This window comes from Tursiops truncatus, chromosome 10, assembly GCF_011762595.2.
Source record: "Tursiops truncatus isolate mTurTru1 chromosome 10, mTurTru1.mat.Y, whole genome shotgun sequence".
In the NCBI taxonomy this organism is placed as follows: domain Eukaryota; kingdom Metazoa; phylum Chordata; class Mammalia; order Artiodactyla; family Delphinidae; genus Tursiops; species Tursiops truncatus.
Window position 1 is genome coordinate 22,074,781 of NC_047043.1, and position 254,287 is coordinate 22,329,067.

The 254,287-nt window shown below is 42.7% G+C and overlaps 3 protein-coding genes, 5 long non-coding RNA genes, 34 other non-coding genes and 2 pseudogenes across 46 annotated transcripts; 16 read left to right on the plus strand and 28 right to left on the minus strand.

Annotated features, from left to right (window-relative positions):
- Positions 1 to 8,052: 8,052 nt before the first annotated feature.
- On the minus strand, positions 8,053 to 8,124 carry TRNAA-AGC (transfer RNA alanine (anticodon AGC)). The gene has a single exon. It is a non-coding gene; the product is annotated as a tRNA-Ala (tRNA).
- A 5,357-nt stretch (positions 8,125 to 13,481) lies between these two features.
- On the minus strand, positions 13,482 to 13,553 carry TRNAA-CGC (transfer RNA alanine (anticodon CGC)). Its single transcript has one exon. It is a non-coding gene; the product is annotated as a tRNA-Ala (tRNA).
- A 5,214-nt stretch (positions 13,554 to 18,767) lies between these two features.
- Positions 18,768 to 18,840, minus strand: TRNAK-UUU (transfer RNA lysine (anticodon UUU)). The gene has a single exon. It is a non-coding gene; the product is annotated as a tRNA-Lys (tRNA).
- A 3,985-nt stretch (positions 18,841 to 22,825) lies between these two features.
- Positions 22,826 to 22,897, minus strand: TRNAA-UGC (transfer RNA alanine (anticodon UGC)). Its single transcript has one exon. It is a non-coding gene; the product is annotated as a tRNA-Ala (tRNA).
- Positions 22,898 to 27,200: 4,303 nt separating this feature from the next.
- LOC117313998 (U6 spliceosomal RNA) lies at positions 27,201 to 27,307 on the minus strand. Its single transcript, XR_004528689.1, has one exon. It is a non-coding gene; the product is annotated as a U6 spliceosomal RNA (small nuclear RNA).
- A 730-nt stretch (positions 27,308 to 28,037) lies between these two features.
- TRNAF-GAA (transfer RNA phenylalanine (anticodon GAA)) lies at positions 28,038 to 28,110 on the minus strand. Its single transcript has one exon. It is a non-coding gene; the product is annotated as a tRNA-Phe (tRNA).
- Positions 28,111 to 29,118: 1,008 nt separating this feature from the next.
- TRNAA-AGC (transfer RNA alanine (anticodon AGC)) lies at positions 29,119 to 29,190 on the minus strand. The gene has a single exon. It is a non-coding gene; the product is annotated as a tRNA-Ala (tRNA).
- Positions 29,191 to 30,934: 1,744 nt separating this feature from the next.
- On the minus strand, positions 30,935 to 31,006 carry TRNAA-AGC (transfer RNA alanine (anticodon AGC)). The gene has a single exon. It is a non-coding gene; the product is annotated as a tRNA-Ala (tRNA).
- Positions 31,007 to 33,114: 2,108 nt separating this feature from the next.
- Positions 33,115 to 33,186, plus strand: TRNAA-AGC (transfer RNA alanine (anticodon AGC)). Its single transcript has one exon. It is a non-coding gene; the product is annotated as a tRNA-Ala (tRNA).
- Positions 33,187 to 39,099: 5,913 nt separating this feature from the next.
- Positions 39,100 to 39,171, plus strand: TRNAA-AGC (transfer RNA alanine (anticodon AGC)). Its single transcript has one exon. It is a non-coding gene; the product is annotated as a tRNA-Ala (tRNA).
- A 5,438-nt stretch (positions 39,172 to 44,609) lies between these two features.
- TRNAF-GAA (transfer RNA phenylalanine (anticodon GAA)) lies at positions 44,610 to 44,682 on the plus strand. Its single transcript has one exon. It is a non-coding gene; the product is annotated as a tRNA-Phe (tRNA).
- A 477-nt stretch (positions 44,683 to 45,159) lies between these two features.
- LOC117314072 (U6 spliceosomal RNA) lies at positions 45,160 to 45,271 on the plus strand. The gene has a single exon (XR_004528753.1). It is a non-coding gene; the product is annotated as a U6 spliceosomal RNA (small nuclear RNA).
- Positions 45,272 to 49,862: 4,591 nt separating this feature from the next.
- Positions 49,863 to 49,936, plus strand: TRNAT-AGU (transfer RNA threonine (anticodon AGU)). Its single transcript has one exon. It is a non-coding gene; the product is annotated as a tRNA-Thr (tRNA).
- A 922-nt stretch (positions 49,937 to 50,858) lies between these two features.
- TRNAF-GAA (transfer RNA phenylalanine (anticodon GAA)) lies at positions 50,859 to 50,931 on the minus strand. Its single transcript has one exon. It is a non-coding gene; the product is annotated as a tRNA-Phe (tRNA).
- A 739-nt stretch (positions 50,932 to 51,670) lies between these two features.
- On the plus strand, positions 51,671 to 51,742 carry TRNAA-UGC (transfer RNA alanine (anticodon UGC)). Its single transcript has one exon. It is a non-coding gene; the product is annotated as a tRNA-Ala (tRNA).
- A 3,962-nt stretch (positions 51,743 to 55,704) lies between these two features.
- Positions 55,705 to 55,776, plus strand: TRNAA-CGC (transfer RNA alanine (anticodon CGC)). The gene has a single exon. It is a non-coding gene; the product is annotated as a tRNA-Ala (tRNA).
- A 3,529-nt stretch (positions 55,777 to 59,305) lies between these two features.
- On the minus strand, positions 59,306 to 59,377 carry TRNAA-AGC (transfer RNA alanine (anticodon AGC)). The gene has a single exon. It is a non-coding gene; the product is annotated as a tRNA-Ala (tRNA).
- Positions 59,378 to 63,236: 3,859 nt separating this feature from the next.
- On the minus strand, positions 63,237 to 63,309 carry TRNAR-CCG (transfer RNA arginine (anticodon CCG)). Its single transcript has one exon. It is a non-coding gene; the product is annotated as a tRNA-Arg (tRNA).
- A 1,184-nt stretch (positions 63,310 to 64,493) lies between these two features.
- On the plus strand, positions 64,494 to 64,566 carry TRNAK-UUU (transfer RNA lysine (anticodon UUU)). The gene has a single exon. It is a non-coding gene; the product is annotated as a tRNA-Lys (tRNA).
- Positions 64,567 to 64,716: 150 nt separating this feature from the next.
- Positions 64,717 to 104,015, minus strand: LOC141279709 (uncharacterized). Its single transcript, XR_012334380.1, has 5 exons — positions 103,699 to 104,015; positions 103,180 to 103,287; positions 70,836 to 70,946; positions 70,584 to 70,713; positions 64,717 to 68,048 (listed from the first exon to the last, which is right to left on the minus strand). It is a non-coding gene; the product is annotated as an uncharacterized lncRNA (long non-coding RNA).
- TRNAA-UGC (transfer RNA alanine (anticodon UGC)) lies at positions 68,125 to 68,196 on the minus strand. The gene has a single exon. It is a non-coding gene; the product is annotated as a tRNA-Ala (tRNA).
- TRNAF-GAA (transfer RNA phenylalanine (anticodon GAA)) lies at positions 71,572 to 71,644 on the minus strand. Its single transcript has one exon. It is a non-coding gene; the product is annotated as a tRNA-Phe (tRNA).
- TRNAA-CGC (transfer RNA alanine (anticodon CGC)) lies at positions 81,901 to 81,972 on the minus strand. Its single transcript has one exon. It is a non-coding gene; the product is annotated as a tRNA-Ala (tRNA).
- Positions 86,286 to 86,357, minus strand: TRNAA-AGC (transfer RNA alanine (anticodon AGC)). The gene has a single exon. It is a non-coding gene; the product is annotated as a tRNA-Ala (tRNA).
- Positions 103,481 to 103,552, minus strand: TRNAA-AGC (transfer RNA alanine (anticodon AGC)). The gene has a single exon. It is a non-coding gene; the product is annotated as a tRNA-Ala (tRNA).
- A 6,440-nt stretch (positions 104,016 to 110,455) lies between the features above and the next one.
- TRNAR-CCG (transfer RNA arginine (anticodon CCG)) lies at positions 110,456 to 110,528 on the plus strand. The gene has a single exon. It is a non-coding gene; the product is annotated as a tRNA-Arg (tRNA).
- A 1,149-nt stretch (positions 110,529 to 111,677) lies between these two features.
- On the minus strand, positions 111,678 to 113,877 carry LOC109551491 (uncharacterized). The gene is made up of 2 exons (XR_002178263.2): positions 113,226 to 113,877; positions 111,678 to 112,055 (listed from the first exon to the last, which is right to left on the minus strand). It is a non-coding gene; the product is annotated as an uncharacterized lncRNA (long non-coding RNA).
- On the minus strand, positions 112,892 to 112,996 carry LOC117314073 (U6 spliceosomal RNA). Its single transcript, XR_004528754.1, has one exon. It is a non-coding gene; the product is annotated as a U6 spliceosomal RNA (small nuclear RNA).
- A 4,244-nt stretch (positions 113,878 to 118,121) lies between the features above and the next one.
- On the minus strand, positions 118,122 to 118,228 carry TRNAL-CAA (transfer RNA leucine (anticodon CAA)). Its single transcript has 2 exons — positions 118,191 to 118,228; positions 118,122 to 118,167 (listed from the first exon to the last, which is right to left on the minus strand). It is a non-coding gene; the product is annotated as a tRNA-Leu (tRNA).
- Positions 118,229 to 123,600: 5,372 nt separating this feature from the next.
- TRIM27 (tripartite motif containing 27) lies at positions 123,601 to 140,450 on the minus strand. Its single transcript, XM_004330846.4, has 8 exons — positions 139,749 to 140,450; positions 138,446 to 138,541; positions 136,710 to 136,940; positions 131,156 to 131,178; positions 128,724 to 128,839; positions 128,572 to 128,604; positions 126,780 to 126,806; positions 123,601 to 125,257 (listed from the first exon to the last, which is right to left on the minus strand). The coding sequence occupies exons 1-8, from the start codon at positions 140,166 to 140,168 to the stop codon at positions 124,662 to 124,664; spliced, it is 1,542 nt and encodes a 513-aa protein (XP_004330894.2). The 5' UTR covers positions 140,169 to 140,450; the 3' UTR covers positions 123,601 to 124,661.
- A 184-nt stretch (positions 140,451 to 140,634) lies between these two features.
- LOC109551489 (uncharacterized) lies at positions 140,635 to 145,667 on the plus strand. 2 transcript variants are annotated; one of them, XR_002178261.3, is made up of 3 exons: positions 140,635 to 141,132; positions 142,647 to 142,744; positions 144,143 to 145,667. It is a non-coding gene; the product is annotated as an uncharacterized lncRNA (long non-coding RNA). The 2 variants fall into 2 exon arrangements; XR_012334375.1 differs by having other exon boundaries at positions 140,635 to 140,874.
- Positions 145,668 to 151,098: 5,431 nt separating this feature from the next.
- LOC101338414 (ubiquitin-like FUBI-ribosomal protein eS30 fusion protein) lies at positions 151,099 to 151,517 on the minus strand (annotated as a pseudogene).
- A 683-nt stretch (positions 151,518 to 152,200) lies between these two features.
- Positions 152,201 to 152,315, plus strand: TRNAL-CAA (transfer RNA leucine (anticodon CAA)). Its single transcript has 2 exons — positions 152,201 to 152,238; positions 152,270 to 152,315. It is a non-coding gene; the product is annotated as a tRNA-Leu (tRNA).
- Positions 152,316 to 152,756: 441 nt separating this feature from the next.
- On the minus strand, positions 152,757 to 152,828 carry TRNAQ-CUG (transfer RNA glutamine (anticodon CUG)). Its single transcript has one exon. It is a non-coding gene; the product is annotated as a tRNA-Gln (tRNA).
- Positions 152,829 to 156,565: 3,737 nt separating this feature from the next.
- On the minus strand, positions 156,566 to 156,647 carry TRNAL-AAG (transfer RNA leucine (anticodon AAG)). The gene has a single exon. It is a non-coding gene; the product is annotated as a tRNA-Leu (tRNA).
- Positions 156,648 to 157,481: 834 nt separating this feature from the next.
- Positions 157,482 to 157,554, plus strand: TRNAM-CAU (transfer RNA methionine (anticodon CAU)). The gene has a single exon. It is a non-coding gene; the product is annotated as a tRNA-Met (tRNA).
- A 5,297-nt stretch (positions 157,555 to 162,851) lies between these two features.
- Positions 162,852 to 162,924, minus strand: TRNAM-CAU (transfer RNA methionine (anticodon CAU)). The gene has a single exon. It is a non-coding gene; the product is annotated as a tRNA-Met (tRNA).
- An 11,153-nt stretch (positions 162,925 to 174,077) lies between these two features.
- Positions 174,078 to 174,149, plus strand: TRNAE-CUC (transfer RNA glutamic acid (anticodon CUC)). Its single transcript has one exon. It is a non-coding gene; the product is annotated as a tRNA-Glu (tRNA).
- A 3,010-nt stretch (positions 174,150 to 177,159) lies between these two features.
- On the plus strand, positions 177,160 to 178,732 carry LOC109551490 (uncharacterized). The gene is made up of 2 exons (XR_002178262.3): positions 177,160 to 177,350; positions 178,478 to 178,732. It is a non-coding gene; the product is annotated as an uncharacterized lncRNA (long non-coding RNA).
- Positions 178,733 to 179,285: 553 nt separating this feature from the next.
- Positions 179,286 to 182,083, minus strand: LOC101338116 (translation machinery-associated protein 7-like; annotated as a pseudogene).
- TRNAL-AAG (transfer RNA leucine (anticodon AAG)) lies at positions 180,124 to 180,205 on the plus strand. Its single transcript has one exon. It is a non-coding gene; the product is annotated as a tRNA-Leu (tRNA).
- ZNF311 (zinc finger protein 311) lies at positions 180,459 to 201,671 on the minus strand. Its single transcript, XM_033863589.2, has 6 exons — positions 201,544 to 201,671; positions 194,236 to 194,311; positions 190,702 to 190,793; positions 190,236 to 190,362; positions 189,499 to 189,603; positions 180,459 to 186,842 (listed from the first exon to the last, which is right to left on the minus strand). The coding sequence occupies exons 1-6, from the start codon at positions 201,574 to 201,576 to the stop codon at positions 185,266 to 185,268; spliced, it is 2,010 nt and encodes a 669-aa protein (XP_033719480.1). The 5' UTR covers positions 201,577 to 201,671; the 3' UTR covers positions 180,459 to 185,265.
- A 131-nt stretch (positions 201,672 to 201,802) lies between these two features.
- On the plus strand, positions 201,803 to 211,383 carry LOC141279706 (uncharacterized). 2 transcript variants are annotated; one of them, XR_012334376.1, is made up of 4 exons: positions 201,803 to 201,926; positions 202,561 to 202,873; positions 203,205 to 203,377; positions 209,367 to 211,383. It is a non-coding gene; the product is annotated as an uncharacterized lncRNA (long non-coding RNA). The 2 variants fall into 2 exon arrangements; XR_012334377.1 differs by having other exon boundaries at positions 210,992 to 211,383.
- Positions 211,384 to 211,481: 98 nt separating this feature from the next.
- On the minus strand, positions 211,482 to 239,070 carry GABBR1 (gamma-aminobutyric acid type B receptor subunit 1). 3 transcript variants are annotated; one of them, XM_073810482.1, is made up of 23 exons: positions 238,828 to 239,070; positions 238,293 to 238,386; positions 237,412 to 237,615; positions 236,453 to 236,638; positions 235,038 to 235,058; positions 233,400 to 233,560; positions 229,921 to 230,055; positions 229,382 to 229,552; positions 228,223 to 228,324; positions 227,577 to 227,642; positions 226,942 to 227,133; positions 221,749 to 221,991; positions 221,061 to 221,124; positions 219,722 to 219,799; positions 218,217 to 218,367; positions 217,596 to 217,728; positions 216,157 to 216,273; positions 215,953 to 216,060; positions 215,449 to 215,542; positions 214,675 to 214,802; positions 213,970 to 214,098; positions 213,624 to 213,767; positions 211,482 to 212,937 (listed from the first exon to the last, which is right to left on the minus strand). In XM_073810482.1, exons 2-23 carry the CDS (start codon positions 238,384 to 238,386, stop codon positions 212,764 to 212,766), a joined length of 2,895 nt encoding a protein of 964 aa, XP_073666583.1. In that variant the 5' UTR covers positions 238,828 to 239,070; the 3' UTR covers positions 211,482 to 212,763. The 3 variants fall into 3 exon arrangements, with proteins under 3 accessions (XP_073666583.1, XP_033719521.1, XP_073666584.1); XM_033863630.2 differs by lacking the exon at positions 236,453 to 236,638; XM_073810483.1 differs by lacking the exons at positions 236,453 to 236,638; positions 238,293 to 238,386; positions 238,828 to 239,070 and having other exon boundaries at positions 233,400 to 235,214; positions 237,412 to 238,265.
- Positions 239,071 to 254,287: the final 15,217 nt, after the last annotated feature.

The following is a 254,287-nucleotide window of genomic DNA, read 5'->3' on the forward strand; positions in this document are numbered from 1 at the left end:
GACCAGACCTGTTCAGCTCACCTTTCCACATGCTGAATGAGTAGGCATACAATACATAATTTTTGGAATGAGGCGATGAATGAAAGTTTCATAGCTATCAGCTAAAATAGATAAAGGTAGATCTTCTGCTGCTTGGGGCCAGCTGTAAGAGTTGTTTGTCTGCACAGATCTTCTTTCAGAACTCATTTCAGTGATCTCACATCCAGAAATATAACTTCTTGAACCTGATATGCTGGCCCAGAGTCATGACACTGATGACCAGATGTTTGCCTCTAATGGCCCAATTTTAGTCAGCCTAGGAGAGGGAATAATAGTCCCATAAAAATTAACATCAAGAAGTAAAATATGCCCCTATAACCGCTATGTTTCCTTAATACCAATTTGTGATTTACTTTATTGGTTTATGAAAGTCAAGGATTTTTTTTTCAGTGGTTCATGGACACCTAAGATCTTAAGGGGATCAGTGAACACCTTCAAAGAATGTAAAAAATTTATCCATATGTCTGTTGGAGCATTTTTTCGTGGTGGTCATTGGCAAGTTTTCATCAGATAATCTAATGAGTTTATGTGCCATACAATTTTAAGAACTATTATTTTAAACCATACTGGATACTGTTTGATTTTATAAATAAGATTATTTGACATTTTAAACCATGACTTTGAACTGGAAAATATTAGGTTTAGACCCTAATTTGGTCATTTATTTCCTAGCTGTGATTTGGGCAAGCTACTTCATTTCTCTCCAATTCTCAGTTTTCTCATCTCTAAAATATGCATAATGATGCTTACTTTTGTGAGTGTTTTTAGGGATTTAAAGGTATGTGAGGAAACACAAAAATGCAACATAGTAAGTGTTCAATAAATTGCAGCCATTTTTCATCTATGTATAATTTAAGTAAGATTGCTTGGTGTTTGAGAAACGAGCAGAATATATTTTTAAATGATTTGAATAAAAAGTTTTCCAATTTTACTCTGGAAATCTCTATTCATAATTGATATTGAACACCTAAGTAGTTAAATTCCAGTACAGTATAACCATATGATAGACCATCAGTAGAGAGCCTGAGGGTGATTGAGAATGCAGGTGTATGAGAATGCAGGTGTAATTAGAAGAGGTTAAAAAAAACCTCCAACCACTGCGATTAAAGAAAATATCAGACAAACGACTTTTAGGAGGGAAAACAGACACCTCATTAGGCCCTGCTGGGATTCAAACCCAGGATTATCCTATTTACGTGACAGGCTCTTTAGCCAATTTAGCCACAGAGCCTGCGGTTCGAAAGTTAAGGCCTCCTTTCTGTTCAAATCGTACTCAATTAGGTGAAAACCTGAGTTAATTAGAGTCACTGCTCACTTTCTTCTCGAATAAATCGACCTTGCAGAGCAGACAGACCCGCGATGGAGACTCCTGGAACTTAAGACTCCCATCAAGCCTAGCAAAACGCATACACGCACTCACACCGTAACAGAGAAAATGTACTTAGAACAACCATGGAATGGAAAAGAGTAGATACTAGCCGAGTGTTCGTTGTGGGGGAGGGGACTTCTCTGAATGAGGCCAAAGAAGTTCTTATATTCCATCCGATTGTAGTAATTTAGAATCCTCAAGTAAGTGGATATTCTAAAAGTAGAGTGAAAAGCTTTAATAGCAGAATAGGTCAGTTAGAACTTCAATCAAATTAATGGCATTCCTGGTTGTTAGAAGAGGGCACACTTGTGCACTGAAAAACAAACAAAACGGAGACAAACAACCCAAAATTCCAAACACATTCAGACTCTGCTAACAGCTGTCCGCTTGTGCTCTGCTTGGGGAAGTAGGAGATGGTCATTCAGGAGGCAGCTCGGTCAGAGTTCACTTAAAGGTTTTATGATTCAAATCCCAGGAGCCTTTGCCTGCCCGAGGCTGGGAAATGACCTCTGTTCCTGCAGCTCTTAGGAAGGTGCACAGATGTAAACCACAGCTCCCTAGGCTCTGGGAGGCGTCGCAGATCGGGAAATTCCTCCTTTTCTATACTACCTTCTTCTTATTGGTTCTTCAAAAGGATGTTCTTTAGTATTTTCCTCATGGACCCTCAACTTGTAGAAGCTAAACAAACATTTACTGATTGTACAATTACGAAATTAAGAATCCATTCTTAAACTGTTAACACTTGCCTCCTGGTTTTCTGCCTGTAATGGGAATAAGGCTGGCGCTGAAAAGGGAGTGAGTTCATCAAATTAGCAGATGCCATGGCATATCCACCCAGCTTCTGCTGCCTGGTTAAAATACAAAATGCGAGGACTCCAAAATTCTTTATTTAACCAAGTAAAGGCTGAAAGGAGCTCTGGGCCTGATAATACCTTTGAATCCCAAAGTCTTTTTTAATTCCTTTCTTGGGTCAAATGGTCTGGCACTGACATTTTCTATCCCATTCAGAATGTTTTTATAGTGAATATAAACTTATTTTCTTGCTAACCAGGATAGTCACTTTTTAATTTAATATATGCTAACAAATTTCTATGATAAGGGTCATGCTACTACTCCATTTACGGTTACTGTATATTTGGAAAATATACAGTTTGGAAAACAGCACCTTCAAAATAATAATGGACAAGGAATCATGGTGCTTCTGAATTCTAATTGGCTCAATTGTTTATGATCAGGACTGTATAAATTTCAGTTACAAAAGCACAATTGGGATGACAGCATTTTTGGCTAAGTATTGTTCAAGTATTGTCCAACAAGAGTGATATTACTGAGTACCTACTATGTGTCAGGGGCTGAAATTAGTTCTATGGATACAACTAGGTACCAGATGGCCAAAGATGATAGAAAATAGAACAAGAAACTTTAATAAAAATTTAATATGATAATAAAAGAAGCACAAGATGATAGATGAGCGCCTAACAAGGGCTTGTAATACTCTGTACTATGAACACTGCCCAGTTCAATACATTTTTTGATGATTTCTCTTTAATGTATTTGATTTTTTGTAGAAAAAGTATATTTTACATATATATATAATGTATAACTGTACAAGTAGTACTTGGAAACATCTTTAAAACTTTCATGTTAATCCCAGGTATTTAACCAAAATAGGAATCTCTGCCAAGGTGGAATGAAATAAATCTGACCAAGGCCCAACAGTAGGAAGGTCTGCAAGGCGCATGAAATAAAATTATCATGAGAGTAGAAAGAGTCAGAATCCATGGAACCTATTCCAATGAGGTCCTTCCGGAAATAGCCTTGCACTCAGGTAAACAATACGTATGAGAACTGAAAGAGCAAATAACATATGAGACCCCAGGACAATTTGATGCACAAGTGCTTGATTAATGTTAGACCCAAAATAACTAAATGAGGGATATGAATATGGATAGTGGAACAGGGGATTTTTCGTAACTGCAATGATTTCTCATTACCCTAATGAATGCTTCCTCTGTTGAGAATAGGGTGATTCAACATAATACTAGCTAGTAGATGTTATCAGTTGAATTTTGTCCCACTAAAAATTCATATGTTGAAGTCCTAATCCCCACTACTTCAGAATGTGACTGTAGAAGTAGTCGAGAAAAAGGGTCATTACTAATGTAATTAGTTAAGACAAAGTCATCCTGGAGTAGGGCAGGCCTCTCTGTTACAATATGACAGCGGTTCTTGTAAATGGGGGAAATTTGGAAACAGACATACACACATGTGAACATGAAAGTGGAGATTGGGGAGGGGGATGCACCCATAAACCAAGGAATACCAAAGATGGTCAGCAAACCATCAGAAGCTACAGGAGAGGCATAAGAAGATTCTCCCTCATAATCCTCAGAAGGAACTACCCTGCCAACACCTTGATTTTGGATTTCTAGCCTCCAGAATCATGAGATGATAAACTTCTATGGTTTAAACCATGTAGTTTGTGTTATTTTGTTACAGTAGCACTAGGCATCATCCTCTGAGTATGAGCTAAGTTTTTTCCTAAATTTTGCCCCGAACTTAACTGAAGACAATTTATTTTAAAAAGCGTTGAGAACTATATTCAATTTTCTATGATAAACCATAATGGAAAACAATATATATAAAACAATATGTATATATATACATTCTTATGTAATATATATATATTTCTATATAGATATCTGAATCACTTTGCTGTACAGCAGTAATTAACAAAACATTGTAAATCAACTGTATTTCAATAAAAATTAAAATAAAAAGAGAACCAATGAATAAGGGGTGATGGGAGGTAAGTGTGAGAAGGGCTCAAGTACACTAACTAAAAAGCTGAACAAAAATTACTATAAATTTTTTATAGATATACATACATGTAGTAAAAGATTAAAATGCAGATTGAAAAGATACTAATGGACTTCAGGATGGTGGTTACTTTTATGGAGAGAGGAAGGGGAATGGGAAGTGAGGGGTGATGATTCAACCATACTTCTAAATTATTTCCTTAGGGAAAAAAGAAGATCTGGGTAAAGGGTACATGACATCTATTATAATATTCTCTGTATTTATGCTTTACTATTTCATAATTAATTTTAAGTTGAATAAAATAAAATATATTTGCATAAACTTTCACATTATTGTATTAGAAAAATAACAAAAGTAAAAGTAAAGATTAGTGCACTTGCAAAGCCCCAAGTATTCACATATTTGCTTTACATGTAGTAGAGCCTCTTCCCTTAACAGATATTGCCAGAATTTCTATAGTTTCTAGAAAATAACAGAGCAGAGACATAATCTTTGCCATTAAGTAGCTAAAATGTTAGTTGACAAAACAAAATGTATCTATGGGTAATGATACTGTAGCTTTACCTAGGCCACATGGAAATGGGCTTTCCCTGAAGCACAGTGACATAAGTAAAGGCAAGCCTTCCAACATTTTATGTCAAACATACCAGAAAGCTAATACAAGGGGAAAAAATAAAGGCAATGACTTGGAATAGCAATCTAAAGTTTCCTCACTTTGTGAAACAACCATTCAAAATAACTTAGAATTTACCCTAAAAGAAAAGTTCGGGGGAAAAAAGTAGTAGGACCCCTTAAGGATTAAGCACAGGAAGTTCTATGTGAGCAAATGAGCTCTCCCCTGTATAACTTTTTTCTGTCTCTTCAGTTTATTTTCATTTTTAACTTTTATTGGTGATAGCTTATTTAGAATACCAAAAGATATGAATATTGCATTTTTATGCACCTAGCACATTTGTTCATTACATTTGTTCATTACTAGAAAGTTAATCCTTTTTTTGCCATTTGGTAGCAACTGTGAAATAGCTATTCCAACCCCCTTATCCAACCCTCCTCTCCTTTGATCACCTCACACTCTATGAATTCAAAAAATGATCATCAGATTGCCTTCCCTGAATGTTTAAAATCTCCCAGATTTACAACATTTTCCTGAGGTCCTGTTGTCTAGAATGCACTCGGTGCTTTGTGACCACCTAGAGGGGTGGGATAGGGATGGTGAGAGGGAAGGGATATGGGGATATATGTATACGTATAGCTGATTCACTTTGTTATACAGCAGAAACTAACACAACAATGTAATGCAATTATACTCCAATAAAGATGTTAAAAAAAAAAACAAGCCTTCCATTATAAAGTCTTAGCCCCAAGTTATCAGTATCAACTCCCCTTTTTCATGAGGAAATTTTATTTTAGAAAATGTAGTGTCTTTCCTGCTTCAAGTCTAGGTCAGAGCCATCTCAAACTACTAATAGATATCCCCGAATTTAAACTTTGGGGTTGGGGGAAGATTAGAGTATATTTGTTCTGTCCTGGAAGGCACTGAATTATTAAGTGATCTACTTTCTTCCCAGTGACCAGCTTTGCAAACACAGGGATCTCAGGAAGTAACAGTTTTCATTTCACAGTCCTTGAACAACTGTGGTAAGATAAAGAGAGAGAGAGGTGTTTCTCTTTACTTAGCAGAATGGTATGTGAAATTAAGTTATATCCCATGGATCACCCCTGTCTGCCCTTGACTTGGCCAGTCTGGGGGCTGCTCCTGTATCTGTGACTACCTCAGTCACCAGTGGTGTTTCTAGATAAGCTTAGACTAACTGAGAAAGGGATAAGCCTGTAGGTATACCTCTCTTATGCCTCTTCCTACCTTTGTGGATATTTTGAGATAATTTAAATAGAGAATTTCTAGACCAGTGGTTCTCAACCTTAGCTGCATATTCAAATCACCTAGGGGGATTTTTAAAACGCTAGTGTCCATTCCACACTCCAGACAAATTAAACTAGAATCTCTCAGAGTGGGATCCAGGCATCAGAAAATTTTAGAGCTCTCCAGGTGACTCCAATGTGCAGCCAAGTTGTAGAACCACCGCTTCACTTTTAAAGAAATTTGTGGGCTCAGGGAAACCGTATTGATTTCATCTTTCCCTCCCATCACCCAGTACACACTTTACCTACCAGATAAAATAATTTAGTTAGGACACTGTTCTTGGATTGCACCTAAAACTTTTTTATTGGTTAAATTAAGGTGAGTCTTTTCATGTGGTTTGGAATAGAGAAATCTTAAAAACAATCTTTGATGAAGTTGATCATAGTCTGGTGACATGAAGTGACAAAAAAATCAGGTGGTAAGTCATAATTACAACTCGAAACTGGTTCCTAGGTAGAACTGTTGGTATCTCACCACTACTAGACTTGAGTGTGGGTAATATGGCATATTGAAAATGGGAGGAACAAGAAAGGATAAAGTCTGTGAACTATTTCCTTATTAACCGCTCAGCTGGTAGATGCTATGGCTACTATTTTAAGTTTGTTCAAAGTGTTCTAATATCTTTAGAGCTATACCAGAGTTAAACTATTGTAGATCTGTAATAAATATTGGCAAGACCAATTGTTCAATACATGACAGCACAGGATGATTTAGCTAATAGAATGCAAGCTTCAGCGCACCACACTTTCAAAGGCCCATTTTAAGACCCATACTTTAATTTTGTGGTTTTTCTTAAATAGTCAAGAGGCACAAGCACTAGATCCACCCATGAATGACAGACCAAATCATTAAAGAGTCCAACATAAAGGATCGCAGCCATTATTATTTTTTAACACTGGGCTCTTGTACCTCTAAGAATTTGGTACGTTCCATCCCCTAAGGTTCAGGAGCCCTTAACTACAGCCAGGCAAGGGACGCCTGGAGCTGCTGGAGGCCTTGCTGAGAAATAAACGAAACAACAAAAAACTGTTTTCTAAATTTCCTTCCCTTGCTAATGTGACAAGGTGTCACAAATTGGAAGTTGAGACAAAAGCACCAAGATACAGGAGATGCTGCATTCCAAAGGGGAATAGCACTTCAACAAAACACACAAAGGAGCTAGCCAAAGAAAGTCCTTACCCACATGAATGGTGTAAAAGGGCTAGGTTTAGAAAGAGAAGTGGATTTTTGGAGAGAATTAAAGTCAGTAACTTTAGAATCAGTGAGGCAAATTCAGAGATTACAAAAGAGATCAGTATAGAAGGAATGAAATCCACAGCGATGTGAACGCTGCGAGCTCTGGCAAAACGCACTGAGGGGGAAACATGTCTGCGTCGAAATGTTTCTACTTCACTCCTTTGTGTTCGATTTCTGAGAGAACTGTCACGTTTTAAGAAGCGAAATTTACCCAATACTTTCACAGCCTCTGGCCTGGGAAAAGCGTATTTTCTTTCTAGGGGAGCTTCCCGTGAAATCCATCTTTCTTATTGAGCCTCAGAGTATGAAACCAGAGACAGAAGCTCAGCCTACCGTCCCATCTCCCGTTCGAAACCCCGCAGCAAAATTAAGTGAAAATACTAATCCGTTCGCAAATCTTCCATTTAGAGTTTACATGAATAACTGTCATTTTGTTTTTTCATGGAACAGGGACTAAAGTCACTCTTGATTTCACTTTGTGGAAGACCATCTCTAATCCCTGCTGAGGATGGAAAGGAATAAAATTTTTAAACGGAAAGGTTACTAGCATAACCCAAGCAAACTGTTAAGTACCTGGAGGCAAGATGGTTAATCTTCAGATTCTACAGGAATGGGCTGTGATCGTAAGGCAGAAGAGAATTGTTTCCGGAGCTAGGAAACAAAAGGTTGGAGATGCTGGGGATCGAACCCGGGACCTCATGCATGCTAAGCATGCGCTCTACCACTGAGCTACATCCCCATCGCGTTTGAAAGCTGTTTTCTAAACTACCTTCATGAAATAAAACAAATTTACATTTTTAAAACAAAATTATTTTGTTCTTTTCTAAACGATACAATTCTCACCCGCTATTTTATAGAACTCTGTTACCAAGGAATTCCTATTAACCTGTATCTTGCAGACATTCAGTGACTGATGAGAATACACTGATCTCGGAAATCTGAGTAGGAAACAGTCTCACAGACCCTCCTTTTCTGAGTGCTTGTCTCGTTTGCCAAAAGATATGTGGAACAAAGGAAAATTCCTTACAGGAAGGATAAGAAAAATACTTTGCCAATGACTGTCTTTAATTATGAAACCTACCAATCTATCCCCAATTCCCCTCCCCAATTCTGCACCCTAGTCCCGGACTCCAGAAACCACTATGTAACTATTAGAAAACAAGGAGCCAATGAAGGTATTTCTGATACAAAAATAAATTCCTTCCACTCTTAGGAACTGGGAGGGCTAAAGGGTAAAGATGTTGGATTGCTTCCTAAGGCCTCTGATCCTCATTTTATCCAAAGAATACAAATCAAATCCAAGGAATACGAATCCTCGGATCTTGTTCTGATTCTTTGCAAAGAAAAGCCAGGAAGTAAGAAACGTGTTACTTTTAAGATTGAGGCAAAACCTCTGCTTCCGGGTTGCTTTATTTTTTCTGGAGAGGGAGTGATCCTTTGGAATTCAGATCACTCTCAACAAGGGTCTCAACAAATCAAGAAGGTTTTATCCCTGCCTAGTTCTGGGAAGTCCCCAGATATAGTAACCTGTGAGCAAACCTGGAAGAATGAATAAGAATGTCAAATAGAAAGGAAACGAAAACTGAGGATACAACAGGCATGCAGGAGTGGAACTGTATGTAGTTCAGAACGGTTTGAGTTGGGAGGTGCAAGGTGGAGATGAAGGCAGAGAAATCAGCTTGTCCAAGATGACACCTGCATTTCTCATCTTTTCACCTTGCTAAGAGAACCTAAATTTTATTCATGTAGTAGAGATGGTGGTCCCAGACAGTTTACATAAAACATGAGTCATCTAAAATAATTATGGTTTTTCCATTTCTTTTTGCCAGGGATTGTTTTAATGGTAGATTCATGACCCTCTGATGGATAAGTTACACTAGGCAATCAGCCTAAAATCTTCGGATTTTTTTCAGGATAAAAAGAGAAACATGTGAGGAGAGCCACACATCTTAATTTAGCATTGCTATTTGATTTTCAAATAGTAGTCTGCAAGCTTGAGAGAAACATAAAAATTGTATATTTTTTGTAAATAATGATTATTCCTTTAAGAGAAATGTTAAAAAGGCTTGCTGTGAATATTAGTTATCTATTGGTGAATAATACTCCAAAATGTACAGGGTTAAAAAAAATAATATTTATTATCTCAGATTCTGTGGGTCAGGAACTCCAGTGTGGCTTGGCTGGGTAATTCTGGCACCAGGTGTCTCTTGAAGTTGAACTCAGGGTGTCTACTGTGCATGCAGTGCTCTGAAGGTTGGACTGCGTCTGGAGGATCTGCTTCCAAGATGGCTCATTCACATGTGGGTAGGAAGCCTCAGTTCCCCCTCATGTCTTGGTGACTGACTCAAGTGGGAGAAGACTGCACAAGGGTGTGATTACCAGGAGGTAAGGATCATAGGGGGTCTTCTTGAAGGTTAGCTAAGACACTGTGTTATCCTTAATTGTATATCAGTACTTATTACAATACCCAGTGTAAGTAAATATTTGAATCATTTTTAAAATGTAAATGAATGGATGGATAGAGAGATGGATGTTTGCATAAATGAATAAACAGGAGAATATTTTCAGTGGCTACTTAGGAAATTTTAAAAGTGAGAAATCATGAAATTTGGCTTCAATCCTCTCAATTCCATTCAAAGAAATGGAAAATGTATAAAAATGTATAACTTATCAAAGCTAACATAAAAAGTTATAGAAAATCTGATTTAATATATTGCCATTTAAAAAACTGAATCGGGAATTGAAGCAAAATTTCCATAAAATTTGATTTCCAGTCTGAGATCAATTTACTGGCATGTTCTATGAAATCGTAAAGGAAGCATTAACCTCTGTGTTGTACAAAATATTCTGAAAAACTATAAATTATTTTAGGAGATTAGTATAATACTGATACCAAAACCCAGTGGAGAAAATACAAGAAGGAAAAATTATAGGACCATTTCACTATAAGTACAGAGACAAAAACGTATAAAAAACTAGCAAACAGACTTCCAGTTTCTGGTTCCATATATAAGAGGCTGGGAAGTCACCACTCCATTCTATCAAGAAGGAAAAAGCTGAGCAGACTGAAAAATCAACACCTTTTCTTGAATCTATAAGAGAGGTGTGGACACAGGGCAAACGGCTGCCCCCAAGAATGGAGAGATAGACAGGTGAATAAAGGGAGTGATGACTTACCTGAGCAGTGACTCACAAGTGGAAACCACAGGAAGAACAAAAACCTGAACTGTAATGATAAATTGCTTAAGGATCCATGTAAGCAAGTCTGAGAGTTAAAAACTCCAGGGACCCTGAATCATGGCCAGGGCAGGGTGGAGGTGGCATCCCCACAGTTCTGTGAGTTTTACCCCTAGGAGTTTGACCAGATTCTCACATTAAATATGCAAATATTGGGGGGAAATTCCTTCATGCTTCCAGCAGAGTGGGGAGAAGAGGAACCCTGTTGAAATATGCCAGAGCACTCTGTTGTTCTTAACAAGGCCTGCCTACTAAAGAATCTATTTAACCAGACCCTAACTTGCTGGGGTTTTGTCAGAGCCTAATTGTCCTGAAGGAAGGGAAATACTCAGTTCCAGCTGGCTCTAGACTTTCACATGAGAGAGGGAAAAACCTAACTCCAGCATACTCTAGCTATGTTGTCCCACCTAAGTCGGGGCATTTGCGGGGGCGGGGGGTACGACTGAGAAACAGTTGTGAAGTTCACGACCCAGAGGTAAAAGATCATTAAAAGACTGAGACTTAATCATTGGACTAGAGAAAGCTTCTCCTTCCCCAACATCTCACCACTACATTACTAAAGTTCTATATATCCTTTTATCAAGTAAACCAGGTCAGGCTATACAGAAAAAATTACACAACATATCAAAAGGCAAAAAACAATTTGAAAAGGCAGAACCAGAAGAGAACCAGACATTGCAGGGATGTTGGAATTATTAGACCAGAAATTTAAAACAACTATGACTAATATGCTAAAGGATCTAATGAATAAAGTAGATAGTATGCAAGAACAGATAGGCAATGTAAGGAGAAAGATGAAAATCCTAAAATAAACAATGGAAAAAGAAATGCGAAAGATTAAAAACACAGTAATAGAAGGAAGAATGCCTTTGTTAGGTTTATTAGTAGAGTGGACATAAGTAAGGAAAGACTCTGAACTTGAGGCTATATCAATAGAAACCTCCAAAACTGAAAAACAAAGAAAACAAAGGCTAGGGAAAAAAAAAAAGAACAGAATACCCAAGGACTCTAGGACAAGCACAAAAAATATAACATATGTGTAATGGGAATACCAGAAGGAAAAGAAAGAGGGAAAGGAGCAGAATATTTGAAACAATAATGACTGAGAATTTCCCCAAACTAATGTCAGACAGCAAACCACAGATCTAGGAAGTTCAGAGAGTGCCAAGAAGGATAAATGAAAAAAGAAACAAACAGAAAACTATATATAAGCATATCATTTTCAAACTACAGAAGATCAAATAGAAAGAAATTACTCCTGAAAGAAGTCAGAGGAAAAACAAAACAAAACATCTAGCCTATAGAGGAACCAAGGTAAGAATTACATTTCACTTCTACTAAGAAACCATGAAAACAAGAATAGATTAGAGTGAAATATTTCAAGTGTTGAGAGAAAAAACCACAGCCTAGAATTCTGTACCCTGCAAAATTTCAAAAGTGAGGGAGAAATAAAAAATTTCTCAAACAAAAATGGAGGGAATGTGTTCCCTGTAGACCAGTCTTGCAAGACATGTTAAATGAAGTTTTTTAGAGACAAGGAAAATAATATAGGTCAGAAAGTCAAATCTTCATAAGGAAAGGAAGAATATCAAAGAAGGATATGGGAAGGTAAATAAAAACTTTTATTTTCCTTAGTTGATCTCACAGATAACGGTTTGTTCAAAATTATAATAGCAACAATGTATTTGGTTATATGGTTATACAAATATTGTATATATACTTATGTATGCTTATATATAACTGAAATAAATGATAGCAATGATACAATAGCTAGGAGGGAGGAAAAGTAGGATTTTTTTTATTACAAGGGTATTTACACTACCTGTGAAGAAGTATAGGGTTATTGGAAGGTGAACTTGGATTAATTGTAAATGTATACCACAAACTCTAGAGGGACCACTAAAAAAAGTTAAAGAATTATAACTGATAAGCTAAGAAAGGAGAAAAAAAGGTTTTTGTGGTTCCTCAAAAAATTAAAAATAGAACTACCATATGATGCAGCAATTTCACATCTGGGTATACATTATTAATATTGTGATTTATAATAAGAAATGTATATTTGGCCTTCAGCCCTGCTGCTGGCACAGAGCTCCTAAAATCCTTAGAATTTCCTAAATGAAGAGAGAGACAAAGGTGTTTTTGTTATGTTAATGAGGTGAGCTTTGGCCTGCTTCTAGAGTTAGGGGCTGGTTGCTAGGAGAACAGTCATGCTATTAAGGGTGCCTTCCATTTCCACAGGCTATTCCTAACCTTTACTATATTTCCAGACCTCCTGTACTGGACTGTGACCAGTTTTTCTGCACAGAAACGTTGAGTAATGCCAAAGATGCAGTGAGAAATAAAATGGTAACTAGGTTAGTAACTATGCATAAAGAAATTCCTCTATGGTCATAGGGTGTACCCTTGAATACTGATGTGCAACTACCACATCAATACTAAAAACATGCTACCTTCTCCTCCCCTTAAAAAAAAATTACTGAGATATTTTATTTTTACTGATTATTTTCCAGTGGATAGTGGGAATGGACAGGACCTCCTTTAATTGAGCTAAATAAATCTTTGATATGCAGCTGTATTCCCTTTTCCTGGGTGCATTCGTAGGATGAATTTACTTGTGAATTGTCCCTTTGGCTTTGTACTACTCACTGCGTAATAAGACACCCCAAGGAAGTTTCCAGGAAGCAGGGGAAATGGCGGTGGTTATTTAACAAAACGGAAGAGAAATAAGCACATAGATGGAAAATAGCTCGATTTAAAGGGAATGATAATGGGAGAAAAATGAGAAAGAGCTAGACTATTTTATTTAATAATGTAAGGCCAAAGGCTGAATTTGACAGCAACGAAAACGAGAGGACCTACTGGAGATGCCGGGGATCGAACCCGGGGCCTCATACATGCGAAGCATGCGCTCTACCACTGAGCTACATCCCCTCCTGGAGGTCAATCGCCGGGCAGCATTCCTGTCCCTTTAAAATCTCAAAGCGTTGTGCACAATTTTGGGTTTTTTTGTTTCCAACTAGAGAGTAGCCGTCATTGAAGACGAATTACATCTAAAGCCTCTTTCGGATTATATCCAAGTAGCCCCCTTCCGAGACCCGCCGACAACATCCAACTCGTATTGTTACTGAGAACAGAGCCCAATTTTAGCAGCTTCAGCACAATTATTCTTATTTTAGTAGTTTCAGCACAATTGTTTTTTCTCCCGTTAGTCAAATCGAACCCCCGGTGGAAAGAACTGAGGGATTTTTCAGGACCCTTTGAAAAATGGTCTACGAGCCAAAACAAAGGCTCATGGAAAATGAGACCCAATTTTTTTGCAGAGTAAGTTGAATGGTCAAATGAATCTTTGGAGCTGCGTCTTCCAACTTGATCCCGCTTGGAGGAAAAAAAAAAAAGAAAATTGTCCAGATAGATGAAATGTGAAAATCCTGCCCTCATATTTGTCCCCAGAGGCAACGGCTTGTCCCACAGAGACCTTCGAGTCCTCCTGACCACAGATAACCGGAGTGGTTATCTGTGAACTTTGGCTTCATAAAGAATCTTAGATTTAAAGAAGCCCGCATTCCTTTGTTTCCCCCTTTCCTTTATCCAGGGGCCAGCTTCTCGTTCCGCAGGCTACTTTACCCCGTGGAAGAATGAACGTGGACAAGACCTCCTAAACCAGCATCCGGGTCCGGAGCGCTTCTGCACCCGCAGCCCCGCTGCACTACTACAATCTACTGAAAAGGCTTTTCTGACCCCAGACCCAGATGCAGTGATTTTTGTCTCTCACTTCAGAAGTCATATAGCAGAGAACAGAAACTCTTCAAAAGTGAAAATGGCAACACCAAAGGCACGATTCATGATGATAAATTGGACTTCATTAAAATTAAAAATTACTGCTGCTCTGAGAAAGACACTGTTAAGCCATGGGCTGGGAGAAAATATTTGCAAAACACGAATCTGATAAAGGGATGGTATCTAAAATATACAAAGAACTCTTAAAACTCAACAAGAAAATGAAAAGCCGATTATAAATCAGGCAACGTATCGGAACAGATATCTCATCAAAGAAGAAACATAGATGACAGATAACCATATAAAATGATGCTCTACATCGTACATCATCAGGGAATTGTAAATTAAAGCAACAATGAGATACTACTACACACCTATTGGAATAGCCAAAATTCAGAACACTGACAATACCAAATGCTAGGGAGTTGTACGAACCCTACTCCATTAGTTTCCCTCAGATATCTACCTACCCACAGTTTTCTGCCCTCAAAAGCCTTTAAAACCCTTTTCCTTTATCTCATCACTTCTCTACAAATTTATTTTTCTTTCCTAAGACACTATATAAGCTCAGGGCTAACTACCCCTTTGAGTCATTTATCATTGAATCCTCCCATGTGTATGCATGATGCATGCATTAATAAACTTTTGTTTCTCTGTTGTTAATCTGTTTTTTGTCGCTTTAATTTGCACAGTTCCAATCAACGAAGTTAAGACGGGTAGAGGAAAAGATGTTTTTTCCCCTCTTCTACACTACTTTATCATCCTAAATCCCAGATTGAGAATATTGAAGAGCCAACAGCCAACCAATGAGGGAAAATATACAATGTGCCTTTATTGTTTAAGCCACTGAGATTTTGTGGATGTTTTCTTTTACATCATGATCAAGCCTATGCTGAGTGACACGGGGAAATTATGCCTTTTGTTATATGAATAGCAATTCTATTTTCCCAGTCTGAATTTTTCATTGACTTTGCTTGTGTATTTTTACTTTGTTTTACAGGAGGCTTTGTTTTGTTCTGTTTTACTCTATTATTATTCAAATAATACATATTTATTGCAGAAAATTTGGAAAGTAAGAAAAGGATAAAACTACTAAACAAACTCTACCTATACTCTTACTACTCTTTCAGAAGCTCTCTTGAAAAATCAAATTTGTTAAAATTTTCCTTTAAATAATTTTGGAATTTTTTTTTTTTTTTTAGCGGTACGCGGGCCTGTCACTGTTGTGGCCTCTCTCGTTGCGGAGCACATGCTCTGGACGCGCAGGCTCAGCGGCCATGGCTCACGGGCCCAGCCACTCCGCGGCATGTGGGATCTTCGCGGACCGGGGCACGAACCCGTGTGCCCTATATCGGCAGGCGGACTCTCAACCACTGCGCCACCAGGTAAGCCCTAATTTTGGAATTTTGAATCACAATTGATTCAATAGCCTTTCCCACTCCAAAGTTATTAAAAATTTCACATGTGTTTTTGAAGTACTAGTAAGTTTTGTTTTCATAAATCTCAAACACCATTTAGAATTCATCCTGCTGTGAGTTGTGGGATATGGAGTCAAAACTTTTTTTCCAGGTAACTACCCAGCTTTTGCCACACCAATTATTAAATAATCCATTTTTATCCATAATGGGGGATTATAACCCATTGTGCTCAGTAATTACCGTCAGAAATAAAGTATGGATACATAGTATTTGAATTGTGCAATTTATCTAACAGACACACATAGAACTCCTGATGAGAACAGAGTTCCCTCATAATGAAAATAGCATTATACCAATTAGAAGACTCTAAAGCCCAACTAATATCCTTTGTTTTACTCTCCTCCCTTCTTTTTTTCCCTGAAAGATATTGTAACTCTCTTTCTTTTCAAATGTGTATCTGAATTTCCTTTCAGATGAAAATTTTACCTTGTTTATGATAAAGTCCTTTGTTGAAAATATGTATATCTGAATCTCTTTTCAAATATATATTTTATCTTTTTACTGTGACACACTGTTTTCAAAGCATATACGTACTTGAATAGCTTTTTAAAAATATATATCAACATTTTGAAGTTGACTTTCTTGTGAACAGAAGGATCTCTCTCCCCAGTGGCTCCCAAAGTAATTTCTTGAAAACTGAGGGATTCAGAGTCTTGTGGAAATGTGACCACTGACTTAGAAATTTTAAATATGGCTTTCTGTATACAGGAAGTAATGGGGGGAATATCCACTGGCAGAAATATCCAATGGCATGTTTCCTCTCAAGTCTTAACACATGCATTTTTATGAGCGAATGATTTGGGTAGAAGACAATCTCTGTCACTCACAGGAAAACATATATTAGTCTTTAGGTATAGGAAAGATAAAGGATGGTAAAAGGATATTAAATATTAGCACTTTATCAGAAAGAATTCAGGTAACCTTACATAGTGGCAACTTACCAGTATTTGCACATAGCCGCTCCTGGACTGTAGTTCTCAATAAGTTCCCAAATAAAACTGAAACTCATAGCTCCCGCATTGTGCATTTTTATTTCAGTTGAACCATGTTGACTGGAAAAAAAAAAAACACAATGTGAGAGTTGTGAATTAAGTTTTATTTGGGGCAAAGTGAGGACTATAGCCCAGGAGACAGTGTCTCAGATAGCTCTGAGGAACGGCTCCGAAGACGTAGGGGGGAAGGTCAGTATTATATAAGATTCTGGTGCAGGGGGTACGTGCAGTTAAGCACACATTTTGGCAGAGGCTTGCTGATGTCACCGTTAATGATTTTAGTGCTTTTCTAGATATGACAAGATGTAAGAATTTGGGCTCATAAAATCTCCTGAAAATATCTAACTATTTGAAGGCCTGTTGTGCCAGTTTTTCCCAGAGCACAGAGTGCCTCATTTCTGATCTCCACTGCAAACTCCTTTCAGGGTGTGTTGAAGGTCAGCGGCTGCAGTGGCTAGTGATTTAGTCCTTGTAGAGACAGATGGCAAGTGCCAATTTTTAGTTGGCACGCCTCACAAATATGAGTGAAATTTTGCATATAGATTTTGAGTTGAATTACAAAACTGCTCTAATTTGCACATCTATATATTTTCTTCTGTTTATTCAAATGCATTAATCCTTAGAACTCTGCTGTCCAATATGGTAGCCACTAGTACATGTGATTCTTGAAATATGACCAGTCCAACTTGAGATGTACTGTAACTGTAAAGTACACAGCAGATTTCAAAGACTTAGTAAGAAAAAAAAAAGAATGTAAATGATCTAGGTAATATGCCTTTATATGGATTATTTATTGAGATGATAATATTTTAGATATACTGAATTAAATAAAATGTTATTAACTTCACTTGTTTCTTTTTACTTTTTTCAATGTGACTACTAGAAAATTTAAAATTATATATGTGGTTGGCATTTGTGCCTCATATTATATTGGGCAGTGCTTCCCAATTTACCGTGCTTTTGCTTATATCAGGAATGTACAAGACCCCACTTGGAATCCAGTTTGCTTCCGTCACAATGTAATGATTTACCAGGGACAATGGACATGATCCTAGTTATGCTTTACACCAAGACGCAGAGGCAAATTAAAGTCAGCCCAATTTCCCCACCCCACACATTTCTCTCCCTCATTGAGGCTGTCACTTTTCTGTTTCCTATTCCTTATTCTGGCAGTCAGATGAATCTATTGGACAAACTGAAAGACAAGTTCTTCCCGACAAATGGGGTCCTTCCAAGTTCAAAATCTACTTCATGGGATTTCTGTGAACATGAACAAAACTCTCCTATGGTCAGAAGCGGGCAAAAAGGAGATGAGATACCAATCACCTCACCTAGATTTCTAAGCATTTCCCGGGATTTCTAAGGAAGTTCAAGGAACATTATACTAGAGTCCAAGATTAGTCTAGCTTAATACACCTTTTTTTCTGGGAATACCGTTAATGAGTTCCCAATCTTCAAATCACAATAAGCCCTTTTACATTCTCACTCTACATACTGTCTCTCTTTTCCATAATAATAAAACCCCTCCCAATCACAGATTGCTGCAGAGTTGCCATCTTAGGGATCACTGTGGTTGCCAAATATCTCCACAAGACTCCAGCTTAAATTTTCTTAAACAGGCATCTTAATCATGTTCAAACCCAAGCTACTACTCGTTCCAAGCTCGATCTAACGCCCACAAAGCAAAAACACAACAGACTGCCAAGAGGTATAAGGGGATTCATTCTTCTCCGCACACATTCCACAATCGAAAGCCCCACCCCAACCCCCTTCTCCTGTCTACTTGGGCGAAGGTATGAAACATTTAGGATTAATCTGCTTGCCTCTGGCAGTTCATAGCCCAGAACAGGGACTTTTTTTTTTTTTTTTTAATGTTAGGAAAGAAAAAGCTCATTTTCCGCCCGAACAGGGACTTGAACCCTGGACCCTCAGATTAAAAGTCTGATGCTCTACCGACTGAGCTACCCGGGCCCACGGACAGCCGCTTCTCTTACAGCCTAGAAAAGGTAAGTTCGTTAGGTTGGTTTCAATTTTGAGTTCTCAAAGCGTTAAAAAATAAGTCGCCGGCACAAGTTCCTCACATACTCAAGACAAAAGCAGCCGGCGGATCTCACTTCTACACTAACTAGCTGCCACCACAACAGGCAACACGTTTGAAACAATTTGACTTCCCTCAAAAATCCAGCGCTCTGAGGAGCTACCTCAGCTATTGAAAGAGCCCCACGATGCTCTCAAAAGCCAACAGTTTGGGTAAAAATGAGGAGGATCTTCTTGTGGGACAAAAGTTTGCTGCTCACTTCCCTAAAATCACGGAAAGCCAACATTTTCTTGTACCTATAGGATGCAAAGAAGAGAGGTGGAGCTTGGACACGTCCTTCCTACCCATCTACCCAAATCCTATTCATGTTTAGAGATTCATATTCAAGCCCTCTTCGCCCTACTTCGCTAACTCCAACCTCGCCTCCTCCCTCTTCCCATTCACGCACTGCTTCGCCTTTCCGCTCTGGTCCACTCTGCCAGCTCCTGCGTGAGATCTTCCCAATAACTCAGTCCACTCCATCCAGGTTCCGGGTTGTTGACACTACAGTCAGGGTTTCCCAAACCTGCCAGATTTTGAGTCTGCGGAGCTTTCTAATAGTATAAATTACTGTCCGGCCTCTTCTAAATATGCTTTCGGACTTCATCCAAAATTCATATCTGGATTACCTGTCGGACAAAATAGGCGGAAAGTGGTTTTGCGCCTGACTGCCTGAGGTGTGAGATGCTCTCTAGGCATACAAGGTGCTAGTTCCTTTCCCAGCCCACACGTTTCCCCGCTCTCTCACATTCCGGAGAGAATTCCGTCCGAAAGAGGTTGTGTATTGATTCCTCCTCCCTCTTCCCTCCTTCTGTCTTTCAAAACAGAACCTCAGTAAGGAAAGCAGTTGCCGGGTCCCGACCGAGTTGCTGCCCTAGTTTTGCTAGACACTCTCTGTCGCTCTGCATTTCTTGGTAGGTTTTGTAAATTCTTTCCGCTCTGTCATCTCTTTCCTTCCGGAAGGACCTAAATCCCCCTCTATCCGCCCCGTCCCTACCACCCTTATGCAATACTTAACGCTGAGGATTTCCCTGGTGGCGCAGTGGTTAAGAATTCACCTACCTAAAGCTAGTGACTAAGGGTTTGAGCCCTGGCCCAGGAACATCCCCGATGCCGCGGAACAACTAAACTCGAGTGCCACAATTAGCCTGTGCTCTAAAGCCCGCGAGCCACAACTATGGAGCCCACGTGCTACAAATACTGGAGCCAGAAATACTTGACTTTTCTATAAAATACTTAACTTTTCTTCTTTGTATTCTTCTGCATTACCTCTGTGGTCTTTTAGGCAGCTTTGGAGGCAGAGGAGGATGAAGTTGGGGGAAAGGAAGAATTTGAAGACAAGAAAAATGCCCCATTCCTGGGACTTTCCTTGGTGATGGAATGGAAATGCCTTCCTGAGAGCTAGCTGTGGGGCAGACTTTGAAGCAAGCTGAGAGAAGTAGGGAAGATACCCGAAGCAGAAACAAAGAGCCGCAAGGTCCGAAATCAATCTAAAGCCAGGCATTCTTTTGTTTTCCTGCAATGCATACCAATGACTCCTAATTCTCCAATTCCAATGGGTCTTTTTCAGTCCGTGTGCTACTCTCATCTCAGGCGCCTTCTCTTCCATAGCCATGTGAAAATCCAGGTCTCTAGATGCAAGCTATCTGCTGAATTATAGACTCAGGTATGACCTTGCTTACCAGACATCTTCATCATCATGAAGTTGCTTCCTACACATTTCAAATTCATCTCATGTTCAAACAGTGCCAGAACCAGTGATTGTCTGTGGCAGACACTTACCCCTTTTCCTTTAGTAGCTGAAGGTTTTCTGTCTTCTCTTTCCATCTGGACCTAAATTTCCAGAGGTAACTTTCTGAGTTCCCTTCTTTGTACTCACTCCCCTGAATTTTTTGCTGGGTCTCTGGCAGTCAGGAGCAGCGGAGGTACAGTCCCCTGCTGTGATGATGTGGGAAACCGGTGGTACCATGGAGATGACCAGAGAAGGAGTGACAAATCCCAAGGTCCAAGCTGAAGCCACTTGAGGCACACTGACCATCAGGGAGCCAAAGGTGAACCTTAGAGGTCCTAGGTATTAGTTATTTTCTTTCCTTGGGAAAAGTGCCCAGAATATGGATTCCCTTGGGGGCTACAGTGTCTACAGTCCCAGTGCTCTTCAGAGACTTTCTGTCTTTCATGATTCTGCCCACTGCCTTCATTTATCTGAGACTGTATGGAGGCTCCATGTCTAATCCAGTGAGTATGAAGAGGAAGAGAGAGAAGATGCATCAGGGTTCCTGGCATGGAAAACACCAAGGGCAAGCTTTTGTTCTCTGCCAGGAGCTGCTAGGAGCCACTGGAAGGAAAATAAAGAGGACAACAGATAGCTCACTCAAAAAGGATTTAAAAGCAGTCTCTACTTGGCATCCGCCCTAAAATAGACACTGCCTTGTAAAAGCATTTCTCAACTGGGAGGGTCCAAAAACGATGCCCTTGGATGTCTGTGCTTTAGGGGTTTACAGCAGCTGCTGGGTAAACTGGGCATCCTAAGGTCCAGTGTCTGTGGAGTCCTGTCTTCTCATCTTCCACTGTGAGTTGCTAATCCTACCCTCTCAGCCCTCCTAGCCTTTGAGAGGCTAAATGGAAATCTTTTTTGTTTGTACACATGAACCAGCTTCCCTCCCTCTGCAAAATTCAGCTTTTGCATTATTCTACTCTTTTGATATACAAACTAGCAACCAAAAAAAAAAAACTGAAAATGGAACTGATTTTGATATATTCACCTAATGCACAATTATGTATAGCAACAAAGTTGTTGTATAATTTTAATTAGCTCTTTGTTTATACCAATAGTGTTTATTTTAGGAAACACAAGAAATTTATGCATCCGTCTGTTTTTATCCCTCCCTCTTCATCTCCCCAACCCTGCACACACTACCCCTTTGGTTGCATCTCAGAAATCTTTGGTGTGATGTTAAATCATGTATTCCACTTTATGACTTTATTTAAAATTCTAAAAACAAGAAACTGGAATTCCGTGGGCAAATGTAGGAAACGTAGAAGGGAAGACATTTTAATTCATTACTCGCCAATATCCTTGCAGCTTTATTTCAGCCAGGAGTGTGTGTATGGGGTTGGGTGTTTTCTACTACCTGGTCTGTGAAAATCTCCAATGAGACCCAATTTATCATCTGCCAAAATCCAGCTTCTAACAAAAATTTTTAATGCCTTAAGCCTAATTTCCACCCAAATCAAACTATTCCTGCCAGCTAATAGCTTCCAACCCTGAAACTTCCAATTATGTTCCCAATGTTCACGTTGACAGTCTCATCATTCCTTAGCACTGCCGTTTGGGTTGTTCAATGTTCTCTCAGTCACTCACTCAGAAAGATTTGGGACCCACTTCCCCCACCTCAACTGCTTGCATCCAGTAATGGATGGAGGGGTGGAGGGAAAGGAGGTGGGGATGAGAAGGGGGAGGCAGGTGAAAGCTTTTCTCCTGTCTGTTAGATGATGCAGATCTGACTGCTCATACAACGAAAAGAACTAAAAGAATAGGGCCGTTTCTCTTCCCCTTTATTCTGTCTTTTTTCTGTTCTGTCTTTATTTGCATATGCCAGTTGTGGTGGGAGGCTTCTTGCTTTGGAAGTGAAATGTCTGATGGGAATGTCTTTCTTTTCCTTTCTTCCCTTCTTCCCTCCTTCCCTCCCTCCCTTCCTTCCTTCCTTCCTTCCTTCCTCTCTTCCTCTCTTTCTCTCTCCTAATTCTTGTCTTTATTTTGCTGTTGCCCCGCCCTGGGAGGTGATAAGCCAGAGGCAGCAAAAATGGGAAAACTATAAAAGCAATCCACTGCCCTTCTTTTCGCAGAGGATATGAGAAAAGGGGTTGACAAAACTTAAGTGGAGGTGCCAGGGATTGAACCAGGGACCTCGTACATGCAAAGCACGCGCTCTACCACTGAGCTACACCCCCATACCTCTACCTTTTTCTAGCTATTTCATAAAATATTATTTCTCCGTCTTTTTTTTTTTTTTTTTTCTTGTAAGCTAAGAGTTCTCTGGAGAAAGTCTATCAGGTTAAATTACACTATTTCTGAAATTACTAAACTGGATACAGTCTAGTGGCTTCTCCCTGGCCTGCAGTTATTTAATTAACCCAGGAACAGTTGAAAGAATAATGCCTTCTAAGAGATAATTGACTGAGAATGTCTTACTTTTTTCTTTTTCTCTCTTTCTGTTCTTTTTCCTTCATGCTCCTCAATAATACTACCAATGGAATTGATTGCTCAAGATTGATGTTGGGAATCTGCCATGTTTGTCATTTTGGGTTCAGGGAATCCTGAATTAGCCAGATCTTTCTTTTTTGTTTCCTTCAATTAAATGTTCCTTGGGAAGACAGACATCACCAGTGATGATGAGGCCCTTAGAGTGGAAAGGGATCAGGAGCAAATGGGTATGAAGTTAACTGTGCTATGAGCAAGAAAAAGTGAGTTAGGGAATATAAAGAGGAAAGTGGGAAACGTTTGTGCCAACATGGTTTAAGAGAGTAAAAGAAAAGGGCAGGAACAAAGGTGCTAGAAACCAAACCCAGTACTTCCTTTTGTGCACTCTACTCTCACATAATCCGAGAAATTCGGAAAAATACCTGTCCCCACTGATTTCCATTATTTGCTACTGGTTCTCCAAGAATAAGTCTAGAAATGAAAAGCAAGGATTTAGAAATTTTAGAAGATCTTGTAAATTGCTTTCACTCCCAAGTTCATGATCAGAGGACTTGACTCATTTTAATAGTGTGTAGATCTAATGGGCTGCTGTCCAATTGCTTGGTGTATAGAATGTGGAGAGGGCAGCATACTAGAACGGGAGAGACAACACTTTATTCAACTTAGGCTTTCAGCTGGCACACTTACACATAAAGGTAGGTTAACAAGAGAAAAACAGAGCTTGTTAATGTGTGCAACAGGCATCACACAGAAGAAACCTAAACAAAAAGTAACTCAAAGTGGTGGCTTAGCACCGCGGCTAATGAAGTATATTCAACAAAGAACAGTAAATTTGTAGACAAATGACAGGATCGAGGAATGCAGTTTTCATCTTCCAAGGGCAGAAAACTGTGGGAAATTAAATATATGGGAAGAAACTAGTGGAGTAAGATTTGTTTGCAGATTCCTCTGGTGCATCTCTGGGCTGATAAGAGTTTGTCTCCAGTAAAAGGAGAATTTATATCCTGCCTTTGGGTGGATATGGGAGGGTAGAGAGAGCTTTCCTGTGTGTGTGTGGTTTTTTGTTTTGTTTTTTTTTTTTTGCATCTTAATTAACTTCAGCTCAAAATAATTTTCATGTCAAAGAGGCATATTTTGCGTGACATAATCTGGTTTCATATATAGTCATGTGCAGAGGGAGCATGTTACAGTGTGTGATATATTAGAGCTAATTTGTCACGTCAACTCAAAAGTGCATGAAGATCTGAGAAATTATGAGTATGTCTTTCTATATCTTATCATACTTAAATCCTTTTAAGTTGCTTTTTAAATTTACAGTTTGATGTCATTAGTTTAAAAAGCCATTTAAAATTACATTATTTCTACTTAAACTAATTTACTGAATGCTAAACAAGATGTATTTCACTTTATTTTATTTTATTTTTTGGCGGCGCCGCGCAGCTTGCAGGATCTTAATTCCCCAACCAGGGATTTAACCCACGCCCTCAGCAGTGAAAGCGCGGAGTCCTAACCACGGGACCGCCAGGGAATTCCCATATTTCACTTCCCGCCCCCCCCCCCCCCCCGCAAAATATGGAGGTAGCTCAATATGAAGAGGATAGAAGTGATTCCAAAAACCGAAGGCCAGTTTCAGGCAGAAATACGAACACTCACAAGGAGCTGGTCTCATCACACAGAATGAGAAACACTCGCCTGCGATTGGAGGTGCCGGGGATTGAACCCGGGGCCTCGAGCATGCTAAGCACGCGCTGAGCTACACCCCCTTACTCTTTTTGCTCGTGGAATAAAATTTAATAGCAATATCTAACTGCCTTGTGTTTCCAGAACCTGAAATTGTTAGTACAAAAATCCCTTATGTACGATTCCGTTATTTCTGAAATTCCTTTATTGCATTCTCTTTCCAGTCTACATGAAGAGAAAGGCATCTTCATGCTAGGCAGAAAGGTACATTCCTAGGATCTATTCACACTTGTCAACCTACAAAAGGTGAATAGAAGAAGGAAAAGAAGAGCCTAGAATCAGTGACACTCAAGGAACAACTGGGAGAACTAGCCCCACAACTTAATTTCTTCATACAGATCCCCATTGTAAGAATTTGCTGTCACCTAGAATATCATTCTGTGTCAGAATGTAAGAAAGTGCTTAAAGATGATAGTAAGCTCAACAGATTACAGTAGCTTCGAGACAATCTTGGAAACACTGAGCATTAAAATGAATAAGAAACAATAAAGGAATACAAAGTAATGGATGAAATAAGACTGCTAGACCAGAGAGTTGACTGAAATACTAGGTCTGAGTGAGGAGATAGCCAGCGTCAAAGGATCCTCAACTTTGCTCTGAGGATGGTAAGAATGACTCTGTTGTCTGTTACACAACATGGGGACTTCAAAAGTTCAGTCTGAATTGAGAGGCCAGTGGCTCAAACAGATTACTCAGACACTTGTTGAATTAAAGTTCTAAAATCACATGTACTTTGGCTAGAGTAAGGTTCCATAAGTTCATTGAGGGTTCATTCATAGAAAAATCTAGAGCCATTTTGTGACCTTCAGTGATGCCTAAAGGATTAGTGGGCTAGAAGACATAAGAAACCCCCAAACCCTTGAAATAAGGCAATTATAGCTTTCTCTCTAGATTTTTGTCGTGGCTCCATTACTTGAATAGGCAGGAAGCTCTGGGAGCAGCATTTTTTCCCCAGCACACACCAGGCACTTATCGCTAGCTTATCACCTTCTAGAATACGGTGGAGGAAAAGCTAAGGAAACAAAAATGTGACTCATGTTTTTAGTAGGATGATGTTTCCTTTAACTGAAATTATCTGTAAGTCCCATGTTCTTCACTATAGAAAATGTACATTGCTTCCCCGACCCTCACCAAACTTGAGGAATTGGGAATGGGTCTTTCCACTTTTTATTTTTCTTATTTATGCCCTTTAATTTATTGATTTCAAACTTTTCCCAAATCTAAGAGCCAGTGCACTTGAACTGAATGAAGAAGCCTCTTCCCAGTGAGTGATAGATGATGAGCATCACTTACTGCCAGGTGGTGGAGAGTTTGAGTTTTGAGGCATTGAAACTTGTTGGGTTTCCCAAGGGAAACTTGAAATCCTGCTCACAGAACTCTAGGTTGAGTTCTGACTGTGGTCAATGTGACACATTTATTTTTTCAAACTTTCAAAATAAAAAACAGTGCTTGTTTAATGTAGCTGGAGGTAACAAGTGGATAATAGTAATAACAATGGGTTACATTAAATGATTATATCACCTCCTTGATAAACAGACTCCCTAAGAGGTGAAGTAATTAGTTGGCCACTAGTTCACAGCCAACATGTAACAGGGCAAGTTTCAAAGCTAAGCAGATTTCCTAGAACACCTGCTCCAGATCCTTCTTTACAGTCAGGAATCCTGAAGTCAAAAGACAGATAGAATGACTTTTGGATTCATTTCCGTTTGAAAATGTCATTATCACTCACAGGGAAAGGGATGGCCCTACATAATTTCTTAATGTTGAGCAGCTCTCAATGCTGTGGGGAAATGAGAAAGAAGGGAATGAATTCATAAATATGTACCACGAAATAAAACACCTTAAATGCAGCAATATGGCCTGCAAACCCTACTATGACATTTTGTAGGGGACGCTACAGCTCTGGTTCTGGACGCCTCAAGGAACGGAGGACACAAAGACAGGAGAGAGGAAAACAAAGTATTTCTGAGAGTGAGGCATTATAGCATCTCTTTCAAATGGAATTTTCTCTGCAATAAAGAGAATGCCAAGGAGTTTGCGACTAGGACAATATCTACCAAATAAATCAGTTGAATACGTGTCCACTAGCTAGACCTGTAGATTCGGGTAGTTCACTAGGTAAATTTCAGAATTTTTAATCTGGGGAAACAAAGTTTGAATCCCTAGGGGTTCAGGTTCCGTGTGTTTACATTTATTCTCCAGTTATTTCTAATAGGCAAAAGGCTACTGAAGTCTTGCCTGCTTGATGTTCTGAATATTTACAATGGACTCTTCTACCCTAGTGGCTGGTAAACTATTGCGTTCGAGCTAAGAATGGTTTTGGAAAGTTTCATGGATGTGCATGTCATCCTTGCGCAGAGGTCATGGGAATTTTCTCTGTATCTTTCCAGTTTTAGTATAAGTGTTGCCGAAAGGAGTACCGTTTTTTACTTTTAAAGGTGAAAAATAAAACAAAAAATAGTATTGGGTGACATGTGAAGTTTATATGAAATTTAAATTTCGGTGTCCATATATAAAGTTTTATTCGAATACAGCCACTTCATTTACACGTCGTCTATGGCTACTTTAGGGCTATCACGGAGAGTAATTGCAACAGAGACAGCACGTGGCACCCCTTCCCCTTCCCACTGCTGCTGTGCGCACTACGCATTGCAGCGACTCAGTGATCTTTCCTCAAGTTTTTCAGTGTCCTGTGCATCTCTGAACCATAACATTTTATTGTTATTACTTTTATTAGTAGTGCTTGCACATCATGTGAAAACAAAACAAAAAGTGTGAACTGTGGCGCAACACTGTTTTTATTGTGCAATTAGGCTTTAGCATGCTAAAGGAACTCAACATTCGTGGGTATCATCCGAGTGAATAGGTACCGGTCCACGGCCTGTTAGGTACCAGGCCGCACAGCAGGAGGTGAGCGGCGGACGAGCGAGCGAAGCTTCATCTGCCGCTGCTCGTCGCTCCCCACCGCTCCCCACTGCTCTCTATCGCTCGCATTACCGCCTGAACCATCCACACCCCTGTCCGTGGAAAAATTGTCTTCCACGAAACCGGTCCCTGGTGTCAAAAATGTTGGGGGCTGCTGCATTACGACGTTCCTTATTAATGCGCAGAAAGGAAACTCACCCCTGGGATCAACTAAAACTCTTAGTGTGCCGAAACCCGGGATCGAACCAAGGACCTTTAGATCTTCAGTCTAACGCTCTCCCAACTGAGCTATTTCGGCTACCTGAAAACCCCCTATTCCTGACATTTCTTTTTTAATATTTAGATTGTTTTCAACTTCCGTTTTAGACGTTTTCAGATTCCTTAAGCGTGGCTGCCTAATTGTCCAATATACTTGCCTATCTGGAAAGACCTGGAATCTATACCTTCCACGTATGCCAGTTGCATCCAATTCCTGGCAGTATTGGATGAACACGTAAAGGTGGGAGAATTTGAAAAGAGGTAATAATGAGGGATTCAATAGAAAGCCTTTCCGCTCCTCTACATCCTGTCAGTTGACCCAGATACAGCTCAGAATCTAAAGGAAACTAAAGAAAATATTATTGGGGGGGGTCCCTTATTTTTCTCTTCTTTTCATTCTTTCATCTCTCACAATCTCCAAAAATGCTGAGAAATGGAGTCCAATGATGCTGTGAATTTGCTAAAAGAATACCGTATACATAAATATTACCAGACTAAACTCTTGAGACGATATTCCCAACTGACAGGGAAGCAACTTTCACAAAATTTAGAAAATTTGAAACGGCATATCTCATCATAACAGAATTTCTTCACAAAAATTCCTTCAAAAATGAAAATGAAACTACAACCAAATCAGATTTTGATTGGCTCCTTCGTTAGCCAGGCAAGGAAATCATTTAGCATTGTGATGTAATAAACAGTGCACAGCACCATTTCATATTCAAGTATAAATAGAATATATGAGCAGGGCCTACACACATGAGTAATTTGCATGAGAAAGTAGCTTATGTTCCCATGGCTCCTACACTTGATACAATCCTCCATTCGTCAATCTACCTCTATAGCTTCATAGGGAGTTCCTACAACTAAAGAAGAAGAAGAAAAAAGAACCAGACTTGGTTTATAGGTGGTTCTGCTCATATACTGGTGAGCAGAGGTGAGCAGCTCTGAGGAGGTGAGCACTTTTCTCAACTCTGGGAGCTGCTAAACCACTGTAAAGAATAATTAATGTTATTCTGTAGCAGTTCTCAGCAAAGAGACTCCTAAGTGGAGGTGCCGGGGATTGAACCCGGGGCCTCGTGCATGCTAAGCACGCGCTCTACCACTGAGCTACACCCCCGATGTTGGGGGCTTATTTCATTCATATTAGAAATCAGTGAGGATTTGGTGAGTCTCGCAAAACCACCAATTGTTCTGTGAATTAACTTAACGAGCTCTAGCGGGTGCACTCCACCCAAAGTGCACTCCACTCACAAAGGTGAGCAGCTTCCATAGTACCTGAATGTTGGTGGTGAAGGTAAACCCTCTCAGTGGGCGTTACTTCAAGCAGGGCACGTGACTGTTCATTTTGCTTGTAGAGTAGGGATCTACACTAATTTATGAGAGGTGGCTAATAGTTTGGCTGGTAATTAGGAGCTTGGAAGGAAAATTATTGAAAAAGTGGTGACAGAGAGGTCTGGGAAAGAGGCGGGTAGTTAGAATTGCCCAAATGTGCAGTCTAAGGATATTTGTTTCCATGTGAATGCCCTCCAGAGAACAACCTCCTCAGAGGCGATCTAATAGGCAGTTGGACACGATGACCCATTCTGTTGATGTCTGGAAGCTTCTCTTTAGCCACCATTCTACTTGCCCAGTGAGCTCATGGACAAACTGGCCATGATGACAGGAACAGAGGTCATACACAGGTTCAGCAACATGCACCTCTATGCACCGAAATGATGTAGTTCAAACCACTGCTAAGTGACTAAACTACCAATATCACAGACAAACTTTGAGCCCTCACAAGCTATCATTCCATGGGGGAAGCAGCTAAACCCCTGGTGTCAGGTTCATTATATTTGACCAATTCTGTATTAAGGGGACAGTGTATATCTCACTGGAATAAATACTTAACCTGGATGTGGATTTTCCTTCACCTCCCACAATGCTTCTGCCAAAACCACCAACCATGGATTTACTGAATGTCATATTCAACAGCATCCACAGCATTGTTTCTGAGACAAGAAGCCAGTTTATAGCAAATAAAATTTGGCAGTGGGCTAATGTTCTGGAATTCACTGGCCTCACCGTAAGCCCCTAACCCTGAAGCAGATGGCCTGATGGGATGGTGGAATGACCTTTTGAATACTTGGTTATTGTATGAGCTGAGAGACAATACTTTGGAGCGGGGAGGAGGGGCTGTGTAATGATATCCAGGATATGGTGAATATTCTTAATCAGTGACTAATAATGGGAATGTGTGTCTCTCTCATCAGGACTCATGGATGCACGAATCAGAGAGAGGAAGTGGTCTTTTCACTGTTATGGCTAACAGACACAGGGGCATTTTGCTTCCTCTCTAATCCACTGATAACTTTTATTTGGACTCCAAAGTCTTTAGGTGATTTTTCTGGTGTCTCTTTGTGATTGGAATTTATGAATAAAAGGCATTATTTTATTTAAAAAGATAAAAACAGTGTGGAAAGGGGGTTTATTGAGTGATGTCAAAGAAAGCTTGACAGCCTAAAATCCCTAATTTCACTAAATCAGTACTCTGATGAATTCACTTTAGGAACTGAAGGGAGGAATGTGTGGTCAGCTAATTTGTGTAAATTACTGAGAGGGGAATAATTCCTCACGACAAAAATCTGACCTCCTTTCATAATCCCAATAAGGATACGTAACTCCTCATGACAAAAATCTGACCTCTTTTCATAATCCCAATAAGGATGGGTGACACTATTTTGGCTAAATCAGAACACTTGTGGGATTCACTTAACCACCTGCAACCTTTCTGCACATTTCTCAACCCTGGGAGCTGCTGAACCACTGTAAAGAATAATCAATGTTATTCTCTAGCGGTTCCCAACAAAGAGACCCCAAAGTGGAAGTGCCGGGGATTGAACCCGGGGCCTCGTGCATGCTAAGCACGCGCTCTACCACTGAGCTACACCCCCGATGCTGGTGGCCTATTTCATTCATATTAGAAATTAGTGAGGATTTGGTGAGTCTCGCAAAATCACCAATTGTTTTGTGAATTAACTTAACAAGGTCTAGCGGGTGCACTCCACCCAAAGTAAATGTCTTAACACCAGATTACTTGCTCAGAAAGACTGATGATCCATTGTTCCCTACTTCTGCTGACTATAGAAGATAATCATGCTTGGAGGTAGAAGAGTAGACGAGCACAGAGAAGGGATCATCACTGGGCAGATTTGCTTCTCCTTAGCCCACAGCTATTGCATTGACCAAGGCACAGTTGAAAGAATAATGCCTTCTTAAAGATAATTGACCGAGAATGTCTTACTTTTTTTCCTCTTTCTGTTCTTTTTCTTTCATGCTCCTCAGTGGTACTGCCAGTGGCACTGAGTCCTCAAACCTGATGATGTGAATCTGTTGTGTTTGTTGCCTCAGGTTCAAGAGATCCTACATGAGCCAGATTTTTCTTTTTTGTTTCTTTCAGCCAAATGTTCGTTGGGAAGACAGACTTCAACAGTGATGAGGCCATTGGAGTGGAGTAAAGGGTTATGAATTTAACTTTGCTATTGAGCAGGAAAAGGTAAGGTAATATAGAGAGGAAAGTGGGAAAAGTCTGTGCAAGCATGGTTTAAGAGAGTGAAATAGGACAGTAATGGAGGTGCTAGAAATGAAAGGTTGCATCAAAGATGCTGGCTTGGAAATGCTGGATGAACATATGGCAAAATTAAGTTAAATGAAGCGATTTAGTATCCATATCAAGGAATATCAAGAAAGAAGTTATTGATTTAGAGAAGAATTGGATTGTTAAACCTGAATCTTTATGACCCTATTCTTTCATCTGCTTTCAGTTTTCACTACTCTAATCTGAATGGTGAACTTATCCTTCATTTAAGAATGCTTAATACTATCTCCTGGACATTCCAGACAAATTTGGACATTCCAGACAAAGGGCAAAACTCTACCAGTGATGGCATGTCAGCTACAGGGATGTTTTGTCAGTAAGGAAAATGAGAAGGCTCAAGTAATTGTTAAAATGTCCAGGGATGTTCATCTCTTTCCCTCATGTCACTGGTTAATTAAGCAGTGAAATCAAGATACGAAATGTCACATAAATTCTCACACATATATATCATACATATAGCACTGACACACACACAATAAAGAGATTATTCTTTTATGTGTCATTTCACAGTGACTAAACCTCACAATACTCCCCAATGCACACACACACATAAAACCTCAAAGTAAAATGAAATTAAAAGTGTGATGCTGAGTAGCAAGTACATTGGAATTTCTTATCCTGCAACTTTCCTAGATTTTTCCAAGTAAACTTTATATTTTTATTTTAAAACTGTAAATGAAATCACAACCAAAATAGGTCAGTTAACAAAGCACAGTTGTTGGATTATGATAGTTCCATTTGGATTCCAAAGGTTTGATATAAAATTCCTGTAAGAAAATGAGATGTATTAAGAAACCTGGGAGACTGGCTAGTTTTGATGTCACTCCCATGATTACATATGTGTTGTCTGTGCATGTGTTCAAAACAGAATAACAGCAAAAACCCCTAATCATTGATAACAATGATGGCATTTGGACTGGAGAAGCCTGAGCCGGAGGCTAAATTCTGCAGTGAAGGGGAAGGAAATGATGATGAGAGATGACAGGACTAGGGGAAAATAGAGCGTCAGAAGATAGTATATTAGGAAGGTTTGCCTATCAGAGGAAAGAACCTCCAGAAAGGACCTCTAAGCAGCAACTGGCATCTGTACCAGAAGGAAAAAAAAAGTCTTTAATACAATTCACTTACACTGTAGATTTCAAGACGGTGATCCTACAACATATGTTTGGCTGAATCACCAGATGTTAAGGACGGGTAGACATAGTGGGTCTCAAATCTGAGTGGAAGGAGCGTCTTCTTGGGAGACCGTGACTTTGATGCTATGTCAAGCACAGTGGCACGGAACAGCTTGGCGGAGCGCTTCTTGCAAGAGACATTTACGTTGGGTGGAGTGCGCTCCCTAGAGCGCATGTAAGTTAATTCATGGAACAATTTCTAGTATGAATGAAATGGCCCGGCCTTGTCGGGGGTGTAGCTCAGTGGTAGAGCGCGTGCTTAGCATGCACGAGGCCCCGGGTTCAATCCCCGGCACCTCCACTTGGGCATCTCTCTTTATTGGGAACCGCGGCAAGCAAACCAGGAGTGGCTTAGGCTTTCTGAGTGAGAGAATATCCAAGTTTCCTGCCTTGTCCTGGTGCCACAATCTTCTTTGTCACTGTGGAATACAACGATGCTCGTGCTGAGTTACTCAAACCGTTTATTCACGTTTTTATTAGCCATTTGCTCTCTAGCCATTTTGAACAATCACAGCTATGCCGTGGGATACACACAGCATAAGGGATGCCTGCCCCTACCCTTACTATTCTTAGGTATTGTGTGATGACTTCTGAAGTAGCCAAAGTGAAGCCAGGTACTTCTGATCCTCATGTGTCTTTGGTGGAAATAGCATTGGGCTTAAAGCAAAGATCCACAGGAGAGGAACAGAGGAAGTCTGTTCAAACTATTGCTCTTCAGACTCCCGCTGGGAGAAGTGTAGAATACAAGCAGTAAAGGAGAACACTGAAAATGTCCTAAAAGATATCTAGAAGAAAACTGGGTTTGCGAGGACTGACTTCTGCGTATGAGTAAGAAACAAGAATGTAAGGACTAAAGAACCTGCTCTCAGAGACTGAAACGGTCGACTTTCAGGTCGAAAGTTTGATGCGCTATCCGAGGTGCTGACACTTGTATTCTTGTACATCTATTCAAAAGTATTTGTTTGTTGTCCGGCTTACCTTTCTTTCTCATTTGTCCCTAACATTCCAAGCCCAATGCGCTAAAAATCAGTTGCTGCCTCAGATACGTAAGCCCAAAGACACCGGCAGACCCTGCTTCTACGCTCAACATTGCTCCCACTACGGTCACACGGGAATCCAGATGTGGCTTTCCAGCTGCTCTTTATAAAGCTATCAATTCCAGCAGTACTGCACCGCAAACAAAAATTCAACCACACGAGCGCCCTACAAAGTGCTCAACTTGTTTAACCCGCGAGGAAAAGAGCAACTAGTAGCTCTCAGACTACGATAACTGGAACAAAACAAACTGGATTCTTGTGGGACATAACGTTTTCACCTACTTCGCTTAGAATAATGGAGCTTCTCTTGCGGTGGACCTGTAGAAATGCAGAAGAGATAAAGACCTTGGATACATCCACATACTCCCTCATCCAAATATTACTCGTGTTTAATTCTCATTCCCAAACTTTCTTCTAGCGTCTCGTTCTCCTGTCCTCCTTGGCTGCTTCTCCCACTCAACTGTCTTCCCCTCCCCACAGGATACTCTCCACTCTTCATCCCCTCTCTTCTCCGTCCCCCTTCAACTCTCCCTTTCTCAGCATTAGTCTAGGAACAACCGAACCTTGCTGACCTTTCAGAGTCATTAGTCACATGTCAACTAATACTCTTTTTTGTTTTATTTTTTCAACCTTTTAACGTTCCCAAACCATTCTTAGCTCGCAGGCAATAGTTTACCAACCACAAAGTATAGGGTCTCAGAACTTGTAAATACTCAAACTTTAAGAACAGGCAAGCTTTCAGTAGCCTTTTGCCAGTTAGAAATAACTGGAGAATAAATTCGAACAGAAGGACCTGAGCCCCTAGGGATTCAAACTTTGTTTCCCCGGTTTAAAAGCTCCAAAAGTTTACCTAGTGAGCTACCCAAATCTATAAATCTAGTTACTGGATATACATTCAGCTAATTCATTTGGTAGATATTATCCTAGTTGCAAATCTCCTTTGCATCCTCTTTATTGCAGAGAAAATTCCACTTGAAAGTGATACTGTAATCACTAGCTCTCAGGATTACTTTGTTTTCCTCCTTCTTTTCTGTCTTCCATTCCTTTAGGTGTCCAAAACCAGAGCTGTAGCGTCCCCTACAAAATGTCACAGCAGGGTTTGCAGACCATATTGCTGGACTTAAGGTATTTTATTTCCTGGTGAGTATTATGAGTTCATTCATTTCTCTCTTCCCAATTTCCCCAAAGAGTTGAAAACTGCTCAACATTATATGATTATGTGGCACCACTTCTTTCCCTATGAGTGATAATGACATTTTCAAAGAGGAATAAATCCAAAAGCCACTAATCTCAAGTGGTCTTTTGACTTCAGAATTTCCATCTCTAAAGAAAAGACCTGGAGTAGGTATTCTAAAGCAAATCTGCCTGGCATTGAAACTTGCCCTGTTACATGTTGGCTGTGAACTGGTGGCCAAGTAATTACTTCATCTCTTAGGGAGTCTGTTTATCAAGGAGGTGATATAATCATTTAATGTAACCCATTGTTATTACTATTATCTGCTTCTTACCCTTAGCTACATTAAACAAGCACCTTTTTTTTTTTATTTTGAAAGTATGAAAAAATAAATGTGTCATATTGGCCACAGTCTGAACTCAACCTAGGGTTCTGTGAGCAGGATTTCAACTTGCCCTTGGGAAACCCACCAAGTTTCAATGCTCAAAACTCAAACTTTCCTACACCTGGCAGTAAGTGATGCTCATTATCTATCACACAGTGGGAAAAGGCATCTTGATTCAGTTCAAGTGCACTTGTTCCTAGATTTGGGAAAAGTTTGAAACAAATAAATTAAAGGGCATTAAACAAGAAAAAAGTGGAAATACCCATCCCAATTCCTCTAGTTTGAGGGGTAAAACAATGTATGTTCTCTATAGCGAAGAACATCGAACTTTGAGGTAATTTCAACTAAAGGAAACATCATCCTACTAAAAACATGGGCCACATTTTTGTTCTCTCAACTTTTCTCCCACCATATTCTAGAAGGCAGAGAAGCTGATATCAGTTCCTGGTGTGCTCTGGAAAAAAAAGTTCCTCCTCCCAGAGCTTCCTGCCTATTCAAACAATGGAGCCATGACAGAAATCAAGAGATAATTGCCCTATTTTCAAGATTTTGTGGTTTCTTGTGTCTTCTAGCTCGCCAGTCTTTTAGGCAACATTGATGATCACAAAATGGCTCTAGATTATTCTATGAATGAGCTCACAATGAATGTATTGAGTCTCACTATAGCCAAAATACATGAGATTTTAGAACTTTAATTCAACAAGTGTCTGAGTAATCTGTTTGAACCACTGGCCTCTCAATTCAAACTGAAGTTCTGGAAGTCCTCAAGTTCTTTGACAGACACCATAACCATTCTTACCATCCTCAGAGAAAAAGTTGGGGATCCTTTGATGCTGGCCACCTCCTCACTCACACCCAGTAAACCAGTCAATATCTTGTCTAGGAAGAAGTTGTTCAAATTTCTGAATTATCAATGATTTGTAAAATAAAAATCTTACTGGCACTTTCCAGTTTACAGGCCATATCTTTTCCTCCCTAGTTACTTTCTACATTTCTCTAAATTTGTAACCTTAAAAGCAATACTGAGGTTTCTTTTTTAATGTTGTAAGGAACCTTCCTTAAATCAACAATATCCCTAAAGTAGAACAGAATAAACCACTGCAAGTCAATAGATGTTACTCTGGTTTCTAGCTCTTCGTATTCCTGTTGAGCCAAGAGCTCCATGTCAGGAGGGTAAATGCATGGACAAGATTCTCCAGAACAAAGCTGGGTTGTACTAGTCTTGGCTCATATCTAAGTAAGGGAAACAAAGAAATAAACAAAAAACTACCAGGCTCTAAAACAAGACCTAAATCCTGAACCATCAAATTGAAAATTTAATTTTCCATCAAATTATCCAGGATTAAAGACATTTTGTTATGAAAACCTCTGCAATTCAAAGAATTTAGGTTTCTGCCTAACCTATATTTTTTATCCTTTCTTTTGCTTTATAAACCCAATGTGCTAACAAATAGTCACTCCAGACAAATCTTAGGTACAGAAGCTCAAAAGTGTCAGCAGATTCCATTTCTAAAACAAAAGGGTCTCCTCACAGCTACAATGGGGTCGAGAAAATGTGGTTTCTTACTGCTCTCTTTAGCGCCACAAATACCAGTGACTATTTGCCAAAACCAAAAACTCAACTGCACGCATGCCCTCCTATGTACTGTTTGTCTTGTTTTGAAAGAAAGAGCAGTGAGACGTTCTGCAAACCTTGACATGCTTAGAAAAAACAAGCCAAGTATTACGTGGAACAAACACTTTCAGGCTACTTCACTTAGGTTAAAGGGAACTTGTTTCCTGTTTACCTAAAGGAAGAGTCAAAGAGAATGCACCCACCAAAATCCTATGCCAACACGAAGTGTTCTTCACCTTCCCTCCTCCACATTTGGGTCAGATATTGTAAATTCATTCCCATCTCCCCATCAAGGTCTAAACTTCCAGAGGTAGCACACACAGTACTATGGTTTAAATCACTATGCGTTACCTTTTATGTCTTTCTGGCAGCATTTTGGCACAATGAGGAAGGAAGTTGTAAAAAGGAGGAATATTTAAAGCTTTCTTTGGAGATAATTTCAAACATAAAATACAGTTGCAAATCTATCTTATATATCCAGATTCATCTATTGTAACATTTTGCCACATTCATTGGTTCTCTTGCTCTCTCTCTCTTGCTCTCTCTCTCCACACATAGATTTTTTCCTAAACCATTTGACAGTGTTGGCAAACATATCCTTTTACCCCAACATACTTCATTGTATCCTTTCAGGGCACTCCCTTATGTAAGCATAGTAAAATTGTCAAATGTAGAGAATTTAATACTGATACAAAACTATACCCCTCATACACAAATTTTGCTAATTGTCCCGAGGACAATGGAGTAAAGGCTAATTTGCCTTTACTCCATTTTTTTTTTTCCAAATCCAGGACCTCTCCAGGGTGACACATTTCATTTATGTTAATGTATTTTTAGACTCCTTTAATTTGGGACCATTTCTCAACTTTTCTTTGTCTTTCATGATATTTTCATTCATTGACATTTTTAAAGAGCATGTTACGGTTGGTTTGTATAATGTGTTTCAATTTCGGTTTGACTGCCTGATTAGATTCAGATGATGATGCATTTTGGTCAGAATACAATAGGAGTGTTGCTGTGTCCTTCTCAGTTTATCTCATCAGAGGTACATGATGTCAGTGTCCCCATTATGATGAAGGTAATCTGATAATTTGGGGTAAGGTTTTCTCTGCTGAGTTTTTTAATGGTCAAGTTACCATTTTCATAAGAAATATGTGAGGATAAATACACTTTGATAAATACATCTTTCTTTATCAAACTGTCACCCATAGCTTGGGCACTGATTGATGAATTTTGCCTGAATCAATCATCACAGGACAGTGGAAAATGATGGTGCTGTCATTTCTTCCACACAATAATTGGCATACTACGTAGGGTAAACTTTCTTTTCCTTCCTTTCTTCCTTTCTTTCTCTCTCTTTCCTTTTTTCTTTCTTTCTCTTTCCCTTTCTTATCAGTATGAACTCAAGTATTCTTATTTTATCCATCCAGACTATATTCTTTTTGTTTATTACTCATCTTAATGCTCAGTGTTTCCAAGATTTGACTCATAAATACTGTGCTCAATTATCTTTGAGTACGTTCCTACATACTAGCTCAGAAAGATATTCTAGGCTCATCTTGTACTTTTTCTGTCCCAGCCCTCTGGTGACAACAAGTTCTTCCAGGAGCTTTGGTTCCTTCTAGTGGAAATCTGTATTAAGAAATTAAGATATGGGACTAGCTCCTTTCATTGTTCTTTGAGTGTCATTGATTCTAGGCTCTTCTGGGAGACAGGGTCAGGAAAGGGCTCTTCTTTGCCTTCCTCTATTCAAGTTTTGTGTAGCCGGGTCTTTGGGGGTAGGTTGACAAGCGTGAATCAGTCCTAGGAACGGTGACTTTTTGCCTAGCATGAAGTTGCTTTTCTCCTCATGTCACCGCGAAAGAGAATGAAAGAAAGGAGTTTCAGAAATAATGGTGTTGTGCATAAAGGATTTTTGTGATAACAATTTCAAGTTCGCAAAAAAAGCAATGCAGATAGATATTGCCATTAAATTTTCTTCAGCCAAGTTTGTAAAAGTGTAAGGGGGTGTAGCTCAGTGGTAGAGTGTGTGCTTAGCATGCACAAGGCCCCAGGTTCGATCCCTGGCACCTCCAGCCGGAATACCTTACATCTCGTTCAGCGTTTCTTTGGTCCTTGGCTTTCTTCTTATTCCCTGGTTTTCTTACATGTTGAAACTTCTTCGTCACTCATAATTCATGCTGATTTGCTCAAATTTATTTGTCCACCTTTAAAAGCCATCCACTCTAGTCACTGAGCAGTCACTCCTATGTTGGCTACAGTCTTTACTACACAAAAATTAACTACTGGGGAAAATTAGAGTTCTGAGAGCAGGAAAATCACTTTGACCATGGTCCCACCCCACCTTTCATCAAACTAGCATCAGGAATCAGTTCAACGGGGTTTTTCCTGGATTTGGAGAAAGTTTAAAATGAAGAGACTAGAAAATCTGAAGTCAACCTGCTCTAGTACTTTGGGGAACAAAGTTCCTTCTCTGGCATGAAGAGCACAGGATTCTCCGGTAGTGAGACGTAGGACAGACTGGCTGCATAATTTGCTGGCCACAAGGCTCTCTGAAATGCACTGGTCACAGACACATGAGGCTGGCCATGATGACAGCTATAGGAGAGAACGCTCCAGCCAAAGAAGCAAGCCACTCTCTTGAGTCCTTGCCCTCTCTTAAAAGCTTGAGAGTGGATGTTCACCAGTGCCAGGTTTGAGCTGAGAAGGCAGGAGATACTCATTCACCACACAGACTTGCTGTCCTGTCCTGTCCTGTTTGGATCCCAAAGGAAAGAAGTAAAAAGAGTATAGGAAAACTTCTTTTCTCCTTCTACTTGTTCTGAACTCTCACTCTGGGTATGCTTGGGAGAGCATCACCTCTTGAAAAGGCTGCTAAAGGAGATACACAGCTGGAGTCCTAAGCACTTTTGGAAACATCAGAGAACACAGATTTAGGATACTGGTCTCCAGAAATTTGGGATAGTTGCTTGGTACTTGTGGGATGATTCCACCTTTTCCTACAAGTAGTTTTAACTTCGTGATCCTATTAATAACAATGATTTTGATGAATCAACATGAATTTGATTATACAATCCAGTTTATGAAGTAAAAAAGTTTTTGTGTCTCACCTAAACCAGGGAAAAATGTAGAGGGAGACCTGAATGCAAAGCAAGAGGTTTGAGGGAAAGAGAAAGGCTATTCTTGGTCACAGAAGAGGTGAATGGTTTGATTTATGTTAGTTTACTGTTTGTTGCAAACAATTGGCCACTTTCAAGAAGCCAAGTCACATAAAGTGATTGGCCATTGTAAAAGTTTCATTTCAGCAGTTTGGGAACATTGCATCTCTCTTACCTGATAAATTTGGCTGACTAGACGTGCAAAATCTCCAGTAGTTCTCTGAAATTAACCTACATGCACTCTAGGGGGCGCACTCCACCCAAGGTAAATGTCTCGTAAAAGAAGCGCCCCACCAAGCTACTTCGAGCCATTGTGAAGTCGAGGTCTCCACGGAAGACACTCCTTCCACTCTGTCAGAGAGACTTGAGACCCACTACGTCTGCCCATCCCTTGTATCTGGTGATTCAGCCAAACATGTTCTAGGATCATGTTCTTGAAATCTACAGTATAATTGAATTGTATTAAAGACATTTTTCCTGCCGGTAGAGGAGTCAGTTGCAGCTTACAGATCCTCCCTGGAGCGTCCTCAGATACGCATACCTTCCTAACATACCTAACATACCTTCCTCTGGCGCTCTATTTTCCCCTGTTCCTGTCACTTCCCCATCGTCATTTCCTTCCCCTTCACTGCAGAATTTAGTCTCTGGCTCAGGCTTCTCAACCTTAATTGCCCTCAGTATCATCAATGATTTCAGCGTTTTAGCTGTTGTTCTGTTTTGAATACACACACACATAATCATGAGGGTGCCCGCAAAATAAGCTGGTTTCCCAGATTTTAAATATATCCCCTTTTCTTATAAAGAAAATTTCGCTTTTGTTTTGTTTTTTCCAACCTTGGAATCCAAATGGAACTATCATAATCAACTCTGCTTTGTTAACTGATCTATTCTGGTTGTGATTTAATTTACAGATTTAAATATGAAAATCTAAAGTTTACTTGGAAAAATCTAGGAATGTTGGAGGGTAAGAAATTTCAACACACTACTTAGCAACACGTTTTAGCTGCTCCGCGGCATGTGGGATCTTCCCGGATGGGGGCACGAACCCGTACTCCCTGCATGGACAGGCGGACTCTCAACCATTGCGCCACCAGGGAAGCCCAGCAACACATTTTTCATTCATTCCTACTTTGAGATTTTCTTTGTGTGTCTGTGCATTGGGGGGAGGGGTGCATATTGTTACGGTCAGTCACAAGACACTGTGAAATGACCCATAAAGGAAGAACTTCTCTACTGTGTGTGTGTCAATGTGCTATGTATGGTGTATATGTATGAGACTCTATTTGACATTAGGCGATCTTTATTTCACTGCTCTATTAACCTGGTGACATGAGGAAAATACCTGAACATCACTGGACATTTTAATAACTACCCAAGCCTTCTCATTTTCCTTACTGACAAAATACCCTTGCAACTGGCATACCATCACTGGTAGAGTTTTGCCTTGTCTGGAATGTCCATATGTTAAGGGCTCCAGAAAGAACAATATTAAGCATTCTTAAATGAAGGATTAGTTCACCACTGAGATTAGAATACTGAAAACTGAAAGGAGAAGAAAAGTAAGGTCATAAAGATTCAGGTATGACAATCAATTTCTTCTTAATGTCGAAACTTCTTTCTTGATATTCCTTGACCTCAATACTGAATCACTTTATTTTTATTTTATTTTGCCATATATTCATGCAACAGGTTCAAGCTAGTATCTTTGATGCAACCTTTCATAATGCCTTGGCAGTCATAGTTTTTTAAATCAAGTGCCATTTTATAAAAATCCCTTGGATCAATAATGAAATTATGAAAAATATTAAACATCTACTCCTATTGACATTTTAGTTCAATCTTCCTTTCACAGAACTCTTTTTATTTTGAATTTATTTCATTTTATGATGTTAATGTTACTTATGTTTTAAGTATGTTGGTAGTTTAGTCATTTTGCAGTGGTTTCAATCTGCTCTATTTTAGTGTACAGAAGTCTATGTTACTGAGCTATATATGACTTCCATTTTTGTCACCGTGGCCAATATTTTCATAATCCCATTGGACAGGACAGTGACGGCTAAGGAGAAGCTTCCAAACATCAAGAGAACGGGTCATCTTGTCCAACTGCCTATTAAGATCCCCCTCTTAGGAGGTTGCTCTTTGGAGAGCATCTACATTGAAAATAATCCTTAGATTATTTAGTAATCTATCCTTCTGCCCATTTAGTAAAATCTATCCCTCTGTTTCTTTCCCAGACCTCTCTGTCATGACTTTTCAGCAATTTTCCCTCCAAGTACTAATCATCCAGCCAAACTATTAGTCACTTGTCATGAATTAGCGTGGATCCCTCTGCTCTATCTTTCCTTCCAAGTAAAATGAACAATCACGTGCCCTGCGTGAAGTCATGCCCACTGGGGGGATTTACCTTCACCACTGGCCTTCAGGTGCTATGGTAGCTGCTTACATATGTGTGGCGTCAGCATAGGGTGCAGAATTACTGATAAACCAGTCCTGTTTTGTTTTGTTTTTTTTCTTCCTCAGTTACAGGGAACTCACTATGAGGCTATGAATGGGGGTTGAAGAGATAAAGTACCAAGTGTAGGAGCCATGGGAATATAAGCCACTTTTCTATGCAAATGACTCATGTGTGTCGGCCCTGCTCATATATTCTGTTTATACTTAATAATGAAATGATGCTGTGCATGCACAACTTTATGGCTAGATGGATTAGAGAACAAGTAGGTCACGACTGGAAGCTCAAGTCTCATAGTGACTCATGCCCAAGCATTTATTCTCTCTCATAACATAGACCAAAAATGATTTTTTAACAAGAGAATAAAAATTTGAGGAGGATGTCATAGTTTTGCACCAAATCCCAAAGGTTTGCCCTGTGATTCACTAATAGAAGAATGCCAAAAACTCCAAATACCATCTCTGTCTTACATAGACATTTGAGTACTCTGCTGGGTCATACAGGTAAAGTGATAGTGTAGCTTTCGTACAGCCTGGACCTACTGCAGAACTTTCTCTTGTTCTGGGCTTTAAATAAAACTGGTACCTTTCCAGGCTACTTGTTAAGACCATTACATTATTAGGTCTGGAAGACTCTATATTGCCTCCAAAAGTCAAAGAGGTCCTGTAGGGTTACCTTTCTCACAAGTTTTAAAATTTGTTCAACTAAGTCTTTTTCTGTTCCCTTCATAATTTTACCACCACCGGTTGAAACATATTGTGGCAGGTTGTAATGAATTGCTCTTTGTTCAACTTCTCACAAAATAGTCTCACCTGGAGTTTTTCCATGTAGACTATTCATGTAGGTTATTTCTTCAGTCACTTCAAACTGACATTGACTCCTTGAATAAACTACTGAATAATGTCAGTAACATCTGTTAGACTGACTCATCAAGAGTCAAAGAAAATGATGCCAGATCATTTGCTTATTTTTAAAATCAACTCGATGTTGCTCCTGATGTCCTCAAGGCTCAGTCAGCGGGGTCTTAGATTTCTTTTCTCTAGACTTTTTTAAAATTTTTTGGCCACACCCTGTGGCTTGTAGGGTCTCAGTTCCCTGACCAGGTGTTGAACCCCGGACTACAACAGTGAAAACCTGGATTCCTAACCATTAGGCCACGAGGGAACTCCCTGGATGTATTTCTTTGGCTACTACAAGTAAACACTCTGTAATTACTTCTCCGTGATAAATGGTTTCCTTGCATGACTTACAGAGGAGCCAATTATAGAATGACTTGGTTGCAACCTCATCTTCATTAAAAACATTTTTGTGTGTGTGAAGAAATTCTATTGCAATGAGATATGCCATTTAAAAATTTCTAGTTTTTGTGACAGTTGCTGTCCTGCCAGTTGGAGTACTGTGACGAGTGTTTATGAACCTGTATATACACTGGTAGTGAACCTGTATATTGCATTGTGGTAATGAACCTGTATATTGCATTCTTTTAGCAAATTTATAGCGTTATTGGATTCCATACCTCAGCATTTTTGGAGATTGTGAGAGAGGAAGGATCAAAAAGAAGAGATAAATAAGGGATCCAAAAAAATATTGCCTTTAAGTTCCCTTACTTTCTGAACAGTGTCCTGGGTCAAGTCACAGGACGCAGGGGAGCAGAAAGGCTTTCCATTGAATCCCTCATTATCACCTCTCCTTAAAATCTGTTTTATACCTGTCCATCCCGCGCTGCCAGGAATTGGATCCAACTGGCATACATGGAAGACAATATATTCCAAGTCTTCCTGGGTGGGCAAATATATTGGCCAACTAGAGAGCCATACTTAAGAAACCTGAAACCTTCCAAAGACCGAAGTTGAAAATAATCTAAATATTAAAAAGAAAAGTCAAGAAGTCAATTTTTCGGTTAGCCGAAGTAGCTCAGTTGGGAGAGCGTTAGACTGAAGATCTAAAGGTCCCTGGTTCAATCCCGGGTTTCGGCAAGCTTAGCATTTTAGTGAATACGAAATGATGCTCACGATACACCATACTCCTTTAGTATGTTAAAGCCTAATTGCACAATAAACACAATGCTGTGGCCATAGTTCAGCCATGCAGGAGCTCGCAGTTGAGGCCCACGTTTATTGTTTTTAAATGATATGTAAGCACTGCTACTTTAAAAAATAATAATAAAATATTATGTGTGCGATACTGAAAAACGAGGAACGATCAGTGAGTCACTGTGATGTGTACTGCGCACAGCAGCAGTGGGAAGGGAAAAAGCTACCACGTACTGTCTCTGTCACAAGTACTTCCTGTTGTAGCCCGACAGCAGACATAGATGATGTGTAAATGAATGAGGTTGCTGTGTTCGAATAAAACTTTATATATGGACACCGAAATTTGAATTTCATATAAACTTCACGTGTCACAAAATACTATTCTTCGTTTTATTTTTCAGCCTTTTAAAATAAAAAACGGTGCTCACATACTTCGGCAGCACACATACTAAAACTGGAAAGATACAGAGAAGGTGAGCATGACCCATTGCGCAAGGGTGACACGCAAATTCGTGAAACGTTCCAAAATCATTCTTAGCTCGCAGGCAATAGTTTACCAGCCACCAGGGTAAAGGATCCCATTGCAAATACTCAGAACTTTAAGAGCAGGCAAGATTTCAGTTGCTTTCTGCCAGTTAAAAATAACTGGAGTCATATCCCGGCCGCCCCGCCTTCCCCAATAACTACAGAACAAGTGCGAACATTGCAATACTAAACTGCTAGGGATTCGAACGTTGTTTCCCCAGCTAAAAATTTGAAAGCTTAACTAGCGAACTACCCAAACTTATAGATCTAGGTACTGCACATATAAACAACTAATTCATTTGGTAGATCTTGTCCTAGTGGAAATCTCCTCTGCATTCTCTTCATTGCAGAGAAAACTCCATTTGAAAAAACTCTATAATAGCTAGCTCTCAGGAATACTTTGTTTTCCTCCTCCTTTCTTTCTGTCTTCTGTGTCTTTAAGAACCAGAGCTGTAGCATCCACTAGAAAATGTCACTGCCTGAAACGGAGGTGTTTCATTTCACCACAAGTATTGTGAATTCATCCTTTGTCTCTAATTTCCCCACATGCAGTTAAATTCTCAAGGAAGCACGCTACTCTTCCTCACATCCCTCTGCATTATGTTTTTCATTTCTATTGCCCGCTGTGTAAGCAGAGGGGAAGGAAGTTGAAGGAGTGAGCATTTGAAGATACAAGGGTAGGTTCCATAATGGGCTTCTCTCTTTGGGTGGATGGAACTGCTACTCAGGCAGTCCCTTGGCAAGCAGACCTCAGAGCCAGCTAACTTTGGGAAGACCAAGTGTCTTTTCATCTGGGCTGCAGTGCCCCTTCTCTTCATGTAGCCACAAGACCAGATTCAGAGTAGGAGCTTCACAAAATAAAGGAACTGAACAGACTAAACTCTTCTGCCAACTATTAGATCCTCGAAGACATCCAGAAAAGGAAGGTAATTAGTCAAAAACTTTTTCTCAGCAGCCACATGTCCGGGTGGATGTAGCTGAGTTGTGGCGAGATTACGGAGCATGGAAGAAGTCCTAGGTTTAATCTTCCCTATCTCCAAGCTCGCATTTCACAGCTGCATTTTCCTGACCATGTCAGAACCTCTTCTCTTTTTTTTGGTTTTTTCTTACTTTTACTTTTGCATTTCTCTACTCATCTTTTCCTGCTCACATTCAAGGGAGACTACTTATCTAATTTAGTTGGTTGCTTTAAGCACTCAAGCATTTCTACCCCAAGGGCTTTGGAGTCCATTACCGAACCTGATTGTGTCAGAACAAGGAAGGCTGCGTGGAGCGGGATAACAAAGGAAGATACTGTTCACCCAGGGCAGTAAACATACCAAATGCACATTCACAAGCCAGTAAATGATTCATTTGCAAAAATAATTGAGGATGGGAGGGGGGAGGGGGGAAGAATGGGAAGAGAAAAAAATAAGAGGACCATGCACAACTTCCTACCCCTATTTTCTCAGCTGTGCCTTTCTTGAGAGACAGGTTTCTGAGGAGCAGAAAGCCTGCCCACTAATTTTCTTCCACTCCCTCCTTATCTTCCAGGCTCCACTGAGGGCAACTCAGTGCAGTCACCAGACATTGAAGTCTACAGATCTCAGTTCTACCTTGCATGGGTAGACGTTGCACAATAAATCCACTTCTCATAAGAATGCTGTTGTTATCCAAACCTCAATTCATTAAAATGAGTGTTTGAGTCAGTGAGTGTAGAGTTTTCTAGTGTGACTGAAATAGCTAGATTGAGAGATCCTTTAGCACGAGAGTACTCGTATCTGTTCCCATAGTATGGTGGCGATGGTCATGTTTAGTCAATAATTCTTTCCCAATTCGCATGTAGAAGCTTCCTGACCACAGACACCCTCCTCCATCCTTGAAGTGAATTGTCTAGGGGGCTGAAATGGGGGGTGGAATCGAAATTTCAAGCTTTGTCATCATATATAAATATATTAAGGAAACCCTGCCAGGTACATGTCAGAAAATCACACAGAAAATACTGGAGAAGCCAGCAGCTAAAGTTGAAAGGCTTTGGGGGAAAAATGGCCATCATCAGCTGCATAGACAAAAGTGATCCCATCTCAGAGGTTTCAGCTATTTAATTTTATTCTTTCAAATTTCTGTGCCAATCTTTCCTGTCAGTCATTGCATTCTCAGAGGGAAAGGAATGTGAGGGCTTTGTTCTCTCTACTACTCTTACTCTGCTGCCCCGTATCTGTTCTTAAAAATTGCCCTCCTTCAAACGAAAATGAAGAGTAGGTGCATTTCTGAAGTTTTGTTCTGATGCTATTTGTAACAAAACTCACAAGATGAAGTGTGTAGTAAGAACTGAGAACAATCTCAGAATGTGATAGTGCATGAGCGACAGCTGGAACTTCTGATTCAGCATAGGTGGGGTTCCATTCCAGGCTGCCCAATGGGGTTGAGTTCATGCATTCATGTCGTGGCATTAAACTGTTAAAAACTAACCTTTCTGTTACAAAATTTTAAGACAACAAATCAGCTAGCTTTTTTTAATCATTGATAATTCTTTGGCCTGAGGCAGAATTCTTTTCCCTGAGGCAGAATGAATTGTAACACCCTACTGACAATATTAGAATCTGGTATCTGGGTAACAGACCCAAAATAAAAGGAGTTTTATGGAACCATTAACAAGCTTTGAAGACTGGTGGTTACTTTCCAAGGAAGTCAGCATTAAACTTTTGGAATCAAAGCTCATTATTTCATTTTCTTTTTATCATGTGCAAATAATCATCATTTCCCTCCCCCGGCCCAAAATTTTATAATTCTCTCTTTTTAAAAACTGTCTCATTACTATTGTTTCTAAGCCAAGCCTGATTATTTTAAAAAGTTACTATGGTAAATCCCTCAACCTCTGTTGCCTACCTTTCTTCAAGAACCCAGGAATCATTCTGCCCATCCCTCTCCCTCCCTAACCACCACTTCCGGATGAAGTTTGTCACCAGATTGTCTTACTTCCACTCACTTAACTTTCTAGACCAATGGTGGTTCTCTAACCTGGCTGGCCATCTGTAAAATGTGAAGAAGATTTTAAATTATAAAGATTCCTGCCTTATTTTTAATTCATTTAGGAGTTGTGTGTGGGCCCAGGAATCTATACTTTCATCAAGTTCTCAAGCCATTCCCCAGGTCTGGGTACTACTGACATTCGTTTACAACATTTATGTACCTTTTTCTCTCTACCTTGGAAGGTTGCTTGTGGTTGACTTTGCTATTTATCATAACATTAATGTTAATATATTTAAATTTTTATTTAATATATTAAGTGTATATTAAGAAATATTGATATATTTTCATATATATTTCCAGTGACATCCCCAGAGCCAGTTGAGTTTCTGTCTTGTTAATGGGCAGAGAGGGGAACTGACCTGTGGTACAGAGGAACTGGAGAGTTAGTTATGTTATTTCTGTCCTCAGGAAGATAGGACCTCACACCCGTAAGAGAGGTCGGAATGAAACTTCAAAGTAAGACAGAAAATGAAATGATTTAGGGTTACCTTAAAATTAAAAAAAAGAATCTTAAATTCGTATCTGGGTTGACTGACAGGTCAAAATTTGGCTAAAGGCAATAGCGTCTACTTTGAGCTTTATTGGTTTTAAGGTTTGGGGAATTGTTCAGTTGCATGAAGGGTGTGACAAAAAGTTAATTTGCTTTTCATTTTCAGGTCATGTCCCCAAGCCATGTATCATCCCCCTGCTGTTGTCTTCTTTTGGTAGAAGACTGCTTAACACAGTCGCAGTATTTGATGGGATGGTCTATTCTGAGGTTTTCAGAACCAGGTCTTTAGGATCCCACCACAGGGTTCCCGATCACCTGCTGGGCCAAGAGATTTGCGAGCAGGGACTGTCTTGCCTTGTCTCGTCTTCATTTAGCTCCTGGTGGTTTTGTGTCCTCTCTCCAACTGGACCTTTATTTCCTGAGGCAACTTTATTTTCCTCTTCGAAGTTTCTGCCCAGCTTTGTCAGCCGCGGTTCTGCCAGACAGGAGCAGTGGAGGGCAGGGATACCGGTGTAAAGATGTGGGAAAGGCCTGGTAGTGCAGGGCCTTTTCCAGAGAAGGAGAAACCAACCCAGATGCCCGCGGCGAAGCGTGGGGACTCTCAGACGCCAGCACGGAGAGGTTGAAGTAACCCTGACCACAGGTGGATGAGGTAGATTTTGAGCCTTTATGGTTTTGCTAGTTTCGTCTCCTGGAGAAAATGGTTCACTCGGAATATTGATTTCCTTGCAGTTTACCAAAGTCAGTGGCCCAGTGCTTTCTGAGGAAATCTACGCATAGTCTCTGCCTTTCTATCTTGCTTGAACTTTTCTGCCTGAGTTTCCCTGAGGCAGTATCGAGGCTCCACGCCAAATACAGTGAGGTCATGCAGAGCGAAAGGAAAAAAGACAGATGAATAACGCTTGGGTCAAAGCTGTTATTCATTGGTTGGGTGGCTCTGACCCCAGTCAAAAGCCAAGAGTATGAAAGTCCACGAAAAGATGTCTTATTATTAAAAAGAGATGAATATATAGTTCCCGTCTCAGGTCCTATTCTGAAATACAGCAATACAAATGCATTCTCTGACAGAAGAAAACCCTAACAAACTCACAGCGTGGGCTCCGTGGCTTAGTTGGTTAAAGCGCCTGTCTAGTAAACAGGAGATCCTGGGTTCGAATCCCAGCGGGGCCTCTCTAGGTGTGACCTGTCTGTTTCTCCGAGTGCATCTTTTGCTCTCTTAAAATTCGACTTTGGCCGGGTTTTTCCTACCAGCAGCCTACCAGCCACCCATTAATAGGTAGTTTCCAACGGCTTTGGAAACAAAATGGAACTGAGTTTGTTACATCCGCACAACGCAGGACTATATTAAGAAAGCAAAGAGCAGGACTGATTTTAGTGTACTGCCTATTTTCTTAATGTTTCCTATTGGAAATACATCTTCCCTTGGGATTTTCCTTGCAATGTTATCTCAGGTATCCCAATCCTAATTTCATGTAAAGAATTAAGAACAACGAATTGAAATTCAGAGAGGCACTGTAGACTCTGGGCGTGGATTTTAATACGAAACTCGCCAGTGCTCGAGATTATAATTCAATGATAGGTGTGTGGGAAGACTGAGAGTGGGTGTGGAGGTAAGATGTAATTAGCCCAAGAAATTTGTGAAAGCATAGAATGTCGATTTAATGTTGGTCAGGGCCGGCTGCATAATGTACGGGACCAGGGCAAAATGAAAATGTAGGGTCCCTTACCCAAAAAACAGGGAAAGATGCCGGTAAAGATAATAAAACATAAATTTAGCTTTTTTTCTTCCTCGCTCTCTCGACGTGTTATGGTATTTCTTAATTTGCCATTTGATGTCATTATTATTAAGGGAAAATAGCATCGTAAATTATAAGAACGAATTTTACTATTCATTAAAGATGAATCAAAATTCAAAACTCACAGGCCATTGCAGTCGCACGCATACGGGAGAAGCAAGGAATGCCGGACATTTCCTTTGCTCATGTGACATCAATTACAAGACCTCAATTTAAAGATTGGAGTTTCAGGTACTACGTCGCGGGAGTTGCTAAGATTGCCCCTCCTACCGGCTGTAGGCTGAAACACTCAGACTTGCCGAAACCAGGGATTGAACCAGGGACCTTTAGATCTTCAGTCTAATGCTCTCTCAGCTGAGCTATTTCGGGTCCTTAAATATAAACTTCTCTGACACATTTTTCAAAACTGAGATTGTTTTCAACCCGTTTTTAGAATGTTTCAGACTCTGCAAGTGTTGCTGTCTAATTGTCCAATATACTTACCCACCCCCAAAAGTTTGGAATGTCTTCCATGTATGGTGCTTGCATCCAATTCCTGGCAATGTGGGATGGTAGGTGGAGAGAGAAGAGAAGTAATAGGGATTCTCTAGAAAGCCTCTCTGCTACTCCGACACAGCTCAGAAAATTACAGAAAAAAAAATTTAATTTCTTAGAGTCCCTTATTTTTTCTTCTTTTTGTTCGTTCTTGCATAATCTTCAAAGATGCTGAGAAACAGATTAATTTTTGTGAACGTGGGATCAGTTTTTTGTTTCCTGTGATGATTTCGAGTGATGATAAAAGGTGATAATTTCCTTTCTTTTATGCTCTTCCATCTACTCTGTCTTTTGGCCCAGGTGAGAAGGTCTTGGAGAGGACTGACCCGGCTGAGAAGAAACCACGAGCAGGAAAGGTAAAAATTTGGGTTTAGAATTTACTATTCTTTTTTTTTTTGTTTTTAGAATTTACTATTCTTGAGCATAGACATCCACCAAAAAAATCTAATTTAAAAACTGTAGAAATAGTGGAGTTAACAGAATAAATTTTCTGACAAAAGAAAATAGCTTTGCCAAAGAATACGGAAAATGGGCATATTTCCTAATATATCAAAAAAAGAGTCCACTACTACTCGGGGGTGTAGCTCAGTGGTAGAGCGCATGCTTTGCATGTATGAGGCCCCGGGTTCAATCCCCGGCACCTCCACGAGCACTTCGTTTTCTGCTCCCCAATATATTTTATATTTTTACATTCCTTCAGTCCCGCGGAATCTGCTCTCCTACTTTTCCACCTTTCGTCACTTTTTTCCCCCTGCTCACATGGAAAGTAAACATGATTGCTGGGACAGCAGAAGGAATAAACAAGAGAAGGAAAAAAAAAAAAAGAACAGGCTTATTCCACATCCGCGAATGTCCCCAATTTAACCAGCTTTTTCACCTGAACTACCATTTTACCATACTACTTAAGAGAAGGAAGATTCAAAGTAAGACGGGAAAAAAGAAAAAGAAAGAAACCCGTGTGCAATTTCTTTGGCCAGAATAACTAATCCTAAAGACAGTAGCCACGTGAAAAATTAGGGTGCTGTGAGCAGGATTCCAACCGTCCCTGGAAAAACACTTTGAACTGCAAACCAAATGCCTTAGACACACGACTATTCATGAACTTTTATCACATACCTGGAATAGAACACATGAATTCGAACAAGGACTTCTGTTTCTCCAGTAAGAGCCCAGAAAAAGACAAAATAAAGAAAGCCCCACCACCAACCTGCTTTAATTTTGGAGACAAAGTGATGTTCATCCCCTGCCCTAGAGAACACTTGACTTTCAGATAAATTCAAGTAATGGAGAGGTCTTGGTTTCTAAAAAGTCAGCCATCTCTTTGTTCCCTTCCCATCCTTTCCACTGAATTCTCAAAACGCTGAGAAGCAGATGCTCAGCAGCAAGTGGGTGCGGTGGAGGCAGGAGACGTTCCTTTTCAATAAACCAGACCCCGTGGACAGTATTTCTGCTCAAAGGTTGTCCTTTGGGGACTGGTGGAATTGATGCTGTTTCCTTTTACAGACAGCTTAAGAGATCTGCAATTTCTGCACAGATAATCACTTTATGTGGAAGCTGATGGCAGAAAATGGGACTTTTATTGGTCTTCTAAGGAAACTTTAGGACCATAACAATAACCAGTATAAATCAAAGAACAATGAGATCAGCCTAGGAGCAATCTCATTTCTTTGTTTTTCACAAGCCCTAACAATAACCTCCTTATCTATTCGTATTTTTTTTTGGCCGTGCCACGCAGCATTTTAATCCCGCGACGAGGGACTGAACCCGTGACTCCTGCAGCGGAAGCACCGAGTCTTAACCACTGGGCCTCCAGGGAAGTCCCGTTACCTACATGTCTGTATGCATAACTTTAAGTTCTCACTCTACCTACTCTTTGGAGTCTTTCTACTCCTAGCCACATGTCCAAACTTGAGGTTCCGAGATGTCCACAGAATTCCAGATTCAGGTTATAATGTGTGTAGGTAGACATCCTCAAGAGGCCATCTTGTAGGCATTTAAAATATGTCATACCAAAACCCAAACTCAACGTTACCCCTTTATTACCCCGTCTTATGCTCCCGACGCAAAAATAAATCAACAAACCAATAACAACAACAAACAGAATTCCCACCACTTCCCCTGTTTTTATTAGCTTTGTGAAAGGCATCACTGTCTGCATAATCCAATCTACCTGTAAGTCTTCCTAAGTACTAAGTATTGGACTCCAGTAAGAGTCCAAATCCTGTGTTGTTCTACCATGTTACATCAAATTTCTCCCTTGCCTTTCGTCATTCAGTTCACTGTTTTATTTGTCTGGCGGACCCTTGAAAGCACCTCCGAAGTTGTCTTTCAGTCTAGATTAAGACAGAGCAAAACACCACTGGATTGTATACATTTATGACTTTCTCATTCTATTGCTGCCCTGGATTTGCCCCTCAAGGTCCTGCTTTTCAGAAGCTAGTTGAAGCCAATGGCAGGATGTGAGAAGTGAAGGAACACCCTAACATGCTCTAAAGACCTTCCTAGAAGAAAGCCAAGTTCCATCTGGCTTCCAAATAAAAGTTGGAAACAATGTAGGGGAAAAGGAAAAATGACTCCTCAATAAGAAGCAGGGCAATCATCAGTTATAGATTTACTGAAGTATAGGGTCTATCTGGTTGTGTAGCTCACTGGTAGAGCATAAGCTAAGCATGCAGGAGAATCCAGGTAATCTTGGACTCCATTGTTGCTTTTCCCTTTCCTCACGAATACTATATTTCAAGAACACATCCAAATTTCCCCATCAAAAAAAATTCTTTAGTCATTTTTTTTCCCCTGCTCACATCCAAAGTAAATCCATTACCCAAAAGATTGCTTTTAAGCTGATCTATTTCAACTCTATGACTCTGGCATCTACTAACCTAACTGCATCACCACAAGTAAGATAAGAAGAAATAAGAGAGTGAGCCCATGCTCCCTTTTGTTCCATATCACAGTTTACCCAGGAAAAGGAAAGAAAAAGATACAAAGGAAAGGAAAAGAGGCTCATAGTCAATTTTTGTTAATGGATTCCTTTGTGTTCTCGGCTCTGCCTATGTCAATTAAGACTGAAGACTGAGGAACAGAAAACCTACCCACTGATTTTCTCTCCTCACTCCCTCCCACACCCATTGTTGCTAGTAGTTGAAACTAATTACCACATGTGGCAGGATATCAAACACCAACTTTCTCAAAGTGAGGGAAAAAGGGAACAACATCTCTCAAGGGTTGCTGTGCTTTCCAAACTTGAAAGTGGAGAAAATTATTAGTGCTGATGACAGTAGAGATTTGGTCAACATAGCTTAGTTGGAAGAGCTCTAAAAGGCTGAACTAAAATCAGGATTCCCTCCCCATGATTTGAAAAGCCCACAGTTTGTGTCAAAACAAATTCTCCTTCCTGTAACATGTCACCCTAATACAAATGCTTCTGAATTCACTTTCTCAAGAAAAGGGCTTAGAGGGCTAAGGCAAGAATTGGAATTGCGTGCCTCCAGTCGTCCCTGCCTTCACCAATAAACACTTGCGTCCGGTATTTTCAAGCCATTAAATGAAAAGCTTCCTGGATTACTTCCATCAGTATCATATGAAGATCATGATAAAGAAGTATAGTTTAGGGCTCTGGACTCATGGAGGTCATTGGCCTTATACAAAGCTGAAAGCATCCCAGCGAGAAAAGAGCTATTACCTCTGCTCTTTCCCACGCGGCCAATACTATCAGCTTTGAGTTACCCAGGACCTCCTCGAATTTTCATGTTCTGAAGAATTGCAGGTTTTCCCACTGTGATAATGGGTTCCTTCAGGGAAAGCAGTTTGACAGTTGCTAGGTTCCCCAATGTTGTTTCGCTGCCTTGTGTTTGTCCTTTCATTCCCCCAGTCTAGAAGAATGTCACTTTTTTCTTTTCTTTTTTCTTTTTTTTTTTTTTTTTTCTTTTACTGTGCTGCGTGGCTTGCAGGATCCTAACTCCCCCACCAAGGACTGAAACTGCGCCCTCGGCAGCGAAAGCGTGAAGTCCTAACCACTGGACCACCAAGGGAATTCCCATGACAGCTTTTTTTTTTAAGTTGATAGAACTTTAGATTTTTTTTAGTTGATAGAACTAAAGATTTTTTTCCCCCTGAAATCCTTTGTAGACATAATCCTCAAGAGGTGGGGAGATGTGGAACCAGAACTGAAAACAATCTCAGAACATGTGGTGATGCGTGAGCAAACAATGAGTGTCAGCTGGATAAAGGATGTTTGTTGGCCGTCTTCTGACCCAACCTGGTGTGGAATTCAATTCGGCTGCCTCTGGGCTGAAAAGCATTTCATCTGAGCCAGTACTGCTGGAGATTTGTGTTGGAAATCTGTGACTTTTCCAGGCGAAAGAAAGTAATTTTCACGTAGTTTCTTCTGAGTGGACCTTGCAGCAGGTTAACAGAAGTAGGAAAGTCCTAGAATCAGAGACTGTGTCAGTCGGACTGTAACCTGAGTGAAGCCGCTAGACAATATCCAGTTTAGTAATTTCACAAATGGTGGGATTTAACCCAGTGGATTTTCTCCATTAGAAAATAAAGCCAATCTCAAAATAAAAGTAGTATTTTATAAATGATCCCCAAGGAGCTCCTGCAGGAGGGGGTGTAGCTCAGTGGTAGAGCGCGTGCTTCGCATGCACGAAGTCCCGGGTTCAACCCCCGGCTCCTCCATCTAGGTTTTTTCCTCATCGTCCCCTTTCATTTTTGTCATACATTTTGCCATGTTTCCTCTGCTCCCATTTAAAAAAATACGTAGTCCAATGGATTCCCTTCGATATTATACCATTTCTACTCCACGGGCCCTGGAGCAGGGAATCCGAGATAAGCAACGGAGGTGCAGGGCACAGACCCCAAGTATTTTTTGGTGAGTGAGTGGGTGGACGTTGGCCCAAGGTAAGGTGACATTTACCAAAGCCTTTGCCACGTGAACGTTTAAAACATGATTTGGAAGACTGAAGAACTAGCTCACGCTCGCTGGAATAGCTTAGATGAGCAAGTGACCAACGGATTTTAAAGGTTAGATCCTAGGTTTGGGCAGCACAGTCATTTGTATTCCATGTTAAATCAACTTCCACAGGAAATTTACACAAAATATATACTAGAAGACACCCACTAACTCCCCACCATCCCCTCAACCAAAACACCTAGCTGAAGTAAATCTCAGAAACCCTGCAAACAGCGGATTTAGATTCCTTACCTTCTACATTTCCTCGCTGAACTTCACTTTTCTGTTCTTAAATCATTAAATGAATTAACAACACCTCATGTAACACCACACTGATGTCCCAGAGGAAGATGTGGCCAAAGGTGTTTGGGTGGAAGTAAGAATAGATATATAATTTGCTTGTATTTAACAAAACAAGCAAACAAACAGAAACAACAAACAGAAACAACTCGTTTAAGAATCAGTACAAACTACAGAATATCATTGCTCTGCACCCTGTTCTCTGTGCAAGTCGAGTGTTGGGTGAATGCACAAAAACGGTTCCATTTTTCTTTACCAAAACCTTTGCATGATAACTTTTGTATTTGAAAAGGATGTTTTAAAACGTGAAGTCAAAATTTTTTAAATGACATCTATTTCCCCTCATTTGGAGAAACTAAAATCATGTTTCTCCTAGGTCCTTCAAGATCAAGAGAAAGCAGGGATCAGTCACAAGCTCAGCTTCCTCTGGGACTCAAACCCTGGACAGATGCTCAAACCAGCCAAGCCACTAAGCTCCCTTCCTACCAGGGCTATCTCTGGGCTGCCTCCATCCAAGTATGTTGTTGTCAAGCTGCTGTCTAAACCATTTCAGGGCAAAGATTAAGTGAATGAGTTTTCCTTCTATTTCACTCTCATTCTCTAGACTTCTAACATGGGAGAGTAGACAAAGCAGTGAAAAACAGCTTAGACCACCTTTTCCCATTTTGCCAAACACGGATTCTCAGGACATTATTCCTTTTGCTCTTTAAGCCTCACTGTATTTAGCATGGAGCCCTCCTTCTGCCTTAGGGAATCTCTCAGGCAGCTGTCAAAAGCCATGAGACATAAGAAGTCCCCATAAAGAACAGTACTCTGGCCACTGTAACCCATGAGGGAATACATATTTTGGATCCGTTTTTCCAGGAGAAGGGAGTATCTAAACCCTAGGGCTGTGAATCCTCAGCCATGGCCATGCATAGCCCATGTTAACTCAAGTGGCTTCAGGCTGGAACTCTGAATTCCTTCTCCCGGTGGCCTCCACCAGAAGGCAGATCCCACGTCATCACATCGGGGGGCCCTGCACCTCTAATGCTTCTGGCTGTCAACCCCAGCTGGAAATGCTAGAACAAGGGTGCAAAGGAGCAGAACCTGAAAAGTTCCCTGGGGAATTTAGATCCAGCTGGAAAGAGAAAACAGGTCACTCTAGCAAACTCTGGAGCCCAGCGAAACTCCAAACTCTGGAGCCCTGCACCTCGGTGGCTTTGTCTTGGGGACTGTGCAGTTCTGTTTCTGAGATCCACAATGACGCTTAAGGGAGACACTTCGGAGGCTAAGCAAGAACGGCGAAGCAAATTAAACTTTTATAAGAACCTTCCCGCTCCAACCCGATGCTCTTGGACAAATACTCAAACCTCAGCCATCACAGAGATGCAAGGAATAGACACTTTCCTCCTGTTGCCAAAATCTGTGGTGACCAAAGGTGAGTTTTAGGAGTAATCCTAAATCATTGTGTCTTCTCTTTTACTTTTTCTCACGAGTGGGAAATCTGTATTTTCCTGAATATCGGAATCAATTACATATATATCAACTCTTCCATTCCTCCTCTGCTCCTCCCCCTCAAAAAAAAAAAAAGCCCGAATGAGGCTTAGTTGGCTCTGGAAAGTCGCTGAAGTGGGAGCTTAGAGGTGAAACGACTTTTAAAAGTAACTTGATGAATAATATAGGCAGCCTGAAGCGACTCACCAACACAGAGATAAAAGGTTTTAGACTAGAATGCAATGTTCCCGAACCTGGGAAACCGTCGGATAACTTTGTAAATATACGTATGCCCATTTCTACCTTGTAGCTCCTGAGTGCACCCAGAATCACGGGATGGGGGGGGTGGAGATCTATAGGATGGAAATGCCTCCCCAGATGATTTTGTTGATCATCCAGGTTTGAGAACTGTTAATCAAGAAAGTGGAGCTGCGGGAACTGAAGTGAGCTGCTTGGAAACAACTAGCCTGGAGGAAGTGGTGAAACAGAATGAAAGGAGAGACGGGAAGGGAAAGTGAAGGAGAAGGTGAAGCAGCAGGTGATGAAGAAAGTGGATGGGGGTGGGGTGGGGTAGGAGGAGGCAGGTGGCTGCGGTTGGGGAGGGGGAACTAAAAGAGGAAAGGGCGAAAGAAGGCTTGGGACTAGGTCTTTACGATGCCCACTATTTGGTTGGCCCGGGAGGTAATTTGCGCCCGCGTTGCCTCTGTCTCCTCTGCTCCCTCTAGGGATGCAGGAAACCAGAAGGTTATCTTCCTCCTAAGGGAAGCGGGCTTAAAAGCGTTTGTGCCACAGGAAGGAGCAACCCTTTTTGCCCGAGTCTGGCTTTGAGAGAGACTAGCTGCCCTTTCCAACACTGGAAATAACTTCTTCAACTACGGATTTTGGAAGCCTCTGAGTTTCGTGAGAAGCGTCTTTCCCATGGACAGTATCTTAAACACTCCTTCACCGAGAAAAACCTGGGAACACAGAGCTCCATCGTTGGTGATTGGACCGACCTTTCGCTGCCCAACCAAGGTTCGATGTGTGGTGAAAGCGCAGGGGCGAGTGGGGAAAGGAAAAGGAGAAGGAAAATTTCCTCTGGAGCCCGCAGCCTGTCCATTGACACAAACCAGCTGAGAGGAAGACGGGATGGGAGGTGGGAGGGGTAATCTAAAAGAATTTTCCCAAAGGCCCCCTTCCCCCTTTTCTCTTTCAGTCTGTCTTTTTCTTCCCTGCTCCTTAATAATAATGAAAAAAATGCAGCAAAGGAGAATGGACCCTACGTGGCATACTCGGTGCTCCGCCTTCAGGAGACTGATTCTGAGCGAGCAGTTTCTGTACTTAACTTGGTTCCTGGCTTTATTGTACTGAAGTAGTCAGGTTGGGAGATCCAAGGAATGTCAAGGCCCATAGTCACATGATTAACCGAAGGCTACAAAAGTTAAGGTCTACACAAAGAAAACCGAGAAGGACCTCAGCTGTGAGGGAGTTGAGGACAAATGGAGGTGCTGGGGATTGAACCCAGGGCCTCGTGCATGCTAAGCACGCGCTCTACCACTGAGCTACACCCCCCCACACCGTAAGTTCATTTTCCTATTGTCCCATGTTATTTATTTATCACTGTATGACGGTGTTGGCAAGCCAAAGTCCATTATGTTCAGTTCCTCTGTTTCTGAAACCTCGGGACTGACTCCTGTCTCACAGCTAGGGCAGGAAAAAGAGAAATGCATTCTGGACCGAAAAACCCTTAGGTCTTCCCACAATCCTCCTCCCCATCACGAACTTTTAGCCAACTGCCTCTTGTGTCACTTCTAGTCCACCACGAGGGAGAGTCCCAGAACTGAATCTTCTGTTATGTCTTTAGATTCTCCCTTCTTTAGAAAGTCCTCCTCTGCCCACGAAGCTGCCAAAAATGCAAAACGTAGCGCTGGGGATACAAAGGCGCGCTCCGTGAGTGCAGCCGAGGGAATGTAGGTCCAGGTGTGAAGTTAAGACAAGAGGTGAATTAATTCACAATACTTGACCGAAACAAAGAGCGACAAGTATGTGTCTCAGGCAGTCTTGCGTGCTCTTGCAAACCACTGCATTCGGCATCTGCACTCGGGACGTGACAGCAGCTTTGTTACGGCGACGCTATTGCTCTGGTTTTGCAGACAACACAAGAGTGGCGGCAGACAGAGGTAAGAGTAGAAATGTGGGCGCTCCTGTTGTTACAGCATCACATTATTTGCGCAAGGAGGAGAGCGCAAGGGAAGCTGCGCACAACCTGCGAAACGAATTCGCTGTCTGTAAACCTTCCCTATGCCTGGAACAAGTCTGAAAATTTCATCAGTACCCAGGGCGCAGAACGTCGACACCTCCCACCTTTAGGTAAACATTGGTGCGACTGTTAAGCTAGGTAAGATTTTTGGATAAAATCCTAAACCTTCTGTCAGGAGAGGGAATGGGGAGGAGAGGACAGGTACCGACTGGGATGGGTTATACTATCACCATACTAGAAAGACGAGCGGTTGGGAAGTGGAATAAGCAGAAGAGGTGTTGGAGAAGGGAGAGTGGCCTGGTTCTTGGAAGGGAAAAGGATGAAGCCAATGAAGGGGAAGAAAAGAGGCAGCAGAGGAAGAAGATAGAAGAGTTTGGAGATGGGTCTCAATGGAGAGGCTCGGAGGTAGAAAGTGACCAAGCCTGGCACTTCTGCTACACTTTCTGCAGGCCCTCGGGAAGAGAAGAAGGCTCCTTCCTAAGGTAAGTGATTTGAAAGCGTGTGTCCCACAAAAAGATACGTCCCGTTTTGCCCAAGATTTTGTGACTCTGAGAGTGCCTTGCTCCACTTTCTGTCACAGCAAACACAGGCTGAGCATCTTCAAGGGCGCACCTGTGGTTGCATATCTCTGGAGCAGTAGACTCCGGTATTAGAGATTTTAGAAAGTCGACGTTATACGTAACCCGATGCAGCATTGAGTTTAGAAACAAATTCCAAACGCAGTTTTGTGTTTGGGCATTTCAACTGCCATCAGCTAGTTTTTAGCGTGTTTGGCTTTAAAATACAAGGGAAAGAGTGGAAGGAAAAGGTTAAGCAGTGACTAAACGTTTTTGGTTTGAATAGATTCTTACTGAAACCTTCGTACTCTTGGGTAGCTCAATTGGACCTGTATCAGGCCCTTAGTCTGAGGACCCAGGATTCACGACCTGGTTCTGGTGTAGACTCTTTCACTTTCCCCATAATTTCATGTATACATACATACACAAAAGCCTACTGAAGCCAGCTTTCGTTTGGAGCACGTTACTAATCACATGCTTATTCTTTTGTTTTAGCCTCTGTTGAATGTTATTTAAAATCATCATAGAAATCAGACAGTGGCATAGGTCCTATAAGTCACCCTCCTGTTGAATGTGGGCGCTAACCGGTACAAGAGCCCTGTTAGAAATGCATTCACTCTCTGCAGCAAAACCTTTGCTCTAAATCCTTTTAAATGCTCTCTTCTCTTGTATATCTAAAAGAGAGATCATTTTATTTTATAAAAAGAGTTTAACTTTAGAACAGTTGTAGATATAGAGAAAAATGGAGAGGACATTACAGAGAGTTCCCCTATACCCTGCATTCAGTTTCCCATATCGTTAACAGCTTACAGTAGGATGATACATTTGCCAAGTTAATGAACTCAAATTGATACATTTTTAAAAATGGAATCTACAATCTATTCAGATTTCCTTAGTTTTGCCTAATATACTTTTTCTGTTCCAGAATATTGAACCAGAGATGCAAGAGAGGATCTAGTTTAATGATTTTTACATTGGTGAAATTTATCTCAGTGGACTTTCCCTTGCCAACTTTCAGTTTCTCAAAACCATCCAAAAATGGCACTGATATGTTATGAAGAATTTCTAGGGCAAGGTGATTTTTAGTGTTAAGCAGGTGCCTTCCACATACAAGGTCTTGAGTAAAACCCCTGTAATTCCATGTGTGTTCTTTACTCTGTAACCCAATCCTTCTTGCACCTTTTCATTCATTTTCTCATGATTTCCCCGCTCATACGAAAAGAAAACCAATGATTCAGTGCATTGCCTTTACAGCTGTTCCAGTTCTATTCCATAGACCTTGGTTCCACATAGGGTGGTTGTTTTTGTAAAAGGAAGATGGGATGGCAGAGGAAAAGTGCGGGGGGGTGGGGAGTCCATCCTAAATCTCCACCAAAAAAAAAAAAAAAGAGGCCCAGGGTATTCCCTGGCGGTCCAGTGGTTAGGACTCTGCACTTTCACTGCTGAGGACGCAGGGTCAATCCCTGCAATCCACACTATGAAGCCAAAAAAGGAAAAAAAAAAAACAGTTAAGAAAAAGAGGCCTACCCCAACATTAAGAGGAAGTTCACCTTCAGTACAGGGAAAAAAGATGGAAAGAAGAGGGAAAATAAAGAACCTGACAGACATTTTTGTTGAGTCTCATAATTTTTGAGTCATGAAATAGACAGTAGATGGAGGAACAGAGATGCTTCCCACTGAAATTCCCTACCCCTCTTCCTCAATTACTTTCAGCAATGTTTTGTTGTTTTCAGTGTACAAGTCTTTCACCTCTTTGGTTAAATTTTTCCTAGGTATTTTATTTTTTCAGATGCTATTGTAAATGGAATTGTTTTTTAAATTTCCTTTTCAGATTGTTCATTGCTAGTGTAGGGAAAAACAACTTACTTTTGTGTGTTAATCTTATGTCTTGCAGTTTAGCTGAATGTGCCTGTGCTCCTGGACTTTACTTTGTTGGAAGGTTCTTGATTACTGATTCAATCTCTACCTGTTACAAGTTTGTTCAGATTTGCTAAGTAGGAAGCTATGCTGAATGTAGAAGGAGGATCCCTCTGCCAGGTGAATTTCTCAAATATTGGTGCCCTGTATTTATAACGAAGGCAAATAGTAGAAAGGTTAGAGAATAATCCACTTATTAGCTTTGAATAAATTCTCAGGATAAGTTGAATTCCTGAGCTGGATAGTTCAGTTGACAAGCATCAGACTCTCACTATGAGGGTCCAGACTGCAAGTGCATGTTCAGGGTTTAGTATCTCCCCTAGCCCTCCAAGCACATATTCTTAACTCCTAGATAGAAACTCTTTGAAACCCAGCTTTCTCCAGAGAAATGTTTGCAGTCAACTTTTCTTCCCCTTCCTATCCTTTTCTTGGCCACTGTCTACCAGTTCTACAGAAGGATTCTGAGCCAGAAAATCCAGGGTCATTATGGTATCAATAACTATACATGCATTAGTATTTCACTACTGGGTATTATCTGGTGATTAGATGCCAATGACAAAACGCAAGGTATCGGTAATTAGCGGGCATACTAATTTTGGTTTTTTAAGACTCTTGCCTCATTTCAGGTTTTCTTCTCAAGGCCAGCCCTTAGAAAGTCAAATGAAAAGGATTCCGTTTCTTGCCTAGCAATAAGCAACGACCACGAAGGGACTCGAACCCTCAATCTTCTGATCCGGAATCAGATGCCTTATCCATTAGGCCACGTAGCCAGTTGGTAAACGTCTGTATTCAAACCTGAAATCTGAAACGTGGTAGGTTTCTGTTTTCAAATTTCTAACTTCATTGGAAAGAAGATCTCATTAATAACATTCCTGACCCAAAGGGAATAAAACTGCATCAAGTTCCTGACAACAGTTACTTAAAATTAATAAATGGTGAGGCGATCAGAAGTGACACAGCCTTTGAAGGCTTTCTTACCTAAGTCTGATGCAAGTTAATGATGATGCAATTTCAGTGGAGAAATATGAGCCAAGAAGTAAAGTCTGCAATGAAGGGATGATGATAGTGTAAGGAGAGGGAGCTTCAGAGTTTGGTACGTTCTGACCTGTTCCATCTCAAAGATACAATGGCGCATCCTCCAGGGAGAAAAGTCTGTAAGCTCAAACAGGAGCAGTGGGGGGTAAGAGCTACGGCCTGGACTGAATGAGCCTGGTTAGACCAAGGAAGTGCCTTCTGCTGTTTCCTATGAAATTGTTTTAGTTAAACCTCTTTCCTTCTTGAAATGGGTTCAATGAGAAGCATAGATTGGATAATGGTCCCTTGCTGTTTTCCTGTTTGGAGAGCTACTGGCTCCAGTAGAAGCTGAAGAATGTAAATCCACACCACGTTGGGCAGAATGCCTGGCCAGCATGAGCTGTTCCACCTGGTTCCCACCCTCCCGTCAGCCAGCTCCAAGACTCCCTTGCCAAAGGAATGTTTGGGGGCAATTTCATCCATCAACAGAAAGGGACCCATTATGGAACACTTTCTTGCATCTTCAATTTCCTCCTCCTTCAACTCTCTTTCCCTCTGTCTACAAAGGCTGCAAGAAATATGTACAAGACAATGCAGAGGGAGAGAAACAGAAATAGTGTGAGTGTTGCCTGGAGAAATTTAGGTGAGGTACTTGGCAAGAAATGAAACCCTCTTTGTCTAGCAATGTAGTCTGAAACTTGGCAATGCTTTGTCTAGGGGATGCAGCATCTCTGGTTCTGAAAACCTAGAGAAGGAAGACAAAGAAGAGAAGAGGAAGGAAAATGTTCCTAACGATTATAACATCTCTCTCAAACAGAATCTTCTTAGCAATGAGGAAAGTCCAAGAAATCTGACTTGGGAACTAATACATGAAAGATAAAACGAATTGTCCAAATGTGTGAAGATAGATAAGATACTACGGGAAAAACTAACATTGTGGGCCTGGATAGCTCAGTCGGTAGAGCATCAGACTTTTAATCTGAGGGTCCAGGGTTCAAGTCCCTGTTCAGGCGTACTGCCTCTGTTTTATCTTTATTCATACAGGAAGAGTTGGGGGAAATGATATCCTGATTTTACACTGATTGAAACTTTGCTCATTGCTTTATAGGTGTGAAATGATTATGTGATAAATTTACCAACCCCAAGGGACAGTCTTGGGAAGTCATTTGGAATAGGGATTGCTGACCTGAAGATATGGATTTTATGTGGTTGCTTTATAGGTGTGAAATGATTACATGATAAATTTACCAACCCCAAGGGACAGTCTTGGGAAGTCATTTGGAATAGGGATTGCTGACCTGAAGATATGGATTTTATGTGGTTTTTAGAAGAGAGTCTCTTTCATCAGTTGACTGGGGAAAAAATCAACCAAGACTTCTGAACTCTTAAAAACAAAGGGAGAAAAAGGACTTGAAACCAGAGACACATAGCTCTTTACCCGTATAGAGAAACAATTCAAATGACAGCGGCTATCTATCTCATCAGAAAACATAGAGGTCAGAAGGAGTGGTACAACATTTTCCAAGTGCTTAAAGAACAGAATTATAAAAAAAAAAAAAAAAAGAAAAAAAGAACAGAATTATCAATCCAGAATACAATATCCGGAGAAAATATCTTTCGGGAATGAAAAGAAAATCAATATATTCTCAGATAAAGGAAAACTAAGATAATTTGCTGCCAGAGAACTACCTTAAAAGAATGACTACAGTAAGTTCTCCAAACAGAAAGGAAATGATAGAGAAGGAATATTGAATATCAGGAAGGAAGAAAAAAACATGATAAGCAAAAAAACATGGTAAGTACAATACACTTTCCTTGTCTTGAGCTTTTAAAATTATGTTTGAAAGTTGAAGCAAAAGTATAACACTGTCTGATGTGGTTCTAAATGTATGTGAAAGAAATAGTTAAGACAGTCATATTACAAGTGAGGAATAGTAAAGTGACAGAAAGGGAGGTAAGGTTGCTACATTTCACATGAACTGGTAAAATGGTACACCAGTACAGTCTAAGTTAAATATCTATAATGGAATTCTTACAGTAATGACTTTTAAAAATCTATACAAAAGGATACAATAAATAATGGTATAGATAAATGAATATGGAATTCCAAAATATATACAAGTAGTCCATAAAAAGGCAACAAAAAAAGAGAGAAGTGAACAATAAGAATAACAGAGAACAAACAGAAAACAAAAAAAATAAAATGCCGACTTAAGCCCTACATACCAATAATTACATTAAATGTAAATAGTCTAAATGCACTAATTAAACCCACAGGGTAGATTAGAAAACATGACCAAACTATATGCTGTCTGTCTACAAAAAAATTCACCTCAAATATAACCTGTAAATATATAGGCAGTTTGAAGTTAGGAAGATTAAAAAAAAAAGGCATGTCATGCAAACATCAATAAAAAGACAGCAGGAGTAGCTATTATTAATGTCAAATAAAGTCAGTTTCATAACAAAGAAAATTATCAGAGGCAGAGAAGGACATCATATAATGATACAAGTGCCCATCTACCAAGAAGGGCATAGTAATCCAAAATACGTATGCACCAAACAACAGAGCTGCAAAATATGTGAAGGAAAAAAAAATCTGATAAAACTGAAAGATAAAATATGCAAATCCACTTGAAAAATGCCATCAGCCACCGGAATCCAATCAACATAGAATGGTTCATCCAATACAAGCAGAGTATAGATTCTTTTCAAATCCATCAGAACGTATTCCAAGATAGAACATATCCTGGGACATAGAATAACCCTCAACAAATCTAATAGAATTGAAAGATACAGTGTGTTCTCTGACCACAGTGCACATTAGTCACAGAAAGATAAGAGGCAGATATTCAAACACTTGGAAACTAAACAGCACAGCTCTAAATAACCCACAGAATAAAGAGGAATCTCAATGGAGATTTAAAAATAAATAGAATGAAATAAAAATACAATGTATCAAAATTTCTGATACACTAAGACAGCACTAAAAATTTCTGATACTTATTAAAACAGCACTGAGAAGGAAATTTATAGCACTCAGTGCATACAAGAAAAGAAAAATCACAAGTTAGTCATCTAAGTTTTCACTGAGATAGCCAAGGGGAAAAAGAGCAGAAGAAACCTAAGGCAAACAAAAGGAAGAAACTAATAAAAACAATACCCTTGTCAACGCCTGGGCCAGCACCATGGTTGGGAAATCCGGCATCGGTTTGTCTCCCGGGCTTTTGCAGCTCTGGTTCTGAGACGCACAGAGACCAAGCTGGGGACAAGAACAGACAGCAGGATGCTGCATCGATTTTTGCCCCTCTTAGTATATACGGAATCCTTTTCTTGAATGAAAGAACACCAGGGGGGAGGTTCAGCCGCTGGGCCCGACGTGCAAAATGAGCTCGCCGGTTGCCAAATTAGTTCTTGAGATCTCATTGTCCCTGTGGAAAGGGCAGACGCTTCCCACCTTCAGCCAAAATTTGTTCCGACAGTCAACTCAGGTACTAGGTTTGGAGGAAATTCTGAATTATCTCTGATGGGCTAAGCCAGAAATCGACCTTGTTTAAAAGCTCCCCCCGATGATTCTGAAAGTCAGCCAGGTTTGGCAGTTCTCGGCTTTAGAGACTCCAAGACGAGTGGGCTGATATCTTTGGGAAAGTTAACACCAGGAGGGAGATTAGTGCGAGAGCAGAATACAGGTAACGATAACGAAAGGCAGGCGTGGAGTCCGCGGCTTCAGCGGCCACAGGAAGGTGGAGGAGGAAAAAAGTGGACGAGTGCTTAGGTTGGCGTTAGTTTCAGATGGGCGGAGAGGCGGTTAGTTACGCGTCTCTGCTGCGCTTCCTCTGGGTACGTGGGGAACAAGCAGGTCCATTCCCGGTGAAAGAAGTGAGCTGAGACCGCTTTCCCGAAGGAAGATCCCCTTCGTTTTGTCCGACTGTCGCGGTTTTCAGAGAGCCTCGCTGCTCTTTCCGTGGTTGGAGCACTTGAGAAAAGTCCTGCGGTTGAGTTTCTGATTTTAGTGTATCCCGGTGGTATTGGAGGTTTCAGACCGCGCGGCAGGGAGGCCACAGTGTCCGGATCCCCACGTGCTAGTGGTAGAAGAGCGCAAGGTAGAAACAGGGACCGCCTTTGTCTTTAGACTTCACCATCTGAGCTATACGTAGGAGTGAGTGTTTTTGTTGTTGTTGTTTGTTTAATGGGTTGAGCTTGGAATGCAAGACATGGAAGATAAGAGGGGTAAGGTAGTAACCAAGTATTTTTAATTTGAAATGGTTTTCAGAGGCTGAACTCTAGATAGTTCGGTGTGTAGGTTGTCATGACTTTAATCTCAGGGCCAAGATTTCGAGACTGTTCCTGTTGGCATCCCGTTCTTTCTCCCACTTCCTTTTTGTCTTTCTTCTGCTTGTTGAAGTCGTCTTGGTGAGGTCGAGGCTCACAGCAAGAGAGGAGGGACTTCACCAGAATCCATTGGGTTATGTTTTTACTTTGTATGTGTACAGGACTATAACGGGAAAAAAAGGGTTAGGAGAACTAAATCTGTATTCCTTGAGGTTTGAGGGAAAAGTGAAACCAAGGCCTGGAGATGCCGGGGATCGAACCCGGGGCCTCATGCATGCAAAGCATGCGCTCTTCCACTGAGCTACACCCCCTCCCCGACAGGTTTCCTGATAATACTTCTTTGGGAATAAATTTTATTTCCTGAGGCTCTGGATCCTTGGGTGTCTAGGCGGTAGAGGAACCAAAGAAGGATACTGATGCTTTGGAGTATAGAACTTGAAGTGGAAGGCAAAAGATTGGAAACCTGTGTCAGATAACCAAAAGAAGTTGACACCATAGCTTTAAAACATAGTTGGGGTCTCCTATTATGCTTGGCAAGAGATCAAATCAAGTCCCAGTTTTTGGACCTTTTGATTTCCTCCAGATATGTCTTAAGCTGAGACACAAGGCCATTGAAATTCAGCTTCTTTCCGGCCTAAAATGCTTCATAATCTTGGTTGTTTGCTCCATTGGAATATTAAGGACCAGATTTGATGGAGGAAAGCCACAGGCAGTAAAAAACCCTAGAACGATGCATTCAACATTGCAATGTAAGGGGCTCTTTTTCTTTTCTAATCTAGGCACCCAGCTAATTTAGCAGGCCCCGCCAATAATCCAAAATCTCTTCTTCATAAGCATTCATAAGGCATGAATGAAACAACAGCTTCAGGGATGGAGAGGAATATTAAATTATGAGAGCGAGACCAAAGACAAATAGCCGCAAGACATTAGGGATAAAGGGGAAAAAAGGTATTTATTTATGTGTTTGTTTGTTCATGCATTTATTTAGGGAGGGAAAAAAGCTATGTCATTACCAAACAGAAGAAAGTGCAGAAAAGGGGTAGGTTTTAAAAATTCTTTTGGAAATGGGAGGAAGTTTGGAAGACGGAGAAGATGGGCAAGCCTTGCTCATGTTAAATTCAAGATCTATGTGGTGCACACTTGTGAGAATGTTACATGGTGAAATCACACAATTACCCCTGCCTCCAGATTTGGATTTGTGAGTGATCAGTAGATACAACTATGTGGAGGATGGATAAAGACAGAAAAGTATTCTCATTAGTGATATTCATAGGAAAATAAATTTGCTCCCGGACATCTCTTGAACCCTGGGATTTATTGTGGTTAAGGCTGTGTTCTTTGAAATATATAAAAAGACTGCAAGAGAACCCATTTCCTGGCACCAGATTTCCAGTGGCTAACCCTTTCTCCTTCTGGTTTGCTCATTTATGGACTTTTGCCAATATTCATAAAATAACATTGAGTTCCTTTTGAAGCTGAAAGAATATGGTTTGTCTGACAGATTTGTTCTTTCAGTTGGCTCATGAAATTTTTAGCCCATGAAGTGCTTAGGAGGATATCTTGACTGTTTGATGTTGTAAAATATTAGGTTTATGATGCTTTCCAATATTAGGAAGGTTTTCAGACACACTGCTTGCTCATAATTTTGTGTTACACCTGGTGAAAACTGCATGTCTATTGGGGTCTCAGGAATTCATAATAATAAGGTATGCCTTTTTTTTTTCTTTTTGCCCCATGAACAAAGTGGGGATTTTAAAATTAAATATTTAGAGTTATAAAAATTGTTGAGTAACTATGTTGTACACCTGAAACTAATATGATATTGTAAATCAACTATACTTCAATTTTTTAAAAGTCTACAGCCATCTTCAGACTATGGATTCATTTAATACAGAATTCTTATCAGGAATTAAACTTCTAAATTGAGTGACAGAACACACTCATGCCATATATACTCAATTCAGAAAATCTGAAAATCTATGATGTGTATGTTTAACCCTGCACTGTCCAAAATGGTAGCCACTAGCCACTTTGAGTATTGAACACTTAAAAATGGAGATGTGCTGTAAGTGGAAAATATATATCAGGCCTCAAAGACTTAATATGATATTTAAAATGTAAACTATATCACTAATAATTTTTTGATTGACTATTTAAATGATGTTTTTTATACACCAAGTTATTTAAATATTCTTCTTCAATGAAGGCCACTTATTTTTACCTTTTATGTGACTACTAGAAAATGTAAAGTTACAAAAGTGACTCATTTATGGCTTTATTATATTGCTATTTGACATCCCTAGCTACAGAAGACATGACATGTTTAGATGCTGTTCTGGGAACACCAGAACCAAGGAATATAGAGCACAGTCTACCAGTTTGCTACTATGTGTGGACATGACACAAAGCATTCACTTGCATGATCTCCTTTGGTATTTACAGTATCCCTTTTTGCATAGACATCATTAGCCTCATTTTTTAGATATTGAATGTGAGGCTAATTATGTTTTGTGAACTACCCTAGACCTCCCACTTCAACAGAATCATTACTGTGTTAGGCAATAAAATACTCAATGATGCTGTTTGTCCAATCAAATACTTCTTAATGAAATAAAATGCAAGCTTCTGAATTGAGGAGGGATAGATTGTTAATGGATAAGTTTCTAATGCCAAGTTCCTGTACAGCGAATGTCCCTACCTTGACGTTGCTTCTCAGTTTGTACCAATTTTCCATTTGCAACTTGATGCAGTTCTGATGTTGAAATAGTGTTTTATTTTCTTCTTTCAAAGTGTCCAAGAGTTGTCGGTGGAAAACAGACACTATGAAACTGACACAGAAATTTGAAAAGAAGAAAACAGTTCAGAATGACACAAGAGTGACCTATTATCCCTAACAAAGAGTTTCAAGAAATAAAGTCAAAATTAAAAGGAAAAAATGGGGTATTGGTACCTGAGTCTTGACGACTTTACTGTCCATTTGCTTTCATTTTTCAGTATTCTAGGTCCCCTTGTGAAAATTCAACAGAATAATTCTTAAAGAAGTGCTTATTCTCATTCTTTCCTGGATAACAAAACAGAAATAACTTAAGATGTGCAAATTCTAGACAGGGGTGGAAGGCTGAAGGAATGAATGTCTTGTCAAAAAGAAAACTCTGCATGTTCTTGTAATTGTTTAAAAGTTCAATGATGTTCAACAAAGCTCCTTATTCTAGCAGTTTAAAAACGGGGTGGACTCAAAATACAAACCCATATTTTCTGATCGGAAATTTTTCCTTGCATATACCACACCCACATATATACACTTACACAGTGTAGTAGTTCTTTTTTCTGCAGGTTTCCCCACCACCACCACCAACAATTCTTGTGATTAAAAAGATCACACGCACACACACAACATAAAGGCAGAAATGAATTGTAAGTGCAAGGCCATGTAGCACATTGGAATTTCCTAGCTCCTAGGAAAATAATTTCCTAGGTTTTGAAACTTTAAATAAAATATCACTGTCAGGAAACACTTCGTGGAAGACACCACACACACACACACACACACACACACACACACACACACACACCCCTTGATCGCGCTTGCAAAAAGCCGTAAAAATTGTAGTTATATATGGATTTTGGGGATTGGGGCATAACTGTCGTGTAACGGGTTAATAAATTACACCACAGTAAAACACTACTGCCGAAACCCGGGATCGAACCAGGGACCTTTAGATCTTCAGTCTAACGCTCTCCCAACTGAGCTATTTCGGCCACCTGGGAACGCTCGGCTTAGCTGTTCTCCCAAAATTTAAAGTTTTCATCTGTGCGGGCCAGTCTACTCTTATTTTGTTCAACATCACCCATTCGTTCGCCCCAAAGTATATGGGCTCCCCTGAAATCCATGTCTAAAAATAGGATCCAGTTTTAGGAGACTGGATGGGTTGGTAGAGGAGGAGGGAAGTATAGGGGGAGAAATGGATTCGGCTACTCCACTACTCAAAGACAGCTCAGAAAACTAAGGCAATTCAAAATGAAATTATCGAGCCTCGACTTTCGGTTCTTTTTCTGTCTTGCTCTTCAATGACAAGGCTAAAAGGATTGTTGGGCACGTTAATATGGAGACGGGCTTCTTGCTTCGGCTTGAGGAAATCCGGAAGGAACCAATTCTTTTCTTCTAGTCACTTCCTTTCCCTTGTCTTCCTTGTGCTGACACGTGGTTGTTAGCGCGGAGACACAGAGTAGAAACCGGAAGCATTTAAAGGCAATCCATCGGATAACGTGTCTATTTCCGTGTGAGCAAGCAAAGCGTAAAGGGAGAAAAATAGATGCACGTGTATGGTTTCCAGCCCTCTCGTAAGGAAAGGATAAACCACCACTGAACTACACCTCTCACGACAGAAAGGTCGTGAAGATCATCTTTGAAATAGTAACCATATTTCTGAGGGGGGTCTTCAAAGATACGGTAGTTAGCCAGATAGAAAAGCCACTGCCTCAAATCCTACTCATTTCTTAAACCTCTAAACTGTATCCTCTTAAGCTGCTACACTAGGAGAAATGTAAGGGTCGCAAGCCAAATAGCACCGTTTCTGCTCTTAACACATTTAATCTTATCAGCTCTTTCCCAGGTTCCCGCCCCAGCAAACTGCCTGGAGGCGTTTTTTCTGCAACCACCAGGAAAGATTTCCAGATGGAACTTTTTTTTTTTTTCTGACTTCAACCTCTCTCTCTTTTTCTCTTTCCTATTCTTAGAAAAATTTTCAAGTCCTCTCCTTCTTAAGAAGAGATGAACTACAGTCTGAGAGAAGATATTTCAACACTCATGTTTTACGAAAGACCATTATCTGTGAAGAACTTCTACAAAACACTAAGAAAAAGACTAAAATCTCATTAAGAAAGAGCAAATTAACATGCACTTCACAAAAAGAGGATACCCAAAATAGCCAATAAGCAATTTAAAAGGTGCCCAACATAATTTGCTATGAGGGAAATGTAGATTTAAAAACCAAATGAAATAATACTTCTCTTCACCAGAATCAATTACCTTAAGAGAACTGACAATATCAAGTGCTGCTGAGCACGTGGAGCAACTGGAATACTCACACAACTGCTGATGAGACCGTAAACTGGTGCACACACATTGGGAAACCATTTGGAAATACTGACTAAATCTAAATATACATGTAAGCTATGCCCCCAAAACTCCACAGCTGCATTTATACTCAAGAGAAATGCATGAGTATTTCCCTTGAAAGACAAATATAGGAATGCTAGTTAGACATTTCAGCCCCAAACTAGAAGCACTCTAAATGTACATTGACAGTAAAATGAATTAAAAAGTTGTGATGCACAGTATTCATACAATGGAATGTTACCAAGCAATGAAAAAGAACTGCTGCTACTAGCAATAATATGGATATATCCAACTTTTTAAAAATTGAGTGAAAGAATCCACACTCAAATGAGTACATACTGTATGATTCTACTTATATTATTTCAAAATGCAAGAAAAAGTAATCTATGGTGATAGAGGTCAGAGAGTGGCATTGATTGGGATGAGGCACAAGGAAGCAGCTGGGGGCTGAAAAATCATGTATCTTTGCCAGAGCTGTTGGTTACATGGGTGTATGCATACGTAATAACCCATCAAGCTGAATCATTAAATTTCATGCATTTTTGTTTACATTAATTAAGCCTCAATTTAAATAACAAGAAAAGAAGAAAAAGGATCTCCTTGGATACCTCATCACCTCCAGTACATCTTATCTCTTCATTAGTGCTTTTCAGATTGTGGTCTGCAGACTGGTGCCTGGCTAAGAATTGTATTTTACCTATCTGTGAGCATTAGGAACTTTTTATAAGAAGTGAACAGTGCCAGGACATAGGACTCCTTTTGTTAAACAACATAGAAACAATTTCAGGGGCTTTCAGGATTTCAGAAATAATAATCTCTGGAATGAGGAAAGGGCAGCACCCAAGAACCACTTGCTCAGTGAATTTTAATAAACCCCTGTGTATATCTGGACAGGTTCTGAAATCTCAATCTCCAATTCTGAAAGGGTCGAGCTTTTTGCCTTTAGCCAAAATTTGGTGTGAGTGGAAATTCGGATGCAAGTCTTTGGATGACTTCCACTAAAAATATTTTAGATTCTCTTACTGATTCTTTCTCCCCCCAGCATTTCTCTGTCTACCCAGGGCTTTAGCCCCAGCCATGCACCTAGCCCCCCACCTGACCAAGCATCAGCCTATGCTGGGGAAAGGCTGATCTGGGAACATAAGGAAAGGAATTAGAAAGCAATGTGGAAATTAAAATATCAGCTACACATGAGTGTCTCAATACAGAGATTAAAATGTGTGTAAATGCGACTAGTAGTGCGCTAAGCTACTGTGCAAATTTCATTCCGGAGCACACAGTAGGGAGGAGACGAGTGCCAAAAGAGGGAAGAGGCGGGGTGGGGTGAAGTGGAGGAAGAAAAGGAGAAAAGGGACAGAGAGGAAGTGGGCAAAGGAAAAGCATCCTCAAAATGAACAGGATGTGAGGGGAAGTTGATGGGGTGAGGTGGGGGGGGTGTCTAAGCTCCACATCTCTCCGTGGCTTCGTCCGGGTATGAGGGAAAAGATGAGATCTTTTTCTCTCAAGGGAGGTAGGCTTGTCCCAGAAAAGGATTTGGCTCTTTATGTCGAAGACTGTTCTGGCTTCGGGAGTGCCTCGCAACTCTCCATTGCTGGATAGACAGGCTGAGCGCTTTGGGGGACGAACGTGAGGGTGAGATTTCGTTTGAAATTCAGGAACCTCTGGGACTGGTAGTTTGGAAGCTGCAGGGATGCCTCGGTTTGGGGGCGTGGATGCAGTGGGAGCAGAGTCAACAGTAGAAGCGGCAGCTTTGAGGTTGAACACAGCCGAGACTGTGGAAGCATCTTATTTTTTTTAAGGTTTTGCTTGAAAAGCAAAAAAATTGAGAAAGTTCCCGTTTGCTTGCTGCACATATTTCTAACTCTTAGAAGCTTACTGAAACACAACTTTCTCCTGAAGAAACTCTTCCTGGCATTTGCAACAGGCTCCTTTACTCCTCACACGATGCTCTTGCTTCAAAAGGAGGGTCTGAAGACTCTGGTTGTGGAAAGCCACTGTCACTGAACAGTCGGTGATACCTACAGATGAAGCCATGGTCTCTTCACTCCTAGTACAGGCACAGAACAATATAGATGAGTCCCTCACAAGTCAAGTGGATGACCTCAAGATTGGCTGTACAGGTGGTTTGTGACTGCCTGATGGACAGTTACAGCTTCTGGAGAATAAAAAAAGGGGAGGATGCATTATGGAAGACCTCCAGGTTTCTTGGCTTCTGTAGATGGAGAAAGAGACTGCTTTTCTGCTTTCTGAATGTTTAGCAGTTTGCTGGCTTGGTTTTCCCTTTGGTGGCTGAAAACAAGAATAGATTTAAAAAAAAAATCCCTATCAAACTACCAATGGCATTTTTCAGAGGACTAGAACAAAAAATTTCACAATTTGTATGGAAACACAAAAGACCCCGAATAGCCAAAGCAATCTTGAGAAAGAAAAACGGAATTGGAGGAATCAGGCTCCTGGACTTCAGACTACACTACAAACCTACAGTAATCAAGACAGTATGGTACTGGCACAAAAACAGAAATACAGGTCAATGGAACAGGATAGAAAGCCCAGAGATAAACCCACGCACATATGGTCACCTTATTTTTGATAAAGGAGGCAAGAATATACAATGGAGAAAAGACAGCCTCTTCAATAAGTGGTGCTGGGAAAACTGGACAGCTACATGTAAAAGAATGAAATTAGAACACTCCCGAACACCATACACAAAAATAAACTCAAAATGGATTAAAGACCTAAATGTAAACATTTAAACACTATAAAACTCTTAGAGGAAAACATAGGCAGAACACTCTATGACATAAATCACAGCAAAGATCCTTTTTGACCCACCTCCTAGAGAAATGGAAATAAAAACAAAAATAAACAAGTGGGACCTAATGAAACTTAAAAGCTGTTGCACAGCGAAGGAAACCATAAACAAGACCAAAAGACAACCCTCAGAATGGGAGAAAATATTTGCAAATGAAGCAACTGACAAAGGATTAATCTCCAAAATTTACAAGCAGCTCATGCAGCTCAATATCAAAAAAACAAACAACCCAATCCAATAATGGGCAGAAGACCTAAATAGACATTTTTCCAAAGAAGATATACAGATCGCCAACAAACACATGGAAGGATGCTCAACATCACTAATCATCAGAGAAATGCAAATCAAAACTACAATGAGGTATCACCTCACACTGGTCAGAATGGCCATCATCAAAAAATCTACAAACAATAAATGCTGGAGAGGGTGTGGAGAAAAGGGAACCCTCTTGCACTGTTGGTGGGAATATAAATTGATACAGCCACTATGGAGAAGAGTATGGCGGTTCCTTAAAAAACTAAAAATAGAACTATCATACGACCCAGCAATCCTACTACCGGGCATATACCCTGAGAAAACCATAATTCAAAAAGAGTCATGTACCAAAATGTTCATAGCAGCGCTATTTACAATAGCCAGGACATGGAAGCAACCTAATTGTCCATAGACAGATGAATGGACAAAGAAGATGTGGCACATATATACAATGGAATATTACTCAGCCATAAAAAGAAATGAAATTGAGTTATTTGTAGTGAGGTGAATGGACCTAGAGTCTGTCATACAGAGTGAAGTAAGCCAGAAGGAGAAAAACAAATACCGTATGCTAACACATATATATGGAATCTAAAAAAAAAAAAAAAAAAAAATGGCTGTGACGAACCTAGGGGCAGGACAGGAATAAAGATGTAGAGTATGGACCTGAAGACATGGGGAGTGGGAAGGGTAAGCTGGGACAAAGTGAGAGAGTGGCATGGACATATATACACTACCAAGTGTAAAATAGATAGCTCATGGGAAGCAGCCACATAGCACAGGGAGATCATCTCGGTGCTTTGTGACCACCTAGAGGGGTGGGATAGGGAGGGTGAGAGGGAGACACAAGAGGGAGGAGATATGGGGATATATGTATACGTATAGCTGCTTCACTTTGTTATAAAGCAGAAACTAACACACCATTGTAAAGCAATTATACTCCAATAAAGATGTTAAAAAAAAAAAAGACGGTGTATCCTGTGGATTTCTGCTTAGGCACTGTGATACCAGAATCTGAAGCTGTGCAAAGAGCTCTGATCTGGAGATACAGGTTGTTCAGTAGTTTGGAAGGAGGGTGTCCCTGGAGAGTAAGTAGAGTAAGGTTGGAAATGATCTGTTGGGATTGGGAGAATAAGAGCTCTTTCTCTATATGTGGGAAACAAAGAAATGAACTTTCCCCTAGATTGATCTTGGACCCCGGAGTTCACAATGTTTGCCATTTCAGACTGGAAACTTTCTTCGAACACCCAGAGAAGTACTATTTCCCTTTACAGATTTCTGCTGAGGTGACTGCTATCTTTTCCTTGTTTGTCATTTGTTTGTAGTTAAATGACTTTTATGTAAGCTCCAGAGTTTGAGGGGATCTGAGCCAAAAAGTGCCCACCAGCACACCGTCATCAACCACTGGCAGTGAAATCTAGTTAAATATTTTAGTGAAATCTTCTCAGCCTCCTGCATCCTGGTTAGGAAGGAGCTAGAATAAAAGAACCATAGAAGAACTTAAGTGATTAACTTTCTGACAAGGAATCAGATGGCTTGTCCATTAGGCCACACAGACCCGCGTTTGCTAAGATTTTCAGATTCCATACAACTGGAAATTGGGTGGTTGGGAAAACTGCTACTTGCTTTTTATAACCTATTGACAGTGGCCCACGTGCTAGTGATTGCTGAGAGTGCTTGGAGAGATGCAGTCAATAATAGAGCAAACAACAGATAACTTTAGTGAAGGAGCACAATTCCTCCCTGTGTCCCAAAAAGGTTAAGAAAGAATTGCCATAGCCAAGACGACTGAGTTTGACAAAGATATTTCAGGAAGCAAGAGTTCTTAGGGTATGTGGGTAAGAAGAAAATACAAAAGTGGAGGTCCTGCAGATTGAACCGAGGACCTTGTACATGCTAAGCCCACGCCCTACCACTGAGCTATACCCCCTCACTCTTATCAGCTTCCCAAAAGACTCTCTGTGACCTTCTAGTGACCAGCATTGCGTCTTTGAAGACCAAGTTATCAAAATAAGCCACCTTAAGTTCAATTCTGCTATTTCTAAACTCCTTACACTTTATCCTCTCTCAGGCATGGCTACTCCAGGAGAAAGGGACCTTAATGGTAGAAAGAAAGGCACAGAATCTGATCACAAAGTTGGGTCCCCATCAGATTAGATTGCTTGGATTGTGCTTCCATTCCATCACTTGGGTGAGTCACGGGACACAACATTCTCCCACAATTTATCTGAATATTACTCTCTGAATTCTTTTGACTCTTGGAAGCATTAATATTTTACATAGTCAAAAAATAAAACTGACTCAAGTGTGTGTGAAACTAGTGCAAAATTGAATATGAATAGAAAAAAAATCTAACTGCATTTCAAAAGGATAACATAACCTCATTCAAGAGAAAAAGAAAGAACACATCCAAATAAATGTTTTACACAGTACTTTATCCCAATTGTAAAAACAAGAAAAAAAAAAGCAAACAAATCATAACCTCTATGTAGCAGGGTTATTTTTTGTAGTGTTAAGGGTATGTCAATTCTGATATTTTGTGTGAATTTTATTTATTTTTATGAGTGCGTGTGTGTGTGTGAATTTACTTTTGTGTGGTTGGGAAAATGAACACATATATTGTTGTTGGAATTCAGGGCTCTCACTGTAAGAGAAGGAGGCAAGTAACGAATAGCCCTGTTGGCTCTGGATATGAAATATGTGTGTGCGTGTGTGTGTGCGCGCGCGCGCACGCCTGTTTGTGTATCTGTCATTTTCCTTCCAGATCTGTCTGCTAACAGGGCCTAGAAAAACTAATACCTCAGTAGCAATAAGCAATGCTAGTCCCATATCTTGATTTTTGAATACCAATCCCCACTAAAAGGAAACAGCTACTTGTAGGATTCACAGACTCTAAGACTGGATGAGGGAGAGTACAAGATGATCCTAAGTTATCTTTCTGTGCTAGAATATAACTGCTCAAAAATCATGAGGACAGGGCTTCCCTGGTGGCGCAGTGGTTGAGAGTCTGCCTGCAGGGGACACGGATTCGTGCCCCTGTCCGCGAAGATCCCACATGCCGCGGTGCGGCTAGGCCCGTGAGCCATGGCCGCTGGGCCTGCAGGTCCAGAGCCTGTGCTCCGCAACGCGAGAGGCCACACCAGTGAGAGGCCCGCGTACCGCAAAAACAAAAAAAATCACGAGGACAATTCAAAAGGATCCAGAAACCAACTTAAGGGGCCTCTCACTGGTCAAATCTGGGGCAGTCTGAGAGGAATAATGACAATAAATGATTACAATCCTTGGATACTTAAATGAATAAATATGGAAGAAGAGAAATTTTTCCTTACAGTGGTATGCCAGCTAATAAATGCAGAGGTAGTAACAAAGTTATAAAATTACCATCAGAATAATAAGAGACTCTGGCAAAATTCATAGATCAGTGCTAAAAGCATAGGTAAACTTTTGATGAGGATCGGAATATCTATATAGTCTCAGAGTATCCCTTACTGATTACTTATTAATTATGAGGGAATGAGTTTATGGGGAAAGAAACCTATTAGACACAACTTTAACCAAGTAATCAAAGCTGACATCACTAACAATGGGAGAAACTGACATCACATGCCCCTTGGTGTGATAGAGGGAAACTGTGATATTCCTCCCAAATGTTCATAACCTGAGCTTAGTCTAATCAAAACATAAATTGAAGAATATTCTGCAAAATCATTGGCATGTGCTCTTCAAAAACATATCAATCTCACAAAAGGCAAGATTGAGAAACCGTTCCAGATTAGAGACTAAGGAGTAACTAGATTCATATGTGACTCTGGAATGGACCCTAGTTTGGGAGAGAAATTTCTATAAAGTATTTTATTGGTAAAATTAGTTAAATATGCACTGTATATTAGAAAAGACTTCTTATCAGTGTTAAGTTTCCTGAATTTGATCATTGTGCTGTGGTAAGGAAATGCCCTTACTCTTAAGAAATATATATTAAATGTATAAAATAAAAAGATTACGATGGAAGTGTATAATAAGAAGATTTGTGGAGAAAAAGATATAATATCTGCAAATTGTTCTCAAATAGTTTAGAAAAATATTGTTTGTCCAAGTAATTATATATTCCACAGTTTTTGGTTATTGAGGGAGAGGCAACCCCGTGTTCTGAAATGATCCCTAGATTTGGACAGTAGGTGCTTCTCAAGTGGTTTCCATCATATTGAAAACATTGCTAAGCAGAGACAAAGATGCAAATTTCCCAATTTATATTAGAATTTAGCGGTGTTTTGCTCTCTTTTCCTTTCACACTCCTTGCTTGTGAATTAATCAACTAAGGACATTTGAAAGAGATTGAATTTCTTTCTCAGAGCTGAGAGGTGAGGAGGGAAAGAAAGAGTAAAGCTGGGAGACAGAATTCCCTTCCCTCTCTAATATTCAGTGGTGAAGATGGGCAGAGATAGTGATGGATTTGTAACCATAATGGCCCTTTAACGGGGCCATCAATGGACTAGAAATTTTGAGGAGTGCCTGGAAAATGCAAAGCAGAAGTGATTGTATGGGCAGGAAACAGTAGAGGAAATGGCTGGTTTTTCGCTATAGTGAAAATGTCTTAGACATTTGTGAACTACATGTCTTCTTGTTTTGGCAGCGAATAATTTCCATTTTGACATACATACCAAAAGAATTTTTTTCTTGCCACTTCTTCATGGTAGCATATTTGTTGTTAACTGACATTTCCAGGCATAATCTTATTTAGAGATTTGAAAAGAAGGAACAATGGATGAGTGACAAAATAAAAGGAAATTGGATAGTACAAAATAGCAATTTGGCATGTGTAAGCTGAGTCGTGTAAAGCTGATTCTTTTTTGTTGTTGTTCATGTTTGGCAGGACTCTAGCTTCTTGACAGCTGTCCTTTCCGGTAGCAACACCCACTCGTTCAACTAGTATTCTCCAGTTTAGTTTTGGACTAAACTTTTGGTGATAGAGAGACTAATCATAGAGAGACTAATCAGAGACTAAACAGAAAATACTTTGTTTCTCATCCTAAAACTTCACATAAAACAAAGGAAACTAAAGCAATTTTTCCTCAAGCCTCTTATTTTCTTCTCCTTTTTCTCTTCTCTCAGTAATAGTGGAAAATAGAAGCCAAGGTGAAAAGTTACAACGGCACACTTGTTTTGGGTTTAGGGGATCCTATGAATAGTAGGCTGAATAATTGCTCCCAAAGATAGCAGGTCCCAATCCCCAGAACCTGTGAATGTTATCTTATATAGAAAAAGTCTTTGCAGATGCAATTACATTAAAGATCTTGAAATGGAGAGATTACTTTGGATTATCCGGGTAGGCCTGATGTAATCACAAGTGTCCTTAAAAGAGAGAGGCAGAGGGAGATTTCACACACACAGAGGAGAAGGCAGTGTGACCACGGAGACAGAGATTGGGGTATTGCTGCCACAAGCCAAGGAATGCCAGCCGCCATCAGAAGCTGGAAGAGGCAAGAACGGATTCTCCTCCTAGAGCCTCTGGAGGTAGCAGCACTCTGTCAACACCCTGATGTCGGTCTAGTGATATTAATTTTGGACTTCTGGCTTCCAGAAGGGTAAAAGAATAAATTTCTGTTGTTTTAAACCACCGAGTTTGTGTTAATTTGTTATAGCCTCCGTGGGAAACTAATAGACTTCTACTCTGTCAGCTGACTTGAGTGGTTTTGAGGCTCATGAAGTCTAAATAGTGCAGCATTAAAATGAACGTCTTAGATCATGTTTACTTTTCTTGTGAGCAGGCAATGGGTAAAGGAATCAGGAAAACGAATAGTTGAATCTCATGGCTTCCTGAAAGCCCACAGCTGGAGGTGCCGGGGATTGAACCCGGGGCCTCGTACATGCGAAGCACGCGCTCTACCACTGAGCTACACCCCCTTCCTGGGAGGCTGGTGGAGGTCCTTCAAGAAATATCTCACTGTATTCTGTGGGCCCATCTCCCCAGCTGCCGTGTTTGTTGTTTTAGCAGTACTGTGTGTCGGAGCAGGATTTGTGACTGCTTTAAGATACAGAAGGCCAGGGAGCTGTGGGTGATACTGATTCTTTATCAAATAAAACTTGAAGTGGAATGAAAAATATTGAAAACGTGTGTCAGAAAATTGACGAACTTTTCCTTGGATAAAACACTTCTTGCTATTTGCTGTTTGCTCCACAGGAATGTTAAGGGCAAGATTTTAATGGGAAAACCCCAGGTGAAAATAAAAACCACCGGCAATTCGTTCAGCGATTCATTCCCAACAGTCTATTCATCTTTATTACATCCTGATGGCAACTAAGAAGGTTCATAGAATCGTCTAGGAGAATAGTGCTCAAGGCACGCACTAAACAGCAGATTCAGGGATGGAAAGAAGTGTTGATTAAAAGCAAGTTAATAGGTATCTAGACACAGATTGGAGATACCTACTGGGTTTACAGAGCAAGAAACAAAGTGGGAGGCACATAAGAGAGAATCCAGTCATCCAAGAAACAGGAAGAAAAGCAAAAAAGAGATCTATTGTTCTTTTGTGCCCTCGGCAGCAAAAGCTCGGAGTCCTAACCGCCCGACCAGGCCTTTACCCTGGGGAGCTCCTCCTCCCCCTTCTCCTCCCCCTCCTCCTCCCCTCCTCTTCCTCCTCCTCCTCCTTCCTCGGAATGGAAGAGAGATTATGCGGAGGAGATGGTTTTGGACATGCTGAATTTAACAGATCCATCCATAGGTTCCCACCTGTCAGTGTAGCGCAGTGAACTCAACTCAGCGCTCTGATATGAATACACGGGAGTGGCAGTGCTCAGAAGGCACAGCACACAGAGAGGGAGCAGAATGAGAACTGAAAACGTCCTTTGAGATTTACCGATCAGGAACTCTTTTACTGATAGTTGTGCAAAGCCAAAAAACAAAAACAAAAGCAAACAAACAAACAAACAAAAATGCTTCTTAGTCTGATCTTGAACCCTAGCAGTAGCACTGGTTAGCATCATGGCCTTGAAACTTCCATAGAAGGCCCAGGAAGACTCGTTTTCTGGTACGACTCCTAGTATGTGTTATATCCTCCTCATTCATCTTATGTCTTTGCCTATACTAGTAAATATATCATTGAATATCTTTTGGAATTGAGAGGACATTATTGGTCTGGCAGAATTTCTCTCTCAGTTGGCTCATGGGGCTGGTAGAATAGATAGGAGGAGACAGAAGTGGCAGGTTTCACTGAAATTGAGTGCTAGGGAAGAGGCACCCACAAAATTCTGCAAGCTCTAGTATATGAGTGTGTGTGTGTGTGTGTGAGAGAGAGAGAGAGAGAGTCCAGGAGGATGAGTAGGAAATTATTACACTAGGCTGTTTGAGTGTGAAAGCACAAATATGAAAGTTTCCAGAGTCATTGAAATTGGAGAAGCCTAACTACAGTTACATTAACAGAAGTTCCTCACAAGGAGTTTTGGCTTCATTTTGTTTTCTTCTGTTTACTCCAACGTACACTGAACACCAAAATTGTTTATCAATTTTCTGTGAAAATAATCAGCAATTAGCAGATGTATGAAGTGCTTTTCTAATGCATCTAAAACCAGGGAGAAAATTGTAACTGGTTGGGTGCCATTTTTTAATGACAGACAAGGATGAAAGGGTAAAGAAGATGTTATATATCAGAAACATGGATGGGTCTTGAAGATATTGTGTTAAGTGAGATGTCAGACAGAGAAAGACAAATACTATATGATAGCCCGTATATGTGGAATCTTAAAAACAACAACAACAACAAAAAAACAGAGTAGAATGGTGGTTACCAAAGCCTGAGGGGTGGGGAATTGGAGAGATGTTGTTTAAGGGCACATACTTGCAACTAGTAGACAAATAAGTCCTGGAGATCTCATACACTCCAGAGACTACAGACCACAAAACTGTGTTGTAAACATTTAACTTGCTAAGAGACTAGATCTTAATTGTTCCCACCACTAGAAGAATAATTATGTGACACAGTAGAGGTGTTAGCTAACACACACACACACAAAGTTGACAGACCAAAAGGGATAAAGTATTCATGTAAAAAGGTTTTATGTAATGCTCTGGAATTTGAATTAACACTCATGATGCTTGGTGTTTACAACATCTCGATTTGTTGACCTGGACAGAGAGGTTTAGTCATATTGCTCTAAGTTCCCCACCTTGATTGAATATGAAGAAACTGTTCCTAGAGTAGGCAGTAAAGGATTAAGTATTCTTTATTCTCCTATTAAATATGTCTTTGAAAAAAATAAATCACTGCCTTTTGAGTCAGAGTGACTGCATGGCCTAGTGGATATTGTCTGCTTCCATATTCCTATGCAGCCAATGGTCCTGCCCAACTGTGACCTCTCACACATTCACAGAGGGTGTCACACACATGGCCACCTCCCCTTTCCTCTCAGAGGTCCTTAATCTTTGATTCCTCCCTGAAGAAAGCTAAACAAAAGCTTGTTGAAGGATAGAGCCCCTAAATAAAACATAGTTGAATTTCCAGAATTCATCTACAATGTACTTTAAAATGAGCCCTTTTTGTCCTGGGCCAAAGTTAGACACAGCTAGCCTTCAAAGAAGTACCTCCATTTGTCACATGTTGCTTTTATTGGCATATAATTTTTTTGAAATTTCCACTCTATATTTCCTATGATTTTCTCATACTAAGTTCTTGGCTTTTCCACTCTATCCTCTTCTCCCTTAAATTTCAGAGGTGAACTTCCTTGGAGAAGTCTATGGCTGGAAGGGGAAAAAAAGCTCCATTTGGACCTGAGCCCTAATATAATACGTAAAAGCAATGGTAAGAATTCATGATATTCTTTTTCAAGTTTAGTCTATTTGCCTTTTGCAACTTGATGAATTTCTATGGTTGGAACATGTGAATATATTTCTCCTGACACAGTAGATACAAGTGGCAAAATGACATTGTAAAATTGTACTCTGAAAACAAGAGAGAAAAATATGTCAACAGAACCGAAAATGACCTATTACTCCTATTAAAGAAAATCTGGCTCCTGAGTGCTAGCTCTTATTCTTCCTTTGAAGAGGTAAATTCCAAAGTGAAGGCATTTTAACTCGAGAAAGATCTTATCCTATTTAAGATGTTGCCGAGCAGAAACAAAGATACAAACTTCCTAGTTTATACTGGAAGCTAGCACCGTCTTGATTGCAAAACTTGCAAAACTTTTATTAAAAAGAAACTTCACATCTAATTCAATTATGTATATTGATTCAAAAAATTAATATTAATAAATATCATATTACCATGAGAGGGGAAACAGTGTCAATTATTAGAATACAAAAATTGTTCAACAATAGAAATACATTTTTTGCAATTGTTTTTTCTACATTAGAGTAGGAAGTTGCAAAAAATGATAATACAGCCACATATTTATAATATATACCCTTTAAGTCCACATCATAGCACTCAAACCAGTGATTCTCAAACTTTCACGTGCAAAGGACACACTTGGGGATCCTGTCGCAAGGCTGATTCTAGTCCAGTAAGTCTGGGGTGGAACTGACATCCTGCATTTCTAACAAGCTCTCAGGTACCACCAACTCCTTTGGTCCAAGGACCACACTGACCCTGGGTCTGGAAAATTCCTTTCCGATAGAGGGTGCAACAGTCTCAGATAAAATTACTTCTGTATATCATCTAAATTATCTAGTTAAATCCTATTCTCGGGTAAGAGTAAAGACAGAACAAAACTGGAAACTAATCTGTGACTTCTGAAATCTTCAGCCCAAGGTATTGCTCAATGTATTCCCAATGGAGCTATTGCTGCCTAAGTGTGACTTCTCCACATCCACTGATGAAAATAAATTTCTCGATTTCCCATTTTGGAACGCTCTCTTCTTGCTCAACCTTCAGTCTGATCATGGCCAAAACGGCTCAGAAAACAAAAGAAACTAAGAAAAATTGTCTTGCGACCATGTGTTTCCTTTGTTAAATTTTCCCATCCTTATCTCTTCTTTCCTGCTTTTTAATAATACTGTGACGTGCTTTTTGTTCCGGAATCTCGAGCTGCTGGATGGGCCCAGACTTTGTCTTCTCGTTCCATCTTTTCCTCCTTTCACAGCCACCCTGGGTGTTGCCAAACCCGAGAAGTAGAAACAGGGCAGCGCCAATACTGATAGCAAATAGTTGCGAAATCGGTTTACTTTCTTTTTGAGCAGGGAAAAAAAGTAAAATGGGGAGAGAAACAAGAACTTTCAAAAGTGGAGGTGCCGGGGATTGAACCCGGGGCCTCGTGCATGCTAAGCACGCGCTCTACCACTGAGCTACACCCCCTCGCTCCCACTGCGCCCTCGGGAATATATACAAAACACAACATAGCCATTTTGAGTAGGTTTTACAAGAATTAATAACAAGCTAAAGTCCAATCTACCTAATTTCGCTTATTTCCGAAATCTTAAATTTGGAACCTAAATCTAGGTCCTATGACATGCTTTGCTAAAAGAGTAAGTTGCATTCTAGACGGAAAGCCCTTATTGGTGGTCCTGGGACCTTTTCGCTCCAATCAGTCTGGAGTCACTTCCTTGACGCCTCTAGAAAACCACGGGATGAAATATTTTCTCTCCTATTTTCACTCCCTCCTTTCCTCTTTCCTTGACGCTTGAAAGGGCTGCCAGAAAGCCACAAAGTATAATGCGGGGGATGCAAAAATAGAGACCATATGAGCTTCAGAGGGGAGAGAAGACGGTAGGACAAATGGAGAGCTGTTTGTTTTGGTCGCCGAGGAAAGAGGGCGCATGGGCTATGATCGCGCCCCCCTTGGGGGTGGAACTGAAGGCCATTAGGAAGGCTACACCTGTGATGCACATTAACCCTCTGTAAAACCCTCCGCACGGTGGGACTGGTTCACTAACTACATCCTTCTCTGAGGTTCTGAGCCTCTCGCTTTCAGCCCCACAAACCGACAGAGCCTCAGATAAGATTGGAGAAGTCGCTTATACGGGCAAAAGACATAATAAGGTAATGCGGTAAATAATACTTCTCCAATCAGAGATGAAAAGGCCATTAATAAAATGACAACGAATCAAACACTCAGTTCAAGATGTTAGAAAATGAACAAAATAAGCCAAAAAGAATGAAGAAGGAAGGGTTTATAAAGACAAACTCAGAAAATGAGTTTTTTAAAAGTAGAACTAATAAAGAAAAAAGCTGGTTATTTGAAAAGTCAACAAAATAGACAAACCTCTAACCATCCTAATCAAGAAGAGTGAAAATAAGTGCAAATACACAAAATTAGAACTGATGGGAGAAAATAACTATCAAAACAGAAAAACATTTTTAAAATCATAAGACACAACTCAGCAAATGATTTAAAAACTTTAGATGAAGTGGATTTTATAAATGCATTATACCCAAATTACTTCTTGTAGAGACAGAAAGTCTAAACAGACCATTACTATAGAAAAATAGAAAAACAGTTGAATAGGTATGTCCCCCAAAAGGGCACCAAGCACAAATACTTTCACAAAGAAATTTTACCAAACTGTTAAATATCAGAGAATCATGATGCAACTTAAATTTTCAAAGCACAGAAAAAGGAGCCCCTCCAATTCATTTTATAAAGTGAGTATAGCGTTCATCACAAACTTTCTAAGTTCACACAGAAAATGAAAACTATAGTCTAATTTCACATAATACAGAACATCCAAGTGGGGTTTATTCCAGAAATGCAAAGATCACTCATTATTAAGGAAGACATTAACAAAGATTCTCTCCTCTACCAAGCTCTACTCAGGATTCCCTGAACTCTTTTTCAAATAGGCCTTGACTTTTGGATTTCTGTTTTCCTCTCTGTGTTGTCCAATTTTAGCAAGAATCCTGTTAGGTTGGTTTGGATAGACTCCTCTATCCTCCATGTCTGGTCACCCTTGATATCTAATTGTGTTCTTCATCCGCTGCCATCCCCTGGGTGATGTCTGATCACCTTGGCCTACTTTCAACAAGAATCCTGTTTGGTTGGTTTAGCCAGAATTCTTCCTCACCTCTGATGTTTCTTCTTAGTAATTTTCTATCCACTGACCCTCACCCCCACTCCACCCTTCTGCTTAGTTATAAATTCCCACTTGGCTATGCTGTATTTGGAATTGATCCTGGTTCCATATTGAGGCCTTCTGCCCATTGCAATATTCCTGAATGAAATCTGTTTTTACCACTCTAGCTACTGTCCAGCTCTGGTTTATCTTTAAAAACATTAATATAATCCATCAAATTGATAAAGGTAATGAGAAAAAACATACATGATCATCTCCAAGAGCTGCACAATAGACACTGACAAAAGCCAACATATATTTCACATTGTAGTGGGTTGAATAGTGTCCTCCAAAAATTCCTGTGGACTCAAAACCTGAAAATGTGACCTTATTTAGTAATAGGGTCTTTGAAGATGTAATTAGTTAAAAAGACATCGTATTGGATTAGGGTGAGCCCTAAATCCAATGACTGATGTCCTTACAGGAGGAAAACATGCAGAGACAGAGATATACAAAGGGAAAAAGGCCATGTGACGATGGAGGCAGAGATTAGAGTGATGCAGCTACAATCCAAGGATTGCCAGGAGACACCAGAAACTAACATGAGGCAAAAAAGCATTCTTCACTAGAGACCTCAGAGGGAGCATGGCCCTGCTAACACCTTGTTTTTGGACTTCTGGGCTAGAGAACTATGAGAGAATAAATTCCTATTGTTCTAAGCCACCCAGTTAGTGGTACCTTGTTATGACAGCCTTAAGAAATTAATACAAATGTGCCAAAAGCACTCAATAAAATAAGAATTGATGGACATTTCTCAACATGATAAAATACTTCAGGCCCAAAACTAGCATTTTAGTTAATTGAGCAACACTAGAGGCTTTGCGGGCAGGAAAAAATAATATTCAGTATTTCTACTGCTATTTAATATTAAGTTGGAGACAGTTGTCAAAGCAATTAACAAGACAGTTAAGGGCATAAGAATTGAAAGAAGTAGGAAAAACGATGTTATGATTCAGTTATAATTATGTATCTGAAAAATCAAAAAAAAAGAAAAACTATGAAACAATAAGAGATTTTAGTGAAGTGGCAGGTTAGAAAAATAACACACAAAAATCAATACCCTTTACATACACCAAAAAAAAAAAAAAAATATATATATATATATATATATATATATATATATATATATATATATAAAAAACACAATAGAGGAAGCCATTAACAACAGCAAAGAAAGGGAAAAGGGGGTGGGAGGAAGGAAGCAGGGAGGGTGGGGAGGGGAGTAAAGGGAAAAGGAAATAAAATTTTAAAAGAAAAAAATTCCTGAGTATAAACTTTAAAAATTTCCAAAATCTATATGAATAAAACTCTAATATACTCCTTGAAGTCACAAAAATATACTTGAACATTGTAAAAATATATAATATTCTAATAGAAAAAGACACAACTTCATATAATTGTCATTTATTCCTAAGATAATTTATTAATTTAATGCAATCCCAATAAAAATGCCATCACTTTTTTTCTGGAACTGAGTAATTTTTATAAAGTTTACTTAGAAAAACAAGCCATCAGTAATAGCCAGGATGGGCTTCCCTGGTGGCGCAGTGGTTGAGAGTCCGCCTGCCGATGCAGGGGACACGGGTTTGTGCCCGGGTCCGGGAAGATCTCACATGCCGCGGAGCGGCTGGGCCCGTGAGCCATGGCCGCTGAGCCTGCGCGTCCGGAGCCTGTGCTCCGCAACGGGAGAGACCACAACAGTGAGAGGCCCGTGTACAGCAAAACAAACAAACAAACAAAAAAAAACAAAACAAAAAAAAATAGCCAGGAAACCGCTAATATAATGAGCAAAAAAGCAAGGAGGGAGAGCTAGCCCAACAGGCTTAAAACATACCATAAAACCTCTGTAACTGGAATTGTTTGTTATTGATACAGAGAACAAAAAATCCCATAACAAAACCAGTTGCAAATAAAAAGTAGTTTACAATAAAAGCAGTAACTCATATCAACAAAGGAAAGATGAACTTCTAAATTTGTTAGCACTGAGATAATTGAATAGTCACATGAATAAGGATTAAATTGAATACATTTCTCACCTTGCATACCAGGATAAATTCCATATGTATTAAAAATTTTAATGTTAAAAAAAATGAAACTATACAAATACAAAAAGAAAACATATGTGAACTCCTCTATAACCTAAGGAGTAGCAAAATTACCTAATATGGCCCCAAATCTAAAAGCAATATTCTAAATATTTATAAATATGATTATACAAACATTAAAGGAAAAATTTTTGCATTACAAAAAACACCATAATCAAAGAAGCAAATGATAATAGGCTGAAAAAATTATTAGCAATTTATATTATGATAAATGGTTACTATTCCTTCTACATAAATAAAATTTTTAAAAGGAGTAAAAGGCCAACAAATCCATAGAAAAAATAGTTTAGAGATATGAATAAAGAGTTAAGGGGAGGAAATACAAATGGTTCTTAACTATATGAAAAAAATGCTCAATTTCACTCATAATAAGGGAGATACAACTAAGTTAACACTATGATACAATTTTTTCGCCTATCAGATTGGCAAAAATCTACAGGTTGGATAGCATATTCTGTTGTTCAAGGTTGCAGAGACATTAGTCCATCTGTGGATTGCTGGTAGGAATACAATCCTAAGGGAAGGCGATTTGCAGTATCTAGAAAAATTACATATTTATTTACCCTTTGACCCATAAATCTCTCTTCTAGGAAGCTATCCAAAGATATAGTGGCAAAAATAAAAAGGTAAGTAGATGCATAGGACTATTTATCATATCACTATTTATAAAGCAAAAGATGAGAAATGATCCAAATATGCATCAAAAGGAAAAACTGAGACAACTATGGCACATCAATATAATGCCACTGTAAAATGGAACACAGAAGGATAAACTAAATTTTGTTTCTCAAAACAAACAATCAAACAAACAAAAAACAACCAAAAAAAGCCTTACTTATATGGAGAGAAAGGTAATACCTTAAGGACAAAAAGAAGTGAAAAAAAATGATTACTACACTATTTTAAGTAATCATTTGTTAATTGTGATTTTGGTATTGTAATTATGACCTCTTTGTGTTTATGTAATTAATCAAATAAGTAGTTATGTTGCTGTCATTAATACACTAGAAGGAATCAATAGCAGAATAACTGAGGTGGAAGAACGGATAAGTGACCTGGAAGACAGAATGGTGGAATTCACTGCTGTGGAACAGAATAAAGAAAAAAGAATGAAAAGAAATGAAGACAGCCTAAGAGACCTCTGGGACAATGTTAAATGCACCAACATTCACATTATAGGGGTCCCATAACGTGAGAGAGAGAGAAAGGACCCGAGATAATATTTGAAGAGATTATAGTCAAAAACTTCTCTAACACGGGAAAGGAAATAGCCACCCAGGCCCAGGAAGCACAGAGAGCACCAGGCAGGATAAACCCAAGGAGAAACACACCAAGACACATAGTAATCAAATTGACAAAAATTAAAGACAAAGAAAAATTATTAAAAGCAACAAGGGAAAAACGACAAATAACATACAAGGGAACTCCCATAATGTTAACAGCTGATTTCTCAGCAGAAACTCTACAAGCCAGAAGGGAGTGGCACAATATATTTAAAGTGATGAAAGGGAAGAACCTACAACCAAGATTACTCTACCCGGCAAGGATCTCATTCAGAGTCGATGGAGAAATCAACAGCTTTACAGACAAGCAAAAGCTAAGAGAATTCAGCACCACAAAACCAGCTCTACAACAAATGCTAAAGGAACTTCTCTAAGTGGGAAACACAAGAGAAGAAAAGGACCTACAAAAACAAACCCATAACAATTAAGAAAATGATAATAGGAATATACATATCAAAAATTACCTTAAATGTGAATGGATTAAATGCTCCAACAAAAAGACACAGGCTTGCTGAATGGATACAAAAACAAGACCCCTATATATGCTGTCTACAAGACACCCACTTCAGCCCTACGGACACATTCAGACTGAAAGTGAGGGGATGGAAAAAGATATTCCATGCAAATGGAAATCAAAAGAAAGCTGGAGTAGCAATACTCATATCAGATAAAATAAACTTTAAAATAAAGAATGTTACAAGAGACAAGGTAGGACCCTACATAATGATCAAGGGATCAATCCAAGAAGATATAACAATTATAAATATATATGCACCCAACATAGGAGCACCTCAATACATAAGGCAAATGCTAACAGCTAAGAAAGAGGAAATCGACAGTAACACAATAATAGTGGGGGATTTTAACAGCTCACTTACACCAATGAACAGATCATCCAGACAGAAAATTAATAAGGAAACACAAGCTTTAAATGACACAAAAGACCAGATTGATTTAATTGATATTTACAGGACATTCCATCCAAAAACAGCAGAATACACTTTCTTCTCAAGTGCACACGGAACATTCTCCAGGATAGATCACACCTTGGGTCACAAATCAAACCTCGGTAAATTTAAGAAAACTGAAATCATATCAAGCATCTTTTCTGACCACAACGCTATGAGATTAGAACTGTTACGGGGGGGAAAACGTAAAAAACGCAAACACATGGAGGCTAAACAATACATTACTAAATAACCAAGAGATCACTGAAGAAATCAAAGAGGAAATCAAAAAATATCTAGAGAAAAATGACAATGAAAACATGATGATCCAAAACCTATGAGATGCAGCAAAAGCAGTTCCAAGAGGGAAGTTTATAGCAATACAAGCCTACCTCAAGAAACAAGAAAAATCTCAAATAAACAATCTAACCTTACACCTAAAGGAAGTAGAGAAAGAAGAACAAACAAAACCCAAAGTTAGTAGAGGGAAAGAAATCATAAAGATCAGAGCAGAAATAAATGAAATAGAAACAAAGAAAACAAGAGCAAAGATCAATAAAACTAAAAGCTGGTTCTTTGAGAAGATAAACAAAATTGATAAACCTTTAGCCAGACTCATCAAGAAAAAGAGGGAGAGGACTCAAATCAATAAAATTAGAAATGAAAAAGGAGAAGTTACAACAGACACCACAGAAATACAAAGCATCAGAAGAGACTACTACAAGCAACTCTATGCCAATAAAAAGGACAACATGGAAGAAATGGCCAAATTCTTAGAAAGATACAAACTTCCAAGACTGAACCAGAAAGAAATAGAAAATATAAACAGACCAGTCACAAGCACTGAAACTGAAAATGTGATTAAAAATCTTCCAACAAACAGAAGTCCAGGACCAGATGGCTTCACAGGTGAATTCTATCAAACATTTAGAGAAGAGCTAACACCCACCCTTCTCAAAATCTTCCAAAAAATTGCAGAGGAAAAAACACTCCCAAACTCATTCTATGAGGCCACCATCACCCTGATACCAAAACCAGACAGAGGTACTACAAAAAAAGAAAATTACAGACCAATATCACTGATGAATATAGATGCAAAAATCCTCAAAAACTACTAGCAAACAGAATCCAACAGCACATTAAAAGGATCATACACCATGATCAAGTGGGATTGATCCCAGAGATGCAAGGATTGTTCAATATATGTAAATCAATCAATGTGATACACCATATTAACAAATTGAAGAATAAAAACCATATGATCATCTCAATAGATGCAGAAAAAGCTTTTGACAAAATTCAACACCCATCTATGATAAATGCCCTCCAGAAAGTGGGCATAGACGGAACCTACCTCAACATAATAAAGGCCATATACAACAAACCCACAGCAAACATCATTCTCAATGGTGAAAAACTGAAAGCATTTCCTCTAAGATCAGGAACAAGAGAAGGATGTCCACTCTCACCACTATGATTCAGCATAGTCTTGGAAGTCCTAGCCACGGTAATCAGAGAAGAAAAAGAAATAAAAGGAATCCAAATTGGAAAAGAAGAAGTAAAACTGTCACCGTTTGCAGATGACATGATACTATACATAGAGAATCCTAAAGATGCCACCAGAAAACTACTAGAGCTAATCAATGAATTTGGTAAAGTTGCAGGATACAAAATTAATGCACAGAAATCTCTTGCATTCCTATACACTAACAATGAAAGACCAGAAAGAGAAATTAAGGAAATAACCCCATTCACCATTGCAACAAAAAGAATAAAATACCTAGGAATAAACCTTCCTAAAGAGGTAAAAGACCTGTACTCAGAAAACCATAAGACACTGATGAAATCAAACATGACACAAACAGATGGAGAGATATACCATGTTCTTGGATTGGAAGAATCAATGTTGTGAAAATCACTGTACTACCCAAAGCAATCTACAGATTCAACACAATCCCTATCAAATTACCAATGGCATTTTTTACAGAACTAGAACAAAATATCTTAAAATTTGTATGGAGACACAAAAGACCCTGAATAGCAAAGGCAGTCTTGAGGGAAAAAAACGGAGCTGGAGGAATCAGACTCCCTGACTTCAGACTATACTACAAAGCTACAGTAATCAAGACAATAGGGTACTGGCATAAAAACAGAAATATAGATCAATGGAACAGGATAGAAAGCCCAGAGATAAACTCATGCACCTATGGTCAACTAATCTATGACAAAGGAGGCAAGGATATACAATGGAGAAAAGACAGTCTCTTCAATCAGTGGTGCTGGGAAAACTGGACAGCTACATGTAAAAGAATGAAATTAGAACACTTCCTAACACCATACACAAAAATAAACTCAAAATGGATTAAAGACCTAAATGTAAGACTGGACACTATAAAACTCCTGGAGGAAAACATAGTAAGAACACTCTGACATAAATCATAGCAAGATCTTTTTTGATCCACCTCCTAGAGTAATGGAAATAAAACCAAAAATAAACAAGTGGGACCTAATGAAACTTAAAAGCTGTTGTACAGCAAAGGAAACTCCAAACAAGACAAAAAGACAACCCTCAGAATGGGAGAAAATATTTGCAAATGAATCAACAGACAAAGGATTAATCTCCAAAATGCATAAACAGCTCATGCAGCTCAATATTAAAAAAACAAAACAACCCAGTCAAAAAATGGGCAGAGGGGCTTCCCTGGTGGCACAAGTGGTTGAGAGCCCACCTGCCGATGCAGGGGACACGGGTTCGTGCCCCGGTCCGGGAGGATCCCACATGCCACGGAGCGGCTGGGCCCATGAACCATGGCCGCTGGGCCTGCGTGTCCGGAGCCTGTGCTTTGCAACGGGAGAGGCCACACAGTGAGAGGCCCACGTACCGCAAAAAAAAAATGGGCAGAAGACCTAAATAGACATTTTTCCAAAGAAGACATACAGATGGCCAAGAAGCACATGAAAAGCTGCTCAACATCACTAATTATTAGAGAAATGCAAATCAAAACTACAGTGAGGTATCACCTCACACCAGTTAGAATGGGCATCATCAGAAAATCTACAAACAACAAACTCTGGAGAACAAAAAAGGTCATGAAGAACCTAGGGGCAAGACAGGAATAAAGACACAGACCTACTAGAGAATGGACTTGAGGATACAGGGAGGGGGAAGGGTAAACTGGGACAAAGTGAGAGAGTGGCATGGACATATGTACACTACCAAACATAAAATAGATAGCTAGTGGGAAGCAGCCGCATAGCACAGGGAGATCAGCTCGGTGCTTTGTGACCACCTAAAGGGGTGGGATAGGGAGGGAGGGAGATGCAAGAGGGAAGAGATATGGGGACATATGTATAACTGATTCACTCTGTTATAAAGCAGAAACTAACACACCATTGTAAAGCAATTATACTTCAATAAAGATGTTAAAAAAAAAACAACTAAAAATAGAATTACCGTATGACCCAGCAATCCCACTAGTGGGCATATACCCAGAGAAAACCATAATTCAAAAAGACATATGCACCCCAGTGTTCATTGCAGCACTATTTACAATAGCCAGGTCATGGAAGCAACCTAAATGCCCATCGACAGACAAATGGATAAAGAAGATGTGGTACATGTAGACAATGAAATATTGCTCAGCCATAAAAAGGAACGAAATTGGGTCATTTGTAGAGATGTGGATGTATCTAGAGACTGTCATACAGAGTGAAGTAAGTCAGAAAGAGAAAAGCAAATATTGTATATTAATGCATATATGTGGAATCTAGAAAAATGGTACAGATGAACCAGTTTGCAAGGCAGAAATAGAGACACAGATGTAGAGAACAAACTTATGGACACCAAGGGGCAAAAGTGGCAGGGGAGTGGTGGTGGTGGGATGAATTAGGAGATTGGGTTGACATGTATACACTAATATGTATAAAACGGATAACTAATAAGAACGTGCTGTATAAAAAAATAAATAAAATTCTAAAATTCTAAAACCAAAAAGAAAGAAAATATATTAGAATTCAGTTATAACAATGAAGATCTGTGGCATTTGAGTCACAGCCTACTCCCTCCCCAGGCCAGCCTGATGGAACCTGTACTCCGAACTATACAGCCAAGAAAACAGGGCTCCATGCCCCCTACCCCCCACCCGCTTTCCACTTGGAGAACTATAATATCTTCCCTCCATTTCTAATCCTGCCCTCAGCTCGTTCTTGCAGAGGTTAAGTTCTGGACAAGTACAGCCAAGAGGTGAGGGCTCCTGTCTTTCACCGAGTCCCCACTCATGGAAAAGAGGTTCTATTTTATTGGAGGCCTGAAAATACTGGGGCCCCTTTATGCCCAGCATGAGACAGAGGTTCCAGGCCAGGAGAGAGATGCCAAGAAGACCTGAGGCTATTGCTTCTTGCCCAGCATCCAGCTACTATAACAGGAGTGCCAGTCATAAAGAAGTATGCCACTGTCCCTGCCCCCAGCTGAAATGCTGAAGGGAATCCTTCAAGTTGAGCAAGGTGATAAACAGAATACAAAACTGAATGAAAATATACAACTCCCTGGTAAAGGCAAACATATAGATAAATATAGAATCCTGTAAAATTTATGATGTAGGTGTACAAGTCACTTTTAAATCTGGCATAGAATTTAAAAAACAAAAGCATAAGAATTAATTATAACTCTAAGTTAATGTTTACACCATATAAAAAGATTATTTGTGTCATCAATAACAAAGTAGGGGGCTTCCCTGGTGGTGCAGTGGTTAAGAATCCACCTGCCAATGCAGGGCACATGGGTTCGAGCCCTAGTTCGGGAAGATCCCACATGCCGCGGAGCAACTAAGCCCCTGCGCCACAACTACTGAGCCTGTGCACTTACAGCCATTGCAATGAGAAGCCCACGCACTGCAATGAAGAGCAGTCCCCGCTCACTGCAACTAGAGAAAGCCTGCTCACAGCAACAAGGACCCAACACAGCCAAAAATAAAATAAATTTAAAAAAAAATAAGCCTCTTTCTTTCCACTTTACATTGAATCTGTTGGCTTCAGGGGACTCTGAAGTTATCAGAAACAAAATAATGGCATGGAACAGATAAGAGAGCTTGATAATATGGGAGCCCAAAATTCAAGGGTCTTTTTCCTCTGAGTCTGAGCCTCCACATCTCTGGGCCTGTACTGAAAATCAGGACTGAGAGTAGAAGGTAAAATAATTTGGTTGAGGAGAGAAAAGCCATTGATTCCATATACTGTACTTGATTCTATACAGCTGTTTTCAATCAAAAAATGGGAGAAAAATGTATTCATAGATGACAAGAGTTTTGTTGCCTTTTTATTTTCTGGTTAAAAGACTGATAGAAGATTCTGATTTCAATCCCAGTTGGTCCTCTTTAGGCTTTTGACCTGAAGCATGATTTAAAGTAAGTGGGGAACTGCTTTAATACACTAGGTCCCTCTCACTTCACTGTCCCTGAGACCAAGCAGTCATATTCACTTAGAACTTATGGTTCTTCTCACGTTGGCACATTTGTTAGTCTCTGCAGTTGTCCCTCTGTGCTGCAGGCAGCACCTCGCTCTCCTTCATGGCAAGGATGGTGTACATGGTGGTTCTCCCTAAGGAAAGCTTAGTGTTTAAACATAGTCCGGAGGAAACGACAAGAGAAATACCCAAGCAGAGAAAAAAGCTTCCTCTGATTCACCAGTTTTTGTAGGCTATGAAAAGACATGGATCATATGAGCAAGAATATTCAAAAGCGGAAATTCTAAAACAGAATCCTATTAAGATGCAGGCTGGAAGAGGCTGTTGACTGTGCTGACTGCCAAGCTCTTCAGAGGCAAGAGGTCTGGTGAGGTCAGACATGAGTGTATTTAAAAGCTGATGAAGAAGACTGCGGTGACCAGAATTATCTATTGATATGACTATATTAATGATCCTCCTTTGATCCTTTTGTCAGATAGAGAAAGGGGGAGTATATCCTGACTTCCATGTGCTGATTGATATTCCCCCAGACAATTCATTGTCAATGGTTCATATCTTTAAAATTTCAAGGTATACTCTGTGCTGGAGACACTGCAACTTCTTAAACTGTAAAGGAAGCTACCCCTTTGCCAACATCTACTCAGATGACTGGACTAATAGTTCTAATGTGAGCATCTTTGCTAAAGATTTAAGAGTTATCATCTATACTGAGAGCACATATGACTTCGAGTTTTTGTGATTTTGGAATGCTATAATATGGAAACACAGAGATTTTTATCTGTCTTGGGAACCTCAATTAAAAATTGGAAAATGTTAATGATTTATTAGAGAAAATAGCATCTGAAAAATAGCTCAATTATGAATAGTGAATACTATTCTAAAGGCAGAAATTTGAAGCTAAATAAAAATGTATTGTAAAAACAGCTTCTCAATATGATTTTAAGACTCCAGAAGGACATACTCAAAAACAACAATCTACCATTACAGAAAGATATTGGCCATCTCAAAACTCTCATACATAGCAAAGGATTTTGGTGTTCCCGAGATGACCACCTGGTGGCGCCTAAGTCATTCTCCAGAACTTTGATGCTTAAATTACCAATAACATAAAAGCACTTATAATGGTGAGGACAAATTCCTCCAAACTTTCCAAAGTTATGGTTAGGAAAACTTTACCCAAGAAGCTCTCTGGGTAGCTGAATCTTTTCTATCTGTATTTATCATACCTCCCCTTCCAAAAAAGAAAAGAACTAAAGTTATGGCAAGGCTTCAATCCTTTATCTCAAAGACCATCTGGGTATTTACAAATAGATTTCATTCAGTGGTCCAAATTTTTAAAAAATTTATTATGTTTCAATAATATCTTGAAAAGTAAAATTGTATAATTTTTGTTTGGAGTGAAGCTCTCTCTTCCAAAAGACTAATATTTTAACTTAGTGTGGTCCAACAGAACTTTTTACAACAATGGAAATGTTGTGGATCTGTGCTGTCCAAATGGTAGCTATTAGCCACATGTGGCTATCGAGCACTTGAAGTGTGACTAGGGCAACAGCTCTGTTACCAATATATAGTATCTTTTACAGTTTACAGAGTTTATTTCTCTATTTGGGAAATACCTTTAGCACTCTTAATTGACAGAGAAATTCACTTTAGAGGTGAGATTCTTAAGATTCTCCCATTAAGACATACATTTCATTGTTCTTATCATTCTCAAAACTTTGAGAAAGTAGTATAAATTCATGTTTTTTTTAAATCAACATTTTCAAGTTTTCAGAAGAGCTTTCTTTAACATATCTTCTGACAAGAGCTAGGGGAAAGACTTATATAAAGAAGGTACAGAAGCAGAGAAAGAAAATTATTTGATTGGCTATAGCTCAAAGCCTAGTTGGCTGTTTGTGACGGGTTGTCCTTATTGTTTCTATTTTGTAACCTTGAAGCATTTACAGCCTTAGGTTTAGTTTGCTTATGTGGACATTAGAGCCACCTCAGTCTATTGGTCTCCTTGTTCGATTAATTTAACAGCCCTAACGTAGGCAGATTCGGTAGGGGGTCCACGGAGAAAGAGAACCAGGCATGGCTTTCTTGACATAAGAGAAGCCATTTTAGGCCTAAGCCATTTTGTGATCTAAGCCTGGCCACAGTGCTTGCCCTTGCAGAAGAAGAAGTCTCAGTAGTTAATGATTTTAAGGGGAACAAAAGAATATAAGAACTAACAGCTATTATCAGAACAGGGAAATAACCATATCAGAGGCAATATATCAGTTGTAAAGACTCCCAGTTTTGTTTTAAAGGTAAAGATTAGCCTGAAGCACATTCTTGAACTGTCCTGCGGATCCAAACCTTCTCTAGCGCTCAACCACCAGACTAACTGGAACCTAAGGAACGATAATGCTGACCTTTGGTGACCCTTGTGACTTCAATCAACTAGAGCCTGGACTCTGTCAACCTTTGCCCCGATTCTATGCTGAATTCTCCTCTGCTTGAGCCCCTTCGTGAATATGCATGTACCCTTAACTTAAAACTTCTCCAATGTTGCCGTTCAGGGAGACACAGCTCTGAGAAATATTCCCAGTGTTCTCCCTAGCAAGTAGTAAATCCTTCCTTCTCCCACTCTTTGGCTTGGTTGTGTCTTTTGGCTCAACACTCACCAGGAAGTGAACTCAGTTTTCAGGTAACACTAAGATAATATGATCTATGCCACAAAATCCCCATAAACCTTTAACATATAACGTTCTTAGAGAAATCTATAAAGTTTAGATCAATTCTTCCTTTGACAGATTCTATCTTGTTACTGACAGGGTTCCAGACATACAACTCCTAAATACGACACTTTAGCATATTGAATATCTTAAGCTGAAGGAATTTGAGAAAACAGCAGAAGCAAAAAGGGCACTCTGACCTCCCTCCATTACCTTTTTTTCCTGAAACAGGTCATAAAAGGTGACCTGTGACAGGTACTCTCCGTATGCAGGAAAGAAACACCCTTATCTCCAAAGACAAAGGAATGCCAAGAAGAAAGAAGACCCCTAAAAGACAAGCCTTGCTAAATTTATCACAATGTCCTTAACCTCTGTCAATGAAAAATTAATCTATAGATGATCTAAGAAAGAAATGGAAAATATTATTTGAGCCAACCTGAGGATTATAACCTGGAAGACAGTCTTTCAGAAAGCTCTGAGGAGGAACTTCCCTGGTGGCACAGTGTTGACAATCCGCCTGCCAATGCAGGGTACATGGGTTTGAGCCCTGGTCCAGTAAGATCCCACATGCCACGGAGCAATTAAGCCCCTGCACCACAACTGCTGAGCCTTCGCTCTGGAGCCCGCAAGCCACAACTACTGAGCCCGCATGCCGCATCTACTGAATCCTGTGCGCCTAGAGCCTGTGCTCCACAACAAGAGAAGCCACCACAATGAGAAGCCCACGCATCACAAAGGAAGAGTAGCCCCCGCTCTCTGCAACTAGAGAAAGCCCGCGCACAGCAATGAAGACCCAATGCAGCCAAAAATAATAAATAAATAAAATAAATAAACTTATAAAATAATAAAAAAGAAAGCTCTGAGTACTGTTCCACCCATTAGAGGTCAAAGTACAGTTATATAAGTTTTTGAGACAATATGTCATTGATAAATACGTCAAATGACATAGTGACAGTTTACACAATCTAGATCTGCATGTACAAAGCAAGTAGTGGGTCATCCTGACCCCTTACAAGTTTAAGGAGGGATGTTATCTCCTAAGGAGGTCTGGTTAATGCAGATGCGCGATACACACTAAAGGGGAGAGAGGACACCCAAAAGGGCAGAGAAAAAATTCATGTTTAAATTTTTCTTGTCTTATCATAAAATATGAATTTTATTTCATCATCTATCATATTCCTCCATGACTCTCCACTATGCCTCAAACCTAGCATAAAATACAGAGGTCTAACTACTTCTTTGGGTCTTCATTTTCTTATGAGGGTTCCCATGTCATAATAAAACTTATACTAAATAAATTTGCGTGCTTTTCTCCTGTTTATCTGTCTTTATTGTTTCAATTTTCAGACCTAGTCAGGGACCCTAAAAGGGTCGAGGAAAATGTTTTCCTCCCCTACATTACATTCCAATTTTTCAAGTATTGTCAAGTATACAGTCCAGCAGGTACAAGTTGCAAGAGATACTACCAGACCCACACATACATGGGTCAGGAAACTGAGAATTTTGGAAAAGACAGCATGAAAGGTTAATCTTAGAACTACATCGGGAAAGGACTGTTTCAGGTATTGTTTTTGTTTGTTTTGTCCAGGTCTTGCAGCATGCGGGATATTAGTTCTCCGACCAGGAATCGAACCCGTGTCCCTGGCAGTGGAGGCAAGGAGCCTGGGTCACTGGACAGTCAGGGAAGTCCCTCAGGTATTGTTAAACACAAATATACCCTTAAACTCTGGAGCAAACACTCAGTGGCAGGTTTAGCCTGGGCAAAAAGTGCTTATGCCCTGGGGCCTCTCCTGGCCAAGTATCTCCCTAATGATACCAGGGTTCCTAGAATTCTCTGCTCAAACAGCTCTGATCCTCCCTTCTTCCAGGCCCTGCACAGGCCTCCTTCTGAATCTATCCTCCTGGGGGCAGACCATGACATTAATGTGCATGGTCCTAGGCCTAGGAGGTGGCCCTGGAAGGGCCAAGGGTATGTATGAATCTTGGAAGTGTGTGTGAGATGTTCACACGTGCATGTGTGAGGCCCTTCAAAATGTGGGATGGAGACAGGAGTGGTAAGAATAGGGGGTAGGAGTGTGTATCTTTATTTTTTGATTGATTCCCCTCCTTAACTCATCTTTTACAATTAGCCAATCACATGCTACCTCAAGTCAGGTAAAAAGGGGAGAACTTATTTAACGCAATAAAGAACTTCTATCTAGATCCAAAGCTTACATTATACTTTAAAAGTTACTCTAAAGTCAGGAACAATGAAAAAAAAAAAAAGTCAGGAACAAAAAGTCAAAGAAATGCATATAATGTATAAAAACGGAGAGATGGAGAAAAGAAGAAAGGGAGGCTGTAATGGGAAGAGAGTGGTAGGGAAACCCATAGGAAAGCTTTCCTCTCCGAGGATCTATTCCTTCACCCAGGAACAGCTCAGAAAATGAAGGAATCTAAAGAAAATTTCCTTCACATTTTCAAAAGTTCAAATGGACTTCACATTTGTTCTTGTTTTTTCTCCTTTCTGTGTTTCTTGCCCTTAGATGATACTGCGAAACGTAACTATGTAATTGTGCTTGTTAATTTGGTACCTCGCTTGTTTTTCGGTTTCTGGAGTCCTGAGCGGTTTGGTGCTCCCCCAGCCTCTTTAATCGTGTCTTTCGCTAGTTGACTCAGCTACCCAGTGTGGTGCCACGGCCCTAGAGCAAAAATGCGTCCATATTAAAAACAAAATAGAGTCGGTTTGTTTTCCTTGTTTTTTCTGTGACTTAAAAGACCTGAAGGGAACAAAAGAATCAGAAAAGAGGCCAGACGGCGGACATTCTCAGCAAACGTGAATGCGCCCAGGAACGATTCAGTACTAAAAATAGTAATTGTTAAAGGAGAAAAACCTGGAGGTGCCGGGGATTGAACCCGGGGCCTCGTGCATGCTAAGCACGCGCTCTACCACTGAGCTACACCCCCTCCTTCTGAAAGAAGCTCAGAAATGTTCCTATGACCCGCTACTATATTTTCAAAGAAATTTTACTTCAACAAATTCAATCTTTGAATTTTCTATACTGGATACTGTCTTGTAGCTAGGCTGTGAGAAGGCAAACTAAACATTTTACCGAAAGTCCCGTCTGGTCCTGAGCTCTCCCACTACTGGTCACCCTCTCGGACGCCAGCTCGATGGCCACCTGCCGGTGGAGAAGGGAGCAGTCCTGACTGGCCGCCCCAGGGAAAGGTCTGGGATAAGACCTCTGCTTAAAAAGGTTGCCAGAAAACCGAGTACAATGCAGGAGGATAAAAAGAAGAAAGTCTAAACGGTGTCATGGGGTTTCAGGTCCAGGTAGGAGAGAAGACTGAAGGGGCATTGTAAACAGGCCCGCGTCGGTCGCAGCCCCCGACTCCGGTAGGTTCCCGCGTCCAGCCTCGGAGTCGGGAAACCGCATGGCGGCTGGGATCGCGAGCACCACCGAGAAGCGCGCACCGGGAAGAGGAGCGAAAGAAACCGAGCAGCCTTATAGCGCCCCCTTTCGGGCCGAATCCTCCACGGAGTGAAAAGTACGCAGAAGGAAGGCGTTTTAAGGAGTAGGCTTGTCCGTGCGCCTGCAGTCGTTAGACCCCTTACTCTCCGAGGTTCAGCCATCAGGCGCTTCCCGCCATTCTCTGGCTTTGGGTACGAGGGTCAACCCAGAAATGAGTATTTGGGGTAAATCCTAAATCCTTTTCCTAAGTTTTCTTCTGATTCTCTCTCACACCTGTGGGAGTCTTGAAGACCTGAAATCACGATCTTCCTTTCGGCTCCTCCCCAGCTCCGGACCTGGCCATCCCGGCGACTCAGACCCTGTCGAGACCCAGGGGATTTGCACGCGGGGCGGGGAGTGTCGGATAGACAAGGGGCCACATACAAAGCATGGGCCACAGGCGACCCTCAGACCCAGAGGTTAAAGGGATATATAAGTGTTTTTTATACAACACTTCTGCGGTCCCTAAAGATGGAACATCACCTGGAGGAGCTTAATAAAACTACGGACTTCCGTCCCCACTCCCTAGACGCTGAGTGCGCTCAGAATCTCCGGCTCTGCTGGGGAATCTTATGTTATTTAAATGTCCCTCAATTGGAAAAGGGAACCTCCTACACTGTTGGTGGGAATGTAAATTAGTGCAGCCACTATGGGAAACAGAACGTTTGTTCCTCAAAAACCTAAAATTAAGAGTTGCTATATGATCCAGCAATCCCACTCCTGGGCATATATCTGGACAAAACCGTAATTGGAAAAGATACATGCACCCCTATGTTCATTGCAGCACTATTTACAATAGCCAAGACATGGGAGCCATCTAAATGTCCATCGACAAAGGAATGGATAAAGATGTGGTACATATATACAATGGAATACTACTCAACCATAAAAAAGAAATGAAATAATGCCATTTGCAGCTACATGGATGGACCTAGAGGTTATCATCTTAAGTGAGGTAAGTCAGAAAGAGAAAGACAAATACCACATGATATCACTTATATGTGGAATCTAAAGTATGACACAAATGAACTTATCTGTGAAACAGAAACAGACTCACAGACTTGTGGGAGGGGGGGGAAGGAAGGATTGGGAGTTTGGGATTTGCAGATGCAGACTATTATATATAGAATGGATAAACAACAAGGTCCTACTGTATAGCACAGAGAACTACATTCAATATTCTGTAATAAACCATAATGTAAAAGAATATGAAAAAAGAATGTATATCTATGTATATATACATGTGTATAACTGAATCACTTTGCTGTACAGGAGGAATTAACACGACATTGTAAATCAACTATACTTCAAAAAAATAAATGTTAAAAAATAATAAATATCCCTCAGTTGAATCAGATAGACCAGTTTGGGAACAACTGGGCCTGAAAATCTAGGGACAGAAACTGGAATGAACTAGGATCCTGGGAAAGTTAACACAGAAGGAGGAGAAAGACAAGAAGGGAAGTGAGGAGCAGGAGGCAGAAAGGTGGGAGGAAGAGTGCAGCAGAGGGGGGGTCCTCAAGACGCTGGGGATTTGGATGCGCAGAACAGTAGAAGTGTCCCAGATCCCTATCACTCCTGCACTTTCTCTAGGCAGGAGAGAAAAAAGGCCCCTTGCTCTAAGGTGAGAGAGCAGAAGGCATTGGTCCTACTAGTCCAGTCATTCACAAACTTTAGGTGCATCAGAATCATCTGCAGGGCTCGTTGAAATATAAATTGAGGACATCATCCCCAGAATTTGATTCAGTGGGTCTGGGGTAGGGCCCGAGAATTTGCAGTTCTAACAGGTCTTCAGATTTTGCTGATGGTTCCTGGGACCAAAATTCACAACCTTATAAGAGAATCTCATCAGTGGAGAAGGCCCTGACTTAAATCTGCATAACAAACCGTACCCTCCTTTACCATGCTTTTCTAGGTCAACTCCTCACGTACTTCTTTCTTTGTTTTTGGCTGAAGATCATAGTTAAGCATGTATTCTAAGCTGCTTCTTTGAGAATTGTTCATTTCCCTGGGTGTCTCCCATGTGTATATGAGATATACACGTTAATAAATATGTCTGCTCTTTCCTTAATCTGTCTTTTGTTACTGGGGCTCAGCTGAGACCTTAGAAGGTAGAGGAAAAGTTATTTTTCATCCCCTACTGTTGGAAGTTATGTAACCAAATATAGGTGTCTTTCTAAAGTGCAGCAGGGAAACCAATCTATGTGGTTGTCAGGGAACAGTGTTGAGTGTTAAAGAAGGACGCTGTCTGCTTAGACCTGGGTTGCTGGGACAGCAGTGGGAAACACTGACTTTGCTTGCTTGCTTGTTTTTATGTTTGGTTGGGATTCCCAGGCAGAGGGTGAGAAGACAGACTGTAGAAAAATGCTTATGCTTTACAAGGTTTTCAGAAAAAAACAAAATTTTTGAATTTAGACATTGTTAAAAATCAAAATTCAACTGCATAAATTTAAAAGATCTTATTGGCTTTGTTCAACAATTAATGAATCAGGCAGCATGCCATCTAGCAGATAGAAAGAAGCTCCAAAGTGCTGTACAAAGTGAAAGACTTTTACAGACAGGAGGGGGCAGGACAAGGATGTTACTAGCAAAGAGTGGATTGTTTGTGGCAAGGTCACCTTCCTTTGGAGGATGGCAGGGGTCTATCAGGCAGATTATCTCACTAGTGTTGACTAGGTAATTCCAGATTTACTGGTTTAAGATTCCACTCCATAGATAGTGATTACTCTGATGGATCTGGGCAAAGTAAATTGAAAATCTTCTGGAAAGGATTCACCGTTCTAAATGCCATTAAGAAAATTCATGGCCTAGGAGGAGGTCAGAAGATCAACATTAACAGGAGTTTGGAAGAAGTTGATGCAACCCTCATGGATGACTTTGAGGAATTCAAAACTTCAGTGGAGGAAGTAACTGTAGATGTGGTGGAATGCATGGAATCACCTCCACCATGAAACAAGGGGTACGCAGCTCACAGAAACAGAAGTCATATCTTCCACCCTCAAGTAATCTCTAGTGATGATCCTTATGTAGAGCTGCTGGACGGAGCTTAAAGTGATTAAATTAAAATGATTTCCCTGCTTAGAATCATTTTGGGTAAAAAATCAACTGCTCCATGCTGCCAGCCCATGCTGGGAAAATAAATCTTCCAGAGTGCTGAAAATAGGACACCCCCCACCGTGTCAATGTCCCATGCCAGCACATGCTTTCACAACCGATACTCCACCCAACAAATGTTGCTTGTGAATTCATCAGCCAAAGAACTATTACAATAACCCCTTAAAATGTCTTCAATTTTTGAAGAAATTAAAACTGGGGGATAAGACGGATGGAGAAAAAGTAAAAGAAAGCAGGGAAGGCATGGGCTAGGGCAAGGAGATTGGCAGGTAGGTACTATCTCTTGCCCTTCCAAGGAACCATGGAAATGACAGAAAAGACATGTATTTGGAAGAATAAAAATGTAACTGCTCTTGAAGGGGAAAGAGATTTTGGATTAAATGGAACAAACAGGTGAAAGATCAGAATTACAGAGAAAGAGCAGAGAAATCACAGTTCTATCTGTAGGGGATGTGAGGTAAGGATGCTCTTTTCCTCCAGGTATAGGGAAAGCACCTCCACCTGAGAGTTTTATAACCTGTTTTCTCAAACTCCTTCAGCTTAAATATTCAATATACCAAGGTACCACATTTTGAGGTAGCATGTCCTGAACCCCGTTAGTAGCTTAACCTTAATTTTTAAAGCTGCAAAGATTGCATATAAAGGCAGCAATTATTAATAAAATGCAATATCACCATGAACAAAGAAGGGAGGAAATATAAAAATCTAAGAGGATTCTCCACTGAGATTCAAAACATCTTGAAGTTCTCACTCCCTTGAAATAAATAGAAACTGGAATCTGTACCAGACACATTTTAAGTGTGAAAGAAACTTATATGATGAAAGAAACTTATAAGGAATTTCTCCTCTCTCTTTTCAAAAGATTGGTGATGTTTCAGTTAAAGCAAAATATATGAAGTTATATTATTATTTTTGGACCTTCACTTTTACTCACTCTTTAAAACACCAATCAAGAAAATACCTCAGAATAAATTTAACTTAGGAGGTGAAAGACCTGTACCCTGAAAACTATAAGACCCTGATGAAAGAAATTGAAGAAGACACAAATAAATGGAAAGATATGCCTTGCTTATGGTTTGGAAGAATGAATATTGTTAAAATGTCCATACTACCCAAAGCAATCCCTATCACAATTCCAATGGTGCTTTTCACAGAAAAAGAACAAACAATCCTAGAATTTTTATGGAACCACAAAAGATTCTGAATAGCCAAAGCAATCTTGAGAAAGAAGAACAAAGCTAGATGCATCCATTTCCTGCCTTCAAGCTATATTACAAAGCTATGGTAACCAAAACAGTATGGTATAAAAAAAAGACACCTAGATCAGTGGAACAGAATAGAAAGCCCAGAAGTAAACCCACACAAAGGAGCCAAGAATATATAATGGGGAAAGGATAGTCTCTTCAATAAATGGTGTTGGGAAAACTGGACAGCCACATGCAAAAGAATGAAACTAGAGCACTACTTTACATCATACACAGAAATTACCTCAAATAGATTAAATTGTAAATCAACTATACTTCCATTTTTTTAATATTAAAAAATGTATTAAAGACTTGAACAAGAAGCAAAGAAGAGGCAAAAGAAATAAAAAGTACAAAACTGAGTTAGGGGAGACCAATTTTTATTTGCAAATGGTATGGCTGCTAAGATGAAAATCCAAGAGAATCCATTAAAGAGTTTAGACTTCAAAAGTTTGTTTTCTCCTCTGGAATGTAACCACCAGTTTCCAAAGAGTGCAACTTAATTGCTATGCAAAACTCATTCCCAGCTAGTATCCCTAGTCCGCCTTCAATTTTCTAAATTTGTTTAGTAGAGGGTATTAAGATTCCTTCAGTCTGTATTTTCACTCTTGGCCAAAGGATTATTAATAAAATCACTAACTCTAGAATGTTCTTTTCTTAAAATTATGTGCCCAAATGGTTTCATTTCTGCAATATGGTCCATAATAGAACTGAAAACGGCAGGTCTGTAGTTCGTTGAGCTTTATATCTTCCCTCATTTCTTCTTTTCCTCTCTGAAATGTAAATTCTAAGGTTTTTAATCCTAAAGTTACTTTTACAGCAGTGCAAATATTTGTCACTTTTTTTGCTCTACAACAGCTTATATAATCTTGTGTTGGAAAGACAGGGAAGCACACTTGTTATTACTCCAAATCTCGTGCTCATTCTGGGACACCCTCCACCCCACCCTCAGTAGTCTCTCCCTCATCAATGTCCCTAGATTCCAGCCCTGAGCGAGATGTCAAAGTCTACAGTAGGCTCTCCAAAAATCTTGATTGACAGGTTAGGCGATAATTTGAGTTTTGTGTTAACTCCAAGAGAAGATACCGTAGGAGAAAACAGTGGGAGGGATGGGAGACGTTGGTGGGGAAAAGTCTTTTTGTGAAAGAGTGTAAGATAAAGGAGGGGAGAAATTTCTCTTTGATTTGGTTTTGTTTCAAATAGCTGGCCATTTTCGAGAAACCAAAACCATTGAGTAAATGGATACATGAGTGTTACTGCTTTACTTCTAGGGCTGGACGTTTCACATCTTTCCTATTCCACCCACACTTTTGATGATCATGGTTCTTTCAAAAAACCCTATTGCTCTGTGGCTTAACCCATAAACGAACCAGTGGACATCTTCTTGTCAAAAACAAGTCAAATTTGGGACATATCCAAGTCAAGCATGGAAATCACCAAGTTCCTTGACAGCGTCCATTCACTCCGTTCTTTTTAAACCTACAAGCATATATGTGTGTGTGTGTGTGTATATATACATATATATATATATATATATATACTGAATAAACTATTCCTTTCTAGGCTTAAGCTAACCTTGCACTTACAGGAGAACCTTCTATGAAGCTTCTAGGCTATCTCTGTCCTTCCTCCAGCACCTCCATTATTCCCTTCAGACTCCCCTCCGAATGCACCATCTGTGCTCACTCCTTCCTCTTTGCTGTTTTCCATAAGGGATGCAGCATCAGCTCTAGACTCAAAGTCTTCCTCTCTACCCCAACTCTCGAAGTCATTAATCAAAGACTTCAACAGGGTCCACAACGATGAACCGTCTAACAGTTCCTGACATTTATGTATTAGTTTTTACAACTTTTAGACGGTGTTGGAAATAGTTTTTAACTGTTGGTGAATTTTGAGAACTCTTGTTTAGCTAGATCTTCAGAATCCGCGGTAGAAAAGCCCCCTCCCCCTCCTGTTTACATACCTTTTGTACGCTACGTGAGAAACGGCTCCCGTCGGCTGGCCGCGTGGCCTAATGGATAAGGCGTCTGATTCCGGATCAGAAGATTGAGGGTTCGAGTCCCTTCGTGGTCGTCGTTTTTTTCCCCTTTTTTCCCTTTGCTGGTCTCATTCACTGCCGGGTTGGATAAAGCTTGGAAGATATTTAAAATCTGATTTGCTTCCTTTCCCTTCTTGTTGCTGATGTGAGTTCAATAAATAAACTCTTATATAACATTTAGATATTGGAGGCCTGGTGTGTGACGAGTACTTTACAAATGAACAAGGAGGAAATACCACGTGCCCTCAAGGAGCTTACTTTCTACCGGACCCAACAAATGAAATCAAATAAACAGAAACAAAATAACTAAAATTTGTTTCACGTCCTATCAAAGAAATAAGCAACGGGCTGAGATCAAAAATAAGGGATGGGGGCTCCTTTAAACAGAGTTTTATTATTCCTGCCATAAGGAATAATAGTGCTAACTCGCTGAGAATATGAAGGCACTTGGTCTTGTCAAAGTTAAAATACCAAACTTTTTCGTGGTGGGGTGGAGGGAAGGGGTCACTAAAAAAAATCAATTAAATGGGGTAATGGTGAGTTAAATTTCTGGAAACAAGGTGTCTGCTAGGATTCTTTACTACTGTGGCTCTGAATGGTTTGAAATAGGTGTTCTCCAGATTTTCATTAGCTACCTTAAATATAACGGCCTCTACCTCCCAAATAGCAAGCTCAGAGAGAAGCCTAAAGGCAAAAGCCACCAAAGGCTTTTATTCCAATTGAACTGTACTCTGGAGCAACTTCTATGTAGCCATGATAGGTTTAGTTTTAGCAAGAGTGCAAATGCCATAAATGGATCTGAACAGCAGGGAGGTTCCTCAAATAATTTAAAAATAGAACTATGGTATGATCCGGCAAGCAACTCCACTTCTGGGTATTATATCCAAAAGAATTGAAAGCAGAGTCTCAAAGAGATATTTGCACCCATGTTCATAGCAGCATTATTCGCAATAGCCAAGAGGGGAAATTAAACCCAAACAGCCTTAGAAAGATAAATGGATAAACAAAATATGGTATATACCATGGAATATTATTGTCTTAAAAGGGAAGGAAATTCTGTCACATGCTACTACATGGATAGACCTTGGAGACATTATGCTAAGTGAAATCAACCAGTCACAAAAAGACAAATACTGTATGATTCCACTTATACAAATGTAGATGAAAAATTAATCAAGTCCATCTAAAGAAGAAAAAGAGAATTTTATTCAGGCCAACATAAGGATTATAACCCGGGAGATAGTCTTTCAGAAAATTCTGAGGACTGTTCTGCTTGTTAGAGGTCAGTGATACAGTTATATACATTTTCAAGACAAAGGATCATTCATCAAAATGACACGGTGACAAGTTACATGAAGTTCACCAAAGATACATAGTCCAGATCTACATGGCTTAGTTGCTCCATGGCATGTGGGATCTTCTCAGACCAGGGCTCAAACCTGTGTCCCCTGCATTGGCAGGTGAATTCTTAACCACTGCACCACCAGAGAAGTACAGGCATGCTATTTTAAGTGGTGAAATATAGTCTCTTTCTCACCTCATGTTCCATGAAAGGGAGATTTCTGTAATAAAAATGGATGAAATGGGGTTAAAATAGGAATTTTCAATGTGTCATTTCAATAAAGTGCTACCGTTCTACAACAAATTTATAAGAAACTGAATGATACTAGAGCTGATGAGTTAACTGAATACTAAATTTCAAAGAGAAATCAGATTTGGCGACTTGTACTATTGCTTTCCTAGGAACACTCTGATGGTGTACCACACTCATCTCATTTACAGTCAGACCTCCATATCTGCAGGTTCTGCAACCATGGATTAAACCAACTCCATATCAAAAATATTCTGAAAAAAATTCCAGAAAGTTCCAAACAGCAAAACTTGAATTTGCCATGCACCAGCAACTATTTACATAGCATTTACTCTCTATTAGGTATTATGAGTAATCTAGAGATGATTTAAAGTATGTAAGAGAATGTGTATAGGTTATAAGCAAATAACTATGCCATTTTATATACAGAACTTGAGTGTCCATCGATTTTGGTATCCACTGGGGTCCTGGAACCAATCCTCCATGGATAGCAGGGGACAACTGTATATCTACTCATCAGTGGAGATATTGGGCCTGTGTTGTAGTGGTTATAGTTTGGTCCCCACTGAACCTAATTTCTATGCTGGGTATTCCACATTTTTTTAAAGTATCATTTTAAATTTGAGTTGGAGCTATCCACAATTTAGTTGAATTTTAACTTCACCTTTTAAATCTTAGACATGCTTTACACTGGTTAGTACTGGTTAGGTGCATCATATGAACTCAGTGGCTAGGATGAAATGTATCATTCTGAGGATAGCTTAGTCAAACTCCCATTTACTGATATTTTCACTTTTAATTTCTTTTAAAATTATGCAACGCTTCACAAATTTGCGTGTCATCCTTGAGCAAGGGCCACGCTAATCTCTGTATCATTTTCAACTTTAGTATATGTGCTGTTGAAGCGAGCATGATTCTGCATTATTTACTCACACTTTAAAAGCCAAACAAGTCAGGTACTCATTCCCTATTACCCTCCAATCAATTTTTAGCTAGTACACAATCATGTGTTTTATAAACCTTTCTGGATATAATGAGCATCTTTTCCTGAGACAGAAAGCAGGGAATCATGAATATTACAAAACACTATTTTTACAAGGGAAGTCTCAGAGTGAATGAACACTTCCAATATTTCACCTACCTTCTGAGTTTCGAAGTTTTCAAATATCTGTGGGCTCAAATGAAATATGCTTCATTCTTGCCTAAGAGTCAGGCTGGACCTTGGAACTGGTCACTGGGTGAGACTCTTTCCTGAAGGAGTATGACTGTAAACTTTTATCTCTGCTAAACCAAGCTCCAGCCAACTCATGCCTGGGCATGCCCTGATGGATTTGCTAATGTTAAGTGAGGGTGGTATAAGATATATGTGGTCTTTGTCCCTGGTTCCTGGCACAAAGCTCCTCAAACTCTTGGGATTTCATAGTGATAGGAGTGTGGTTTGTCAGTCACATCCTTATCTTATCCTTATCCTTGCTCTTATCCTAATGAGGTAACTTAGGGTGGTGCCCTTAGATAGACTCAGAATAAGGCTGGTCACCAGAAACACCAAGAGATTAGAAGCTTGGCACTTTCAGTCCCACCCACCCACCTCTGAGAAGGGGAAGAGGGGCTGAGGATCTGCAGAAAGTGTGCAGACGAGCCTTAAAGCAGGTGGTCCCTGGACCCGAGTCTGACCGACGCGGAGGGCCACAAAGAAGTCCCAAGTTTGAAACGTCCGAGAGCGCCAGAGCAGAAAAGTGGGCCCCAACTGGAGCTCCAAGCTCTCCACACAGCCGGGAACCACCTCACCCCTGACTCACCCCACCCTTCCGGCCAGTGAATCCGACCTCCTCCCCGCAGCTCCAGATGGGGATGGTAAAAATTAACTTATCCTAAAGAGGCCACTCCTAAAGCGAGCCTAGCCTACAAAAACCAAGGTTACTTCCCGGTCCTCTCTAGGACGTTGGCTGTCTCGCCTTCTCAGTGGTTCCTCCGCTTCAGTTTCCTGCATCGAAAGCAGAGAAGCCGCTAAAACTTTCGAACTTACTCCCCGACACCACCAGAGTTAACTGGTTGTTTGCCTCTCTACCTACACATAGCATTTACAGACCCCTTTCTTTGTGCTACGAAGAGTTATGCACTTTGCACACACTGTCTCATTTAATCCTGGAAGTAAAGCATGAAGTAGATGGTCTTATGATATGTTCTTTGGAACATAGCTCCAAAGAACTTGAAACAACCTTGGCCTTTTGCCACAAGTATTCACAGTTCTACTCAGTCACTGTGTTTCTTCCTCAACTTCTATGACAGGAGAATTCAACAGTTTGACGCTTTTGAAAAGTCATCACTTGATTGTATTTAACTCATATCCTACAACCTCTCTAGATTAACCTGGGCTCTAAAACCTGTAACAAATGTTCATTGCTTTCCTCTTCAGCACAATCTGTAACCAGGTCCCAGTCTAGCTTTGCTTTCCTACTTCTTTTATGGATGAAACAATGGTTGAGACTCTCCCAGAAAAGGCTTGTAGAATTTTACAATTTGTAGTGGAGGAAAAAATAATTTTCCCTCTATTCTTCTAAGTTTTTGACTGGGTCCCCTGTAATGAAAGTCAGATAAACAAGAGAAAAACAAACAGAAGTTTATTAACGTGTACATATACATGGGCGATACCCAAGGGAAAATGAGTAACTCTCAGAGGTGGCTTAGAATTCAGTCTTGACTACCACCTTCAGCTAAAGATAAAAGAGTCAGCGTGTGGGGGAGGTCAGTTATGAGGAGGTGACCAGGAAAAGGGGAGGAGAGAAAATGAGAAAAGGAGGAAAGGAAGTAAGAAAGAGGAAGGTTTCACAGAAGACACTAATAGGTCAAGGGTCAAAGTTCAAAGGCTAACACTTCAAACCATAAGTGATTGAATTAGATAGAAATTTTGGTCATTTTCCCCTCTCCTATTTTTCCTTTTCTCTCTTGTCATCACTACCCTGATGTTAATGAAAATAAAAATACCTGAAAAACGTACATATAAAGCACTTGAATGTTCTACCATATATAAAATATATAACCAACAAGGACCTACTGTATAGCACAGGCAACTATACTCAATATTTTGCCTAGGGCAACTGTCTTAGATTGGGCTGCTATAACAAAATATCATAAACTGGATGGCTTAAATAACAGAAATTTCTTTCTTACAGTTCTAGAAGCTAGAAAGTCTGAGATCAGGGTGGTCCGAGAGGTCAGGGTTCCAGTGAGGAACCTCTTCCTGGTTGTAGAAGGCTGTTTTCTTAGAGCAGAGTGAGGAAGTAAGCTCTCTCAGGACACTAATCCCTTTCATGAGGGTAGACCTCATCTAATCCTCATTACTTTCCAAAGACCCCATCTCCAAATACCATCACATTAGCGGGTAGGGTTTCAACAAATGAATTGGGGGGAGGGGGGAGGGAACATATTCAGTCCATAAGAACAACTTTCATAGATTTGAGGTGTCTTACAACTCTTAGGTTGTAGAAAACTGATAATAGTGCAAATGATTTTCATCCACAGAAATGCAAGTGAACTGTGTTTAGTGGAATGCAATTGATCATTGCCCTGAAATTGACAGGTTAAAAAAATCCATTTGTAAATTTATTCCAACATTACAATTGTCTATAAATATGTGATACTTTGAATTTTCTTTTGAACCAGTTGTAACATCTTACTGGTTGTTACATTTTTCATGAATTAAGTAGTCTTTGACATATATTTGTTTTCATTAGTGTGAAAGTCATAATTTTACCTTTTTTTATAAAGTATCATTTAACAATTTGGAAACAATTGAGGCATATTCACTAGTGGCAGAAATAAAATATCAACTCTGTGGGGGGTAAATGTAGATTGAAAAACATGGTTTGGATCTGAAGCTAGAAAAGACTTTCTCTACTCCCTCTTACCATGCCTACACCTGGAACCCAGAAGACACACTCACCTGGCAGCTCGTGAAGACACAGGTACACCTAGAAACCACCAAAGCAAAGGGCTGAGGGAGACCACAAAAGGACAGCTGAACATTAATGCCACCCAAAAGAGAAATGTGGGTCAAAGAAGGTAAAAACCCTTATTGACTCTTACTCAGTTTTCTCTTCCCATGGGGAGGGCAAAGAAGAGGATGAATGAAGTGGTGGAGTATCTTCTCAATAATTCCAAGAGGCACTTGCAAGTGAAACGGGAAATTTCCTCTTAAAAAGTAGTTTTGTTAAAATTCTGTAATTGTGTGTTTTTTTTAAACTAAAATCAACCTTTTAAATATCCAATATCACAGTCATATGAAAAGTCATTTATGATAGCATCCTTGCTTCTTTTTTTCTTCTAGAACTCTCCAAGAGAAACAGCTGCTATCTCTTCGCCTCAACTATCTTCCTGACTTTTTTCAGTTCACCCAGTTCTCCAAAGAAGATACACATTCTTCCAGAGTATTCACAGATACACTTGTCTGCTCCTCTGAAAATGATTTTATTAGGCAGTGGATATACATGTATATGATATAATATGCCCTGTACAGTTATGTGTTTAATAAAAATAATAGAAGTCTTGTGAGAATCGATTTCCCCTCCTTAAGCTTTTATATTTCATTTCATATTTCAGTTAACCACAGTTAATTTAAGAACTGCAGGGAGCTGAGCATGTTTGGTAGTACTTGAAACCATTTGGTTCCAGCCATCTGAATTCAGAATGTGACCTCTCAGATCAAACAATTGGATCTGTCTCTGATGAATGTCTCTGGAGAATTTAATTGTCAAATAAACTAGGTTTTCTTTTCACCTGCCTAGTCTCTTGCATTTTGACTATTAGGATAAAAATCAAAGCTCAAATGAGTAGTCATGAGTGGTCATAATGACAGAGAAATACATGGTCATGTATATATGAATCTTCAATAGCTGGCATTAAATACTTAGTCTCAAGATCTGGGATGTGTATATTCTTCTCCTGAGAGATAAGGGAATCTTGGAATGTGGTGTTCCTGAGGCAGAATCAGTCATTTGACTGGAATATAAGCAACACAGGGTATAAACTTATTTTACTGTTTTTAACATTAAATTAAAATTTAATTCTATCCTATCCTACCCTATTCTATTCTACTGCCACAGCACCAGGGCCGCATCCCCTGGTACATAATAAGCACTCATTAAATATTTGTTGAAAGAATGGTAATTATAAATACAGTGAACGTTGAGGAAAAAAAAAGTAGATAAATGAAATAGGATCTACCTATCCTGTGGAATGATTTGCAACTCTATTAAGCGAAATAATGTGTGAGAGAATGGTATGTTTCGTGTGATTGCATTTCTGTAAAAACGAACAAAATATTTATGAATATATATACACGAATGCAGAGAAAACAGGAGTGTAAGAAATATAGTAAAATACTGATGGTGGTTAGATTTGGAGGAGGAAAGTATAACTTCCACATTTAATTCAGGAGTTACAACGGCACTCAGTTTTGACTGAGGAAACAAAATAATTATCAGACGCCAACGTGAGTGTGAATGTGCATAATTTACAAAGGAAATGTTTGAGAACTAGTACATGACTTTTGAAAATGGAGAAGAGACCGGAGGATCTATATAAGATTTCTTTGCAGACAGCACTGCCATGAGCCAGAGGGGAGTGGGGTTGGTAGCAAAGTGCAACAGGAAGTATTCAGGGCAGGGCCTGGGTATGCAACAAAGTGGATGAGCCGGATAAATAAGCAGGCAGGGTACCGGACCATTGTCCCCTTTCTCCTCCAGCACCAAAGCGAAGGGAACTATCTGGGTTCCCAAAACTCGCTGTTTCTAGATTATCTCGCGATGCCTCAGAAAAACCAACCTCTTGTAGTACTCTCCGGTCTTTATTAAGCGTTTTCGCTCCAAATAGCGTGGCTTCCAAAAAATATCGCGATGCTTCAGCTTTTAATATTTTTGGCGTTAACAGTCCCTGTGAGAAATTTCTGAAAGTCAGTTTTTAACACAGTGAGTTGATAAATTGCTTATACATATTGCTCTTGTCAGTATTGGAAATTAGGGGAAGGGAAAAAAGAGTGTGTCAGAAGTGGGATTCGAACCCACGCCTCCATACGGAGACCAGAATCCCCAATGTAGGGAAGCTTTAGCTTGAGTCTGGCGCCTTAGACCACTCGGCCATCCTGACACCCTACGAAAGCGGCGAGATTTTCCATTGAAATAGACGCAAAGAGCAGCGTCTCTGTGACGTACACTCCAGAGAAGGGTTTACGTCCGAGTCGCCGGCTAACGCTCCGAGAATAAAAGGCCACCTGTGGACTGAAAAGGAAGACAGCTCATATTTCGGGAGTGAAGGGAAAAAAGAACATCATTTAGCTCAGGTCGCTTGGTGGGTTCTCCAGCCTCTAATCTTCACCGAAATGTTGAGCGTAGTTAGCCTCGCCCTAGGCTTGCTTTCTTTTGAAGACAGTGAGGAACATCACCAAAAATGTAGCAAAAGACCCCGATTCTAGGGCATGAACCATTTTATCTTCTCTATTAGGTTCCTTTTCGTCCCCAGATCTGCCTTGCCACTCGAGAAGTGTTTGTTTTGGGCTCCGAAAGTGACAGCCGAGGAACAGCCTGAGAAAATCCTTGTAGGGCGCGACAGCTCCCGCCGGTGTAGACTTGACAAAGCCAGTTTCTGCCCCAAGGGATTGACCTGTCCCAAGTCCAGAGAAACTCTGGGAGCGACACGCTTGCTTCCTGACCTTCCTGGTCACTCACAGATATTCCGGAGTGAAAGTCTCCATGGCGTCCATTGCCAAGTCGTGAATAAAATGGCGATTTTTAAGGGGGATAGCGGGGGGAAAATGAGGGACGTGCCACATCTCCTGACTCAGACTTTTCCAGCTTTCTCAGCTTTGTGCAAAGTAATCTGAGCTCTGAGTCTGGAAGGTCACATATTTTAATGAAATCCTGAGACTAAAAAATAAGAAATCATTCCTCCAACTAGATTGAGAGTCCTTAGGGGTCAGGGAAACTGCGAAAATAACCTTTGTAGGCCCAGTGCCTGCCCAGGACCGTGCCTGGCATACATGGTAGGAACTCAACAAGTATATTTGACTCACTTGTTTCAACTGCTGTGTTTGGGCTGTGAAGTTCAGACAGTAGAAACATAGATTTGGGAATTTTAAGTAGATTTTGTCCCGATAGGTTACCTTTTGTATTTATTGATACACAAAGGTTTTCCTTTTTCTTTATGTATGGCAAACGTTAGTTCTGTTTTCTGCATAAAGAGAAATAGTTTTAATTTCGGTAGAACCTGAGATTTCTAGACTCCCTTGGTTTCATATGCTATTTTTGATAGAGAAAATGGGGAGTGAGAAGTATAGGGGAAAATAGTTTCCTAATTTCCCTCCCCTCAAGATTTGAGATTTGCTCTGTTTTCTTTCATAAGCTATAATTGTCCCGCAAGTGATTCCCGACGAGGCGACTGTAACTTCTTAAAAATTTATAATTTTTTAAATTGCAAAGTACTGCAATTATCCCATATCGAATGGATATTGTTGAACATACGATTATTTTTTTTTATTTTCATGAGACATACTCTAAAGAACATCCTTGCATAAATATTTTCAAATATCCATAATTATTTCTAGAAGTGGAATCACTAGATCAGTTTATCCAGTTTTTAAAAATTATTTGTTTTTTCAATTTTGGTAAGTGCAGTTTATTTTTGGCTGCACTGGGTCTTTGTTGTTGCGTGGGGCGGGGGGGGCTACTCTTGGTGGTGCGCAGACTTCCTATTGCGGTGTTTCCTCTTGTTGCGGAGCACGGGCTCTAGGCACTCCGGCTTCAGTAGTCGCAGCACGCAGGCTGAGTAGTTGTAGCTCGTGGGCTCTATCTAGAGCGCAGGCTCAGTACTTGTGGTGGGCATATGGGATCTTCCCGAACTAGGGCTCGAACCTGTGTATCCTTGAATTAGCAGACAGATTCTTAACCATTGCGCACCAGGGAAGTCCCAAATAACAGGCTTTAATTTCCAACCTTGAAATGAATCTCTTGACTTGTTTTATGTGGAACTGTACCTGGGGCAATACTGTCATATTCATGTATTGTTTGCACAATATGAAATCTAAGCTACTTTGTTAATATCCTAGCAAAGTCACTTCCCCTAGAATAATCTACACTGGTTTGGTTGAGCTTTCTCATTATTCTTCACAAAGACCTCACATAGAAATTACTCAGCCATAAAATGGAATATTACTCAGCCATAAAAAGAAACGAAATTGAGTAATTTGTAGTGAGGTGGATGGACCTAGAGTCTGTCATATAGAGTGAAGTGAGTCAGAAAGAGAAAAACAAATACCATATGCTAACACATATATATGGAATCTGAAAAAAAAACACCAAAAAATGGTTCTGAAGAACCTAGGGGCAGGACAGGAATAAAGACGCAGATGTAGACAATGGACTTGAGGACACGGGGAGGGGAAAGGGTAAGCTGGGACGAAGTGAGAGGGTGGCATGGACATATATACACTACCAAATGTAAAATAGATAGCTAGTGGGAAGCAGCCACATAGCACAGGGAGATCAGCTCGGTGCTTTGTGACCTAGAGGGGTGGGATAGGAAGGGTGGGAGGGAGACGCAAGAGGGAGGGGATATGGGGATATATGTATATGTATAGCTGATTCACTTTGTTATACAGCAGAAACTAACACACCATTGTAAAGCAGTTATAATCCAATAAAGATGTTTAAAAAAATTAAACACACAAAAAAAAAATTAAACAAATGGATTGTCAAAAGAAAAACAAACTACTGGGTTAAAGGAGGTTCAGGGGTGTAGTGATTTAATTACATGATCAAGTCAAAATTTATTGCAGGACCAAGTTACTAGGTACCAGCCTCTCAGCCTCAAGAAAAAGCACACTGAAGAAGAAATTAGACCTAAGTGTTCAGCTTCTTCCCACTACCGTGGTCCACAATGAAGTCTCCTACAGCACATAATGTTTTACTTATCCGCAAATGGTCTTTTGTCGATCTCCACTTTTTCATGTTATTTTTTCTCCTCTTAATTGACTTTATTAACTTTTCCAAGGACAGGGTCATGTTCTCTTGTATTCTCAATAGTCAAGTTCAGCCGGGGCACAATTAACACTGGTTAATTGTGTATTTGAATCAAAGAATCATTGTCTCGCATTTGTGAAGAAGCAATCCACCCACCATTGGTACACTAAGCTTTCAAGTTATTATTTTGCTGAGAGATGTGTGACTTCCATCCATACTTCGGTCAGGATCACAGATAACTGAAGGTATTAACAAGTGGATCTATTTACTATATGCTAGCTTTGCTCTTAATTTCTTAGTGCTTTTAAGTGTTGCCTTTGTCATGTGTATTCTCTCATCTTCTCAACTGCATATCCTGGATGGCAGGGGCCATGCCCAGTTCCCTTTCAATCTCTGAACCTGTCCCTTCTAGGCCTTGTCTGCTCTTGGGGTAGATGCTCTTCTGTACCTGCTGGGTCAGTATCAGAAAAAACTAGAGCAGCTGAAGACAAACACAGTTTTCCCGGGGCCGCAAAAGAACAAAAGAATGAGCTGTTGAAGACCTAATGTGTAATTAACAACTTCAAATGTTCTGAGGAAAGAACCAGAGAGGAGCCAAAGAACGCTACTGGGCCCATGTTTGCCTAAAGGGGTCCATATTGTGACTATACGAATTCAAATGCTTACCTTTCTGCAGATGAGTAAATTTAGAATCATTTACAAGGTTCATTTAACTTCATTCAAAATGGCAGGTTAAAAAAATTGTTTTTAATAACTCTAAACCCACCACCCAAAAGAATCAGATGATAAACAGTACGAAACACGTCCACACACATCCTCCTCCTCTATCCCATCCTCCCACACACCCCATTGGTAACCACAGTCCTTTTATTCATATTATAAGAAGGGTATCGTAAGGTAGAGTTTTCTGTTTTTGTTTTTGTTTTTTTTGCTGTACGCGGGCCTCTCACTGTTGTGGCCTCTCCCGTTGCGGAGCACAGGCTCCGGACACGCAGGCTCAGGGGCCATGGCTCACGGGCCCAGCCGCTCCGCGGCATGTGGGATCTTCCCGGACCGGGGCACGAACCCGTGGTCCCTGCATCGGCAGGCGGGCTCTCAACCACTGCGCCACCAGGGAAGCCGAAGGTAGAGTTTTTTAAGACATTTTTTTTCACTCAGCATTAAGATTCACTATTGTAGTAGATCCCAGTTCAAACTGGAAGTAGCTTTGCTGAATCCAACAAGGCTGCTTATCACTGCTCCAGGTGCTGCTGTTAATAAAAATTCAAGATGCTGCTCCTAAAGCACTGGGTCTACTGGAGATAAAGCAGACCCAATGTGAGACCCTTTAAGTTAGCCTGGAGACAGCTCCATCAGTCCAGCAGCAAGGACCAGGGAGTCTATCCTAGGGGCACATTTTCTTGGACTGGTACAAGCAAAGTGCCCTCTTTGTGGGCTCTTATCTTTCCTCCCTGCCCCAATGTACTACACTAAGTGAAACTGGAATGCGATTCTGACTGGGTCTCTTCACCTAGTTTTCCAGTCGCAAATCCTGAGCCTAGAGTAGACAGTTATTGTTAACGTCCCAGGTCAACAGACTGGCACTCCAAGCCTTCAGTTTCTGCTCTGCCTTCCCATGTGGAAAAGCATAATCCATAGATATTGTGAGGCAGGATATGATGCATATGGTCATGTGTTCCACCTCAGTATGAATTCTGGCCCTGCTGCTTCCTAGCTGTGCACCTTGGATAAATTACTATCCTCTCTGTGCTTCAGTTTCCTTGTGTAAAATAAAGGCAATAGTACCCACTTTGCAGGGTTGTTATGAGCATTAAATAAGCCCTTGTGCATAAAGCACTTCATATTATGTGCTAAGCACTGCTCTGTATCTGTGTAGTATTTTACATACATACATAATATATGTTATCATATGTATTTATATCTATTGAGAGCATTCAGCCAAAGCTAACCTAGCCTCATGGAAGCCCCTCTCTTTAGCTCCTGGTTATTTCTCTTAAAACCTGATGAATAAATGAATGAATTAGGACATACCACCAATTCATGATCTTCAGCCATGAACCACAATGCTGGGTACAGGACTAAGTAAGACCACAAAATCTTGTCTTCTGATGCCATGTCCAGAAGCAGGAAAGATCCAAATACCCTGGAAAGGAGCTGTTCTCTCAGCCTATCCTTCCTCCTTAGGACGTGGTGACCTCCATGCCCCCAAGGGCTTAGGCTGCTGCTTCTGAGTTGGGAAGCAAGTTCTGGGCTCTTTGATCTACACCGAGCATTGCTGCATTACCCCACTGTTATAAAAAAGGACTTGAAAGAACACTTTCCCAGTGAAGTGACAGGATTAACAAAGCTGCAGGCTGTGGATGTCCAACACTACTTTCCCAGCACCATTAGAAAACAGTAACGTGGTACTGTTCTTACCATCCAGTTGGAAGTAAAATACTGGCCAGAATGGGATTCTGGACCCATATGAACCCAATCCTACCAAGACCCAGAAGACAACAACAGTGTAAACAACATCCATACTCACTTTATTTTCAAACAGAGGAGCATGTACCCAAAGAGAAGCGGGACTCAGAGCCACTGTGGGAGCTTTTGCTCAAAGTGATCTGCCTTGGTCTTCTGACCTCGGAACACCTCGTGATCCAATGGCCATGGGGATGGAAGTGCCCCTTGATGGTACACATATTAGAAAGGTAAATCCCCCCATCCCTCAAAGGAGATGGGAGAAAAGGAGACAAAAGTCAATGAATCCCTGGCATACTGCCCCGGAATCCTTCCAGGGATAGTGTATGACTGACCATCAGTCCACAAATGTGAGTGGGAGGGGAAGTAGGAACAATGGATGGTGCTGGGCAGAAAATTATCCTGGATGACGTGCATCCAGCACCTGGATAGACTTTTCATTAGAATGAAGGGAGCTGACAAAGCCCTCAAAAAGACAGAAAAGAGCACATTGATTAGAACATTATCTCATAACAGAGGTGGGACCATTTCCCACCATTATTGTAAAATAACAGTAACTAATCAAAACACATATAGACCTCTTTAATGGAGTTAATAAATAAAACTACGGCCAATTGGGAATCAGGGGTAGAGGTACTATTCCCAGGAGGAAAAACTGGGACAAAAGGGAGCCATGCTGACAGGACTTTCTAGTCCAGCTCTAGGTTCTTAGAAAGAAGCCCTAGTTCAGAAATGACAGCAAATACCCATGATCACTATGTGGGGCTGAGCCAAGGTGTTAAATATCTTGAATGGCTCTCCGAACCCAAGATTATCCATATTCTTTATCCCCTCCAGTAATGTGTAAGACCAAGAAGTGTGGAACTCTGGAGGTGGACATGTGGTTTTTATTTCCGGGCAATCTTAATACTTCTCATTACATCTCACAATTTCGTGGGAAGGGAGGGGATGGCAGAGAACGTGGACATCCTGTCTTGCACTGCAGGGCTCGGAAAGTGGTAAGGACATCCAGCTGTGATGGGCAGGAAGTGTCAAGGCAACAGGATGCCTTATGCCTGGGGTAGGAGTATGGTCAATGGCCCTTTTGGCCTGCGTTCACCTCCTCAAGGGGAGGTCTCCATGGAATGACCATGATTCCCAACATGGCCAGAAAACCCATCGATCCCACTCATGGGGCAGATGATCAGAGGAGCTGCGCTCTTCCCTCCCGAGTAACTCAGACTGAAGTAGGGCCGGACAGGCCCACAGAAGGTAGCATGAGAGAAAGTAAAGGTGTGACACCTCTCTGTCACATTGTAGAAGGAGACCTCGCCAGCATCATAGTCCAAAAAAATCCCCACCCGTTGGAGAGGGGTCCGCAGGGGGAGGGCAGTCATTGGGGAGGTAAGAGCCCAGTACTCTTTCCCATACCACAAGGACACTGCCCAGAATCCATTCTGGGGGGCCGAGGTTACTCCGCCTTTTCTGCACACTGAGTCTTCACAGACACCTATGGTCCACTTGGCTTTATCTCCCACCTCTACCTCCCAATAATGTCTCCCAGCGATGAAGCATGGAGAGCCCAAGACACAGGGAAACAGATTGAACCGCTCAGGGTTGTCAGGCAGGTCCTGCTGGAGGTAACTGTACCGCACTTGCCGCAGGTTATCAGAGAGGATCAGGCTGGGGTAGGCCGTGTCTGGATCCAGAGTCACATCCACTGCAGAGGAACAGAAGGGCAGAGGAAGGTCAGCTGAGAGCCAGGAAAGCCCACTCTGAACACCCAGCTTTTCTCCTACCCCCTAAGAAGAGAATATGAGCTCTCCAACAAAGGCACATTCATCTTACACTCAATTACATCCTAAAATTGACATTCCAAAAGTTACTGTTTGGATTAGCTAGTTACTTCTTTTAGCTAGGATATATTGAAAGTACTGAAATTTTTACCTCTATTTGCTTTTTCACATCTTAAACCACAATATCCATTATTAAGCTGAATTTGAGGTTTTCTTAAATGTATGTCCAATCCCTTAATCTAAAAGTCTTGGGGACCAGAAGTTTCACAGAATACAGAATTTAGATAGACAGGGTGTGGTACAGCACTCTACAACCAAATATCAACAGATCTGCTGTGAAACATACGAATGTTCACATTACATCGGATAAAGACACTAGTCCCACATGCATCTTACAATCATGTGGTGGTTTCCTGTTTTAAAATCACTGGCATATATTCTCTCATTTGCTCTTCATGCCTGGTTCAGAAGGAAGACTCCCAAACATTCTCTCTCTGAACCAAAGCTCAGCTAGGTTGACTGATTCCCACAAAAGATTGATGACAGGCAACTGGTGGAGGTGACCAAGAACCCCAGAGGCTTGGTTTTTGGTTCAAAAATCTGTTCACAACAGTTGCCCATTTTTTCCCTCATGTCATGGGTATACCTCATACCTCCAACCAGACATTTAACTCCAAGGATAGGTCAGTGTCTTATGCCCTTTTGTTCCCTCTACAGTACCCTGCGCAACATTAGGAAATGTAAGACATAAGCAAAGTAATCAAGTAATACTTGTTGAAAGAATTAACTATGGATTACAGCCAGGGGATATCAATGAAAGAAGACTCGTTGTATGTAGAGTCCCTCTGTTCATGAGGACGATCTCATGAAACAGAAGGCGGTCCTGTGACTGTGGAAAGTACAAACCTCAGTTCTGAGTACCTATGAGGTCACAGATTTACCCAGTGTCTCTGAACCTGAGGTGTTGGTGATGGTCAAGGAGAGGGAGAGTTTCAACTCTTGCTCTGAGGCACAGAGAAGGGATGACAGCAGATTCCTCTTAGACTGTCCCTAGCACTCAGAATAAGAGGTGAGCTCAGTGGTTTTGGAAGGATGACTGCCTTTTGTAAACCACACACTGCCCAAGGCTAAGTGGGTAGAGCAGCATACCAGTGTACTAGCAGTGGGAGTGCTCTACTTTTTGGAAACTGTAGTTTCACCTCTATAATCCTTCATAGCTCCTGAGTTTGATTTCCTCCTATTCAAAGGTCCATGGTTTCAGCCCTGAAGCAAAGATATTACAAACACATAGAAACAACTGATGTATTTTTTGTGATTATTATCATTTTTCATACATGTAACCTAAAGGATCCTAATTAGGCACTTTCCAAAATCATTCACAATAGTAGTTACGTTGATAAGGATTTTTACTCCTTTTTCCAAATGGTTTTGTCTCCTATCACCCACCTGAGTATAACTGGGCCTCTCTCAATTCTAAAAAACAAAAGAGAAAGAAGTTACAGAAGTCATCTGAGTATTTCCAGGAATACCTAAGAGACGGAGCTTTGGTTAGAGTCATCATAAAGCAATGGTTTCCATTAGACACCCCAGAACCCCTGTTGTCACTCATGCACTGATTTCTTCATACAGTGTATGACTCCATCTTCCAGCCTAGAGCTCAAAGGGAAGAGGGATTGGAAACTTTGGGCAGAAGAATAACGACATGCCCGAGATTGGTAGCATATGGGGCCAAACTGAGCCAAGATTAAGGATTCCACCCTCCAGTGGGCCAGCTGGCTCTGCAGGGGGAGATGGAGGTTCTAAGTCCGCATCATAGATAACTCTTGGCTTTCATAAGCAACCTGTTCTAGGGGATGAGTGGTTCAAGTGACATCCACTACCAAGCTGGAGCAAACAAGACCACCTGCAGTAAAATGCTTTTACAGTTGAAAAAGCATTTTCATAGACACGTTCTCAGTGAGCCTTTTAAGTGACAGGAGAAGCGTAGGAAAAATAAATGAGTCAGATCAAGGAACGTCATGTCTGAGCTTCTGGTATTAAGTGGAGTTTCTCCCTGTTTTGCTTGTGAGCATTCCCTAAGTCTACATTGCTAGATATGAAAAAAGTATGTATCTGAAAAGATACAATGCAAATAAAGTTTTAGCATATACAGGAAATTATCAGAATTATGGGGATTTGTAATTTGTACTAAATGAGAAAAGGGATTACCTACATATAAGGATTTCAAATTCTACCAGGCTGCCTAGAATTTTAGCATTTAGCATACAGCCATATGTGCTGTATGCTCATATGTGATCACGAGCAGAAAATTTTGTATTAGGAAGAGCATCCCTTAAATACCTTGAACATTTTATTTAATAAACATAAATGTAGGGTTTATTACGTGTCAGGCTCCATTCTAAAAGGCTTTAGAAGTGGTAACTAATTTAACTTAATCCTTACAACCCTGTGAGGTAAGAGCTACTATCCTCCTCATTCTACAGATGAGGAAATTATAGTGTAGAATCCTTATCAAGTGGCAGAGCTGGGCGCAGGACCCAGGCAGCCGGACTCCTGAATCCCTGTTCCTAACCACTTCCCTCGAGGTTCTGCCTCAATCAGTGCTGCTTGATTCCTCCTTTCCTGGTCAGCACCAGTGCCTACACGCAGCAGAAACTCTATAAATTATAACCACAAACACTAGCTCAAATGAAATGTAGCTAAGATAGTTTCTGTTCATTCTCTTTCTCAATTAAAAATAATTTTAAATAATCAAACTAATTCTGGATTAATTATTGGATTGTATATTTTTCTCCTCCATTAATATAGATTAAGAAATGAGTGCAGGGCTTCCCTGGTGGCACAGTGGTTGGGAGTCTGCCTACCGATGCGGGGGACATGGGTTCGTGCCCCGGTCCGGGAGGATCCCACATGCCGCAGAGCGGCTGGGCCCGTGAGCCATGGCCGCTGAGCCTGCGCGTCTGGAGCCTGTGCTCCGCAGCGGGAGAGGCCATAACGGTGAGAGGCCCGCGTACCGCAAAAAAAAAAAAAAAAAAAAAAGAAATGAGTGCATATAGTTAAAAGGCTTCAAAGTGAAACAAGAGGCTATTAATTGAAAAAATTAACAAAGCAAAAAGGAAGATGTAAAATATCGGGAGGCCGGCCAGCGGGTATCGCGCATTTCCCATTTTCCCACACTTTAGTGTTCATCTTCCCAGGAAACTTCAACGTCAAAAGCCCATTAAGTAGATAAATTTACCTTGGATTTTCTCCATATCTGACTGCATTTTTTCTAAGGAGAGAAAAGAAGATGTTTAGTTTGCATCCCATTATCTGGCTGGAAAATACATCCTCTCAGGCAATGTAGTTATTGAGAGCATAAACCCTCATGGATCCCTCTTCTTACGTTACCTGTGAACTGCTTTAGACTCTCAGTCAAGAACAGACACTTCTGGGCAAAAATGTGGATTTTCTCTTGCAGATCTGGAGGTGTGATCCAGGGTTCAGGGATCCTGATTCTTTCAGCCCTAAGTTTAAAAAAAAAAGCAACAAAAAAACAAGTGAATCCCTCCCCCAACTCCACAACCTTTCAGGGTCCAGGACAAACCTGGCTAAACTGGCCAACACAGGTGGACAATCTTTAAAAGCAGCCACTCTAGTCTTTTTCCTATTCTCCTTCTAGACTATGATCCTCTGGACCAGAATAGGAGAGACATCTTATTCACCTTCTTATTCCTCCACAGTACTAGCTTCTGGCTTTTCACATGGCATGTCCTCAAAGATTTACTGAATTAAACTGAATATAAGCCTGACCTTGCCAGAAAGCACTAGATTCCATGATAAAGTCCTTGATATTTGTGGTGGGCAATGACCCATAATCCTCAGGTTCCCAAATATGGAGAGAATGACATCTTCAGACAGACAGGTACTCTCTGGACAATACCCAGTTACCCACCACCCCCCTCAAGGGGTCTATGGCAAAGACTGACTGCTAGTTGCCCACCTAATATGCCTTCTCCCATCTTCCAAATTTTACTGGGTTCATGCCTGACTGGTCTAAATTTGACCTTGTGACTCAGTTCTGGCCAATGAGAGGTAAGAAGTATCTTGTGGTAATTTGAGAAGTCTGCATAAAAAGGAATGTGGTGCTTCCCTGGCGGCTCAGTGGTTAAGAATCCGCCTGCCAATGCTAGGGGACACGGGTTCGAGCCCTGGTCCGGGAAGATCCCACATGCCACAGAGCAACTAAGCCCATGCACCACAACTACTGAGCCTGCGCTCTAGAGCCCGTGAGCCACAACTACTAGCCCATGTACTGCAACTACTGAAGCCCGCATGCCCAGAGCCCGTGCTCTGCAACAAGAGAAGCCACCACAATGAGAAGCCCGTGCACCGCAACGAAGAGTAGCCCCCGCTCGCCGCAACTAGAGAAACCCCGCGCGCAGCAACAAAGACCCAATGCAGCCAAAAATAAATAAATAAATTTATTATTTTTTTAAAAAAAGGTTCCTGGTTATATAAAATAATAAAATAAAATAAAAAGGTATGTGATGTGACTTATCTTCTTCCTGCTGGTTAGCATTCTAGGAACTATCTTGGACTGTAAGAATGAGGACTGTATCTTACAGATGGCAGAAGGGTAAATGGAAAGAAACCTCAGAGTCTGATGATCCCTGGAGCCACCAAACCAGCCCTGGGCTACCTACTTGCACATTTTTAATGGTGACGAAATTTTAAAATTATGTTTAAGCCTTACGCCAATGAAATTTGGGGTTTCCTAACTGAGAGAGCCAAACCCAAACCTTAACGTCCCCAAATGCTAGAATCTAAAGGATCTATCTCCCTGTTCGTTCAGAGCTAGACTGGTACCAAAAAGTTAAAGTAGGAGTAAAAGTGAAGGGAGTATTTGTTGGGGTCACTTGGCAGGGACTAGTGCAAGTTCCAGCTCATCACCATCCCATCTCAGCAGGCCTCAGAAAGCTCAGTTCTATCAACAGTTCTGTCCACCCAGCCCTCCCAGCCATCCAACCCCATCTATATGCCACCCCCCATATCTCCTCCAATGCTCCCGCATAATCAAGCTGCATTTCCTCTGGAGGGTTTTCACCCTTCAGGGTTTTAATTAGCTTCAAAGTTCAGTTCCCTCAAAGTCAGGCTCCGCCCCAGTAGGTATGAAACATTATGCCCCCCAAGGCCTATCCCATTTGTCCTTGCCATCCAACCCTGAAAACATAATTTAATCTTGGCTTCTTGCACATTCTGGGCTTCTCCTGCTCGGTCATGTCCCAATTCCCAGGTAGCTCTTCCTCACTTTCCATCTGATGATACAGTAGAGAAATAATGAGAACAAGAGCCAGAATCCAGGTAACTCATCACTCATTATATAACTCTGAGCTGGTCTCCCTTTTCTTAGACCATATTTTCCCCATTACAGAAAAAAGAAAGAGTCAGAAACAGGGACACAGAGAGACAGAGATAACAAAAAAGAAAGGATTCTGAAATGTTTAGGAAACAAAAACTATAAAATACCCTTGCACTTTGCCTAAGTCCCTGTAAGTCTCTACCCTCTCCATAGACGTGTCCTCATAAATCACCAGCACCCTCCTAAATGGACCCCCTACTCCACCCCTTACCCTCATAATTTGTCAATAATTCCTGAGTTTTACTGAGAAGAGCTGCACTCCATCTAGTTCTTTGCACACTAGTGACTCGGTTCAGGGACAGAAGGGACATGTGTCAACTTGGTAAGATGTCCTCAGGCTCTGGGCTCCTTCCAGAATTTCTAAGTATGAGGGAAAATCTTTTCAGGCTTGATTTAGCACGGGGGAGAGAGAAAACTGTACCTGTTCAACGTGTCTCCGATGTCCTATAAGAGAAAGGAAAAGGATAAGCATGAGAAATCATTCCTAACTTCCATTTTCTCTCACAGATGTTTGTTGAAAACCCAACTTATGGGGTGGCTCTCCTGGGAGAAACCAGGGAGACAAGGAGCACAACTCACGGTCCAGGAGCTAAAAACTGGGCAGAGGAAACTGGGCTGCACACTATTCGCTATTCTAGCACTTCCTGCGCTCTCCTCCTGCACACTGGTCAAGGATCTCAAGATTTCAAATTTACTGACTCAAGCATCCCACCCTTGGACCACAACTGCCTGCCTGTCTAGCTTGATTTCTTTGACGTATTACTGTGAAATCATTTCAAATACACAGAAAAGCTGCTAGCACAAAGAGCTCCTGTATACTCTTTTTCCCAGACATATTTATCTTTAGAATTATTTGAGAGGTCATTGTTTATATTATATCCCTTTACCCCTTGATGATTCTGTACCTCCTAAGAGCAAGTACATTTTCTTATATAACTATAGTACAGTTATCAAACTCAGGAAGCTGAATATTGATACATTTGTATAATCAACAGTCCATAACCTAATTTAATTGTCTTATTAATATTCTTTACAGCTACTCCCCTCCCCACTCAGGTAATCCAGGATCGTTCATTGCATTTTTATGATGACATGTGTCTATAAGTCTGGAGTGGCTTTTGTGACACATTGCCTTAACACTGGCTAATTATTTTATAGAATATCTCTCTATTTGGGTTTCCCAGATATTGCTGTCATGATTAAACTAAAGTGTACTTTTTTTCTTTTTACTTCATTTATTTATTTATTATTTATTTTTGGCTGTGTTGGGTCTTTGCTGCACGCGGGCCTTCTTTAGTTGCAGCGAGCGGGGGCTACTCTGTTGTGGTGCGTGGGCTTCTCATTGCAGGTGGCTTCTCTTGTTGCGGAGCACGGGCTTTAGGTGAGCGGGCTCAGTAGTTGTGGTGCATGGGCTTAGTTGCTCCGCGGCATGTGGGATCTTCCCAGACCAGGACTCGAATGTGTGTCCCCTGCATTGGCAGGCGGATTCTTAACCTCTGCACCACTCAGGAAGTCCTCAAGCTGTACCGTCTTTGACTAGTGTATGCTGTTTGCTTCTAAATAAACATGATATTCACTTGTCCCTTATTGGTGATATTTTATAGCTATTTTTCCTTTTGTAATTAACAAGTAATCTAAAAGTGATACTTTGAAATTATGTTAATATGCCAGTCCCTATCAAACTCCCCCTCCCCTTAGGTTTAGCATCTGTCAATAATTATTGTCTAAATTAACTTTTAATATGATAGTTGCCAAATGATCATTTTCCACCTTCAAAATTCCTTCTAGCGCTTCCCTGGTGGTGCAGCGGTTAAGAATCCGCCTCCCAATGCAGGGGTCACCGTTTGATCCCTGGTCTGGCAAGATCCCTCATGCCACAGAGCAACTAAGCCCATGGGCCACAACTACTGCCACAACTACTGAAGCCCACGGGCCTAGAGCCCGTGTGCCGTAACAGAAGCCACTGCAATTAGAAGCCCGCGTACCACAACAAAGAGTAGCCCCTGCTCGCAGCAACTAGAGGAAGCCCACGTGCAATAACGAAGACCCAACGCAGCCATAAATAAATAAATAAATAAATTTTAAAGATTCCTTCTACATTACTTAGTCAACATTCTACTGGAAGGAAAAATTTTCCCTTATTTATTATTAGTATGGACCCATCAATTCGTACTTTATTCAATGGGTTATAATCCATCACTGTTCTTATTTATATTGGTGCTCAAAATATCCGAGATGTGGCCAGAGAGAGTCTGTCACTCTCGTAACTCCTCTCATCACATTCTCCCCATTCCCATTATTTTCTGATTTATCCTTCCAGTCTTCCCTTTGCAAAAATAAACAGATACATGTATTTTCCAATTATCTCATCTGTCTTACACAAAAAGTAGCACACTCTATATTTTGCACTTTGATTTTTTTCACTTACCAATATATTATAGAAACCACTCTGTATCAGTTCATAGGTATATTTCTTTTTTACAGTTGCCTAATATTCCTGTGTGAGTATACATATGTACAATGTTAAATACAGGTAGACAATAGTGAACATCTTGCCCACTTCCTGACCTCAGTGGGAATGCTCTAATTTTCCCGCATTAAGTAAGATTCAGCTTACTTTTCAAATGACTACTACCACGACCCCTCTTCCCCATGGAGCCCACAACCCCTCTTTTTTCTCTACTTTTACTTATCATCCAGTTTTTTTTTAAAAAATAAATTTATTTATTTATTTTTGGCCGTGTTGGGTTTTAGTTGCTGCACACGGGCTTTCTGTAGTCGTGGCGAGTGGCGTCTACTCTTTGCTGCGATGCGCGGGCTTCTCATTGTTGTGGAGCACAGGCTCTAGGCGCACAGGCTTCAGTAGTTGTGGCATGCAGGCTCAGTAGTTGTGGCTCACGGGCTCTAGAGGACAGGCTCAGTAGTTGTGGCTCACGGGCTTAGGTGCAGTCGCTCCGCGGCATGTGGGATCTTCCCGGACGAGGGCTCGAAGCTGTGTTCCCTGCATTGGCAGGTGGATTCTTAACCACTGCACCACCAGTGAAGTCCCTATCACCCAGTTTTGATTTCACGGTCCATGTGTTCAAAAATATTCTCACAAATACCTTCTACCTTAAAAAAATGGGCAAACCCATAAAGATACAAATTAGTGGTTGCCACTGGGTAGAAAGGAATGAAGAATGACTGTTTAATGGGTACGAGGTCTCCTTTCGAGGTAATGAAAGTGTTCTGGAATTACATAGCTGTGATGGTTGCACAACACTGAGTTTACTAAATGTACTAAGTTGTACACTTTGAAATGATTAAAATGGTGAATTTAGGTTATGTATATTTTATCACAATCAAAAAGCCAAAAAACAACAAAACAAAAGCTCAAATCTTGCAAAGCCCTAATCCTGGATGAGCCCAACTACCTGCTCTCCCTATGCCTGGCACCAGAGCAGTAACAGTCTGAAAAAGCAGGGACAAGAAAAGGTCACACAACTGGGCAGACAAGTCCCAGTATAAACTGACGTCCACTGACCAAGTAATTCTAATACATCTCACAAACCAGATGGCTTTCCCATACTCTGAAACAATAATTTCAGAACTTTCCCACATTCTTCAAAGCTCATATTTTCTCTAATCCCTGCTCAATGGGAGCAGATGGTCCTGCTTTTCTAATTTCAAAAGAGAATAAGAGCCAACGGGGGACTTCCCTGGTGGCGCAGTGGTTAATCCGCCTTCCAATGGCGGGGACTCGGGTTCGAGCCCTGGTCCGGGAAGATCCCACAGGCCACGGAGCAACTAAGCCTGTGCGCCACAACTACTGAGCCTGTGCTCTACAGCCCGCGAGCCACAGCTACTGAAGCCGTGTACCTAGAGCCCGTGCTCTGCAACAAAGAGAAGCCACTACAACGAGAAGCCCGCGCACCGCAACGAAGAGTAGCCCCCGTTCACTGCAACTAGAGAAAGCCCTCACGCAGCAATGGAGACACAAATGCAGCCAAAATAAATAAATAAAATAAATTTATTTTAAAAAAAGCCAATGGGTTTTAGCTACCAAAGTGCACAACATGCCTGCATCTATCTGCCCCCACCGTCCGTTCTTCCCATACAACAGAGGATCTTCCAAAACTAAGTCCCACACATATGCTTTAGTCACCTTTCCCTTCTGCCTTCTCAGAAACAGCACATTAGTGATTAGTTCATCCTTATAGCTTCAGTAATTTTCTTCACCTGAATCCTTACAACATAGGTGCTCCTTTCCACATTTTCTTTTAAAATATGTTTAGCTAGTTTCTTTAAGCATCCCCTCCCCATAAAGCCCCACAATCCTACCTCATCTCTGAGTATTTTTTTTAATATCTCCTTCACAGTCTTACTTCTTGAAATAGTCATTTACTCTTCCAGTTTCCATTCACCCTCTGTCACCACAACTCTCCCTCATGTGGCTCCTGACCAAATTATTCCACTGTGGCAGAATATCAATGATTATCTGAGATGAAAATCATTGAGATGATAATGATTATTATCAAGATTATCAATGATGCCCATGTTTTTAAACCAAATGTATCTCAGCCCTTGTATTATTTCACCTCAACTGCATTAGATTCTGTTGTCCACTCCCTCCTTCCTGAAACATTCTTCCTCCCTTGCCACATTCTCTGGTCAACTGTTCGCTTTGCAAGCTCTTCCTTCTCTCCCTGGCAATTAAATACTGGTGTTAGTTAAGGCTCAAGATTAAGACTTCTCGTTTTAATCTAAAGCAGGAGTCAGTGAACTTCTTCTAAGGAAAAGGCCATACAGTCTCTGTCACAACTTCTCAACTCTGCTGCGACAGACAATACATAAATGAATGGGCGTGGCTGTGTTCCAATAAAAAGTATGGATAATGAAATTCAAATTTTATATAATTTCACATATCACGAAATAACATCCTTCTGATTTTTCCCCAACCATTCAAAACTGTAAAAAGAATACTTAGCTTGCAGAACATACAAAAACAGGTGGCGGGCCATAATTTGCTGACCCTAACCCTATCCTATCAGCCCCTTTTTAAGGGCGTTTATCAACACCAATGATACTTGTTTGCTCACTTCTTTATCATATTATCTCAACATTAGAATTTAAATTTCAGGAGAGCTTATTCACCACTTAATTCCGGTGCCTAGACTAGTGCCTGACCCAGAATAGACAATTCATATGCACTGAATGAACAAATGACAGTCAGGCATCAGCTCATTTCCAGTGGTCTTCCTGGGTTGGGTGCATTGCAGCTTTATCACCTGCACTACCAAGATTAAATCACAAGACTGCTTGGGCTGACCACTCCCACTCAAGCGTTTGTTTTGTAGCTGTGGTAATACACACATACATGTTAAAATTACAGGGTAGGGCTTCCCTGGTGGCGCAGTGGTTGAGAGTCCGCCTGCCGATGCAGGGGACACGGGTTCGTGCCCCGGTCCGGGAGGATCCCACGTGCTGCGGAGTGGCTGGGCCCGCGAGCCGTGGCCGCTGAGCCTGCACGTCCGGAGCCTGTGCTCCGCAACGGGAGAGGCCGCAGCGGTGAGAGGCCCGCGTACCGCAAAAAAAAAAAAAAAAAAAAAAAAAAAAATTACAGGGTAACTGGAGTGAGGAGGGTCTTTAAATGACATGTGGGCCAAACCCCTCATTACATAATGAGTAGATGAGGTCACTGAGGCCCAGAGAGGTCGAGGGCCTGTGATCAGACCACTTATCAGTGCAGGACAGGCCTGGGCATTAGGCCTCCCTTTTACCCTTTCCATGAGACAGTGCAACTGACTGACCCAAGCTGTGTCAACCAGGTCCTCTATTGTACATTTCCCCTCCAACATGCCCAACAGAGAGCTTGGCAAGCCCCTGCTACTCCCACAGAGTTGGCAAGGCAGTTGGGGGTCCTGGATACTGCTTGGCAAAGAGAGAAGGGAGACCTTTTAGCAGGAGCTGTCTTGGCAGGGCACGCTAAGCCTCACCTGCAGGAGCTCCCTGGTGGGCTGCTGCTGCTTCTCTTCCAGCTGGGCGATCAGGTTGCTGAGGTGGGAGATGTTGCAAGAGAACTGAGTGATGGCACCATTGATACTGTTGTAGATGGCCAAGTCTAGCTCCTCGAGACGGGCCAGGAGGCGATACTCATGCTCCTTCAAGGAGTGATACAGCTGCTCAAACTCCCAAACGATCTTCTCCCTCTCCATCTGGGTCAGGCTCTGTGTGGATGACAGGCAAGGGCAGTGAAGAGAGGAAAGGCTACTTCTAGAGCCCTTCATATTTCTCCCCTGGCTATCCACCCCAAGACCTCATCATTTCATTCAGGTATACTATTTACTGTGCAACAGTGATGCACACGCACCTTGCTTATAAATCCTTTTCACGAACTTATACTTATACTGAAAGGGACAAGTCTTTCAATGCATAAACAAGACAATATAATCTTAGAAATGAAAGAGTCCTTAAAGCTCAACTAATTCAGTGCTTTGCAAAGAGAATGCCATTGGCACCCTGGTGGGGGGGGGGCAATTCTGCCTGCATGGGACTGTTCTTTGCATTGCAGGACATTTAGCATCCTTGCCCAACCCTCCCCAATCACTCCAACCAAACACCCACACACCACGGAGAGGAGGAGAGGGCAGTACTCACCTCGCTGAAGAACCAAAAGTCTAGTCCAACCTACCTATTTCACAAGTGAGGAAACTGAGGCCTAGAGAGGTAGTATTACTCTCTCCATCTATTCAACTGGCTACTGACAGAGCCAAGAAGTATGTCCAGGTGCCCTGATTCTCAAAGAAGGGCTGTTTCCCCCCTTTGACAATCCCCCCCAGAGAGGACACAGTGGTGTGCTTAATGATTTAAGTCCACCCAGGCTCACTAGAAGATTCTCCTTCAGTCAGACCTATTTTCAAGCAAAGGCAGCTGAGGTCTCAGTGGATTCTGTGAGCAGAACAAGTGGTGGGATCTTATGGCATCATGGGAATAAGTTCCTAGTCCAAAAGTTCTATACTACGCCCTGGCCAGGACTGACAAAATTTCTCACAAGATGGTGCTAGACACTACTAGTCTAAGAGTTTGCTTTTCAGATGCAAATACCTCTAATGGATGGGAATTTGTAATATTTTATTTATTGTTCAAAAGAGGCTTAAACACTTAGATGGTAGACATATAAGTATATGTTATAAAAGTCTCTATTTTTTTTTCCAGAACAAACACCCCCAAATATCCCTATCACAAATCAGCACATTAGTCACTTGCTAAGGCTTTGGGAGACTAGGGGAAGGGAACAAACTGAAAAGTTCAGAACTGAACTGTCAAGAAAAGGAACATTCCAGCAAGAAGCAACAGGCGGGCTTACAGAAAGCCACTGTCAGCAACTGTCTGCAGAATGGTACAAAGGAGGCTAACTGTGCCCAAGAATCTCACCTGTATTAGCTTTGTCAGGGATCAACCTTGATCTGCACAAAGCTAGCAGATTAAACTTTTGATAGGTCAGATCTCTAGCGGTTCTAAACTCAGCTATTCCATCTTTCCCCCAAAATGTGGGAGGGAATCCCTTGGTTCTCCAGGTGAATTCCCAACTGCCATATAAGGTTGTTCCACCCACACCTAGAAGTTCTGGGCGACGTGACTGCACAAGGTTAAGGGGTGCTTAACAGCCTCACAAAAAAAAAGAGAGTGACAGGCAGAACTGATATTACCTGTGAATTCCAAAGAACCTTACCAAGAGCTCAGCTCGTGCCTGTTCCCCCTGTGCCCGACGCCTCTTCTTTAGGTCTTTCACTCTTTTTAGGTGGTCCAGCTGGTTCTGGATTTGCTCCTAAGAAAAGCAAAAACAGGTGGGCAGTTCAAGATTAGGCAGACCATACCATCAATATGGCTATTCTGCTTATCACACGTGCAACCCACATTCCTGATGCCAATTTCCTGGTTAGAGCCTATCCTTGGACCATACTGCCATCACCAGGGCACAGGGGTCACCAGACCTCTCCTTTGGTAGTTTGTATCTTAAATGGTGGGTCACCTACCTGCCCTTGGAAGGATACTGCATGGCTTAGTGGAAAGGTGAATGGACTAGGAGGCTTTAAGTTGTCGCTCTTTCACAGACGCGTACTGAGAAAATGACTTAACTTCTCTTATTTTCCTCTGGTGTGACATGGGCAAACACCACCTTCTCAACCTACTAGAGGGTTATCACCAGTGTGAATAAAAGAATATTTCTGAAAGCACCATAAATGTTAAGTGAATAATTTTGCATGAATGTACTCACATTTAAACATGTACATAATTGTGTACATATTCCTGCAGTCCTCAAACACACAGATCATGCACTCCTTGAATGTTGCCTTACAACTGTTTTATATTTAATACTTTGTTTCCACGTTATTGTTTAGCTGTGCCAGTCTGTTGGTTCAAGAGTTCACAAAGGGATCCACACATCATTTTATTTCACTCAATCTTCATAACTGTGTTATCTCCTATGAGTCTCACGGTGGTTAAATGACTTAGGTAGTAAGGAGCTCGTTCTTTTCCGTGAGCTTCTAGAAGAGGACGGAGCACAGGGAAGTGCTGGGGAATGGAGAGGTGATGGGCCTCTGCTTGATGTGTATACAGCCAGTTAACGTCCGACTGTGTTTTGTCTCAGATCATCTAGGAGCCGACAGGAGTGCGAGCGTCTCTGAAGCTTGTCGTTGTGGACGTGGTTTTACGCATATCTTTTATACCGTCAAGAGGGGTGTCCATGGGCCGTCTTTATGTATAATGTGCCCGTGAGCGGGTAAACATAGAGGCACATAAGGAAATGAGAGTGGGGGTGGGGAGACTTCTGGCTTCCTCACCAGCTACAGGTTTTCCTCCCAAATCTGAGTGCCGAGGCTCTGGAGCGGACAGAGAGGAAATGACGGCTGTGAACCACACGTCCGGCTCAGCCATTTTCTAGGCGGAAAAAAGGAAGCCCCTTTGGCTCTCTCCTCCCTTTGTCCGACTCGCGCTCCGGCCCCTCCCCGCCCCGCACGCCCGGCCCTCACCTTGAAGCCCTCCACCGCCTCCTCGAGCGGCAGCACGCTGTGGCCGCGGTGCTCGCGGGAGCGGTCGCACACCACGCAGATGGGCATCTGGTCCTCCTCGCAGTACAACTTCAGGGGCTCGCGGTGTTTCTCGCACACGCCCATCTCGCCTCCGGGCCCCGACGGCCGCTCGGTGCGCAACTGCTTCACCAGCTGGGTCACGTTGGCCAGGTGCCGGTTGGGCCGCATGTGCCGCTGCGGGAAGGTCTCCCGGCACTGGGGGCACGACACATTGGTCTCCGCCGCGCCCCAGCAGCGGGCGAGGCAGGCGCAACAGATGTTGTGGCCGCAGTCGAGCATCATGGGCTCGACAAAGTACTGCAGGCACACGGGGCAGGTGGTCTCCTGCTGTAAGCACTCGGCCACGCTCCCGGAGGCCATGGCGCGGGCCCGCAGGGGCGCACGGGCATGGGCCCCGGCGCCCAGCCCTGCGCGGAGCCCAGCTGTACCGCGCTCCCTCCCGTTCGCTGCTTCTGGGCGGCGCCGGGAAGCGAGCCCGGCTGCCGGAGGGCGGCTCCTCCCCGGCCCTGATCCCAGACGCGCCCGCGCGCTGGAACCCGGCGCCGCTGCGCCCGGCCGAGGGAGCGTGGGGATATTGCGACCCCACCTAGCCCAGCGGCTATGCGAGGGGGCAGCTGGTCGGGCGCCGCCGGTTGGACTCGCAGAGCCAGGCGCTCAGAAGGCTCAGGACAACGTGGCCGCGTCCGAGCGGATCCCGGCAGCCCAGCAGACCTCACCCCGGCGCGAGCGGAAGGGGCGGCTCGGGGGCGGGGCTTGGCTCAGGCCTCCTGCGCACGGCAAGATTTCCTGGATTCAGGCCTGGATGATTTCCTCCGCAGAGGTCCGCGGAGGCCTAGCCGCCCGCCCTGGGGCGGAACGCGCGGGCGCGGGAGCCTTGGATACCGGTTACAGAGGCAGGCGGTGTCCGCGGGGTGCGGCGGGGACAGGGTATCCCCTGCCTGCACGCTCCGGGCCCGCCGCCGAGCTTCGGCGGCCCTGGGCCTGGATCCCTGGTCTTTTGTTGGGTTTCCTGTCTGGTGCCCACGCCTCAGCAAAGGCGAGAGAAAGCTAGCTTTGTGTTGGTGTGGTAAGAAGAGACATCTGGCCTCCCCGGGAGGCCGGAGGGATGAGGGTTGCAGACTGAGCCCCGCCCGGCCTGTGAGGAGCTTTATCAAACAAACCCCATTTACAGGCGCTCGCAATTCTGTTTCGAAAAAGAAAGGCTTAATTATCAGGCGGCAACATTTCTGTGACAGAAACAGACAAGCCCAGTTCTGCTGCTTCCTATTGTGCCTAAGCAAACTGGTTTACAATTCTGAGCTTCAGTTTCCTCTCTGATGAAATGGTAATAATTATACCCCAGCAAGGAGGGAGACTTCCTTACAACTTTTACTTTTTAAACCCTAAGTATGCTTATCCATTAAAATAGTAAAGTACCCACTGCAAAGAGCTGTGTTGAATAGAACCTAAACATGCTTGCTCCTTCCTGAAGTATAGGGAGATTGGGAATCCTGTGGGTGACACAGGCTCTTTTCATTATCCAGTAAACTTAAAAAAAATTTGCGTTGTTCCCTCATCCCTACCTTGGTGTTTCCTCGTTTCCTTTGCTATTTTCTCGGTATTGTCCTTCCTCTAGATTTAATTGAATTTGGGCAGGCTTGCCTGTGTTGATTTAATTTACATTACTATACTTTGACGTAAATGATTTCAACAATGTCAGTTTGCAAATGTGTTTTAAATGAGTTAGTGACTGGTTGAATGTGACCAATTCCACCAGTTTCCCTGTTTCTAGTCTTTTTCTCTAACCTATTTACATAACACTTCAATAACTCTTACATGTCTGTCAAGGTTCTAATTCAGGGCACACTTTTAGAATAGGAAGTGATGTGTGCTCTCACATAGTCCAGCATACTTTATATGTCAAGTATAAAGTATACATAAATAAACTGAGATCAGATGCTTTAGTAACTCCATGAGGACAGAAACTTCTCTCCAGACCTTCTATGATCTCCATTATGCCTTGCACATAGATTTAATCACGTGAAAGGACTTCAACACTTGTTGAATTATTAGACTAATAATCAATTAACTTAATGATTCTACTGTCACATTTTATGCGTACTTCTTATCTTTATCACAGTTATTCATTTGTAAAGGGTGCAAACACAAATGCCTACTGGAGACAAGAAGGTAATTTAAATGAGCAGGCCAGTCCAGGGTCACAACAGGGAAAGATGGGGACAGCGAATAACTGGAGGGCAGATGAGGCAGCTACTTCTTATTGAGAATGTGAGCCCAGCATGTTGCCAAATCTTTGATTTTCAAGAGAAGGCAGAAATCTAGAGATTTATGTGAAATTGATTGACTTTCAAGTGTTGGAAACTAACTAAAAATTGTAAAAATCATCTCTGCAAGATGAAATTGACCTCCTCACCTCCAGTTTGGGACTTCTGGTACAGCTATTTATTTTAATAAGTGCTTTTCATTCTTAACACAATATGGAAGGGACTGTCATTGACTACTTTATAGCCAATCTCCACTCCTTCCTTAAAGTTTTATTCCAAGTAGCAATATGCCCAGCTGAAAGATACTTTCCAGGTGCCTTTACTGCCAATACTATGGTATATTCATGAAGGCAGCTCTGCTGTATGAAATCTTGTCCAGCTGGTTATGGATGTGCTCAGGAACACCAACTCACCTAGCGCTTCTTTCACACTTCAACATGGCCCTGAGATTGTAGGTGGCTAGTGATATCTATGTGGAAGGTTTTGGCTGGTCATTCTGAGAATGCTTCTTAAACGATGACTACTCAGCTGCAAAGCATACCCTTTTAACATTCCCCCTTCCTAATTCTTCCAGCCTGGAATGTGCACGTGATGGTAGGAGGTTGACCAGCTGTCCTGGACCATGAGACAATCTTGAGGATGGAAGCCTGCACTAAGATGATATAGTAAAAGGTAAAGAAGCCTGGGTCCTTATTCACTGCAGAGTGCCTGCATCTCATTATATATGTAAGAGAGACTAAAGCAACTGTCCTGTTTAAGCCACCTATTTGGATTGTCTGCATATGCAACGGAAACTAAACCTAACTAATAAATACAATTTTTATTAATAAAGTGTTTTATTTTAAAATAAATTCCCACCTATTTAAAAATAAATTCCCTATCAACACAACCTATCTGCCCTCAGGGTGCCAGTAATTTCTGTTAGTATTGGCTAAATCCAGAGGATACTCTTCAGCCTTTATCTTAATGTTCCTGAGGCATTTGACACTGTTGACCCCTTTCTCCTTGGACCATTCTTCTTCCAGGCACCAAACTGAGGAGAACCTGATAAGGCCTAAGATATTTCTGCTTCCACCCTCTCCTCTTTTATCTGTCTTTACCAAGTGATGCTAAAGTTAGTCTGGAAATATAAAAATAAAAAATAGGAAAAACACAAGGCTACAATAATTAAAGTAAGAATAAGCTGATAGATCAATAGAATAGACTGGGAACCGAGAAATAAACCCAAATCTTGTTCTCAAACCCAAGTTCCTGTGCCTGACGAACAGTGAGGCTAAGCAAACCAAAATGTCAGAGTTTGGAGCAGGGAAAGGTTTATATTGCAGGACCAAGCAAGGAGAATGGGTGGCTCGTGCTCAAAACCCCTAAACTCCCCAATGGTTTTGGAGGAGAAGTTTTTAATAGGCAAAATTTGGGGTGAGGCCTGCAGGGTGTGTGACTTTCTTCTGATTGGTTGGTGGTGAGGTAACAGGACAGGCAGTGCTCCAGAAATCTTGTGTTCAGCTTGAAGTTACCATCCTCCACCTGGGTGAGGACCTTAGTTCTGGCAGAAGAACTCAATATATATGTTGTCATATATATTCTGAGGAGGAACCAGGACCCTGCCCCAAGGGTGCACTATTGTTTCGTGACTGCTCTTCCTTTCCTTCTTCATTCCCTCCCTTCCCTGATTAGCAACTGTTTGAATCTGCTCTTTAGAACTCAGGGAAGCTCAAGGAGGCTGAATAAAGTCTATGGACACAGGAAGGGTTTGTACCAGGGAGGGCCCCACAGGTCCTGCCTTGTTTCACAGGGGAAAAGAACAAGTTAATAAACATGTGGAAAGAAGTTTAACTCACTATTAATAAATTAATGTGATGTTGCTTTTAATTTATGAAATGAGTAAAGACTAAAAAGCTCAACAATACTCAGTATTGGTGAGAACATGAGGAAACAGGCATTCCAGTATACCATGAGAGGGTAAATTTGGAGAACATTGTTGAGAGCAACTTAGTAATAGCTTAAGAAAAACAATTTTAATGCACATACTCTTTGAACCATCTACTCCTTTTCTCTCCCATCTGTACAAAGATGATTGATTGGACTTCCCTGGTGGCACAGTGGTTAAGAATCCTCCGCCAATGCAGGGGACATGGGTTCCAGCCCTGGTCTGGGAAGATCCCACATGCCACGGAGCAACTAAGCCTGTGCGCCACAACTACTGAGCCTGTGCTCTAGAGCCCGCGAGCCACAACTACTGAGCCCGCACACCACAGCTACTGAAGCCCACGTGCCTAGAGCCCATGCTCCACAACAAGAGAAGTCACTGCAATGAGAAGCCTGTGCACCGCAAGGAAGAGTAGCCCCCATTCACTGCAACTAGAGAAAGCCTGTGTGCAGCAACAAAGACCCAAAGCAGCCAAAAATAAATAAATTTATTAAAAAAAGATGATTGTATAAGGATTGTCATTATAGCATTGTTTGCATTTGTAAAATGCTGGAACCAATATAAATATGCTTCAATAGGGGACAAGTTAATGAAAATACTATTCAGTCTTACAATGGAATACTATGCAGGGACCAAAAAGAATAAGTTAGATCTCTATATACTAATATGGAAAGATGTCTGAGATTTATTCATTCATTCATTCATCCATCCATTCATTCATTCATTTAAGTGTTTGTTGAGGGTGTACCATGGCTCTCTTTTAGGCTCCAGGATACAGCAGGGAACAAAACAAAGTTCCTGGGCTCATGGATTTGCTTTCTAGGGAGAAATATGGATAATAGGCAAGCTAAGAAATAAATACATAGTATGAAAGATCCATGAAGAAAAATGAATCAGGATATGGAGGATGAAGAGTGATTGGGGCATTACGTTATATTGGGTGGTCAGAGGAGGTTTCTCTGATGAGGTAGCCAAATGGCTGCTGCAGTTTTGAGTCTCAAATCTATATGTCATTGGACATTTAACCCAGAGAAATGAAAACTTAACATTCACACCAAAAGTTTGCATAAAGCATTATTCATAATAGCCAAACTTGGAAACAGTCTTCAATAATGAGTGGTTAAACAAATTGTGGCACATCCATATCATGGAATACTTTTCAGCAATGAAAAGGAATGAACTATTGAAATACACAACTTGGATGGATCTCAAGGGAATTATACTGAGTCAAGAAGGTCAGTCTCGAAATGTTATATTCTGTATGATTCCATTTATAGCATTCTTGAAGTGACAAAATGATAGATATAGAGAACAGAGTAGTGGTTTATGGTTTATTGAGAAGGGGGAAAGGAGGTGTCTGTGACTATAAAAGGGATCCTTGTGATGGAACAGTTCTGTATCTTAACTGTGGTGTTAATCACATGTGATATCTACACATGATGAAACTTCATAGAACTAAATACACACACACACACAAGTGCATATAAAAACAAGTGAAATCTGAATAAGGTTGGTGGATGATATCAATGTCAATTTCCTGATTGTGACAGTGTACTATGCTTATGTAAGATAGTAACATTGGAGGAGATTAGGTGAAGAGTATACTGGGTTTCTATTATTCTTACAACTATATGTGAATCTACAATAATCTCAGAATAAAAAGTTTTTAAAATTTTCTGCACATCACAACTTCCATGTCTTGTCTTCTTCCAGTCAAACAAAGCCCTGTGTTTAAAGGAACACTATGGGCTGCTTGGCTTACATTTGGCTTTTACTACCCACCCCTGAACCAGTTAATGTGGCAAGGGGGCTAAGATGATACTCACAGGTCAATGCCAGCCGAGACCCATCCTTGAAGTCAAAACTCTGCAGACCTCCTAGGTACTATGCAGTGGACTAGACTGGATGCTGGTGAAACATCCACAAGATCTGCTACATCACCTTCCCCTATTCTGACTGTTTAGTCACTTGGGCCCTATATCCTTTACAATTAGGTTCTCCTGCATATGATAGGAAAGCCCAAAAAAGGGTTTTTATCTCCCTCATGTAAAAGAAGACCAGAAGAAGGCAATTCAGGGCTAGTATGGCAGATTCATCATCCTTAGTGGTTTAGTCACTTTCTGTTTTTCTGCTCCATCATTCTTGGGCATGGTACCTAACTCTCAAGATCATGTCATAGTCCAAGATGGCTGCTGGAATTTCATAATCCAGACAGGATGGAGAAAGGACAAAATGTCACTTGTCCCAAATAACTGAACCCCCTTTTTTAAAATGGTGGCCATTTAATTAATTGTCCAAACTTGAACACCTTTGAGAGAGACAGTGGGTGCTCTTAATAATTGTACAAAGACAACAGGTGGAAATAGGAAGTATCCCAGATAAATCAAGGCAAATCATCACTGTGTCTTTGAAGGCTGTCCTATTCAGAAGGTTCTTCTACTCCACAATAGCTTTTTATTTACGAGCGTAACTTAAAAATAGTCCCACTTGGTCAGGGCTATGTTTCTCCTAGCCCAGCACTTTGATTCAAATATAGTGAGAGGGAACGATGCTGTCCTAGACATCATGTGAAACATGGCCAGGGCCAAACCCTCCTTGGCCCTCATCCTTTCCCTCTCTCCTTCATTTTCCAACATCTTCCCTCAGTCAAAATCCAAAAGTCCCTATGAAACAGACCTGAGAAGTATGTGTATGCCCCATGCTGAGTCATCTCATGAGCTAAACTCTCAGTTGTGTTCTGAGGGGACCACCAGGAATAATACTCCTATCACTAGGGAAATTCCTAGTGTTTAGAAGTTACCTCCCAGAAGAAGACAAAGGCCAGACGTCTCTTTAGATGAGGCCAAATTCCTGACTACACAAATACCAAGAACGCAGGATGATAAAACCTTCATAAAAATATTAGAGCTGGGGCTTCCCTGGCGGCGCAGTGGTTGAGAGTCAGCCTGCCGATGCAGAAGACACGGTTTTGTGCCCCAGTCCGGGAAGATCCCACATGCCGCGGAGTGGCTAGGCCCGTGAGCCACGGCCGCTGAGTCTTTGCGTCCGGAGCCTGTGCTCTGCAACGGGAGAGGCCACAACAGTAAGAGGCCCGCGTACCGCAAAAAATAATAATAATAATAAATAATAATAATAATATTAGAACTGTCTCAAACTTAGTGTTGACAAAAAGTTAATAGTCAATCTAAGAAAGCAATAGAAAATTTTATTTGAGCCAACCTGAAGATTATAACCCCAGAGTCTCTCAGAAAGCTCTGAGGACCACCGGTTAGAGGTCAAAGTACAGTTATATACATTTTTGAGACAAAGAGTTATACATCAAATGACATACTGACAGTTTACATAATCCAGATCTGCATGTACAAAGCGAGTAGAGGGTCATCTTGAGCCTTTACAAGATTAAGAAGGAATGTTACCTCCTGAGGAGGTCTGGTTAATGCAGATGCACTATATACACTAAAGGGGAGGGAGGAGGCCCAAACAGGCAGAGAAAAGTTTCATGTTTACATTTTTCTTGTCTTACCATAAAATATGAATTTTATTTCATCATTAGTATAAGTAAAAGCCTGCTGTTCGTCATTCATTTTATCCCAGCTTGGAAGAGCATTTCAGGGTAGCTTGTGAAAGGAGACGAAGTAGGAAACACCATATTCCCTTCCTTTTCAGCGTCTTGCTGTTTTTTGCTCTCTCATTGACTTGGAGATGATGGATGGCTGGGGAGGGGGATGCAGAAAGCAAAATGGAGGGTATCACTACATCCACAATTAAAGAACGCTGGAGAGAAGTGATCAAAGGACTCCCAGTAATATGGAGGCCTTTCTGCTTTGGGGTGAAAAGTGGGTGGATCTTTTCTACCTTTTGAAGTTTATACCATGTGCATGCCTTAATTATGCAAAACAAACTAAATTAAGAAATAAGGACACAAATGAATTCTCAAGTATTTAAATTACTTTTTTCTGCACAGAGAAATGGATATTCTGTTTTAAATTTTAAACGTTTAAAATGGTTTTGCTTGATCAGAAGAATGACTTTTGTTTCAGAAATTTACTTTTTGATTTTGAGGAATATTGGCTCATTTATAAATAAGGTCTGAAATTCCTTTTAACAGTAAAAAAGCATAAGGTATTTCATTTTGAGATAGTGGTCTGTTCATTCCACATCCTCTGAAATTTTCCATTCTAAGACAGCATTTATCTTGCTATTTTAAAATATATTTATATTCAAATCTAGGTATTGGTCTAGTTGAGACTATGTGAGAAAAACAAGGAGTGAGATGCAAAGTTGTTATAAAGAAAACAGCAAAGAAAAAAATTGTCCAAAAAATTAATTTAAAAAGTATGGTACATGCTACAATGTTATTGTCATTATATGTCATTTTAACAAATGTGTATACTGATGTGAAAAGATATCCAACTTATGTTGTCACGTTAAAACAAGTTGCAGTACGTTATGTAGAATAAATTAAGTTTTTGTAAAATAATAATATACTAATGTAAATACTGAAACAATACCAGAGGAATATAAACAAAACTAATAAGTGTGTGGTGTGCTGGAAAGACTGGGAGGAGAGGATAGATTATGAGTGACTTTTTTACTGTCTAGGTTTTTTTTTTTTTGGCTGCGCCATGTGGCTTGTGGAATCTTAGGGAGTCCTAACCAAAGGACCACCAGGGAATTCCCTACTTTTTAGGTTATACATTTCTGTAATACATATTTTAGTTTTACTAAAAGCCCATATTATTATTTTTTTTACTAAAAGCACATATGATTTTGTTAGCAGAAAATACAGTACAGATAATTTAAAAGTTACAGAAAAGGAGGGGTAGTTATAGAGAGCTAGGCAAGAGACTACAAAGGGTTACAAGCAAAGAACTCAAGGCATATGCTCTCTGACATTTTTTTTCTTTCAAAGTTTAAAACTCTAATACTTTATTGTATGGTTAATACTCTTTTCAACTACCTCAAATCCTTTGTGGCACCTATAAGAACATTAATAAGTAAACTATTGGGAGGATATTGACAAGCCGTGAGAGAATCTGTTTTGGAATAAGTTTACAAGTGACTACGTGGAAGAAAATTTGGACAGGCAGTACTGATAAATTTGGCTACATAAATTCATGAAAACAAAGCAATGGCGATAAAATTGCTTGTGGAGGACAGACTCTGCATCCTCAACCCTTACAGGAGGGAGGTTCCATTGAAGCTTTGTGAGCATAGGAGTGACGTATTGATGGTGCAAGCCATAGTAAAGGCAATACCAACCAGGAGAACCGATTTGGGGGCTATTGCAATAATGACACAAGAGGACATTAGTGGGGTAAGAGCTAATAGAAACACAGGAATGGGCAGGTAAGCAGGAAAAAAATCAGGATACTCAGTGCCATTCTTAGCTATTTCTATGGAGAATGAAGCTGAAACAGGCAAGGAGGAGAGAGTCATCTTAAAACAGAGAAATTAAGAGGTGTGCAGTCATGAAGTGAGCAGGAAGCAGAGAGAGAGAGTAAGACGTCTGATAAAGGAGAGGAATTTGCTTGCACTTTGGGAAGAGATCTCCTTCTGAACAGGTGTGGCTCTGTAGTTTTCTGACCAGCTCCCAGCAACCCCACTGAAACAGAACCCATAGGGAAAACTCTCAGGATGGACTACTATGGATCTAAAGGAGGACTGAGAATAAAGAAGAGAGGGAAAAAATCAGGAAACTTTTAAGAATAATTGATTTGCATATTCTTCCTCTTATTCCTTCAGGTTGATGGAGAAGGAGAGATGGGTGTTTCATTTAGTAAGTACCTATTTAGAAGCTAGTATAAACTGGGCTCTGTTCATTAAAGCACAAAATCCTTCTAGATCCTACAAGGTAGTGCTAGTATCATGATCTCTAGTTTATGGCTGGGGAAATTGTTAACTAAATTGTCTAAGGTCACAGAGTCAGTGAAAGACAGAGCCAAGACTAGAATCCAGGTAGACTGGCTCCAGAGTCTAAGCTCTAACCACTACAGTAAGTGGCCTCTCTATCTGACCCAAGTCTCTGCTAGACGACCTTTTTTTTTTAATCATATACCAGTATTGCTGAGTTCGTTTAATTCTCATAACAACATTCCCTGGTGTAGGTTATTACTTTAGTGACCAGTGTAAAGAGTCCTAGATTAAAGAGCAATCTAAGACATGATACAGGATAGAAGAATTCAAGGCATACGCAGGTAATGCTGTCGCTGAAAAATGTGATTATCTTTAGTCATTAAAATTTTTTTTTCTTGGCTGCACCGTGCGACTTGCAGGATCTTAATTCCAAGACCAGGGATCAAACTGGGCCCCAGCAGTGAAAGCACCAAGTCCTAACCACTGGACTGCCAGGGAATTCCCTGAATATTATTTCTTTTTGAATTGGCAATTAGCTTACTGACATTTAACTGTCTTCCATTTCCTGAGGATAAAATCTTTGGAGACAGTGGGGGGAAAAGCTAATCTGACCCATTCTTTCAAACAACAAGGGTTTGGGGGATTTCGTTGAATACCAGCACTTTGATATGAGCGGAGGGTGCCTGGTAAATACCCTCTGCTTCCTGCCCTTATGAAGTTTACAGGCCACTGGGGCTAGGTGGGGGCAGGATGGTAGCTACTTCCAGCATGGTCACCATCAGTTTCCTTCCTCTCCATATGCATGTGACATGCATCATTGAGAGGTACAACCTATTCTTGCCTTGAATCTGGACTTGCCTAGAATGCTCTGACCAAGAGAGTATGGCAGAATGATTCTACACTGATGCTGGGCCTGGCCTACAAGAGGACTGACATCTTCTGCCTTGGACTCTTAAGAGTTCTCAGCCACCATGGAAGACGTTTGTATTAGTCTGCTCTGGCTGCCATAACAAAAGACGAGGCTGTGTGGCTCAAACAACACAAATTAATTTTTTCGGTATATTTTCTGGAGACTGGAAGTCCAAGGTCAAGGTGTCAGCAGGGGTGGTTTCTCCTGAAGCCTCTCTCTTTGACGTGCAGACAGCCACCTTGTCTCTGTGTTCTCACAGGGCCTTTCCTGTACACGTTTTTAATGGTGTTTGTTGTTGTTGTTGTAGTTGTTTGATTGGGCTAAGTGACTTTACTAGAGAAAGCCAGGATTACAAAGGACTTGAGCGTTGGTATTGGGGCATTTCTTCGTGCCAAAGGTGAGCACAATATTTACAAAGCCCTAGTTGTACTGCATACACCTCTTGGCCCGGCCCATCTTCTTTTTCTCCTGTTTGGCCACCTTGGGAGTCTGACCTCTTACTTTCCCAGCACCGGCCAGGGAACCATGGACTTCACCTCTAAGCACGTGGCTGGCTACTTCCAGAGTGCTCAGAGCCTCCACCCCACACTGACCCACGGTAGCATCATCCTCTAGGATGAGAATGCTCCTGCCAGGAGCACGACTTGAGGGATGCCCTCCAGGGAAGCTACATGAGCCTTGATTTGGGCGACTGTCTCCTGACCCGTCACCTCGAGAGTGTGTAGCTCCTGGGCGAAGACACAGAACTGCATGTCGGCCACTGAACCACGGCACCACTGCCGCTACCGCGAAGATGGAGTCGTGAAGAAAGAGCTTTAATGGCGCTTTTTGATGAACAGAAGTTTTTAGTTTTGATGAATTCCACTTCATCAACTTTTTTTGTTTTTTGGTTACTACTTTCTGCAACTCACATCCACATCCAGTCTTCATGCTCTAGGCCCCTAAACCGCACTCACCATGCGCCTTTCTGGTCTATACTAACTCGCCGGTTTTCTCCCCAGGTCTACACTGGCTCGCTCACTTCCCCGCTGAGCTCCCGCCAGTTCGGTTGGTTTGCCAGGCATCTTCTCGGGAACAGAGCCCGTGCTCTGTGTCCTTTCTGGGAATGAATAAAGGGAGTTCTCTCTTGTCCAGTCGGGGGTCGGTTCCGGGTTGTTAGGATCCTTGAGCCACAGTGCCCCGGGGCTTGCAGGGAAAGGCAGAAAGAAGGGAGAGGAGAGAACTGCCAAATTATATCCCGGACTGAGAGGAAAGCCTCGCGAGTTCAGTCAAAGTTGCTGGCTCTACTGAGAAAGAAGGTTCAGTTAATTTTTAAGGATTTACATTCCCATTTTTTCGGATAAACCCTAGACTGCAAAAGAATTTAACAGCCCATGGTGAATGCACTTTCAGCACAATTGCAGATTTTACTCATTTGGGAGAGTGGTGCCGGGCTGTCAGGATGGCCGAGTGGTCTAAGGCGCCAGACTCAAGCTGTAGTCTTCAAGCTTCCTTCCAGAGAGGTTTCTGGTCCCCGAATGGGGGCGTGGGTTCGAATCCCACTTCTGACAGACTGTTTTTCCTCCTGCTCTAAAAGCAACCACTACCACTTTCTCAGCCATTTTTTGTTTCCATTCATTCTTCTCTCTACTTTCCCTTTTACAGTCCTAACGACGGACCCTCAATTAGGAAAAGAAAGACTCTTTCTTTTCCGTTTTGGTTGCTACTTATCACGGATCACGTTTTGCTCTGCACTCTGGTTTGTTCATTAAAGGCGCTTTTACTAAACGCTCGTTAACCCTGGGGAGTCCTGGGAGAAAAATGAGTCTGGTGGGAACAGAAAGACATGTACACAGACTCGGTGATTATAGGCTGCTCCTGAGCTCACGGGCCATTAGGATCGTAGTCTCATGTCCTTTCTCACTGCCCGAACCCATCAAAAATTAAAGTGCGGAAATTGAAAGCAGCGTGGTTCAGTCTGTTACAGGATTGGGTTGTGAAAAGAAAAGGAAAGGTTCCACCGAGATTTGAACTCGGATCGCTGGATTCAGAGTCCAGAGTGCTAACCATTACACCATGGAACCCCTGTTGCATCAACGTTTCTACACTGTCCATCTGATATCTCTTTCCTTGTGCTTTCTAGTTTTTTTTTTTTTTTTTTTTTCCTTCAATTGAGGTATAGTTGATTTACAATACTATATTCGTTTCAGGTATACAACATAGTGATTCAAAATTGTTATAGATTGTACTTCATTTAAAATTATTTTATCCTTGTGCTGTTTAATTAAAAAAATTTTTTTGATGAGAGAGATGTTTGGAAAACAATTTAAAATGAAACGTGCCAGTTTAACCGAAAGCTCTGCCTCTTCTTCCTAATTGATTTGGTTGTTTGTTTTCATTTACGGGGGCGTTTTTTGGAGGGATGGAAAATCTCTGCTCTTTCAGCCGAAGGGCGACGGAGAAGCCGAAAGCAAGGATGGGAGGTGGGTGGGAGGGGACTTTCACTGATTGTTTCCACTGAGCCTGCTTCCCAGATTTCTATCCCTTGATGTCAGGGTCAGGGCAGGATCCTGATCCAAGAAAATGGATACCTCTGGAGGTTTTGATTTTGCCTTCATTTCCGACCCACGCAAAGGCAAATTGGATTTTAATCTTGTCGTTCAAAAGGGAGAAAAACATTAACATCTTTTTTCTACAGCTTCGCTTATTCGTTCTAGGATACTTGCCTCCAGAGCAACTTGGAGTTTCTTGGTGCTTCCTGCTTAGCTGTAATCATGGGCTTGCCATTTTAAAATCTGTCCTCCCTCTCCGAGATGCCTTAAGTGCAGGACCGGTTCTCATTCCTCTTTAACACCCTAAGGTCTGGTACATAGTAGAAGCTTAATCAATGGCTAGTTGTATGAATGCCTAGATGAAAGGTGGAATGAATGAATGCATGCATGAATGAACGAACGAGTGAATAAATAATCAGGTAGCCCAGCGCTGGACTTTTTTGAATGTTTCTTTTTCCTTCTCTCCATAGGCTAAATCTGGCAAGTCTAAAGGGCATGATTGTTTCTTTTTTGGGGGTGAGGGGTTCCTTTCCAGGTCCTAGCTCCCAGGTGGACATTCCAGTGTTCATATGGCCACACAAATATGTCCTCGAATGTGGATGGCCAAGAGAGGACGTCATAGTGCTGGGTATAGTCATTTATTTCTCTAAACTTTAACTTTATTAACATAGCATGATTATTTAACTGTTAAGAACAACATATAATAAAGAGATCATACATGTAGGTAGCATCACTGGAAGAAACACTCAGGTATAAATTACTACTTTAGTCAGTCTAAATATTAATTACTGGCCAGTAATTCTTCATGTGCCTCTGGTAGTCTCCCAAGGCTGAATTGCTTAGGAATCCCTGAATCATTTTCTGGCTTTCATCCTTTTGTTGTAACTCCATCCAAGCAAGGTGCCTGTCAAGAAATAGCTGCTCAATAAATATGGGTTGAAGTGCATATATCTTTTGGAAGGTGGAGAGGGAAGCAGTGAAATTCAAAGACTTTTGGCCAGGTCACCATAGAGTTCCCCTAAGTGTCTATTCCTTCCCTCCATGCACGTAAACTCTCCGTTCTATCTTCTTGAGTCTCCTAGCCTTAAAAGATGGTCTAAGTTATCTCAGATCCAGCTGAATAATGGACCAAGTCTTTCTTCCCCAGTATAGGTGGCACACTTTTTATTCCATGAGCCACAAGCTTATTTCTTAAAGAAAAATGTCCACTGGTTTTAAAATTACACCAGAACCTCAAAAGCCCACTATTCAATTATAAGCTTTAAACTGCTCTCTGAGGATAGACAAGGCAGAAGGGGTATAAATGAATGTTTTTCAGTCTTAGCACATTTATATCCCAGGAAAGGGTAGGGAGTATAGAGCTGGAAGATAGTACAGATGGCCGTAGGTTGGTTTATTTATTTGTGAGTGTGGAGTTCAGAAGATTACACTTTTCTCTTGGAATCGCTCATGGTTGGTTCATAAATATTGCAAGGTGAATGCAAACAAAGACTGCTGAGGGGGATGACTGGGGGAAGAGATGACTGGGACCCACAATACAGAAGTAATGTGATCCCTGGCAATCTGCGCAAGAATGATTTGCAGTAACCTGGTAGCAGAGCTGAATCCAGAAAGAGCAAGTCAGTGTGGCGTAATCAGAGTCAAGAACCAAGTTTAGCTGGAGTGTCCTGTAGAAATGGGGCTTCAGAACACAAGACTCTACCTCAAACTGAAGACCTTAACGTCCTCCGGGATCCTCAGCTCTGTGTACCTTGCTCATTTCACAGTTAGAAAGATATTCTTTCATGTATTTATATATTTATTCACTGATACTTACTACAAATATCTATTTAGTTTTCATGACGTGGGGAAGTGAGAGAAATATGGTTCTATATCTGACAACGCTTATGACGCATGGGGAAAAGCAGATGATTGCACAAAAATTTCCCTAAGTTATGATAAATGCTAAAATAAGTGATGGATCAAGTGATAACAGAGCATGGCCAAAGCATACCAACAGGAATACCCAATTAAGGGCAGGTAGCAATGAGGAAAGCCTGCCAAAGAAGGGATGGCTAAGCTGAGGCCTGCTACAGGCTCCCCAGCACGTTCCATTTCTCTTTCGCGGTATTTATCAGACTGGGATTTTTTTGAACAATTCTTTTGTGGACTCGTGGATTCACTTATTCGACTTATGAAATAAATATCTACTCATCCTAACAACTCAAACAAAAGTGCCTAAAGTAGAATTTATAATCTCCTCCTTCCCTATCCTCTGACACTGTTATCACTGGAAACGTTGAAGTGTGTTCTTCTATACATTGTACTGTTGTACTGTCCTTTATTTTTGGTAACTATATATCTACAATGTCATTCATAGTTCAGTTGCATTCTTTACCGTAGAAATTGTATCATCTTGGGGCCATTATGCGTCTAATGCTTGTCTTCTCTACACTGCACCAGGGCAGGGACCCTCTCCTTTGTTTCCTTCCAGATCCTCAGTGCCTAATTGTAATTGTGGAGGGAGAGATCAAGGGAGGCTTCCAGGAGAGAGCAACTACCTTGCTGAGGTGTAGAGGATAAGAAGCTTTGAGGGCAGAGAGAATTGCTTGGAGCAGAGACTGAGGGCGCCCAATGGAAGACGCAGAGACGCGCACAGTGAGGGGGGAAGCGCCTCTAGACCGTGTGACCTGAGAGGCAGTTGAGTGGCAAGGCGAGGCGCCTTGCGTAGAGTCGCCACAGCTCAGATCAGCATAATTAGGATTCAAAATGTAAAATGAGAAGGCTTCGGGGATGCTGAGAACCGCGGCCGGGCGGGACCTGTCTCCAGTTGCAAGTGGATTCAGGGAAACTGACAGCTACTCACTGTTCCACCATTTATTGAATAAGGTAATAAGTAAGAACTGTATCTACGGGGCCTAAGTACCTAGTAGGTAACACATAGTAGGAGCTGATTTCTTTTCTTTTCTTTTTTTTTTTACATAAACGAATGAATTAAATGAAGGTCTGTTATACGTTCGAAACTATTGGGTGATGAAACTACAATAACGGAGTAAGTACCACGCAGAGTAGATGCTCATTAACTTTTTGTTATTTGAAATAATCAGTTGAAGGCCTGTCATGTGATGAACACTGTTTTGGGGGACAGTACATATGGGTGTTATCTCTGGCCTCTGGGAAAAGCAGAAGTGGTAGGAGAGGAACCTACCTGAACTTGGAGCCTGTGAGAACTGTGTATTTTGGACATGAAAGAGTACCTACTCAGACAACGGTGAGGGGAAAAAGGTCATTGGCAGCGGTGGGATTCGAACCCACGCCCCCGAAGAGACTGGAGCCTTAATCCAGCGCCTTAGACCGCTCGGCCACGCTACCTCCCACAAAATTTGGTTTTACATGCATGTCATCTGACCCAAACTGCGCCCGTTTCAGGTCCTTTTTCTCTCCCCCCCACCTCACCCGTGCCCCCGCCACTCTGAGCTGTCTCCGCGGGCCCTTCCTCCAGCGTTCCCCTCTCCACTCCCAGCACAACCTGAGAACCCCCTGACCCTGACACTTTGCTTTCTCATGGCTCCCAGGTTCACCGTGAACGGCGACGGCGCAGGTGGCGCGGGAGGAGGCTCCTGCCTCGTCTGTCATCAGCATAGGAAAAAGGAGTCACGCAGACTGACAGTTCCAGTGGATGCTGTGGGTTCCAGATCCACTTGGACTTCAGGGAGTAAGTCCCCGGACTTCAGGAGTGAGCAAGTCTGGGCGTTTGGCTTGAGCCCGGGAGCCGCCAAGGAGAAATGAGGAAAGAATCTTGAGGCCCCCTCCCCCTTCATCTATCTCAGGAGACCAAGCTCCTCCATGGAACCTCACGAGGGAGGCAAAGAGTACGGTCCTTGTTATTTAAGTCTTGTTTGCCTTTCAGAAGGTAGCCCATCTCCACAGGCCCCGGTCATACCGAGCAGAACTTCTGCAAAGTCCGCACTCAGTTGCCCTCACCGCCCCTAAAGTCTTCGCAGGAAAGTTTGCAGGGGAAACGGGGCTGGGCCAGTAGTCGGGCCCTTACCTTGTTCCGTGTGGCTTTGCCATCCAAACTTCGAATATTTTAGAGGCGAATTAAACCATGGTTCCGCCTTCCTTTGAAACACTGATTCAGAGAATTCTAAAAATGATTCCTTTAATAAAGTTGGTAGATGTGTTGTATAAGTGGCAGTCGCAGTTGCCTCCTTAGCGCAGTAGGCAGCGCGTCAGTCTCATAATCTGAAGGTCCTGAGTTCGAACCTCAGAGGGGGCAACGTTAAGCTTTTCTTCCGTTTGCGTATAAAAAAAGGAAAATTCGGAGGAAATTGCTCTGATGAAACTAAACGGGAATTTTTTTGTTTAACAGAACCATGTACTGTTCAGATACAAAATAGTAATTTTCAGTAAGATTAAATACTCCAAAAGTCTTTTTATACCAATTGTAGATAGAGCTAGGAGACTTTTAGACTGACTTGTTACAAAAACATTAAGGTCAAGAAACTTACTGGTTGAGAGGGAGAAGGGGATGAAGGGTTACACTGGGGATGTGGAAGATGTAGTATGATGTGCAAAACATTTCTATTAATTATTGATTATATTTTGCCATTCTTCTGGAATTACCACCAGATCACAAACGCCATCCTACATGAAAAAGAAAACATTTCCCCCCCCCTCAGTCTCTGCATTGGACTTCTTTTCCTGCTTGCAGTGTTCTTGACTGGGTCTCTAGGTCATCCAAACTGCAAAATACAGGAAAGAGTAACAAGAGAAACAGAAAACGAAGAAAGAAGAAGTGATATTTAGAGAGACAGGATAAGCACCTGGCTCAAATAAAAACAAGCAAGAATCAAAGCAGAAATAAGGACACAGAGAACAAACGTATAGATACCAAGGGGGGAAGGGAGGGTGGGATGAACTGGGAGCTTGGGATTGATATATATACACTACTATGTATAAAATAGGTAACTAATGAGAACCTACTGTATAGCACAGGGAACTCAGTGCTCTGTGGTGACCTAAACGGGAAGGAAATCCAAAAAAGAGAGAATATATGTATATGTATAGCTGATTCACCTTGCTGTACAGCAGAAACTAACATAACATTTTAAAGCAACTATACTCCAGTAAAAATTAATTTTAAAAAAAGCAAGATTGATATTTAATATCCAGCTCTTAACATCTCAGCTTGTTGAGTGGGAGGTATTGAACAGATATTTATTGAGCACCTACTATGTGCCAAGCACTGTTCAAAGCTGTGTCCCTTACTATTAATCCATTCCCGCTCAGCTTCAAATTCACCCTCTTCTGTGATGTTGGCTCTGGCCATCTGCAAATTACATATCTAAAACTTTGTCAGTTGGCTTTCTCTTAGGTTCTGTCAATAAGAGGAACTAGAAGGAGCCGGGGAGGCGGGAGAAGAGAAGAGGAACTGTTTTCTGAATTTTGCTATTCCAGTCAGGGTTGCTCCAACAATGGTAGTTGATTCCAACCACCATTCTCTTTGTGCTCTTCCTTAGAGGCCCAACCCCTACCCGTTTTTCCCCTCCTCCCTAGAAGGTGGTAACTACTTTCCATAGTTATTATTTCTGGGTTACCACAGTGTTCTCAGTTGAAATACCTGGTGTTGTTTCTGAACTAGACCTTGACTGATACATAGGGGCTAGGGATACCACACTGTACACAACAGAAATTGCTCCTGATCTCATGGACTTTACTATGTTTGAGTGGGACATGGTAGACTGCAAATCTGAATTTTTAACAGCAAGCTCAGGAGATCAGATCTGAATGCAATCACCTGAACAAGTTTTTGGAATCCCTCTGCACATATCCAGTTATCTCATATTGACTATTGTGGGGAAGGTCACTTCCTCCCAAGATTCTCCTTTTTTTGTCTGATCACTCACGGCTTGCCTGCTGATCAGAACTGGCGGCAGTACCCTCAGGTATCCACAAGTCAGATCAAGAACAGAGCAAACACTCCATGCTTTCCAAAGAATTCTCAAAAGATCCAAAGTGCCCTTTCTTATTCTGCTTTATTGCTGCCTTTCCAAGTAAAGGGTTTATTAAGGCAATGCCCTACTGAGAGAAATGAATTAGTTTGACACCTCTTCCTCTCTAGGTGCTCAGGAAGAGTCTGGGCCCAAGTCTTCTGCTTCTTTCCAAATGTTCCCAGTCTCTGCACCATTCCCCAACACTGCCAAATAGTCAGTAGGTCAAGTCTACATGGCTACACAGTAACCTAATTTGTGTTTTCCTATCATCTCTTGCCTCACGCTGACACATTTCTTTACATGAAACCAACATAATCTTTTTGAAATCATCTCTGACCATGTTGCTCCTCTCTGCTTAAAATCCCCGGTGACTTTATATTGCTGCAAGGATGAAGTTTGTACTCTGCACTCCTAGCCATAACCTCTGAGCCTGTCTGTCTCTCATCTGTCCCTGCCTTTCTGTTTACCTTGCCCCCCACCTCCATCAGTATTGTCCCAAGATATCTGCACTCAAGCACCTCAGGCCTTCTTTAAGTTCTCTGAAAGTATTCTGCTTTTTTGCTCTTCCTAAAATGCTGGAGTCATGTTTTTGTCTAATCTATTACTATTAAACTGTTGGTTCTCAGTTTAAACATCATGTCTTGGGAAAAGTCTTCTCTTACCCCCTGGAAGAGGTCACCTCCCTCTATAATCCACTGTCTTGGAGATATGGGGTGGGGGACACCTATAGCTTGCATACGTTTACCTTAATTTTCTACCTCTATGCTCCCTTTATCCCTACTTAAGTCTATTAACATTTTCCATTTTATCTTATTACAGTGAAGTTGTGTAGACCACCTCAAATCTATTTTGAATAGTGGCATGAATAAATACATAAGTTAGAAATGTACTACGTACCATTGTGGTAAACCCAACCTTTGAGGAAGAAATTTCTGTTGCAGGATTTAAGGGAGGAAAGTGGATGAGAGATTAAGTAATTTGTCTAAGGTGGCACAACCAACCAATTAAATATGATTTTCTAATTCATCTATTTTATAATAAAAATAATAATGATGATAACACCTAACTTTCATTGAACTGTTAGCATGACCCAGACACTATTCCAAAAGTTTACGTGTATTATCTCATTTAATTTGGAAACTCTGGTCATGAGATTATACTTGTTTGTTTCTCTACAAACCTCAGTAACCTGTACTTTTTCCTAAGAACATTTATCACAATGGCTGTTTAAACATTTATGGTGTAATTCATTGTTTAAAAGGCTGACTCTCCCTTCTAAAGGGTAAACTCCATGAAGGCTGAGGTGGTGGCTTTCCACTGCTGTAAACCAGGGGCAAAGCAGAGCTCCTTGCTCAGAGTAAGTTCTCAAAACCTAGTTGTTAAGAGCTTTTTCTGCTAGGCATTCTTAAGGTCTGGGGGGAGACTGGAACACAAATTGTGAAGATGAAGCACAAGAGGGTCCAGGTGATTACATCTCTAGTAACATACAACTTTTAGAAGTAATTGTTTATATTACTCAAATATGAGCGTTATCTTTTTCTTATGACCTGGGGGCAGAAGTAGTTGTGAGCCATATTCAAAGAGGCAGGAATGGAATTAGGAATAAAGGAAAGGAACATGAACAGAATTGGAACTTTGTTCATGTACTTTTCTTCACATTAGGATGTACAGGAAACATGCTGCAACAAAAGGGGACTGGGTAGTTCACTCGGTAGAGCATGAGACTTTTAATCTAAGGGTCTAGGGTTCAAGTCCCTGTTCAGGCGTCACTTTTGACTTTTACCATCCAGTTCTGACTCCACCCTTGCAAACCATCCATCTCTTTACACGGTATGTGTAAGTGACTCAGGCAAACGCCAACGCCAAGGTGAATAGATGGGACCTTTACTGTAAGATGAAGGGAGCTAGCATTTAAGGAGAGCCTTAGAGTACATGGCTTTGTACCAGAACCAAATAATTTCCTAAGAGTGAAGTAAGAGTTGGTAAATGAGTGGCTGAGGAGGTTTTTCTGGACATCAAAGTGCCATAAAGGTAACAAGAATATCTAACCAATGATAATGTAACTTTATTTAGAAATATACTATGATCAGAATTTCATCTCTTCCCAGAGGCAGCCAACCCACAGCTTGGCTTGGTTGGCTTTTTGGTGGTGAATGCGCCAGACCATCATTGCCTAATATCATAGTCATTAATATTTTATTACTTCCTTACTCTGATTATAGGTTCACAGAGCAATCTTCTAATGTTCTTTGCTTCCCACTATAGAGTTTATTTTACAAGGGAAAGAATATGCTGGTCAACCATCAATGCGGCTATAATATGTTCATACTCTGGCTTGGAACGTCTCTGACATTTGGTTATTGCGAGTCAGTCCTGTAAGCCTGGAAAAATCTGGGTGAATTAAAAACTAGTTTCTGATTCTACAAAGAGGAGGAACAGATTCAGAATAGTGGCTCCAACAAGAATCAAGATTCTCTAAGGAACAGCCCGAACAGCCAGACCATCCAGCTATTTGGCGTCTCTACAGTCCTTAACTGCAGCTCTTAAACTGTAGCAGATGTAGGCTCCTGGAATCAGAGGCTGAGGGTCTAGAAGACACAGTTAAGATGTTCCCTAGTATATACCTTTTTCATTCTGCACCAGAATGAACTGTTGAGAGAACTATCCTGAAATACAGGTCCAGATATTTAGCAGGAGCAGCCTAAGTATTGCCCTCTCTTTTTCCAGCACGGACTGGGCCAGAGAAGTATGCCTGCAGGATGAACTTCAGTAGGTGTGACTCCTGTGGGGATTACTGCAAAAATCCAAATTTGAGATGTTGACCGCCGGAAGCAATATAGCGGTAGGGAATATGGCAAAAAAAAAACCCAAAACAAAAACAAAGTAACGTTTAATATGCTAATTAATTCACTGACTTATTTGACAAGTGTTTATTGTTTGTCTGATACTGTGCTAGGCACTGGAAATACAGGAGTGGATAAAACAGACATACTTCTTAGGACACTAGCCACTGAATTTAAGCCCCACCCCCACCCCCATCCAGTATGATCTCATGTAAATTTAACTAATGACATCTGCAAAGACTCTATTTCCAAATAAGGTCGCGTTCTGAGGTTCTGGGTGGGCGGGCATACATTTTTGTGGAACAATATTCAGTGTAGTACAGATGGGAAACCAGTTAGGACCAGATTAGATAGGGAGGCCAGGGCAAGGAGATGGCATGTATATATGAAGAGGAAACAAGAAGACTTACTGAGAAAACTGAATGTCAGATTTTCATATATCTGTCCATTCAATTTTTTTCCCCAATAAATTAGATTGCGCCAATAGGATACTGTTCCAAGAAGAAATAGCAATCAGAGGAACTTGGACAAGAGGTTGTCCACTGGAAGGAGCTGAAGATAACAAGTCATTATACATAAATAACATCTTTCCATATTTTTGCACCTACCAATCAGGAGGAAGAAAGCTTAGGCTTGAGCTCTTTGACCAGCACACAACTGGCCCAGTCACTAGGAAGTAGACTTTTGCCAGACGAAGGCGGTAACTGGTTGGTGGAGGGCGAGGGCAAAAATCAAGCTGCCCCCTCTGAGGTTCGAACTCAGGACCTTCAGATTATGAGACTGACGCGCTGCCTACTGCGCTAAGGAGGCAGGCGGCCGAGTGTCCTCATCAAATATCTTTAGCACTGGAATTTACCTTGCTTAAACTTCTGTCTTGCTCTGTAGTTCCTTTACTTTAAAATCTGAAAATGAAATGCTCCCCTGCAACGGCTTAAAAGTGCAACAACTTCTACAACCTGAATCAGATGAGGAAAGTCGTTGTCGATGCCACTGCCTTTGCTCCCCTCGTTCTGAACTGATGACCCTCACCTCTCACAACAGAAGGAGAGTTTCCTTAACTTCTTGCCCAGATACCTGCACTTAACCTATACCGGCGTCCATCCCTGTGGTCTCTAGGGAAGAGGAAAACGGCCCACTTCCTCTCTCACTCTCCCTCTGTCTTTCCATACCCGATTCTTCTCATCAGTACTTTAAACACGTTAAAGTGTTTATTACCTTAAATGACAAAACACTTCCTTTGACTCGACGCCTCTGTCTCAGGCTGTCGCTCTATTTCGTTTATGCCCCTTCGCAGGCAAATTTCCCATAAAGCGGTCTGTCCTCATTTTAAGAAAACACCTCCCCAAGTCCCATCAGTTTCTCAACAGACTACAATCTTCCCTGACCACTGCTCCGTCCCGAAGAAGTCCAAAGGGGGTTCCTGGACATATGGGACTTGATGCTTTAAAGAATAAGGTGTCCTTGGTGCGAACTCTTGGGAATCTGCTGGTATGAGAGAGCTGTAGTTACAGAAACAGGAACAGGTGAAAAGCTTGGCTTACCCAGTCTCCTGGTTTGCCCCGGGAATGTCTTGGGAAAGCCGCAACTCCTGGGAAACCTCTTCCCGGGCTGAGAAGAGTCAGGGTTTCAGAGATGGGTTGCGGACGGCTGGGCAAAGTACCAAAAACACCCTATGACACCTTTACCTCCGCTGACGCCCCCGCCCCTGGAGGGCTGAGAGGAACACTGATTTTATTGCCAAATTGAGGCGGCACATATTATTCGACTTCTGTAGTTGCAATCTCTGTTTTTCCCCTGGCCGCTGATGAGGGCAACCGGAATTTTTGGTTCGCAATAATGGGCAGTCCAGTGTTGCATCTCTCTGAGTGCTGTAACCTAAATATGCGAAATAGGTCTGCCTGTAGATTAACTGTTGTGCTTTTTATCGAAATAATGTTAGCTTAATTTTTAACATTGTGGATATTTCGACCATATGTCCTGAGTCTAGATAATGAAAATGAGAACAAACGACTACCATGTGAATGCCAGCATGACCCAGACCTCACCGAAAAAGTCTATATGGCAGATGGAAGAACACATATAACTGGATTAGGGAGGTAAATTACCAAAACAGAGTACTGCACAATATGTAGAAAAGGATTTGGATTTGGGCATAGTGGAGAAGGAGGTGTGACAGTACAAGGGGAGACTGAATCTCCCAAGTCTGGGTTAAGACGGGCGAGAACTTTCGAATCAGAGGTTTTTCTTCTTCTCTAAATGACACCAATGCTCAGTCAAAAATAGTGTTGGGTATAATACTTGAAAAGAACTCGCATTCTCTATTTCCTGATTCAAAGGTTGCATCCCGAGGGCAAACAAAAAGGGAAATTTCGATACCGTGTATTGGCCTCTTGTACTGTGAAGCCGATTCTGTCGGATGACCTTGTTCTCTACAATATAACAACTTCAAACGATGTGTCAAGTTAGGCAAGAAAAAATGTTCCCCTAGCTCCTACGACTTTAATTTGAAACATGGTGTCGAAAAATCATCTTCTTGATTTGTGTGTAGATTTAATAAAACCACTAGATACATAAAACAGAAGATTGTTGATATTTTGTTCAGATACAAACTAGGCCATGCTCATCTATCTGCACATTTGGCAACAGTGCAAAAGTAAATTTTGGCAAATTCCGTTTAGCCTTACCAAAGAAAATAAAAAGATCTTATCTGCTAAATGTCCTGCACTCCTTGTACACAGACATTGCTTTAAAGGATTGTGGTTTGCTTACTCATGATATTGAGGCTTTCATGGTTTATTGAGGTTTATGGTCAGTTTTTATTTTCTTCAAAATGTGCAGAAGCACTTACTGAGATTTTTTTACTTCACAGAAATGGAATGAGATAGCCTCTTTAGGCATATGCCTACAAGGTGGCTATCACTGTGGCTGGCGATAGAAAATACTTTAAAATATTGGCCTGCTGTAAAATCTTTATTTTCAAAGTGTGGGGTAAAAAGAATGTCCTTATCTAATTTGGAAATACTTTGAGGATGGGAATGGAGAAAAGTACTATGGTAAAACAGAAATGTATATATGCTCTTTCTCCAATATTGTTTGATGTTATGTAGATTGGGACAAAAACTCATACACTAAAAAAATGATTTATTTGGGGGAAAATATGACTGCTTCAGAACAAAATAATAACAACAATAATAATAATTAATAATAATACCAGAAAGGAACAGCCAAGTAGTCAAGTTAAACACGACTTTCTTAACTTATTTGCTGAAAGTATAACTTATTTGGAATCCAAGTTTTATTTCACAAGTTTAAATTACTGCTGTGCTTTTTATCAAGATGAGAACTGAGCAAGGAGCAGGTTTGGGGGATGGGTAAGAAATCAAGAGATCTTTTAACATGTTAAGTTTGCGATGCCTTTTAGACATTCAGTGGAGATGTCAGTCATGTAATTTGATCTGCTCAATGGAGAGATGGGGTTGAAAGTTTAAGTCTGGGACTTCTCAGGGTATAGATGGTATTGAAAGCCAGGTGATCAGGTGAGCTCAGGTAGGGAGAGGGTGTATGTAGGGAATACATGAGGACTCAGGTCAGGACCCTAGAGAACTCCAAAATTTAGAGACTGGGAGGAAATAAAGAAGGAACTACATTTAAGTGGGGCAAAAAAAACCAAACAAACAAACAAACAAAAAAACCAAGAGAGAGTGGTGTTCCAGAAATCAAGTGAATGTGTTTCCATAAAGAGGGAGTATCAGCTGGGCCAAGTGTTACTGAGAAGCTGAGCAAATTGAAGACTGAGAATTGACCATTGGAATTTGCAAGATGGAGGTTGCTGGGACTCGACAAGGGAGTTTCAGTGGAGTTAGAGGGGATAAAGGTTTGGTTTAGAGTGGGTTAAATGGAGGAGCACAGTTTGGGGTATGCTCTATCCATTCAGCTATTCAGATTCAGGTTTGGAGAAAGTGGTGGTGTGTTTGATTTGACCTAGGGTGGAGAGTGGGGCACAGGAGATGAAGGTTATACAAGCTCGTAATGCTGGTAATTAATCATGAAATCTAAGCTGTGGAAAGAGGGAAGTAAAGACGTGAGGAGGAAGGGGATACATTTTCTCCCCATTCTCCTATCTCATCCTCAGTTTCTGAGATCTCTAAATTCTGAGTCAATTCTCTTCAAGTATGAGAAGATTCTCATTAAAATATCCTCATCAGCTCTGTAGCCCTCGTTTCTTTCAACTCCATCCAGTCTTGCTGACCTTGAGGGCTTCAAAATATTTTAGCATGCAATAGCATTTCTTCATCTACATGAACAACTGTGTTACGGCACCAGACTCAAGGCCTGTCATTCTCATTGTTTCCTCCCTGGTTTTCAAATCCCACTTCTCCGTAAGAAAAGTATCACCTTGGTGAAGACCTGCTTCTCCTCCAACAGCAGGTGAATAGCATCATCACATTTGCATCCTTTTTAATCCCTTCCTCTCTTTTACTCACATTCTACCAGCTTCCAAGTCCCGTGAATTCTACCTCCTTGGTACTTCCTGAATCACTCTCCTTTATTCCATACCAGATTACTACCACTGTTTTACTTTTTCTTTCTCCTCATCCTGCCTCCGTGTCTTTCCTCTGCTACAGCAGTGGCCTCCAATCTGGTTTCTGGGCTTCTAACCTTGCTTGTCTCCCATTGTTTGTCTACACAGGGCTGTCATACACAGGTGCCCTATAAAAGACACTTGTGGAGAAGGTATATAGGAGCTGAAGTCTGACCTGAGTTCTGAGAGTCAAGCCATGAGCCTTGGACAGAGATGGCATTTTCCTTTTTTTGTACTTTATCAGCCCCGAGGGTTGCCTTTCTGTTATTCATCCACCAATATGAGTCGTTATTACATAATTTGCACAAAGGAACTCTGTGTGCTAGCTGAGGCCCCACTTCTGCAGTACAGTCAGGACAAGCTTGCAAAAGATACCAGTTACACTGGCCTTTCTGTTCAGAAGGGTACTTCTTTGTCTTTCCAAAGCCTTCGAGGTAAAGTTCAAAGTCATTGAAGATACAGCTCGCAATGTGTTCTCATTATCTACTAATATGTAACAGAGAATTCCAAAGCACAGTGACTTGTGGTACGCAGAATAATGGACATTCCAAAAGATTCTCTAATCCCAGGAAACTGTGAATGTTACCTTACATGGTAAAAGGGACTTCACAGATGTGATTAAGATTGAGGACCATGAGATGGGGAGATGATCCTAATCACAAGAGTCCTTACAAGTGGCAGAGGAAGCAGAAGAGTAGGTAAAGGGATGTGATTTGAGGACTTGACCCATCACTCATGGCTTTGAAGAACCAAGGAATGTAGCGGTCTTTAGAAGCCAGGAGTGGCCACTAGCTCAAGCCAGCAGAAAACAGGGACTTCAGTCATACAACCACAAAGAAACAAACTCTATAAACAGTGTGAAGCGGGAAATAAATTCTCCCTTAGAGCCTCCAGAAAGGCATGCAGGCTGCGAATACCTTGCTTCCAGCATGGTGAGACCATACCCATCACTTCTGACCTGAAAAATTGTAAGGTAATAAATTTGTGTTTTTTAAAGCCACTAAGGTTGCTGTGATAGCAATAGAAAACCATTTTGTTATCTCTCTTGATTCTGTGGGTTCACTGGGCTCACCTGGGCAATTTTGCTCCATGTGGTGTCAGCAAGAACCCCAGACCTCTGAGGACTTGACTGGGCTGAGCTCTCCAGGATGGCTTGCTCACGTGACTGGTGGTGACAGTTAGTGTTTGTGACCTGCTAGGAGCTCTGTTGAGGCTGCTGTCCAGAGTGCCTGGCTGTGACCTTCCCATGTGGCTTGGACTTCTCACAGTACAGTGACTGGGTTCTGAGAGGGAGCTTTCCAGATTGAGCATTCCAAGAAACCCAGTCAGAAGCTGCCAGGGTTCTTATGACTCAAGCAGGCCTGGAATTGGCAAAGTGTCACTTCAGTGAAGTTCTACTTGGTCAACCAAGATTCACTGTGGGAATGTGCTACACAAAGGTGTGATTACTGAGAGACCTGCTACACTGGGGTCAGTTCTGGGAGACTAGCTACCACACAAGGTAACTCTTTTTTCATCTGCAGCTTCATCTTAATCTTATTCCTCTTGGCCCATGCACCGTTGATGCTCTGCTCAGGCCTAATGGAACTAGGAACTAGGGATTTTCACACCTTTTCAGCTTTGCACCTGTTGATGCTTTATGGAGAGAATCTTCCCATGCCCTATAAAACTGACACAATTCCAACGTGTGGGATTTCCCCCACACCACCAAGCAATTCTTTACACCAGCTGGGTGTCCTACAGTTCAACTCAGTTCTGACACTACCTAGCCAGAGGTAGCATCAGATTTTGCCACTTAAGGGCTCAGCTCCACAAGACTGCCCACAGACTCCAAACATGAGTCCAGGTCGTCAGCTGTGCATCTGATCGACTGACTAGAGATGGGAATTTTCACAGACTCCCCTCCTTGGGTTCAATTAATTTGCTAGAGCAGCTCACAGAACTCAGAGAAACATTTTATGTACTAGATTACTGGTTTATTGTAAGAGGCTATCACTCAGGAACAGCTAGATGGAAGAGATGCAAAGGGCAAGGTATGGGTAAAGGGAGGATGGAATTTCCATGCCTTCTCTGAGCTGGTCACTGTCCCCACATCTGCAAGTGTTCACCAGCCCAGAAACTCTTCAAACCCTGTCCTTTTTGGTTTTTATGGAGGCTTCATTGTATAGGCACAATTCATTAAATGTAGGCCATCAGTAATTTAACTTAATCTCCAGCTCCTCTCCCTCCCAGGAGGTAGGAGGTGGGACTGAAAATTTCAACCCTCCAATCACACGGTGAGTGCCCCTGGCAACCTGTGCCCACCCTTAGGAGATCTCTGGGGCTTTCCCAAAGTCTCCTCATTAACATAACAAAAGGCACCTTTAGGGCTCTCAACAGTTAGGAAAGTCTCAGTGTTTTAGGAACTGTGTGCCAGAAGTGTGAGGAAGGCCAAATAAGATTTATTATAAATCACAACGATCACATCTTCCTTACCCGCCTAATTATAGCTCATCTTTAAGACACACTTCCGCTATCATCTCCTCCAGTAAACCATCCCCATCTTAGGTTAGGTGCCCGTAATGATGATTTTCTCTACACAACATCCTGCCCTTACATCTATGGAAGAATACGAGTGTGTCTTAATTCTCACTGACTTACTTGTCTGTATTTTTAAAAAATCAGGCCATAAGCTCCTCAGAAGAGTGCATTTTGTACTCTCCGATTCCCCAGACGGACCTAGTATAGATGGCACAAAGAAGGGTCTCAGTAAATGTTGGCTGACAGAGTAGTAATTGAACAATTCTCTGCATATATTTATTACTTACCACAAAACGAAAATGTACCCAACATGACATTGTACAAATGTCCTGGTTTCAACCATGCACAAAATTATGTATGCATGAGGGCGGGAACTAAAAAGGAAGGGAAATGCCCATAATCAGTTGGAACTGTGGGTATCTTTTTATTTTTCTCTTTAATGTTCTAATATCATAACGCTGCCACTGTTAAAATAAATGAAAATGTGTAGACATCTGGTTCCAAAGCGTCAACAGCCTTGTCACTTGCAGCACGGACCGCTGATTGGCTTAACCTGGTAGTTTCCTAGAAATGCAGACTCTCAGACCTCACCCCAGACCTACAGCATTAGAACCTGCATTTTAGCGAGACCCCCCGCCCCCGTGATTTTGTATGCGTATGGAAGTTTGCGAAGAACACGACCCTCAATACAGTCCTTCACCCTTTCCTTTATTGAATTTACGGCCATTTGTTTAACAGACCTTTTTGCAAAGATTCCGAGGACAACACGATAAACCGAGCTTATTCACATCTCTGCCAGGGCTTTCTGCGCCTCCTGAGCTCGGTTCTATCAGCCCCTTCTAGCAATCTAGAGTGGGTAGTGGGCTGCGCACAGGGGAGTCGCCGCGCAGGTCGCGCCGCGCAGCACGGCAGGGCCGCCGGCCGCAGCCTCCAGGCCCGCGGCGCCGCATCTCCCCGCGCCGGGCACGGTGGCGCGCGCCTGTAATCCCAGCTTCCCGGGAGGCTGAGGTCGGCGGATCGTGGGTGCCCGGGGGTTCGGGACTACCGCGCTGTGTAGAGCGGGCGTCCGCACCGGGCCTGGCACCAACATGGGGCTCCCGGGGGAGCCCGGGGGTACCAGGTTGTCTAAGGAGGGGGGGACCCGGCCCAGGCCGGACACGGAGCAGGTCAAACTCCCCGTGTTGGGCGGCGGTGGGACCGCGCCTGCGAGCAGTGCCTGCAGTTCTGCCCGGACATCCGACGAGACCCGGTCTCTTTTGTTTAATCTTCCCTGGATTCTCTTTTTGAAGACTCGTTTTTCCCCAGCATTATTTTTGCACACAGCAGACCACCTAACTTCACGGAGTACACGGGGCGGCGTACATACTACTGTTAAAAGATAAACTGAGGCATATTAAAATTTTTAAGATTTTACTTGAGCAAAAATCGATTCCAATCGAGCAGCATCCAATCTAGCAGGTAGGGAGGAGTTCCGAGGAGCCCTACAAAATGAAAGACTTTAGTAGGCAGAAGGGAGCAGGAACAAGGAAGTTATACTAGGCAAAAAAGCAGGTTGGCTATTGCTAGGTTACTTTCCTTTAGGGGGGTGGCAGGAGTCTATCAGACAGATAATCTAACTAGTAGTGCTGATCAGGTGATTCCTGATTGAATGGTTTTAGATTACATTTCTAGGGGGCAGAGGCCCTACTTAGATCTAGGTTTGGTGACAATGAGGCTTAGCATAAATGACTCCATTTGGGGCCTGTCTTTTTTTTTTTTTTTTTAACACTAGTGTATACTTTATCTTTAGGTTTTGCACACAAAGGGTGTGCAAAAGGGTGGTGTAGTCAGTCCACACTGGAAGAAGCTCTTCTTAGTGACTTATTATCCTGGGGATTTCTCCACCCTGCAATCAGCCTTTCCCAAAACAGTAAGACTGTACTGCATTTTGTAAATACTGCTGCATTATATTGCATTGCATGACAATTGTATAATCCAAGACAGATTTGCCACAGGTCTGAACTTCCAAGTTTTTTCAGGAACTTCTCACTCAAAAACCTGTACACAAATGTTCTTCCTGGATTGGACAAAAGACCTAAAGAGACATTTCACCAAAGCAGATATATGGATGGCAAATAAGCACATGGAGAGGTTTTCAACATCATTAGCCACTGAGGAAATGCAAATTACAACCACAATGAGATGTCACTGTATACCTATCAGAATGGCTAAACTAAAACTAGTAACAATGCCAAGTGTTGATGAGGCTATATACATTGCTAGTGGGAATGTAAAATGGTGCAACCACTCTGGGAAACACTTTGACAGTTTCTTTAAAAACTAAACATGCAAGTACCATGCCACCCAGAAGTTGCACTCCTGGACATTCAACCCAGAGAAATGAAGACTGATGTTTATACAAAAACCTATCCTCAAATATTTATAGCAGATTTATTCATAATAGTAAAAAGCTGGAAACAACCCAAGTGTCCTTTAATGGGGAATGTTCAAACTGTGGTAAACTCATACCACAGAATAGCATTCAGTAATAAAAAGGAATGAACTATTGAAGCACTCAACAACCTGGATGAATTTCCAAAGAATTACAGTGAGTGCAAAAAGCCAATCCCAATAGGTTACATACTATATGTTTCCATTTATATAACATTGTTGAAATTACAAAATTATAGAAATGGACAACAGACTAGTGGTGGCCAGATGTTGGGGGGGGCAGGAGGAAAGTGGCTGTGGCTATAAAAGGGCAACATGAGGATCCTAGTGGTGATGGAAATGTTCTGTATCTTGACTTTATCAATATCAATACCCTGCTCCTGATATTGCATTATAGTTTTGCAAGATGTCACCATTGGGGGCAACTCAGTAAAGGGTACATGAGATATTTCTGTATTATTTCTTAAAATTGCAGGTGAATCTACAATTATGCATAATTTAAAAATTGAATTAAAAAAAGACAGAGGTCAGGACACTGAGATGCAGCCATTTCTAAAGAGTCCTTAGAAGTGGGGGAGAGGGAAGATGGAAACAGAACAGCTGGAGAGTACAGAGAAGAAAACGTCCAAGGAAGACTGATTCAGGAAGGATGAGTTGTCAATAGTTTGTGTCCTGCACAGAATTAAGTTTAGGGCCAAAAAAAGAGACAAAGCATTAGAAACTTGGGAAGTTGATGGTAATGGTTTCCTAGGTTTGGAAGGCAGACCTCAGCTGGCAAGCAACTGATGAGGCAAGGAAGTGGAGGCAAATACTGTTCCTTTAACAAGTTTGGTGGTGGCTGGAAGGAAAGATTCTGGGGAAGAAGCATGAGGGCCGGACAGGAGGGCATGTGTTCTTTTTTTTGTTGTCTGAAGATGGACATGCAGGCATTCTGTAGTTTGAGGAGAGGCAGGTAAGAGGGAGAATCAAAGACACGAGGGCAGAATGGAATCGGGAGAAGGGTCAAAAGCTCAGATGGAATATCCATTAGCCTTGGAAATGAGGGAAAATTTTCCTCTGAGTAGGAAGGAAGAGGTTGGGATATGTGAAGAACTACCAAATTAGGAGGTAGGGAAAAAGGGAGCTACAGGAATATCATGACTCTCTTCTCTCCTTCAAGGCTCAGGCTCAGTTTACCATGCACCCTGCACGCCGCCCCGCCACCGCCCTTCCAGCCAGGAGCCACCTCTTCAATTCAACTCAGATGAGTTCATTTTCCAGGAATCTTTCCTTCAGTTCTCCTGCCATGCCTCTCTCTTTCTCTTTAGAGTTGCCTAGGAGTCCACTTAATAAATATTTATTGAAGGAACATGACGTCGAGAATAAAATGCAATTGGTATTCCTCATATTAAACTTCTCTTTTCCATATCTATCTGGATGACCTGTCTCCTTTGCATTAGAAGCTGGCAGAGAATAAGATTGGGGGAAAGGGAGATCATGAAGTAGAAATGAACAGGAGAAAGAGGAGTACTTTGGGGTCTCTTGACTTTGGCTTACGGTTGTTGGAATAATTCCATGGGAATGAAGAAGGGATAGGTTTGAAGAAAGAGGAACATAGTATGAGTGGAACAGAGCCCGAACCAAGAAAGAAGACACACACTAAATATTACAAAGAAGGGAAAGTAGCTTTCCTTCTGCACGTTTGGATCTACCTCTTTTATTTTGTGAGATGTAGAAGCCCATCCCTAGGCTACTCTGACTGGAAGAATCGTTTTATTGCACAACCCTCTGTCTTCTTTTATGAATTTGAGAAAAAAGTTGCGTCGTGCTTTGGTATGTTCTTGCTTGCAATTTGTTTAATCAGCGTTTTAATGTGGTTTGCGGAAAGAGTCACGCCGAATCCCGGGGTCGAACCACGAACCTCTATATCTCCAGCCTAACGCTCGCCCAGCTGAGCCACTTCGACTCCGCCCACTATGTCTTCAAATAATGTCTTATGACTTTATCCTCTGTCTTTTTATTCACTAAATATAAAGAATTTGATAAGCATCATCATAAACACTTTGAGGAAACCAAAGATAAATTTAAAAACGGTTTTCATCCTCGAATGGCTCACCAATTTATGAGGAGAAAGATAAGAAGACAGTTACAAATTAATGTCATAAGAACTGCCGTAACGACTTAGTTAAATCTACAATTTATTCCTGAGTAAATCCACACGTCTGGAGCAGGGAAGGAGACTCTATGCAGCTACGTGGCCCCGATTACTCCTTCTTGGGCGTTGCCACATCTTCCCCTTGTCCAGATTTTATTGGTTGGTGCGGAACAGGAGGTTCATGTATAAAACGAATGGGATCTTGCATCGCCTTATTGAATATTCAGAAAAGGAGTGACGCATGCATACTATGGAGCATTAGCTTTGTAGCATTATTTTGAGAGCGCTTTACTAACTTCCCTGGTGGTCTAGTGGTTAGGATTCGGCGCTCTCACCGCCGCGGCCCGGGTTCGATTCCCGGTCAGGGAAAATGTTTTTTCCTCTCGGCTTTCGCGAAACCAAGGGGGAAACTTGTAAATAAGACTAAAAGTTGAAGTGTATACAAGTTTAATTTTCATGAGGCATTTTCTGCCTAGAAACTCTGCAACGTTTTTGATATTCAACCGCAAAATCACAAATGATGTAAATTTCAGCTATTTACAAAATTTTGTTAATGAGCACGCTACCTGACATTGACCAAAAAGCTCGCCACTATCCTGAATGCTTCAAAATTTTAATTATTCAGTTGGATGGTCCAGTGAGCAGGAAATTTTGGAGGCAACTGATTAGCTTTAGGAGTTGGTTGAGATTAGCATAACACTTTGTAAAGAGAGTTACGAATGAAGATGAGACGGAAGAAATCGGGAAGTTATTTCCTGGAAGTTTGCCTTGGCTGGTTGTGGGCGAGTTTCTGAATTCCCGAAAGCGGCTGGAATTGTGAAACCCACTCTCTCCGGCGGGTTTTCTAGTTTCACTGATCCAGCTGGGAGAAGGGGGATCGGCCTAGAAATACTGACACGGTAACTTAATCTTGGATCAAGGCGGTCTCCGGACTGCCTGATCTCCCCAGCGCCTCCACCTGTTTTCTGCTATGAATTTACAATCTGTCTGGGGTTTTCTAAGAGAGGAAATAGGGGAAGGCCATATTATTAACGGAAAACTGCTGTCAAAAAACTAAGAAACAGGCAAACGATGTATTCAGCATCTCTGAATGCGCACCTGAGAAATTTACTGACAGCTACTTGAGAAAAAGCAGATTCTGTTATCCTTCTGACTTTTGACAAGGTTTGATGCCTTTGTGCTAATTCGCTCCTGTCTGACGGTATTGGGGCACGAATCTTTGTTACATAGTTTGTCTAAATAGCAGCCACAGAAGTATTACTTATTATTTCCTTCTCATTTCTTATAAAAGTTCAATGCACATATGAATTCTCCACAAGCTTCCAAACAAAGATCATGGTGACCCTGATCTTACTCTACCAACAGATGGGGACACGATGTTTTTATGATCATGTTAAATGAAGCAGTAATACTCTTTTTCTAACTAATTGCACATTCCCTGCTCTCCCCCAACCCCCATATATAAATTCACAAATTCCAAAACCTCTTTGAGATGGGACACTCCTTTGTCATCTTGCCAATACTCTCCTTGAGTTAATACACTTTGACACCTATGTAAGATCAATTTGTCTAAGAAATTTTGTTTTGCCATAAGTATAAAAGTAGTATAGTTTGTCAGATTTCTGTATATACTGAAGATGTTCTGTTTCTTTCTGCTTAGTGTTTCACAGGAAATCAACCTTATAGGGCTGATGGCAATCACTCCTGAACAACATCCTCTTTTAATGATGTCATATTTTGTCTCCTCTATATGCAGCAAGAATCCTTTGCTTCATTTAGTTTTATATGTCTGTTTTTAGGGAGGAGTCTGGGTAGAACCCCTGAATGTGTTTAATCGTTTTCTAAATTTTAAAACTTTCCTACACAAACCTAATTGGATTAGAGACAAAGGATTCTTCTTCGAAAGTGATGTGACTTCTTTTTTTATTCTTCTGTTATGAGCTATTACTTATTCTCCATGGGGGGGGGGGGGAAATCTCTAATCTGTATTTTAGCACAGTAGGTTCTGTGCTCATGATACTGCTACCTAATTACTTGTCAACTCAGAGAGAAAATGGCAAAAATATAACAAAACCAAAATCCACATAAGTACAAGAGGAAAGAGGGAGAACTTGAATGACTATAAGAAAAAGGACAACAGTTGGGGGTCAGTAAATCAATCTTAAGGGCCAAGGTAGGTTTGCACTACACTAGTCCCTATGGAAGATGAAAAATGAGCAAGGCACGCTCCTATCTCTCAATTAACATCCCTAAACCCCAGTTTTCCCATCTGTAAAAGGGGAATAAAAAATCTACTGTATAGGGCTTCCCTGGGGCGCAGTGGTTGAGAGTCCGCCTGCCCATGCGGGGAACACGGGTTCGGGCCCCCGTCCGGAAAAATCCCACATGTCGTGGAGCGGCTCGGCTCGTGAGCCATGGCCGCTAAGCCTGAGCGTACAGAGCCTGTGCTCCGCAACGGGAGAGGCCACAACAGTGAGAGACACGTGTACCTCAGAAAAAAAAAAATCTACCTCATAGATTTGTTATGGGGAGTAATGCGCAAAAAGTGCTCAGCCATACTATATCCTAATCCATGTGATTTTATTATTATTATTTTTATTACATTTGTGGTGCTTAGGCTGAGTGGAGGAGACAGATATTGTGAACAAGTTTTCCATTGGGCAGAAAGAGTAATCTGCTAAGAAAAAAAAGTGTGGAAAATCACGGTGGTGTGTGTGTGTGTGTGTGTGTGTGTGTGAGAGAGAGAGAGAGAGAGAGACAGAGACAGAGACAGAGAGACAGAGAGGGAGAGAGATTCGGAGGCAGGGTGGAGAACTGACTTATTTGAAGTGGGCTTTGAAGAATGAGCAAGGTTTCTGTGAGTGAATGAGGAGGAGACCGGCATTCCAGGACAAGGGATCAGGGGAAGCAAAGCGAGGAATTGTGAAAGCTCCTGGATCGTTCAGGACTTTGAAATCCGAACTCTTTGAATTCTGAACTAAAATTTGGAAATTCTCTGCTGCTGATGGGATGGCATAGGTTTTCAATGTCAAGCTTTCTGGCCATACCCGGTGAAGCTAGAATTACACTTCTGTATATGTTCCGATGGCAATTGCTGACAAGTCCACCTCCTAAAGGTGCAGAGTTGCTTCCCAGACATTTTCTCAAGTCGGTCGGTCCTGAGGAACTAATTTTAAATGCTTTCCCATCAATTTAGTCTCTAAAGAGAAGGTCATCAGAGTTCCCTGTTCGACTTCCAGGAACCTGTGAGGGTGGTTCCAAATCTCACTCTGACGCCCGGCCTACCCAACTGTCGGACTGAAGCTGTGGGTTCCCCAAGACTGAACTAGAACCAGCGAGAGAGGCAGTCCTCCCCGCTTCCTAGAGAGTACACACTGAGCTGACAGTTGGATAGAGGGTACTAGAAAGTGCCTCTCCAGGGACCGGGAAGAGGGATATATTTGTATACCGTTTAGATTCTTTGTTCTGTGTGGCGTAGGCCTTTAGTCCTTGCAGGGATTGTCACCTGAGGACCACGGTTGGGCTCATTATTTCTCGGAATGTTAGAATCATAGATCCGGAAACCGTCAGGTAGCGGCAGCTGACGGGGGCCTCACCACCATCACCCGAACCGGACCGTGGGGGCTTTGGGAGAAGCCCTCCTCTTCTTTTCATTCTCCTTCTCCTCTTTCTCCTTTCTTCCACTTTTCACCCCTGGCTCCTTCAGGAATCTGTGTCTTCCCTCCGGGAGCGGGCCTGTGGGGTGCGGAAGGGGTTGCAGGTGCAATCCCGACCCCAGCCGCCCTCCACCCAAACTTTTCCTTGTTAGGCTTCTCGCCAGGCTTGTCTCACTCCAGCCCCCGCATTCCTCCGCGTATTCGTAAATTCCTCCAAGCAGGCCTTTCCAGAACTAAGTTAGCTCCTTCAGCCAAGTGCGAACCCAGCCCTCCTTCATTCACAACACTGAGTTGTAATGACTAGATGAATGTTTGCCTTCCCTGGTAGCTCTGAGGGTGAGGACAGCAATGGTCAGGTGTTTCTGCTGAATATCCAGTGCACAGCTTAGTGCCCAGGTACCCAGTAGGCACTTGGTCAATACTTGTTGAATGAATGAGTGGACTCCTGATGCCCACTCCTTGATATAGTCACTTTATCTCAATTTATTTCTTCATTTTTCTGTTTCCCCCCTCTTGGTTTATCATGTAGGAATGTGAGCACTAGAAAGAGAAAATTGGTCTCTGAATTGATGCCTTCGATGGATCAAGATGACGCGGATGAAGCATTGAACCAGTTAGCACCTAGCGGGAGGGTACCATTCTGTGTCTCTGAGGGTTAAAGTTGTCACAAAGTGGTCAGTTTCCATCAAACTCTGTCCATCTTGCCCTCAGAGATCCAGAACTGGTGGGAGTACATAGTCTTATAGTGGGGAGGAGACTGCTGTTGTGAGGAACTGAGAGAGAGAACCAGGGAGAGGGCTCAGAATAACACAGCGGGTGAGAAAAGAGGCTCCTAGCTTGGGATATATGGAGAAACTGGGGAAAGTGAGGCTTTAGCAAGCGTAGGGGTAACTATGTTGCTTTTACTCTCTTGAGAATCCTTTTTCTTAGTGATTTTCCTAAGGTAATCTCCTTAGGAAATAACACTGGTAATTGCTAAAGTATTGCAGCTAAGGATAATGAGATACTACTAAATCAATTTTTTACTTTTTATTTTCTTAGAAAGAGAAGGCCATTGAAGACAAAGCAGAGAGAGAGAGAGATTCGTAGATGCCAACTTTGAAGATTGGAGAGATGTGGCCACAAACCAAGGAATGCCAGCAGCCACCTGAATTTGAAAGAGTCAAGGAAACAGATTTTCCCCTAGAGTCTCCAGAGGAAGGTTGGCTCTGAGGACACCTTGATTTGGGAGGTGATACAGATTGGACTTCTGGCCTCCAGAATTGTGAGAGAATAAATTTCTGTTGTTTTAAGTCACACAGTTTGTGCTAATTTGTTACAGTAGGCACAGGAAATGAACACCCATGCACTATGCAATAAACTCCATATGAGCAACTCTAGTATAGGAATTTGTAAGAAAGCCTAGTTTTCATTGGAATAGTGGATAAATACACTATCAGCATTGACTTTCTTGGAGATGAATGCCAAAACAAACAGAAACTCCAGAGTTAGCTAACTTTTTCTATCGAGATATTATTTTTGACATAATCTGCACAATGTGTTCTTGTTTTATGACACCCTTGTCTGAGCCAAAACTTTTAAGTCAGGGACACCCACGCCCCACCGTCTGCCCTAAGACAGCAACTTTATCAATGTATTGCATTATGTTATGACGGCAACTATGTATATATATTTTGCCATTTCAAATGAGTTGGTTTAATTCCAGGTGGAACAGAATTCAGGGTAGAACAAAGACTTAAGAACACACTTTGGCAGGATTCTGGGCTGGGTTTATGCAGATTTCATAGCTAAGGCAGCAATGGCTGAGAAGAACGAAAGACAAGATGAGCCACTGTATGTTTTTCTTTTTTTTACAAAAGTTTATTCTTAAATGTACAGTAGGTTCCAAGACAACGCTTCATTCTAGCTAAAGGTGGCAACAGATGTTATGGCAGGGAATCCAGATGTTTAAACAGGAATGGAATTAAGGATCATCATAGCCTCAGACACAAGGAACAGCTTACTTTCTGCCAGACTTCTTAATTCCACCTGTGGCCAGGGGGGGCCTCTCCCCACGGCCTTCGCTTTTAGCTCCTCGAGTTTCTTCTGCTCCTCCTCTTGTTTCTGCTTGAATGCCTTATTTTCCTCGTCCACCTCCTTAGCTTGCTTCTTGGGCTGCTTCAGGGGATTCTTCTTGCCACCTTCGCGGCCCGACCGCAACTATACTTTTAAATGATTCGAATCTTGGCGTTTCAAAATGAACCGCCCAACGCCTTTGGTCCTAGGGGCCCTTCTGCAGAGACCGTGGTCCTCCTGAGGACTGTGCTCTCTGCGCCTTTCGTCGGGTTGCCTTCCTTTCCTAGAGTCCCCTCGGGAGGAGCCCAAACCACTCCCGGACTCGCTCAGCTGTGTCGCGGCTCGGGCTGGACATCCCCATCCACGGCGGACCTGAAACCCACCCGGGCCCCGCGGCCCAAAGGGGCGGGAGTCTCGGATGCCCTGGTTTCCTCCCGCCCTAATCCCAGCTGTGGGGAAGCAGGGTGTCAGGGGTCAGGATGGGTGGTGGCTGAACACCAGGCAGAAGTTCTATGGAAGTATTAGTGGGAAGAACGCCAGAAAAGAGTCCCGGGTGGGAAACGTATGCGGGAGTTGGAAGGGGAGGACTTTCACTCCTAGGGAAAATGTGGAAAGAAGAGCAAGCCGGAAGTGGTAGCGTGGCCGAGCGGTCTAAGGCGCTGGATTAAGGCTCCAGTCTCTTCGGGGGCGTGGGTTCGAATCCCACCGCTGCCAAGTGTGTATTTTTCTTAAAACTTCCTAGTGTTAGACGTCCTTTCTTCACGCCCAATGTGGACAGTTCTAACATACTACAAAGCCGGTCCCTATCTTCCCCTCTTTTGACTTCTGTTTACCCAGGGGCCATAGATAACTGCCCTAGAACAATGCTCAACCGAAAATAACCGCTCAAATAATCTATTTGTCTATTTCAGCAGCCAGTATATTCTAGGCCCTGCGGATGCAGGAATCAAGTAACACGAACAAAAAGTGCTTTTATGCATACAGTCTTTATTACAAACAAATGAATAGATGTCAGATTCCTGGGAAAGCCCTTGTAATTCAATACAAATCCTGCCAGTGCCTCCGAAGGAATAATTTATGTTCAAAATAATCACTGTTCTTCCTCCAGCCTCTCTGCAGCGCACTTTGTGTTTGGAACCCTAGTTATTCAGACGCGAGAAGAGGCTCTGGAAAGCGCCAGCACCTCGTCCCGCAGCTGCCGGACACATCGCACCAGCGCTAGGTGACTTCGCCCCTCTGGGCGGTTTCGAGTTCAGCTGCATCCAACACCTCTGTGGCTTGGGGTGGGCGCTCTCTTTGCTCTGAGCAGATCCTCGTGTCTCTTTCTCATCCTCCAGGACTTAGCTTGGAAATTGTTTCCGCCCTATCTCCCCCTCTCCCTCCTGCCAGCTCCAAGTTCCTTGCCTTCATGGAACTTACAGCGTAGTGGGGTTCATGTAATAGACGAGTTATTGCCCAAATATGGTTGAGTCTCTACCAAAAAAAAAAAGTTCTCTATGTGAGGACTTTGAATGAAGTTCCAGATTTAAGAGAATTTGTCAACCTAGTAGGTATCTCACAGCATATCATTGTGGTCAAAACTCCTTAATTACTGAGACTGGACAATTTTTCTGTGTTTGGTCATCATCGTTTTTCAGTTTTCTGTGAAATACTTCTGCTTTTTGCCTATTTTTGGGTTGTCTTTTGCTTATTGACTCATAGGAGTGTTTATATTAAGTTGAAACATGTTAAATTGCCACTATTCAACCTCTTTGGCAATTCATGGGATTCAACATAAAATATTTTAGATAATAATTTGCCAAGTATATTTGTTCCAAGTATCTTTTTCATTTCATGAGACAATTGTATTTTCACTTTCCTTATGGTGATTTTGAAAAAATAATTCTTCATTTTAATCTAGTTGAATTTATCAGAAAATTAAATTACTTTCCTTAAAATTAACCTTTTTTTGGTGTCTTGTTTGAGAAATATTTTCTTGACCTGAGGGCATACAAATATTTTCCAAAACTTACTTGTAAAAGACAAAATTTTACCTTTTACAGTCTTGGCTATTCTTGGCCAAGAATTACATATATTTTTTAATTAAACTTTTTATTTTATATTGGAGCATAGTTGATTAACAATCTTGTGGTGGTTTCTGGTGTACAGCAAAGTGATTCAGTTATACATTTTTCCATTTAGGTTGTTACATAATAATGAGCAGAGTTCCCTGTGCTACACAGTAGGTCCTTGTTGGTTATCCATTTTAAATATAGCAGTGTGTACATGTCAATCCCAAACTCCCTAACTATCCCTTTCCCCCACTCTTCCCGCCTTGGCCAAGAATTATATTGCATTTCAACATAAATTTTAGAATCAATTTGTCAATTACCATAAAAACCCACCCTTGGGATTTTTACTTAGGTTGCAATGAATGTATAGATCAATTTTGGGGAGAACTGACATCTTTATAACACTGAGTCTTCCAATCCATGAAGTATAGTCTTAGACAAAAATAGCCAAGTCAGTCTTGAAAAATAATAACAAAGCAGTAGGACTTACCCTACAGATGTCAAGATACTTTAAAGCTATAGTAATTAAGCAGTTTTGCATTGGTGTAGGGCTAGACAATAGACCAATGGAACAAAGGCCAAGATGTCTAGACTCCACCCTCACCAACCCATCTTCAATATGATCATTGTCTTCCTATTGCTATGATCCTGACACCAGCTTTAAAAACTCTCCATTAACTCTCAATCCCATAGTAAGAAACCCTAAATTGAACTCCAGGAATCTTATGATATTTCCTGAACATTTAGAATGAACATTGTGAAAAGGCAATGAAGAAATTTCAGATATTTTACCTAGTGGAAAGAGAAGCTTTTGTCTTGAAATTTTTGAAGGACTACCTTGTGAGCAATGGGTTAATCTTACTCTGCAATTATCCCAGGGCATAGAACTACAGTCCATAGGTAGGAGCTAAGAAAGACACTTCTGTACATTTGTGGTTCTAATTCTGAAATCTGTATTTTATCACCCTTTTAAAAACTGAGTGAAATGGGCATTCTTTACTTCTTCTGTACAGGTAAAGTGAAAACAATCTCATGGTATCAATGTTCATGGTGAAATTTTTCTGTCTTTCCATTTAGAATTAATTAGGCTTAAAAAAGTGAGTTTTATCTGGTGATTTTTCTAAGAAATAACTAAATCAACAACTCTTGTTTTAGTAACTTCACAATTATAACTACAAGAATCTTAGGGTTTCAAGAAACACTAACATGTTTGATTATTCAACTATGCATCTGATCTTTGAATTCCTTCTACATTATGCCTGTCTACCAAACTTACAACTGTATAGCAGAGTCTATTCCACCTTAGGATCCCTTCTAAATGATTTTTTCCACAGGTAAAATATCTGAAACTCCTTCAATGTTTTTTTTCATGATGTTCATTTTAAGTGTCCAGGAAGTATCAAAAGATTCCTGGAGTTCAAGATAGTAATTTGGGATTTCTTACTGCAGGACTGAGAGTCAGTTGGGAGTTTTAAAAGCAGCTGTACACCTAAAACAACCAAAATATTGTAAATCAGCTATACTTCAATAAAAATAAATAAAATTTTTTTAAAAAGCAGGTGTCAAGATCATAGGAATATTTTAGGGAGACAATGGTCATGTTGAAGATGGACTGGTGAGGATGAAGTCTAAAAGTCTTCTATTTGGGCTCAGTACAGAGGCTTCTCAACTTTCACAGAGGAATGTCAGGCTTGCCACCCCTTCCAGTTAACTGGTGTCTGAAGAACATGACTCCCTGATCAATAACACAAAACATCAACACTCCAGGACTGTCCAGAATTTAAACTGGAATTGAAATCTTGCCAGATTCTGTTAAAAGACTGACTGAAGAAGTGACTTGAAAGGATGCACTGGAGGGTTCTCATGATGGGCTAAGGACTTTGAGTCCAAAATCCAAATGAACCTCATGGCCTGTGGGTAAAAAAACATCCTGAACATGTGTATACATTTTCCAAAAGCATATACATGCTGTTGTAATTAACAAAACCTCAGATTTTCTAGGAGAACATGACAACATTTTGCCATCGAGCATTAAAGTAAAACTACCTGTAGTGTGTGTATGCATGGGGGAGAGAGTGTCGGTAAAATTTATTGATCATCAAATAAGGGGTCCTTGCAGTCAAAAAAGATTGGAAAAGCACTGCCAATTCTCCAGACATATCCTAAACTCTGCCCTTAAGTCACTTTATATCATCCAAAAGCCACATATACAGAGTGTCATCCTCCACAGAGACAATTTTAGAGTTATATCCTAAATGTTTTCATCTTGGTTTTCTTCAAAAAAATATATAAGAAATGGCCATATAAAGGACGTGCTCTAATTTCCTGTAGAAACTGAACATAAGAAACAATGTTTAATCTGTCTTTTGTATAATAAGTCATGTAATTCCCTTTGGAATTTGTTACTAGAAAATTGTGTATCTTGGACTCCTTGTCCATATTAGATAATGTGTAACCATTTCCCAAGATGTTTTCTGTGAAACAAGAGTCCATGAAGGTGCTCCTCCAAACAGAATTCTTTCGTCCATCACTTTGGGAAAGCAATGCTTCTTACAGTTCCTTTGTTTAAGACTCAGACAGGACATTAGCATAGTATAAACCCTGAGAAGTCTTTAAGGGAATAAATATCCCCACCTAGCCAGCATTTCTCAAACTTATTATTTTTTAAAAACATTAGCTTGTAAAACACTTTTGACAAATGCTGGGGAACCCATTGCTCATCTCTTTACCAGTCAGGGAACTTTGAACTAAATTTAATTCGCAATTATGGTCATTATGTTAATTAAGTTGACACACATTTGCATCCTCTTCTAGGATTTTCAACTTCTATTTTAACAGCCTTATTGCATGTGGGTATTTAATTTAACTCTGTCTGAAGTAAGGACCTGTAACATTTGCAAGAGAAAGGATAGATGTTAGACACTGAAAGACTTGAAAAGATAGATATAAATTTACTAATCTATTTGAAAGAGCATTTCATATATCATGCAAACAGATACAGCAAATATTTAAGAAATCAACATCTTGAAGACCTTTTAGTGTATGTATAACAAAGTGGGTCAGGCTTCATGCTTTTTCCATACGTACACTGCTGCTTCGGCAGTGTATACCTGACTTCTGCTTATCTGTAATTTTAAAATCTGCCCTTGCCCTGCCTCCGTTCCCCCACTGAATCTCAGCAATTCTGATCCGTTAAGGAGAAGTACCATTCAGGCTTTAAGTTAAAGCAAAACTTGCTAAAGATGATCAATGTTTATCAATTAAAAAAATGTTCTGTGCTGAACTGAGGTATAGCTTCATATCCGAGAGATGTGGTGCAGGATAATGGAAATTGCTCAGGTAAGTCTAAGCATTCAGTGGGCATTTGTTCAGAATTTACTAGTTAAGTGATCCACAGCAGGTTTCTTCATCTTTTTATGCCTCAATTTCCTCATCCCATAGGGATGTTGTATGGATTAAATGATTAAAAATTGTAAAGAATAATGCCTGGCATGTGTCAAGCACTAGTATTTAATATTACAGTACTATTATTGACAGACAAAGCCTTGGAAGTGAATGTGCTCACTGAAGAGACACTGAATAGGAAGGTCAAGGACAAAGGCTTGGTGGGGTCTCACAATTAGGGGGTCAGGGAACCAGGAAGAACCAATACAGGAGACAAGAGGGACCAGTGTAAGAAGTAGAAGGAGAAATGAGAAAGTGTAAACACCAGAATCACTACCCTCAAGTGTTGGTTGTCAAAATATTGATGAATGAAAAAGTCTGAGAACAGGTTACCGGAGAGAGGGATTTCCCATTCTCATCAAGTTTGTGGGTTCCCCACACTCTATGTTTTCTTTTCTTATGTCCAGTAAGATTTGAGCTCACTCTGAAAGCTTTTCCACACTCCTCACATTCATAAGGTTTCTCCCCAGTATGAACTCGCTTGTGTCCAATCAGAGCTGAGCTCTGACGGAAAGACGTGCCACACTCACTGCAGGTATATGGCTTCTCACCAGTGTGGATTCTTCTGTGCTGCCTCAGGACTGAACTATGATGAAAGGCTTTTCCACACACCTCACATCTGTAAGGCTTCTCTCCAGTGTGGATTCTTTGATGATTGGTCAAGTTTGATTTCCCACTGAAAGCTCTACCACACTCTGAACATTTATACGGTTTCTCTCCAGTGTGGATTCTTTGATGGATGGTAAGGCAGTGCCGATCCTGAAAAGTTTTCCCACAATCCCCACATCGATAGGGCTTCTCCCCAGTGTGTTCTCGTTCATGAGCCCTGCGTTTACAGTTATGACGAAAGGCTTTCCCACACTCCTTACACTTGTAAGGCTTCTCTTCAGTGTGGATTCTTCTATGTTTGGTGAGCTCTGCCTTGCTGCTGAAGGCTTTTCCACACTGAGGGCACCCACAGTGTTTCTCCTGAGTGTGGATTCTTGTGTGTTTGCTTAGGTCTGAGCTTCGGCTGAAGGCCCTCCCACACTCACTGCACTCATAAGGTCGCTCCCCAGTGTGGATTCTTGTGTGTTTGATGAGGTCTGAACTCCCGCTGAAGGCCTTCCCGCACTCCTCACACTCATAGGGTTTCTCCCCAGTGTGGCTTCTGCCATGGATGATAAGGGAATGCTTAAACTGAAAGGCCTTCCCACAGCCACTGCACTCATAAGGCTTCTCCCCAGTGTGGATGATCTGATGCATCCTGAGATGGTTCCTGGTCTTGAAGGCCTTCCCACAGTCGCTGCACTGGTGAGGCTTCTCCCCACTGTGCATTTTTTTATGTCGGCAAAGAGCTGATCTACTGTTGAAGGCCTTCCCACACTGGCTACAGTTAAAGGGTTTCTCCCCTGTGTGGATTATCTGGTGCATAGAAAGCTGATTTTTCGTCCTGAATGCTTTCCCACACTCATTACACACATAGGGTTTCTGGCAAGAGTGAATTCGCTCATGGAGAATTAGGTCAGAATGCCAGATGAAGTTTTTGTCACACCTGGCACATTCATGGAGTTTCTTTTCTGTAAGAACCCTATATGGAATACATTTTGAGTTTTTTCTAAGTACCTTCTGGTTCTTTCCTTTCTTGAAGGTCACTTTCTCACAGCGTTCTTTCTCTTCTCTCAGTTTCTCCCTCATAGGTATTTCCCATTGATTCTCTAATTTGACATCTTGTACACAAACTTCTCCAACCTCTGGATCCTGGGAAACAACTTTTAGGAGACTTTTAAATTTCACCCAGCAGACTTCTCCATTTTCAAAAACTGCCTGTTCTGAACTTGCCTTCTCATTCTCAGGCCGTGTCTTGGCTGCTGATACTTAAACAAGAAAATTAAAATGTCAGATGTTCAGAGGAAAGGAAATAAGTGGGCTGGCAGAGGTGAAGCAATGGCTAAGCTGTTGGAAGAGTAACTGACTTTCCCATGCTTGAAAAATCACTAACATTATGGCAAGGTCAAAATAGGCTGAACTATTGTAAAGTACTAGGATATTTAAAACTGAGTAAACTTCACAAAAATCCTTCCAAATCTACTCATGCTCTAGAATCTCTTAGTTTAGTGAATGACAACTTCATACACCTAGTCACCTAAGATAGGAAACCGGAAATCATCTTCAACTTCTCATATGTACTCACTAACATTGTATAAATGTTAACCTGTGATGGGAGCTGCAAAGCAGGGGCTCAAGTGCCAGCGCAGCCTCCTTTTTAGGGGTCTGTCTGCTTTGCTTCTGAGAGTGGGCCCTGGAGAGCCATATTTCTGTGGTGTAACTCCACCCATCTGGGTAGGGCAGATTAGATCTGGGCAAGACCTGACCCAAACCAGGACAGATTCTCTCTTCATGAACTTTGGAATCATGATGTGAAAGCAGGTAAGGCCAGGCTCTGAAGAGAGCTAGAGCTTTAGCACTTAAATTTGAGAACCAGTGGTGGTGGGATGGTATGTCGTGTAGGGGAGGGAATGCTCTGCCATCGGGACTGAGAAGCAGAGAAGATCCATCTGCTAAGAAAGGAGAATGAAGCAGACCCACAGCGTAGCAGAGAAGACAGCTGGAGAGTGGGGCCTGATGGCATTCCAATCCCTTCTTGAGCCTCATGTATACCTGCCCTTAAGTTCCCTGACACACCCTGAATAATAAATTATTTTTCTTTTGGTTAAGCTAGCTGGAGTTACTTTTTACAGTTGGTAACCAGAGTCCAAATCAATTTCTTATTATCTCTTAACTCTATCCCGTCTCCTTTACTTCTACTGCCAGTGCATTCTCACCAGCTAACTTTAATAACCCTCAAATGTCCTTTAGTCTGCCTCCCCTCTAATCCAACCTCTACATCGCTTCTAGATTATTCCTTCTAAAAGTCAAATCTAATCACATCACTCCTTAGCTTTAAACACTTCAATGGCACTCCATAGTTAACCAGACAGAAAGGAAGTAAAGTGTAAAGTCAAGAGCCCCAGCTCACTGTCTGGGTTCAAATCTTAGTTCTGACACCTAATACCTGTGCAAACTTGGGAGGATGTTGTAACTTCTCTCAGTTGCTATATCTATAAAATGGGATCTAGACAATCCACAATAATTAAATGAGTCAATGTATGCAAAGCACTTCCAACACCAAAATAAGTACTTAATCAATCTTAGCTGTTATTATAAGAATAAAGTTAAAGGTCTGCAGTTTATCAAAAGCTCATTCAATTATGATCTTGCCCCTGTCTACTGCTCCTGTACTTTTCCCACTGGCTACTCCAAGTCCTTGGCTCTGGTCACACTGAACTATTCACAGTTCACATTCTTTTACTCCTCAATACTTTCCTACTTGTTATTCCCCTCTGCCCCTCTTTCAACTAAATGACTTCACTTATCCTACATAACTTAATTCAGTTGTCATTCCTTCTGCAGTCTTCTGGTCCCCAGGTCAGATTTAGGTGCTTCTCCTCTATGTTTGTATATACCAGGTACATATCCCTATCTACATATCCCAAGAACTCCCACCATACTGTCCTATATAATTATTTACTTACCTGCCTTCCCCACTAGAAAATAAGCTTCCGTAAGTCAGGGCTCGCCTATATCTTATCTGACTGCATATGATAGTTGCTCATATGTACCTGGCATATGATAGTTGCTCAATAAATGTTTTTTAGATGGAAAGAAGGGAGGAAGGAAGAGTAGGCATTGTGGACACAGCAGCTGGAGTTGGCCTAGAAACAAAGGACAAGTTTTTTTTTGAATGACAAATACAGAAAATAGCTTGAATGAAGAGCTGATAATATTTCATGACTGACTAGATAAGAGGTTCAGGGAATGGAAAGACAAAGTAAGAAAGAGGTAGAACCAGATATAGAACTAGGGAGAGCTTAATGAAGAGACAGCCTTGGAGGGAGAGATGAATTTGACTTTAGATAGGTTGCTTTCCAGATGACAATGGGATATTCAAATAAAAACCAGGAGTTAGAAACATGAGACTGCTGCCCAGGAAAGAGGTAAAGGTTAGCATTATCAATGTGGCAGGCATTATCAATGTGGCATTATCAATGTGGCAGGCATCTGCATCAGAGCTAAGAGCTGAAGCCATGAGAGAAACTAACTAACTTCACAATAAGAGAGAATAGAAAAGGCAAGGGTCAAAGTCTCAGGTCTCCAAATGGGGGAAGTTCCTAAAAAGAAAAAAGAAAACAACTGGAGGCAGAAAGGCAATGCTCTCTGAGCACTGGAGTAAATGATACACAGAGGGGAGATGAATTGTCTGAGCCTTTTTGGAGGACTAAATTGCAAAAAGCCTGTATTAGATAGGTTGCAAACAGCCAATTGGATAATGACAGAATAATTATCCAAACAGTTTGTCTTCTCTGACTTAAGATTTCCTAAATAGATTTCCTTCTGGGCCCTTCAGGATGGATGACCCACCACTAAGAACATTCTATAACCATTCTGTCACACGGAACACAAAAGGGGACTGACAGCTTCTCTGGCACTCACCTGGGTGGGGGCAGCTCAGGAACTCCCTGTCCTGTCCATCCTGAACACAGAGCTCTGCCTCTTGCTCCAGATGGGAGATCAAAGGAGGTTTGGGAAATGGAAATCCTGGTTGTAGAGAAGGAAGAAGACAGTGTGTAGAGCAACAGAGAACTGTGCTAACGCTTACCTTGACCCCGCTGTTTGCACATGGAAACAGGAAAGAAATGTCCATTTGGGTAGAGAAAAGGGTTTATTCAGGGGTCTGGTAACATGTAAATGAACAGGTCTAGGAAATTTCTCAGAAAAGTCAATACTCAGAAGGGCAAAGAAGGAGATTCTGGGAAATAGTCAGTTGGTTGTATTTTCCCTGTTCTTTTTAGGAGGATGGGAGTCTGTAGAGGGAGGTTAATCTGTTTTCAGTCGCTAGGAAGGAGCTCATGACTAAGAGCTGAATACAGAGCACTTAATGGAAAATGAGAGGACTGAGGAGGCGAGAATCCAGGGAGAACAGACGTTAAGTGTCTCCTTTTCACCCAGGGAGAGTTTCATTGCAAAGAATCAGAAAACAACTAGGTTAGCCAGAAAATTATCTTGCTATGTAACAGGGGCAACTCAAAACTAATTTGGGGGAAGATAGTGATGATATGGAATGAGAGCTCTGATTTTCAATATGAGACCCCATACACATCAATAAATAAAGCAATTAAAAGAAAAAGGAAGGGAGAAAGTACTAAGCCAAGTACAGGGAAAGTCCTTACCAAGTGATACCACGTTTCCATAATTTTCCAACATCACATCTTTATAGAGGTGCCTTTGAGCATGGGTCAGACACTGCCACTCCTCATTACTGAAATTCACAGCTACATCCTCAAATGTCACTGCCTCCTGAAACAATATGTCCCTGCTGTCCTGGAGAAAACTCCATAGTTCCCTCAGGAAACAGAGGCAGAAGAAAGGAATTTGTAGGGAGGTTTACAGAAGTGAAAGGCTGTTACTGTTTCGTGTATATTTGGGGATGAGGTGAAAGGTAGCATCAGCTTTCAATAGCAAAAAATAACGAAAGAGGAAACAATCCACAAATGGTTTGTCACCCAACAAAGTATCCCTTATGAGAGGGAGCACGTGGACTTGGGAGGTGCATAGCCAGGGAAGGCAGTGAAAATAAGGCCACATTTAGGAGGCAGTGATATATTTCCAGGAGGGAAGGAAGGGGTCTTAGCTCACTTGAGACTGGCTCATCAGTATGATTTTTGCTCCTGGCAGGCTTCCTTGGCTTCCATCTTCGGCAAAGGCAGGACAATGAGGAGATGGCAGAGCTGAGAGAAGAGAAATAAGCCAAGAGTCAATTCAGCACAGTGTTGAAACCTTCTGCTTTCATCCTCTCCTCCCCAAATGTAGAAGCTTCCGAAGCTCTAACCTAGGGATTAAGTCTACTGCATTACAGTATCCTCCTTCTCCATTATTCCTCTAGTCTCAGTTTCCAGTTTGGGGTATCAGGCCCTGGCCAGCAGCCAAGCCGACTGTAAGTGCGTTCTTCTTCTCTCTCACCTACTACACCTTTTTCTCTGGTCTCTCTTCATCCTAGAATACCTTACACCCTCCCCAAATGGCCCAAATCACTGACTCCCAGCTTATACGATAACCTGGCTTCCTATATTAGAACGTTGAAGTCATTTTGTCCAAAACGACTTGGGGTGGAGGTGGAGCGAAACGAATGAAGGAGAGGAATGGATCAGAAATATCCAGGGATAGGCCCAAAGCTTTTTTCTTTAGGTAACTTAATAGCTGGTCAAACTCAAGTTAGTTTACTAGAAAAAATTTTTCCCTTGTTCTTCTTAGAGAAAATCACTTACCCCCTTTGATTCTGAGTCTCTTTCCTGTTAATTCCCTAGTATTAAGTGATTCCGCTTCCCCCCAACTGCCCTCCCAGCATAGCAGAGCACACACAGCTTTTAAAATGCAAAAGAAACTTTCTCAGAGTGTACACGTGACTAGGTATAATTCATATGGATTGGGCAAGAAGTACAGTTTCACATTACTGATTAATGGGGCCCTGTTTTATTCCTTGCAATCCAGCTCAGCCTCTCTGTAGCTTCAGCGTTTATGGTGGTTTATCTTTCTTGATAGTCATCAACATATTCCCAAGTCCAAGACCATTCCTTTCTGGTCTGAAATCATCTACTGGTAAGTCTCTAGGATAACCCTTTGGCCTCAGGACCCCAAAACTATCATTTCAATTTTACCAAAACCTCAATTTAGGAGTAAACTGGCTTCTTTCCACAGAAATAGGCCAAGAAGACTTTTCTTTGGTCTAGGCCACCCTTAGCTTTTGATCAAGAACAGGCCTGTGTTCAATCATTGTGGGTTCCACACAGTTTTCTCACTATCTCCTCTGAAAGCCTGTTACTTTATAACTCTTTGTCTCAAAAAGTTCCCAAACCACCTGGAAGGCACAGAGCTCACAGCAGATACATGTTTTGCTCTCAAATGTTCCATAACAGTTCTTTTCCTTATAACATCAATAAACTTAAACCTCCTAATTGGGTTTTTTTCAATCAACATTTTATAATGAACATTTTCAAATATACAGAAAAGTTGAAAGAATTGTAGAGGAAACATCCATATACTCACCACTTACATTCTACAATTAACATTTTGCAATATTTGCTTTATCACATATCTGTCCATCTAACTATCCGTGTCTCTGTCCATAAATTCATTTTATATTTTGTTGCATTTCAAAGTAAGTTGAAGACATCAGCATACTTCACCCCTAACACTTTATGATACATATCATTAACTAGAGTTCAATATTTGTTTACATTCCTGCTTCTGAAGTAAAATTTACATACAGTAAAATGTATAAGTCTTAAATTTTTGACAAAGCACACCCTAACCCAAACTCTCCTCCATATACATCCAATTGGATTTTTACCATACCTTCTTCATAAATTAGGAAAGTTTTGTTACCTTGTCATGGCTTTTTTTCCCCTAAGTGTTCATCACATTAAAAACTGTTTTTAATTGTGGTAAAAAACATATAATATGAAATTTACCATTTTAACCATTTTTAAGTGTACAGCTCAATAGTGTTAAAAATATTCACAATGTTGCATAATAGATCTCCAGAACTTTTTCATCTTGCGAAACTGAAACTCTATACCCATTAAACAACAACTCCTTATTTTTCCCTCTCCCAAGCCCCTGGTAACCACTTCAGTGATTTTTTTTTTCCTAGCCTCGCTGAGGCTTGTGGGATCCTAGTTCCCCAAGCAAACCTGGCCACGGCAGCAAAAGTTCTAACCACTGGACCGCCAGGGAATTCCCCCCACTGTAGTGATTCTTAAACTTTATTTTTTAGCCTCAGAATTTGAAAGGTCAGTTTCTGCCCTCAAGTTAAAAATGAACTTGGGGGAATTCCCTAGCAGGAATTCACATGTGGGAGAGAGTGAAAGCTCTGGTCTCTTCCATTTCTGAGGACACTATCTCATCACTGGGTCCCCACCCTTATGACTTCATCTAAACATGATTACTTCTCAAAGGCCTCACCTCTAAATATCATCACATTGCGGGCTGGGTTAGAGCTTCAACATACGAATTTTGAGGGGACACAAACATTCAGCCCATAACAAAACTATTTGTTAAAGCAGTGTATAGATATTATCCAGGGCGAGATTAACTCATTTACATTTTATGTTAAGTAACTGTAAACTTTATGGCCCTGAAAATCACCTATAGGAAGAGAATTCAAGATCTTTTGAGAAAAAGAGGACTTGGATACTCAGGTCAGATGTGAACCATAAAATTATATATATTTTAAAAAATGAAATAAAATGAACAACGAAGTTAAGCAATATTCATTATTTTCTACCTCTCCTAAATTTGTGATAAATATGTCCTATATTATTAATTTTCATTTATGATTACCTATACAGTGGAAATTTCAACATTTCTCTTCTGGAAGTTCCAATAATATGCTTAGAAATTCATTTTACATATTTTTTCTTTGCAGGTAATACATACTAAAAGCCTATTTTTGGGGTGTCCAGGGGCCTAGTCCTCTAAAAGTCTGTGCCTTTCAGAGTCTAATTTTATGACTCCAGAATTGTTAAATACCATCAGCCACTTCTATACAAATCTTATCCACTTTTCTCTTCATATATGCCAACAAAGAGCATTTTTAAAGCCCAGCCCCACATTTCCCCATCTTCCTTTATTCTTCTCAAAGCTTCATGACAATACCTTTTCTCCTTCTTTTGCCATGGCTTTATCTTCTATTTCTCAGGTATACCTATACTTAATTTAAAAATCTCAGGGTTAACACAGGTACAGAAATAAAATTACCTACACTCAAATTTTACATGTTGGTAAAATTGTGGTTGGGAGGAGTTACTGTATTATACCACAAGTTTTATATGTGCAAATATTCATGTACACATATGTAAGCTACTTATCATACATAAAGTTGTACATATAATAAGTGAATGAATACATTCAATATCTTTCATAAATTGCTTTGAAGAATCTTTTTTTATGAATCTTTATTTTTTTCCAAATTTGGTTTAAGATGAGGGTAGAAACCTAATAATTTAGTTCCTCTCAATACCGAGCCAAGCCTAGTATAGAAATAACAGATTTCCTATAAATACTCAATAATGAGCATATTTCCAGGTCCCAGGAAGCATCTCCCACTTAGTCTGTGTCCCTGCCCCATTTTCAGCTGCCATAACTCCTGTCACAATACCCTGTGTGCATTACCTCTTTCCTGCAGGAGCTTGGTATCACGGATACAGAGCTGGTTTGATGGTCCTGGAGTCTCATCTGATACCACCACCTATTGCAAGGAAAAGAATACATTTGGAGAGGTTATGGAGGGATGGAAAATGTAGGGGAAGCTGCAACCAACTATGAAGTTCTGTTCATGGAAATCAACTCCCAGAACTACCAAGAGGGGTGAGAAAATCAGGGACTCAGTCCCTGATATATCTTATGAAAAACAGAAATGGCATCCAATTGTTCTATAATGTAAAATGATCACCAGGCCATCCAGGAAAAAAAGTATTTTGAAGGAGAACACTTCCACAAGGTCAATCCAGGCCCACCACACTCCCACTGCTTTCCTCCTTTCTTGGGCTCAGTTCTTCCTCTTTGTGATATACTGCAGACACTCCTCTTTTTACCTGCTGCATCTTTTTACCCAGCTTTCTTTTCCAGTCTTCTAACACTGTCCCGGTTTCTTCTCTGCTGGTTGGATCCAGCTCCCAAAGTCAATCGTGGCTTTGCCTGGACCAGTTTGAAGTGGCTCCAGTGGATACCAGTCTCCTTTCAGGGATTTAAGCCTTGGTGGTGCCAGCCAAAGGGCCTCTCCTGCCCCACAGGGCAGCTGCTTTTTGGCTTGATGTGTCAAATACTGCCCTGGATTTGGGGTTCATCAGCAGTACTAAGCTAGTGGTAATCCCATACCTTATTTTCCTGCATATTCGATGAAGGGAGGAGAAAAGAGAGGAATGTGACCAAAGCAAAAAGAACGAATCACTGAGAATCTGAGGTATCTATGGGAGATGAGGGAGCAGGGGAAGATAAACCGAAAATGATAATATATCCAGAATACAACCTCCACTGCCACTATCTTGTCCCAAGCCACCATTGTCTGCATTGCCCTGCAGTATTACGTTAGCCGTCCAGCTGGTCTCCTGCTTCTATCCTCAATACAACAGAGTAGGCCATTTAAAACTTAAGCTGGATTATTTCATCTCTCTGCTTAAAACCCCTCAATGGGTCCATCTTACTCAAAATAAAGAGTAACATAAAAGGCCCTAAAGAATGTGCCTTTTTTTTTTTTTTTTTTTTTTTTTTTTTTTTTTTTAAGAATGTGCCTTTTGAATCTCTCTTGTTCATTCAAAATAAAAGCTTAAGTCCTTACAATGGCATACAAGTCTATAGGGTGTGCTATTACCTCTCCTACTATTCTTCCCCTCATTCAACCCTCTTCAGTCACACAGACCTTTCTCTTCCTTTTTAGGCACATTTCCATTTTAGGGCCTTTGTACTGGCTGTCCCCTCCACCTCAAGCTACCCTCACGATGAATAATCTTGCTTCCTTCAACTGTTTTCTTGTACATAATCCTCCCAAGGAAACCTACTCTAGGTCCCCTATTTAAAATTACAGCCTACCCCCTCCTTCAAATCCTGACATGCCTTACCTTCCTATATAGCACTTTATCACTTTCCAACATGGTGCATAAGTTAACTTATATTCTTTCTATTGTTTATTGTAGATCTCCCCTTCACTAAAATGTAGGCTCCCAGGCTTTTGAGGGCAGGGATTTTTGTCTATTTTGTTCACTGCTGTATTCCCAACTTCTAAAACAGTGCCTGCACCAGTAGGCGCTCAGCTAGAAATTGGCTGAATGAATGAATGTACGAGTGGATGCTGGGGAGGAAAATAAATGAAAAAAAAAAAAAAGGGTAAGAGGCTGCTGAGAGCCAAGAAGAGCGGGAGGGAGTTAGGAATGCAGGAGGAAAAGGCCCTTGTTTGGCAGGAACCCGCGGCGGTCCCCAGCTCCCGGCGGACCGGGCTCCAAAGCCCCGCCCCGTCCCCGCCAGCCGTCCCGGGCCCCAGGGAAGGGGTGTATTTAAGTGAACCAGGTGGTGGTGCCAGGGTCCGCCCAGCCGCACCTCGGCGGGTTCGGAGACACCAGTGGCAGCCTGGGACCCCCTCGGCTAAAGTCCCGTCTCACGCTGGCTGAAGACACAGACCTTCCTGCCGACATTCTCCTCTAAAAATGAGAAAATAGAGAAACCTGTCCTAGCTCCACTTCCTAGTCCTTCAATAATCATTTCCGGTGACTTTCTAGGAAACCTCAACTCGCTGGTCGAGGAATTTCCCTAGAAAGCCTCCGCAGACTCCGAACGTGTTATTTCCTGTTCTTCAGAATGCATCTCTTAAAACAGAACCACAATGTCATTATCCCACCTAACAAAATTAAAATAATTCCTGGGTACCATCTAATACTGAGTCCATATTAAAATCTCCCAAATATATAAAATACGCTGGGTTTTTGAATCAAGATCTAAAGTCTACATACTTTATTTGGTTATTTCTCTTAATCCTCTTTAAATTTAGATCTAGAATAGCTCCTCCATCTTTCACTTTTCCCCGCATTGAGTAAATTGGGTCAATTGTCCTGAATGTTCCACATGCTGGCTTTCTCTGTTTGCATCCTCATTTAATTTGTTTCTCTAGCCTTGTATTTGTTAACTAGATGTTAGCTCTAAAGGTTTAGAGTTTGGTTTACCTTTATGGGTAAGCATTCTTACGTGGTGCTACGTACTTCTTTTTGCTTTATATCAGGAGGCATATAATGTCATTATTTCACTCTTTGTGATGCTAAGATTGATCAATGAATCAGCACTTGCTAGTTGGATCCCTCCATGTAAAGCTCCTCATCAACCTTTTATCTGGTGGTTTCATCCACTGATGATCTTTGCCTGAATCAACCATCTTATTGCAGAACTGGGATTTTCTAATTCAATATTTTTTTCACATTTATGAGTTGGAATTTCTTTTTTTTTGTTTTATTTATTTTTTTTTGCGGTACGCGGGCCTCTCACTGTTGTGGCCTCTCCCGTTGCGGAGCACAGGCTCCGGACGCGCAGGCTCAGTGGCCATGGCTCACGGGCCCAGCCGCTCCGCGGCATGTGGGATCTTCCCGGACCGGGGCACGAACCCGTGTCCCCTGCCTCGGCAGGTGGACTCTCAACCACTGCGCCACGAGGGAAGCCCGGAATTTCTTTTTAAACAAGGATTTTATCTCATTAACCTATCAATTCAGGGTTATTTGGTTATCCTGAAATGTAAGTTCAAACAGGAAAGACAAAATAAATGTTTACTTTTCTATTTAATTGCTAATTTTCAGGGTAAAAAGTTGTGCCCTAGGTGCCAAGGCCACTGACACATTAGCCATTCTTCAAAATGGCCATCAATGAGCACTGTCTTCGAGTATTCATACTCTTGTGTATCTCCTTCCTACATTTTACCAGTGTTGGTTTGTGTGACCAATTGAGTATGGCAGAAATGATGTTATGTTACTTCTAATATTAGGTAATAAAAGAAACTGTGGCACCCCGGTGTTCACTGAAGCACTGTTTACAATAGCCAGGGCATGGAAGCAACCCAAATGTCCATCAACAGAAGAGTGCATAAAGAAGATGTGGTACATATATACGATGGAATATTACTCAACCATAAAAAAGAACGAAATTGTGCCATTTGCAGAGACGTGGATGGAACTAGAGACTGTCATACAGAGTGAAGTAAGTCAGAAAAACAGATATCGTATATTAATGCATATATGTGGAATCTAGAAAAATGGTACAGATGAACCTATGTGCAAAGCAGAAATAGAGACACAGACGTATGGACATCAAGGGGGGAAAGGAGGGGTGGGATGAATTGGGAGATTGGGATTGACATATCTACACTATTGATACTATGTATAAACTAGATAACTAATGACAACCTACTGTACAGCACAGGGAACTCTACTCAATGCTCTGTGGTGACCTAAATGGGAAGGAAATCCAAAAAAGAGGGGATATATGTATATACACAGCTGATACAGCAGAAACACACACAACATTGTAAAGCAACTGTACCCCAATAAAAAAAAAAAGAAGAAGAAAAAGAAACTGTGGCTTCTATCTTGGTCTCTCTTTTTTTCCCTTTCTCTCAGATCACTCACTCTAGGGGAAGCCAGCTGCCAGGTTGAAAAGTGAGACCCAGGTGGTGAGGAACTAAAGCCTCCTGCCAACAGCCATATGAGTGAGTCTAGAAGTGGATCCGTCAGCTCCCTGTCAAGCCTTCAGTTGACTGCAGCCTGGGTCAACATCTTGGCTGCAACCTTAAGACAGAACTAGAACCAACCCCTAAACTGCTCTCAGATTCCTGACCTGTAGAGACTGTGAGAAAATAAATATTCAATATTTGATTCTAAATTTGGGGGTAATTTGTTATGCAGCAATTGGTAACTAATATTTTTTGTTGTTTCCTCTTTCTGAGCATCATTAACTCATGGATTTTTAAAGAACATTCAAGGAATCTTAATCAATTGCACTTTTTTTTTTCTTTTTCTTCTTGATGTTCAAATGATTCCATCTTTGGCCAGTGGGAGTCCCTTTATTTTATTTCCTGTGCCCTTTTCATCTAACTCTAAGAGTCTTTGATGGTTTTCTTGCCTTCTGGCAGCACAAGATATTTCAGGCTCATTTTGTATATTTCCTGCTCCAGACCTGGAATCAGCCATTTCTCCAAGGAGTCCTGGTTCCTTTCATAGGGAAGAGTGATTGCATAGCTTTGTGACTGGTCATAACTTCTTTTAAAGCTTATCAAAATGAAATAAAATTAATTATGGGATTGAATACAGGCTAAACCACTTGGTACCTGTGTGCATAAGAACCTAAGCAAGGTATACATCGTGCCCCAGTTTCCCCAACTGTAAAATAGGTCCAGGGTGAATACCTAATTTTCGGAGTCGTTATGAGGATTAAATGAGACAATATACAGAAATCATTTAACACATCACCTGGCATCAAATTTCATCATTAAAATAATAGAACTGCAAGTCTGAAAGATACCGCAGTGATGACCAAGTACAATTTGTTCATTTCACACTTGAGAAACCTGAGGGCCAAGAGATTAAAATTTTGTCTAAAACTACAAAGGAGGATAAGATTAGAAGAGAAACTAATGACTCCAGAGTCTTGGATCTCACACTTGGGCTATTTTGATAAAAAGCAGTCCCTCCAGCCTGATCAGGGCTTTTATTTATTCAAAAACAAAAGAGGTTAGAAAGTACTAGGCACATCAGTTATAAAATGGTATTATGTAAAGTTCATCAATCTTATGTTCTGAAGACCTGATTCCTGGCTCTGCCACTCACTAGCTTGATATTTTGGTCAAGTCATTTAACTCCTTTGCATCTCAATTGCTGCATCTGTAAAACAGTAACAATAAATCCTTTAATCTCAGCTCAGTGTGAGAGTGAAAGTACAATATACGGTTTATGAAAGTGCCTGGCTCATAATAATTGCTAAATAATGATCATTATATAAAAAAAATTCCTTCAATCCTCCAATTTGATACAAATGTATTCTTCTCCTCTAAAGGAAATTGGGTTTTGATTAGACTGATCCCTAAGTCCCTAATTCTGAAACTGAGTTCAGTGAATACTGCACAAAGGCACTGAGCAAGAGGCTGCAGGAAAGATGCTATGCATGGTCACCCACTCTTCAGACTGTAGTCTTTCTTCCTGATATCAATCTACTTAACAGTACTAGCGTCCAGTACACATATACTCACAGGGTATATTTATGAGAGACTTTGGTATAACCTTTGCTGATTTGAAGATACTTTACTTCCACAGCAGATCCTTAGTATATGACTTTAATAATCTAGTCCAATTGAGATATAATTTATTTACATTTTTCTTGGTTAACCCCAATCTCATAAAACCTCATAAATAATCTCCTAAAATAATTAATGCTGGAATTTTGCCAGGGATCCATGTCAAGCTTTTCAGCCTAATTCCACAGTTCATCTTTTTTCAGTTTTTGAAAATTTGGATATTTGCCAGTCTTAGGCATGAGTCACACTCCTTAAAAATGGCCTCCAGGGGCCCTGTGGCTAATCTGCCTGAAATTCAGGATCCTTCAAGCAATTTTATCTGGGTACGAAGACTTGCACTCATTTAAGGCAAGTAGTTACTCTTTTACTATCTCCTTGTATGTCCTGAAATTTAATTTCCTCATATTAATGTTTGTCCTACCATTCCCAATTTGAAGGTCATGATCCTTGATGGAGAAACAGAAGCCTGATTGGTGTTGAGTAATTCTATGTCCCCTCTGCTGTCTGTTGAAATTACCAAATTCATTTCCAGGGGCTTTTTTAAAAAAATAACAAATATTTCAGGCATACAAAACAATAATAAAAAAACATTTAACATCTATCTTAAGATATAAATATTACAGATATAATTATATCCCCTTGTCTACTCCTCTCCAATTCCTCTCCTCTTCCTTCTCAGGTTAACTACTATCTTGATATTGATGTTATTATTCCGATGCATGTTTATATATTTTTAGTACATATGTGGGTAGCCATAAACATTTTATAGTATAATTTACGTTTCCCTAATTTTATACAAATAGTTTCACTCTGTACATATTTAAGTTTGAAAGGCTTGATTTGATTTAGGTTCAATATTTTTGGCAAGAATGCTTCATAGAGGTTATTAGGTACTTTGTACATACTCAACTTCATGGTTTTGAGATATATCCTTAATGAAAAATGTATCCTTAGCTCATTCATCTTATCTGTCACAGGTATTTTTCATTTTCCTTCCAACAGTCTTGTTCATTATTCTGATTATTTTTTCAGTTCAACTCAGAACTTTAGCAAGTATTTGTTTTTTGTCTTTGAGTTTATGGATTTCATTTTGTTTATATTGGCTGTCTTTCTGAAATAATTTTCTTGGAGTTTCCCCTTCTAAAATGGTTATGTCCCATAATTTTATGCTAGCCAGTTCATATTCTAGTGTAGGAAAGAATAATCTAAAAAGTATTTGCCACTTCCTCAAATTTTTAAATATATCTTTTGTGCTTATCTTAATTACTTAAGTAATTAACTTAATTACTTCTCTTCAAGTTTCTACTGCTAATCATTATACTGAAATATAACATACTGAAAATATATTATAGAAAAATATAATACTTTAGAAATATAATATTTTGGAAAATACAGCATACATTACTTATAATGCATGCTTGTGGGTTTTCATAATCCCCAAATTATAAGATATTTAAATGTATGTGACACATAGTTCTCTTTTAAATAAAGCTACTGATCAGAGGCAAATACTGATATTAGTCAATGATGCTTTGCAGCAATATTTTTTCAGAATCGTTTCAATTCATTCATTTAACAAGAATTTCTTCAGCAACTGTTATAAGAGCTTGGGATACAGGAATGAACAAAACAGTTAAAGATCTCTGCGTGGTGGAGCTTACGTTCACGTAATTCTGATTAACTCGTGCTTCCATTTTCTTTCGTTGTTTTCCCTCTTCACACGCTGAAGAAGATCAATTTCATATTCAAGCTCATCTGTTCTCCATGTGGCAACAGGTCCAAACTAGCAAGCAGGGACCGGAACCGTCCAGCTTCTCAGGGTTTGTAGTGCTGGACCAAAGAGAAGAGTCCTCCGGGGGTCCTAGAAGGGCGAGCCGCGCGTTACCATGGAGACCGCGGAATAGAAAGGCTCTGTCTGCACTTTGGAGTTCAGCCCTTCGTCTCTGAGGTGCGGGTGGGGTTTTTTGGACCTCACCTGAGGAGGCCTTTGCGCTCCTTCGGCCCCACCGCGGAGAAGGCAGAACCCGCAAGGTCGGCGGAGAAGGTGAGGTTGCGGGGCAGGTCTGTGAGGCCCTGCCCGGGGTTCTGGCGGGAGCCCCTCGCTGGCCTTCTGGGGAGGGGCGGGGCCTGCGGTCGGAGGTGGGATTGGATGGGTTGGGACGTAGGAGGGCCCGCCTGCTGGAGCATATTTTATCTTTACCTCTTCTAATCTGTTTTTCTCTCCTTCTCCTCCTTCTTTAGGCCATCCTTTAATATTACAATTAAAGTTTTTTTATTTGGCAAACTGGTGAATATAGCGCTAATTCTGGGTCAGGGCTTGTCCTAAGTGTAGTATACATATTGATATTCATTCGTTTAATTCTCAAACAACCCAATGAGGTAGGTACTATCACTACCCCACTTTTTAGATAGGCAACTTGAAGCCTAGATATGCTAAAAGCTTACCCACAGTCGCGTAGCTGGTAAGGTGAGAAGAGGAAACCCAAACGATATGGTGCTTTTAGGCTTTTCTCACGAATTCTGAAACTCTCATCAGAGCTTTAACTTCCTTCCTCTTTGCCAGTTTCTTTCCCCGTCGGGCTGCTTGGTTCTTTTGTGATTTTTGTTGATGTGGTACTACTCCCATTCATGACTTTCCCTCCCTCCCTCTCTCTTTTTTTCCTGCCCTTTTCTTTCAGGCCAGTAACCTAAAATGCAGAGTGGAGCCACTGAACTTCACTGGTATCTAAAGCCATACTGCCAATGGACAAAAAAATGCAGAGCAGCTCCTGCCCGTTGGCTCAAAATGTCAGTCACTGGGAGAAGGCAGTTACTTCTGTTGGGTGTTCCCAGGCGTTTGGCCCCCTTGAGGAGACCTGTCCTGAGCAGCAGGCCCTGGAAGTCCTACCTGGAGAGAGATGGGACTGGATGTGGGTACGTGATTCACCTAGCAGAGAGAAGGTCACAGTAGTGATAGGAGATGAAGAGCGAGATCTGGATGGAGAAGAATGGGTAAGAGGAGGCAGTGTTTCTACTGTCGAGGGAAGAGAAACAGTGAATGATGTGGTTTTCTTAAGGGCTAAAGAAAATGTGTCTAAGTGCCTCAATTGAGTTTCTTCCTTAACCTCTTTGTTATTGACTGTATTGATAGTCTTTAAAGTTGCATGCTTTTGTAGGAAAGACTGTGCATTTCCTCTGTCTTTTTCTAAAATGGAACGAGAATTGGATTTTCCCTTTCTCTGTAGTCCAGAGAGATTGCTCTGTCATATCTTTCCTAGGATTTTAATTTTAACATGTAAATAATCCCTTTTGCTTTTCCCTTTGATGACATTCCTACATCTAGGTTCCATCCAGTGCCCAGGAAGGGCAGAGCTTGTCATGTGAGATTTTGGCATCAGCTTTCGATTCACCAGTTATTCAACATTGGCCCGTAGTCATCCAGCCTGAAAACGTCACTCCTTTTTCTTGGGTCCTGCAAAAGAGAGGTGGGGAGCTAGCAGTCATCCTGCTTATAAGGTGAGTTCTGGTGGAAAAGGAGCCAGAGCATATCTTTGAAATTATGGTACCAAGAACTGATTTTTAGTTGTTATACATATGAATATTAAAAAAAATAGAACTAAGTGAACATTGGGCTGTATTATACCTGATATATCTATGGGAGGAGAGGCCAGCCCTCAGTATTATAGGGCCAGCTTTCCTTGTCAGCCCCTTGTACATCTGGAGCAGATGCTAAACAATTCATTCATTTATTTATTCATGCATTTAATTCATGCATTCATTCATACAACATTTGTTGAATATATTTTTAGTGCCAGATAATTATTCTGGGCAGTAGAGATATAAAGTTGAAGGACGTTTGGCTCCTGCCCTCAAGGTACTTCAGTCTGGTTGGGGAAACAGACTAGGACATCTGTGATAACAGTCCAGTGTGATGAATACTGTGATAGAAGCAGGTACAGGGTGTTGTGAGAGTAGGGTCAGAGATAAAATGGGAATAAAATATTTGGCTTTATGTTTGAGTAAATGTATAGGGTACAGAAGAGAAAAGGGTTTGAGAAGCATTGTGCTAGAATGTGAGCTTTATGAAGCGAGGGACTGTAGTTATCCCCAGAACACAGTGACATATGATTCATGTTTAATAAATATCTGTTGTATGATCACTGAAAAAACCCAGGTGTATACCAGTCTCTTATTTTAGGTGTCACCGCTTGTCTACAGTCTATAGATAGCATCACTGCAGTAATATACAGTGGACTATTGAACAACACAGGTTTGAAATATGTGGGTCCACTTACATGCAGAGTTTCTTCAATTGTTGCATACTACATGATCTGCGGGAGGATGTAGAACTGCGAATATGGAGGGCGGACTGTAAAGTTACGTGTAGAATTTCTTTTTTTTTTATGGCTGAGTAGTTTTCCGCTGTTTATATGTACCACATCTTCTTTAGCCATTCATCTGTTGATGGACATTTAGGTTGTTTCCATGTTTTGGCTATTGTAAATAGTGCTGCTATGAACATGGGGTGCATGTATCTTTTTGATTATAGTTTTGTCCAGATATGTGCCCAGGAGTGGAATTGTTGGATCACATGGTTATTCAGTTTTTCTTTAGTTTTCTCAGGAACCTCCATACTGTTTTCCACCAGCAGTGTAGGAGGATTCCCTTTTCTCCACACCCTCTCCAGCATTAGTTATTTATAGACTGTTTAATGATGGCCATTCTGACTGGTGTGAGGTGGTACCTCATTGTAGTTAGGAGGAGACACCACCTACAATGAAATTCAGTTAGCTGTGTCCAGTGTCATCTTCCTGGTCATGCCACTCGCCCTCATTCTTATCTCTTACGGTGCCATTGCCTGGGCAGTGCTGAGGATTAACTCTGCCATAGCATGGAGAAAGGCTTTGGGGACCTGCTCCTCCCATCTCACTGTGGTCACCATCTTCTACAGTTTAGTCATTTCCGTTTACCTCCAGCCCCAAAATCCCTATGCCCAGAAGAGGGGCAAGTTCTTTGGTCTCTTCTATTCAGTGGGCACTCCTTCACTTAACCCTCTCATATACACCCTGAGGAACAAGAAGGTAAAGAGAGCACTCAGTAGGCTGCTGGGGAAGGACGAAGACTCCAGGGAGAGCTGAGCGAGAACTGCTTGATGTGCGTGAAAAGTGAGAGCAACTTCTTCATGGTTTTGTCAGGAAGTCTGTGTTCCCCGCACCTCTGCTCTCCTCACATCCGTCATGTCACAGAAATGGATGACAGCCACGTGTGTGTGCATGCATGCAAGTGTGAGTGTGAGTGTGTGTGCGTGACAGAGAGAGAGACACAGAGACACAGAGATTGAAAATGTGCTAAGGGGAAGTACTTATCTCTGTATGAAACATATGAATAAAATTTAATATTTTCTCTATTTTGTATTTCATACATTTCACCTCCATGGTGATCTCCCCAATTTTATCATTTCCATTTCCAACTCACCTCCTTGTCACATCATCACAATTTCTTTACCTCCACTTCTCATTTCTACCATAGTTTCTTTACTTCTCCCTCGGGTTTTTTTTCCACTTCCTTAAGTGTCTGTTTTGCGTTGTTGTTCTATTTTATGCCCCAAATGACAGCAAGGAAGGGGGGAAGTTGAAGTCCAGGGGTTCAGAAACTCGCCCAAGGACATGCAGTGTTAGGACTAAAACCCAGGCCTGGTGACTTCCATCAGGCAACTTCTCAAATACACACTGTTGCTTTCATACCGTCGTTAAATATTTCAGTATCCTTAGGCAGGAATTCAGAACAGAGCCTTAGTAGAAAGCTTAACTTCTTCAGTTCTAGTGTTTCATCTTCTACGGCACCCACAAATCGAAAACAGCTCAGACAGAGAGGGAGACCTCAAAATGTTTATGCCGGCAGGACAGTTTTAACAATGTGGGCTTTGGTGCCATCGACTGGCAGTATGTGGTATTACAACTGGCATTCCAGACCCCTGAGCGAAGACCTCTCTAAGGTCATCAGGTTTGTACTCTTGCTCAGAAAGGTGATTTATCATATTGTTATTATTAGGTATTTATATAGTGATTATGATATCCCAGGTACCATTTAAAGTAATTTTCACACATTGACTCATTTAATCTCTATTACAACACTATGAAAGAGGTAATATCGCCATCCTTTTTCAGATGCAGAAACTGAGACACAGAATTTAGTAGCAGCTTAACAATTTCAGGCATTTGGACCCAGGAGGGCTGATTCAAGTCTCCAGGCTCTTAACCCTGTGCTTGAATACATATAGTGTCTCCCCAGCACGGGTGAGAAGTCTCATATCTCTCAGTAAACTTTGAGGAAATCATCCCACTCTAGAAATATGTCTAATTTATTAGACCCCCCAGCTGAAGGAGGTTTGCTTCCCTGGAATAAGAGTTTATCAGGTGCTCCAAAGCATCCCCTGAGAACAAGAAACAATAGCTGCATGGAGGAAGTTTTGGTAATTCATGTAGTGTGTTCCTGGCTTAACTCCCCCACTGGATTTCAGACTCATAGAAGCAAGGACCAGAATGTTGCAGAAAATTGGCCTCCAATTAGTTCTATAAATGAATGAATGAGTGAGTGAATGAATGAATAAATATCTCCAAAAAATGTGTAAAGTTTCGTGGGGTCCTAATCTCACAGATGCTGTCTCCCAGCTTTCCCCATGGCAGTGGCAACAATACCAAATTCTCTCGGATACATGCTGATGAAATAAGAAAAAGGGAAATCCTAGTTTTATTCTAGTCCCAACACAAAATGGCTTTGATTCAACATTTACTCTGGCATCAGCACAGAACAGCAGCATTAACTCTATTTTAATCCTAATCTTCATTTTAGCCATTCATGTACAAATCTTCTTGCCTCCTTGACCTCCTAATTTGATTGTATCCTATACTAAATGTAGATCCCCTATTTTATATTTAATAATCCCAATCTCAACCCTACAAGAGATGCTAACCCCAGTTCTACTTTTCAAATCACTTATGTAATACATTTTTATCATGATCACCTCTATCCTCTTTCTCTCACTGGGACCTGGAAACCTCTACCTTTTTGGCCTGTTTATCAGCTCCCTGTGCCCAGAGGCCCTAATGTTCTCATACAGTAAAATCCTTTCTAGACAGACTCTAGGGGAAATACAACAGAGAATTAAATGAAGCAGTGTAAACAATCTGTTTTAATGAAAACTGATTTGTTGAATAAGTGGATTAACAGAGGTTTTAGGACTAACATCTTATTCTGAATGCATTCAGTCTATGTGGACAGTTATCTACTGGATACCCTAGGGGGAAACCCAGCACAAGCTTACTCAGTCACAACCCTCAAAGTGTCCAAAGCAGATCACGATGGTCAGAGACACAATTCCAACATAAGTAACCACTACACAACTGAGTTGGGGGCAAGTACGAGGCCAAAGGCATAGAGAATGAAAGAATAAAGTGTACGAGCATTGGGTGGTGTGGGCATCAGAGAATTCTTCCCTGAGGTTTCAAACACAGCAGAGGGAACAATATTGATATGAAATATTTGCTGATTTACTGTGTGGAAAGAGCTGGCATACATATGTTGTGCATTAAGATGGGAAGATGTGGGGGAAGGAGTTACACCAGGGAGCCAAATGGTTTAAGGGGAAAATATGGATTATTTTAGAAATATAGAGAAGCTACTGAATTGGATACAAGTGGAAAAGTGGATCCCTTGCAGATGATTAAAGACTACAGGATTTAGGTCCTGTGAGTGTGGGCACTTCCCTATCCAATACAACACATGAGTTGGAAGCACTTAAGGGGACATTATTCAAGAACCTCCGGGTGTAATCAGTTCACTTCTGAAGGGCTCACTGAACCATGAATAGGCCCTGAAGCACAGGGCCCAGCTTCTGTTTCCCCTGTGCAGAATTAGTCACTCATGCCTGAAGGGTACCAGGATATGCCACCCCAAAATATGTCTCTTTGGCATATGGATTATTTTAAGCTAAAGGCCCATTGAGAACCAGCAGCTGCAAGAAAACCTCTAAAACAGGCCACAAGTTTTCTTTTTGTAAATTTACTTTTCTAAAGGTGTCTCCCTCTCCTGTACTAGGAAGAGGAGGACTCTTAACTCTTATCTAAGGAGAAGGCACAGACAAATCTGCATAACAAACCTTACTAAACAATCCCTATTTACCACACTTTTCCTGATCACCTTCCCAAAGCTGGCCTCCACTACCCAGAAGCCCCAAACCCCTTAACCCCTTTTCCTTTGTTTAGCTCAAAATGGTATATAAGCCCCAGTTTTAGCCGCCCCTCCGAGTTCCTCAGCACTGAGTATTCCCAAGCATATTCGCGATGCACGTGTTAATAAACTTCAGTTTTTCTCTTTTTAATCTGTCTTTTGCTGGTCTCCACTTGCAAGGCCCCAGCTAAATAAAGAACCTAAGATGGGTTGGGGAGAAAGGTTATTTGTCCTCCCCTCCACCCCCGAGAACACTCTGTGCGCTGCTTAGTGTTACTGCCCCTCGGCTCCCTCTCCCCACGACGTCGCAGTTCCGGCACAGCGCCCCCTCGCGGAAGCCTCCGTGCGGTTCACGGCAGCAACACAGGTCTCGTCTCCCACGACCGTCTCTAGTGTTCCCTTCCCGGCCCCACGGGCCGCGTAAGTGGATGCCTCATTGGTTAAGTATTTTGAATATCACCCCTGTTTGGGGGAGGGAAAGCTGTCTGATATGAAGCCCACCCTCCGATTCCCCTCAGGTTAATGGACCCTGAAGTACAAAGTAACAGAATTCCCTGCTTCAAAAACCGGAGAGAATAAACTCTATCCAGAGTGTCCTAAAATTACAATGGACCGTGGGAGGAACCACAATTGGCAGAAACGGCGAGGTGTGGGACTACCACTGGCCTTGAAGCATCCAGAAGAAATCAAAGACCTGGGAAGAGGCTGAAAGTCAGCAAATAGACAAGACTGGGTGATGGACCTGCGAGGGTAGACAGCAGCGTGCGAGGTGCAGTGAACGCTCGCTTTGGAGCAGGCAGACCAGATGCAGTGGATCATTCTTTCCAAAGAAGGCTGCAGCAACATATTTATTGCATCCCACGTGTTCTTTTCACAGTGGGACTGATGCTCAGCCCACGATGACGTGAGGTCCACGTTTCCTCTCATTGAATCTGGGCACAGCCTTGTGACTGCCCAAACCAATGGGATCTCTCTCTCTCTCTCTCTCTGTCTCTCTCTCTCTCTGTCTCTCTCTCTCTGTCTCTCTCTCTCGACAGTTGCCTTTGGAACCCAGGCACCATGTTGCAAGAAATTCCAGGCTGCATGGAAAGGCTAGGGGTAGGGGTTCCAGCTGACAGCTCCAACTGAAGTCTCAGCCAACACCCATCTTTAGACCCTTCTGATGATTCCAGCCCCCAGCCTTCAAATCTCCCCACTGTCCCCCGAGTTCCTGACCCACAAAACCGTGAGAGATAATAAATGATTATTGTTTTAAGCCAGTGTTTTACGGTAACAGGTTGTGCAGCAACAGACAATAATTCACTCAGGCTGGATGCTGGCTCTCCTCATCAGCTGTGACCCTGGACAAGAGTCTTCCTCTCCTAGCTGCAGTCTCCTTGCCAGGTAACAGACATGAGTGCACAACACCTTCCCACAGCACTGTCCGGAGCAGCAGAGGTAACGACTGCAAGATGCCCACACTCCTGGCTGTTCTCTCAGGCTACCTTGTTGATTTATTTCACCTGCCTACTTACTTACTTCATCTTCCCTCTTTGAGAATGTACATCCCACGAAAGCCCATCTTGTCCACTGCTCTACCCCAGGGCCTAGAAGCACCTGCCACAGTAACTTCCCCAACAAAAGTTGTTGATTGGGACTTCCCTGGTGGTGCAGTGGTTAAGAATCTGTTTGTCAATGCAAGGGACACAGGTTCGATCCTTGGTCTGGGAAGATCCTGCATGCTGTGGAGTGGCTAGGCCCGTGTGCCACAACTACTGTGCCCGTGCAACACAACTACAGAAGGCCTCACTCACTGCGACTGAAGAGAGCCTACACGCAGCAAAAAAGACCCAATGCAGCCAAAAAATTAAAAAAAAACAACTTTTGATTGATTGAAAAAATAACAAAACTAACATAGTAGCAAAGTGTTCACAAAATTCTTTCTGTTAGTAAATGACTAGGGCAGGGAGGCAAGAGGCCAAGTCAGGGCAGAGCTGGGGCCACTGAGGCCTGGCAAGCAGTCTAGAGCCCACAGTGCTCTACAGTCAGGAGGAGATCTGAAGCCTGAGGGTGAAGCCCATCCTGACCGAGGCAGGGCTGGAGAGGCCAAGGGAACAGCTCCTCCCAGAACTGCTGAGTGGTGGTCGCACCACCCGGCAACACATCCTCATCACACCAGGAGCCTCTGCTGGCCCGACCATTTGACCTGGTCCCTGTCTGTGCTCCTGCCAGCAAAGAAGGTCTGGCTTGACCTTGGCACAGTAGAACTGACCCTCTGTATTTGCAGCTCCACTAAGTGCAAAGAAAATTCAAGGTGGTAACTCTGGTCTCTTCTGTTCTGCCCAGGGCTGGGATATAGCTCCTGCTGCTGCTTCTGAAGCCAACTGTTCACTTTCCACACTAAAGGCTTACCTAATCCACAGGATTCTTCCCCTTTTCTCGAGAATATTCTATTGTGGGAAGAGGGGAAACTCAAATCAAGTCCTATTGGTCCAATGTGGATAATCACAGTAGAATGGTTTTCAAGTACTGCTGGTCCAAGATTTAACCACCCATGCTCTCAGGGAACTTCAGAACTTGGGTCTTCCACAGGATGGTGAAATGAGAGGGCCCATCCAATCCTTGTAGCTCTTTCGCAAAACAATGAAAATCGCTTTAAAAACATCAGTGCTATGGGGAAAGAGAAAAAGTGAGCTTCAAAAAGGCACTTCTCCAAGAGGACCCAAAGAATTACAAAAGTCCCAAGCAATGTTTTGTTTTGTTTTCCATTGGCCATTCAATACTTTCTTTCACGTGGATATCCAGTTCCTGCCAAGATGCTCAGAGTTCTTAGACAAAGACTTTTAAGGCTGGAAGCAGTCAGGGGCCATCTCATCTGCTGCCTCCTAGCAGTCATATTTTTTTGTTATTCTTAATTCCTAGGAAGAAGACTCCTCACATCTGTTCAGCCAAATGCTCCAGGCTCCCACACCTGCCCATCACTGTCAGAGAACTCATTAAACAGTAGCAACAGTGGCTAGTGTTTACCCAACATGCTCCATGGGCCAAGAACCATCGTGAGCACTTGTCCTTGCAACCACCCTGCGGAGGGCTGGATGATGAAGATGGTGCTGATGATGATGAGTCTTATCTTCATAAGTGAGAACTTGGAGAATAAAGGAAATTTTTTGCATGTGGTAGAATCTGAAGCTCGGGTAGTTAGACTCCAGTGCCCACACTTTTAACCACTGATGTCATCCCTCACTAATCTCAGTCCTAATAGTGTCCTGCTTTGCCCTGCTAAGCCCTCAATGGATCAATAAAACACCTTTTTCCATTCCCTCCACTGCAATGCCTTTTCATCAACGTGGAGTCTCCCGAGCCTCCCTCCCTGGGCTGAAGCCCACTCTGTTCACAGTAAAGAACAAGGTGCTGAGTCACTCCGTTCACTAGTTTATTGAGATTTGGGGAGCTCCTTCCCCAAGAGACACCACAGTGCAAAAGGGACGCCACCTCCCGCCCCATAGGACCATCTTCCATCTCAACAGTCAGGGGTGCCTTCCTTTGGTCAGGATTCTCACCGAATGTCCACTGGAAGCAGCTCCCCAAACCCGCCCCCATTTCTTCTCCTTTCTTTCCCCCAGAAAAACACAAAACCAAAGGGAGCACTCTTGGGAGAGGACGATTGTGAGTGTGGACCGAGGGTGGTCCATGAGCGCAAAGGAGAGGCTGCAGAGTGCGAGCGGAAACCAAGTGTGACAAAGAGAGGATGTGGGCAGCCACACCAAACATGAATTGGGGAAAAGTGCGTAACAGTGGCCAGGGTGGGTGTGTACGACTCTGTTAGAAGAACAGAATGATTTTAAGGTGCAGAAAGAAGAGGGTACGCAAGGCACCACGAGGGCACACAGGGAAAGTGCATGGATAAGCTTGGATGTGTGCACGCAGGGAAGACATGCCAGACAAATGGCACACGCCCACCCACACACGCCCTCACAAGGACACACCCATGACCATGAGAGGGGCACACACAGCCATGAGGGAAGGGAATACAATGGAGCATATGCGGCCACAGGAAGGGTGGAGAAAGCACGTGTGAAACACGTGCGCACGCAGGAGCCTGTGCAGTGGGAACGAGCAGGGAGGGGAGGATGAATGTGTGTCTGGCAGAGAGGAGACTGTGAGCCTTGGCAACAAGAATGAGTGCCCTGCAGCAGCAAAATTCAAGAGGAACAAAACGTGTGCATGTGTGGAGGGGCAAGTGGGCTGGAAGGAGATTAGGATGGTGCGAGGAATGGCCAGGCCCTGTTAGGGTAGAGAGAGCACTCTGGGGAGACCCCTGCTGGATGGGAGCAGAGCACAAAGGCAAGGGAGCTGTGGGGTTGCCGTGGCAACGGGACAGAGGAAAAGAAGAGGGTGTACGTAGTGAGGCTGCTGAGGAGCCAGTGAGTGAGAAGCTTCAGGCCAGGTACAAACTAGGTTATGAAGTAGAGATAGAAAATCATACGAACGAATGAGAGAACAGGGCCTGGCTCCGGGAGTACTGGAGACCCAGAAAACCCCGGGGCTTGCAGAGGGGCAGGTATTTACAAGAGATGGGATGGAGTAGCGTTCTTCCCACCTGGGGCTGGTATCCCCTGCTTCCTCCCAACCCCCCTCCCCTTCTCCCTCTCCCTCTCCCTCCGCCTATTGGCCTGTCTCCCCTTACACCGCCCTCACTTGTAAAGCAAGTGGACTCGACTCCCATCACAGCTAAGCCGGTCGGGGGGCTCAGGGGGCCCCCTGGGCAGGGCCCCCGAGGGGTCTGGGGGTGTCGGAGGGTGACGCCGGGAGCGGAGCTGCTGCCGGGACTGGAGCTGATGGCGCAGTTCAGAGACTCGCTCCTCTTTCTGGAGGAAGAAAACAATTGGGCGAGTGGGAGACAGGAAGTCAGGAAGGGCCGGGGGAGGGAAAGACAGGCAGAGGAAACTGTGTGGGAGACGCAGGGGCAGGCTGGCAGAAGAAAGTAACGCGAGGCATGGGGGAAAGAACAGGGAGAGCCGAAAGAACACAGTGGGGCACCAGGTGAAGGAAAGAGATCAGGGAGACACAGGGGCTGGGGGAAGGGGACACAGGTCCATGCACACAGCTTCCAGTAACTCACGCACAGATTAGTGTCAACCCAGCTTGAGCACCCCCCAGCCTGACACTGCGCTGGCCTCTAGCTACAGCGGGGGCACAGTGGACACCCTGGGGACCTGCCCAGACCCCTCTCACTGGAGGGTACACTCAAGGCCCGCAGCCAGCCACCCCCAGCCCAGGGCCACCCCCTCGGCTCCTCCGCAGGTGAAGCCAACTGTGCAGCTGTGCTCCAGAGCCGCCCCCACCTGCCGAGGCCAGCACCCGATTTTACCTGAGGCCAGCTCCACCCTTTCCCCTTCCCCGTCCTCCGCTCACTCCCTGGCCGCTTGTCTCCTGAGACCCTCCCTTGGTAAACCACAGGCTCCGGAAGGCTGATCTCAGACTCTGCCTCCAGAAGCCGGACCTGAGACATGGGCCTCCCCGACCCGCCACCAGCCCTGCCTTCACCGCACACCTCAGCAATGATCTTCTCCAGTTCACGGTTCTCCTTCTCCAACAGCCGGGACTTCTCCTCCTCGTTGTTGTTGGTCGAGGACCCCGTCTTCATGGTGTCCTGCGCCTCTGACTGCCACTCCCCTCGGGTGATCAGCCTGCGCATCTGGGGGTGGAGGTTAGGGGCATGGATGGCCGAGCAGGGACAGTGTCAGTGCTTAGCTGACGGTGGCTTGCAGTTGAAAAGAACGAAAACAAGAGGAACAAGCTGGGCCCGAAACAAGGGATGAAGTGGGAGGAGGGGACATGCGACGAAGGCATGGAGGGGACACGGGCTGGAGAGGGTGGGAGGACACCCAGAACCACACCTTGGGCACGAAGAGCACAACCAGGGTGATGTACGAGGAGAAAACTATGGCAAGAGAGGCAAAGGCGAAGGCTGCATCCTGCTGGCTGGACAGGATCATGGTGACTGGAGCCGTGATGAGACACAGGACCTGGGGGCAGAACATGTTTGGGGTTGCAGATCTGCCGGCTCAGACGAGAGCCGAGGTCTTCTTTCCCCGGGAGAGAGTCTATGGGGACAGGTTCCTGGGGAAGTTTCCATTTGAAAAGGACCCAAAGTCAGGATCGTCCTCAACTCTAGATTGAGAAGAATGCCAAACAAACTGTTCCAGCTCAGCTCCAGCTCTAGGTCAACCCCTCCCTCAAGGCAGGAGCTCCCAGGACCTCTATACACACATCAGAGTCCCCGAGAGCCAGTCCCTGGGCATCCCTGGCAGGAAATCTCGACTCAGATTCCAGCCTGTGAACCACAGACAACTAATTTCACCTGTTTCTGCTTCCTCATCTATCTAGTGGGGATGCTAATATCCACTTCACTGGGTGGCTGTATGAAGATTAATGTGTGCTTTATAGACTGTAAAGTGCTTAACAAATCCGAGACATTAAAAAACGTTTGAAGACTTCCACCCAGCTGACCCCACATCTGGCACCTGATTCATCCCAGGCCACTCCACCTGGATTGCTATAGTCCGTCCCCAGGGTCGATGCCAGGGGTCTGGGGAGCTCACCGCCACATTGTAGATGGCCATGCCCACAGCCCGGTGGTCGTTGATCTTCTCGGTGGACACACTCTTGGTCTCATAAGCAAGAAAGATACCCAGCAGCAGCAGGAGCCCCTTGTAGCCATAGAAAATGCCTAGGAGGGCAGGAAAGGGTCACGCGGGCGACCAGACCTTCAGGCTGCACTCACTCCCCTGCTCTCTGTGCTCTCTACCTGCTGCTACTCCTCCTGGTCGCCCACAAGGAAAAGGGGGCCTCCTCTCCAATCCACCCATTCTGACCTAGCACACCCCTCCCTGTCCGCTGCCCCCACTGTCCACCCAACTCGCCCGACCTCACTCACACAGTGTCTCACTCCCTTATTCTCCAGGTGGGAAGACGGCTTTCCACGCTGAGGGTAGGTTTGCCATTTGTGCTTATAGGTCAGAGGGATGCTAAAAAGGCCAAAGGGGGCCTGACTCCTCACAGCCCCGGTCTTACTCCAGGGAGCTGACCAGACAGAGATGGTGTCAGGTCTGGAGATGAGGGTGAGGCATCATCACTGATCCCTCTGATGAATACAAGCTCTGCCTCATCCCTGCGTTAGACCTAAGCTCCTCACGCAAAAGACCAGCTCTCCCCATTCTCAGAAAAGATTAGTGCAATGACAAACAGGAGGACATTCGCACTGGGTGGACATGAGCTCTCTGCCTTTTTCCAAAGACACTTCTGCCTCCAAAGCTACTGTCCCTGCCCCACCCCACCCCCTGCCTTAGTGGCATCTTCCCCCACGTCCCACACACCAAGCCATGTATTCATCTTCTTGGAGCTGCAGTGCTCCAGCTGGGGCAAAATAGACACGTCGATATCTTCCTTCGGTTCCTCCTTGGCAAAAGTCTAAGGGAGAGACAGGGCCACAGGAAAGATGGTTGCCATCCTCCCCTTCCCACCTCTGCTCAATCCCTGACTCCCAACTCTGCCCCCTCTTTCTGATGAGATCCTCAATTCTGATGCCAGATCCCAGGAGCACTTGCCTAAACACCTTAAAAGTGCTTGTTCCCCCACCTTCCATGATATCTGAAGTCTGCACATCCTGCCAGCTCCCCACCACTTCCTTTCTTCAGAGGAATCCAGAGCCTCTGGTGCAGCTCCCTCCACGAAGGAGGTAGAGCTGCTGAGACGCACTGGGCTGGAAAACACCTCCCACGAGCGGCTCTTCTCCTCAAGACCACACGCAGCGCCGGAGGCCCTTCCACCACTGAGCCCCCCTCGGCCTCCTGACCACAGGGCCTTCTCCCAAGCGGTACCTCAATGGTCCGGTGCAAAGGGTCCACGATCTGCCAGATGGCGAGGGTGAGGACGTCCATGCCCACCAGCAGGCCCACCGTGGCATACAGCTTCCAGGGCTCCAGGGTCTGGGTGAACACACGGAGTACAGGCGTGTTGGGGTGGGGGTCCTCCAAACCCCGAGAGCCAAGGCGCTAGGGACCGAGGCATCGGAAGCAGCTCACCTTCCTCCACTCCTTCTTTTCCTCCTTCTTTGTGAAGACCGTGTGGACCCACCAGATCTTGGTGAACATGGAGCCGTAGCCCAGGCTAAAGCCCAGACCCAGGAGCCAGAGGCGGGCCTAGGAAAGGAGAGAGGGCAGGAAAGAACAGGGCGGGGCAACAGGTGGGACTGTGCCAGGATGGGGCAGGCTGTAGGAGGTGACAGATGACAAGGCAGGCGGGACGCAGCCGGTAGGGGGGCCAGGGGTAAGGGGAGCAGCGGGGTGGCGGCGAGTCTCCCTACCTTTCATAAATTCCTCCCATCCACCTTGGCTACTTTGCCACCTGGGTGATCGTGCTAAAAGACTGGGTTTTAGTCACTTCTGACTGTTCTCCAGTGCCTACAGGTTGCAGCCTGAACACCTCCAGATGTGGCAAGAGGCCTTTCACAACACGGTCCCACCTAAATTCCCAGGCTCATCTCCCCCCAGGCCCTCACCTGCCCCGTGCTCCAGCCCTGCTGAACTGCTCATTTGCTCGCCCTCACCCTTGAGTCTTTGCTACCCATAGGATGCTCCCTCTCCTCCTGGAGTAACCATCCTTTATTTCTCCAGCTGACAAAATCCCCTGCATCCTTCACTATTCAAATGCCACCTTTGGTGAGGTCCGCCCGGCTACTCTGACAGTGAGCTGCTTTCTCTTTGCTCCCACAGCAGATGCCTCTCATATGTCACTGCAGCTAACTGTCTGCTCTCCCCCTGCATTAGGTCTCACTGGGGACAGAGAGCCTCTGAGGAACTGTAGGTGTATGTGTGCACGAATGCCGTGTGCACGAATGCCATGTTCATGGATGCATGATCAGGACAGGCACAGGGCAGAGGAGAGAGGAGTAAGGAGGGGCAGGGAAAAGGGTGGGTGTTTCCCACAGCATAAGAGAGAACCAAACAAATATTGCTGCTGAAGCAGCCCCAGAACCTTCCACGTACCAAGAGTCCCACAAGGCCTCCTCCCTGTGTGAGAGTGGTCCCTTCCCCCAGCTCTCCTTGCTGTTGGTTCAGATCCCCCGCCTCCGTCCTTCCGAACCACAACTAAGGCTCCCACGGGAAGTCCCCAGTTCTTGTTCTCAGCCCCCATGCCACAGACAGGCCACCCACCATTGTCCAAGGGTTCTCTGCGCAAGACCCCCTTCCTTCGCCTTCGATACCTTCCCCCTCTTCTCTGCAAGACATGCCATGGCAACCTGGGAACTGACAAGCGAGCTCCAGAATGAAAACTTCTGGAGGCACAGAAAGAAGGGACGGAGCCAGACAGAGACCAGAGGGGCGATGCCAGGAGAAGGAACTGGAACAAGGGTCAGGGAAAGACAAGGAGAAGGACAGGCAGGGGATGGCGCATCACAGAAGGCACTCCTGAGGGGCCGGGAGAGCCATGCTCTGCAAGGGACCTGCCACCCCCTCCTCACCTGGCAGACGAAGGGGAACTGGCTTCTCCCGATGTGGTAACCATCCAGCCCGAGGGGGAAGACGGCAGCTAACGCCAGAGAGCAGCCCACAGCAGTCAGATTATTCAGGTTGGGCTGTGAGTTCTGGATGTAACTAGGGCAGAGGCAGAGGGTGGGAGAGGGAGAAGAGCAGAATTACCCCTCCTCTCCAGCGAGGCTCAGCTCCCCAAACGCCCTACAAGGGCCTGACCCCAACCTCAGGGCCAGGGGCAGAGGAAGGCAGGCTTGGACCAGGCAGCGGAGCCTCGAGAGACAAAGCCAGCTGGGTCTTGGCGGGGCTGCAGAGGGCTTCCTGCACGGGACCCCGCCATACACAATCTATTAGAGCCGCACACTGTGCTACCCGGTCCCAAAGGCTTTTTTTTTTTTTTTCCGTTAGTTGCTTTGGAGCAAGGATGGGAGTTATAGCTGGTTTCTCCTTTTTTGTTCCCATTGGTCACTGGGAAAGCAATAATTCAGAGTGGAAACCTCAAGGATGCACAGCCTCAGAAGCTACACAGTTTCCTTCTCACTCCCTTCAAGCAAATGACTGTTATCTTGGAGAAGCAGAAAGGACAGGGAAATGTCAGAAGAGAAACTTACCGGACATGGGAGTTATAGATGTTAAAGGACAGACAGACAACAGCTAGGACAATGCCCAGGCTGGAGAGAACGGATACGGAGATAAAGAGTTTCTGTGACAGGAAGCGGAACGTCTTGATGACCAAGGTCTGGTCAGCTGGGGGGGACCCTCCTGCATGGCACAGGGGAGGGGGAGGGGAGGGGGACGAGAAAGGAGGGAGGACAAAGGGATGAAGGTGGGACGGGAGAAAGGGAAGAAGGACAAAGCTGCTGATGGGCACCCAGGTCTTAGCTCTGAGGACAGGAGGCCCTAACTGCCCTGAATAGGGGCCGCTGCAGGTCAAATGCTCTTTGATGCTGGGGCTCTTAGGAAACAATCAGAAATGAGACTAGCAGATGGAGCTAGAAGCTGAGCTGTATCACTGAAGTTGTAGAGTCTTTTTTTTTTTTCGTTACTGTTTGTTCTTTGTGTTTTTCTGTCTTTCTTGTGGCAAAGGAAAACAGAGGGGAAAGAAGGGGATACTGAGAAATAAATTTTATGAGGTCTCTTACAACTCAAATCGAAAGCTGCAATAGACAATCATAGAATCATGAAGCTAAAGTCCCTCAAAGTACCGAGTCTGGCCTCCTAACCTCAGGAGGAAATTTTTTTCAAAAACTGATCCGTGATTTTACTGCTGTCAGGGTGATATTCCCAACGGTGTTTTTCAGTTATTATTAAAGGGAAGCTCAAACTTGTCAAAGAGTTCAAAGAAAGGAAAAAAAAAGACTAATTTCAATTTGCTTAGCTTTTTTAAAAAAAAGCATAATTTAGGCCATGAAGCATTTATAGCAATACAGACACTGTCCTAAATTCAAATTATAAAAAAAATTTCCAAACTCCAGCAGTACTGAGAACTACTAGATTTCAGCTGGGCAGGGCAGATGGCAGCTGTCTTCCACGGCTGTGTCTCCCCTCCCTCCTCAAGATGCCAAACCTTTGTTTGATCAATAGAGACCTCCTTTTGCCCACCTCGAGTATCTTTCCCATTTCCTATCATTTAGCTCACCAAGCACACAAAGAATATAATTGCTCCCTTTTTCTCTTTAAAAAGCACATTTTAGCAGAAGACAATTCAATGAGGTTTTGCAGCCTCTCCTACAGTTTAAGCAACCATTTTCCTATCAAAGCTGAAGAGGCAACTCTAGGATTAAAGTAGCTGGTTTAGATACCTCAAGTCACCAGAACATCTGGGAAACCCAAATGGAGTTTCCATTTCCCACCCCCTGCCTCTGATCCCCAGTCATCCCAGCAATGTACTATTTTTAAGAGTGCATTGCTACCAACCGCCTATTCCCTCTCCAAATACACCAGTCTCCCCTACCCACGTCTTGGTGGTTTTATTCCCTTTCTCTGAAACCCAGCCCCTGGCCCATCTCCCGGCATATTTCAACCTAATGGCAACTACCACCCCACCCTCATTCAAACACCATTTTTCTGAATTGTTCAGAGGGGTTGAAGGAAAATATAAACAGGATCCACTTACCAATCCACTTATCCGTTTTGGACCAGGAAAGGTCATCCTTGGTGCTGTCATAATAGCCAATCTTCTTGTAGCTGCCACCTGGATGGACGATCATAGGAGGGACCACAGGTAGGTAAAGAGCTGATCCCAGGCATTCTCAACCTCCCACTTCCCTAAAGTAGTTCTCCATGGTCGTATCTGATTTTCCCTTCACCTGAGCCCCTGAAGGATACTTGGGAGGACCTGGGGGTCACTTGAATCAGCAATCTGACTTAAAAGCACTATAGGGTGGATTCCAAGGCAACGCAAACAAATAAGAATATCTTATATGCTTAAAGCCCTTCAGTGAAGAAGGCTGTACAGTATGTCTGCCACCCATTCCACAGGCTCACACCTCAGCAAGATGTCTCTCACTGTGATTCTGGCTTCTAAACCTTTCAAGTGTTTCTGTTTATTCCCCCTCTCATGATAGACAGAATCACAGGATCTATTTTCCCAGAGGCTTTCATTTTAATTTTAGAAATTTCTCTTCCGTTGACTTGGCTTCTAATTCCTTAGACAAGTTGCATCTGCCTCTTAAAAAGCCACGAAGTGAAATTCAGTCACTCCTAAGATTTCTAGAGCTGCCCCAGTTACCATAACTCTCCCTTCTAAAGCCAATTCACACCCCTTTGACCACGACTGAAGTCTATCCCCTCTTGTCCTGGTTACAAAGAAGATCTGAGAGGGTGTGGGAGGTGGGGGGAAGGAAAGAAAGAAACTTTTCACAGGAGGCCAAGAAATGGTTCTTTTGGCCCTGCTCTAAGAGGCTGAGAGGGGGGTGGAGTTGAAAAACTAATTCAGAAGTTTTGCAAATACGTGAAGTGCGCTAAGGTATAAGAAAATACCATCTAGAAAAGCCAAACTATACGCACTACAGAAAAATTAGAAATAATTGTTTACAAATCAAGGAAATGCAATGGATTCCCTTTAAAAATAGCAGGTTTCCCAGATTCGGCTTTTCTTGAGTCCATGAGTGTGCCACTAACAAGTCATGAACCCCTCAACTCAAGCACCGAAGGGAAATCGTTCAAATCAAAGTGGGGGCCGCTGGGGAAGGAGAGTGGCTGCTTTCAATCTGCATGCACATCACCGCAACTCAGAGAAACCCACCCATAGCTAAGCTTTTTATTATCATTATTATTACTATTACTATTATTTAGAAGCTTGATGAAAACAATTAGAGGAGCGGGCAGGAGGGTAGGGAGGCGCCAAGGCAATCTTTTGATGTCTCCTCCTGGTGTTCTCCTCCCAGACGGTGTCCTAGCCCAGCCCCAGCCTGGCCCCCGACCTCCCCGTTCCCTCACCCCCCTGTGCTCACCCTGTAGCTGCTCAATGAGTGTCCACGCCATCCGAGAGCCACTGGCATCAAACACCACATGGCCCTGAGGGGGAGAAACATGTGGAGGAAGGCAAAGCGATAAAAGCAAGAGCAAAAAAGAACATCAGGAACTCTTTGAATCCTTATGTTTTTGATGTAATCGAGCTTCTGAATGAATTCTATTTATGGCATTTGCCTGCATATAGGACATACCCCAGATGCCTATACCCTAGATTTTAGAAACATTATTCTTTTGAAAAGAAGCTTCACCCAGGAGATTTGAATGGGAAAAATCCCCAGATAGAGCACCAGGGGACCTGGCTTCTGGCTGTGTGACCCGAGAAAGCCACCAAATCCCTCTGGACGCTGTTTTCCCCCACTTTAAGAGGAATAAGTAGATGATCTTTCAGGCTGTTTCCTCTTTTAAAATCCTATAATTTTCATCTGACTCATAAATATCGGGACTGAAGAGAAGTGAGGGGAGAGGTTGAAAGAAACGGAATATACCGTTTCCCTTCTAGCCTTCCGTGGGGCTTTCTGGTTTGGGGGCTCCTACTTCCCTGGTCTGAGACCGATTATTGCAGAGAGGTAACTGAGAAAGACAGAACGCATGTCTCCAGGAGAAGGAGCTGGGAGGAGTCTCTCTGGATGGGAGGACAGAGGCAAGTGAGGGGCTGCTGTAACTCACGGAAACACCCTCGAAGGACGAGGAGTTCATTGCCCGGTAGATTTGGTCTGTTATGGTCTGGTTGTTGTAGTTGAAGTCTTCCAGGCGCACTCCTGAACGGCCACCCCCTCCAGACGTCTTGTTCAGGGCCAATGCCAAGGCCCAGATGGCATCATAGGCCAGGGGTGCCTCCTGGAAGCCTCCCGTCTCCTCAGGGTGTCTTTTTAGTCGTTTGGTCAGTTTCTCCACAAACTCCTGGGACGTCTGGGGAGGGAAGAACAGGAGGAAAGGATTGGAGTGGGGGTGGGCTTCTGATTCTGCTCCGGCACTTCGACTTGAAAGGATGGTTTGCGTGCATGTTGTCAGATTGACAGTATGTACATTCAACATCTTTAACTATACCCACGTGTCTGTCTCAGATCAGAAGCTACTAGACTAGAGCAGGAGTTAGCTGGGTCCGATGGCCTTAGTGTGCACAGCTGCTAGCTCAGAACTGCAAACAGAGAAGTTTAATAAATAGATGCTCTGCATAATGAACAGCAAAGGATAGAAAGCAGAGAGGGCAAAGCAAAGACCTGGCTACGCCAGTGACGAGTGGCAGCGTTGGTGTTCTGTCAGCCTTCAGACTTTCCCAATAGAGCTGACGCAGGAACTAACAGCTCCTCCAATTCTGAAAGAGCCCGGAAAAGGTGACACCACAGCCTTCCTCACTCTGTCAACCAGGAAGATTTTTCTTTAGCATGCTAACTTCCTGCCAACCTCGTGTGCTTTCAGTTCACTGTCTCTTGGAGGGTTTTCAGAAGACTTGGGACTGCAGGAACACCCTTCACACATTTGAAGTCAATTATTCAATCCTTACCCACACCCTTCCCAACCCTCCGTCTTTTTTTTCCAAGAAAGCTAAAAAGAATAATAGCTCCTTTAGCTCTGTCATGAAATGGATCAAGAGACCCGAATTTCTATGCCTGGCAGTAACATTGTTTAGCTAAATGACTGTAAGTAAATTGCTTCAGTTTTTGGAAATGTCTTCCATATAATGGGGAAAATCACTTCTGCCCTTCTTCATCTCCCAGAAACTGTACGAGGAAAGGTTCAGTGGCCACCTCTTGGCATGGCACAGGTAATACACAGGGGCATTACACAACTCTGTTTAGATTTGGAATTTATTAATATACAAACATACTCTAATGAAGAAATGAATAGATGAATGAAGAATACATACAAATCTTTGTTCCTGGTGCCCTGCCCACTTTTCCTTCTATTCAACTTTCTGGAGACACGGGGGAGTGGGAAATGCAAAGGAAGTGTGGTGCAGTGGAAGCAGCCTGGGCTTTGAAGACAGGCAGGCCTGGGCTCTACTCCCCTTGAGGACAGGACCAGGTTCCATTCTGCTCTTAAACCTCAGCATCCAGCACTATGCCCAGCCCACTCTGGACAAATAATAAGTGTCTATAGATTAGGGCAGTGAAAATGCTCTGTTTGGTGGGTACATGTCATTATACATTTATCCAAACCCACCCAATGTACAACACCAAGTGAGCCCTCATGTAAGCAATGGACTTTGAGTGTCAATGATATATCACCGTAGGTTCATCAGCTATAACCACTCTGTTGGGGGAAGCTATCAATGAGTGAAGCAGGGAGCAGACAGGAAATCTCTGTACTTTCCTCTCAATGGTGCTGTGAACTTAATCTGCTTCCAAAAAATTGTCTTTAAGAAAAATGTCCATTGGATGGATAAATGGAAGGATGGCTTCTAATTCTAACTAAGCCCCCTACCTGCTATATAATCTGAAACAAGTTATTAAACCTCACTATGCAGTTATTCAGCTTTAAAATGGGAATAATATTAACTACCTTGAAGAGTCATTATAAGGATGAAATAACAACATGTATAAAATGCTGGGTATAAAGTAAGTTACATTTTCTCTTTCAACTTCATTTTTGTTACTAACATTGAAATCTATAATTCCAGCTCAGTATTTCAAGTCCTGAATCTCCAACTGTCTCTAAGCCATTTGTAACTATATAATCAATAACCTGAAATTATAAGTATCTAAGAATAAGCTCTATTTTTCCAACACTCCCCAGTTTATAAGATTGAAACCTTAGAATCACTTTAGACTCTTTGAAATCTCCAAGTCCTCTTAATTCTTTTGTTGAAATGTTTCATTAATATCACCACTCCTTAAACAGAATAATGTTAATCATAACAATAGCTAACATTTATATTGGCCTTACATATATCAACTTACTAAATTCTCAAATAATCCAATGAGGTAAATACTATTATATGTCCATTTTAGAAAGGGATAAGGAGACTAAGACACAGAACAGTTTCACTTGCCTGAAGTTATACTGCTAGTACGTGGAAGAGCTGGAATTCAAACCCATTCAAAGTCCATACTCTTCCAACTACCCTACACTGTCTCTGTAAGCTGAAATGTCTCTCTCCGAGAGCACCCGTTGACAGCGGATAGCCCGAGACTTTCTGAGTCATGCTTCAGCCTCCAAGTCCATCCGACCTTCAGTTCAAAGTAAACACTGCATCCGAAAATCACCCAGATGGGAAGAGAATCATCTGCTCCGCGTGTCGCCGTCCCCTGCCCGGATCCTCATACTCTCTGCTGGCTCCAGGTCACCACCACTAACACACTTGGCCACTGGGGGCACCACTGTCCCCACCCATGACTAAAATTACCAAAAAATCTCTCCCCTTTGGGTCAGCAAAGATGGTTGTAAATTTTCAAATGCAAATGTTACAAGGCGGCTTAAGGAAAACTGAACAACACAAATTCTGCAACCCATAGAAATTAGTGAAATGACCAAGTACAAATTTACGACCCTAAATTTTTAACAGCCCTGTCTGGCTGTCTCTCTGCACGAGAATAGGTGCCCAACGGTGATCTAAAATGTGTATCCTGAGGTAGATTTTTATTTTCTATCATACCCAGCTCTGACGGGACCTCTATCCCAATCAGAATCTACTGACAATCTCACCCCCAGGTGTGCTGCCTCGTACCTGATCTCTAGTACAGCTCCAACCCAGAGCTACTTTTCTCCAAAACCACTCTAATCCACTCTCCCATATCCTAAAAACGCTTTCTCTAAACCAGAGTTTCTCAACCTCTGCACTACTGGCATTTTGAGCAGGATAACCTTTTGTTGTAGGGACGATCCTATGCATTGTAGGTTGATTAGAAGCATTCCTGGCCTACTCATTAGATACCAGTTGTGACAACCAAAATTGTCCCTAAACATTGCAACCTCTGATTGAAAACCACCGCCCTAAGAGTCCCCAAAGTGTGTTCCCCAGACCAGTAGCATCTACATCCCCAGGGAGCCCGTTGAAATGTGAAGTCCCTGTCCCCACCCCAGACCCACTGAATCAGAACTTCCAAGGGAAGAGCCCAGTTGTGGTTCTGACAGAAGCTAAAGTTTGAGAACTACTGATCTAAATATAAGGCTATCCTTACAGAGTGAAGGCAACTCTGCTTCTTTTCTAAATCTCCTTGGTTCTGGGCCATAGACTCGACCCTTGCTTCTGGTCCACTTCTCTTGATCCTATTTGATTCATCTACAACCTCTTCTCTAGTCAATTGTTAAGATGGCATCTACCCTCTGAAAAATCTTGGTCTCTTCACCTGGCATTTTAGGCTACTGAGCAGGCCTAGCAGTAGCTCTAGACCTCAAAGGCAGACACCATCTTTCTCTAGAGATGAAGAGCCAGAAAGAGACCCTCCAGCTCATCCTGTTCAAAAGCCCAGAAGTCCCCCTATACCCCCAACCAAATCCTTGTGTCCTATCAGGAGCTCCTCTAGTTCCCTGCTCTGGGGCAGAAGCCACTATTGGCAGGTCCTGGGCTCAGGGTACCAACAAGCCTTTCTGGCTTTGATTACCAGCTCCTCTACCTTCACAGGTTCTCGAGGACAACTCACTTCTCAGGTGCTCTACAGGGAAGTGATCTTGCAGAATTTTTCCATCGTATTTTTCAACCAAGATCCCTTGGAAATGTCCCAGGACAGTATCCATGATCAGAGTACCTGTGGCAACTGACCTTTCCATCACAATCCACTGCAGAATAAAATTCCTGGATTTTATTTCTCCCTTGCTCAAAAACTGTCATCTGCTAAACAGTGTTAGCTGATAACAAGCTTGTTAGTGAGACTTCAGGGTTTTCCATGGGAGGTGATAGAGCAGAGGGTTTGGAGTTAGATTCAACTAGAATTCAATTCCAGCTTCACCACTCAGTAGCTGGTGACCTGCAATAAATCACTTAACCTCTCTGAGTCTCAATTTCCTGGTCTATAAAATGGAAATGAAAAGTCTACATCAGAGTATTGCAATGAGGATCACTGAAATCATGGATCTAAGCTCCTGGTTTACTACATAAAAGTGATTATTACTACAACTTTTAACAAATAAGATATTAGGGTGGCTTTACAGTCATTCACTCGCCCCTAGCATGCTCTCCAAAGCAGGTATTCCAGACCTGGGGCTACACTTGGAATAATAAGCAGACACATAGGTTGCCCTTATCAAGCTCACCCAAGATTCTCGTACTCTTTAAGATGCAGTGCAGAGCAAGAAAGCGGTCTCCCCGCCACACCACACCCTACTCACTTGTGCCCCTCACCTGTAGGCTGATTCCCACACCAGAGAGTGTGTCTTTTAGCTCCAGGTCTGTCACTAACCAGCTATCTGGAGCTAACTGATTTCAAAAGTCCCTCTACTTCTAAAATTCTAAAAGAGAATCATTAAAAAAGCATCAGAAGCCAAGCTAATTGAGTATCAGTCAGGAGTGAATATTAAGCAACTCTAAAGTGCTCTGAAGTCACCAAGAAAATAAAACGAATTTTTGCCCAGGAACAGCGCTCCTATAAAGGTGTGCTTGCAGATACAGCATCTATATTGTCATTAACGCCTCTCCCTCATTTGACTTCTTGCCGACTGCTCCTTATTTCCATGGTAACAGCTCTGCAACTCATCAGGGGCCCACTGAACACACCACTCTCATAACTCTCTCTTTTCTGCCCAAGGAAGTCACAGCAGAGGTGGAATCCACAGGAAACACGATGCAAACAAGTTCTGGGTAGGCAGAGGCCCCTTGCCTTCCTAGACCTCCAAACTCCATACCTGCTCCCCTCACCTAAGAGACCCCTTCAGTCCCCTCCATCTGCCCAGGTGCCAGCTTCCAAGTCCTCACACACTCACCATGTTGGAAATGCTGCGGGTGTTGGCAGGGTTCAGCATGACAATCTCAGTGGTGATGTGGCCCTCCACCGCCTCGGTCATCTCGTCCACTGTGCAGTTGATGGACGGGTCATAGATCTTGAACCAATTGTCGGCATACCACCCGATGAGGAACCAGACGTACTTCTTCCCGAAGAGCCGCTCCTTGTACACCTGAATGCAGAGGAGGAGGGGGGCTGGGTCTTTATTTTGTTTCTTTGTCTTATCTCACTTGACACTATGCAGCCTCTTCAGATTCAGAGAAGAACAGAGAATTGAAACAAGAAATCTACAAGTCTGGGGGTAGTAGGGAAGGCTGGACTCCTCCTCCTTCTAAGTGCCTCCCCAGCCTCTATTTTTAAGTGGTCTTTTCCAGCCAGACAGGGAAGATGGGATTCACAGGCTCCTCCAGAAACACAAAGCGATAGGAAAATAAGACCTGGAGAGAGTGTCACATGTGTGAGAAGACAAGGTGTGGAGTCAGAGCCAACAGACAGGGATTTCGTATTAATCCTCACCTCCGATTATTCGTTCAGAGATGCAGAGGGGAGAGCCCAGGAGACACCCAAGGCAAAGAGCCCACCCAGTGCCCCTCCATCCTCAGATTCCAACTCCACCTCACAAAAAACTTTCCGGGCTTCGGTCTCATAGAAAAGTCCCACGATGATCCGGGCGTCTTGGCGCTACAGAATGGAGAGAGAACAGAGCTTCTGAGGGATGCCGGAGGGGACTAAGCCAAGCACTTTCACAGCTTTGATTTCCTGTCCCAGAGTGCTTAGTGCAGGGTTCTGTTCAATGGGTAGTAGATAAATGTCAGCCAGAAGATGGAGCTAAACTTCCCCAGGAGATGCTACTGCCTCACAGAATCGAAATTATGTGACATGATGCAGGTGTTAGCTAATGCTACAGCGGTAATAAATTGCAATAGATTAATGTACCAAATCAACACATTGTACTTTTTTTTTTTTGGCCGTGCAGGCATGTGGGATCTTGTGGGACCTTAGTTCCCTGACCAGGGATCAAAACCACGCCCCCTGCAGTGGGAGCACTGGAAGCGCGGAGTCTTAACCCCTGAACCTCCGGGGAGGTTCCAACACATTGTACTTCTTAAACTTACGCAATGTCATATGTCAATTATACCTCAATACCAAAAAAAAAAACAAAAAACAAAACCTGTCCCTGCGTGACTCTCCTTTCCAACCCACCACTGTTTTCCCCACCCAGACCCTTGCAGGCTGGGCCCATCACCCCCTGCCATCCCACCTTAAGGTTTTTGACGGGCACAGCTGGATCTGAGAAGAAACTCTGACGGAAAGTAATCTCGATTCCAGCCTCCTTTACCCGTTCCTCCAGGTCGTCCAGAGTCTTGGGTGGCGATGAGGAGCAAATAGAAAAGACACAGGGTGCACAAAGGAGTAAAGACCGGAGGTAGTACAGGGGGCTGCGTTCTCAGAGCAAAGGAAGAGCCGTTCTGAACCTCCCTTCAACAGCCCTGTCCCCGGTGGGGAGAGTTCGAAGGAAAGCATCTGGAGTCTTAGGATGTAGCTTCCAGCTGGGAAGGTGCTTGGTGAGCCCCTCCTGAGGATCTGTGCCCAGGGAAGTCACCCCATCACCCCACTCTTACCTGACAGCCAAAATGGGGGAAAGGAAAAGAGAGGAACCAGAAAAGACAAGGCAGGGTCTAGTACAGGCAGGATGATGTCAACCTCAAGAGGCAAGTGGGCAGACAGACAAAGGCTCAGAGAATGTCCTGAGTCACTGAGAGAAGGTTGGGGGAGGATTAAAGAGCCACTGAACATGAGAGTGAATAGAGGACCCAAAGAACAGAACTAAAGAGAGGGAGCAGACTGTCTTCTCTGGGTACAGAGCCAGGTGTTTCCTTTCTTCCCCCACAAGTCTCCCTCTTCCCCTCCACCTCTCCTTGCATGTCCGCATCTCTGAATCAATTACCAGACCATGTACATGCACGCGTCTGTCTGCCTCTTTCTTCTCTCTTCTCTCCTTCTCCCTCCGTCCTCCCTCTCTATTCCCTCTCTTCCCTTCACACACGCCCACCACCTCCCCTTGAGTGCCTCTGGAATCTACTACTTCCATAGGTTCTTATCTCATATTCTCTCCCTTATCTTGCCTCAACTTTAGAGTGAACCTACTTTAATAGAACTGGGTCACTTGGAATCTGTCTGCGGGACAGAGCCTCAAAGCAGGAAAAAAAAAAAAAATCCTAAAACCAGAAAGTTGGAGAGGGTCCCAGAAACTCAACTTGTTCATTCCTCTGGCTACAGGAAGAACATGCACTTAACCCACTCGGAATGTGTTCTCTTTTGATAAAGAATCAAGGTCTTTGCCCCCCAAACGAATCCTGTGTCACATCTCTCTGTGCTGGGATTTGAGCAAAGGCTCCCTTCACCCTGTGCCTCCTCACCGAGGTGAAGACCTCAGTGGTCTGCTGGATGGTGGCGATCTTCTTCCAGCCCCACTTTTCGAAGAGTTTCACCCGGGTAGGATTATGGAGTGTGGCTGATGGATGAGTTCGGAAGAACGTAGGAAAGCGTTGCCGGTTTGACAGGGCCGGTGAACTGGAGCCATAGGAAAGCTACGAGAGATGGGGACAGGGTGACGTGTTTATGGCGGCCTCACTAAGAGCTGCCGAGAATTCCTTCAACCCTCCCCGCCTCTGGGATTCTCTCTCTCTATCCAAGCCTCCCTACCTCTGCCCAAGGAAAAGTGATTCTCAAAAGCCCCCTCCATCAGGGTGCCCTTTCACTGAGCTGACTTCCACTCCTTCTGATGGAGAGCAGGTCAGCTGCAGCCCTGGCAGGCCAGTGTTGCTAGGAGGCCAACTAGCTCAGGTCTGCAAAGGACTCTATCTCGGAAGTGGGCCCACTGTGGTCTGCAATACTCGCCCTCTTTAGTACAGCCCAGGGGACAGCCCCACCTTCTGGCCCCCAGGGCCTTGCTTACCACAATGAGGTTCCACATCCTGGCAGCCTCAGCCACGAGCGTGGACACGGAGCTGCAGCCAGGCATGAGGATGATCTTGATAGGGTCATTGTAGAGCAGCTCGTACAGGTACTTGGTGGCTTGGCCTGGGTCACACTGAACGAGGAGGGAGGGGATGAGGGAAGCTCCCCCAGGGCTCCTACCCTCCCTGCAACACCTACTCTTTTCTTTCCCCCAACAACCTAGTTACTTCCCCCACTACCCTCTGCTGAAACCCTTTTGTCATTATCACCATTTCTTCTCCTTCCTGAGTCTCCTTTCCCCTCATTCGTGAAACACCCTTCTCTGTCTTCCACCTGGCGCCTTACCCACACCCTCTGCTGCACACCCCCCATCAGTGTGTATGCAAACACTGCCTTCCCTCCTTTCAGCGCATCCTCAGACATCCCCTAGCCCACCTTCGCTCCATCACCCCGCCGCCTTTCCCCAGGTTTCTATGCTCCAAACATCTGTGAGTAGAAAAGAGTCTGCAGGAATATGAATAAATTTTTCCTCAAGTCCCCAGACAGCCTCCTCAAAGCCATATTATGAAGAGTCCTCCCTCACCTCTGCAAACTCCCTCTCCCACCTACTATTTTTTCTCCCTCTTCTTTTTTCAGGGCTAGAGATAAATAAACAGGAGAGAATAGGGACAAGACCACCAGGGGGTCCTGGCTCAGCAGATCCATGTCCTCCTGCTGGGCTCTGACATTTGACGGGTGCATTAGAAAAAGAAGACATTCAGGGGCAAAAGGGGGTGGGGAGAAACAAGGATGAGGGAAGAGCTGGGGAGAATAAATAGAATGGGATGCTCAAGAAACCAGATGCTTTTAGGGGTGCCTGAAAGAGAAGAATGGAGCTGGGAAAGTAAACAAGGCGCTGGAGGGGAGGAGGGGAGGAGGGGAAGTGAGGGGAGGAAGAGCCAGCCATGGAGCTCCCACTGCCTGTTCCCCTCCTGCTGAAATATGACATTTCAGAAGCTGCTGGAGCCCCAAACGAAGTGGGGAAGAAATGGAAGCCAGTGGGGAGCCAGGGCAGAGGGGACAGACAGGAGACAGAGGGGACTGGGGAGGGTGATATGGGGGTGGGGGGCAAGCAGAAGGAAATAAAGAAGGCCCCCTAGGGCCTGCTCGCTTCCCACTGAGGCCTGACATTTGGGACACGGTGGGAAGTTGGAGAAGGGGGAGCCAGGGGAGGCTGGCCCAAAGAACCAGCTCCCTGCTGCCCGCCCACCCACACCCCTGCTAAGGGCAGCGCTCAGTGTCTGCTCCACTGCGTGTTTGGAAGGTTCTGCATCCCTCCCACTTGGGCATCTTTGTGTATCTTTACCATTCTCACGTCCCACCTTCCCGCATCTATCACGCCAGATCCCCCAGCTTCTCCCAAGGGCCGTCTGTGGCCCTCTTTCTTGTCTGAAGAGAAGGTTAATAGATACAATGAGGACAGATAAGAACACATAAGATACAGGCAAACAGGGCAATGTACGCTACTCCAGTGTCTCTCCTGTCTCCTCATTCCTTCCCGACCTTCTCTTACACCCCTTTCCCCTTCCACGCCCTATTCATCACCGCACATCCCTTGTGCCGCGTGATTCTCACCCCCTCTCCAATAGACTTCCTCCGCTGCTGCTCTCGCAAGGAGCAAGGATCCGGATTTGCAGGCAGGAAACGACACTTTCTAGTTTGTCTGCCTTTCCATCTCCCCCTCGCTGCCTCTGCTATTTTCTCTTCCAGCCCCCCTTCTCTTGGGTCCCCATCTGCTCCCCAACACCTCCAGGGAATCACCTGTCATGGTGCATGAGTTTGAGCTCACACCCAGGGCTCCCCTAGCTCCCTTCAATCCCCTGTTCTAAAGCCTGCACCCATCCCTCCCTGTCCCTCTCCCCATACTCCCCCCAACCCCCATAGCCAGTTACCTCTCTTGCTCTCCTAAGCTTGACTCCTCCAGGGATCTGACCCTCTTTCTCTTCCTGCCTCTCCTACCCTAACTAATTCTTTTCCTGTGCCCTGCGGCCCTTCCTATAGGCATCCTGGGGTTAGCTTCATGGGATTTTGACTGGAAAAAGTGCAGATCCTTGGGACTCATCCCTGACCAAGGATTTAGAACCTGTATTTTTAACAAACTCCTCTGGGGATGCTTAGGTACACTGAAGTTTGAGAATCACTGTAAAAGCATCAGAAGGGATTCAAAGTTCCCTAAGAGTCCTTGTGCCGTCTTCTCCCCAAGCGCCCTATCTTCAACCCCGCTTCTGCCCGCTCCTTCCTCACATATCTATATCTAGGTGTAGATTGCTGTTCTAAAGAACGAATATAAATCCTCAGTCCACCCCAGGTGTTAGATCACCAAGGGCTCCCCTCTGTGCTCTTTCACTCTCCCCCAATCCCTTAAGTCTCCAGGGCCTCCTATGAGAGAAGATAGATTTGAGGTCCCAAATCGCCTTCCTTCCATGTGCCACATCCTTCCCCCATACTCCCAATCATTCATGTAGGGGATAGGGGTGGGAAAGGAATCTTGCAGGACTATCCCCTACTACCCCTGGACCCAAATTTTCTTACTTTCCCCCCTCTCCCTCTTCCCCACCCCCCTAACCCTACATCCCATTTCCCTTCTCACATCTCAGAGGCCACAGTGCTGCAGGGAAGACACTTAGGAGCCGAGTTCCACACGATGCCCCAGGGTCTCTCGCTGTCCCCAGCCCTCCTCCTGGTCCCCCTTCCCCACTGCCATTCTTTCCTGTTCTCTTTCTCTTCCTTGCGTCCGGACTCTTCACCATCCCCATGCTCTGCGGGGGCTCCTGTGTGGACCTGTAATCCCACCATTTTCCTAGTGCCTCTGCCCATCCCTTGACCATTAGCCTTCCCCAACCACAATATGCCATATAGTCCCATAATCCAGGAATCTGCGACAGGGCTGGGGATGAAGGGATGAGAAAGAGTCAGGTAGGGACCACAGCTACCTTGCTGTTTGTTGTGATAAATAAACTAGAGAGCTCAAGTCCCTCCAAATTTTGCTCATTGGGTCCCTATTCCTTCCAGCTCCAACCTGCTGCCAAGATTTACCTTGTTACCATGGTAAATGTAAACCCCAGATCCAGCTCCCGCCTCATTCCCTCCATCCCCCAACCCATCCCAGGGTTAGTTTACTCTCTGGAGGAACTGGATCAGCTCGTACCCCAAACCCATCCCCAGTTTCTCCAACCACCCCCCACCCCGGCACTTCCAAGGGTCTCCGGGAGCAGAAGGGTCAGCCTTGCAGCGTGATTAACCACCTTGAACCCCTAGACCCTCATCTTGAACCTCCAGCCCTTGAGACTCTCCCCGAGCTCGCGCACCCCCAGCCTGTCTTCTGCTAGTCACACATGGGAGGGGTCTGCCTGGCAACCCCAGGAGCGACTCACGCTAAGGTACATGCAGCTGGCCCCCTGCCCCCCACCTCCCACCCACTCCCATGTCCGGGGCTACCTTGCTGTCGTGGTGGATGAGCTTGAGCTCATAGTCCGGCAGGATGTCCCTGCGGCTGTTCACGTCCTCCAGCGCCATCTCCACCGCGGGCTGGCAGGCCTGGCCCCCCGGCCAGCCCCCGCTCATGGGAAACAGCGCCCCGATGTACACCGCGCGCCGTTCTGAGGAGGGGTGCGGGGGGACCCGCGGGTGAGGCCGCGGGAGATGAGGGGAGTGGGAGGCCCACACCGGAGCCACCCCCGCCGCCATCACCACCAGGAGAGGCAGTGGCCACCCCAGCTGGGGAGAGGGGAGCCCCGGACCCATGGCAGGGGGCGGGGGTGGCTGCTGGGGGAGGAGGAGGAGCTCAGGGGGGACACTTCTCCCGGGGAGGGCTGCTGAGGGGATGTCGGGGAAGCGCCTCCATTCCTGGTTTTGTGCGGAGGAGAGGGATAGGGCCTCGGGGAAGCAGGGGGGGTTGGCTTCGTACGGCCCCCACGGCTCTAGCTCCCGCCACCGCCACCGCCACCGCGGACTCTCCTCGCGGACTGACTGACCGACCGAGGGGAGGAGGAGGAGGGAGATGCAGGGCTGGGAGGGGGCTCTGACGTCAAGGGCGGCGCGCGGCAGCCGGGGTGGGGGGGCAGAGTTAGGGAGGGAGGAAGCGGGCGGGGATGGAGGCGAGCGCCGCTGTGGGAACCAGTGTGAGAGGAGGGGAGGAGAGGGAGGATGCGACCCCTAGGGTGAAAGAGATGGACGAGGAAGGGAAGGATCCCACCTAAGGGAACATTGGTGGAGGAGGAACGAGGCGAAGGGGCGTGCCGGGAGGGCGGGGTGGGCGGAGGGAGCCGCGGGAGGCTGAAGCCATGAGGGGCGAGCGATGGAGAAGGGGAGGACGAGAGTGGGACGCGAGAGAAAAGGGGCTGGCGCCTAAGCGTCTTAATGGGCGTGTGAATAGCTGGGGTGAAGGACTGAGGGTGGTGAGGGAGAGGGCGATGGGAAAGGTTTTGGAGAGAGAGGGAGAGCTGGGTGGGGAAGAGGGAGGGCCGTGGTACAGGGGGAGGTGATGGGGGTAGAGGAAGGGAACACGGGGCTCGGTGGACAGAGGCTGAGAAAGGGTGGTGGGAGAAGGAACTGAGATAAAAGAGAAGGGGAAGGGCGTAGGGAAGGAAAGGATGTGGGGAGGAGCTGAAGGAGGGAGAGTGAGGCCTGGCAATGGGTGAGATGGCTGGGCCAGGCTGATGGAGTCAGCAGGTGAAATCCTAGGAAGGGGGCAGGCAGGGAAAGGTTCCAGAGAAGGTCGGAAGGAACCCCACAGGGGAGGACGAGGTGGAAGCTCCGGGTCTCCCAGCACTCTGCCGCCCCCTGCTGGGGCTCTGCCATTAGGCCGAAGCGGAGTCTGGGAGGAGGCGGAGCCGAGGGGCGTGCAGCCAAGCGGGGAGATGGGAGGGACCGCAGCCTCGCAGAAAACCGGGACTGGAGGCTGGAAACAGGTAGGGAAAGAAAGGGCCAGCCGCGTACTGGGGTGGGTGAGGGAAGGTGGGGGAGGAATGGGAAGGATGAGAACTCAGAGCCTAGGGGCAGAATCCCTGGGGGTGGAGGGCGAAGAGTGAAGGGTAAGGGGATTGCTGTGCACGCGATGAGGGTTTCCGATCTCACCTGAGTGTGGCGTTCGATTCACTGGCAGCAGGAAAGACGGGGATCAGAGAAGAGTTACCAGTGGTGCCCAGCTTCCCAGGCCTGATCTCCAGCCCCCTCCCACACCTGTCCATGCCGAAGAAGACCGGGGTGGGGGGGGGGGGGGAGCAGAAGCCTGCGTTTCTGAGGGGAAGGTGCCTGGGGATAAGAGCAAGGTGGGGCTGTGGGTCAGGACTTGTTGGTTTTCTTCTTTTATTTCTCATAGGACAACAGAATTTGAGACAGGTGTGCCAACAGCTAAAACATGGGTAGATCCTGGTTTTGTGGAGCCTAAATGTTATAAAATTTGGGGGTCTCTCTTTAAGCGGAAAAAATTACAAATGCAATTGATTTGAAACTATTGCTGTTAAAATATCTTACTTTTGCAATTTTTACAAAAACCTATGACCATGTGAACACATTATTAGAACCTTCTACATTATTCGAGCACAAGAAGAGGCCTGTATAAGTGAGGAACCCTGGAGCTTAAACTTCATTAGCTTCTTAGTAAATCCACCCCTGGCTGGGAGTCCCACTTTCCAGAATGGAATGGTAAACTACAAGCAGAATAATTAGTGAGGAAAGCCAGGTCCAAGGATCTTGAAAGGCAGAGTGTCTACAAAGGTAGAGGAAGCATGAAGTATGCCTGCATCCCAGGAGAGAAGACTGCAGAGGGAGAATCTGGGTGCCCGGGAAAGGGGGAAGTTTGCAGAACTAGATGGAAAAAAAGGAGGTGGTGGACACAAGACGGATTCCCTTGGGGAATGATGGAGGTTGTCCAGGAGGTATAGAAAAGGACTGTCCTCTTCCCACCCCATCCCTCGGTAGTCCTTAATACTCTGACAATTCTGCCCCCACTTTTAAGTCTTTTAAATTTTTACCCTGATAATTTTCCACCCCGGATAGCCTTTTCAATATTATCGATTTTTCTAAATATGATATATGATTTATTGCTGAGTCTTTACAATAATTCAGGTATATAATGAAGGGAGAGGGATCAATTCTAGAAGAAGGTTATGCATAGAAAGTTCTAAGTTTCGAGAAAGGAACTGAGGCCGGGGAAAACTGGAGTAGTTAAACCTTAAGAAGGGTGATGGAGGGAGAGATTCACAGGAAAGGAGAAAATGTGAGACCCAAGGATTGGGAGCACGGGGAAGATATTAAAAAAGAGAAAGGTAAAGGAAGGAAGCCCCCAGCATAGATAAAGTGGACACGGGGGACTGCAGCAGCAAGTTTGAGGCAGGTGGATGGAGGAAAGTGTTAAGCATTCACCTCTGCCTCCCCCATGCCCCCCATTTTGTATAGCACCCTATTTTTCCCCACCATCCATTCCCACCCCACTCCCATCCTCTGACAAGCGTCCTCATCTGCTGCATGCAGGCAGCTGTTCCCCTCACCCTGGCAGTGGGGCTTGGGGGTGCTCCACTGGCCCTGACTACAGATGCTCCGGGAGCTGCCCACCAGATGGAAGTCGGAGTCACACCGGAAATCCACCCGGGCTCCGTCCAGAGCTGGGAGGTCCCCACCCGTCAGGAAAACCTTCCCATTTTCCAGGGTCAAATAAGACTTGGAGCAGATTCGGACTGTGGAGACAGGAAAATAGAGACAGGCGAGTTGGAGAAGACTCCTTCCCCCTAGGGAGCAGGGAGGGGGCTCAGATTTGAGTTTGGGTCCACAAGCATCCTACTCTGCAGGAAATCAGGTGTTAAAAGGATTAGCTTCTCTAGCTGCCACTCCTCCCTTAACCCTGTAAGCATCCACACATTCCAAAAAAAAGAAAAAGAAAAAAAGAAAAGAAAAAGAAAAAGCATTTCCATCCTAGGAACCCAAGATGGAGCTATAAGCACATAAAATGGGACCTCTTCAGAGTCAGCTACAGTGGGCGGTTCTTTGGCTTTGAAATGTGTGGATGTATGTAACTTTAGATGCACAGTCAGATTTGCCTTATTATCGTTGGCTTATACTCACGTTAAACTGGGTTTTAGTTTGGGGGTATATGGTCTCTCCGTTGGAGACAAGTATTCGAAAATGTGATGAAATCATTTTAGAATATTTTTGCATAATCTGCCACTAATAATCCTCAAAGAGACTAACTCACAAGATGAATAACCAAGTTATTTTCTCAAATGGGCAGTGGCCTAATGAAGGGAGGATGAAATAAAATGTGCAGGCTGCTAACTTTGCTGCCTGCAACTGCACACAGCAAAGCCCCTCTTACGTAGTAGTTGTTCAATAAATGTACTTGTGAATTTAGTTACAATGGATTTAAAGTGCTGACTTGCAAGCAATGATGCTAAGTTTGAGACAGGAAGAAGAATTCGCTTGAAGAGGAGAGGGGCTTTGAGAGGCTACTCACCACAGCGGCTGGGTGTGTCCATATCTGTCCAGGAGCCGTTGGCCAGGCACTTGCGGACCTTGGGCCCCACGACCTCGCGCTCCCCCCGGCACACATACTCAATCTCATAGTCCACGGGCAGGAAGTTGATAGCCTTCACCTGGTCTCGAGTCAGGCCCCTGTACCTGATGCCCCCTTCCCAGGGCGGGTGTATGATCTGGCAACCTGAGGGGGTGAGTCCAGAGGCAGGCGGAAAGAGAGGGATGGTGGGGAAAAAGGAAAAGGCAGAGTCAGCAGCGGGAGGCAGGGGAGGGTAGGGCGTGGTCAACGGGCAGGTGGAGGACAAAGGGGATGGGATGAGGTGCGAGAGGGTGAGAGTGGGGAGGGGTACAGACCCTGGGCGGAAGGACACAGCGGAATGAGGCAGGGTCAAGGAGCTCACAAGTAGGAAGGGAAGGGTGCTGGTTGGGGTAATGGAGAAAAGTAACTAAGAAATCGTGAAAGGGTATGCTATGCGAGTGAGTTTGCTAAGAAAGGCTAAAGGAGAATCTGAGTTGAATTAGCATGGGGGGGGGGTCTTACAAGGCCACCTGGGCAGCAAGGTGGGACCAAGGAAAAGGCGGAACTGAGGTAGCAATGGGGGGCCCAGAAAGAGGGGCGGGGTTGAGGGAATAATGCGGGGTCACAGGAAGGGGGCCTAGTGTGGTAACCGGGGGCCAGAGAAACGGGTGCTGGGTAATAATGCGGGGTGATGGAAAAGAGGTCAGGAGTAGTAAAGTGGGGCCGAGGAGACGGGGCTGCCAGGCCGGGATGCTACGTAGGGCCGACGGGATAGTAGAGGGGATGTGAGGAAAGGGGGAGTGGAGTGGAGGGGTGCCCGAGGTCGCCGGAGAAGGGTGCACCTTCCGAGGTGGCGTTGGGGGTCTGCGCCCCGCCCGCGCCCGGGGGGCGGAGGAAGAGTGGCGCCAGCGGCAGCAGCAGCAGCAGCAGCAGCATCTGAGTGAGAGGCGGCCGTGAGGACCGGACCGAGCCCCGCCGGCGCTGGCCCGGACCCGAGAGGCGGCCCGGCCTCCCTCCGGTCGCCTCCCGGGCTCCGACCCGGCTCAGCCCGGGGACCCGAAAAGCGCCCCGTGGAGGAGGCGGGGGCGGAGCCCGGCGCGGGGTGGGGGGAGAGGAGGAGAGAGAGCCTGTCCCCACCCTCCTCCTGCCTCCCTCGGCCCCCCCCACCCTCCCGGGACTCCACCTCTCACCACCTCCTCTCCCCCGGCCCCCGCGGCTCGCCGGAGCCCGGCTTCCCCACGCTCCCCGGATCGGCCGCCTCGCCGCTCCCGGTTCCTTCCCCGCCGCTCCTCTTCTCCCGCGGCCCCCAGACCCCCGGCTCGGCCCTCCCCGCGCGCCCCTCTCCAAGCACTGCCTCCCCCGGGCCCTGGCTCTTACCTCGGCGCTCCGGCCCAGCTCCCCGGCTCTCCCGGGCCTCAAGGCCCCAGGCCCCGCCGCTCCTCCCCGCTCCCCCCTCCTCTCTCTTCCACCTTCCCCCTCCTCCCGACCCTCCTCCCCGCGAATCCGGGCTCCTCGCCGGCCAGGGTCTCTCCTCCTCTTTCACCTCCCCCAAACCCCACCCCCGTCTCTCCTTCCCCGGGGCAGCGGCGGCCGCGGGAGCGGGGAGCCGGGAGGGAAGGAGGCGGCGCCGGGGACCGGGGAAAGCTCCCGGGCGGAGGGAAGAAGGAGGGTGCGGGAGGAGACAGGGCGGGGGGAGACCGGGGAGAGGGCACCTCCCACAACCCGAGCCCCGGGAGCCGCCCGGATCCCAGCCCCGCCCTGGACCGCCCACAGCGCCGGGGGGCGGGCGGCAAGGGAGCGGGGCTCCGAGGTAGGGGAGAGGGACGCCGGTGCACAAGCACACACGCGCGGGGACCCGCAGGCTAGACCACTGGAAGCTGAGGTGGGGGCGAGGGTGCCCGAGCCAAAGGCCGAGGAGCTGGCGCTGAGACAGGGAATCTGGGATGCAGGTGGAGAAAGACGGCTGCACAAAGAGAAGGCAGCCCTGGTTGGGGTGAGACGGGAGAGGCAGAGGCCGAGGGCCAGGAAGAGAACGAGACGGGTGGGAGAGAAAGGAGAAGCCAGGGTCAGACAGGGGATGGGCGGGGAGGGGAGGGGGTGAAGGCCGGGAGCCGCCTCAGCGCGACAGGAGTTGGGTGGAGAAGGCAGAGCTGGAGACCAGAGCTGCTCCTTGGGTCCAGCAGCAATGCTACTCGCCTGCTTCGGGGAGGGAAGGCGGAGAGAGGATGGGAAGCAAAAGATGGAGAGGGTAGCATCAAGGAGAGAAATTGAAGTAGGAGGGGAAAAAAGAAAGAAAGAAAGAAAAAGACCAGGAAATAAAGAGCCTCCAAGTGGGCAGAAGCCAGCATTATCTCTACTCCAGCAGGGCCTAGCAATCAATATTTCTTGACTAAGGAAGAACTGGGAGCTCTAGAGACAGTGGGGGAAGTGCAGGCCTTTTGACAGTTCCGGAGGCTCCAGGCTGTTGTCTGGTGATGGAAGGTGTGTGCCTGTGTGTGTGTGTGTGTGTGTGTGTGTGTGTGTGTGTGTGAGAGAGAGAGAGAGAGAGAGAGTGAGAGTATGTGCGTGCGCACGCACGTGTGTATATTGTTCATGGGAATGAGTTTGGGCTGCCAGAGGAGAGAGAGGGCGCCTTCTGGAGGATGGGGTAAAACAAAAAGCTTCTGTCTGGCTTGTCCTGGGAAGGAGGTGGGGAAAAGCCAAATGCTGTGAGACTGATTAGAACTGAGGTTCTCAACCTTCAACCCTTGAAACATTTTGTCATGACTCCTTTACTGTGCTGAATTGAAGCTCATAGAGGAAATAACCTACCTACACACAGAACTTTTAAAAAAATCAACATGATTCCCTGTCTGTGACATAAGAAAAAAAGTAATTTGTAGTAAAAGAACATAAACAGTATTTTAACGAGTATTGAAGTCATGATGAAGTAGGCAGATGCTTGCACTTATCCATAGAATTACGGGGCTGGAACTGCTACAAATGCGGGATGATACAGGTGCTGAGTTGGTGACTCAACTACCTCCAGCACGTCGCCATCAATGAGGTGACTTTACGAAATGTTGAACAACTCTTGATAGCAAAGTCAGCCTTCCCTGAATTCACGCAGAACCGTAATTGCATTCCTAGAAAGTTCATTGTATATTAAAACCACTTTTAAAATTGTATTAAATTCTAGGCTCCGATAATTAAACACAAGTTTTCACCTACATGAATGTCCTAGGGGACATTTGAGAATCTGGAGGAGGGACAGTTCTTCATTTGTTCAGGCTGTGCTTTGAAGAGTATCTTATTCCCCTACCCTACCCATAAGGGCCCACAGTTCCCCCCTAATCACTGTAATTACAAAAAGAAAGCCCACGAATCTTCAAACTGTTCCCTAGGGAGTGGCTGAGAACCACTGAGCTAGAAAATGGGCAGAAGAGAAGAAGAGAGTGGGGCAGGATTTCTAAACACTGAAAATGATAGCAACCCCTCCTCTGAGTGACCTGCCGTTCTTTCAGCAGGGCAGAATCAAAAATGTGTCTGTAAAGTTACTGGCAGCAGAAAAAGCATCATATGGATGAGAATTTTCCCAGATTGCTTTAGAAAGAAGAGTTTCCTGTCTCTGTGCCCTGTCTATGGGCTAGGTCAGCTCTCTGGTCTTGGTGCTTTTTCATGGTCCTGGCAAGGCTGAGTGCCCAGAGGACACCCTTCCCCGTCCCAGCAGGGCCTTTATGTAGGGGAGTATCTGAGTAGGCATTCTCTCAGGACCCCACAAGTTCCTCACCTAGTTTTTGTGTTTTTTGGTTTTGGCTTTTGTTTGTTTGTTTGTTTTTTGCCACATGCAAGACTTGTGGGATCGTTGTTCCCTGACCAGGAATTGAACCCGGGGCCCTAGATGCTGAGAGTGCCAGGGAATTCCCTTGTCGTTCATTCTGGAAACCTGTCTCTGGCTTCCCTGAAGTCCTGAGTCCTTTACTATGCTGAATTGAGGAGGATGAAAGGATGGAATCCCCCCCTGGAAAAGAGGAGTCTATGATTCTATGAACTTGAAAATTATCTTGGTAATATTAATCACCACACTCCTGATGCTAATCCAGGAAAGGAAACAACTTTAATGTCCAAATCACAGAGTGTTTATTGATTCAATAAATTAGAATGTAGTCTGTTCAAAGGAATAGTTATAAAAACATGTTCAAAAGAGTATCTAATGACATTTACATGGGAAAACATGAGAGTTTGGGGAAAAAAAAAGCAGAATACAAAATGTGTACAACTGTGATATAATATGTGTTTAAAAGCTGAAAGAAAATACATCAAAATGTCAGCAGTGATTACCTCTGGGGCCATGAATTATTAGATAATCTTTTTTGGTCATATTTGTTCAATTTTTGTTCAAATGTTTTACAAGGGTTACCTTTCTCTTTTTAAAGTTGGGTTTTGTTTTCTTTTAACCTTCCAAAGTCCATTGAAACAGTCTAGCCAATATCTGTTATTCAGTGGGCAGAGGCATTTGAGGGTGTGGTGAGAGGCTCCAATTATATTCACTATACAAACCACTCACCTTTTTCCACCAGTAGCTGCAACTTCCTCCTTTCACACTTTTTATCTTCCAATATAGCTTCCCAGCTTCCCGGTCCATATCCCTCAGGGACATTTATTGAGGTCCTTCCCCAGTCACGGCTTGAGTACCCTAACCCCACCCTCCCCACAGCCAATCCACTTCCTCCTTCCACACCAGGCACAGAAGTCCTCTCCTCCGGAAAAGTCCCTGGACCTGATTCCATCCTTCTGCCATCACTCCTGTATTCTTTGTGCCTTTGGAGAAACCACCTCTTTTCTCAGTTTTTGACTGTTTTTCATAGAGATGGTGGTTTTCCCACTTGAATTACCTGAGAATGACCAATCTCCTTGTTCATTTTATTTCCCATACTTCCACTTCCTTTCCTGTCTTCTGCCCAACCCTGAGAGCAAAGAGCCCAGAACTTAACACCTTGTAAGCTCTGGAAACATATTAACCAAAGTAGCTTAACTTATTGATGATCTGCTAGATACTAGGTGCTTTCGGGGTGAGGGGATGGTATCCAAGTTAATTCTCTCACAACCATGCAGAGTAGATGTTAGTGCTTTAATTTTGGAGCCAAGTAAACTGTGATTTAGAGAAATTAAGAAGCAAATCAAAGGACAAAAAAAAAAAAAAAAAAGGACATCCAGCTACAAAATCAACAGAGCCAATATTTGAATTCAAGTCTTTTACTCCATTTCCAAATTCTTTCCAAGGCTTTCAGAGACTTAGTCTCAAGGCACTTCTCTCACCCAAGTCCCACCTCAAGGCATTCTTTATCAGAGGTCAAACTGCATTTCAGTTCTGTCTTCCATCTAAAGCAGCAGTGGTGACTGTGTGAAGGGAGGATATTGGTGCCCTCTTACATTAGGATGAAAGACTTACCTTCAGTGGGGGCGTTTCTGTCGTACACAGCCCTTGCTGTTTAGAACATGTATGGGATGAAGATTTAAAATTCAAACATGAAGTTATTTACATGCTGGACTTCACGCAGGCATATACAGAGGAACCCAGTCTGGAATTCACAAAACTTCAATAAAATAAAAAAGCCACACTGTGAATGCCTGGTCGAGTGCTTACCTCCCCTACCCACAAGGTGCTCTGGGGTCACGGGGAGCACTGTCTCACAGGATCTCAGGGCCAATAACCAGATTACAAAGTTGACACCATGAGTTACCTCTGCAAATAATTTCTCCGTAAATAAGCCCTTCTATAATAATGAATGAACACAACGTAATGAAATGCTCAGTCAACCTAAGCCACAAAAAAGGAAAATGGTAAGTTTGTCCCTCTTCTAAAGGGTATATGAGGTCAGGTTAACAGATTTAGAAAATATTCCATTCTCACAAACAAATTTAGTGTGTATTTCTACTCCTGGAACTATGAGACAATTGGATTTTTAAGGATTTAAAAATAAACAAGTATTATGTTTATTTAAATATATATAATTAAGTATATACTAGGTATGAGTACATGTACATAATTATTCATACCATTTCGAAAAGTGCGTGCATCTTAATGCATGTATGAAATTGGTTGGTGGGGTTTTTGTTTGTTCATTTTGCTGCAACAGACTTGTCTCTTCTGATATGTCCAATTCATGTACCCTATAATGATTCTCACTTATGCTAAACACACTAGCACACTAACCAAATAATATTCAGAGTAAAAAGACACATCACCCAGATTTTTCTATTAGAAGCTACAAAATGTTGGAAACTCTTATTATCTGATATGTATATGCAGGTCTCAAGCCCATAATAAACACAATTATGTTTCTGCAGTAAAATGCATGACTATTAACATTAGGTTGAGTTAACAAAGACTATAAATAGCGTCGCCTCTGGCTTTGCCACAAAATGGATGCAAGTCAGGCCAGGTTTTGCCACCCAAATGAGTTAGAAACAAAATTTTTGGTTTTCAGAATGTTGCAGACTTTGGAATTACAGAAAAGCATGTGTGGAACCGACTGTATAAACATGAGAAAATTTTTACAAATAGATGTTTTTAGGAGTCAGATGAACACATCTGAAGCAACAGACTAGAAATGTCTTTTTATTATTTTTTAAATTTTTATTGAAGTATAGTTGATTTACAATGTTGTATTAGTTTCCAGTGATTCAGTTATACGTGTGTGTGTATACATACAGACTAGAAATTCTATTTATGGAAATACCATAAAAACACCATTGAGATGGGGCTTCCCTGGTGGTGCAGTGGTTGAGAGTCCACCTGCCGATGCAAGGGACGCGGGTTCGTGCCCCGGTCCGGGAAGATCCCACATGCCGCGGAGCGGCTGGGCCCATGGGCCATGGCCGCTGAGCCTGCGCATCCGGAGCCTGTGCTTCGCAACGGGAGAGGCCACAACAGTAAGAGGCCCGCATACCGCAAAAACAAAAAACAAAAAAAAACACCATTGAGGATCTCCATAAAGGCACTATATGAAAACCATGACCCTATTACAGTGGGGCAGGTGGGTCCTTCCCTGGTCCAGAGAACCATATGTACCATTCAAATCCTAGCAGAAGGCAATGCCTAGAACAGCTGTGAAGCAAGCTCTGCTTTTAGCAACCTAGAGTAAACAAACACCTGCTGAGTTTTAACTCTTCCCTATTCTTCCAAGCCATCACTCTGAAACTCTAAAAACCAACATGACTCATCCACACCTTCCGATGCTTTCAGTATTCATTGCACTTAGATCAGCACAGAAACATAATACCTTTATTAGTGCATAATTTACAAAGAACTCACACCTCTCTTAATCCTTTCAACTGCTTCAGTGTGGTAATATCTCCATTTGTCACATGAGAAAACTGCTGCTCAGAAAGTTTAAATGACCTGCCCAAGGTCACACAGGCAATAAATAGCAGAGCTGGGCAAAAAACCCAGGTCTCGGGTCCTCCCTCCTCACTCACAGTGCTCCAGCCATGCTGGCCTGATTACATTTTTTAAGCTGCTCAAATACAGTACTTTCAAATCAGGAGACACCAGTCTCCTCTGCCTGGAGATGCCCTCCTCCTCCTCCACCTCCCCACCCCATACCATCTTCACTTCATTAACAGCTTAAATATCACCTCCTCAAGGAAACCTTCCCTGAATTCCTCAGACTAACCTAAACCCCCTCCCCACCCTGCTAAGTGCTCTCTTGACACACTGTATTCATCATTCAAAGCACTTATCTCATTGGTAATTAACTTAATTGTGGAATCATTTACTTAACATCTGCCTTCCTGACCAGATCTTAAGCTCCATGAGGGCAGGGACTTATGGTGCCCATTTTTTCCCTCCTACGAGAGCTGCACAGTGCCTGCTATTTGGTTAGAAGTTTGATAAAAGATCAATCAATAAAAACATCTTCTGACTCAAAGATCAGTATTCACTCCACTGTACAGAATTATCACACCATTTTCCAAGCCTATTACCCTCTTGGTGGTCTTTGTTGTTTGTCAAAGACCTTCTAGTTATTGGTGAAATGGGTACTTTATTCCACAGGCCATAATGGTGATACACCCTCCACGCGTTTAGGTCTTTCCACTCTGTGAGTTACAGGGTCATAATAATAGCATTTATTATAAACAGTTTGGGGTTGTGTACTTTACTTGGATTGTCTCACTTGCTCCTTATAACATTCTCTGACATAGATATCTTTATTTCCATTTTGTAAATGGGGAAAATGAAATGCAAATAAATGTAATAATTTGCCCAATGTCTCACACATAATAAGCCAAGATGTGAACATTTATCTGACTTTAAAGACCCTGCTCATCCTGATGACCAGCTGTGGGAAGCATCCCCAAGGCACCTAGGGGTCTGTCTGAGAGTTATCTGCACATCAGCATTGCTAATGTGGATAAAACCAACGGGGCAATCATTATGTGGGTAAGATTTCTGTTAGGAGTAGATTCACCCTGCCACAGAGCAGGGAGCTTGGTGGGGACACAGGCAGGGTCCCTCTCCAAGAAGACTTCTCCAGTGTTTTTCTGTATGTTCCCTTTTAGCAATATCTCTACTTACTTGCCTTATTTGCAGGTGCTGTTATTTAGCTGTCCACAATGCTGGGATGCCCATACCCTTCCCTTGCTTCCCAGTACCCTTCCCTTACTGCCCAGTAGCCCTTACGGTTAGCAGACTGAAGCTCCCTCACCGGCATTAGGCCTGGCAGGACCGCTGCTCATCTCCCACCACTCACAAGTCCTCTAATGGCATTACGGGTATAATTTCTGGTGCATGCATAAGTTTACACCCACATGGCAGCTGTAATGGTGGCCCAAGTCAGACCACTCTACTAGTACAGCAAGATGCTACCAGGAAGATGGTCCTGCTGCCTTTCCTGCTGCTCTTAAGGAAGTGCCCTTCCAAAGATCAGCCTTCTTGGTCTTATTCCAAGATCCTGCTGTGAAATAGGGACAAAGGTGGAGAATTTCCAACTGTATCTGGAGCAAACTTTCATTCTGTCTTGATAATTACAAGTAGGACAGAAGAAGGGGACAAATAAAAAGAAGAGGGAGACCAAGACCCAGTAGACCTTAGGAGAACAGGTGACCCTCTTGTCCCTGGTTGCTGTAAAGCAGCCAGCAGGCAAGACAGGGTGTCTTCTTTCATCTTCCTTCTGTACTCACTGTCCTAAATCCTAGAACCAATGCCCTTTGAAGTCTCCCTCCCTAAATCCAACCCAACTGAAGCTATTGTGGGGAACTTTTTAAATAGCAGGAATGTACCAAGCAAGTATCCCTGAATTTGCTAGCTTCTTACCAACATGTTACTAAAGGGATTGAGGGTAACAATGTAGCCTCTAACTCTAGGGGCCCATGATGGAAGAGCACAAAGTAAACTGGAGGTTAAAGTGGGAAGAGCAGGATGGTGGTCAGGAAGGAGGATGAAATGGCTCCAAATAGAAGCACGACTAGCATGGGCTGAGCACCTACAACCATTTTTCTCGATTCTAAGTCCTGAGTAAATGTGAGTTCATTGATGCATTAATATTTCAGTAAGTATAAGCTCTGTACAACTTTGTCAAACGACTATGGTATGTCGTCCACTAAGTACTCTCACTGGGGCAGATCCCGACTGAACTCCACCCAGTGTCTTCCCAGCGCTAGCTTTGTGTCCAACCTCAGAGCAATAACTTAACCTGACCACTAGATGGCACTAGTTACAAGGCAACCTTAGATTCCCTCCAGAAACAGTATTTTTCCCAACTAAGGAGAATTTCCAGGTTTGTTTGTTTTGTAACTTTTAAAAAAATCATAATTATAAAGGCCATATGCTCACTGTGAAACTATATCAAACAGTGTATGAAATAAAAAGGAAATGCCTCAATTCTGGCAGTTTCCTAGCCTTGATTTGAATACAATAGTGTGTAGCCCTGATTAACCCCAGTTAGGCAGAAAGCTGTGCTGGGCTAATATGGCTATCACCATAATATCTCAAGGCCACACCAGAGGTATAGCCATACCCAACACAAAACCACTGTACCCAGGACTATCTCCCCCCACCCCGCCCGCCTCCAGACACACATGTCTCCACATTCAACTCCACTCTCACTAATTTTAAGGCCCCAGTCCCCTTTATAGTTTACCATCTCCTTTCAAAATCTTTGTCCTTCTTTGAGGGAATAGCTTCACCAGACTAACTGAGCTGGTTGAACTTCTGTGGTTTGTTAGTAAGTCAGTACCTGAATCAACGGTTTCAGGAAACGTATTTAAAATCCTACAGTCAAAGATATTAACATAATAGGTTTTTTTCCTCCTCTATAACATTTTTTTCTGAGATAAAACTATACCTAACATGCCTCCTTTATCAGATGACTTGGCAACACCAACCATTTGGAATGCTGCTGAGAACCAAGGGTAAATGGGAATCAAATTGCTCCAGTTGGTCAAAATGGCTGTCCTAAAGCTCATTCAACAAGAAAGACTAAGTTTGAGTCAACTTGATTGATTAAAAAATCTGGACATCGGTTTTCTCATCTGACACTTGAAGGATTCTTGAGCAGCTGGGTGCTGTGGCTCCAGAAGCCTCAATGTCCCCTGAAATATACACAGAAATGGGATTGCTGCTGGTGGGTAAAACTAATGTCTTCCTTTCCTGGAGCAGCAGGGAAGATGACACAGAGAGGAAGACTTGGGTCCTGTGAGAGTCTTGGAAGCGGTGGAAGTGGCCGTGGGGAATAACATTAAGAGAAGGGAAAGGTGAGGGGGAAGGGAGAGGAGATGCTGGCTCCGGCTAAACCACCTTTGGCCCCTGAAAATCAACCAAAGTCATTTATCATTGGTCATCCTTACCCCTCAAAATAGCTCCCTCCAGGCTAGCAGACACCTGAAGTTCCTCATCACACAAAGCCCTTAATCCAGGATTCAAGGTCAAAAGTCAAAACTACTAACCTCTGGGGACTTCCCTGGTGGCTCAGTGGTTAAGACTCCGCGATCCCAATGCAGGGGACCGAGGTTCAATCCTTGGTCAGGGAACTAGATCCCACACGCATGCCACAACTAAGAGTTCGCATGCCAGAACTAAGGAGCCCGCATGTCTCATCTAAGACCCAGTGCAACCACACACACACACACAAACTAACCTTTGAGTTAACAAGTTGGTGTGATCTAGATTAAGTAAGAGTGTAAATATTGACCTAGAGGGATTACAATGCAAGAAGGTGCATGAAGGGGGAACCCACAGCCTGAAAGGGAGGAGACTACAAAGCGAGGAGAATACAAAGGCTGGAGATCAGAAGGTTAGGATTCCACTTTGCTGTTCATTCTTTCCACAAACCTATTCTATTATGTATCCCTCACTCTTCTAGCCAAGGAGGATACAGGGAAAACAAGATAAAGTCCTGCCCTCATGGCTTGACTTTCTATGCCCAGGCCCTGCACAAAAGGTGTTATTACGGTTTTTGAGAGCCAGAAACAGACCTAGGTACTTTGCGTACCTTATATTCAATCCTACACGGAAGTAAAGAAACACGGAAGTTTCTTTACTTTCCAAGGTAACAAGTCCTCCCCCAGGACAGTAAACTGGAGTCTGACATCAATCAGCTGCATGGAGCTGAAATTTGCATCTGAGCATCCAGGTTTATATAGATATATATTATATATATATATAATATATATTATATATTATATATATTATATATATTATATATCCATATTATATATATTATATATATCCATATATATATGGAGACGCAGGTCCGCCATATTCTGGAATAGGGATATAAGGAGTCCCGAAAGAGCTTTAAGATTTCCATACTACAGAATTCTCTCTCCATATAGTTTTCTCTGCTGGGAGGCCGGCGGGGTGCTGTAGTGGCCAGGCTTTAAGATGATGGCCAAAATGACAGTCGCCCAGCTCCAAAATGGCCACCACTGTGTTTTCCTTCTATCGGAGCAATCGTGTAGTGACTGAAGGGCCATCACTGGTGGGTGCTCTCAGGAACTGGGCCAGATGCCAAAATGGCCACCTGGGTCTTCCCTCTCCTAAGCTATTCGCCCCGCAACATTTTAGGCTTCCATAATCCAGGATGGACAAAAGCAGAGGAACGAAGCGGACAGGGGAGGAAGGCAGGTAACCAAGGGCGGTGGGTCTGAAGTGACAGGGCAAGAAAAGGTTTGCCCTTTGGAACTGGATGTCACTGCACGGTCCGCAGGCGCCTCGCTTTTGCCGGAATATGTGTAGTCACCGCCTTATTCTCCGCCCCCAAGGGCTCCTGGCAACCAATTATCGGCGGGAAGTTGAGTACGTCAGCTGTTGCGAGGCAGACTGGGAGCTCCTCCTGGGCCTTCCCCTGCAAGATCCTTAGGGAATGTTGGTGGAGAGTGAAGGCGTTGGGGAGATTGTAAGGAGGCGGCAGGAGCGGGAAAAAAAGACGAGAAAGGAAAAGGTATATTCTCGTAGGGTCTTATAGCTAGGGAAAAACCTTAGAGTTACCTAGCCTAACTTCCCATTCTATGTTGGCTGGATGTCCAGGGATGGGAAGCTCGCTCCCTCAGTCTCTGCCAGGGCTGGACGATTCTGATGGAGAGAAGATTCTCCTTTGTATTGAACTGAAATCTACGTTCGAGGACTTGCACCTAATTGTTTTACCCCACGAAGACCTGCAGAACAGTTTAATGCCTCTTCCATAGGACAACTCATAACATTTTGCTCAAAATCAGCACAAATTCATTCCCATTTACTGGGGGGCGCGGGTAAGTAAGCTTAAGTGTTTGACTCACCTGATTCATAACAAGCTGAATGTTTTTCTTTTTGAAAAAATGAAAAAATTTCAGAATAATAACAAAAAAGACACCAAAATGGGGGAAAATGTTAATAGATAAAATGTAAACCTTTGGGTACAAGAACTCACTTGCTGGGTACCTGCATCAGCTTGATTCAGATCAGTGTTCTCATTTTTCCTGCAGACCCATGAAACACTGGGCTAAACAGATATAAATTAGACATTTTACAGCCTATCGGTCACTGAGTCTCCATGGAATTTGCAGACCAGTTTAAACACACATATACTATGAAAATAAGACCACAAAAGTGGAAAAGAAAATATCAATCTCCTCCTGAGATTTATACCACTAGAGGGAGTTCCAGAAGAAAAATCACTGCAAGTGAGAGCTAATAACGGCACTTACAGAATGTTTACTGTGTACCATTCACAGTTCCCATGGGTCATTCATGTAATTCTGTTCACAGCCCTAATGAGGTGGATGTCAGTATCCCCCATTTACAGAGGAGAAAGCTGAGAGGTATAGTGTGTCCACCTGTACAAAGTATACAACTTTGTGCTGGGTAATTTATCAACATTTATTAAAACTGCAATTGCACATGCACTTTGAGCCAACAACTTCACCTGTGTAGAAGGCAGTGAACTTCATGGGCATTTGACAGGCAGTCACACAGGGCCCATGCTTAGGAAGGGACACTATGTTTGGGCCATGATGCTCTGTGTCACTATCTTGAAATTCTTAATAATTTTCTTTCAATTTGTGTTTTGTAAGTGAAGTCTGATGGGGTAATAGAACATGTGCTGAGGGCTTGGAGCCGAGGTTCAAGCTTGATCTCACTTCTCAGCCTCCCCAGGACTGGTTTTTAGTTGCCTTCAACTCCCCCCAGGAACCATTGCCACTCTCTGTGCTGCCCTCTCCCAGCAGGAGCCTGGGCACAGGGGAGAGGTGGGGTCAGACATATATACCTGTCTTGCCAAGTTTAGAGGCAGGACCCCAGGCACATGGGAAGGCCTGCATTCACCCCCCTAAGTATCCCAGTGCCTGAAGGAATGTGATATTAAATAGCAAAAACAAAAACAAAGCCACCATGACAGGTCAAGAGTGAAACCACAAAGAAAGCAAGAACATTCTTGGGAATTCCCTGGCTTTCCGGGCTTCCACTGCAGGGGGCCGGGGTTCGGGAAGCTAAGATCCCACAAGCTGCAGCACAGGGCGGCCAAAAAAAAATGCTTTTTTCTTCATCTTACTGAAACTTTTACAATCAGAGCCTAATATAAAGCTTGACACACATCGTTTCTGTTAAATATTTATTGATGTAAATTAATTGAATACATTTTTATTTAACCTAGTAAAATGGATATTTTAAAAATTGAAACAATCTAAATGTCCTGGGAAACTAGTTAAATAAGTATGATACATTCATGCCATAAAATATTGTGTAGCTGTGTAAAATAACAAGGATGTTCTTTAGGTACTAATATAGATTGTCTCCAAGATGAATTGTTGTTACCATTTATGTTAAAAAGGGAGGGAGGGTAGATTAGTTCTCACACGAAGAAACTTTCTTGTGGGGCTCCCTCTAGTGGCACATATGTGGAAGGATTCAGAGAAAACAAGTTGGCCCAGGATGGCTGGGCGATTTTCAAAGTATGTCATTTTATACCTTTTGGATTTGGAAACAGAAGCAAATGAACACCCAAATAAACAAATAAATAAGAACCCATTTTCAAAAGTTCAAGAGGGCTATATTATGTATTAATATGGAATTATGCATTATTAAGTAAACACCACAAGAAGAACACAAGAAGCAGAACAGGGCATGATATATATTTTACACATTCTCTGGAAAAGCTTACGCAGTACTGCTATTGGGTAACATCTAGGTAAGCTCCCATTTATTGAGTGCTTACTATTTTACATACGGATAGTGTGTTAATATACACGTGAACATATTTATAGAATGTCACTTTGCATACATGACTGTGTACACGGCCTGTTATCAGTCCTGGTGAGAGGTGTAGATCAAATGGAAATTACTGAGGAGAGTAAGAAACAACCCAAGAATATTTGCAAGATCATATAACATACGCCACACAAAATTAAAGTAACTTTTAAGAGCTGAAGGAAATGACCAGCCTGACCAACAACACAGGGTTGTTAGACACGTCCACACCATGCACCATGCCCAGCAAAACCCAGATGTTCCTATACCCAGATTTCTGTAAATGGCAACTCCACTGGCTTTGTTTTGCTGGTAGCCCTGCCCCTTTCCCTTGTCCAGAGACCATGTCATCCAAGGGACTGCTCGCCCCAGCTCCAGAAATCCACCCCCTTTCCAAAGATGTGAGGCAGTCGAGGACGTGGAGGCAAGTGAGGTGAGCTCTTCAGAGGTAGGTGGTGTAGTCGTTATAAGTGGTTTTGGTTGGTTAGCTCCTGACCCTCTCTGATCTTTTAACCCTCCACTCCACCCTGATCTCCTATCCAGCTTTTTTTTTTTTTTTTGTGGTACGTGGGCCTCTCACTGCTGTGGCCTCCCCCATTGCGGAGCACAGGCTCCGGACGCGCAGGCTCAGCGGCCATGGCTTACGGGCCCAGCCGCTCCGCGGCATGTGGGATCCTCCCGGACCGGGGCACGAACCTGTGTCCCCTGCATTGGCAGGCGGACTCTCAACCACTGTGCCACCAGGGAAGCCCTCCCATCCAGCTTTTGACAACTGGACGAGTGCCAGACAAATTCAAGCACCTTACGACCCCCAAACCCTGTCCAGGAAAGCATCTTGTGCATAACTTTCTTACCTGAACCTGAACTTGTATCTTGGAGGAAGAGCATCACAGGATATGTTAGGTTCTAGAAGGAGAGAATCCCCACGTGAGAGGAAGTCAGGCAAGCACAGAGACTCCTCTTCCCACCTCATTCATCCCTCCAGACCTTGACTTTCACCCTCACGGCTTCAGAATAGCCAGCCTGCTTGTGCCCAAACTACAACCGCCTTGCAGAAAAAAAGAATACACCACTCCCAGACTCAGCTGACTGGAGTCCATCCTTCTAGCCCCTCATGCTCATCTCAGACAAGAGCAGAAAATGTCTGTCCCTGTTCTGTTCCTAGCCCTTGAACGGTGCTGCCCAATATAATTTTTTGTGATGATGGATCTGGTCTATATTTGTGCTGTCCGATGCAGTAACCACTAGCTATATGTGCTACTGAGCGTTTGAAACATGGCTAGTGCAATCAAGGAACTGAATCTTTAATTTTATTTAATTTAAATGGGCACTTGTGACTAGTGATTACAGTATTGGACAGCATGGCTTTAAATTGTCCATCCTGACTTTTTTTTGATGAGACATCCTTAAGATTGGAAAATATATTTTTCAAACTTGGTGCTGATACTGGTCTCACTCTTTAGTGATCAGCCAAGTCTGGGGATAAGGAGAAAGATCGTATTCCCATCCCAGATCTCACTTTCCCCTGTGACAGAGGAAATTGGAGAGTGATGCCCAGGCTGGGGGCTGTGTCCTGACTGCTGATCTGTCCTCAGTGCCTGTACTGATTGACAGCCACTGACTTTGCAGATCTTGCTTTCTTCATGCCTGCTTCTTGGAGCACAGGTGACCATCAACTCCTGACACTTGACTTGTGACTTTATTATTTTTTTAAATGCATTACTTTTATATATATATTTGGTTACACCAGGTCCCAGTTGTGGCAGGCAGGCTCCTTAGTTGTGGCATGAGAACTCTTAGTTGCAGCATGCATGTGGGATCTAGTTCCCTGACCAGGGATCGAACGCAGGCCCCCTGCATTGGGAGCATGGAGTCTCATCCACTGCGCCACCAAGGAAGTCCCAACCCCGTGACTCTCTGAAATGTATTCTTTGGGAGGGAGAAGCTAACTAAGTCCAAGCAACACATCTGAACATAAGGAAGGGCGTTTGGATTTGCGGTGGGAGAGAGAAAGGTCAGACATCAAGAGGAAAGAATGCCCTGGTAATGACAGTTATGAGACCATAGAAATAGGAAACCAAGTCTAAATGTTCCTTCCTTTTTAAAAATCCAACACAGATCCCTATCTTTTGG

What these genes read in the sequence shown, in the direction of transcription:
- TRIM27 (XM_004330846.4), bottom strand. Translation starts at nt 140,168, where the DNA reads ATGGCCTCCGGGAGCGTGGCCGAGTGCTTACAGCAGGAGACCACCTGC. An exon ending in AGGCACGAGCTGAGCTCTTG is followed by an intron (nt 136,941 to 138,445) that starts GTAAGGTTCTTT and finishes TCATCCACACAG; the next exon opens with AGCCTGACCCAGATGGAGAG. An exon ending in AGAGGCCCAGTTATACTCAG is followed by an intron (nt 125,258 to 126,779) that starts GTGGGTGATAGG and finishes GTTCCTCTGCAG; the next exon opens with TGGATGTGACTCTGGATCCA.
- ZNF311 (XM_033863589.2), bottom strand. Translation starts at nt 201,576, where the DNA reads ATGGAAGCACGAGTTAATCAGAATTACGTGAAC. An exon ending in TTAATCAGAATTACGTGAAC is followed by an intron (nt 194,312 to 201,543) that starts GTAAGCTCCACC and finishes TCCTTGCAATAG; the next exon opens with GTGGTGGTATCAGATGAGAC. An exon ending in TGGAAACGTGGTATCACTTG is followed by an intron (nt 189,604 to 190,235) that starts GTAAGGACTTTC and finishes CTCTACAACCAG; the next exon opens with GATTTCCATTTCCCAAACCT.
- GABBR1 (XM_073810482.1), bottom strand. Translation starts at nt 238,386, where the DNA reads ATGCTGCTGCTGCTGCTGCTGCTGCCGCTGGCGCCACTCTTCCTCCGC. An exon ending in CTTTGCACCGGACCATTGAG is followed by an intron (nt 215,543 to 215,952) that starts GTACCGCTTGGG and finishes TCTCTCCCTTAG; the next exon opens with ACTTTTGCCAAGGAGGAACC. An exon ending in GAAGATGAATACATGGCTTG is followed by an intron (nt 214,803 to 215,448) that starts GTGTGTGGGACG and finishes CTGCCCTCCTAG; the next exon opens with GCATTTTCTATGGCTACAAG.